At 39.4% G+C, this 255348-nt stretch overlaps 4 protein-coding genes and 1 long non-coding RNA gene across 18 annotated transcripts; 2 read left to right on the forward strand and 3 right to left on the reverse strand.

Moving 5' to 3' along the window:
- Positions 1–32084: 32084 nt before the first annotated feature.
- Positions 32085–134207, reverse strand: TBC1D1 (TBC1 domain family member 1). Of its 10 annotated transcripts, none has more exons than XM_039698815.1 (22): positions 133185–133773; positions 125849–126371; positions 85935–86468; positions 82774–82863; positions 81701–81805; positions 80952–81084; positions 79469–79560; positions 77711–77821; positions 74482–74610; positions 72361–72447; positions 71046–71299; positions 69864–69992; positions 67359–67478; positions 66084–66223; positions 55548–55733; positions 51678–51839; positions 49701–49859; positions 44981–45225; positions 44383–44542; positions 39671–39840; positions 36795–36965; positions 32085–33879 (listed from the first exon to the last, which is right to left on the reverse strand). In XM_039698815.1, the coding sequence occupies exons 2-22, from the start codon at positions 126263–126265 to the stop codon at positions 33682–33684; spliced, it is 3792 nt and encodes a 1263-aa protein (XP_039554749.1). In that variant the 5' UTR covers positions 126266–126371; positions 133185–133773; the 3' UTR covers positions 32085–33681. The 10 variants fall into 10 exon arrangements, with proteins under 10 accessions (XP_039554749.1, XP_039554743.1, XP_039554752.1 ...); XM_039698809.1 differs by having other exon boundaries at positions 71007–71299; XM_039698813.1 differs by lacking the exon at positions 133185–133773 and adding an exon at positions 134035–134207 and having other exon boundaries at positions 33682–33879; positions 71007–71299.
- A 6491-nt stretch (positions 134208–140698) lies between these two features.
- Positions 140699–160610, reverse strand: PGM2 (phosphoglucomutase 2). Its single transcript, XM_039699016.1, has 14 exons — positions 160507–160610; positions 155980–156147; positions 154171–154277; positions 153729–153813; positions 152463–152546; positions 151705–151898; positions 150418–150607; positions 149647–149744; positions 146700–146880; positions 146488–146581; positions 145248–145377; positions 142605–142794; positions 141865–141998; positions 140699–141101 (listed from the first exon to the last, which is right to left on the reverse strand). The coding sequence occupies exons 1-14, from the start codon at positions 160576–160578 to the stop codon at positions 140999–141001; spliced, it is 1830 nt and encodes a 609-aa protein (XP_039554950.1). The 5' UTR covers positions 160579–160610; the 3' UTR covers positions 140699–140998.
- Positions 160611–161075: 465 nt separating this feature from the next.
- Positions 161076–172947, forward strand: LOC120497471. Of its 2 annotated transcripts, none has more exons than XR_005626512.1 (4): positions 161076–161541; positions 170609–170678; positions 170968–171103; positions 172529–172947. It is a non-coding gene; the product is annotated as an uncharacterized LOC120497471 (long non-coding RNA). The 2 variants fall into 2 exon arrangements; XR_005626511.1 differs by lacking the exon at positions 161076–161541 and adding an exon at positions 170380–170518.
- Positions 172948–177970: 5023 nt separating this feature from the next.
- RELL1 (RELT like 1) lies at positions 177971–200842 on the forward strand. Of its 2 annotated transcripts, none has more exons than XM_039698885.1 (7): positions 177971–178144; positions 188157–188396; positions 190129–190200; positions 191459–191516; positions 194113–194352; positions 195042–195219; positions 198400–200842. In XM_039698885.1, the coding sequence occupies exons 1-6, from the start codon at positions 178057–178059 to the stop codon at positions 195211–195213; spliced, it is 870 nt and encodes a 289-aa protein (XP_039554819.1). In that variant the 5' UTR covers positions 177971–178056; the 3' UTR covers positions 195214–195219; positions 198400–200842. The 2 variants fall into 2 exon arrangements, with proteins under 2 accessions (XP_039554819.1, XP_039554818.1); XM_039698884.1 differs by having other exon boundaries at positions 195042–195215.
- A 9832-nt stretch (positions 200843–210674) lies between these two features.
- CUNH4orf19 (chromosome unknown C4orf19 homolog) lies at positions 210675–251603 on the reverse strand. 3 transcript variants are annotated; one of them, XM_039699065.1, is made up of 7 exons: positions 251341–251603; positions 251062–251241; positions 240281–240357; positions 229011–229095; positions 226320–226374; positions 213891–213938; positions 210675–212806 (listed from the first exon to the last, which is right to left on the reverse strand). In XM_039699065.1, the coding sequence occupies exons 2-7, from the start codon at positions 251114–251116 to the stop codon at positions 211876–211878; spliced, it is 1251 nt and encodes a 416-aa protein (XP_039554999.1). In that variant the 5' UTR covers positions 251117–251241; positions 251341–251603; the 3' UTR covers positions 210675–211875. The 3 variants fall into 3 exon arrangements, with proteins under 3 accessions (XP_039554999.1, XP_039555000.1, XP_039555001.1); XM_039699066.1 differs by lacking the exon at positions 251341–251603 and having other exon boundaries at positions 251062–251251; XM_039699067.1 differs by lacking the exons at positions 240281–240357; positions 251062–251241 and having other exon boundaries at positions 251341–251467.
- Between the last annotated feature and the right edge of the window lie 3745 nt (positions 251604–255348).

The following is a 255348-nucleotide window of genomic DNA, read 5'->3' on the forward strand; positions in this document are numbered from 1 at the left end:
CCTTGGATTGCAAATACAAGATGTGGCTGGGGGTGTATATTCAATTGCCATCCATTAAAACCAGGTAGGGCAGTTTTCTTTATCTCTTCCACAGCCCATCCTCCCTCCAGGAGATCTCTTCTGTTCATGGGCCATTGAGCCTCACTGCATGTCTGATAAAATTACAGCATCCCATTGTGAGGTGCTTCACCCAGGGGGAGGAGTCTATCTGGATAGAATCTGAGGTGTGGAACACCACAGCATCCTTTTCCCACTGGATTCCCAAAGGATCAGCTTTTTCCCCCACTGGATTCCTGGAGGAAGACCAGGCCCGTCTACACCACCACTGGACCTTCAGAGGAAAACTGCACCCTTCTACAGGATCCCTGCTCCAACAGAACCACAGCTGACCCTCCAGGAGGGCTGCAGCCACCATTTAATGGGACTGCTCCCAACACCCTGACCCACAGGGTGTCAGGTTGTATTCTGACTCTGCCAGTGGTTTGTTTTGTATTACTGCATTTTTATTTTTATTTTTCCTAATAAAGAACTGTTACTCCTACTCCCATATCTTTGCCTGAGAGCCCCTTAATTTCAAAATTATAATAATCTGAAGGGAGGGGGTTTACATTTTCCATTTCAAGGGAAGCTCCTGCCTTCCTTAGCAGACACCTGTCTTTTCAAACCAGGACAGGGCTTAAAAATTATTTGTCAACAATCATTTTATTTATGAACATGTATTATAAAAGGAGAAGCATTAGTCTTTCACTTTCTGGAGATGTTTGGATTTCAAAATCTTGCCTCTGTTGCTTTTACAGCTGAAATAACCACCTCTTGCCTGGATGTCAGATGATGTCCTCCCTAACATCCTGCCTTTCACACCCTCTCCCCACTAGTATTGTGCAATACCAGTCTTGAAAAGAATCAGCTTTGCTTTGAATGGAGCAGAATGCCTTTTAAAAAGTAGCATGTGGTCAGGTAGTGAAAATGTTGTTACGTGATGTATGCCAAAGAGGTGAATCAAAGACATTTAGGCCTTTTGCTAACTTATTAGGTGCCTCCAAAACAAGGTTTTGGGCTTTGATCTTCCAGCTTTAGTAGCCTTTTACCACTGTTTAATTATATCAAACCTCACTGGAGCCAGCTAGAGTCGCACACACCGATCATCATGTGAAAGTGAAAGCACTGTTTTAATTACACACTTATTCCTCTGTGTGGGCAGATGTCACAGGTGTGGTTGTCACATCCTTCCAATATCTTAGACTGCTCATGCAGGAGTCTTGTCAGCATCATCACGGTGAATGCCATGGTCACAGTTCTGGATATGTACAAGTGTTACAGAATAACATAAAATTCAATAGAGAATGAGAGCCTCAGTCCAATACTGGCAGATGAGCACCCTTCTGATGGCACCCTGAGCTGAGGTCTGCTGAGGTACCTGTGAGCAGGGATTTTATGTGGTCCCTGCTCCTTCAGAGCTTGTTTTGTGCTATCAAGCGACTCTTTAAGGAGAGAAATTGCCTCCCTGGTTTCCAAATCGTGTTTAGCTCTAGAAAGAGAAAGCCATGAGAAAAGAAAGTCTGAGGTGCTGGTGTGCAGAGATATGTAGAAGGTGACTGGGAAGGATATCCTACACAACCCAGGGAGATGTAGCAGGCTCAGACAAACATTAGCTTTGGTCTGGAAGGGGGTTGTTGTTATCCAGTGAAAAGGGCATTAGACATTGTCAGGAGGCCTGGATTACACATCCTCTGCGTTGCTGCCAAGTGCTGCTGCTGTGTTCCTGTGTATTTCCTTGGATCATCCCTCACAGCTCTGTTTCCCGTCCCAGAGTCTGACAGTCTGATCTGGCTCTTAGGGCTCTCCTGATGCCCTGACTGCCCTTGAACAGAGCACTCCTGATCCCCTCCTATGCTTCCACAGCAAACAAGGGTGATTTGTGCCCTTCTGAAGGCTTGAATTCATCTGTGGAAGATGTGGACATTTGCAATGCCTTTTCTTTGCTGTTTTAAATCAATTTCTCTTCTAGGAATAGAAGTGTTTATTGTCACTGTCATATTTTCTGGAAAAATCTCTTTGCCAGGATTTCTCTCCAGGGACTTTTTAAATCAATTTCTATTCTAGGAATAGAAGTGTTTATTGTCACCGTTTTATTTTCCAGAAAAATCCTTTTGCCAGGATTTCTCTCCAGGGAAGCTGAGACGCCTCAGAGAAAATAGGAAAACAATATTATCTCATTTGCTTCTCCTGTGTTTTGCTGCTTTGGAATGTGGTTGGAGATTGTTTATGCAACAGGTGATTGGTTTCTACTGTGAATTATTTTGACTTATTTTCCAATTACAGCCAAGCTGTGACAAGGCTCTGGAAAAAGTAATGAGTTTTTCTTTAGTATTCTTTTAGCCTTCTCTCTGTATCCTTTCTGTATTCTTTAGTATAGTTTAGTATTCTTTAGTATAGTATTCTTTAATATAATATAGGTAACAAAATAATAAATTAGCCTTCAAAGAATATGGAGTCAGAATCATCATTCCTTTCTTCATCTGGGAACCCCACTAATAAAAGAGTTTATCAAATAAATACTGAGAGCAAAACAGGAAAAGTAATTAATTTTCCAGATTTTTTGCTCATGGTGGAATTCACAGCCATCAGAGAAGTAAGCCCGATAACTAATACATGTATATAATTTTTTTTTTTTGAGATTTTGAAGCTTTTAGGTAATTTTCTGACACTATGTAGCAAGGAATTCTTCACTGATTCAGGAATTCCTTTAAAGGTCTTAAGCAACAGATAAGCTGAACTGAACTGGTGAGTCTGTTACACTCATCATATTGTTCATGGACACAGAGGAAGCACACCTTATATAAGTAAATCCGAAGATTTTTAGTATAGTGGAAAATGTATCAATCTCATTCTAGAATTGTCTTTAGTCTAGACCTAATTGCTGCTGAAATAAAATTATATTTTTTTAGACAAAGTCTCAATTATAGTGATATGGTCCATCTCTTCTCTCGGGCAGCCAGCAATAGGACAAGAGGACATTGTCTAAAGCTGCTCCAGGGGAGGTTTAGGTCGGACATTTAGGAAGAAGTTCTTCCCATGAAGGGTGATGGGCATTGGAATGGGCTGCCCGGGGAGGTGGTGGGGTCACTGTCCCTGGAGGTGTCTAAGGCAAGCCTGGATGTGGCACTCAGTGCCCTGTGTGCTTGACAAGGCAGTGTGGGGTCACAGCTTGGACTCCATGGTCTCAGAGGTCCTTCCAACCTTGTAATTTCTGTGATTCTGCAGTACAACTGAAATCATAACATGTGCAGTTCTTAGGAGACATCCTTTTTCTCAGGGTAATGGTCACCCCTGCACTACACCTTTGAGTCCTGAAGTCAGCAGCTTTGGGCTACTGAACAGGGTGACACAGTAAGTTATCAGGCTCTGAGTGCCTGTGCACAGTTTAGTGCAGCTCTGTGCTTTATCATCCCACATCTGTCTTTCTCTGTGCCATCCCCTGTGTCTCTGCTTCTCAGGGCCTCCACTATTGGATCAGACCCATGTTTCTCTCCATCATTATTAGAGTAGTTTATTAATATTTCATTCTACAGGAAACAACTGCTTATTATGGCTACCAATATAAAACTGAGATTATACAATGCAAAGATAAACAAATTAATTATCTGTAGATACTGGGTTAGTTAGAAAAGTTGCTGCAACAGCTAAGTTCAGTAAAACAAAGTTTCAGGCAGATGAGGGTGAGAGCAACCTGACAAGGCTCAGTCCCAAGGCTATGCAAACTCACTGCAAAAGTGATGGCCTGTCTGTAGCAGTGACCTGGCCATGGCAGGGCGTTACAGGGTTGCCAAGGCCCCAAAGTCTCCTGGCTCACATGTGGTAAGGCTGTCCATCTCACTGCAGCAAGCAGTGCTGCTCATGCAGTTCTTTAGGTCAGAAGGCACCTCTGGACATCATCTGGTCCAACACCCAGCTCAAAGCAGAGCCAGCTTAGGTGGCCTTCAAAAGAGCCCTGCTTTTCAGGGCTGTTCTTAACGGTGGCTTTTCTCACCAATTAAAATCCAAGGTGTGATACTGTTGTGGTTTAACCCCAGGCAGCAGCTAAGCACCACACAGTCACTCATACCCCTCTCCGTGGCCAGATGGGGGAAGAAATAGCAAGGATGAAAGTGAGAAAACATGTGGGTTGATAAAACAGTATAATAATTGAAATAAATATAATTGTAATAATAATTAATAGTAACAAAATCTATATCAATAAATGGGGGTTAGCAGGGCAGAGTGGGAGGATAAAAAAGAGATAGAAAAGTAAAACCCAAGAGAGATGAGATAAGAATGGAAACATTCATGGAGGTGAAATTCCTCACCACCAATGAAATGATGCCCAGCCAGTCATCAGAGGGCAGATCCCCACCTACACTGCTGTTAGCATGATGCCTTATAGCACGGAATATCCCTTTGGTCAGCTGTGTCCCCTCCCAGCTTTTTGTGCACTCCCAGCCTATGTGATGGTGTGAGAAGCAGAAAAGGCCTTGGCTCTGTGTCAGCACTGCTCAGCAGGAACTAAAACATCCCTGTGTTATCAGCACTTCTCAGCAGAAATCCAAAATGAAGCCCCATACCAGCTACTGTGAAGAAAATTAACTCTACCCCAGCCAAAACCAGCCCAGGTGCCGTAAGGTAAAGAAGCCAGAGTCAATGGGCTTTATTTTCTGTATGAAATAAAATAAACCCTTCAAGCATCCCGAAACTATTACTCTCAAAACTGGTCCTACTGAATAGTCATGACTTCATAATAACCAATTTCAACTTTAAAAATCAATTTTGTTTATGCTGTATGGTTGGTCTAACATTATCTTAGTTGAGCAAGATGGAAAAATAAGAGCCTGGGCAAGGTATTGCTGGCACAGGTTTCTAGCTCAAGTTCATCCAGCAAGTTTGCCAGCCAATTAAGAGGCCATATCTCTCATGACACTGCACCTATTCCTGTGCAGAGCAGGAATTCCTTGTGACATGGGGGCTTCCCAGAAGCTGGAGTGTGTCTGCCTGGGTGAAGTGTGGAGCCCAGCAGCGTGGGGGAGGTGAACAAGGAAGAGGATATTGACCTTCTGCTCCCTGGGGCTCTTGGTGAGCTGGGAAAAAATCTGTCAGCAAAAGGTGCTGTATGTCGAGGATCACCAGCTGTATTTATATGCTTTTCTTATGCAGCTGTATTTGTTTGCTTATTTATTTGCTTACTTATTTTCTTATTATTGTATTTATTATTATTATTTATATGCAGCTGTATTTATATGCTTATCTTGAAAGAACATGTTTTAAAAGAATTTGCTGAATGTGTCAATCTACTCAGATGGAAATAATCAACAGGGATCATGGTGTTTTATTTAAATATTCTCTTTCATTACATTTCATGGGGATTTATATGCTTATATAAGTCATAGAAGGGTTACTTGAGTGAACCAACCAGTGGCTGATGCCAGAGCTGAAAAAGAGCAGAGGCATCCTGCAAGCCTGCATGCTGAGCTGACTCTAGGCCAGTGTGCCCTCTCACTGTCCCAAGGAGAGTGCTCTGTGTTTTGGAAAGGACGGTGAGCTCAGTGTGGCAAAAGTAAGATAAAGTTCAAAGCTGTGAGTTGTAGTGGAGCAAATACAGTCTAGAAACACATAAAGGGAAGGTGCCAAGAGGATGGAGCCAGGCTTTTATTGGTGGTGCCAAGCAATAGAACAAGAGGCAAAGGGCAGAAACTGATGCACAGGAATTTCTGCCTGAATTTGAGGAAGAACTTATTTACTGTGGGGGTGACCAAGCACTGGAACAGACTGGCCAGAGAGGCTGTGGAGTCTCCCTTACTGGAGATATTCAAGAACCATCTGGACCCAGTCCTGTGCCATGTGCTGTGGGATGACACAGGCTGGGCAGGGAGCCTGGACCAGATATCCCACTGTGATCCCTTCCAGCCTGAGCCATTCTGTGCTTCTGTGAAATTAATTTCCAAGCAGCGATAGCAATTAATCATGGAAAGGATTTAGATGCCATGAGCTCTCCAACTCTCATTTCTAAATAAAATTCTCTGCTTAAAGACATATAACCATTTGGAAAAGAAATAATTCAGGCAAGGTTTTGACTTATCTTGTTTACAATGCAAAATGAAAACATTCCTGATAAACAGTCTGTAAATTGATCTATACATTTCCCTCTAGTGGCAAAGAGACATAGCCACTATTTGATCTCAGGTTAGTAATTAATCTAATGTTGTTTTGATTTTTGGCAGTTTTCCTTGTAATTTATTGAAATTATCATATTTTGGTTTACTATTTGTGATATTCCAGGAAGAGAAATTACTCCCTTTCTCATTCCTTTTTTTTTTAAAGTAAAACATCAACCTTGTTCACTTATTGTCCCTAATGACCCACTTAAATTTTCCTATTTCAGATTTCCTATAAGAAAAACAGCAATGAATAAATGTTAGCTATCAGCTCTATGATCTCAGCCTAAATTAAGGAAGTGTGTTGACAAAGTCCTGATTGATTTATGGTAATGCAGACATTTTTCATAATCCCAAATAAATCTAATCTTTCTTCGTAACAAAATTCTTTGTTGTTGTATCCTTAAATGACCTGCTAGTAAATAATTATATGTTTGCCTATATAAACAAGTTCTTAGTAAGTAAGATATTAGCCAGACATTCATTTCTCAGCTTGCTCCTTAGCCAGTTTATTCTCAGTTGTCCAGTACCCTGCACTAGAGATGACTGACCAAAATCCTGATACTAGGATTTTGGTCCTAATAGGACCTAACAGGTCCTAATATTCCACCATGCAGTCATGCAGCCTTTAAGAATTGGAGATTTTTGTTGAAAATTATATAGATATTCTAATATTTTGGGGGGTTTCGGAATAACAAGGTTGTGTATTTTTTTTTCTGAGGCAAATAGCTACACTGATACATTTTCCAAATACTTTTACTCAGTTTTTACTGGACCAGAGTGGAATATGACTCAGTGATTAGGGTTACTTGTGGCTGTACCTCTGGACTATGTGGATATGGGCTGAACAGGTGTGGGCTGAATTGAAGGGAAGCAAGAGTATGTAATGAGATTCAAACTAGGAAAACCATGAGTTCATTTGGCTGGGTTGGGACTCAGAGAGGGGCCAGTTGATGCATGCTGATGGAAGGGGGTACAGAAAGATGTAACTGGGCAGTGTTAGATCAGTGGGAGGGAGTTATGGGCCCCCTCCCCTCCAGGCTTGGGCCCAGATTTGTAAAGTCTCTTTTGTTTCAGGCCCACCATTTCTTCTACACATATTTCTGAAAGCCTTTCCTTTGTCCTTGGAAGTGGTGATACACATCACACACTTGACTTGTGAAGTAATTATCCCCTTCTTTATGCCTGCCTTGCAGGGCTCCTCTAAGAACAAGCTGAGCCCTATCTGCTGATGATCTACTTGAGGAAAACCTTTCCCAGCCCCACCCTTCTGGGTGTTGATAGGGCAGCAAATTAAAAATTCAAAGCCTCTGGCATAGGGGTGGCTGTTTCAGATACAGCAGAAACTGAAGATACCTCCTCCTATCTCTCTTTGATGTTAATCAGTTATCAAGACATTGGCAAGTTCCAGCACTCTGTCTAAACCAATGATGTAATTTTTACAAGTAGGCTTGAAGCCCTTGGCAAACCAGCCCTGTTTGTTTCCCCATCCTTAAGAGCTCTGTTATTGCTATTCCTGATTGAAATTCAAGGCCTTTGGAATTTCAGTTCATGTTAGAGCCAAACCCAGAACTCTGAAGCTCTCCATTCCTGGACACCTCTTGGGGCAGGGACCTGAGCATGCTTCCTGTGCTAGAGCTGGCCTGCCTAAACACCACAGGCAGCAGCTGGGTGACCAGGAACATCTTCTGGAGGGTCACCTTGTCCTTGGCTAAACCATAAAATCTCGGTAAGAGATTATATGACAAAATGTGACTGTAGTGGAAATACAGGGATGATCAGTGGGTCAAGAATCTCCCTTTTCTTCTCTCACAAAATGCTAATGCATTACACAGAAGTCCTAAAGCCACTTTCATCTGATCTCCATGTGAAAGAGCCTCTCACTTTGTGCCTTCTCCAGTGCCACATAACTTTTTTCAGGCATATGATTATATAAATGAACACTTATCAATCAGTTAATCATCTCTGTTACACAGTACCTTACCATGACCAGAGACACTGAAATGAAGAAAACCATGTCTAATTCATACTTGCTCAGAAACCCCACCTGCTCTTCAGTGGCTCCCTCTAAGCAGCCTTTTTTTTCCCTTTTTCATATGTGCTGTCAGTTTTATGCCCCAGGTAGTGGGAATGCCCTAGCATTCCTCTCTCAGGGCACAGTCACAGGAATTCCCAGGGTGCTCACTGCTCAGAATTGGCAGGCATGGCAGAGGTTACACACAAGACCAAGATGGAACTAAATGGAAAATTTAACACAGCTATAAATAGGCAGAGCTATTATTTAAGTTTCCACATATAGGAATTGGCTGCTTTAAGGAAGGTCTTTGGTATGAAAATCCTCTAGAGAGGATAACTGGAGAGGCCCCAAATAATCTTGCTTATGTTTGCCAGGTGACAAAAACCAGTAGTTTGCTATTTAAGGGGTATTGTAGAGGACTCCAAAAAAGAACAAAACATCCTTTTTAAGTCTAATAAATATAAGGCGATAAATAATTTCAGATTATCAAAGATAGTATGGGCAACCCCATCTCTGTGGGGAGAGAATGTGTTTCACAGTAGTTACTACTGAACCTAGCAGTAAGACCTGGCAATGAAAGACTGAAGCTAGAAAAATTGCTATTGGAATTGAGGTACAAAATTTTAATTGCAAAGTTAATTAAAATTTGGAGGATCTCACAGGGGACTGGGACAGATTCTTCACCACCTGAAGTCTTATATCAAGACAATGTCTTAGAAACCTTTTCATTATTTCCTCTTGAGATTACTGGACCTTATACAGGAATCACTCAGAGAAACTATGTTCTGTATTTTGTCAGAGGTGTCAACATGGTCCCTTTTGACCTTAAAACCTGTGAAAAAAATCAGAGCCATTTTCCTTCTCTGTAATAAGAAGGCATTCCATGACATGTCAGGGAGTACAAATGGAGAAATGTGATAAACTCAACCCAAGAAGAAACAAATGGCTTAGTTACGAAAGGAAATGTCAGTGTTACCATTGCTGTCAGTCTGTCACTGCAGCACACAGGATCAAGTGCTGTGTTTATACACAGAAGGAAGCCAGTCTCTCAGAAGGTAGGTGCTCTGATAGAAAACTGAAAGTCTGACCAGAGGAAAGCATACTCCTTGGGATTACCGCTGAAGTACAGCTGCAGAGGAGGTTCTTGAGGCCTCCAATCTCCAGGCTGGCAGGAAAGAGCAGGCTGGGTTGGGTCTCTCAAATGTATGGGGACACTTATGTAACACCAACTGGCTGCTGACTATTACCATCCAATTATATATATTTGACTAATACTTTTATTCATTGCCATTTTAAAGACCATGGGAACATGTTTAGGCATTTGTTTCTGCAGAAATAGGGTTTGGCTCTTCAAATATGTGTAGAAATGGAAACCTGAGCTTGATCCTGTTTTCTCTGCCACTCCTTTAAGAATAGGACTTTAAGCTCAATAGAAAGGTTTCCTGGATAAAAAAAGTGAGAATATGGTCCCATGCTTTAGGTTCACTCTGAAACCATCGTAGCAGAAGTAAAAGCTGTTCCATTTTCTGGGATAAGACAAAGATTGGGAAAGCAACCCCCTCCAAAACAAACAGTGTAATTGCAATGGCAGAAGAAGACAGGTGAATAAAGCAAACTGGATCCACCAAATGAAAACATGATGATGCTGTAACTCTACCTTCCCTCACTGATCTCACCCAGTCCAACGTTCACATAAATCAGGCAGGGGTGTGCCTGAGAGGCATTAGTTCACTGAAGACACCTGACCCAAGTCAGAGACTGCATGATAAACTGGAGCATGGCTCCAGGCACTCACCTTGGGATTGAGCAGCAACCTGCACAGATATGCCCTGCTGAAATGCATCCAGATGATCTGGTTCATCAGGTCAAAATTATCCCAGCTTCCCACCCCACCCTGTGTCCCACCTGGCTAATCCATGAGCAAGGCTTACCATTCCTTCAGGCTCCTGGTGGCATGGGGCTGAGGTAAGCTGGCAGAAGGCTGCTGGGCAGCTCTCTTACAGGCACACGCTCCGATTCACACAGGGCAGCAAAGTACACACACACGTGGCATTTGCAGAGAATCTGCTCCCTAAGCCAACACGAGAATCCCTGCTGATGGCAGCAGATGCAGGGTAGGTCACTCCTCGGTGCTTTTATGCTCATTCACTGTCCTTGCAGGTGGCAGAACGGGACACCCCGGCACACACACCCATCAGGGTGACACTGGCGTGAGACAGCGACACAGAGATCAGTGCCAGCCCTCAGCTTTAGCAGCCTCAGTTCACCCCCAAAACAAAGGTGTGGAACAAAGCAGTCCAGCTTGGTACTGAGGGAAGGTGGCCTCCTAAAAGGTGCTAACAGCCTGACCACACTGTCCCGGTGGGAGGAGACTCTTCCTGGGAGATTCCCAAGGGATAAATGCCTCAGGAGAAGCTCAGGACCTGACCACTTAGAAAAATCAGGTGAAGATCCATTTGTCTGACTTCATATGATGGAAGTTCATTTTTACCAGTAATAGAAATGCATTTTCATAGAGCTCTACCTTCCATTAGTCTCCAGGCAGGCCATGCTTTCCTTCTCCCCACACCTTTCGCATGCCCTGGGGAAGCCTCTCTGCCGGTCTCCTCTGCTCCCACACCCGACCCTCCATCCTTGACACGATGCCATATCCCACACCCCGTGCACATGTCCTTCCTTCCCCGCACACAACGGGGAGGGAGGAGCTGTGGTCTGGCTGCAGACATCCCAGGCTGGAAGTGTCTCTGCAGAGCAAGCTTAGCTTGAGATGAACGCTGCAGCAATACCTCAGGTGAAATCTGCTCTTCACGTGTGATGGTCCCTTGGGGTCACCTCTGGAAATGTAACCCTGTGTTTCTGAGGAACACCCACCAATATTTGTGTAAAGAAGATCTGGTTGGTCTTACCCACATTGAGAGATAGCTCAGGAAGTGGTGGCTCTCCCAGCCAGGCTTTCTCATGCAGCTTCACACTGTGATGAGGTGTGAAATCCAGTCCTGAGAGGGGCACTTAGTGAGAAAAATCATACTCTTAAAACCCTTTCAGACTTCACAAAAATAAGAGCAGTCACTAAAGTTACTGGTATAGATTAACTCTGCTGGTGGTCCCTGGAAATGCCTGCATGTCCATCTCGTCAGTGGAGAATACTCAAAGCAATTTCACCCGAAATCTCCCTAAGACTAAAGAGGAAAAATAAGGACAGTGGGAGGTGCATTCGCAGATGGATGGGATGTAAGGAAGTTATCATAACTGTATGACACTGGAGCATGAGAAAGCATCTTTTTATGCAATATTATAAAGAAATTTCAGCAAGGTGTGTGATGCATGCCAACCAGCATTGCCCCAGAAGCTGTCATTGGTACTGGCTGCCTGGCAAGGAGTGCTGTGAGACATTCAGGTTCTCTAATAATTAAGAGCTTGCTCCTGCCAGCTGCTGAGCATGCCCATCTTGTGTCCCTTTTGGCTGAAGGTAAGGACAGTCGTATCTGCCTGACAAGAAGCTTTGGCAGGATGACAGGCCATAATTTCATCAATAAGATCACATTAAATATTTACATGATAAAAAAATAAATCTGGAACTAAAAAAAAAATCAACACCTCTGTCCACCAATACACAAACCTCTTCATTTTCTTGCCTTTCTCTCGATCTGGGTTTTAAAACCTTGCTGAACTGTGGAAAGCCATTCCAGACCCTGCATAATGAAAATGCAGTCTGTGGAATTGATGAATTGCAGCTTAGCTGTTAAATACAGGACATCCAAACTTTACTGCTGCCACAAGCAAACTTCTTGGCAAAATTTGGAGAAAGCAGACAATGTTGTGCATGAGTAGAAGGACGTATCTTTATTAAATACCTCAAGGAGAAAGCTTATGTCTATATCATGCATGTTTTTGTCAAGAACAGTTTGGAGAATTTGAGACAACCAATGGATTCCTAATTTTGAAATTAAGTCAAATTCAGGATACAGATATAGTAATAGGATGGTAAGATCATGTTATGGTCACCTACTGTACAGAGCATCCTGTGGTATTCAAACAAATGCATACATTTTATACATGTTTGATCTGTGGAGAGTTGGACAATTTAAGATTTTGTTAGTAGCTCGGAATGTTTTTTATGCTGCAATTGAGAAAGCAGCTTTGAAGTCATTCAAAGCAGAGACTACTTTGAGATAATCAGGTTTTTGAACACTCTTGCTACTTCTTCCATTCATTGACTGAGGAATATCATTGGCAGGGATATGGTGAACATCAGTCAAAATCCTGGAAGCTGAGATTTCACAGGTGATATCTGAATCATTGACCAGACATGATGGCATGTAACTGCAGAGACTGACAATGGGAGGAACCTGAAACACACAAACTTGCAGAGCAGGAAGCTGATAGAGCAGGGAAGATAAAAAGGATATTGAATAATGTAGCAAAACACACAGACTGCAGAAGTCGAGTCATTCAGGCTGAAAACTTTGCGAGTTTTGTTGCTGTGACATTAAAGCAGATAATAGTACTGGGACTGGAGGGGAACCAGTCACTTTTACTGTTTCAAAATGATGTGTAAATGAAGATTAATGGAGAAATAAACTTCTATTCTAAACAGAATGTAAAGGAAATGTTATTGAACAGGTCAGAGACACTGGGGACCACAAAGGAACTGATGAGAATACTTCTTAACATTGCTATGCCTCCACATTTCAGACAGTAATGGATGGTTGGATGGATGACAAATGAGAGCACAGCATAGTACAAGGGAGACACATCAAAGCTACTATTAAAGAAAGTGGAAATGGATTAGCCACTGTCTGGGGAAATCAGATATCAGAGCTAGCAGTCAAGCCATGGAGTGGAGTCTAGAGGGTAGAGAAAAAAGACCATAGAGGTTTGTGCTAAAGAACATTTGTCTGGCTTGGAATGATATCAAACAACGCTCTAAGAAAAAGATGAGTTATGGATCATCTCAGAGGCCTTAAGTGTCTCTTAGATAAGTAATATTAGGAGGAGACTTGTCAGGTATGCCTTTAGACAAGTCTCTGTGGACTGCATTGGACAATGGAGCTGTGTTAAACAGGTGCTTCACGTGTTCTCATGAGGGTGACATTTGACTGTGCATTGGTGATGCAGTGGGTGCCTAATCCTGGTTGGAACACATGGCAACTGGTAATTTAGGACTTTAAAAAAGGACAGTTTTTATTTTTTGCTCTGTACTGCTACACGGCTGATGGCTGCTAATGTCCAAAGCAATTGTGACAGAGACACATTTCAACTTTTTCTTACCCTGTCACAGCAGTGACATCTCTTAGCTTTCCTCCCTTCTCTCCTTTCAATGACTTTCCTGTTTCTCACTTTGTTCCACACTAGCCAAAACTTTTTCTCAGCCACTTGTTTCCCCTTTACTGTAGCCACTGGCTTCCCTCACTGCCTTTACATAAATTTTGTTGTGACAAAAAAAGCAAGAACCACAAAGTGGACTTCAAGTTATATGGAGGGGAGGAACAGACACAAGTGGGGACCAGACACAAAGACCTGTATCTTCACACGTGTTTTGTGGAAAATACAAGTCACTTTCCTTCATGGAGGGGCCAAGCTTCCCTCCTAGGAATCTACAGCAGAAATTGCTCTCAGAGGAAAAGAGAGATAAATGTTTTTTATTCCATACTGGCATGAAGTTAGCTAGCAATTAGTTGGGGTGAGCTAGCCAAAACATCGAAAGGAACTATATAGAGCACACACAGAGCTTTCATGTCAAGAACCTTGCAAAGTGATTGCACTGTGCTTGGTGCTTATGAGTCCAGGAAACTATCCATCTAACCAAAATACAATCTTCCATTCAGACAGGCTACTGGAACTAGACAGATTTGGAATTATTGACATTTAGAAACTCATTTTCAGAGACAGGCATCAGCCAACAAATGGGAAATATCTAAGCCAAAGAGACTATTGTAATGTGCAAAATAAATAATGCACACACTGAATTATTTATTAATTAATTAATGTTGTCATAAACAAACTTTTACTGCTGAGCCTTTCAAAAAACTCATCTAAGTAAAAGACAACTCAAGCTAAAAAGAAGGGGAAATTTTTCTGGATATTGAAAGCAGTGAGGTAAAAAATCCTAAGGAACATTTTTACTAAATTTCCTGACTTGGGGTTCACAGAGACTGGAGCTTCCAAAATAGTGATGAAAAAGATGGTGTCTCTAGTGTAGTGATTTATCAAAACACTTCACAAAGTTCTTAACATACATTGTTAAGAACACAAATTCCTCAGTGGCATTTCAAACTAGTTATCCTAATATCCACTCATCTTTAATTGCCAGCGGCTTTGCTCAGGCCTTGTTAAGAGTTCTTCTCTCAAAGAGTAGCAGTGGCACAAGTATTTGTTAATGCAAACCTTTTTTCCCTTAAAACAAGTTTCTGTGAAGTGTACAGTTTTCTTACCTTAGAATTGCTTACAGAGAGTTAAGTTCTTTGTCTCCTTGTCTGCTAACCTCATAGTCCAAATGATTCCCAACCCAAGTCTCAAAGAGAAATATCCTTCAGCTCAATTTTTAGAATCATAGTTTTTGCCTAAAACGCTTTATGGAACTATATTCTATTACAAACTCACACAGTAATGCAGGCACAATATGAAAAGCCCTGAAGTGAAGTAGACCCAACCATTCCTTGACCCCTCTAAAAGGAAGCTTGACACATGAAGACTTAGCTGCTCTGGCAGCTTCCTTGGCTGCTTCCTAACATTTTTCTGAGGAATAGCATCTGCTGGAAAATACTTTCTTCCTCCCACAAAACTACAAGTCTTTGAAATCTTTCCTATCCTGAGTTAGACAAAACCCAAGACTTTTGGAAGCGGTTTGTAGAAACCAAGAGATGCCTCACCAGCCAAGAGCCTGGCCCGAGGTGTTCAGCACTGACTGTCCTTCTTCCTGGGCTAGCAGGACATTTGTTCCACCTGCCCCAAGCTGAGAGGAACCACTTATAAAGAAAATAAACAAATATGTCTGCAAAATGACCAATTTTCTATAACAAGCATAGGAGCTTTCAGAGAAACCACCCAAAACACATTCCTTATCACTCCCCAACAGAGAAAACACTTGGGAAGGAAAACAGTGAGTGCTGTTCCCTTGGCCTGGAGCTGGCAGGGTATGGATCCAGCCTTGGGCTTTTTTCTCATTCCAGAGGAGAGCTCTAATCCCAGTCAAGTGGGATGTTATGACCAAATAGCCTGTTCTGTCCTGGAAACACTCCTCTTTCTCTCCCCTAAAATGAAAATGAAGAAAAAAAGCAAAGGGGAAGGGGAAGGGGAGGGAAGGGGAGGAAGAGGAGAGGAGAGGAGAGGAGAGGAGAGGAGAGGAGAGGAGAGGAGAGGAGAGGAGAGGAGAGGAGAGGAGAGGAGAGGAGAGGAGAGGAGAGGAGAGGAGAGGAGAGGAGAGGAGAGGAGAGGAGAGGAGAGGAGAGGAGAGGAGAGGAGAGGAGAGGAGAGGAGAGGAGAGGAGAGGAGAGGAGAGGAGAGGAGAGGAGAGGAGAGGAGAGGAGAGGAGAGGAGAGGAGAGGAGAGGAGAGGAGAGGAGAGGAGAGGAGAGGAGAGGAGAGGAGAGGAGAGGAGAGGAGAGGAGAGGAGAGGAGAGGAGAGGAGAGGAGAGGAGAGGAGAGGAGAGGAGAGGAGAGGAGAGGAGAGGAGAGGAGAGGAGAGGAGAGGAGAGGAGAGGAGAGGAGAGGAGAGGAGAGGAGAGGAGAGGAGAGGAGAGGAGAGGAGAGGAGAGGAGAGGAGAGGAGAGGAGAGGAGAGGAAAGGAGAGGAGAGGAAGGAAAGGAAAGGAAAGGAAAGGAAAGGAATTTGTTTGATACATACTCATCTTAGTGAAAGATTCTCAAGCCTAACCAGAGCAGGCAATATCTGATCAAAAGCATTTGGCTGCAAAATTCATGACCAACTCTGTTTGAAAACTGCTATTCAGCGGCAGCTTTAACCACCACCACCGCTCTCTCCAGGCTCCTCCGTGTTTGTTTTTCCACATGCCCTGGTAAATTTGCACAAGGGTTCAAGGTCTGCCGCCGTGCGTGCAGCCTTTGCCAGCCTTGTTTCTGTGGCGGTGCAGGGAGCTCCGGGCGCCCTTTGCAGCCCCACGGCAGCGCTACCCCCGGCGCTGCCCGGCCGAGCAGCGGGATGCGGGACGCGGGATGCGGGATGCGGGATGGGGGATGCGGGATGCGGGACGCGGGATGGGGGATGCGGGATGGGGGATGCGGGATGCTGCCAAGGGCCTGCCGATCTCGTGGAGCAGTGCGGAGCTGCTGGGGCTGCCTGACCCTCCGGGACAGTTTGTCGCTTGGCCCCCAGCACGCAGCTCTGGGCGGATATGATTCCTTGGCTCTGCCCCCAGCACACCCTTCCTGCCAACTTCCCCGCATTTGCATTCTGCCGGCGCTCCCGGCGAACAGGCGCTGCTGCCCCCGCGCCAGCCGCACCTGCTGGTGGCTCACAGTGGCCCAATTCACAGCGCAAACCTCCCGAGAGCTCAGCCGCCCCTCCCGCGCCTTCTCCGCTGCCTCGGGGCGTCCCGAGCGGTCTCTCCCAGGATGAGCCCCTGTTCCCTCCGCCCTTCTCCCAGTGGCACGCTGCACAAGCCAGTGTGCCTACAAAAAAACACCCAGGAAAATAATTTTATAGTCTGTGTTAGCTACTGTTCTAAATGTAAAGGGGATAGCAAAGGAAAAGAAAATTCTATTTAATTTTCAGATCCTTGGTAACAAAATCTTTGTTGAGTCTATAACTAAAATATTAGGGAAAGACCATCAATAAAAGAGATTTCTTTGGATGAACAGGCAGCTCTGCAGAAAAAAAAAAAAAAGACAAAATTAGAGTGCTGTAAAATCAAACAATTAGAGTGAGGTGAAATCCACAGTGGGATCAAGTGGTTGGGGGTGACTAAATTAAGACATAGCTGAAGAAACACAATATTTTAGGCTTGATTTTTCAGATACAAGCAAGTGTGCATGGAAAGTAACCCAGACTCACTGTGCACCAGCTGCTCTGAGTGAGCGCAGTAAGGACAGCCCAGGCACTGGTACAAGTTGTACACAGCCCTGGGACACAGTCTATCCTCGAGTCACTTCTGTCTGCACATCTTCACACCACAAAGGCAATGCAATTACATGTGCTCTTGCTTTTCCTCATCTCTTTTTTGGTTTTGTGTCTCCTTTTCCTCAAATTCTCAGTCTGTAACTTAAAAAACCTCTTGCTTTTCCTCATCTCTTTTTTGGTTTTGTGTCTCCTTTTCCTTAAATTCTCAGTCTGTAACTTAAAAAAAGGATTACATTACATAGTACAATGTAATTAGCTTAAATAAGGGAAATCAAATTTACTAGGAGGAAATCCTGGTTTTGCTCGAATGCTTCCTGCTTGTTCTGGATATTTGGCTCAAAAAGATCAGAGGGAGAGTACCTGTTTCATCATCAGTGTGTTTTTCCTTAAAATATCTGGACATGAAATGTATGCATTTACTTTCCTAATCATCATATGTATTTATTCATAGCCTCACTGACTGGCATCTAATGACATCAAAAATTCAACTTATAGCACATGACATACACGGTGTAGCCCCTTCCAGTTCTTCTGCAGGAGGTTTACCCCAATGGTCCACACCAGTTTCAGTGGTGCTGCCCTCTTCATTAGCCCACATTTTTCCTGTACAAGCTTTCTTCCCTCAGTGCAGCTCACAACTCAAAGCACACGGATGCTACAAGTGAGGAATTCAGCTCAGCTTCACCTCCTTTGCCTACTGCAGGGGGCTCACCTTGCTGAGGAGGCTCAAAACAGGTGAAGCATTCCCAGGGATAGGAACTGAGGGAGCAGTTTCTCAGCATCTTTTGTAGAAACATGTTGCAGTGGGGTGCAACTTGCAGCTGGCCAGCTGTGCTGCTTCAGTGGAGACTTGGAATGCACCTCTCTGTCACACCAGTGATGGGAGCGCATGTGAGTCCCCTGTGCTGGTTTATGTGTGGGCAGCAGTGCACAGAGCTCTGCTCCAGCTGCAGAGCTGTCCAGAAGCAGGTGTTTAGCCTGTGGGCAGCCAAGACATGAGCTTATGTTAGGCCATGGTTCCTTTGCCAATTCCATGAATGGCCCAAGAAGGTTTCTTGGTGTCACCCTCTTCCTGAACTCAGCTTGGTTGCTTGTAGAGAGGCAGCACAGAATCTCACCACTCTTGTTCTCAGGCAAAGTGATCTCAGCTCTATCAGTCTGCCTTTTCCAGAGGTGCATCCTGCTTCACCTCACCTTGTGTTTTGTTCTGCACAGACTATGGCAGGATGTATCCCATCCCCACTCTGTGTCAGGCTGTGCTCCAAGGCGCTGTCCCTCCAGGATGAACAGGCAGTGACACACGAGGATAATCTGGGAGACCAGCCTGTTCCAATCTGTAACACTCACCTCCCCGTGGCTCTCACATGTTGATGATTTTCTCAAGGCCCCCTCTGGTCTTAAGAGATACTCTCTGGATCTGCCACTCCTGCTCACACTAAATACAAAGCTAGGGAATTTTGGAGAGTGCTGCTCAACAAAATTGGGCTCCTGCCATGCCTTGCTCAAACCCTGCCCTGCTCACACATCCCTGGCCAGTCCCAGTGGCCCCACACCAGGCAAGGGGTGTTTGCTGTCCAGGGGTGCCCCTGCCCAGCCTCTCATTGCTCACTGCTGCTGCATATATTTCCCTTGTTGCATGGGAAAAACCATCAGTCTTGGTGTTCTTGGGTGTTTTTTATAGAAATACATTAATTGGACAAAGGAATTTAATCACCTTTTGTTAAAAAAAGGGATGACTGCAGTGCAGACCTAGCAGCAATATAGATCTGTGGTGATTTAATGTTAGGGCCCACTCCTGGACGAACAGCTAAATATTCCAGCTTTCCAAAGGTTAAGATACATGTCTAATAGTGATCTATTTAGAGAAAATAGTTCAGACATCTAATACATAGCCAAAAGTGAAAGGTACTTGTTAAAGTCTTGGGTGGCAAGCAGACTGCTGCCTACCCCTATGTCCTGGCACTACTCACAGCCCCCCCAGCCCTGCAATAACTTTCAACATTTTCTGCCTCTACAGCTGAGCTTCTTTGTCCTGGCTCAGTGCCACCATGCTCTGCACTTTGGTTTCTGCCCAGAAAAGGCAGGGCTATTTCAGGGTTAGAGTGTCTGAGTGCGGCTCAGGACTTTCCAGCACCCATCTCCATTCTGCCTCTGCTTCTGCAGAGCATGGTGAGCCCAAACAGAAACAGTTGAACTCATTATGTTCCCACCACTGTGCTTATAAAGAGAGAAAAATGGGACATCCTCTTCAAGGCACTTGAAAAATCTGCAGATGAAAAGTTGTATAGAAGAGCAGAGAAATGGAATAATGCTCTCTAACTAGCTCTTTGGTAACAGAGAGATGTAAAATTGCTGGATTCTAAATTGAAGTGAGAAATTGAAAACATTAATTTTTTTCTAGGTAAGATTTTTAGAAAAACTGTCAAATTACAACAGGAAGTATTAGATTTCATAATATTGAAAGATTACGAGCATAATGACATGCAATATGGCACAAACCTCTTACTCATGTCAATTTAAACAAAAAATCTGCACTTTCAGATCTTTTTCTCTTCATGTATCTAGAAACTGAGCAGTGACCTGGCAGCTGTGCCATGTGTCAGTGATGTGAAACAGGTTCTGCCCCTCACACCTGACCTGGAAGAAAATTGTGAGGTCGAGTATTGCCTTAACTTTAGGAGTCTGGCATCCAAGATATTCTGATGCCCAGAATTACATGGAACAGCAGGTGCAAATTAGGAAAAAAAGCAAAGGAAAAAAAAAAAAAGAAAGAAGATTTTCCAGCTCTCTTGTGTATTTTCTCTGGAAAAAGCACATTTAGGTTGCTCTGCCAACACTTGCACTGTGTAAGGTTGACTGGGCCTTGTGGGCTGCTGTCACCAAGTATGGACAGAAATTTGTATTGTATATAGAAGATGAGCTGCCCAGAGATTTTCTTAAGGGCTTGTTCTGCAAAGCATGTCAGGAGTGCTGCTCTCTTTATGCATCCAGATGATCACAACGTGAAGAAACGAACAATATAATGTGAATCTTAAATTATGTTGTTATGTTTCAGAGCAGCTGTTTGTGACAGAATATTGTGATAAAATCGGCACATATGCTGTGGTGTGGTGCAGACTGGGTAAGCACAATATGCTCATCCTTCTTCTTGGTCTTTGGCCTTCAGAGGCAGTTTTGGCAGAGACAGAATCATTTAGCATCTTTAGAAATAACACTACCTTTGCCTTCCTAAACTAAGGTCTTTCTGACTTGTGTGATTGCTACTCAGGTGGGGACTGAAATAGCCACAAGAAGGTGTCTTTGGTGGTTAAGCCAGCAAAAGCAACCAGGGTAACCAGTGTGGAATGCATGGGATGCCTAACCTTCCTTCAGTTCCGATGCTGCAGCTTCCTGCCTGGACAAACAAATGCAATGTGAGCCCAGAAGGATATCAGATGTGCTAGCTCTGATTGAAACTACTACCTCTCATTGTAAATGTTGCCTCCCTAGATAAGGCACAGGCACAGCAGCTGGCAATGGGACAGTGCCCTTAGAAGTGCCTGCAAAGTCTTCCCTGAGTGTGAGATTCATCTCATGCCTCTTGAGAGAGGGATAAACCTGTTTCTCTGATTTAAAGCAAAACTAACAGTTATCCCTTATTCCATCTAGCAAAGAATAACAAATACGATCCCAAACTTGAAGCAGAGGCTTTACATTTCTCTCATCCAAACCAAATGGTGCCTTTCCATAACTGTATCAAGAGCCATAACAATGTCTGTAGCCCAGGCTGGATTAATTTATTAATAACAATTAATGGAATCACCTTGCAGAACTATCAAATTCCAGAATTGCTTTTGAAATTGAACTTCTCTTGAATTTTCATAGGTGGTACCTTTCTTAATCTCTTGTTCCAAGTGAAAGGTGAAAAGTCTTTTTTTAAACTTCATTTTATTACTAAAAATAAAACTAGCACAGATGAACTTTGAAGTATATGCAATTGAGTCTCATGTGATCAGAGGATCCAGTGTTGACAGGGACTCTCTTACTTGATGTAAGTTAAATTATGATATTCTCAGCCAATGCTAGTGGAGAGCTGCTTATTGTTTGCAAACAGCATAAATCTGCTCTTGATTTGTAACACTGGTGGGTCACCTTGAGGAAACAAACCGAACTAATTTTAGGTTCGTATTTTTAATACATCAGTTTAGACCTGTCAGCACATTACAGTAAAATTTAATGTTAAGGATTTTGCTGGATTTTATGACAAATTCTAATACAGAAGCTGGTAACCTTGGGTTTCTAAGGTGGAAACCGTGTTTAGCTTTAATGCTATGTGCTATTTAAAGACTTTTAAAAACATTTTCCAGAGCTGCACTGGCCTAAGATATTGCCTGGGAGTGAGACCGCAGCTGTTTGCTTGCAGCAAACCTGGAACTGTGCTTCTTCTTGTGGGGCAAGCTGGCCCCTTTTTGTTTCACAGCGGCTGTGTTTTGCTGAACGCAAATAAATAAATCATGTTTGTGTGACAGGGGCCGCCCTTTGGTCCCCAGTGCAGCCCGCATTCCCTGGGAGCAGTCAGGAACCGAGCCCGCTCCGCTGTTCCCAGCGCTGCTGGAAGCTGCCCGGGGCTGCCCTGGCACAGCCCGGCACCGCTGTGGAGTGGGGAGAGCCGGGCTGCAGGGCCTGCCCAGCCTGCGCTGCAGCACACCGCTGCATGTGTGCCTGCACTGCAGCACAGCGCTGCATGTGCCACCTGCACTGCAGCACACCACTGCATGGGCCACTCAAATGCAGCCGCAGGGAGCAGGGGAAGGGCAGCACAGCTGCTGTTTTGCCCTGCATCCCGATGGAGCCAGAGAGGTTTTCTAGCACCATTGCAGAAGTGGTTTTTTGCTCCTCTGTCTCCATTGCCATAAAAGGAGGAGAAGAGCACTTTCCTACTCCCCAGACAAACTGTGGCTAAAAACAAATGAAGGATTTTGAGTCACTCAGTAACAACGATGGATATCGGATAGCATAAAGCAGAGATCACTCCGCTTGTCCTCTGCATTCTCTGTCAATTGATTCATTGCTTTCAGACCTTTTCAAACTTGTTTCATGAACTAAGAATTCCATGATCCTAGTAATTACAGTACATACAAAGTTTTCATCAAAAATTTTTCAAACCAAAAATTATTTGTAATAACTAGAAACTTTTCTATTTTCCAAGTCATCCGAAGATAATTTCTTGGACATATCTCATGGCTTCCGCTTTCTTTTGGAGTTGCTGGCAAGGAAGCTGCTTTAAACACAAACTGTTTGAAACAACATTACCATCTAGTGGAGAATATGATCCAGCACTGATGTGAGTTTCTTAATGCAGAAATAGACACTGTGTGACTTGCACAAAGACTGTTCAGCACTTCTTAATGTTGAATTAGGAAGTCAACTAAATACTCATTTTGAAAATCAGTGCTTGAATTTAGCTGACTGGTTTAACAGAGGAGTAAAAGAGTCTTTCAGTTACACTGTAGATCAGTAATATTAGAAATGCAGGAAATCAGTATAAGAATCTCTAGATTAGTTTTAATTCCCTAAGATTTTCAGAAGAAAACTTTAATACTCATTCTGAAAAAGCTGGTCACAGGGCTTTCACTTCCTGCACCTCCACCCTGCCCTTCCTACACTTTCTCTCTGATGCTCAGTTTGTTTATTGGGTTTCTCTACTGTCCCACCAGTTGCTTCCCCTGCACAGGCTTTGGTGAAACAGCCAACCTTCAGTGGGGCCTCCCCAGTGAAGCACGGCCCTAGGAGTGTGCAGGACATGTGACAACTCTCCTAAATCTGTCTGGTCTCATCTGTGTTGTCCCTGACCCACCATGCTTTTTCCCTCATTGCCACATTTACTTCAGCATTGTGCCTGAAACCAGTTTGCAGTTCTAGACTTGGCTAGTTTGTCAATCCTCTTCAGCCTAAACCCTTCTGATTTAGGCAAAAGTTAACTGATAGGGAAACACACCTTCCTCTGGGGACACTAACTTTATACAGTGCTCAAACGCCAAAGTAGAAAGCTTGACAGAAAAATCAAGGCCAATGTCTGCTTTTAAATCCACTCGTGATGAGGGCCACACTTTCACTTGCAGAAGGTTCCCCTGGGCAACATGCACAAGTGTGAAAAGTTGTACTGGGAACTTGGTTCATGTCCTCCCCTTTCCCTGCTGCTCTGCACAGCCCCTGGTATCCCTGAGGAAAGCTGCACTCGTGGGAGTTGCTGTCTGGAGGAGACGGAAGCGCTCTGTGCAGCACAGCCGCAGGGTTGCACAACACTGAATAACAGCGTTGCAGCACCTCCTGGGCTTGGGGTCACAGTAGCTGCTTTGCTTTGGAGATTACAGGCTTAGGTCTTAAACTCCTGGGGTAATAAACACATTAAAAAATAACCCCAGCAGCAACAACAGAGCCCCTCCCCCAGAGGCAGTTTGTTATCTGAGGGTGTCATCCTGTTCCTGTTGGAATCGAAGATCAAATTCCTCCCTGGGGATAAATTTGGGTACTTGAATATCAGGCATTAAAAGGAAAGTAAAATGAGACTATAAAATACCAGCCAAAAGTTTTGTGAGTTTTCTTTTTAGAATCAAATTTCTTCCCTTCTGATAAGATGCAGCAGGGAAATACCCCACAATTGTTGGTGTTTCTTCACTTACACATACAGAACATGGTAGATCTGAGAGACAGAAAGTCCTTAAAACTTGTAATTAAGAAGATCATTACAATATGCCCAGGGTAAGACTATATTGAAATCAGCCTGATTTTTGTGATGGGCCTGGGTATGAGACCTATTTAATTTTTAAACCTTCTCCACTAACAGCAATGGCTACATACCCAGGCTAAATGCCTGAAGCTTTAGAATCTGTTTGCAAAAGATTGTTGGAGAGAGCTGGAAAAAGCTCTTTCAGTACAGTCAGAAAATAGGAAAAATGGTCAAATGAATTAAGGCAAGGGAATGAGCTTGGCATTTTTTTTTGTGGAATATTCAGAACATCTTTTCACAATTCCATTTAACCTCCAGTGAGACTCATAATTGTTTTTTATATTCCAAATTAGGCCACTTTGGTATCCAGTGAGAACATTAGATTGGATGTGTGGGGGCTTGGTAAACTAACACAGCTGACAACTTGTGAGTGCTTGCTTTCAAATGTTGCCTGCTTTTAAATGTTGCTCCTACCTTTAAAAAATGCAACCACGACCTGGTCTCAGACCAGTGCCTTGCCCATCAATGTAACAGCTAGGACTGGAAACAGGACTGGGATACTGGGGGGTCATGATGTACATAATTCCAGACTGGCAACTTCAGTAAATCTTGCAAACCTCCACAGGAGAAAAAGAAAGATGATTTTTTGCACAGATGATGTTTCAGAAGAAGAATCTTAGGAAGGCTTCTGACTGGTCTTGATTCTTATAATGGTATTATGTCTTGTGGAAACAAAATGCCTTAATACAATGGAAATTACATAATTAGGAATGAATAATCTATGTTATAACTACAGAACAAATCTTGGGGTGATCAAAAATGACTGAAAATACCTTAGGAGCAATGGCCATTGCCAGCACATTTAACATGAGCTCCCAGTGGGTGCTGAAGCAAGAATGTTACCTACAAACACGGAAATGTGGACTAACCAGGGGCATGCAGAAGACCATCAATGGACCATCCCATGCAGTATCTGTTCCTGTCTTCCAATAATTAGTAAAAATGAAAGGTGGTACAGAAGCCCACAATCTAAAGGGTCAGGGGCTGGTAAAATGCTTCATACTGCCTGCATGCTCATTGTACTTCAGGGAAGAGAAGTCTTGAAGTTGAACTGAAAACACTCAAAGCAAGTCAACATGGAATGGTCTAGGCAGACATGAGCGAGCTCTTTCCATACTCCAGACTCGCTGGTCACAGGCTAACTCCAAACTGGGAATCTTGTAACTGCCTGAGTTTGAGACTGCACTGAGCTCAAACTAACAAACTTGGCCAGGAAGCAAAGCAATAAGGTGTGGGTTCTTGGTAAAATTAACAATCTCTTTTGGAAGGCTTAGTATATTTCTGATCACAGACAGCTTTTTGTAAATCTGCTTCTTGGGAATTGTGGAGATACACCTTGAAAAATAGCCAAGAATCAGGAATGGAAGAGAAGGAGCTGAATTTGGAACCATTCATCAGGAATGGTGGGTACATGTCTAACTTACATCCTTCTTTCCTGACTGAAAGAGCCAGATCCTGGTATGCATAAAAGCTTCCAGACTGCTCATGCCCTTAGTTTCCTTAGGGAAGAGGGCTGGCAGTGCCAAAATCTTCTGGCCAGAAACCATGCTTGGTAATGAAGGAAATCTGGGAGAAAATATCAAATCTTTCAAGAACCATTCCAATGGTTGATCTGCCTCAACAACAACAACAACAACATCTTTTGGCTCTGCAGGGTCTTCAATGTTTAGTTCTTGTTTGAACACAAGAAGGGTCAACCCTTCTAGACCAAACTCTCATGGAAAGTGGAAGAGCCGTCCTCTCTTGACACTTGCTGGATCATATGCTGCTGGTTTTCCAGAAGAGATGTTTCACCAAAATGCACAGGACTGGTGTTAGTACAGAGCCAGTGACTCTCGTGGACCTCACAGTCACAGAGGAAACTACCTTAGTCCCCAGTGATGTTTTTCCTCTTGACTGTTTGGCTCATCAGGACAGGGTGCTCAAGTGACAGACAACAGAGCTTGCAGATGTTCTGCTTATGTCTGTTTTGTGTGCATGTCCCACTTTTATGTTGCAAGATAGAATAGCTGGTGGGAGGGGAATACAGAAGAAGCAAAGTATAGTATAATCTTCTCTCTGAATTTTTAGTCAGTGCAGTAACTAAAAATTCCTGAAATTCGTAGCCCACAGCAGTGAGCTGTTGCATGCTTTTTACTGGGATCTATCTGGAGGTCATACAAAGGGTTTGGGTAAATCCCTGCTGTCAGCTCTTTGCTTCTGAAACTCTCATTTCCTCCTTCTCTCACATACACTTATGTTCCTTTAATCATAGAACTTCCTACTTCTTTTTTAAGCAAAAGCTGACAATGGAAGTTTTTATCTTTTGTTGAAGCATGAGGTTTTTTAAAAGGGGAAACAAGAATTTACTGTACTTGCAACACAAACAGATCCACTCAATGCCCAAATATATATTCCTTACTTTGTCCACAATTTTAAGCACCTGTTGCCTTAATTTGTACCTATTTAGTCATGTCTTTTAAATATTAGCCCCAGTTAAAATAGTATTGCTTTCTGGAACTGAGATGCTGGAACAAATAAAGAGAGAATCTGAAATGCTAGCTTTTTTTTTATATTCTTTTAAACAAATGCCAGTAATTTTGGATGCCTAAAGATGTTCTGAGAATAGAAGATGCTGTTTATGCCTGCTGGATTTAGGCTAAAACTGACTTATTTTTCCTAGCCTGTGTGGAACTTGGCAGCTACCAGAGTATGGGTAGTAGCTTGCTGTGGCACCTTTCATGCCAGCCAGTGTATCTAAGGCAGCATGCAGTAACACTGAAGTCAGCAGTTATATATGACTCCATCACTCTATCCCATTAAATCCCGCAGGAGCCAATTGGGCCACCTGGAGTTTCTGCAGCTACAACTTCTGTTCAGGCATGGTAAAACACCTACATATGTTCTGTCTCACCATCCTTTTTCTTGTTTTCCTGCAAAGTCAGTGCATTAAAGCGATCTTTCTATTCCTTTGACATCATTTAGGAGTTTAATGCCAAACAATGAAGTTAAGGTCAGAAACATGACAGTCAAACAATAAACCCCAAATTTGTGAGCAAATAACCTTTTCATTAAATGTCAGGTAAGGTGGCAGGTATCACCAAAAAATGCTTCCAGCAGGGGCTGCAAAATAATGTATCAGCATCATGGACTGGCTTCATGTAAGCTCCAGCAAAGTTACATGTTCTAAGTGTCTGTGGCTGAACTTACTACTTAAATTATTTGATTTCTAGGCACTATGGAAGCTTGTTCTCAGCATGATGAAGATGTCAGTGCATCCCAGATATATGCCAGAAGCTCTTGGAAGATATGGAAGATATTTTTGTATTAACAAGTCTTCTTCTATTTTCCATTCTAGCAGGTCATTCTGACCAGATCACTGTGTTATGTAATCGGGTCTTGATTTTCTCCACTGCTTGAAAAGGATAGAACAATTTCTTTATCAGAAAAACCCTGCTGACACTGAAGCCTTCCTTCATGAACTCCATCAGGGACTGAAAAAAACCTGAAGGTTTTCTGAGGCTTATCCCAATTATTTCACCATGCTCAGATTAGTACTGCCTCTCAGTTCAATGGGTATTTGCACTCACACCTCTCTATGGTATCTCAGACATCCTACTGCAGGTCTTGAAAATGTCATGGCTTTATCCTCTCTGGCCCTACATGCCTTCTTAACAGTGCATCTCTTTGCATTTTTAATAAGCATTGGTTTTTCCTTCTCTCAAAAATGAGCATAAGGTCTGTTAACAACTTGCTGGACACGTTTCCTGTAAAGAATGTGCTTAGAATGACTCTGTATTTACGTACTAATACATTGCTATTTTACCATTTGCAAGGTTCACTGCTCCTGTGTATCTGCCTCTTACCTCAGTCTCTAACCACTGAAACCACCATTTAAGATTCCTTATCAAAAAAATATCAGAGACAATTGGTGTATCAGGCCATTAAATACCAAACAACAACCACATTTCGGGTTTTGTTTGTTTTGCAATCAGACTTTTTGTGATATGCCCTAAGAGAAAACTATGAATAATGAACTGGGAAGACGTACATGTACCACTAATCCCACCAAGAATCCATGACTTCATGAGCTCAAAGTCCCAGCCAGCAGCTGACTCTCAAAGCTGCTCAGCTTATTTTAACTAGTACATGGAAGAAATGCTCTTGAAGACAACATTGCCTTGGCAATTTCAAATCTGCAGCATCACAAGAAATGTCACTATCTACAGAGCCAACAACATCCTATGCATCAAATGCTGGCAACACAGAAAAAAGAGACTGTATATAAGAGTGTTATTAGTATTCACTCACCCTGTAAAACTTATGAAAAAGAAATTTGATAAAACTGAACTTGAAATTTCTTAATGCTGGTGAAACAGTCAACCCCTGTGCCTCCTTCTCCCTGCCCCGCTTCCAAAAGAAATAGGGCAATAGGATGAACCAAATTGTAGCAAGACTTTTTTTCCTGAGGACCATCTTGATTAGAATGACTTGCATGTAACTACTGAGAAATGGAAACTCACTGTCTCACTAGTAACACAGGACCAGACAGATACAATTGATAATTATCATATTCTGCTTTTACATAGGAAATGAAAAATGCATTTCTATCTCCTTTGCAGACAAGCAGTCTAGTGTGAAATGTTAACAAAAGAAAAGGTATTACAGAAGAGTGCTGGAGAATGACAGAAACAAATAGGTATTTTGTTGAGCCTAGGATCAATGGCTGTTGTCAGAACATTTTTATCAGTTGTTCCTAATCAAAAAAGAAATGTAATGAAATTTTTCTAAAATCTCTTTGGTTCTGAAATGATGCATGAGAAAAGTCTGGGATGGGGAGCTAGTACAAGCTTCTCCAGAAGCCCTGTTTTCATGATCTCTTTTCTCTCTGCAAGAGTTTGATCATCTTTCAGCATCCTCTATAGCCCCAATGCTTTTCTAGCACCATGAACATATATGATACAATTAGACAGAAGGAAAAATGCATTTATACAAAAGAATAACTAGAGTCTTGTACATAATGAAGTCCTTCTTGGTTTGCTTTGGGTTATGCTGAAAAGGCCTGCTTTGAGGCACAGAAAGTTCTTGCAGCCTCAGGTTTGTCTAGATGAAAGGAACATTTTCTGACAGCTACATGAGCAAACGAGTACCTAGTGATCCACCCTAACTTGGATTATGTAAAACTTAGTGGGTGTAAGCTACACATATGCCTTCTGAAAGAGATGCCTGGATTGCACTGTCGATGGTTGGCCTGGCTGCCAGCGCTCTCCTCCCGCCCACACACCTGCTCTGGTAAAGCTCTGTTGTAGAAAATTACTTCATGTCACAGGGTGTGACACCATACAAATGCTGTGCAATGATCTAAAGTGCCTCAAGCAACCATGGCATTCATCCAGCTGTAATCAAAATGTATTCATTTCACACATTTATTCTGGTGTCATCAACACCAAAATTGTGTTTGCAAATATGGTGCAGTGTTTGATGTGGAAAAGAATGTGAACATAGAATTTTGAAATGGATGGGAGACTAGTAAAGGGCCGTGTTACACAGAGCAACCATTGTGCTGGAGGTGCCTAAGCAGGCTCTAGGAGAACAGGCTGGCTTGTTCAGGGCAGAGCAGTGGCATGCACAGACACCTAAACAAGCCCTGACCAGCCCAGCCCCAGAAACAGCAGCAGTGCAGATCTGAAACCTGAGCTGTGTGCTGGGGAGCCGGGCTGCTCTGAGGGGACAGTGAGCCAGGGGCTGAGGGTGACAGGCAGGCAAAGGGAACAACTTACTGACAAGGAGCATGTCCCACAATACTCAATAAAACAGTAGCAAGGCAGGTTAACAGTTCAGATGACCAGTCAAGGCTGAGCTCAGGCAGGAAAGCCAAGCGCATAGGTCAGGATCAACAAGGATACATATCCAGATGTAGATGTGGCTGCAACATAGCTCAGGCAAGGATCATGCACGGGAAATGCAGTTTAAATGCATCTCCTAAAAGATGGTGGCAGTGTGGGAAGCAACTGGCTTCTTCCAGCTTTCTGTTGAATGGTTGCAAGGCCAGCAGCATTGAGGCCCAATGCTGAAATGCCTCTAAGACAGATGTCTGCATTATCTAATTAAGCAGCCTAATCACCAGGAGAGAGCAGAATGCAGGGAGGGCACTGATAGTATCCCACCTGACTTGGCTACAAAGTAGTATGCTCTGCCATTTTGACATACCAGGCTGTTTTATTACTGTTTATTAATTGCAGCACCTATTGTAGTGGGCTTGAAGTAAAAAAATTGGATTCAGTTCCTTGCTCCACTGAATGTGAAATAAGATCCCAAAGGAGAAAAAGCACCAGCTATGTTGTCTTTGCCATGCAGAGACTACTGTCCTTCATTCAGAGTCCTACTAGCTGCAGTTTTGTGACTTAGTCCTAAATGCAATTCCTGCCAGATTATTATGTTTGAAAAAAAATTTTCAAACATAATAATCTGATAGGAATTTCATTTTCAAAGAATATTTATTGACTGCTATACTACAGTCCTTGCTGCTCAGGACTGCTGGCAGTGCCTCTATTTGAGCATGTGTCAAGCAAGAGCTGGTGTGTGCTGGGTACTTGCAGAGGAGGCACCTGGCAAGGACACAACATGTTTTAATGGGCCTGAGAGAGTTCCTTTTGGGAGGGAGGAATAGCTTCCAGTAAAGGACAAGGTTCCAGTGGCGGCATTTCCCATTTTACATTGTTTTGGCAGAGCATTGCCTGACATACCAAGTATACGTTACAGACCTTCTGGAACAATCTTTCAGAAAACCAGTTTGACACAACTTAGAAGATCTGGATTGCACTGGATGCCAGCAACCAGTGAGAAATTGAAATATTTGTTGAAAGTCATTGCCCTTTTTTGTGACTCAGTTCTCACTCTAAACAAGAGAACTTGTGCCTTTATGAAAGTGCTTTGATCTTCCCACAATAGGCACTGTATCATTTCTCCAATTCTGTATTAAATAATGATCTCTGGAAATAGACACCAGAGCAAGAAGAAGTACATCAAACAGTCAGAAGCATGGGGAGTCCCAGGTACCTACCACAATTACTTGCTGGAAGAAGACCAAACCAGAACTGGTGACCATGACACACTGCAGCCTGTCCTTGTCCATGCAGCGCTGTTCACTGCAAAGGTTTCAGAGATCCTGCCTTTTTCTTGTTGCAAATGTCAACATCAGTTCTTTCCACGTTTCAGGCTAATCTCTCTCAGAACCACTGCATCCATGTAATTCACTAGCACACTTACACTGCACCTCTTGCTGCCTTTGACATGCACCTTTGGAAGCCTAAGTTGCACATACCAATGAACCCCTTCCTTCCTTCTTCACTGTTTTCTTTTCTTCAAAGATTAGGCATCACTGCTAGGGATTTTTATCTGTAGAAATGATATGCAGAAAATGTTGATTATTTCAACTTGGATTTTCTGGGAGTGGCTCATTTGCTGTTTTTGCTGAGGGATTTGATGTATGGATTTGCAGGTGGCTTTTAAAAAATATTGTCTGAATCAGAAATTACTGTTCATATAGAAGACAGTATATGATGACAACTTCTGGTACTCAGAAAATAGAAGACCTAATTTTACACATTTTTAAGGATGCTTAGCTACAGCATAGCTGGAGTATCAAGTATCTGGGACTAGCTCTGGGCTCTATTACTTCTTTCTCACACTTTTGGAAGGAAAAGCCCCGAGCTTTTACAAAGTTGGAAACTTGGTAAGTGGTATTACTTCCCTTCAACTTCTAGTCCAAAGCCTTTTACTGAGAATTTGTGTAAATGCATTACGAAGTGCACTTAGATGAGAACTAGAGTCACTGTTCCCAGAAAGCATGACTGGTAAATAGGTAACAAGTAACTTTAGGCTTTTCTAACTATATAGAAGCAACTGTTTCATTGTACCAGGGAGCTGAATGGAAATTATCAACAATTGTAGACAGCACTGTACTTCCAGGGCAAGTCTCATCTCACATGCTTCTGAACTGGCACCCCACCAACTGTGGTTTTGTTTTTGAATACCAAAAAATGTAACAACATAGATGTAGGCATAGATTATTTTTATTGCTTTTGTTAAAAAGTCAGTGTATGAACTCTGGCACTATGCTGTAAAAATGCAACATTACTGAGTGATCTAACAGTATGAGGTCCATTATGACAAGATTTTAAACATGAAGCGTAAGCTTCACTGTGGATTTCCAAATTAAAAAAAAACAAGCTGAAGAGGTAAATGGATTATTAATAACTGATGTATGTGGAATTTCAATACTAAGTGAATATAAGGTGGACTTGCAAAAACCAAACATAAAAATCACATCCTGGGTGAATCTCCACTATAGCAAAACACCAGTGTCTATAAACTCAGTGCTTAGCAACTGAAAAAACCAATGGCAATATTCCTAATTCTGAAGTAAACCCCAACAAAAGCATATCCATGGGTATTATTGCACAATGTTGCTTTAACTGGCTTCAAACTACTTTTGCATTAAGAAAAGTGAGACTTACTTTTTTAGATATTTAATCTTATTTGAAAGATGCATTGCAAAATAATGGTGTTCTAATTAGAACTTCTATACCCTTTATGAAACAGTTTAACCATATCTGGCACACCATGAAGCTCTTGAAATGATTCCACTTCTTCAGAAAAAGTCTTTAGATTTCTCAGAGGATGGGTGAGCACAGAGTAGTAAATAAAGGGGAAAAAATGACAGTGGACATTACTTTCCCAGCAATAAAAGATGTCTTACATCACACAGCAGGTCAGAAATAAATAAGATGAAATTTGAGGAGTCTGAATAGAAATCCTTGAATGACGCTGCAAGAGTCACAGGCTTCACCAAATTAATGTCAGTATATTTTGTTAAGAATAATGGAGTTACTATATACAGTATGTTTATCAGATAATACTAACTAACAATACACTAAATTAATTGTAGTTAAAGAAGAAATATACTAAACCAACATACTTAAAAAAAAGGAAGGCAACCCCCAGTTATGCATAGTTACATATGATAATGTCCAGCTGCCTGGAGTTCAATAGATTGACACCTTCAAGCATCAGGAAGCAGTTTTCTGAGGTGTAAACAACATAATTAACAGAACCCAGCCAAGCTGTAGGGGAATTACACCAACAAAAATTTCAAGTCCAATCACAAATCACCTGTAAATGTTACCACTGCACAGCTGCAATGGGGCAGTCATGCATTCAAAGGTTTTACACTGACATATTTCTTCAAAAGACCTTCTAAAGGATGTGCTATTTAACTTGGTGGTGATCCAGACACAAACAAAACTGTGACAAACCCAAAGCACTTAGGTTTAGAAGCACTTATTGAAGAATCCATACCATATTTACAGTGTATTGTGCATGACTGCACACACTAGTAAGTTTCCCCTGTTTGCTATTTCTTATGTGGCATCTTACCCTTCACAGTATTTCTACATACTAAGAAGAGAAGAGTCTTTCCCCAGGAAACCAGCTTCTCTGATATGGAAACCACCATGCCCATATCTTGCTTTGCCACAGTAAGGTGTGTACAACAAACACGACAACGTCAAATCCCCATGGATCATGGCAAAATGACTCAGTTCTTCCCTTTGTTTCTTGCTCAGCTTCTCTGCTCCCTTACAACTGTGCAGGTCAGTCAGCATCCAGTTCTTGTCTAGTAAGAAGAGGCTTCCCATCTGTATCACTCATCTTTTTTTGCATCTCTTCCACAGCTTTCAGCAGAGCTGCTCGCTCCTGCTCAAGAGCGAGAATGGACTGCTTCAGTTTGCCTTCATTGGTCAATAAAAGCTCTACTGTAGCTTCAAGGTTTTGGATTTTTCCATTAGCCACCTATCACAGTAAAAAGATAGGAGGGGAGAAAGCATGGGAAGGGCAAAAAAAGGTAAATTCATTAATGACTGAAACCATATTTAAACTATTTTTGAGATATATGAATATATATAAAATACTAAAGAAATTATGAAAAATTAAACTCAGAATATAATGCAAAGTAATGAACTTAGAAAGTTACCAAATCTGCAAATTTTATACCAAGGAACTGCAGGTTAAGATAAGCTTCTGTATGGGTCAGTTGGGAGATATTTTTGGCCAGCCACAGTTGTTGCTTTGCAAAACAAAGATAACTCAACATATTAGCTGCATCCTCATTTCATCTCAACATTGAGTCCAATGAATACCAGGTTTGAAGGCAAAGGAGAAGAGGATTTAGAGCAATATGCAAATGGAAAACACATTGTGAAAAAATTTAAAAATTCTCCCTCAAAAGGCTGCACATACTGGCATTCTACTTCACGGTGAAACAAAGTATTAGATGGTTCAAAGTCCTCCTGTGACACCTGTAGGTACTTTGACAATGTCAGATATCTGTTTGGAAGTTTCTGCACTTGGTAATATTTGGAGACAGGATGAGTACAGGGTGGTCTTTGCTTTCAGGAAAGTATTTCCCTTTCTGATGAGCCCAATAGCCATCATGTAATTATGATGGGTTAAAAACTTCAGCCTTTGGGGACAAAGTATTGACAAATGATATTGACCATTGACATTATCTGGTGATGCATTTTCCTCATATCAGCAACGGGTCACCTTCCACCCTATGAAACAAAGTCTGATGCAGCCCACCTCCAAGACAAAGGGATTGCTCCAACACTACAGAGTTAGATAGTTAACTTCCCTGCTGTGATTCTAGCTGCTGACTTGCCATCACTCAAGTGGAGACGAGCTACGTAATAAAGTGCTTAAGGCTGTCAAGTCTATAGGGACAGGAGTGGGTGGAAGATCACAGAATCACAGAGTGGATAGGGTTGGAAGGGATCGCTGGAGGTCGTCTAGTTGCAACCTCCCTGCTCAACCATGGCTCCCTAGAGCATGTCATTCAGGACTGTGTCCTGACTGCTTTTGAATATCTCCAGTGAGGGAGACTCCACAACCTCTCTGGGCCACCTGTGCCAGTGCTCAGCCAAGCACATTGTAAAGTTCTCATGTTCAGGTGGAACTTCCTATCCATCAGTTTCTGCCCATTCCCTCTTTTCCTATTGCTCCGCACCTCCGAGTGGAGCCTGCCTCCATCCACTTCACACTTTCTCTTCATATACTGATGACCTGCTCCAGGAGCTCCATGTCTCTCTTGAACTGAGGAGCCCAGAACTGGACACAGCATTCCTGATATGCCTCAACAGGGCTGAGCAGAGGGGCAGGATCACCTGCCTCCACCTGCTGGCAATGTTCTTCCTAAACACCCAGGACACCATTGGCCTTCTTGGCCACAAGGTTAATGGACAGCTGGCTGTCCACCAGGACCCCTCAGTCCTTCTCCACAGAGCTGCTCCCCAGCAGGTTGTCCCCCAGCCTGTGCTGGAGCCTGGGGTTATTCCTCCCCAGGTGCAGGACCCTGCACTTGCCCTTGTTAAATTTCAGAAGGTTTTTCTGTGCCCATCTCTCTCTGCCGAGGCCCTTCTGAAGGGCTGCACAGCACTCTGGGGTATTGGCTGCTCCTCCCAACTTTGTGATATCAGTGAACTCACTGAGGAGGCACCTGCACCTTCATCCAAGTCATTGATGGAGAAGATAAATAATACTGGGCCCAGTACTGAACCCTGTGCAACACTGCTAGTCACAGGCCTCCAACTGGACTCTGTGCCACTGATCACAAGCCTTTGAGACCTGTCATTCAGCCAGTTTTCAATCCACCACACAGTCCACTGTCCAGCCCATGCTTCCCAAGCTGAAGATCCTTGATACAGGTATTTACAGGATATCACATCTTAACTATCATCCCAGAAATCCATCTTCCCCTTACTATATTCAACAATTTCCTTGTCCATGTTGCCCAAAGTTTTATGATTATATCTTGCAGCAGAGTGCCTCTCCTTGTGACTTCTTAAGGCTCACCCTAGAACCTAAAACAGGATCAGATCTCACAGGATCAGAATGTACAGCTGAAGCAAATTTTTGTTAGGCAATCTAAATCTGCATGATTGACTAGCTTTTACTCAGGAAAAAGAACCAATGTCTGAGAAATCAAAACTTCCTTCACCAATTATCTTACAAAGTTTATGTCTAACAATATTCAATTGGTTTGAAATGTCTGCTTCTTACCCTTGAAGTCCCTTTCTCCATCAAACTAAATGCACAGTCAAAAGTTTTACAGCAAACATCCAGTTATAAAGCAGCCAGAAAACTGACTTCTTGCTCAGATAAGCAAAGAACAGGTGCACTGCCTCTCAAAAAGCTGCAGACTATATATATTAGAAATTATTTCACATAATATTTAAACAATCTGGATAACAGCTAAAAAGATTGTAATGAAAGCATGTCTTTATAGACAATGTATCCTTTCTCTAATGTATCCCTAAATTGTGACTTTGTAATTAGTCTACCAATTTTTGACAGAATAGTATCCCTGCTGTAATAAAGCAGGGATAAAGTGATAGAAAATATAAAAAAGAAATTGAAAAAGCACTTTATTTTTAGTTATCTTCTACAGATATCGTTTGAATTACAAGAGAAGAGGAAGTGTGTTGAATCAACTTTACACTAACTACAAGTATATGCTCTAACCATCACTCCTCAGAATTTCTTCTGCATGTAAAATTTGATTAATAAATAAAACTTTTAAGTGGCTACATTCTAAATTCACTAGTCCAAACACCAATCCCTCCTGTGATGTGGTATAGGACAGCCTCTACTGAAAAGGTGCATAAATTAGAAAATTAGAATGTTAATCGTATATGAGATATAAATTGTACCTGCAGTTCTTCCAGAAGATCAAAGTTCTGTTTGCGCAAGCTGCTGTTTGCCTTTTCTAATTTATCCAGTCTCTGATTGTCATTTAAAGATGAATCTATAAGCTCGTCCTGAAGCACATGATATTCAACTTCATAAGCTTGCAACTGTTTGGCAATATCCATTTCAAATACCTGTTGTATATAAAAATATTATTTGGTGCTGTGCAGATCAAAAACATTGCTCTTTCAAGGCTTTAAAATCTATTGATCTAGATCGAGACTCAGATATTTAATCAATGCATACAATAAAGGACTTATTTTTTGGCATTCACATTTCCTATTGTGGAAATGGCAAGCCTGAGACAGTGGAGTGCAATATATTGGCATTGGATCTACTTAAAAACTTTGATACCGATTTGCTGCCTGACTTCAGCAAAACTACTTACAATGAAGGCTTCAAGGGTGTGGACTTGCAGAGTATTTCCCTTTTCAAATTTAATACATCTCAGTTTTGGCATAAACCCTTCTAGTCATACCCAGAATTAGTTGTCAGTTCAGAGAAAGAGTGGTCCAAACTCGCCTGCCACATGTACAAGTGTAAGGCTAAGTAAAATAAAAGCCTTAAATGAAAAACAGTAGACTTTGCTATCTTTATTTATGACTCTATAGTATTTTTACAGACGGAAAGAAAATGAAATTTTCTCTCCTTACACTAACACACCTAACAAAAACACTATATAACATCAAAATAGATCTCTATTATTGTTAACTACAAATCACTGAAACGAATGTTCAGTCTTATCCATGAACATTAAGAAAAACTTTTATTTTAAAAGCAGATAAATACATTGACATGCAGAGTTACCCAAGGGAAAAAAACTACTATTTTCTTTTCCTTTTTATAGGTTTTGGCAAGCATCTGCCTTCAAATTATTCATAATTATGACTCCAATTTCCACTACAAGCAGTGAAGAGGTAGTAAATGAAAAGGACAAGTGTGCCAATCACAGAACATAGAAGAAATGAAAGTTGATTTAAAAATGTATTTGAAAAATAGCCCAAGAAGGGAAGTTCCAGGGTAATTCTTTATTTTTAAACCTCTTGTACTTTATTCATTTTGAAAACTAGTCAAATGTCAAATCCCATCTTAAATAGCTGTTAAATGTAACAGGAACATTTGCCTATTTTATTCATCTGCTCTGTCTAAAAAACTTTAACTGTTGGTTAAAGAAAATATCAGTTTATTAAATGTTTCTGTCATACGTAAAATAAAAAGTTACTTCATAGTTAAATAGCAGCAGAAATGTATGTACTGAGCAAATGCACAGAAGGCTGAAATAGAATTTTAATTCAGGTTTGATTACACATAGGGAATTTTCATTTTCTGTGAATCTGAGTATCTCTGGAGAAGACAGCCTGTTGAAATTTCAATAAAACAATCAGTGCAATTCAGCAGGGCAGAATGTTACTTCCTCTCATGACCTCTGCCGTCTCTAGCCTGTGTGCTCATGAGGAGGGAGGGAAATCCCTGCTGTCATAACCAGAGTATCAAATCTGAAAGAAGGGAAACATGAGGCAATAAACTTTGATTTGAAACCTAGCTAAGTGAAGGCATGTTAAAGCACGGAACCAAAGGCCATGCTGCAGAAGGATGTGGAGCATGGGGATTAACCCAGGAGCTGTGTATGGACTGTGGGCTGGTCAAACAGCTGCTCTCTTCAGAGTCAGCCCTGATCAAAGCAGGGAACTGCTCTTCCTTCTTCTCCTCACTTCTACCTACCCACTTCCAATTTAGAGCAGTCAGGGCTGCCCAAAGAGAGCATCCTTCCCTCCTTCAGCTCAGAGCACATGGTTTTCTGCAGGTCACCTAAGCACTGCAAGTCTCTCAGCCCGGCAGGTAACACACAACCACCTTCACCCCTTGGAAATTCCTTGCTTTCCTTCCTCTTGCACAGACTTTCTAGCTCTCATCTCCTTCCTTTGACAGCAAGCACTAGGAGCCTTTTTTCTGGCCCTAATGTGAGCTGTGTCCCCCAGAAGCTTTGCTGCCAGGGCTCAGAGGGAGGCCCTCACCAGCCCTCTGCAGAGCACTGTGCTGTTGCTTTCCTTATCAACCCACAGGCTTTGATCTCCGGCAGCCCTTGGGGGCCTTGTCAGCATCTGCAGTTCTGCACAGTACAGCCCCTATGTTCTGCACCACAAAAGGCTGTCAGAAAAACTGGCTAAAGCCCATCTTCTATTTGCCTGCTGCAGTTTAGATGTCAAGTGTAGAAAACACTTAGGGTTTTCAAACAGGCAAGCCCTAATTGAAATAATTTCTGTTCTTTTTATAATCCATAGGTATAATCTGGAGTATTCTGCTAATTTAGCAATATTGCATCCTTTTCCTGGTCTGCTGTTTAGAAGAGTTGTATCAAGGATTCCAAGTTTTGCCGTCTAGAGTCACTACTCACTGCAACAGCCTGCACTGCCCCATGTACTCTCCTGACAGAATTACAAAGGTGCAGTTGTTACATACTGGGCCAGCACCATGAAAGCCAGCAGAGAACGAGTGGATGTGGGAAGGCTTCTAATTTCATTAAACAAGATTAACATTTGTGAGGCTCTTGTAAATCAATTTTTGCTTCTGACATCAGACTTGGAAGGCAAGCTTCTTTGGTGAAAAAAAAATTAATTTTCACTAAAGGCTTAATAGTTACAATAACGAATGGTTACAATACTATGCAAAGCTACTAAGTCGTTCTAGTTTACAAGTCATCTGCTTCCAGAAGTTTTCAACATCTTCCAAGCTACAAGGGAGTTCTCAACTTGAAGTAGTAGCTGTTCTGCCTTTTCTGTCAAGAACTTACCAAAAGCATTCCTTTGCAAACCTCTAATATGTTCAGTTTATTTCATACCTGACTAATGGTCTTTTCCATCTGTACCAAACCCAAGTTGGGGAGAGTGCTTTTAATAAAATCAACAATAGTTTCTAGATTCTCATGCTGCAGAATCAAGGGCTTATGGCTTCCTAAAAGGCTTAAAGCCACTTTAAATATAGCCTCTGATCCTTGAAGAAAGAGCATATCTGTGAAAACAAGGAAAAGACAGGTTATATCAAGCAAGCACATCTTTTGACAAGAATATCAAAACAGTAAATTGTCAAAGGACAACAACTTCTGATAGAAGTCACCTGGAGGTTAGATACACTGGACTGGACCTGTGCTTTTGGCTACAGCTTCAGAAGTTTTATAGGATCAAGATTATTACTGTGAATAGCACAGTTGATTAACACAATCACTTACTAATTTGTTTAGTGAGTTTTCACAAAAAAAACCAAAAAAAGCAATTCAAGTTTAAGCTAAGTCTACAATAAACTAGGTAGTCAAGTTTATCAACATTGCCACTTTTTGTGCATGTAATAGTTTAGTGGGCTGTTTTCATGTTTGTAAGAATATAAATTTTAATAGGAATCTAATCCAAATGCTCTTTTAAAATCATAATACAACAGAGAAAAAACCTGCACCTGAAGACACAAGTGAAGATCTGAAATTTGGTTTTTCTCTCATGTGGTGGAAAAAGCCACAAAACCACAATACAACATTTAGCACATGAGGCTAAATGCACACTTTCCAGCAGCCTCAAGTTTCAGGTGCATGTGTTTAGTTTTAGTATGTGTCTCAACCATTTCTGTTAATATGCTAATAATGATATTAATAAATACCCTGAAATCTTAGTCATACAGCTGAAGTGTAAGTATTGCAGGTGGCCCTGCAATGACAGCACCTGGCATACCAAGCACACTGAAACCACAACATACAGTGACCTTTCAATGAAATGTCCTTTCCTTTATTTTCTTTTACAAAGTGCCTATGTATTTATAGAGTAAAGAAACAGAAGTCTGCAATAAAGGCATCAGACAAGAAACCCAGTCTGTACAAACAGCATTGCCCTGCACTCGACTTTCCTGCTAACTACCATCAGAATATGCTCTTGGTTTCACTGAAGGGCTCAGCCTGCTACAGACTGAAGCACCTAACAAATGAAATAATACTGATGGAGGTGATAAAGGAACAGAAGATAGTGAGGGGTTTTTATAATATTTCCTAAATATACATTTACTTTGAAAGGGCTTCTCTCTTGTTCTTTCCCTGCTTTGCACTCGAAGCTGTGAATGCAGCCACAAGCACATAAGAAGTAGCACAGTGATACCAAAACCCAAAAATTAAAAAGAAAAAAAAAAATGTCTTGATACTAAAAAAAAAGGAAGAAAAAAAAAGAAGAGTAAAGCAGAGATAGAAAAAACCCACCATGCTGTAAGGGAAACAACTACTAGCAAAACTACAGTTATCTCTGATGTAGTGAAGAACCTATGAAAGCACTGGCTAACAGCCTTTCTTAGTAAAACCAAACTCTATTTCCAAATTTGTATCATAATGAAATTCCCCTCTTGCACTCTCTAGCTTGCAATGTTGAAGCCATAACTCATTTCACTCTCTCTCTCCAAGAAAGAAAAGCACAATTAAAAACTAACCACAAATCTCACACTTTCTTGCCATTTGTCCTAAAAGGGGTGTAACATTTTTTAGCTCTGGGTTGAGCTGAATGTGCACTTCAGTGGCAGAAATTATTAAAAAGTGGTAACAGAGCACGCATCTGCCTCAATTCTCTATTGAAACTCAAAAGTATGGGAAAATTATTCAGAGGGAAAGCTCTGTATTAGGACAGGAAATCCTGAAGAACAGCTAGAAACACAAAGTGAAAAAAAGCAGAGGTAAAAAGAATGTGTTTTTATGATTCAGCACCTGTCCCATAACGACATGCAGATAAACTCAAGGTGACCTGAAAGCTGTTAATGAATGTCTGTATGACTGAGCTGGTAATACACAGCTGAAATCCCTCTCTCATTTAGAACAGCAAGTACTTAACAAAGACCTGTTTGTTATACACTCCTCATGCTTCATATTAAGTGGGCTCCCAGCCAACAACAACACAGTGAAGGTCCCCAAATTAATGTCAGCATGACTGGCAGCCTAGAGGATTAAAAAAAAATTGTTTCATCTACAATCTTGAAACAAAATAAACACTATTCTATCAAATCTCCTCTATTAATAAGTAAGCAGGGGTACTAAAGAACGCATCTTTCGTAACACTATACTTTATCAGCTCCTGCTCAGGAGAAGTGTTGAAAATTTGGACAGATAAACGAAAACTTAAAAGGAGTTTTGCTGTTTGATTTGTAAAACAATCTAACACATTTCTTTTACATATTGCCTGTTAAGATGCCTGCAAAAAGCACGTTCTATGGAAATCCAAAGAAATGGTCTGTAACAATTATATAATTATATATGAGTTAAATATGGTCTAGTTTCAAATACTAGGGGTTCAGAGATACCATGTTAGAAAATGGCAGTGCAATCTCAGACTGTTAGTAACCTATAAATCAGTTACTTCAGCATCAACATTCTTGCCTTCCAAGGGTTCTAATAAGCGAGCAATGAAAATCTATATATGTATGTTCTGCAAAAGTGTACGAAGACATCGGTCAAAAATGATTGGATTTTAACTTTCCATGTTGCTACTGACAGCCACTGGCAGAGTGACAGCTCTAACTTTTTTTTGTTTAAAGTTGTGTTTCAGTGTCTTTAGTATGGGTGAGGAGAAGACTTTACTTTCCAATGTAAGAGTATGTCCAATGTTCCTAACCGAAATAGCTCCAGTAAATACTGTTTTAAGGAAGTTGTCATTCTGTTCTTCTAAAGTTCTTCTAAGTCTTCTGATGTTTACATTTTTGTAATAGAGTTTCTCACACACTTTTCGTGTAAATAATGATTGTTTTGCATTCCTTTCTGGAGAAAGAGAAAATTGATAGATTGTTGGTTTGACCAGTGTGGTTGGAGAGGCAGCAGTTTCATCCTCCAAACCATGGTCACTTTTAGAATTCTATAAATATCAAAGTCCAGAAATAAATGCACCTTTTTTGCCTTGAACATCTCAGCATGTGAGTGTCATTAATTTCATGTCATATTGCAACAGGAAGTTATTAAATACAAAGGAAATACTGAATTTAATGAAAATACTAAATACAAAGCTGCAGGTGTTGGTCACATTGAACTTTCTCTCTAAAAACATCAGAGGTTTTGAAGAGGCAACAGTTTCTGCCACACATGCTCTTCTCTTCTTGACCTAAGATCAGATGTGTGAAGATCATGTATCAGTGCCTTCTATTGTAATGCAAAGTCTTGGTTTTCTGAAGCCCTACAGTCCTTCAATGACAGAGAAAATACTAATCTGTGTATTAAGGCAGAAATCCAGATATACTGGATACAGAAGGCACTTTTATAACCTCACTGCAGTCAATTGCCCCAAACACTTCTTACCATGTACAATACTATGAAAGATTAACAAAAAGATGAGTTGATTGTAAACTCGTTATATGGCACTTGCATAAAGCACTTAATTTGATTCCTACAGATTATTACTGTCAGTTACATACTTCTTGATGCACATTAATCTGCTCTGCACTCTTCCAGGAAAAAACCATGCTGTTTTCCCTGGAGTTTGGATGATAGTCATGGGACATATAGTTTTACTCTATACACCATTCTTTTCACTGTGAATTTTTCTAGCATTACTTTTAGCATGCCCTTAAACAGAAACTAGACAGGATTCTTGTTGGTTCTTCCTGAGCTCTATATTCCTATTTGTGGTAGGCAAAACTTATTGTTTTTAAGTCAAGAAAGTGTCAATATTAATCTGCTAATGAACAATTTCTTCATTGCTTCTCTTAAATGACTACAGAAAATGAAACTGGTTTTTCACTAGAAGAGAAGAACTGGGGAGAAAGCTCCAATCCACCACCATACAATGAAGTGGAAAAACAAACAAGTGAAAAGGAAACAAAGCATCTTCTCAGACACCAAACAATCTATGAAATATATATCCAGAAGAGAGCATCAAGGTAAATTCTTAACTGGAATTTAATTAAAAAAGAAAGATTATGTAGATATTAAAAACAGGCAACAGAAGTGACTTTAGAAACTAAACCTCAGATGATTCCAAACATTTTTGGAACTAAAACTGTCAGTAACCAAGACAAGAAACACTAGCTTAAATGCCTTGTATTTCTGCAGAGTAAATCCACAATTACACTGCAAGGGCCATCTCTGTGTGTGTTTTAAAACATAATGCACAAGCTAATTTTCTGCTGACACTGTTGGAAATGATGATAATGGAGTAAATGGATGTACTTCTCAGATGATGTCTTTGTTACATTTCTTTTCAGCTTGAAAATAACTAATTGTTGGTGTTGAAGTGTCATTGTCATAATACAATGGCTGCTTTCACAGCATCATATTTTACATCCTCTCTAAAAGTGGTGACAAGGTGGGAAAAGGTAACAATGAGGATGAAAAGACATTAGGGACTGTAGTTTACTTTCCTCCTCTCTTTTCCACTTTTACTGATATACTGCACACTCCATAGGATGACCTCTGTTCTGTTCACAGTAAGCAAGGTATTTCTCCTGAGTGTCTGAAACTGCTTGGATAGTAATGCTGCTTGCTCCTAATACCAAGATTCCACATGTAAGACTTCAGAAAGAACAGAGAGAAGTTTTATGAAGAATTACCAAACACTCTGGATACAAATCCAAGGGGAAACTGGGAGGCAAACATGGTGAGAAACCAAGGAGCAGCATAGAGGCTGGGGCCAATCTCATGTGCCTCTAGGTGGTTGTAGAGATCTCGATGGTAGTCATGAAGAAGTCGAGACAATTGGTACATCTGGATCTGCATGGAATAAGAACAAGAGACTAAAGATCAACATGTTTTAACATTCATAATAGCAAAGTTCATGCTTCATACTTATCAGAAACAGGGAAAGGTATTTGTCAATTGATGTTTGGATGAAATTGTGTGGAAACAAGAAATACCTGGAAGCCACCTAAAACACACAAGATGGGTCACCTGTGAGCCTACAACAGGCTCATTTGCACACCTCATTTGAACACAACAGAAGTCTTATTTGTGGTTTCCATAGTTTCCCCAGAAGTATTTTGATTTGAAAATCATGCATTTAGGATGATGTATTATTTTACTGGATTATCCTTCCCTATTTTTAAGAATTCAATCTAAGTTCAATGGTAGACAATGGTAGCTGTACTTTACTGTACTGAATTATTATTATACAACATTAGCATCTTTTACTTTAAAAAAATGAAATCATACCTGCAAAATTGTCATGTCAGGACGATATTGTTTTCTCAGGCCCATGTCAAACATAAGAAACTTCAGCATTTTAAAAGCATCTTCTTCACTCATATGAAGTAGTAAAACTCCTGCTACAAAACTAAGGCCCTGGCAATATCCTACTTCCTGGTCCAGGAGTGAATAGGCCTTCAAAATGTTGTAGAGTGACAGCTGCCCAGCTCCCAGCTGTGCTGAGAAGTACGGATGAGTTGGAAACGTGCGCCCTGTGAAAAGAGCTGAAGTTACTGACTTAAACTAAAAAATGAACAATAAAACCCCCAAAACTGTATCATATTGTCAAATTAATCAGTCTTTCAAAAATGTAGATTCTTTTGAGAAGTAGATTTTGAGTCAAACCACAGGAAGACCAGAATTAAGAAAGTTAACAATACAGAACAATTGACTTGTATACTCTACCACTGTTTTGTTACAGTTATTGCAAAGTTAATTTAGAAACTGTCAGGGGGTGGGGAAAACCTGTTGTTTGGAACAGCTGAATACCTGATTCTTAAGACTGACTCCTGAACATTTTATCAAAAGATAATAAACTATTATAAGGACTGTTATAAGTTGTTCTAACTATTAGGATTGAGGTATAGACTTAGAACATCTAAGTGGGTTGAGGCCCCTTCCCTTTAATTTTTCTTTTTGTCTTTTTCATGTAAATGTGTCTCTTGTCACAACTCGCCTTGCCTTGGTCCCTCGCAGTCTCCATATGCCTTTTTTTTCCCCTGCAGCCCTTACAATACCAAGAATTGAGCACCTGTATATAAGCTATGATATATGCTATAAGCATACTATGTGAGAGCACAGCTAATCGAGGCAGCCAACAGACACAGCATTTTGTGCAGCCAGTTCTGGGCTTTGATTCCTTGAGCTTTGAGCATCCAGAGACTATGTCCAGGATCAGCAGGGGACTCCTGGAAGTCTGAGGGTACTGCTTCTGGCTGGTAAGGCTGATGCTAACCAACCCTTTTCAGTTGCCCTTGATGACAGGGTGCCTGGAGCCTTTGTTCCAGTTGATCCCTTATATAAGGGAGGGCCACTAATGACCTGGGCAATGGGGCAGAACACACCCTCAGCAAGCTTGAAGGTAATACACAACTGGGAGGAGTGACAAATAGACCTGTTACCATGCAGAAGGACCTCAACAGGCTGGCCAAATGAGCTGCCAGGAGCTTCATAAAGTTCAACAAAGTTAAGTGCAAAATTCCTGCACCTGCAGGGAACAAACCCGCGCACCAGTATTTGCCACCCATCTGGAAAGCAGCTTTGCAGAAAAGGACCTGAGGGTTCTGGTGGTCACCAGGTCAAAGTTGAGCCAGCAAAGAAGGCTGATGGTATCCTGGGATGCACTAAAAGTGCTGCCAGCAGCTGGAGGCAGCTGATTCTTCCCCTGTACTCAGCACTGGTGAGGCCACATCTAGAGTGCTGTGCCCAGTTCTCTGTTCCCACTACAAAGTATATACAGCCATACTGGAGACAGTCCAGCAAAGGGCCACTAGGATAACAGAGGGACTGGAGCATCTCTTCTAAAAACAGAGATTGAGAGAACTGGGACTGTTCAGCCCAGAGAAGGAAAGACTCAGGAGGATGTTACCAGTGGGCACAAATAATCAGTGGAAGGGAATGAAGAAGAAGGAACCAGGTTCTTCCCAGCAGTGCTCACTGACAAAACAAGAGGCAACGGGCACACACTGAAAAACAGGAAATTCCACTTTTTTTTTTTAATTGTAAGGGTGGATAGACACTGGCACAAGCTGCCCAAAGAGGTTGTGAAGTCTCCCTCTATGGACAAAGTCTGAGCAAACATGATCCTAGGCAGCTTGGGCAGACCTTGCTTTGAGCAAGGTGGATTTGGAATAGATGATCTCAAGAGCTCCTTTCCAATCTCAACCACTCTGTGATTCTGTGAACAATGACATTAAAGACTTGACCTTTACAGATTTTTTAAAAAAATTCCAAAGGCAGATTTTTTCACTTTTAGGAAAAACCCTCCTCCTATCAAACTTCCTCTGTGAAATACCTCGACAGAGGAGAAATCTGAATACCTCTTTTGTTCTAGTATTAAGTGGAGCTTGTTTTCTGGTTGCCCACTTGTTAAATACCACCCCACCCTTTAGCTCCTGGAATGCTGCTGCACTACCAGATAATATCAGAACTCCTGTTTCAAGACAAAGCCCGGGGCAGAGTCCTTCTGCCATCTGGTAGGTGCTCTAGCCTGTCACATGGGACAAGGTATTCAGTTCTGAGTAGGTCTCCCTGGCCAGAGCATCAGAGTTGAATGTTACAGAATAAGTATTCCTAGCTTTCAAATGAGAAGGAGCTTGCATTCCTTTGCTTGAAGGACAAGTTACTACAGCAGAGTCTAAAGGCAGACCTGTGCTGCTTCACTCAGGCAGCAAAGCTCATTTTTGGCGAAGTCATGAAAAAGAGTTACAAGCTCAGCAAGAATAAAAATGGTACGAAGTTCTAAAATCCAGTAAATGGAGGAGGGGAAGAACTGCTAAACTCACAAGCTGATGTGCTTCTGAGAGCTCTGATGTTGGCTTAACTAAGAATTTTAGCCTTTATTTTGGAGCAAACATCTCTGGCCCTGCCCAAAAGAAACTAAATGAACTGTGATACCGCTAGAGCCTCAGAATGCGAAAGGAAGTACCTATTACTTTATTTTTTAAAATGTAATAAAACAAAACCTAATTTTCTACAGAGTTCAGCAAACACCTAGTCATGAATAGCTTCCTACACTGATAGCACTGTGACATATAAATTGGGCCAGCAAAAGAGCTGCTATACCTTAGCTCTGCATCCATATGCACATTCTTGGCCTCAGAAAGCACTATTTACATCTGAGGATGCATCAATTCAACTAAATGTGGGCAATACTATTACAGCTTTGGCTCACTGTGTTAACAAGACCCATTTAGCCTAATTTGGGAAAGGTTGTCAAGTATTATAACCACTATATAGTGAGAAAATACCTTTTTTCTTTCAAGGTGTAAGTGCATACTCTCAGAGGATTCTTAAAGACTTAAGAGAAAATGCTTCTGATAGCCTGAAGACACACAAGTCAGAACATGCAAATCCCTTCTAGCTGCCTGTCCAGTTACGCTGTCTCTTACTGTGCAGCACAGCACTATTTCAATGTGAATTACCAGGAAGTCTTCAGCTTCCTAATTCACCTTATGGTTATGACAGGGCCCAATCCCTGTTTCAGCTAGTGGGCTGGCAAATAGCACCCTGGCAGAAACAACACCTTGCATGAAAACCACCATGAAGTTACCAATTTGCCAACACAGGCAGTCATTTGTTTCTACAAGAAGAGCACGTGGCTAAGATGAGAAGTATTTGTGTGCAGAACCAGGTAGAAAATATGAGCAGCTTGCTGAGCCAGTAAGCCCCAGTCTGCTATTTGAGACAAGCAAGCTCAGACTGACTGTGCTCTGTACTGCCCAGGAGTCGACCCAGCATGATCCCTCTGCTAAGGTGTTCAATTAATTTACCCAGCACAAAAGTGTTCACCTCTCACTGAACCACTTGAGTGTCCCACCCTTCACTGGCAGGGCTATCAACACCAGGTATGCTGGACAATAGGCATTTGCTAGTAAATGATCTCTGGCTGCGTGTAAGTATTTCTCTCAAACACCAAAGATTGTTGTCTGGCACTGCTCAGTCCAGGGGAATGCCTGGATGTGCAAAGTCTGAAGGGAGGCAGTTTACACACAGCCTATTCCCATCTGGCATTAAAGCTCCTTGGACTGTTACTTTCCCAGTGCCAAATCAAAACCAGGCAGGTCTGCCAAGTAGGGGAAAGTGAAGGCGACAGCCACCACCACCCTCTCCCACCTCCGGTCACGCCCCTTTCTGCAGAAACACACCTGTTCTTTCACATTCCTATGTATTTTCTATGCACCGCTTTGGTTTTTTGACTTACTTTACCAAGTGTTGCACAAAAGGAGAAAATAGCCTCTTTATTATCTAAAGCTTAGGTCACCATTTAAACTTGACAGATTTTCTCATAGTTTAATACCCACTGAAGACAGTCAGCACACTGAGTTTTTAATAAAATAATAAATGGGGGCTACCAGACAGCTCTGGGTAAAGGTAATCCTTCCTCATCAGGCAAGAAAGGGGGTAGATCCACTTGCAGTGAAAAATGCTTAAATACTCTTTGAGTAGTTATAAAGAGCAGAATTAAGATGGGGCAATTTTGTACTATTGCTTTACAGAAAAGATGTAAAAGAAAATAATGCAATGGGCATTAATCATTCAGATCAGTCCAAGTACAACTTTTCCCATAAAATTTTATCATGACATTTGGTTACTTGCAGTGCATAACTTCCTTTGATGGGAGTTTTTCATTGCAAATTCATTTAATCAAATGCAGTGATAATGGATTTCTTAAACTGACCCACACAGACCCTCAGGACCAAAGTGTCACTGTTATGCTCTGGAAGACATTGATTTTTTGCCTTCATTAGGGAAGAATGAATACCAAGTTCAATGTGGGAGTATCCCACACACCAGAGTTGTGATCCTCTTGGAAAAACATCAGCTCCTGATTCCTCACACCAGATTAAAAGCAGTTCTTACCAACAACCTATTATTAAATAGTGAACGGCATTTTGTGTGTTACCTTTAAGCATCTTACAGAGATCACAAACCCTTTTTTTAAATTTCAGACCACTACTGTACTTACCTAGATCAATAAGAATTGCATGCTGTTGGGAAGTTAGTTGCTTTAGTAGTTCTTTATAAGGTGTGTCCTTTGGTTGTTGTTTACTTGGAAACTGATGTTTAAGATGGTATTGCTCAGCTAGAAACTTCCAGATCTCCCCACGGTGGTGACGTGGTACTCCTGAGCAGAGAAAGTAATTAAACCAGTAATTTGTACTCCTACTGAGGGTTCTGCTCCAGTTAACAGGATTGAGGAAATGAAGATGCCTATTTGCTATACAGTCAGGCAGATCCCTATTGGCAACCTCCAGTGGACCATAGAAGTAGATGAAACTACAGTGCTTTCACTTTCTCAGCCAATAAAACACATCAGCCCCTTAACAGAAGTGATTTAAAGCAGAAAGAAATACTATGAACTGCCGAAGGTTAATGCTTACATCCAGTCTGAGAAGCACTAGAAGAAGCAACAAGAATTGCAATACTTGTCTCTGAATATGCTTATCTCAAATTTTTCTGTGCAAAATACACAACAAAGTGCTGCAATAGAACCAATTCACACTTTTCACTAATATAGCATGGACTCTGATGTTATGAGTATGTTTCAGGAAGGTGGGGTGCACACATACCAAAAATATAAATAGGTACAAATGAGACGTGATCTCATATTGGATTTCTAAGGCAGATAATCAGATAGCAAATATTGGATTTCTAGTTTTGCTATTGGCTTGCTTAATGACTGGTGCACATACCAATGTTTTAAAGTTTGCATTTATTTCTCTTTAAAAATGGCAGATGTTACTTAACTATTTCATATAAGTAATGACAGCCTTTATTTTTAAACCGTATGCGAAGCTCTGAGAGTAAAATTAATTTAGCACAAGACTATCACTCACTATTAAATCAGCTACACAAGAAATCAATGCACTTTCACCTGGGGAAGTGTTCTGTCTATTCCATAATGCACTGGAACCAGATACTACAGTTTGAAGTAACTTACACTAGAAGTTCTTAGGACTGTTTTTTTCTTTTGGTATATATGTGACATATGGAGGACAATAACAATAGGAGAAATCAAGACTTACTCAAGCATACAAGTTACATGGAAAGATAACAAAACACATTAAGATTTGATATTGTTAAAAATATTGGTTTACCCAGTTATTTTAAACGGGCAATTTGGTTTAATTTGTTTGTATAATTGCACATAGTCAAGTGCAATATTTAAAATACTAAACTTCTGACAGTGGTTAAGTCTTGATACTTCCTTTACATGTTGGAAAGCTTTGTAAAGAACTATAACAAGCTCCTTAGAGTAGTCATCTTCACCATTAGTCCATATAGCACTCAGCCTAAGGCCTTTGGGTCCAACCATGGCAAATGCAACATTGAGTAATAGCCCAATTTCTTAGAACATTTAAAAAACATCCTTTGGTTGTATTATTTTTGCTGCAGTGGAGACAGGGGTGGTTGGTCAGCCCTGCAGTTGTGAGGAAGACTCTAAGTGGTGTTTGCAGGGACAACGTTCCTGAACTCAGAGAAAGCTCTTGAACTCAGAGAAAAGGCAGTTCTGCAGAGATACCCATGTCTACTGCTTGGGCACAGACATAGCACACAGCCTGGAACAGAGAATTTCCAGAAAACAGTGCAGAGGGCTTCTTCAGTTATTCACACCATCATTTACTAGCATTATCCAGGTGGTTTTTTTAATTGTAACTGTTAATTTATAAAATCAGATTGCAAAAACTGTAATGCGTTGAGGTAGCATACAACTCTCCTGGTAAGGGCAGATGTTATTCAAAAAGGTATGCTGTAGCTCCAGTGATAACAACTGCAGCTACCACTGAAAGGGACTGGTACTTGCATTTGCATAACCATGATGGTAGCAAAAGCTGTGACCTGTTTTGTCAGCAGCCTGAGGAACAGCACTAGGCAGAATATGGTTATCCTTTTCAGATACAATTTACATGCATTTCAACAACTCAAAAAACAAACTGCTTACCTTGTCCAACAGCAGAGTGTATTTTTTCCACATCAAATTTAATCTTTGACCTTCCAGGTGTACTCAACATTTTTTCCCAAATCAAAGTTACATCTTTTAAGCATGGTGTGATTTCCTCATAGTCAAGCTTCAGGCGCCTGTTCTGCAAATTGTTTTCAGATGCTAAAAAGTGGCATAATGAATGTAGCAGTTAATATTGTTTACTATTTGTAAAATGGATTAATTTAATTTACAACTTTCTCATGCTATTCATATAAAACATTTCGTACCTAAAATTTCATGATTCTGGGGTTGGATTGGTTTGTTTGGTTTTCTAAAGATATTAATTGTGTTTGGCCAGTTAAATTGAATTCCCTACTCCTAATCAACTCCTAATATGAAGAAACATGAGACATGATGACTAATGAAATAAACATATGATTTTCATAATAGAAATTTTCATTTTCCCAGCTCTTCTGTGCAGAAGATTTTCAGCAAATGAAAACACAAACCCAGTTTAATCATCTATTTGTTATGCATACAGCCCTGTAATAGTAGTAACTAAGTAAAAACAATAGCTGGGAAAGCATCAAAGAAACACGGCAGAAATGAAAATTATTCTGTAGCTGAGTGTAATTCCAAAGTTTAGAAGTAGAGTGAGAATTTCAAAGGGTGTCTTGGTATAGCTTTTAAGTTTTTTTTCTATGGGGGCATTTAAGTACTATAATGTTCCTGGAAAACAGAATTTATTAATGTTAAACATGTAAACTAAATAATTAAGCACGTTTTGTGACAGTGGATGGACCTGTGCAAGTAACAAGACTGAAAAAATAGAAGAGGAGAAAAAGAGGTGTAGTTCCTATGAGATATATGTCAGTTGTCTATTACCAAAAGGATGGAATGATGAAAGAAAATGCTATAAGGAAACCAAGCTACAAAGACAGCACTAAGGAGAGACAAACAGTGGGAAATTTATAGAGAAATTAACAAAATAGGTTTCAAATTTTTAATTAGGCTGAAATGTGGCTGAGTACTCAATGCACCTAGTTCCAGGACAAGAGCAGGTCTCTACTTGCAAAAAACGAAGCAGAGCAAAAGTTCAAAATACATACAAGTCTGGAAAGGCTCTATAGTATTAAACAAAAATTAAAAGGTAATTATCTTACAAATAACATGATTTGAAATTATGTTTATGAAACAGTGTATCATGAAGTGACCAGGTTTTTTTTATTAATTTGCCCTGATGTGTTTACAGTGCTTCTTTGTTGTGATGATGCATTACTGTAATGATAACAAGATACTCTTATTTTGAGAACATTCTGCCATATATCATAAGCCTGCTGCTACTTTTGAGGATTTCACAGTATGAACTCATAGAATCACTCCTATCCATTTCAGTCTTGAGACAATCTATGTTAAAACGTTATTATATTATCTTTTGATAATTTAATTCTCCATTATTTGTATTTTCAAATACAAATACTCCTTTATATAAATTTAATAAACAGTTAAAGATTGCCTGACATTTACATTGCATAATGACACTATCAACACACTAAATTCAACTTGTTCTGAGATCTGTATCTACAATTCAGGTTTTTTAGATTATTGAATTCTAAGAGTGACATAGGGTTATCTTATCCTGTACTCCCACTGATTACACAAGCATTTAGATTTTTAAAAAATTAAAAAGAAAAGAACTGTTTATATCTGGAAAGTGTACCTCCTCATCTTGTAGTTGCTTTCACATGTGAATGACTTTATTCAATGAGGTTATTCATGTGAGTTGTGAGGTTATCCAAGTGTTTGCAAGATTTGGACCTCAGAATATTTAATTTTTAATTCAGTGATTAACTACAGATACATGAAATACATGCACTCATACTTTTCTTATAGCTGTATGTTCACGCTGAAAGTAATCCAGACTATCTAAACTATTTGTCAACTTATTCATATTTTTGTCAGGTCAAAACCAACACATTTATAAATCAGAATATTAAAAACCTTAAAACACAGATGGTATTGTATAACATAACTTAAAAAGGGGCATTTAAATTTCAGGTTGCAGGAAAACAAACTTGGAGAAATCATTTAATGTTTCATCTTCTGCAAACGAATGTTTTCTGGTGCTTGGCAACTTTTCAGACTTTTCTGCTTTATTCAGTCTTCTTATGCTATGTGCAAAAATGCGACTTGTGAGGACTCAGGTGAGAATATGCCTTTATCAACAAGCTTATTTAGATACTGACACTACCCAATATCACACATATGCACTACTAGTAAAGATGCTGTGCTCACTGCAGCACAGTTATGTGTTGTTTTCAAGTATTGTCTCTTCATGCAGCAGCTACCTAGGACAACTTCCTCACCCCACAGGGCATACAGCACAGCTTGGCCCTCAGTTCTGCCAACACCCACCTCATTCATTCACTAACTAGCTTTTTAGATGTGCATATCTTAATGTATGTGTGATGGTTTTGCAATTTTTTCTTTTGGGCAGACAAAATTGGAGCATCTAGTTAAACTTGCTAAAATGTGTATGGATATTAACGACCTGCGCTTGCCAAAAAACTGACTGCAGGCTGTGGATTTAGACAATTTGAATACAAGAGAAATGTAAAAAAAAATCAGAAGTGTATATACAAAAACCAGAGAACATTTAATTCCAAATGCCATAAAAAAGTTACAGAAGTTCATTTACAACAGCACTGTTCTAAGCTTGAAGAGGTTGTATAAATCATTTCTCTTGTCCAGATGGCCCCAGCCTCTGGCCAAGGACACTGTGTATCTGGTATCCATTGTGATATTTTATTTTACTGGATTAGCTAGTACATTGCTGGAACACGCTTGTTACCTGTGGCATTCTTAGGAAACTCGGGTGTCAAGTGTTCTTCAAACAGGGCTGAAACAGGAGAGCTACACTGCTGGGAGCAAACAGCCTACAGGTGGGCCAAGTGCTTTGGCAGGCCATATCCAATACCCAAGAGGTGCTCTGTCTTTCCAGCCATGTGTCTTAGCCTGAGTTTAGAGAGGGATTTCATGCTTGGTGTACTGAACTTTTCATACAGTTGGGCCCTCTCTCTACACACTTGGAAATCAATCCTTCCTCGAGTAAAGACAAGAAAAAGAAATATTGCTGTTTTCATGCCAGGTACCTCCCCTTTTGAGGGTTTAGGTGCCTACTCCCTTCCTTAACACCTAAAATCACCCAGATAAAAATTTCTGTCCTCATCATTCATATCTTCAAAGGAGCAGCTCTCAAAGGCAATCACTTGTGATTCTGCATACACCTGTTCTTCATGTGTAAAAATTGCCACCAAAATGGATTTGTCGCAGCCAAGTCATTCACAGAAAAATTGTGGCTAAGAACAACTGAAAATTACAGTTTCTCAAGCCCCTTTGGACTAATCTAAACCATTACCACCCTGCAGAAACCTTGCCTGCACAATGTGGGTGCTACTGCAGGAACCCATAGTTTCATGTCCACATGAACCTCTTTAAGAACTTCCTTTGAGCCTCAAGACTGGCTAAACACATTGTTGGCAATGACCAATACTTAGACAAGGACCTGTGGATGTGAATGCAGAAAAGAACTGAGTTCATTGTACTGGATCGTGCTGAATTACTTGTGAGAGCTTCTAGACACCAGCCATGGTAAAAAAAGTGTCCTTTCATATCAAGTAAACAAATAATAAGGTGAAGTAATGAAAAAATGATCATGCATTGTGACCTACACTAATGAGTGCTGAGGGAAACATTGCTAATCTGATTGACCTGTGGGTTCCTAGAATGTTTCATTAAGGCTTGGTGCAGTCCACTACCAAGGCCACAGAGAAAACTGAAAGGTGAATTTGTATTGCAGTAGGGTGTAGTACTCAAAACTTCACCAACCTTGTAACTTCTGGTTTTCTTTCTCCATTCTGAGGAGCAGTATCTGCTGAATAATGGCTTTCTTCCAGAGCTCTCGAAGCTCATGGGGTGTCCGCTTCCTTTCTTCTTTCACCGGCCCAAAGGGGCCATCTTCACACACCGGCTCCAATGGGGATCTGGGTGGGAGATCTCCCAATTCACAGTAATCTTTGAAAAAGAGAAGCTGCTGTTAACTACTTGGATGTCATGAACACAGGAATGAAGGGACAGTTTGCACACATATAGGTACACACATCTATATATACACACTAACCCATGTATCCATGTATATCTAGACAGATAGATATATAGGTAAGAGGTAGCAATACCAAGCAAGGTTTCCCAAATCAGAGTTTCAAACAGACTTAAAAGCTGATTTAGAATAAGAATCATACAGGCTAAAGCCTAGAATAATTTTTTCTATAACGTGGTAAAAACATTGTACCACACAACAAAAGCACATCTTGCTAATTACAACTTTACCCCAGAGAACTGAAAGGAAAAGGCAAGTTTGAGAAATTACAAAAACATAACCTACAGCTGAAATGTGGCATGACTCAAATAGCAGATAAAATCAAATAGAACACCCACATAATTTGAAGAATAATCTCTAAAGCATGTTTAACAAAGAAAACACACGCCCTTAGCTGCACAAACACACCACCACCTAAGGCCATACAATGGGATGATTACCAGTTCTTAAAGTAAATAGGTGGAAAGAGAGACAGGCACTTTAGACAGGCTTGTTTTCACTTCTCATTTTTAACCATATCATAACCTTATGCATTTTTTCTTTTGGCTTCAGATGGCCTACCACAAAATATATAATTTTGTCAAGCATGCAGAGCAATTCTAAGACTGAAAACATTACAAAAGAAAGTGAACATTAAATAAATCTCAGGCAAATTAAAAAATCATTTATTTTTAGGAGAGGGTATATAACATTGTTTTACATAAGTAATCAATGTAAGAAGCACAAGCTGCTATACTTTGTTTTCTTAATACCTGCTGTAGTATCACTTAACTTTACAGTTTTATATAGCTTCTCTGGAGGCTCAGTAGTCTTTGACACAAACTGTATCTAGCAGAAAAATTACTCAACTCACCAACTTTAAAATGAATGGTCAAAACAACCAAATCTCTTCCTACCAAATCTCAAAGAGAAGGCCATAGCAACAGCACTGCTTCACCCAACCAGAATGGCTATGAAATGGCTCCCTGAGCTATACATGCAAGACAGTTCTTTAAAGTTAGTGCAACAAAATCCATTCACAGATTCACCAGCCAACGACACACATCTGTGTGTTCTATTTCAAACAGCTACTGCAGAAGGAGCATTCCTGAAGCAATTATTCAGGAATATTGAACAGTGCCCCATGTCTTTATCATTGCTTAACATGGTGGTAAAGATTTTGAATTAAACACACACATCATCTCATCTCTTCAAAACTAACAAAACAGGAAGGTTTTTCCCCCTTTAATTTCTGCCCAGACTGTCACTCTGCTTTGACTCACACAGCTCATATGCAGCTATTCTTTCCTTGTTTGTTCGAAGGCACTCGCACAACCGAATGACTAAGAATGGAAATGTTCACAGCTGTTCACTTCTGCTTTTCTAAGTCTTGCCACTGTCAATCTTCTCCTCTCAAGGAGTCAGAGAGAAGTAGAATGGCTCCAAATACAACCCATTTCCTTATGCAACATTTATTTGCTTGCCACCACAAAGTCTATGCTAAAATACACATATAAAAAAGACCACAACATTTTCAGCTGGCAGAACAATTTAAACCTTTACAACCTTGCACTCTGGATCTAGATGTGGATACCCACACTTATGGTATCTACAGCATTTCAAAGAACAATGAACACCATGAGAATTAAGAAAAGGTCAAATATTTGACACTTTAATGGCAATCACCATTTCTACAAAGAAAATAGGAAAACTGACAGCTGCACTCAGAAATACAGCTGGTTATGAAAAGTATCAATACAATGAAAAGACTATTATATTCATTAAAAGAAACTGGGAAACGTTACTCTTTTTTCTTTACAGGTAAATGGAAAGACTTCAATGGGCTAAGATCTGCAATTATGAAAGAGCTACAGGCAAATGTCAGCACACAGAGAAGATACACACATTCAATAACTTTCAACTTGTATTGACCGTTAAAGGAAAATAATTTTTATTTGATTGCTGGTTTTGATGCAATTCTACGTTTTGATGCACATGCTATACTGTGTAGAATTTCTAAATATAGTAGCTTTGATCCCAATTTTCCTTAGTGCATATTAAGAAATATTTAAAGGGCAATACTCTTAAGGATGCTGGTAGAATTCACTTACTTTTTTTGGAATAAAATAATAAAGAAATAAAAAGACAATCTTCAAAGGAAATTGTTAATTTCCTCTAAGCCTGCATACAATAATGACACCATGAGAAACGGGAATCAATAGAAGTGCTCACCATACACCAATGCAAAAAAGTAAAAGTGATCTAGATAGGAAACCCCTTATCCACTGTACAGTGTCTGTGGTCTATTCACATTTTATATTCACATTCTATTCTCAAAGTATCCACTATGGAGTGCAGGCACATCCTGGGGGAAGCAAGTATCTTCTACAGGTCCTCCCAGTGGTTTATGTATCTCCTTTAGCGTCAGACATGCATTCTGATTTTATGTTTGCATATATGCACTAGTATCTTAGAAAACAATAGACCATGTCCAGATACAGTTTATGGGTACCTACTTGCTAAAAAAAGCCCTAAACCCACAAAAACCCAGGCTGGCAAAGCACATGCAAGGAAACAGATTAAAACACGTTGCATTCCTAAAGCAAGAACGAACATATTCAGCACCTAGAATCTTCCTGTCTTTAACGTACACATCCTGCTTCCTCAGGACAAATTTCAGGGACAGGTCTTCAAGTACCAAATTCACAAGTTTATCAGAGACATTACTCACTTGTTGTTCTCCAGTGGTCAAACTGTGGCAACACCTGAACTGCTGCAAAGCATTAATTACTGAAGACCACAGTCCTGCTTCCATTTAGGTGGAAAATTTCCCATCTGTTGCTGATTAATCTGATAAAATCAGTATTCATTAAAAGAAATAATGCTTAAGACTATAAAAGAAAACCAAAAGGTTACAAAATTCTATAAGCTGAACAATTATGATTATCAACCCTACCTCTAATGCTTCTGTGAAGAATCCTAGGATTGATTTTGCCTTCCAAAAAGCAGCTCCTTTTCTATTTTTTTTTGTGCTTCTTATCACTTGTGGACATTTAACAGAAAGTCTAAAGTCTACTCTGATAAAGTATAAGACATTCAAAAGCTGCCTTCCTTCCTGTCTGCACGCTGGCAAGATTTACAGAAAGCAAAATGAACCTGTTTAACTGCTCAGGTGGCCTGTCAGAAGTCTGCAGTTGCATCAGCTGTTTGGCTGGTAAAGGAGGGAGGAAGGTGGAACATGAAGGTAATCCCACAAAGCAAAATAAAAAACTCAGACATTTGGTAAATCAGCACTAACCCATGCCCATGAACATACAAGGTGATAGAGAGACATACCACCCAGCTTCCAGCTGCAGAACAGACAAGAGCAGAAACACAAGGTGACAAGGAACTGAGTATTGCATTGTTACACACTGGGAATCTGAGGACAGCAGAGAAAGCAAAGGTAAACAGTAGAGCAACTCAACTGCATCTAACTGGCAGCTCACATTCCACTGAACCAAACTGCCATGTGTTAACATCCAAGCAATGTGTACCCTTCAGAACTTTTATGAGATTAGTAGGTGCACTTAAGCAGGATCTGAATGCTTCAGCACACACTGAAAGACTGCTTCCCTGTTCATCTGCCAACTTAGTCAGCTTTTGTTGACTCCTATTCCACATTTGACCTGACCCTAACTCCTTTTAAATATATTGCTTCCTTTGCTTCCACATAGAATTCTACCTCCATACACGCGACTCCTACAAGCCTATAGCACTTTTGTTCTCTAAGGTTCAGGATTTGGCAAGGTGACTCAATAACTATTAGTATATTTGATCAATGGTAATTTAATGGTAATTTTCCATTTGAGGTTCATATTTGGACTACACTTCAGAACTATTCTCCTGCACAATGGAATTTTACAAGTCTGTGGGTCAAACCCAAGGATTCCCTGAGAAACTGCACTTCACTGGGAAAACCACCATCTTTCCTGGGCTTGTGAGAACTTCTTCAAGGTACTGAATTTCAGATGACACTTCTCATGAACCAGATGGAAATGCTGCTCAAATATTCTAGCACACCCATACGAACCTCAAAAGCACTCCCCTTATGCTCCACCACTTATAATACCCAACAAAGGACAAGGCCAGTAGGAACAATGGACTGAGATGGAATTTGTACAGCTCATCTATTCATTTATACTCAGCTCTTGGCTTCACATGGCAGTGCTTCAACCCTAAGGTGAAGAGTATCCCTACACTCCAAAAGGATCAACAAATGCATGACACAAAACTCTTAAATGGAAAGATGACACAAAAACAAAGTACAAAAGATTAAGAAGGAAGTATCATGGTATATTACTACCAGGGCCCATACTAAAGACCTCTTAAATGGAAAGATGACACAAAAACAAAGTAAAAGATTAAGAAGGAAGTATCCTGATATATTACTACCAGGGCCCATACTAAAGAAAGTCTGTACATGGAAAGATGGTGAATGACCTCAGTAGTAATTAAAACAGACAACATCTGATCAGAAATGATATGAACAGGGATATTTCATTTGTAAATCACTAATAAAAAATTAGCTTATCAAATCTTTTCCTAATCAATCCACCTTAGTATTAAACAAGGTTTAAGCGACAAACCAACCTAAAAGCCTAAATTTAAAAAACATTCTTTCAGAATCACTTAGTCTAACCAAGCTCAACTGTCAAAACCAAGACAACAAGATTCATCTTTGACTAGAAACTCCAACACTTCAAGTAGAAAGGAAGGGCTGATAGGGAGGAGGCTCAAGAATAATGCATTACCACCAACCTCACTACCTAATTGTTTACACATGGCTTTCTACATGCAGTGTTTACCAGTCACATCCACTCTCCGGGGTTAAAAAGTCAGACAAAATATGGTGAGAATCTGGACAGAAGAATCCATTAAGCCTTTTATTTACTACATTATGTTCTTTTTCTTTGTTGTATTTTAAACTTTACAAAATTCAGCTTGGCAAACAAATGAGAATTTTGAAGTGATTTTAACTTCAATTGCCAAAAGATACAGAAATAAAGAGAATTGCAAGCTTCTATAACAGAAGATATAATAGTTCTATTATTTTACACAGCTGCCAGGAATATTTAACTTCATAACCAGATGTGGTAAAATGACCAGGAGCCTTCTGTAATCAGAAAGCTTCAGATACAGAATTACAAGAAGCAACAAGTTCTTCTAATCTGACATACAACTTAAAGCAATGGCTGAATGAGGAATTCTTGAAAAACTGTGTATTTCAACACTATTGATTAAAATCAGCTCTGAAGGCTGCTTTGGACTTTGCTTTTCTTTTAAAGCCACGACTTTTTTAAAAAGTACTCACTAGCTCCAAATTAATCCCATTTGTTAATATTATCAATCCCTGAGAAAGGAATGCCCTGTTATTTCAGTGGGCACAGAAGACATCAAACGTTAATCATGCACTTACTGGCCGTAGCCAAACTTCTATGCTGCAAATCAAGATTGAGCACATATTTGCTCTGAAAGGAGCAGAACTGAGTAATCAGTTATGACCAACTGCTTTTAATTAATAATAACTGTGCTGCTAAAACAGTATTGGCAAGCACATTACAAATAGTTTACACCCCATAAACACTCTTAAGCACAGAATGCTAAAGCAACAGCTTATAGTATTTGCAATGCTACTACAAAATTATTTTAAAAATTTTTGCTGAAATAATGAAGAGATATAGCCCACACCACAAAGCACATAAACAGACAGGTAGGTGTTAACTACAGCTGGCTTAAAGAATAACAGTTCTTTAAATTCAAACTTTTCTTCAGCACATAGGATTTAACAGTTTGACACCTCTATCTGACAGAGGCTGAAACCAAATTAATTTTAATTAATGAGGTCTAAAATAGAATGTAGTTGATTTTTTATCTGAATTTATTTGCTGAATACTGCTAAGTGGTACAATCATCTCATTGCTCTGGATTTCAACTTCTTTCACTATTCAAAGTAACTTCATTACATATTGCCCACATTAAAACAAATCACCCATTCTCCAACCTAAAACTGACATAACTGTTACAAAAATCTTGTTGTCTACTTCCAACACACCTCCCTCACTAAGAAAGCTTCAACAAGCACAACTACTTTCCCACCATTTCCTTCAAAAACTACTCATATCCCCCTTAAGTCTAGCAATTGACTTGACTGCGCTGGGAGTTTGACAATCTGAAAAACAGTTCTCCTACCATGACCAATTCTGAACAGTCAGTATGTGAGAAGTGTAGTTAAAACTGTCCACTGTACAGAGATTTGTAGATGCTGAATACATGTAAGTGAATACCTTGCTGCACTGCAGTGCAAGGTGAAGTTTCATTATCAGTCTACACAGATTTAAGGATGTCCTGCTCCTGAGAAGAGTAAGGGCATCCACCCTCACCTTCCAGACCCCTGTCCCTGCCTGGTCTATTTCTTGTGTAATACTGTGAGTGGGACCAGAAAACTGACCCAAATGAAAATGAGGGCCTTTGAGTGTGTCCATACTTCATTTGGTTTAAAATGATCACTGAGATGTTGTTCTCTTCACCTTTTTACCAGTGAACTAAAGAGTCCTAGGCAACTTCCATAACCAAAAAATGTGGCCCTTGAGTGATGCTATAGAAGCAGGAACACCTGCCTGCAAGTAGTGTGAGGAGACATAAAGGTAAAAATCAAATAATTGAGGAAACACATTTATTACTTAGAATGTTTAAGACAGAGAGTAGATGAGACAAAGCTTCAGAAAAAGAATAATAAAAACCTTCTTTCAAAATAAATGTAGTACTGAAACAGATCAAAGCGTGATCTGTTTTGTAAGAAGACTTTGCTTCCCTTTTTCCATCTCTCGACTTTGCAGGATTCAATACTCACTGCACTCCCACAAATAAACAACAAAAACAGAATTCCAAGGATGAGACACGGTGTCTGAAGGTGCCACTGAGAGGAACGCTGCCCCCTGGTGCTCCACACCACTCGCAGAATCACAGCGGCTCAGGGGAAGCCACTAACAGCAGGAGTTGAGGCTGGAGAATTTGAACTGCAGCTTGCTACAGGGGAACTACCATCACTCAGCACTCCATCCTCCAGCTACTAGCTGTAAAGTGTTAGAAGTCCTACAGATCATTTCACCCATGTAGAAAATCCTTTCTAGGTCTTTAAATTGCACATCAGCTTCATCTTCAGGCTCACCAGGGATCACCCGGCTCTCTTGTCAAGCAGCAAATTGTATAACAGTTCTCTGATGTGCTTAATTGTAAAGTTATGTACAGAAGCAGGGAAAAATACTAGGGGAAGGGGAAAGTGGCAGCACCAACAAGCACGAAGTGGCTGGAAAAGGGTGTGTACTTGGGGCTTTGCTCCCACAACAACCAAAAGTAATGGTTTCTCTACAATGCTTTGTGTTATCTCACAGTGCTTGCCTTGCTGAGCATGGCTACTTTAGTCCAATCATCAGGCAAGGCAGGAATCTCAAATGGCAAGAAAAAAAGGCTTTCTAACATATCTGTCTGCAGTATTTTTCTTCTACTGCTTTAGGACAGAATACTGTCCTTCATGTATAGTAAATACTTCCTTTTAAATAATGGTGTCTGCAAAATAAACTGTACTCCCTGCCTGGTAATTCATGATGCAACCCCCAAAGCACAGCCAGCAACCATTTTGTCCCACCTGAGCTATAGAAAATGAAGTTTTAGCTCAAACTATTTATGAGCTTTTCCTAAAGAATTAAATGAATCAGAAGTGCAAGACAGTGGGACTAAGTGCTGTTTAAGCTGTTCAAGCTTCAAGTGGAAATTCAGATATCAGACTTTTATCAAGTTCAGTACCTCGAAAGATCAAAATTTCAGTAAAAGCTATGTACTAGTTGTCTGGGATTTCTTTTTTTTTTTTTTTAACTTTTAGTAAATACACCTTCATATCCTGCTGTGTTAACCACACAGAGAGCAGCAATGAACATGATGCACTTTGAGACTCAGCTCACCACTTGCCTGTACAAACAAAACCACAAGTGTCAGAGCCTAGGTTTTTCTGTGAATATAAAGCTTCAAGCTGTCTCTAGTTCTTGTGACAACTTACACGTTCTTATGTGCAATTTACTCATTACAACCCAGAGAAATTACAGCCACCGAGCAGTTTCATTTTGTTGACAATGCCTGCCCACATGTGGTCAAAGCAATGCACAGTTCAGGCACCCTGGTGGATTTTACCTTTAACACAAAGTTTAGTAAAGCAGCCTAGGTTAAGCTTGAAAAACTGTATCATCTCTGAGTCACAGAGGTCTGGGTCTCTTGGCTGAGAGACTTACTAGCTTTTAAACACACCCCTTTCCCAGCTTCTTTCCTTACTCCCCTCCTGCAGATTACTCTGTAGCAGGGTGTTGACCACGGCACCTGAAGGGAGAAACTGGTCAGTGGAGTCTGCGTCTATGAAGGGGAAATCATAAATCACAGATGTTCCCTTATTCCCCTCCCTTCATGCTTACTTTTGCAGAACACGACAAAGCATGTTATCTTTAAAACCTTCTTTGCCCTCTGTCCAATTTGGCTGAAATTGATCTTTTGGTGATACATCAGCTGTTTGTACAAATTAAAGGAAAATTGATCTAAAAAGAGTGAGAAAGACTTAAAAAAAGACACAATATGAAAGAAAAACAAGATGATGAATGACAGGTAGTTACATTTATTTTGGAACTAGAGGGGTTTCTTAGTTAACTATGGTGGTGAGTCCAGTGTAGGACCAGCTGTACAGCAGCTCTCTTTAAGGCTACTGAAACTGGATAACAAGTGAGCATCCTTCACTACCAGAAATGTTCCAGGAGATACACAGAAGTCCAAATAGAAAAACCCAGTATTTCCTTTAAATAATTTAAAAAAACCCCTGACTCTGAGTTTTCTTCTGTTCATAAACTATGTACAGTGAAAGAAAAAAGAAAATTAATGAAGAAAAAAAGCCAAATATTTAAAATTTCTGGTCCTATTAATAACACATCCTGTTTTCCATCTTGGCCGCACTTGTTTCCCAAACTATTCTGCCTACCCAGCTGTAGGTTGTTAAGATTGTATCTTGCAGCTATTATGTCTCAGAGGAAATGCTTGGGTAGGCAATTTGTGTGGATTTTGTTTTCCTATTTAATATGGGAAGGTTATGTGGCTTTCGAAAACAAGTCAGACTATTTCCAGTCACAAAGAGAGACATCACACTTGTAAAAATAGAAATTTCATATAACAGTCCTTCATATAACATGCCTTTAAGTACAACAGAGCATTCCACATCTGTGTTCACACAACATGCTCCTGAGATCACTTCACATTGAAGTACACTAAATTTGAGAGGCATCTGTGCCCACATATGCAGCTTACCTGACTGTCACTCAAACTATGTTGCAAGCAGTGCAATTATGATAGAAACACTTCTGTTACGTGCCTACTCCAGTTAATTGAGATCTCACTTTAAGATGCAAGAAAAACATCTGAGTGACACTAACATGGTTACTTTTTATTACATTTACTATAAGATACTGCTCCTTTCTGTTTCCTTACACTTTTTCTTATTTTTCATACAATGGCCTTAGAGGTAAGTCAGAAGTTATAGCTTACAAAGCTCATGCTGCGAAATTCAAGCTTTAGTGAGCCAGAGGATTTTCTCAGGGATTCTTGGCCCCAGCATGTCCTGTACTATCTGGCTTACATAAAGTGAATGCACAAAATGATGCACATGCATGGTTATGTGAAGTGGTTTTCTTCTAGTCTGTGGTTCTTCAGCTCTACAAAATTTCACAAAATAATTATGGGAACAGTGGAGAATTATGACTCAAGTGGCAAATGTCACAGACTAGAGCAGCATACATGAGGACAAAGCATGCACTACAAAACTCAAATGAGATCATAAAATAAATGTAATTCCTGCTGGTACACCTGGATTTTTCTAGTCAGTAGTTCTATACTCCAACACAGAAAGACGAAATAGAAGCATCCTCTTTTCTTCAGCACAATATTGGTGATGCATTTTTTCCCAGAACTCATTAAAATAGTACACATAAAAATAATTTCTTCTGTGGCTAGTTAACATGAGACAATTTACATATGAAGCTGAAATTTAAAAACTCAACAGCTAACAGCTGAGTATTACCAAAAAGCAGGTGGCAAACTGCAATGACAGTATAATCAGAACACCAGGCAAACAGATCCCCTTGGTGGACACAATGATTCACACCTCACACACTACATACACAAATCAGCTCACAGAAGCAAACAAACCCAGGCTTTACCATCGTATCTGCTGGGAGAATCACAGGCTTTCTGAGGGGTGGCCACTCGCAGGAATATCTGCTGCCTCCACGAATGCCTTCGGGTCCTGACGGGGCTGTCGGCATCCAGGGCCGGCTGGCCGTGCTTGGACTCGTAGTCGCTGAAAGGGCAGAACACAGGACAGTTTGTGGGGAGGTCACCTGGGCTGCCAGGAACAGCCACACAGCCCTTGGGAACACGTGGGCACTGCCTTGGGAGTGCAGTGTGCTGTGCACATGCCAGGCCAAGCTCGCAGTGCTCGGAAGGTGAAACTTGCTTTGTGGTAGAGGCTTACACATGGCTGCAAACAGCACTGAGGCTCTGTACAGTCTACTCTTTCCAGTTCTAATTAATTTTCAGTTTTCTTTGCAGCAGTATATTAATAAGAGCATATAAAGATACATACACAATAATGTAGCTTTATCATCACACTATTTACATGCCATCCACAAAACTTAGCAATTATTCACAGGAGACACAAAGACTTGCTGATGCCTTTTATCAGTACTCATCAAGGAGCTTTATAAACACCAACTGAACTTCCAACCTTCTGTGCAGTGGGTATGCAATATATCCCGTCCCAACACGGACTGGGAGAAAAACTTTAAATCTTTCTGTTAGCAAGTCCACCTTTGAAAAATGCAACAAACTCGGGAACAAAATCCAAGAACCTTGGATAGTACTCCTTTGATGTCATCCACGCATGCCAAACAGAGGTTTTTATTCAGAATACAAAACAAAATAGCAAGGAACAATGCTGTTTTTCTATTAAAATTCCCACTAATAACTTTTATCTGTTAGAACTCTAAACTATTCATTGCTTTATCCCAGCTATTAGCTAAATTGTTACATGAGTCTTTGTAGAAGCTGAAAGGGATAAATGAAATCCAGATAGCATCTAGGGAGGAGCATTTTACAGATCATCCTCTCCTTCCAACTTGAGGACACTGACATTGCTTAGGATGAATCATATATTCTCTTAAGTGAAAACTCTTCTATGTCAGGAATAATCAAAGAAATACAAAGATGTAAGTTGCATGACCATTGCAACATCAAAAATTACTAAAATCTGTAATCCTAATGGCAGAGTAGTCTGGGATAGCTTATTTCTTTTGACAGCAGTTACATGCAGAATACATGCAGGTGAACATTTGCACAAATCAGGTTTTGCAAGTGCAAGAAGCATTTGAAATATTTCAGACAAAGAAGTCTTTGAAAATACAGTTTTACCTCCAGGCTTTAAGAGAGAACCCTACCTTGTTGTGCTCCTAAAGTCAGAGGTGTTATTTTCATCTACAGGAGCCAGAAATTTTAAGAAATTTGGCACAGAAGAGGAAGAATGAAGCTTTTTCCTTAAGGCAGTACGGTAGGAGATGCTGAGAGTGCAGTTGGGAAAAGTATAGTTTAGAACCAAGAAGTATAAATCCACAGAATAAAAATAATACACATTCCTAAGTTTCAAACAAAAGGCAGCTAAATCCTGAAGATCTCAATATCAAGATCTTCTTCTATCAATATCAAAGTCAAAACTAAAACTGTTAACAAAGCCCTACTTTGAGATATATATTTGTTTGGGCAAACTAAAATGTTCCAATGTATATAAATGTACTTCCAGTGAAGTTATTATTCTTTGCTATATTACAAGATTTTTAGTGCATGTTTCAAATAAATTCCTTTAATCTAATAAGAACCAATGCAAACTTTATGACATTTTCTTACATATGAGTTTCAATGACTGACTAAGTTTGGGGGAAAAGGTTAGGAAAAGCTGACACTGATAATCTCTGTGCTAGCAAATTAAAAATAAGACTTTGGTAAAAATTATTTTGTAAAGCATTAACAGGGTTTTATTCAGACAAACTGTGAACTTTAAAGTTAAAAGCTAAGCCTTCTGACTTGTCATTCAGGATTGTGGCTCTATTTATGCAACAGACAGGAGCACTAATCAAATTTCATCAACAGACTTCTGGCCAACATAATTGTTTTAACATAAATTAATTTAATTTAAAATAATTATTTGTCTTTTAAAATAATAAGTCTGAAACATACTCAGAAGAAGGTCAATAAAATGAAGTAAGACCAACTCAGATAATGAGAAGTTTTTGCATGGAGTGAAATTACAGAAAATTACTTGGCTGACAATACTAGAAAACCTTTTACGAGACAAGTACACAAAATCACATGAGTAGGAGAATTTACTCCTGCAAAAGTAAGTTTAAGAAAGAATTGTTTCTGATAAACCATAATGTTCTATCTGGCTGGCATTTAGCACTGTTTCCTGAAGATGTGAATGGAAGAGAGTGGGGCAGGGCAGAATACTCTGGATGATCATTAGCATGAAGTGAAGCAGGTTCTTTAGTAGCTGGTATTGAGATAAAGAAGATAAGGCTGTGGCATGGTGTGCCCTGCAAACAGGGCTCATTTACAATTACAGTGTAAATCCATTACAATTACATGGTAATTTCACTTACAGAATTGGGAAGCTTGACTGTATTGATTTAAACTCATTAACCCATTTGACACCCCTATCAATTTCCATTTTCAGTGTTGCTGCTTGGATGCTCAATAGGCATACCCTTAGAGACATGGAAAGGAAAGGAGAAGTTGCAACTGTGTGTACAGAATCATTACCAAATCACTTGGAAAAAATTGCTTTGAGAATTTAACTTTCAGGATTCAAGTAAGTCTTACTAAATTGAAGAATGATACTGCAGACTTGCATTTCCTGCCTTGAGCTGTGTCATACATCTGAGATAAAGCTGAATTAAGAGATTCTAGTTAGTACTCAGCAAGTACAACTGAAGAAAGTGGTGAAGCAGCATTCTCAGTTGAGTATTTTCTTCGGTTTATAAAATCAGCACCTTGAGGAAACAGGAAACTTTCACACATGAGAACAAAACCAAAAAATAAACAGCAATAGCAATAAAAATTGCTTGCCAATGGCCAGTGACTGTTGACAGCGCTTCTGAGGACATTTGGTCTCATTAGCCTTTTGAGATGAAATCAGCAGTTTTAGCTCAAAGGGTTAAGAAAGAGTTTCACACCTTATGATTTTTAGGGAGCCACTCAGTTTCAGGTTCTCAGGGAAACAAATGTTAATGAACTTTTCTTCAATGCGCTCTCTCTATATTTTAATTCTAAGAAAGAAGGCATGAAAAAGTATAATTTGATACTGCTGCAAGTAACCAAGACAAATGATGGGTTAATGGGTTGGGGTTTTTGTTTGTTCTTGGGGTTTTGTTTTGTGAGGAGTGGGGATGGTGGTGGGGTTGTATGTGGAGAGTTTTTTTCCTACCAGCTCTCCATATTCCTGCTGCTTCTTGTCCCATGTAACTACTTAGTCAACTTGTCTTTAGTATCAGGCACAAAAGAAAAGTAGTATGTTTTTGTGTTGCCATTAACAAAGGACAGAACCAAATGCTTCAGGAAGGACAAACAGAGTGAGCTCTCAGGTTCTTGGCAACTTATCCCTCACACAATTTAAGGAGTGCTGCTGTCTGCTGCATAACAACAAACTGGTTTGGAACAACTGGCTCTAAAGAAAGAGCCAGTGTCTGAAAGAATTTGATTGATTAAAACAGTAAATTATGTAAGTACCAGCTCTACATTAATGGTGGAGCAGTTAAAGAGCTTCCTCTCCCATAAAAATCTACCACCTTTGGTCTATACTAAATTGGTTTAATTATTTGTGCTATAGAGTTTCATATTTACGACACAGGAAAACAAACACCAGCCCAAACTATTTGCAGCTACTAGCTCACCTTTTTTGTGCAAAATGCCCACTTGGTTCTCCACTGGAATTATGCCTTAGATATTTTAGAAAGTTGGGTGAAGAGGCCGAGGGATTAAGACGAGCTAGAGTAGGAGAACGTGCAAGTTGACCAGAAGAACTTTTAGAGTTGCCGACAGATTCGTTCACACCATATAGTGCGGATTCCAACCAGAGCGATGGAGTTGAGGTAGCACAGAGAACATACAGAAAGAAAGGAAAGGAGGGGGAAAAAAAATGAAATCCCTTCTCTAATCTTTGAAAGGGAGCTGGCATATGTAAATGAGACATTTCCTATGCTTTTCACAGTTAATGCAGTAAATGTAAGAACACTAACTTTTTTTTAACCCAATCAGCAAAGTTCCAAATTCATGTTTACAGGCTTCAGTAAGGCATTTTAGAATATGACCAATTATAACTCACCAAAAATGGCACTAACACCCCCATTTCTTTTTCCTTATACGTGCTTCCCCTTGATTTCTATGAGAAAGTCAGGCATATGATTAAGAGTTCCAATAATGAAAAGTGAAATACAGAAGTATTTCAACAGTAATTGGAAAAAGCCAGATAGAAAGGAGGGAGGGGACTAGAGATGCAGAGGTAGACCTTTGAAGGAGGACAGCTTGAAGAGTATTCATATTAAAGCAAGTAGTGGTTTGTTTTTGTGAGTAAAATCTAGATAGGCTCATTGAAAAGCTAGACAGGAGCCCCACCTCTACCAATAACTAGGCACTTTAAGTCACTTTTGTGTCCTATTTCAAAGCTACAAATTAAATCACCAACTAGTACGGTTTTCAGGATCACAGAGGCTACTGGATTTTTCTCTGCAAATAGAAAACAAGAAGTAGCATTTATTTATACTGCTCACATATCAAAACAACAAAAATGATTGTTTGGACAAATATAACTGAATCAAGTAGTTTGTGACATATACTGTGGAACTATACATCTCATGTCTTCTTTCTCCTGGGAAGCACCCAGGGCTAAAGGTGCTTTTAAAAAGAATACCTACAAACCTCCAAGGAGTGACACACTGCATCTCTTATCCATTAAGAGGACATACCTGGTATGCAATTATCATTCCCAAATATGCCCTTAACAAACAAAATCATAGCCTGCTTTTAATAAGGCTTACTTTCTTTCGTGAGGAGTCTCTGTGCTCACTGAGTGATACCTCATAAGTTTCCTCTGAGGAACAGATGGCGATGTTTCGGCAGGCCCCAGAGATTCCCGGCTCTCACTTGGTAAATGGCTCAGTGTGTTTGCTCGCCTCCGAAAGCTCTGCTGGGGCAACGTAACAGCCTGCTCCAGAGAGAAATCCTCAGTGTCGCTGCAGAGATCATCCAGCGATCCACTGGTCTTGACAGCATTTTCTGCAGGAAGCGCAGGAAGTCTGTCGTCTTTCTCCTTTTCACACAATGGTGGCTCCTAGCAGTGCAAGAAATAAGGTTATCAATATGTGGGCTTAGAATCCATCTTTGAGATTGCAGTACCATGTCATTATTCACATCCCACAGATATCTTTTTATCAAGCTAGGTCAAAGAAAGATGTTTGATGTTTTATGTCCTTGTTATTCATCACTTAGGCCAACAAAGCAGAGTCTTAATTTTGCAGAGAAAATTTTGAGTAATTTTGAGAGTAATTGTATTTTATAGAATGTTGAATACAACTCAAAAGAAATAGGGTCAGAACAAAATGGTGATGTTTGGCTAACAGTGAAAAGGGTGGCATTGCAGAATGATGTATCTTTAGCAACCCAATCAAACCATGTAATATTCCTCTTGTCTACCTGCAGATTCACACAAAGAACTTAAGCCTATGACTAGATGCCTGTTTCAATCCCAAGCCATGCATTTTCTTTATTCCTCACCTTGTGTGTTTCCTGCAGAATCAGCCAATCTTTCAAAAACATAAGGAGAAAGAGCAGACTCTTGTTTACATGGCGTCAGGAGTCTGCAGGTGAGCAGGCATTACAGCAGAATCAATAGCTGTATATCTAAGCCTGCAGAGTGTTATGCTGCCTCCAGGGAAGAAGACTGGCTTCTTCCATGCTGTTTATTTGTATTGTTTTATACAGACTAAAAGTTTTCTAACCACACAAACAGGGAAATTACTTCCTGCTTTAGTTTTATGTTTGTTTTAATACAGTTCTGCATTTGTGGTATGAACTTCCAGGGCTAAAACCAGTCAGATTAGGATCAGTAGCATGATCATTATAGCACTTGTTTTGCTGCACACTTTTGTAAAATTCAGATGATATTATATAATGTATTATTTCACATATTCATACAAAATATATGTTACATATAGTACAAGGCATTTCTAATTCAGTAGGACTTCTCTGGTTTATAACACAGGGAATAGAACGAAAAGCTTAAAAGTAACTTGAAACATTTCACATCTGATCATATTTCATACTTACTTAGTTGTTTCAGGGAATATTTTTTTAAGTGTCTAAATATGTACAATTATCCCAGGCTTTACTTACTTTACTTGTGCTGCTTAAGGTACTGGACATAGAGCTGTCCAAATCCACAGAACCAGACCTGTCCAGTGGACCTCTGGCTTTACTGCCCTGTAGAAATAAAGCACATTAGCAGATAAGATTGTCATTTATAGGGCACACCAAAGAGACTTGGGTAGCACCGTTGGGATCTGTAATTGTCACAGACAGTATCAAATTTAATTTCCTGAAATGCCTAAAAGTACCCTTTTCCCCTATGGGAAACAGAAGCTTCATTCAGGATAGTCTCTGTCAACTTGAAGGATCCTATAGAATTAAGGATTAAGAATTCTCATGGGCAATGATATGCTTTCCATGATATGTACATAATCACATATTTCATGTGTATTAGAACTACTGCTAAAGTACCTTCTGTATTAGATACTTACAAAGACACAGAAAAATGAAAAGGATGCCTTTTACACAGGACTAAACCCATATAAATTTAATATACAGGACAACATAATTTCTGGTATTACCATTAAGTGCCTACAAATCAGAAAGCATAAATATTTCTGTAGAATCTGTGAACAATATTTTTATATCATTTGTTTGAATAATGTTTTTGTGTAACCAAAAAAAAAATATCTGATGAATTTGGATGTGCTAACACAATTATGGAACTTGTATCTTCCTAACTTTAAATTATAAAATTTTTCAATGTTCTGAAGTTAGACCTCATCTTCTCTTTGAAGTTTTATTCCAGGTAAAATATAAAATGTTGTCATTATTCACAACAGTGACTATCTCTCTAGTCCAGCCAAAACTTCTGGTTCCAGATCTGATCAAAATCAAGAGCTTCCATCAAAACAGCAATGCCAGTGAAAATGCAACCAGTGTACAGCTATGCTTACATGAAGGCAGCTTATACCAGTCAGAACAAACAGAAAAAAATCAGAACAGTACTTCAGCTAATATAACAACACTAACATATTTCATATCCTGATCACAGCTGCAGTAGGATTTTACAGAGGTGAATTTTAGAAATGCTGACTGGGAAGTAACAAGAGGAGATACAAAACTAAAAAGCATCTCTATATGTACAATTGTAATAGGAAAACCAGGCTTTTGCTATCATTTGTCTTAAGAGAAGAGGTTAGATATGATGTCTGAAACAAGCTTTGAAAACCTAGTTTTGTCACTATGAGTTGCTGGTCTGTGAACCAATAAATTGTACTAGATATTGCTTCAATGTAACCGTCCAATTTCTGTTCCTGAATATTTGTTGTTTGGCATTCTGTCACAACTCTTTTGTTTTAAGGGAAAAGGTCTGATTTTTTAATCCTTTGTCAAGCAGAAGTCCTTCCAAGCCTCCTACTGTTTTCCTCAGACTTCTCTCATGAGGTGCAGAATGAAGGATATTTGAATGAGAAGACATTCCATAGATTTAAATCATGATTAAACTTGACATCTGATTTAATTTCAAACTGTTGCTGTTTACTTCAGTAGCTAATTTCAGTGATCTGTTCATGATAAATATTTTCACAGAATCACAGAATTAACTAAGTGGAAAGGAATCACTATCACATAGAAGCTGAAGTTTTTTCCACTAATCAGTACTCCCAGACACTGTCTACAGAGAATTTTACCAGATGTAATATTGCATAGATGCCTTCGTGTTCTTAGTGCCATTCTTTACATTCCTCACCTTTAAATAATCTACAGAATTTAAAAGTTCAGCTATCCCACTATTCATCAGTTCTGTGTCACTAACAAACACATCTCATAAGGAATGCTTAGTCAGCTCCATAGTAGTTTCCTTCCACATAAAGAGAAGCAAACAGTTAAAATTACTGGTTTAATTTTTTAAATCCAAAAGAGAAATAAACCAATTGTTTCTTTTTATAGTCCTCATATTAATCTTCATATTAATTTTTTAAAATGCCTATATACACACTTTCTCATCTTGTAATTAGTTCACTTCATCCAGGGCTTGGTATTCTCTCTTCCAAAGCCCTGCTGTTTCTGTCTTCTAAAATGTACACTCAAATATTTTTGTCACTGTGACTTTAATAACCTTCGGGCTAAGGCCTGGAATGCTAACAAATAAGACTTTTCTATCAAATAAACATTATGTTCAAAGACAATAACCATGAAGATACTTACACGTGATAAAATACTTTCAAAAGATTCTGTAAGAGACCTTTTTGCTTTGTTCTTTAACATATCTAATCTGAATCTCGAAGCACTGCTGGACACTTCATTTACAGCATTCTCAGCAGGAGGTTGTGAAGCCTGCAAGTGTTTAAAAACAGAAATGCAAAATACTTAACAGCATGGAGAAAATCTCAGTGAACTATTTGAAGACTTCTATAACCTGTACCAATAGTTTTTCCTGGTGTCCTCAGCTTGTCATGCATTTTTCGTTAGTGATACTTGTACTGAAGTTTAACAAACTATCCAAAAATAAGGACAGGAAATCTCTTAGGAAATGAGTTGAGTGAACTAACATGCTTCAGAAGAATTGCCACTTTCATACGGATTTACAGCTCTATTGATAAATTTTCATTTATGCCAATGTAGAATTGTACGAATTCTAAATGTTTAAGTGTAATAGATTAGAGATTTCTTATGGATTCCCTTTTCTTCAACGAAGAAATGAATCAAAATCTCATCATCAACAGAAACTCTCAACTTTCTCCATTATAGTAAAATGTGTCTTTCTAAGGGACAGGAAGATATGTAACAATCTATCTTCTACATATTTCACCAGTAGAAACATTTTCATCTTAAAGCTAACTGCCAGTTGAGAGTTTTGCTTCTTAAATAAATATTTCAGTCCATTTTTAGTGCTGGTGAATACTAATGTAGCAAACAAAAAACCAATACTATGATACAAATATTACCATCCAAACCCAATATCTGCAGTAGAAACCAGAGCTCAGTTTTCAAGGCTGTTTTGGGAGGTTCATCTTGAATCTGACAGGCACCACAGCCCTCTCTGCTTGTCCCTAAATTCAGAGATCTGAATGCTTGATCTGTGCAATTGCTACCGGGCAGGTGAATGATATGTTATAACCATCACCAAATTGTCCTGCCCAGATGTAATTTTAAAACATTCTCTTTCCAGTATGACAACTTTACAGGCTCCTGTATTTTCTTTTTAACTTCTGTTCTGGTTATGCCAGGCCAAGGTTAATTTTTGTAGCAGCCAGGAGCGGGCATGGCCAGGAATTGAAGGATATTTTACACCACCTGTCATTGCTGAAGGTAGGGTCTCTCTTCAGAGAGAAGGAGCTCCTTCCAGTCAAAAAAAAGTATCAGGAAGGACCATTCCAGTACTGTCTATCATTGGGGGGTGGATTCTGTGTGAATAATTTCTTTTCTTGTACACTCTTGTGACTAGTATTGCTGCTATTACAGGGTCTCTCTTCAGAGAGAAGGAGCTCCTTCCAGTCAAAAAAAAGTATCAGGAAGGACCATTCCAGTACTGTCTATCATTGGGGGGTGGATTCTGTGTGAATAATTTCTTTTCTTGTGACTAGTACTGCTGCTATTATTGCTCATTTTCTTGCCTCATTGCTGTTTCCAGTAAATTGTTCTTATCTCAGCCTATGATCTTTGCCTTTTGTGCCTCCAACTGTACTCTCCATCCCACCACTGTAGGTGCCTGGGTTGGAGAGTCTTGGTGGGGGCACTGAATGTTGAGCACCATTCCTAAACCATGTCACCTTCCCTCATTTTATTCTCCAAGGGTAAATCAGATGCTGCTTGCTATTACATTCTTATAAAAAAACACCACTTATTTTAAAGTGTTTTTGTTAAACATGATCCATGTACTAGCATCACATTTCATCTTTTTTCTCCCATGATTTAAATATATTTTTTTTAAAAGGCAATAAAAAGCATGAAAGTGAATATGCAGAGCAGAAGGGAACAGGAACATCAGGGTGTCATGGGTTAATGATTGCTGAGACAAATAACAGTATGTGTTCAAAGGTATCTGCTATTACACAGGCCTGGAGATAAATTATCAGAGTAAATATAAAATGTTATGCTGAGACAAATGATAGATTATGGGAAAGTCAGTTCCCCTCTTAGAACGCTGGCATCTTTGCAAGTGTTGTATTAACCAATTTGGTTTCAGGAACTGAGCAAAGAGATTGCAGTGGGCCTTATAATTTTTCAAATCATTGAAGACATACTTCATACCTAAAGATTTTATCTTGCTTTGTATATCCCTACTTCCAAGCTGTTTGTGACTGACCATCACCTAGCATTAAACCAAACAAAAATATTTTAGCTATGATGACAGAGGACCTCAGGCAAAGTTTCTTCCTCTTATCCCACAACTGAAATGCTTTTATCTTAAAAGCATATTTCTGGTGAGATGCCCAAGACAATAAATCAGAGAGTGAAATAGGCAATTTTCCTTCTGTTTACTCAGGAAGGTCAATAATTACCTAGTAAGCCATAAAAGGAGAAGAGATTAACAAAGTGAAAATGTAGTAAAGGAAGATTTGCTGCTACTTTCCAAATTTATTCACAGGTCTAATTACTCTCCATATATTTATTTCCTAGTTTATGTCACAAATGGCTGACAGCAATCATCACAGTGGAATTATCAACCAACAGCAGAGGGACAGTCAAGACTTCTTTTAAAAGGGTCTAAATAATTGGAACTGAAAGTTTTCAGTGAATGGATGGAATCCTTTTTTAAATACTGACCACCTTGAGTTGTCTCAAGGTAGCTACTCACAAACCAAGGCATCCAAAACCACCAATCCCTAATCTTAACTGTGCTGTATAAATAGTTAAACAGCACTGATGGAACCTGATAGAGAATAAAAGGTAGCTCATCTCTTTGGACATAGATGAGAGTCTCTGCTGCTGTTTCTGCAGCAATCCTCCTCATCTTAAGGCCACTTCAAATGATTGCTTGCACACAAGAAATAACTTTCAGTCCTGAGTAAATGTAATAGCTTTATCAATGACCAAATCCAATGTGTTGTCATTACTGACTCAACACTGACAGTGAGATGGCAAATGCCACAGATCAGCTGAGAGCAACCACAAATTCACTATACATTCTCTCACATATATTGAATTTTCATTGCAGTGAGAACAAAGAAATTATTTAGTAGTCAGCCCTGTTTTCATCCCTTCTCCTAGGCCTGAAATCAGACTGCACCAGGGACCTCAAAATCAGAGATATCTGTTTTGGCACATGACAACAGTTTATGAACCATAAGCAAACCCAGTATTCACCACTGCTTACACGCTGAAGTTTCAAATTACAAGTGATGCAAATTTGCCTTTGGAAAGATATAAAAATGGAATGGAAAATTTTTTCCTGGCTTCTCCTTACATGAACTAAAATTGAATGTTTACTTACCTGTTTTGCTTCTCCAACATGAACATGGTCCTTCTGTTTTTCTTCATACATGTTTCTCAAAAGAGAGATAACCAGCTCATTCTCTTTTTGTTCATTTCGTGGTCTTAATTTCTGTAATTGAAAACAACACAAGCACAGTAATTATACATCCGTGCAATAGTTTGCAAATGTTTACACTTTTCATTTGTCACTGTAATAAATCATCAATCTAGGAACAAGTTTGGTCTGTTAATGCTGCTACTCCAGTCCACCAGAGGACACCAGTGTCCCAGGCAAAACACCAACACAGCCACAAAAACACGACCTCACTTCATACATGACAGAATTTACACTAAGACAGAGGAAAACTGTAGAGATATTAAACTGCCACAAGCAAATAAAGGCTTTAACAATATTTTTGCCAATTTTCTTTCGATATAAAGAAAACTGAACCACTGTAGTTTTGAGTTTGTAGCACACACGGAGTACTGTCCTAGAGACAGGATTCACAACACTTCTCCTAGAAATCCTTCACATTGGACATTCAGATTTTGGGAAATGACACAGAATTTTTTATAAATTAGTGCACAAGGTGAACTTATTTATCTATGCTGCATTTTATTTTGATCTCAATTATTGTAAGAGAATCATTAAATTATTAAATTATTCAATTAAATTTAATTTATTTTAAATTATTAATAATTTCATTATTAAATAATTTAATCCCAGAAACCTAACTTTTGATAAACATATACTGCCATAAGCCTGTTGATATAATGCAGAGGATACAGTATGAATTAATGCCAAGGTAGCATATTAGAATAATAAAAGTACTACCTAAAAATGCAAATGATGGTAACAATACATGGATCTGCAAGAATGCAACATTCCAGGCTGTCCAACTGAAAAAGTTAGCTGAGAAAGATGGGCAGGAGATTTGTACTTTACTCTTAGTTTTACCAAGTTAATGGTTTGCAGACCAGAAGCAATTAACAGTTTCCTGTGACTACTAGAAAGAAGCTTTTAGTGTTCTGCTGCAGAACACTAAAAGGCAACACTTCTGCTAGCTGCCCTATGCTAAGACATTACTCAGCTCATGGAATTGGTTCCACAGAGCAACTTCCAAATTTGGTATTGAGTGATAAATTGCCACATGGAAACAGACAAAGAGACTAAAATGACTCAAAAGAGGAAGGAAATATTACTTTTTAAAAATTCTGTCATTTCTTAATCTTCAACAGTGTTTCAATCCCAGTGACATTTCCTACAATGCATATCATCTGTTTTTAATCCAGCTATGCTTTTCTCTGTCCTATAATGGATTTAATTAAGAAGATTGAAAATTTAACTTCTTTAGTTAGTTTGACAAAAATTCAGATATAGGATAAATTTTAGTCAAGAAATTTTCTCATCTGGGAATACTACAGAAATTTGTTTTGGTCCAAGTAACGGTTTGAACGTCCTCACAGCACACGTTATTGCCTTCACCCATTAAAAATGTGTCCACTTTTACTCAATGAGAAGGAAACACCTCCATGGAAAGCAAGGAGTATTAGGGGAAGAAAAATTAGTAAAACAGTCATTTTCATCAAAAGATAAGATTTTAACAGCTCTAGAAAAACAAATGAAATTAAAGCACAAGCTGGCTAAGAGTATATTAAGTCTATTAAGTAAAAGAAAAAGAATTAGTCACATAAAATGAAAATTACTTCTTTGTTTTACACAGATGTTAGCAAAAAACACCAGCTGCTTTAAAATCTTGTAGGAAACAAAGCTTACCTGAACCTCTTCAAAAACAGAGGCCTGTTCCTGGTTATTTAGTGTGGTTAGATGCTTTTGTAGTTCCAGTTTAGTCTTTGAGGGGTGCAACCCTACCAAGAGGAACAAAAATTAACACATTTTTCAGAATTAATCTGTCACATAAATATGCTGACAATCTAAGTCAAAGCTTGTCAATTATTTGAGCTGGCCCATTCCATGATTTCATAAGAGGGCATTAGAAAGAACTCTAGGTTAATTTAAAGCTACTACTAAACTCATGTCTTCAAAATGAGGGACATGAACTCTGCAATGAGGAGATTTACTGAGCACAGACCAGGATTATACTCTTAGCTGAAGACTCCATTATCACACAAGACAAAATAAACCCACAATCTATTGCATTTTAGCAAACTGTTTTGTTGGTGTTTTGTGCAGTGCTGCTTGGATATTGTTTATGGTATAAACAGAATTCCCTTTCATTTTCTCCAATTTCTATGCTCTGGAGAAAATGAGTGAATTTATTGCTAGTGAAAGTCTTATTTTGCCTTTTGATGAAAACATTTAATGACAGTCTAAAGCAGACTACCCTTTCACTCAGATTATTTTTTCTGTTCTCATCCTGGATTAAATTCCTTTCCTCTGTTTTCTGTGGAAAAACAGCAAGCCATCAACAGTATTGTGCACTTCAGTTTCTGATCATGGAGTATTGCCTTCAGAAGCAGACAATATGATTAACAACATGGCTTGATTGAAGGTATTAAGGAACACTTGCCTTTAAGAAACTTCCCAAAAATCACAACTAGCTGAAAGCCAAAACAGAGTGAAAGTACTTTTGGAAGTTCTCCAATTTCATCAAATTAACACTAGGCAGGTTTTAGTCTAACAAGCCACTACCACGTGATCTGCCAAGCTGCTGTTGCCCTTTATTCACCCCAAACATCACTTAAGTGAACAGAATCTAACAGTGAAATTTGCTGAAGTAAAGAGGTTTTTTATGACTTGAAAGTCTGTTACTGGGCAGCAACTACAATTCTAATTCCTGCATTTCCATGAAGGAGCAGAGAACACCACAAACACACGTATTAAAAGCGTACTGTTCAGTTCCTGCTTAGTGATAGCATAATGCCAGTTTCTAAGTGGATTCAACAGGAGCAGGTCATAGCTATTGCAGCATCTATCCTTCAGAGGTTCCTAATCTACAGTCTTCTGCATTTATAGGGCTAAAAGAGCCAAACAAGCTGCAACTTGCTAATGTTTACACTTGGAAACAGTTTTCAAAAGTTCAACTAAAACACATAAAGGAGCTTACCTCTTGTTAGAAAATTCCTATCACTTTACAGAAAACCTGACACTACAGTCCTCTAAATAAAAGTACCTGGCTCTCAACTTTCGCCCCAAGTCCCAAGCTCTTCTTAAGCATTATTTCCTTAGGATTTTACATACTGTCCACCAATGAAACCGCCAGAAAAAATATTCAACCAGAAAATTCTTTAAACTTCACCTTCTATCTTTTCACAGAGTTTATGCAAACTTTGCATAGGACACCCTTCACAGAGCTGGGACTGTGCCTTGGAACTTTGTTGTACAGCAGCCACGGTAAAAGCCTGTTTCAATGTCATCATGATTTCATCAACCTGAAAAGAACAGCATGCAGAAAAAAAGAATTTCACTCTTCCAATGTTTTCCTCAACACAAACACAACAGTTTCTTAGAATGATACTGCCCCTTGCTTGGAAATGTGCTTATGAATGAAAACCCAAGCTGTTGGTTGCTATGTCAGCTCTGTGCACAAACACACAAGAACAATAAAACTCATCATGAACTCATGTCTCTTCCAGGCCACCCAATTTTATTACTGTAGTGTAATGAAAGACCCTTCCCTCTATCTCAAAGCCCTTTATTGTTTATGATCAAAAGGCTTACTTCAGTTGTGATGCACTGGTCTTACTTAGAGCACAGTCCTGATTTTCAGAACAGGTGCCCTAAGAGAAAACACTCCCCAGAAAGAAGCATAAGGTCTAACTTAGTTTGTGAAATAAAGATTTAGTGGATTTTAAAGAGGATTTTAACTTCTGCCCTCAAAACAAATGGAAAGGTCTCTTGCAGACTGCTACATTAGTTACATTTTTTAAATACTTGTATTTCTGAGTGGAGTAGAATTTGAGGACATTCAGCAAAATACAGAGCATAGAGCAATAGAAGACATTTAGGGCCTAATATTCTATTTGGCTATTCATTTCTTTCACTTACCAGTGCTTCATCTGTACACTGAAACACATAGCAAACAAAGTGGAAGCCTCCATTTTCTGAAGACTCTCTGCAGATGAACCCAAAGTGATCCACATGTCTAATTCCCTAGCAAAGAAACAATAGCAGTGAAACAGTCATACCTACTTTCAATGTTTTGTACCTGTATTTCTTTCAGGAAGAAAAGAACAAAATAGCATTACATATAGGTCACTTATCCCTGTTAGAGCTGCATTAAAGATATCTGGCCATTAAAATTCTGTCCTGTTAGAGAAGCTAATACTTCATGAAACTTTAATTTCAATTAAGTCAGACATTGTTTTGTTTTTCGTTTTGTTTTTAATGAAGCATAAAAGACCCATACAGCAGACTCAGAGATTAATCAATTCTATTAAAAATGTATTTTACTCTGAAATTTTCAGAATATGTGCCTATATGTTCAGTGATGAAAGCTACTATCATCAAATTAAAAAACAAAGTAATTTATGGAAAACAAAACCTGCAAAACAAACCAAAAAAGCAAAAGCACAGAGAAGCAAACTCTGTGGCACAAGGAACAGGGATTAATAGTGAATGAAGAGTCTCTGACATACCCTGCCCACAGTACATTACATATGTTACTTCTGCATGGCAGAGGACTGTCCTCATTTAAACACGTGCAACTTATATTCTTGTAAAGAATATATTTTTAAAGTATTTTTCAGCTAACTCTTCCATATAATTTTTCTCCTTTCATTCTCACTCACTTCTTGAAAAATATGGCTCAGAGATCCCAAGATTTGCACAACCATGAATCATGCTCACTGCAATCTCAAACAAGAGTTTGTTCCTGACCAGTGTGCTCCTTCAAGCTAATATTATTCATCCACTGCACACAGGAATGAGTCCTCATTTCAGAAATCACAACACAAAATGATGGTTTTATAAAATCACTGATTAATTAGCAGCTTTTCAATAGCAATCACTGAAACTGCTGTTGAGAGAATCCATGTGGAGTGCAAGGATTACATGAGCATTCACAAGTAGAGAATATTTAAATAACAAAAAAAGATAAAAAGAATACACTACAATCTTACCTGAGAACAAAAGGATATTTCTTTAAAGCTTTTCTCAATTGCGACTTTTTTTGTGTCAGGACTGATAAGGTATACTTCAGACTGGCCAATCTAAAAAGAGCAAAATAAATTGCAAGAGGCTAAAAAGTAACATTACACTTTCTTTTGTCCCACTATACAAATGTTTCCTGAATATAGATCTCAATTTTTTTTTCTACCTGTACATTTATATCAATTAGCATATTACTACCAGAAAGAATACTGAAACAACACTGATTTGGCATGGAGAGTTCTGCACATTATGACACTGAGGTTTAACAAGACAAGAAAATAATGTTTAAACAGATGAGAGCAATATTGTATCACAAGTAACCTACTTTGCACTGAGAGAAATACACTCACACTCCCTTTTCCTATTTTCTGCAGTCTTGGAATGTACCGTAGTCACAGAAGCTACTGAAAGAGACTGCTTTAAAATTTAAATCCAAGTGTGTGCTTCTTCCTAATCTACCTAATACTTTTTGTGAGTTTTATTTATTTATTTATGGCACACATAACATTTAATTGGAAACACGTAACTCAAAAACTATACAAATGAATTTACTGGAGTATATTTTCTAATGTAATGTAATCTCTAGGCCATTTGTACAGTCAAAAGATGATGCTAAGTATTGCTGGGCAAAGGTAATTTTTATGGTGAAACTATTGTTTTCATTTTTCCAGCTTCTGGTAACATCTTTGTGAGATAGTAACAGAAAAATTTAAATTCCTCATATTTTCTAGCATGTCAGAGACTGCTAAAAACAAATCTCGTATCAGATTTTAGGAAGGCAGGTGGAATTTGGATCCACTCACGAGCATGAGTTGGAGACACCTGTTTCAATCAGTACCCAATACCAAAAGATGCACACAAAAACATCAGCAGCTCCAGTATAACTGTACTTTCTTAAGAAAGTGGGAAGGGACGAATCTTGTGTGGGAATAGATCAAGTCAGATGTGCCACCTCTGTATGTCTAAAAATGGTCCTGTGCATTCACCTTCCACCTCTTCCTTCACTTCAACCAGTCACAATGGTTCTCCCCAGATGCCTGCTGGTTTCCTTGCATTGTCCCTGGGGCTGATCTTGCCTTTGTTCAAGGGGCTATTCCTTCCAACACCTACTCCTGATTACTGCTGTCTTCCCCTCCCTGCAGCAAGAGCCTCCTTCTTATTGCTCAGTCCCACATAATTCTTTCACATTTGGCCCCAAGGCAGTAGTGATCATTTGAAGTCAACTAAACAAGGGAAAAAACCTCAAACCAATGAACCTTTTCCCCCTCATCCTCAATATACAGCCAGGAGAAAAACCTCAAAATACCCCCTCCTCCCCACCTCCAAATCCTAAGAAACTGGGTTAGGAAAGCGGTTCTTCAGGAAGAAGATATGAAAATGAGGACTCTTTGAACCAAGTGAGGAGAGCTGCCAAATAATTAATCTGAATATTTTTCACACGTCATGCATCAACAACCTTTTCTTCAGTCCTGGGCAAAATGTAAGTAACTGAGAATATACCAGCCATTTTTTTTCCCTCTGAATACTAAGCTACTTTTAAGTGTTTCATATGTAGCCACACACACTGGTGAAACCCAAGCATGCTGCCTGCATTCCCTGACTCAGAACCTGCTGAACACTGGGGAAAGGTAACCAACAAACTCAGCTCTGCCATCAGCTGCTGCCTGTGGATACTGAAGGCACAAACTAGAGTTACTTCACTTCCTTATATTCAGCTGAATTTAGACTGACTGAATAGAATACAGCTGTGCATACTAAACAATATTTTCCCAGGCAGAAAACAACCCAAGACACAAAGCCAGATCAGCAAAGCCTCACAATTCGGAAATGTGGCCGCCAGCAGGTGACTGACATTCTATTCAGACTGAAGCTGCAGGTGTCTTTGAGACACCTCATATACTGCATATATTTAATATAAATATATTTTAAAATACATTTGCATATATTTAATATAAATGAAAAATGCACTCACTGGAGTAAGACAATTTGGACCTACCCAGCCCAACTATAAGCTCTCTTATTTTTAAAATATGTGCCATGAATCAATAACAGAGTCATGATTTATTTAAAATTAGTCATTATTACTACAAAGGGTACCTATATTCTTTATGTGAAATACATGCTCTGGAGACGAAGGTGAACATGGCTTTCTTTTTACTAGGGAAGAAACATCTCTCCACCTTCTTGCACTCACTGTCACAACCTGTCACCACCAAACAGAAGCTTGAATTCAGGTATAGCTGACTACAACGTTTTCTGCATGCTACTTTTTACAGATATAATACAGTGGAAATCCTCCTTAAGGATTCTCCTTCCCTGCTTTAAAAAACCTGCTATAATTGCACACACTCCACTCTATTACTGGCCTTAGGAATGCCCAGCTCAACAGCAGGTGATGGATCCAAGATGACCTTAGGAGAGTCAGTCTTTGCAGTATCAGCTCCAGGTTTGTATCATGCTCAGAAGATACAAGCTAAGTAAAATATGTTACATAGCTTATCTATCATGAGGCTTGTAAAGAGGAACAAATACCACACTGCCTGCTTGCTTCTCAGTTCTTAGAAAATAGTTTTGCTGCTCACCTATCAAGGCAAGGGCATTGCTAGACACACCAAAGCAGGGCAGGAGTGAAAGCACGTGTGGAGTAGCGTAGGAAGCTATTACACTACTGCTACACCATTCCACAAATATGCTGGCAGCAGGAGCATCTCCATCAATTCAACTGCTTATTATGGGACAAAGTCTACTAGCTCTCAGTCAATGTTTGGTCCTTCTGCTCTAGTTACAGATAATTTGTTCCCCTGGAAATTTATTTCTGCTATTACTAGCTAATGTAAGTGTCCATAGCATTCTGCAATTTTACAACTACCTACTAACTTGCAGTAACTTTGTAAAAGATTTCTTTAGAAGCCCAAGGTTTCAGGCAGTACTGTTTTAAACTATTTAATATAAACTTATTTAGAATATGTAAACCAATTTGCACTAACAGGCAAGTTTAAGTTAAGCTTTGGTAATTGCAATTAAGTTATCAAAGAAGTAACTGCCATCTGTCAGAACATCTGCTTTGGTGTCTGCCACTCCAAACTCCAAGATGTGAAAATGCCACCAGAAGCTGCAAATCTTGCTTTACCGTAAACAACATAGTCCGGTTTTCTGCAATGTCAGTTGGCTGCACAACACTGTGTCCATAGATGAGCTGACTTTTTAGGTTCAGTGAAATTGCATCTTCTTCAAATGACCTGACAAAGCTGTTACTCCTAAGGCTTCCCTCTTGGAAATCCTTCTTAAAAGCAAAGGAACGAAGTCCAGGTTGAGAAAAAGATTTCCTAATTGGCCTTTTTTCCTCCTCTTCATTGACCAAGGGCTGGAACACAGACCGTAATTTGCTGCTGAAAGAGAAACCTCCAAAGTTATTGGCAGTTTCATGTTGTTGGGATGATGAGCTGAAATCCGAATTTTTTGTACAGCTTGCACGATTGAATTTCTCAATGCATTCATCTATGAGTGCTGGAGGTGCATTTTTATGTGCTACTGTCACCCGTCCACAGAAGAGCACCTCAAACTTTTTGGCAAAAGGGTCTTCAACATCTGAGAGATTATTCTGAAACTCTTCTTGACGGGCAATTTTTCCAGCTTGTCGAATAGAGCTTATAATCTCAGGCACCTACAAGAGGGGGGAAAAATATATATTAGCATCTGGTATTTTATGACAAACAAATTGCAAAATTAAGAGGCTCTCTGTTGCAATTCTCCTGGAAGGATACTTTGATTCAGTTTCAAAAATAAAAGACCAGTTGAAGTGATCTTGCATTTATTCAAGAGATACATTATAGCAGTTAAACACAGAGAAGGAATTTCTCATTTGTCTCCTTGCCAGGAGTTCACCATCATCAACACTTTGTCAAAAGAACTTTGTCCCTTGTAATGCTCTTCATCTTCAGTAAAACTTTTGCCACTGAAGCAACCTTTATAACATGACAAATTCCAAATAAAAATGAAAGATAGAAGTACTTCAAAAAGCACACAAGAAGACATGGACTAATTAATTGGTAAAGTTATTTAATCTATTATTTTTCACTCCCCTCTCTTACTCAAACACTCATGTCACATAGGTTAATGACTTTTGCAAATTTGCTTTTCCCTTCATAATAGCGTATTACATTTTTATGGCAGTTTGGTGGTTTTTTTTAAAAAATGTAAGTAGCTGCATTTTTTAATAACTATATTAATTATGTTACATGTTCATTTTTATTCTACTGTCCTAGATGACAACTCTTAAATAATATTACCTCATATACAGTATTACATGCAGGGCATCTGTATGAGACAGCAGTCTGCTAGAGATCACAGATGCTGTAATTAAACCCAAACTGCCATGTGACACATTCTGAGGGACAGTAAACGGTCTCAGTTGCTGATATGGTTAGATGGTAGTGATAGGCATATGCTCTCTGCTAAGCTGCTGAGAGGCCAATGCTTGGTTACGTCACATTGCTTTGACTGACCTAGGAGATTAAGGTTCTTCTGCAGTCTGTGCTGCTGCTGCGGTAATGAAAAATGTGAGGCCACCATCTATGATTACAGCTGCTAATTCTGCCAGTTTGATTTACCAAACTTACTTTGAGAAAAATCCATGCAAAGAGTGCTAATTTCCTGACAAAACAGATTTCCCCTGTCAAGCATCAACTGGAACTCGCTTTACTTACAAGTATTTGGTTGCAGATAGTACAGAAAGAAGCTCGGGACCAGCAGCCTAGAAGAACAACCTCCCCTACGAGAAAAGGCATCCCTAAACCTAGAGAATATTTTTGAGACCTGGCCTCTGTTTTTTTTTCAGACATTTTTACAGCTATCTATTGCTTAATCATAATGCAGTAATGTGCATAAAGCAACTGAGAAAACAGCAAAGGACTTTGAGGGAAAAAAAATCTGAACCATGAAAATGGAATGAATATTCTGGATGCTCATAAAGACCTCAACAGGATTCCTTTTATAGACAAGGAAACAAAGATAAAGATATGGTAAGGTGCTGAGGCAGGCAGGCAGGCAGGCAGGCAGGCAGATAGATAGATAGAGGATTTAAAACAGTAAGTAACACAAGTAACACATTACAAAACAGGAACTCAGGAAGCATTACTTCACCCTTCAGCACAAGGCATGAGTCATCAGCTAATCATTCAGCAAAGATAATAGGGAAGAATGGGTAAGAAAAGCAGGGTCAGGAATTTTTAAGTCCATTCTCTGATATGTCACAAACCAGTCAGAAAGCCTTGGGCCCAGGCAGCTTTGTGCCGAACTTCTTTATCATATGCAACAAGAACATCAAGAGTATAACAAATCTTTAGTACCTCAAACAACATGCATTTGCTCTACAGTGAGTTTAAGGTCCACCTCAGTTTTATTTACTCAACACTCCTTCAGAGAAACAATTCTGAGTGGCATAACATATCAGACTTACAATAAAACACAAAGCTTCATTCAACCCACATTTGAAGGTGCAACTGCTTTAGCATTTTTTAATGAACATGTTTTACTCTTGTGGGAGTGCCTGGACTCACCAGCCACAGGCAATTTTACTACTGAGCTGCCCAGGATACATGCAGAGACCAGCAATCCCACCTCCACTTTTCCTGAGGCTGCAGAGGCAGCAGCAAAGGACTGAGGCATTTTCTGAACTCTGCTTACTTTGGTAAAGCCAACATTAGCTCTCAAAAGAGGACCACTACCTCAACCAGAGTTAAGCTCTCCCTGATGTGTAAGCTACACACACATCAATGACTTTAAGGACAGTTTCCAGCAGTGCAGGTGCTGCAAGGGTTACTGCTGAGTTAAAGCCCTGACAAGGCATTAGGGATCCAGCACATCTATGCACTTACTGAATTTAATTTCTTCAATGTTTTTTGTTAACAAACACCTTGGACATTGACAAAATAGCTATTCAACCGTGGCTATACTTTATATACAGACAGTGCTTAGGGAAAGACACTACATCACACAGAGGGACTTTGGAGTAGTTAATAAACTTTGTGTCTAAGGAGACCAAGCAGGCCTGTTGATGAAAAATGAAGGGGAGTATTTATTTATTTATTTTCACACATGCTAGGGCTTGAATCATGTCATTGATAAGTAACAGCTGGCTTCCGTGCTACACTTACTAAAAAACACAGACTCTTCTGTTCTCACTTACAGACCTAAAAAAATTTTCAGCCTGCTAATAAAATTTTATTACTTATGATTAGGCAATTGATGTATCAGCAGCAGAAGCAGCAGATCATCACCTCACTTTCCTGTGATGCTTATGTACATTAAACATTTATCTATTTTCATTAACAAAGACAAGATCCATGATGAATGAAAAAAAAAATCCAAATACTTATTTCCCTGGAACTGCTCTTTGTCTGATCAAGATTTGTGCTCTTTTTATCTACCTGCACCACTCCAGACTTTTCATGCAAGTATGGAAAATGAACAATCCACTTGCCCTCTGTATCCTCTGACATTGGCTCTCCAAGCAAACAAACCGGGATGCTTAGTAAACAAAGATGAAGTAAATGGTAGTTAAAAATAAATATGTTATAATGACTTCAGGTTATTAGAAGATATAGGCTCTATCTCTTATTTGGCAAATGTTTATTAACCACAGCTGGAACATTTCCAGATTAAGCAGCATGCCACTGGGTGATCAGTAACCACATCTCTTGCAAGCCTCCAAAAATTAATTAGGATGTAAACATAATCAGGTTTTATGGCTCTTCAATTTGTATCAGAAAGCAGCAAGGATGAAGTTGCTCCTGAATTAAATTAATTGTTGCTTGGAGTCTTTTAAAGGTTGTGGGCTCTTTCTGAACACAAGAATTAGATACACAATATGTTTACACAAGATATATATATATATATACATACAAGATATATACACAAGATATTTATCTTTTTTGTTTAATTACAAAGGTAATTTAATTACAAGCTGGCATAGGTTGCCCAGAGAGATTGCAGAGTCTCCATCCTTGTGGATATGCAAACTCTGACTGGACATGAGCTGAGCAGCCTGCTTTAGGTGACCCTGCTTTGAGCAGGGGGCTGAACTAGATGACCTCCTGAGGGGCCACCCTGTGTCACCCTGGGGATTTAGATACCAACTGCTTTTATACATACCTATACATACCTAATTGTGCCTTCTAATCTGAACTTGCTAAGATAGTGGGGAAAGACTGTTGCACACAGGATTTCTTCCTGCCATGCAAATCCTCTTTTCTAGCATACTTCTATTCTTAAGTGTTTTCTGACTTGTTTCTTAATACAAATATATAATTAGTGGATAAAGATTATTTCTGTAATCAGAAAAACCACTGCTACTGACCTAAAATTATTTCCCTAAACCCACAAAACTACGTACAGAACATCAGTGTAAACAACAATGAACCATTACCAAACACAGAGCATTACCTTCTTATCACTTCATGCCAAATAAGCCTGCTGAACAGAAGACACAAATGAAATGTGCTAGGGAAAATGTTTCAGAATGTCTGAATTAGATACAGAAAAAGATCACATATCTATAACCATTAAAAATAACACTGGACTTGTGGGTTTTTTAAAATGGACCACATTATTTCTGCTATAATGAGAATGTTTACTTTGCAGAGACAAAGCAGGGAACTAAAATGCTGAGTGTTCTTGTGACGTGGCTTGTGGGTATTCGAGCAAATTACAAACCAACACCTAGGACTTCCTAGCGCATGCTACTCAGTTACAAGACAAATAGCTACAGCTTCTATGCCATGCACCAAATAATGACAAAAGGCAGTAATTTTTAAGCATGCATGGGTTTGCTGCATCTGAAGAACAAAGAACAGCTCTTTCCTCTCACATAAATTGCAATTGCATTTTTACCCCTCGAAACTAGCAGTCACCCAGAAAGTTTACATACAAGCATGTAAGAGGTCAAGGTCTTTATCCTGTCAGTAGATGTAAGAAAGAGTTAGAAACTATTTCAATGAAAAGAGCCCAGTAACAGCTGAATGCAACAGCTGACTTTTGGTAAGTAAGACCAGACTGAAAAAAAATAAATATTAGTTTCTTTTATACATAGTAGCTAAAAAAGCAAAATGTGCCACAGAAAAAGAACTGGTAACACATCAGCTGGGAGGACTAGGTGAAAAAAGAAAAAAGTGGGATAATTTATTATTCTAGATGCTATACAATGATTATACCTGCAGCACAAATCCACCTGTTTACACCTACCAGTCTCTGCATAAGGCTCAAGCACTGGCTTAATGATTTCAAGGACATAGGGGGTTTTGTTTAACCTACAGCAGACCTCCTAAGCTGACAGGAACTGGTCTTATGCAACAGTCCTGAAATTGCTGGAGACTGAAAAACATTAGGGTCAGATTCTTAAGCTGAACCTCAGAAGGTCTCACACCACCCCAGCTAGAACAAAGCCTTGAAAATCTTTCACAAAACTCTTGAATCAAGTAGATGTTTTGCTTGAATTTTGCTAGCTTACTCAAGCAAGAGAACATCAGAATTATTTTTAAGTGCTTTTACTTGTTTTTTTTTTTCCTGCTCAATAGAGCGGGCTCAATAAAATATGTCAAGAAATCTAATACTGTTTGCTGTTAGTATCTTTCCTTCTAGATTTTATGAGAGAGTACTGCTACAGAAAAGACAGGATACACAGCTATTTAACTGTGGGAGAAGCTATCTAGTTGTATCAGGACAATGACAGCAATATTTTGGTCATCTGTAAGTTATTTACAATCATGGAATATTTGTAAAAGTAGTAGAATGAAGAAATTAAAATAATTTTTAAACATATACAACACAGATAAAAGGTAATATAGCACAGTATTTACTTGCATTTTTTAAAAGACTGCATAAAAGTTTTTATTTCATTAGTTTGATATGTAATAAAAAGCAACTGGTCTGTTTTCAGTACACTGGTGGCAAAATAGCTGTCCAGAAATGAGTGCAGATCAGTATTTCCTGTCCTTACCATTTTAACCCACAGTAGTGGTCAATGGACTTCTCAAACACTTTTCTCCACTCACAGGATTTAAAGTTTGGCATTTTTAAACCAAAAGCATTTTAATTAACATAGTTTACAGATATTCTTCTTCTTTTAAATTGAGATACTGCACAATTTCTCCTTCCAAAATCACAGAATGACTTAATTTGGAAGTGACCTCTGATGGTGCAGTTTCCCACATTAAGCAAGACAAACTTCCAAGTCAGATACAACTTCAAACTTTAATGAGATGCTGGGGGTCACATACAGCTAAGTTCCACATAGGAATAGCAAGACAAAATTATCTTACTCTCTGTCATTAGCAGAAATTCAAGGTGGAAAAGATCTATAAACTTTGCAGTTCATCTCTATTTCAGTGAAAGGTTTTTTATATTCAGGTCTTATCTCAAGTGTCTTCACAGAGCTTTTTCCTCTACTGTTATCTTGCTTAGAGACTGGTCTATAGTCTCCTACACCTGACTTTTTCCAGTCATTAACTTCAATTCTTGTTGTAAAACATTTTTACCCATTGACTCTTAATAAATTTTTATTTGATTTTTATTCCTCCCACAAAATCACTTTCAAACCCAGATTTAATCTGGGGAACAACAAAGTTCACAGCTCTTCCAGTCCCTGGCTGATGACTGTCCTTGCAAGCTCCTGTTAGTTTTTCTGTGCATTGCAAATGCACCAGGGGTAGAACTAAAGAGACATTCTTACCAACAGCTCCCTAAGTACTTCAGATTTGCAGGTGCACAGAGAGACAAGTCACCCTTACCCCATGACTTCACTTCTCAACACATATGAACCAAAATTTTGCTGCTGTATCCTCACTGCTCATGACAGCTACAAATTGTGCCACTCTGAGCAGCTTCACCTGCTGGTCCAGAATATTTCTCTATGGCACATAAGATGCACTGGGTGTCTCACTTAACCAGGGAACTCATGAATGTCCTTTGAAAAGGAGAACAAGTTGGAGCACAACCATAGGGCTGGGAGGGGAGGCAGGGTAACAGCCAGCAGGACTAACCACAGTGCAGGGATGCTGCTTAGGAAGGGCTGTGAAACCTACAAAAGCAAAACAGAGGTGTTGTTTCAGCCTTAATAAGGGAGAGCTCAGCAGCTGAATATCACCATGGGCCCATGAAAGGAAGAACAGTCACACACGTTTACTTGTGGGCATGGTTTCCTTAGTAAGGTTTGAATGGGCATTGTACAGAGAAAGGGATAAGTGAGAATGATAAGGCTAAGACTCAAATTTTGCAGGGATGCTTAAAAAAGCTTATGAATCTGCACTAAAATTCAAAGGATATCCTGTGTGGGGCAGAAGAGAGTTCTCTGTTTAAATCTAGTTCTTTTTTACCTGGATGAGTGGATGAATGCCATTAGCATCATCTGAGATGACTGACACAGTAAGCACAGTAAGCTGAAGAGTAGAGCTCCATATGGCCAACACATACTCTTTACAGTTTACACATTATCATGAAGAGCTGTAAAGGGGACTAGACTTTCCACACACATCAAGTGCTAGCTCCAGAAGATTGTGAAAGTACTGCAGATTGATGTCACCAGTACTGTATGCCACTTTCACAGTATTGCATTCCTTTTAATATTACAGGCAAATCTCAGCTTGAGAACATTCCTCATGATTCCTCAGCCAGACAGAAATGAGTACACTTTTTGCAAAATCATGTGAGTTTGAGAGCACTCCATGTAATTTAAAGAGGCACAAAAAGGTTCTCTTTCCTTTTGGAAAAAAAACCCCAACAAAATAAAACAAAACAAACCCAAACCAGTATTTGCAGAAACTGTTCATGGAGTATTGTGAACAAGCTCAGAAATAGAACTTAAGTGTACTCAGTACTCTAATGAAGTTGGACTGTTCTGTTTTGTGATGGTTCTTTCTCCCCAAGAGAGATACATCATGTTGCTGGTACACTTAAAGGGTTTCTTACACAGGCTTTTCACACATACCTTATTTGAAGCCTGAAATCCAAAATGTTGGCTACTCCCCATAAATAAAACTCCCTGTTTGCTTCTTACTTTTGGATCCTTCCTCACAAAAATGCACAACCCAAAAGCAAACTGCAGTTGGCGAAGTCCCAGTGTGTGTTTAGAATACCTCCAAATGCAACAGCACCTGAATGGTTCTGAAGGGGCTATTCCTATAAATTGTGCTTTTGGGAAGAATACAGGTATACTCTGCCATATACCTGTTGTGCTTATTACATAGTCTTCACTAATTCATGTTTGCCCAGTCCTTTCTGGGCAAATATGAATTAGTCCTTACAATAAAACCCATTTCTTTTCATCCTGCACAGCTTTATCTGCTCCTCCATTCAGTACCATAAACTTAAATGGAATAACTGTGGAATAAATGAAAAGTTATTTGAAATAAGGTATTAACATCTTCAGATGTATTTTCTCCATATTTTGTTTCAAAGGTTTCTTTTCACACAATTTTACAAATGAAAATAGCATTTCTAGTCCAGTTGCTGGTCATACATACAGGGTTCCTGGCTCACATTTTACAAGGTGAGTACTGAACAACGAGGTAATACCTGTTGTAAAGCAATTCCTAGAAATATCTGTGCTCATTCATTATCTACAGAGATGAAATCCTTTTTTTTGGGAGAGGTGCAAGATGGAACTGCAAGCAGCTCCCTTCATAGGGCTGAGACAGGTTTGTGACTTTGCTGGAGGCCATGGGGTAGGAAAGAGAGGGAAGCCTATTCTTAAACAGCTATAAATGGAAAAAGACAGCAATGGCATTTCAAAGCTTTCAGGACAAAGTTCTTTTTTGTTTTGATTTTTTTTTTTGAGACAGGGTGGAGAATCTGTCTTTTGTAACTGAAAGGCAATATCAGGACTTAAAACAGGAAATTAGGTAGTAACTTTTAAAAAAATAAATTATTAATCAGATTAAATTTCATTTGTACAATAGCATACAGGCTCTCTCCTAGTATCCTTTCCTCCTGGGCTTCTGGCAGTTATCAAAAATGGTACACCTGGCAAAAAAGGGGTTAGCAAAACAGACAGAAGAGAATATAATTTCTTTACAAACTAAAAAAAAGCCTGAAATTCTTCTGTCCTTCTCATTAATGTCCAAGTCCAATCAAGAAAGGAAGAAAACTCCATGTGTATCTTCACTACAACAAAGGTTATTTCTGATATAACCTTTTTGACAGCTGACCCAAATGTGTGTCAAAATCTCTCCCCTCAAAATTTATTTTGATGTTTTCACAAGGGAAGGTAGTGGGGGAAGTCAACCTGTGAATGCTTTTGGTTGACATGATGTGTAAGTTTTATCTGCAGCAGAGTAAAACACCATCTCTCACAACAGAGTTGACAGACTTCCAAAGGAAACAGCCAGCCACACAGCCTTTCTTCCTAGGGCTGCTGGTGGGCGGCACAGTGACAGATGATGTTTTTAATTGGAACAATTTTACTTGAACGTTAAACTTACAAAGGCCCCAGGGGAACTGGAGCGAAGAAGCTGATCAGCTTTTTCCAGCATTCTGCCTGATTGGTACAAAATTCTGATTTGCTTGTGGATGAGCACATTTGTTTCTTTGTCATATAGTAACAGATTTCAGCTGCCGCAGGTCAACTCCCCGGAGAGCAGGATGGGAAAGTAATAACTAAACATCCCATGAAAACTCGGACTTTCACTTAAAAGAGCAGTTAGTTCACCAGTTTCCATCCTTCTCTGCTGACACAGAAAAAAACCCAGAAGAAAAAAATGCTGATGGAATAATAACAAACTACAATAAATAATTTTTATATTATTCCACATTTCATAAACAAAACCACATGAGCTGCATGAACTGTTTGCATACAAAAAATATGCTTTAGTCTAAAATGGTCAGCCCTCAATGACTGTATGTCAAACAGAAATGTTGCTTTCACAAAATGATAAACTCTGCAGGTTATATTCCAATGGGACATACCCAAATCTGAAATTCCAAAACATATTACTGGTTAAGGTTCTGGGTAAGAAACAACAGTTTTAAAGACAGGCCCCTTGTACTTAATTGCCTAAAACTTCAAAGCACTGCTACAAATTTTCTTTTCCATGACTTGCATTTGAGGAGATTAGAAGCTATAAAAAGCTCCACAGAAACAAAACCAGCATGAAACGTTTAGTGCCAACCATCCAAATTTCCATGACAACGGCTTCAGTGAGTTCATCTCATTGGTACTACAGCAACAGATCAGTAGTTCAGTAAATACAGTGAGGCAACTGTTAAGATCTGGTAAAAGTAAGATATTTGGCTATATAGCTCCTTGAAATAAACACATAAATTCCCCAAAATGGTTCAATGAAAAAGAAAGGAGCTGTTTAGTTTAGCTCAGCTTTGCCATTTTCAGTAGCAGGGAGTGTGCCTGTGCAACTATGCATAAGCACCTTGTTTTCCCCAAACCTGCAATTTCACAGGATATCTGTACCTGAAAATCCTGTTTGGTAGCTGCATATCAAAGGTTTCCCCTGGAAAAAAAACATGCTTTTGATCACAGTGATGGTGCTGCAAAGTATAAAGAGAAACATTCACATGTCCAAAGGTAGCAACTTTTTGCGTTGGGAAGAAGCTTCCATCCAGAAGCTTCCACTCCAGAATAATGTTTGGTTTTAAAATGTGACCATCAACATGTGTGCTTACATACACAGTGCCATGAGAATGGAAGGCTACAAACGTTTTTACACTCTGTTCACATCTCTTCAGTTAGTAACAGACAGAAGTCTAGGGCACAGAAATTCCACATAACCTCTTCAGGCCTGACATTTTCACTAAGGACTAGCCAAAAGGTCAACATCCCAATAAAACAAAAATTCCCTGATGGGCCCCTACTCCCTCCATCAGGGCCATCTACTGTGCCACAGTGTGTCCACACAGCCAAAGCCATGTGTATGCTGTTTGTCCAGCTTCTCTAACTGGAATCTCAAGTATAATCTGGTGTGATTACTTCACTATTTTGTTTTGAACCAGGATTGTGTTTGAGAATGGATTCTCCCATTCCACTTCTTGTGTGACAGACTACATTATGGGGATATCTCAAAACATCAGAACTGTCACCCATTTAAACAGAATTAAACCTTCATTTTGTGATACATTTTGCTGCAAACAGGCACTTGGTTCAGAGCACCAAATTAGGGCCAATTCAAAGTGAAAGTCACTTCCCAGAGTGAGGTATAGAACCTATCTTCAGCACCAGCAGCCCCCCCTGAACAACATGTTGCTACATGGCACTTACTAACGTAGATGCAACCTAAATGGGATTTCATCCAGGCTAAGAACAGCAGCTATTGTGCACCTGGCCAGCTGATCCAGGAATAGTGGCCTGGCCTTTTGGGAACTTGAAAGCACAATGGAAGAGAGGCAGCAGAAACGCTGTTGTTATGTGCTAGTCCTCTGAAACAGGTCCACTGAAAAAGTGCCTGAACCTGCCTCTTGCTTCTCAGCACGAAAACCATGCTTTTCAGAAAGATTTTACTTTAGAAAATGGACACTAAGCAAGTTTGCAGATGGTAGAAAACTGGGAGGAACTGTGACTCTCTCAAAGGTGGGGAGGCCCTGCAGAGCAACCTCGATAAACTAGCAGACTGGGCAATCAGCAAATATAGAAGTTTAACAAGAGAAAGTACCAGATTCTGCACTTGGAATGGGGCAAACCTGGATGTACAGACAGACGGGGGAATGAGATGCTGGAAAGCAGTGCCATGGAAAGGGGCCTGAGGGTCCTGGTCAATAGAAGGTTAACTCAGCAGTGCCCTGGCAGCCAGGAGGGCCAACCCTGTCCTAGGAGCATCAGGCACAGCATCACCAGCCGGGCAAGGGAGGGAGGGGACTGTCCTGCTCTGCACTGCACTGGGGCAGCCTCACCTCAAGTGCTGGGGGCAGTTTTGGGTGTCACAGTATAATAAGGATATAAAGCTGTTAGAATGTGCCCAAAGGACAGCAATGAGGATGGTGAAGGGCCTTGAGGGGAAGCCATATGAGGAGTGGCTGAGGGCCTCAAGATTCAGCCTCAAGAAGAGGAGACTGAGGGGAGACCTCATCCCAGTCTACAACTTCCTCATGAGGGGAAGAGGAGGGGCAAATACCGATCTCTTCTTTATGGTGACCACTGACAGGATGTGAAGGAATGGCCTGAAGCTGTGTCAGGGAAGTTTGGGCTGGGTATTAAAAAAAGGTTCTTTGCCCAGAGGGTGGTTGGGCACTGGAACAGGCTCTTCAGGGAAGTGGTCACAGCACCAAGCCTCACAGAGTTCTAGAAGCGTTTGGATGATGCATGTGGTGTGATTCTTGGGGGTGTCTTGTGCAGGGCCAGGAAGCTGGGCTTCATCCTAGTGGGTCCCTTCCAATTCAGCGATTCTGTGAAAATACTCCTATAAAAATTCTATATTTATGCATTAATGCATCTCATTATTCGTTATTGTAACTTGATTAAAAAGCAAGAATAACTGAAAACAATTCAAATACAATCCAGTAGAGTTAACTCAGTGATAAAACCAATACACAGTAGCTAAAGTCATTCCCTTGTCTCAGCTTCTGCTCTTTGAATTCTGGCTGCTTTTCCCAGCTCTGCTGCCTCACCTCCTCATACAAATTAGTAAGCATCTCTTGACATATTTTGTGTATCCTAACTGATATGTAAAATACTACCAAAACAGAGGCTGAGAATGTTTTTCCTCTGAGTCACTGCCATCCATAAGTATTTCAGCTTGAACAGTAGAGCTGTAAAGGCTTCTAATTAAAAAAAAAAGACAAGTTGTAATTCTCTTAATTTAATAATAATTTAATAAGTCCATTGAGGATTTACTTGTTAAGTCATTAGTCAACCTCTGTACACCATACACAACCTCAGCTCCTTCAAATTTAAAATAAAATGGTTCAGAAGACTTCTTAAAAGTATTTAAAGCTTTTATTAGATGGCTCAGTAAAAAAATTCCAACAACCCCTTAAAGCAGAAGTTTCTCACAAATGCTGCAGCTTCTACATACATGATCATGGGAAGTTACAAACTGCAAAGAGGTTCTTTACCTGACTTTTCCCTGAAGGTATTTCTATTTATGGGACTCAGAGTGGAACTGCTGCTTTGGTGTTCTCATGAACACCTCTAGTACATATAAAAGACTGCTTCATCACAGTAGCCTTTCAAAAAAAGGCTATGATGTGAAACAGTATTTTAAATCATCAAATGTAAGGCAAATAAAGTTAAACTGCAGTGGTGCAGACATATGTACATACGGAAAAAAATCCAAACAAACCCTTAGTTGTATCATCTATCTTTGATATGACCTGGGGTTTTCCCTAATCCTGCAGGATTTACTAGTAGTTTTGCTAGTGGTTGGCTCAGAACATTTTAACCACATGAAGAGAGCTAGCACCAACTTCCAGGGTGCCTCTCAGCAAAGAAAAGCAAATGGTGTTTGACTAGAGGCTAAAAGTTCTGTTTTGAATTGCAGAGGACAGAACCTGTACAAAAGAGCAAGCTCAGCTACCTTGTCAGGCTTGGCTTGTTAAATCTGAAGGTCAACCTGAACCTCAAAGAAGACACTCATGAGAAATTAATTCAGAAAGGCATAAATGATTCAAGAGAAAAACCTTGCTAAACTGCAATCTACATGGCCAGGAACTTCTCTTTGGAAAGCTCTGCTCCTTACTAAGCACCCCTAATGTAGCTGACAAATGCAGAGGACACTGCCCTAGACACCTGTGCAGCCACACAAAAGCCATGTGAGCGACTACACTGCACCCCTCTCCCACCAAATGGGGAACACCTAAGCAGAGCAGGTGCAATTCCAGCCTGCCGTGCACAAAAAGAAACGGAAGGATGAAGAATAAAAGCAAATAGTTCCAAAGGGGACTTAAGTGCTGAGTAACTGAGGGGTTTCACCACAGGACTGACTTAATTTCAAATGCTGAGCGCATATTCCTCAGTCATCGCCCGGGCCCCCGCAGGGGAAGGCGGGGAGTGACTGGCATACAGAAAACAGTGCATTTGAACTGCTCGGTATTTTGCGACCATCAGCATTTATCTGAAAGCTGTCAATTGGCAACAACATTTTACCCCAACATAAACTGACCTGGAGAATCACACTGAGCAGAAATGTAGTGTTCTCTGACAAGGGCATTGTGTAAGCTTGGGTACCAAAACACAGCTCTGGCAGAAATCTGCACTTTCCCTTCCCTACACTGCTGGCATCCAGCCTGGGAGACAAGCGAGGGTCTGTCCTTTCAGCTCTGCCCACAGTGTCAATGGCTTCAAGGAGATTCTTCCACAGGCAAAACTGTGGCTTTTGAGCCTTCCCTCCTCAGTGATTCCCAATTCTTCCCCGGCACTAGCTCTCTAATAACTACTTGAGTCTTGATACGGTATGCAAGTATTCAAATTCCTTTACAGTTAGCGTTATCTGGGATAAATGCACTAGCACAAACAAGAGTTGCACCCCATAGAACACCACCACCACTTACATACCCAAATTATTTATCATAAGCAAGATGAGCTTAAAAGTAAGACAGGTTTAACAAATATGTAAGATTTTTTGGCTCTAGACAGTTTTAAAATGGCTGGTTATGAGGGATTCTGAAGAGACCAAAACTTGATTTGTTTGGCTAAAATGTAAATCATTCACTTGGGGATTAAAGATGTCCAAAGGTGCTCAACTTTGCTAGAAGCTGTGGGGAATAAAAGAAAGAGGCACATAAGTTAAACTGGAGCAAAGCATCCTCATAAATGAGTGCAACATACCCTAGAACAGACCAGCAAAAAAGCCAAAATCTTTACAGAACACCGTTAAAAAGGACAACAAAAAAAAAAGCAGGAGGGGATTTCTTGGCCATTATGATTTTCAGTCTCTCATTCCTCTTCATTCCTTTGCAGAAGGCAAATTAATTTCATTTATAGCTTCTGACCTAAACTAAGAAGTATATTGTTAGTCCCATGCATGTCCCTCTGGAGGTCTACCAGGCGTTCTATTATACAGAGAATAGTAGGAAAGATGGCAAAACAGCAATTCTAACACAGAACAAAAAGCTACATTAGGATTACAATAAACATAAGTGGCATTTCCAATATTATTATGATTACCTCTTCAGTAATGTTTCATAGCATAAGCCAAGTAACCACATCCTGCTGCACTGAATAGGACAGCAACATTGTTGATGGCTTGAGAACTTCCTAAACTGTGGAGAGCTCACAGGCCCTTCTGACTGAGAAATCCTTGAAAAAAACCCAAACCAAACTAAAACTTACTTCTTGTTTTGCTGTATTGAATTTCAGAGCATCTATTGTGAATACACCCTAAAATCTGATTTCCATAGGAGAAGGAATCCAAACAATTGACTTTCTCAACTCAAAGTCTAAGATTAGCCAACCCAGCTGGGGACAGCTACACTGTAAACCCACCCTGTTCTTCCAGTGCTGGTGGCACATAAGTGGAGATTCCTCAAGCTTCAGCATCACACTCTATCACTTGCAGCTCCCTTCAGGAGGGAGCATCTCTTAATAATTATAGAAGAAACTTTGAATTAAATTGTGTAACCTTGCTTTGCACTTTATCTTAGTTATTCTCTTTACTGGTTCCTTGTTGGTTTATAATAATTCAGACAAAATAAATTGAACACAGCTATTAAATGATATATAGCGCCTTTTTGTGTAACTAGAAAGACAAACTGTATAAATTTCATAGCTAGCTGAGAATCTGAGGACACATTTACTCAAAATTATTTATACAATTTCTTGCACTAAGGATTGTTTCAATTTCTTCAGCAATCAGTTCTCTAATCCTGGTTTCTGTAAAGCTGCTTCTGAATAGAAATTTGCATTATGAAATTAAGCAATTTGTAAAGAACTATGACAAATATTTTTTTTAAACTAAAGATGTATTAAATATTATAGGAACAGAAATAGAATTTGTAAAGAACTATGACAAATCTTTTTTTTTTTTACTAAAGCTATATTAAATATTATAGGACCAGAAATAAAATTATTTCTAACATTTGTCACTGTATTATTACCTCCTACTAATGAATTAATAATGTGTCAGTTTACCACTGAAACCCTGCATGTCTTTTTTGCGACATTTTCAAGCCCACAATGATTACTTTTAGTAACAGTTTCTTCAGTGATCTAAACTGAATATGAATAGTCTTTGTGTATCTACCAAAGCACAAAACTGTATTTTCTACTCAGAACAGTGCAAACATCGTTTACACTTCCAAGAGACTGTGCTTTCAGGTGCTTAGTCAAAGATTTCCTTTAAGTCAGTTGTCTAACTTTGTATCAAACCATGCAGGAAAAACAGGTACAACTATTCTTTTTTATTTAAATAATTTTATGAGAGTAAAACAAGTCAGTACTTTAGAATTCATTATCCACAGAGCCATCATATAGGGGTTCAGCCAGCATCCATAAGGCCAATGGGGGCAACACCAATCCACATTGACTCAAGTGGGGCTTTATCCTCCAGCCCAGAATGGGCCCCATGGCTGAGCCTGGCAGTGCTGCAAAACTCAGCCCTGAGGAGCCTGTGCTTAGGTAAGAGACAAGCTGGGTGAAACTGCAGCTAAAAATGTGTAAACAAGGTATATTAAAAGGCAATGTTTATACAAACACCAGGGAAATAAATTTTATAGTACATTGCAGTAAATTGCTTCACATGTAACTATCTGCAGGCCTGGTGACCTGCCAGGTGAGACGAAACACTTACCTAAGTGGGGATCACTCATTTTTAAGTAAGGGATGCAAGGGGACAGCTGTCCTTCAAGGTGGGGCAGTTTCCTCCTCCTACAGTTCCTCCCTGTTCTGGAATGGGCCACCATCTTATAAATACTGGAAAGGCTTGCATTTGTGTTGAAAGCCCACAGCAATAGCTCCTACATTTTAACAGATCAGATTTTGGCAGGCAGGAAAGTTTTGTCTATTAACGAGCCTCATTTTATATTTCTAAGTACACTGCCTTGCTTTCCCTCCCAAATTAGGGCTGACAATCAATGGCTATCAAAACAATAAAACTAAGTAGTTGTGAGAAACAAGCATTGAAATAATTAGTTTTGAAAGCCCAGAAAGAAAGCACTCCTAAAAGCAGTCAGAAGTGTGTTTGTGCAAGAGCTTGTTTCTCTAAAAGCAGAGTGAGCTTCGTGTGCTGCAAGTTCTGACCTCCTCCGACACCAACTCCTCTCGGACCAGCTGCTTTGCCAAGCTGGCAAGTGAACAACGAAGGAGGGAAATGAGCCATGCCTTGGGGGCATGCTTGAAGTACGTACTCAGTGGCATCACTCGTCTTTGAGAGCAGCCACCTGTACAGGAGACCGGCACATTTCTAAGGGACGGGCATCAGCCGGAATCTTTCCTGCAGATCGCACCGGGCCTTAGGGTATGCATGAGACACAGCCTGAGGAGTGATGGGAGAGGTCATCACACGTGCTCCACCCAACAGGTCTTCACCCAGAGAAAAAAAGGCAAGTGGAAAGACAGAAGGATACATTTCCATTTTCAGGGTGTGTCTAAAGCAGTCTCTTTTCAAAACAGAATAGAGCAAATCCTTCTATCTGAGAATCTGAACAAAGGCAACAGTCACAGATCAAGCACTTCCCTCTTAGTCTCTTCTGAGGGTATTTCACTTGTTAAATATTCAGGAACAGGAATGCAGAAGTAATTAAGCAACTGACCATTTACACCTGACAACAGAGAAGGGAGGATCAGGTTTTATGTTGTCCGTTGAATTTCAGGATACACGATTTTTTCCCCAAGCTAATTTATTAAAGGAACCTACAATTCTTGACTGCTGTACAGATGTTTCACAGACTTGTCCTCTTCTACAGGTTGAACTGTGCCTTGAGACAGAATATCATTAACAGCTCATTTTAAATTAGAATTTTTTTAAACATCAGCTCAAAAATATATTCTAGAGATCTTTAACCATCTTTACTGCTTTGCATCCATATGTAATTTCAATTACAGTGGAAAATCCTACTGAAGCCCTAGACACAGACGAAGAAGGCGACACATGCATTGTCATAATAAAACCTGTAAGTGTCCCACTAAAATCCAACTCACTGTTCTTCATAAATTCAGAGCATGACAAAAAACATGGAAAAAAAAGACTCCAAAACAAACAGTGGGAGCGCTGTTACACATTCCCCAGAGTGTAAAAGTAGCGATACACTTCAAAAGGCACTGAGATCGGGCCTTCTGAGCAGTTCTAATTTCAGCTCCCCCCTTCTGCAGATCCGCAGCAACGTAGAACAAGTCGACCAGACCTACAGCTTCGCTTTTAGCCCCTAAACCCACGCCACGCCTGACAGCAGGTTGACTTTCGTGGTCACTTTGAGTGCTCCTCCTTTTCCCTGCCTGAACAATACAGCAGGGCTCTGCTCCCTTCCCAGGGGTGACTGACTTGCCTGGAATTTACACGCGAACATCTGCAAGCCCGAAGTCTGGACTTTACTTCCCGAGCGCGGAGGGCGCCGCGCCGCCTACCTTGGCCACCCAGCTGAACAATGGTGACATCCTAGGGGCTCCGGCGCGGCGATCCCCGGCTCCGGCCGCTCTTCTCCGCCTCTGCCGCCCGCCGCTCGCACGGCCTCATGCGCCGGGAGGGACGGGCCCGCGCCGGCTCCCGAGGTGTCCCCGCCGGCCGGGGCACCGCGAGCTCTGCGCGCCGGGGACACTGCCCGTGGCGGCGCCGGCTGCAGCCGCGGGGCTGCGGGGCGGGAAGGGAAGGGAAAGGAAGGGCCGCGGCCGCGTCCCGCCCCCGCCGCGCTCCGCCTCCGGCGGGGCTCCCCGCGCCCGGGCTGCGGGCTCGGCAGGGGAGCGGGCTCGCCCTCCGGCAGCGCCGGCAACCGCCTGCGGCCGCCGCCTCGCGTGCCGGCCCCCCAATGCTGCGCTGACCGCGGGATTCTCAACTAAACTTTCTGGGGACACCCCGGCACCCAAGCCATTCCTAACATTAAAGGATCGAGCGAAAAAGCATCTATTTGAAACCACTGTGAAATGTTACACTTCCAGTCTGTCTTGCCATTCGTGTTAGCTAATGGCATTTGACATCACACGCTAGCAGCTCAACTTCCAGAAATCAGACTGTCGTGGAAGGGCAGGCAGTAGTGTACATGTTTCCCGCAGGTCCAGGGATGTTATTTGCCACTCAGCCAGGAATGCTCATTCCTGTCGTTGCTCCGGCTGAGCTGACCGGGAACTCCCTCCTCTCCTACTCGGTGGCTGTAGGGCTGCCTGAGACAACTAATTTTCCTGAGTTTGGAGGAAGGGCACAGAACCAGGAAAGGAAAAAAGGCTTGGAGTTCACAGGAAATAATCCCCTAGGCTCAAAACAAAAAGCCCTTTATTTTCCACCACCTCAGAAACAACATGAAGAACTAGATTTTTACAATCATAACAGAAAAGCATAGGAGTCTGCTATGCACTTCTCAATGAACAACTAACAATACACTCACCTGCCCCCAAGCTACATTAAACACTGATGTCAGTCAGGATATCTGGCTTCTCACTCTGTCTGCCATCTCTAGTGTGTTAACTTTGAAACCTGTTGCATGTAGTTGTTATAGTGACATCTGTATTTTAAATACACTCTGAAAACTTCTACATGCTTCTACAGGAATGGGTAGCAGAGTGGTCTTGTGGTGAAGATACTGAATTTGGAGACAGAGTAACAATGAATGAATTCTGGCTTCTGCTGTTAACATGACTTTCAGGCGTGCTATGTAACTGCTCTCTCTGCTTTAGTTCACCTGTTTAAAAAAAGATGATAGATGCTGGCCTTGAAGGAAGGAGAAGTGGGCACACTTTGGCACTTGGGAAACAGCTGGAAGTGAGGCTTAAGTGTTCCGCTATAAAAACATATAGTAATGCACAAAATTCTTCAGTGTAAATTAAAAGGTCACTGTGTTGCTTACCTTCCAAAAAACATGCGTTTAGTAATGTAGTGGGAACAATAAATGGATTCATTTTTCAGAATGTTCAAATTTCTAAAAAGACAACTTCTGTATTTTAGTATTTTAAGTTTGGCTTGTGTAGATAACTGTCTCTCCAAAAATACTACATACCCATTTTGGGGAAATGGAAAAATTTGGGGTCAGGGAATAACATCTGTATTCCATAAATAGTAAGTAGCACTTGACACCATCTTATCCAAGTCTATGATCTCTTAAAAATCAAAACAAACCCTATAAGCTGTTTCATGTTATCATGGAAAGTATTAGCGAGATATTTGTGGCTGTTTTTAAAATAGCAACAGTTAAAATACTTCAAAGACACAACTTAGAGCTTACATCGTCAGAAAGGTGATCTTTCTGTTCTACAGATGTCCTACATAAATTTACACACATACCCCCATGATCTTTTTCTCCAACAAAGTTTTCTCCATATAAAGAAACTGTTTAGAGAATGAAAGAGATATAAAAAGAGAAAGAAGTCATACAGAAATATTAAGAAGAAAGGAAGGTGCAGTTGACCTTTCAACTCAAAAGAGGAGTATTCCTCCTAATTGTCCTCTGATTTTAGTTTCTCTACGGTTAATAACCATAAATATTTTTATGAATCTTCACAGTGTGTCATCACTGAATGTCTCATAAGAACTTGCATTAAAGGTATAGCCACAATTGTGGTACCTGAGAACTGGCCTCTCCTGTTGCTCTTGTGTTACCACTAGTGGAGATTTTAAAGCAGATCCCATTCCCATTTAAAGTTTTTTATTCTGAACGGTACTTAAACATACTTTGGCAGTTATTCTTCTTATGAATTATCCCCTCTGTCCACATTCATTTGCAACTTTACTTATTTCCTGCCTTCCTGTACACAGAAGGTCTTGATATATTCAGGTGGAAAAAAAAAAAACAAACCAAAATACACTGCCATTAATGATCACATTCCAATATTTAGTCTTTGTTTAAAAACACCCACAATTTTTATCCTTTATCACTTATTTCTCACCATTCTTTAAGATTTCCCTGAGTACTGTATTATCCTTTCCTGAAAGTTCCAGGTGTGAAGGTTTCTACTTTATCAGAGAAAAAAGAGAAAAAGAAAATAACTACTGTGAGAGTACTGTTTGTGATGTGAATTCAAAATATAATAATGTTTTGGTTCTTAGATGCAGCTGTAATAAATCATACCACAACAAAGGTGTCTAAGGAGACACCAGACTTCTATGACACCTTCACACAATGCAAGATGCAAAAAATTATTTATCTGAATCCATCAATGGAAAAGAGTAATGAAACCACTGGATTTTATCCTTTCCAAAGACTCAATCAAGCCTAACTCAGCGGCTTCTGAATAGAAACTGTGGTGAAGAGCAAGCTTTCTTACTTCTTTTGGCTAAATTATAAGCAAACATTTTTCTCAATACAAAATGAAATATTAATCATAAAACCAGTTACTTCACCAAACCAGATCTGCACCAGCGCCCTGATGAAAGACAACAGCAAGAGCCAACCCCTAACCACAGGCTAGTAGTGGCTGTCCCTTTGAATTAAAGTGCATAGGAGCCCACCGCCCATGCTAAAGATGAAATCCAGCTTTCACCAAAGCACCTGGGTTGACTTTCTTGGTGGTTTCTAGACACTCAGTGGAAACAGAAATTACACAGATCTGGACAATCTTCTTAGCACTGTGAGTGAAATTTTCTGGCTATTTGCTTACCAGTAGCAAACATGAAAAATGCTGACATTGGGCCGGTGCCCAGAGATAACTTGCAATTCACTCCCTGTGCGGCAGACAGAAGAGAACAGTTCCTCCCAGACTGCTGGGCACTGATTCAGCAGCAGAGTCCTTTCCAACCTCTCCTGTAATACATTGTCTTTTCCACCACAAAATTTGTAATTGCTAAAATGCTTCAATTCAAGTGATACTTGGATTCATTTTCATTTCATTCCTGATTACTCAGAAATGAAAAGTCCTGATGGTGATGGGCCATCTGTACTCTTCCCTACCACCACTATCCCTTCTCTCTCCAACAGTGTCAGAGCTTGAGGGTTACCAATTGCACCTCAGCAAGAGGATTGAGGGAATGCAAGATCTGTGAAGGGAAAGGTGATCCTACACCTGTAGGAGAGAAGTGTAAGAGCACACAGGCCATGCTGCTCACTCAGCAGACAGTGGAATTGAAGTCTTCCTTGGGCAAGTCATATCCTACAAGCAGGGTTACACCAACTAGAGTGAGGTCATGAGAGTCATTACAGGATAAAACACCTCCTAAGGTTGAAGCAGCTTTCCTGATTGGATACCATTATCTTCAGATTCTTTCCCTGGGTCTGTTTTGGACTAGAAAGTATTTAGGCATTCTTTTTATCATTTGAAAAGTTGTATCTAGAGAAAACAGCTTGTGCTTTTCTTATGCCCTGTTAGAAGGCAGTTGCGGGTGATAGCAGACGCTGGGATGATCAGTTAGTTACCTTGAATGGAATGGATAATTTCTCAGTATTTGCCCCAGAAAGTTCAGAGTGGGAGGATTTTGATGAAATCCTTAGTCAAACAAGGGACTGGAGAAAATACTACTCACAGCATGTGGAACCCATCATCCTGTAAAGGTAACCACAGCTATACATAATCAGCTTAATGGTAACACCATCTAGCTTTAGGGACCATTGGTGCCCATTCACAAACATTTAGCTACCAAGAGTACATCTAGACTAAAATCATTGTGCCACTTCAAACACTTCCAAAAACACTGATGAGCAAACTTTGGATTGGAAAGCTTTATTCTGTGTTGCATATTTTTTGTCTTCCCACAGACAACAAAATAAAGCTTAAAGCTGTCAGGAACTTTGCCACGGGTTCTGACTAATTCCACTCAAGCATAATCATATGTCTGCATTTGACCGAGATGAAAGGTACACTGCTGAGTGATCTAATTGTAATCAAATGATCAGATCTCTATAAATGAGTGAAAAAACACAGCCTGAATCTACAGATAAGTCCAAGCAAGTTTATGAAGATATCTTGTGAGGAGATCACTTTGATCTGAATAGTTGGATGCAGAAAACCCACAAGGATGATGTGGCAAATGAGCAACAGGGAAAACTCAGAGCACAGCAGGGAATTGCCACAAAGAGACATCAGAGGTTCCATACATTTATTCTGTTTAGTAATGAGGGTTTTCTGGAAGCTGTGAAATGAGCAGTAAAACCAGAAAACAGGTAGAGCAAACTAGGAAACTGCAGAACCAAATAACAGAGGTCAAAATAAATGGGGATGCTCCCAGTGTGAAATGACAAACATACACATCAGCCAGAAACCTCCTGTTTTTCCTCCTTGTAGGACAGTAGCTTTTGGTCTTCTCAGTGTCACCAAGCTGAGGGATAACTTAACTGAGCTCTCCAGAATGCTGAGGTGGCTCTGGAGAGAGAGCAGCAGATGCCACAAGGATGACATACACCTGCACACACACCCTGACACAACTGGATAAACAATGAAATATTAATTATGCAAGACTGCTTATTTTAAAAGTCTTCCAGCACTGGGATACAAAACATGTGAAAATTAAATTTCCCTTAATGTCCCCTGGCACTAGACACATGACCCTGAAAGGACTTTGCACCCTTTTCCATCAGCTTCCTGCTGCTTCCTTGTGACAAGCACCACAGATCTCAAGAGAATTAAAAAAAAACTCTTAAAGTTTAAAAAAAAATTCAAAATGCAATTAGTTAAAAGTTGTACTTCAGTGCTTGTTGATCTTGAAGCTTATACAATTAACTCAAGTCACATGGGAAAAAAGACAATTCATTTGAAGATATAGCTCATTTCCTTTGTAAAGAATCATTATCTCACAGTCGAAAAAATCCTCAAAAATACTAAGCACTTCTACTTCCAATAACAGATAAGTTATAGAGTAAAAAATGTCTAGGAAGTATTGAGGAAAACCTACGAACAGAACATGACACCACTCATTTTACTGGTTAAAATCAAAACACAATTATAATTTTATCAATTCCCTATATGCTGTGGGAGATATATATATTATGAATGTCTATTTCCATTACATGGGACTTCATGTTAGTTTAGTTAGTCCATATTTACTGTGGCTCACTAGAACACTCTAGTAATGAGTAACATAAGATAAAGAATAATGTATGCATCATTTTACAGAGTTATAGCCTAGCTCTTTGTTTGCATAATTAATTACACATACAAAAATAGTCCCACTGTCATAGGCATATTATTTTGTACACCTCAGTCGCAACAGTAGGAGACTTGGGAAGTATATTGAGCTTCATAGTATGGAGAGCCATGGAAAGAAGCCAGTCCTCTCAGTTCTCCACAATTTACTTAATAACTCAATAAATTTATTTCTAACAGCATTGATTTCTCATTATTTAATTCAGCCACAATCCCCATAGACAGCACACAGATTCGAATGGGCTTATATTGTAGTTCACATACTCTAAAGCAACCCCCAGTTCAGAAAATTGAAAAAACTCCAACAGTTAAAATAAAACTTTAAGTGTTAACTGTTCTACCCCGAAACAAAAATATTTCTTGGTTTTCCTGGGAACTGCTTAACAAGAAGAACTATCAGTTCAGGTTTATCTCTCAGTAGGTGTAGGGTCCAGAACTTACCTACAGTCAATGGAGCTATATTGCAGTTCACATATGATGAGCAGCTGAGTGTAAAAGCTGTTTATTTGAGAATTGTCCCCACTAAAATCACAGACTAAATTGTTAAAATATCCTTATATATCTTAAGCAGAGATAACAAAAAGAGAAAAAAAAATACCATATTGTCCTGCTCTGTTCCAGAATCAAGCTGAAGAAATTTTAATGTCTGTAAGGTTGCCCTCATACTGTAAGCCTCCCTACTCGCGTGCTCTTGGACAAAACCCTGGTGGAAGAACTGTAGCAGCCAGCTGAGAGCTACTGCAGGCCCTTGCAGTTGATCAAGTACACTCAGCTGCCTGTCCAGCCCTTGCTCTACATCACTTCTCAGCACCAGCCTTCCACTTGATTAAAAGCTGCAGCACAGTCCTTACCTAGATATTTGCAGTGTAATGTGAAATTGAGAATACCACTGGAACCTACTAACATAATAATTTGCATGTACAGTAATTTTGTATAGAGCACGTAAATCTGCCTTTTTATTAAATTATCTGTGATTTTTATTTTGCTATGTTGTGCTGTTGATTATACTCCTTCTCAGCTGTCTTGAAAGTGGAAAACTTTATCAGCAATGTTCCCTTGCACGCATTTTTAACTTACTGTTGCTAATCTCTCCCCTTCCTAACCTCTTCTGCAGACTTATTAACCCTTTGAGTGTATCTTTACCAGTGATATGGACTCATTTGCTTTTGTATTTTTGGCTAAAACATACTGTATTTCAATTACAGTGAAAGCCACAAAATGGCAATAAACCATCTTTGAAACCAGGATTCAAACACTGTCTTAACCAATCTGAAAAATCACTTTCCCCATGATTCAGTTGGCTTTCCATTCAGAAATTTACAGTTCCAGGTTTCATTACAAACAACACTCCACATTTAGTTACTTTAAGACAATTCTACTTTAATTCCTAAAAAACACACTGGAAAACATTTGTGAAATATAACATACAATAGAGAGGCTTTAAAAATAAAGCAGCAGGATTTGTCCTTATGGCTCTTTTGTGGTTTTGATAAAGCTGCATTGCTTCAAAGGGCTCAGGATATACTACTGTAAGTCACTGCTGCACATTTCACCCACATGTGCTGACTGTGCTTCCTCCCCTCTGCCAGAACAATGGGAGCCTCTGCGTGCTGAGTCAGCCATCCAAAAACCAGGATCCATGCAGCCCCAGCACAGCCCCTCACCACAGGCTCTGTTAACCATCTTGTCACCAAGAAGGGGAGAGAGCGGCATCATTTCGTGTAAGACTCATCAAATTTGGAAATGTGTACCTATTTTCTGGAATAAAATCTAAAATATTAGTTGAGATGCAGTACACTATTGAAATACATAAATAAATACATAACTAATCACAGGTCAGTTTTGCCATTTCCTCGTTTCTGGATATTCTTAGTACCAATAGGGAAATCTGACATTCCAGGAGAAATCTGCACAAAGCTGGATGGATGGGTTAAACAGCTGAATTCTTCACTGAAGTGATCTGGTAAGTTCAGACACCACTTCAACTTGCAAGTCTTAACACACATAATTGAATAACTTGCAAGTCTTAACACACATATTTGAATGTGTTCACAGGTGCAAAGACCCAAATGGATAAGTGAACCTCAGAAGACATCTGAGCAGGTCTTTTAGAATCATGGAATCAATTCAGGTTGGAAAAGACCTGGAAGATCATCAAGTCCAAGCAGTAACTCAGCACTGCCATATTCACCATTAAACCATGTCCTCAAGTGTCCAATGCACACATTTTTTAATGCTCCCAGGGATGGTGATTTTACGACTGAGCAGCCTGATCTAATACCTGAAACCCAGTTATTGAGGAGTTTTTTTCCTAATATCCAATTTAAATCTTCCCTGGTGCAACTGAAGCCACTTCCTCTCATGCTGTCTCTTGTTACCTGGGAAAAGGGGCCAATCCCACCTCACTACAACCTCCTTTCAGATCATTGCAAAGAGTGATCCGGACTCCCCTGAGCCTTCTCCAGGCCAAACAATCCCAGCTCCTTCAGCTGCTCCTCAAAAGCTTTGTGCTCCAGACCTTTCACCAGCTCTGTTGCCTTTCTCTGACCCAATCCCTCAATGTCTTTCCAGTTGTGAGGGGCCCAGAACCGGACACAGGACTCAAGGTGTGCCTCACCAGTGCCTAGTCCTGCTCCTGCTGGCCACACTATTTCTGACACAGGCCAGGATGACACTGACCTTCTTGGCCACCTGGGCACACCCTGGCTCATGTTCAGCTGCAGTGGCCACATTCCAGCCACTCTGCCCCCAGTCCATAGCAAAGCCTGGGGTTGTTGTGACCCAAGCATAGGATCCAGCACTTTGCCATGCTGAACCTCTTGCAACTGATCCTGGCCTATTTATCCAGCCTGTCCACATCCAACTGCAGAACCTTTGTGCCCTTCAGCATGACCCAAGCATAGGATCCAGCACTTTGCCATGCTGAACCTCTTGCAACTGGTCCTGGCCTATTTATCCAGCCTGTCATCCCACTGCAGAACCTTTGTGCCCTTCAGCTGATCAACATTCCCACTCACTTTGGTGTCATCTGTGAATTTACTGAGGGTGCCTTCAATCCCCTTGTCCAGATCATTGATAAAGATATTAAATAGGACATTTCACCCCGGGTATATTAAATTCTCAAGTGTCCCATTGCTTTCAATTAAATTAGTAGAATGAAGGTCAGTTTTAATCAATCTTCCCAGCTTCTTCTCTTAGCATGCAAAATGCTGTAATATACAGTCAAACAACAAGAACTTAATAAGAAGTTTCTCTCACTGTAGGTCCACAATGTCATCCCCATACAAAAGACAAAAACTCCTAAGTCCAACTCAGCTGATGTTTCAAGCTGGCATCATGACTTCCAGAACAGGCCGACATGCCTGTGCAAATGTGTGTACTTAAAGTCAGGTCACTGAGGGTTATCTGGCTAAGGAAAATTTGTCACATATCTAGGTTTTACATGGCTTGTTGGAAGTACATTGTCTCAACATGTGCAAAGGAGTTTATCTTGAGACCTTGACAGTTTCTGTTCTGTAACTTTAATAAGAAATGTAATCAGAAATCTGTGTTTTGTTTATTTGAGGTTCCTGGGAACTCTTCTGACTCTTCCAAATCTAGCATACATATGGATAGTCTATCCAACACAAAAACTGAAAGGAAAAAAAGACAACTCCATTCTAAAGAAAAACTTGAAGCATGTCTTCTGCAGTACATGAACTCCCTGCAGAAACTCCACTAAAAAACCTCCTCCCAGTAAAGAGGAAGCCTGCATACAGGCAATGCATGCACTCTGAGATGTAAAAGCTATTCATGTGAGAATTGCCCCCACTTAAATCACAGATCAAGTTGCTGCTATATCCTTATGTGTCTTAAGGATGTATCTGGTTCAGTTCACAGTTAATAACATACATGTAAAGACTATCCAGAAGTCCTGCAAGTTTCTAGAAGATACGTTTTTATACTCACACACATAAAAACTTATTATAGCAAGCTCCTAACATGACTGAGAGCTAATGGTTTTATATCTATCAGGTATTCTGCTGAAGGGAGCTGAAACACACCACAGAACAGTGGCTGATGTCAAACACTAACCAATGTTAAACAGATATTGTTTTGTGAAATTTAACACACAAGAATGAACTCCAGAAACAGCAGTATTTCTGTTCTACAGACTTTACATAGTGCTGCTTCTTGTTACATAATAAAATACAAACTCATTCCAATACTTTTAGAGGCATTGAAAATATTGAAAGAACACCCCAAGGGAAAAAAAAAACCAAAAAAACAAAAGAACCCACTAGGAGAACCCAAACAGAACTTCAGCAGGGCAATTTGGAAAAAAAAGTAAAATGGAAATTATACTACTGAAACTTTCTAACTGAAAACCCACCAGCATCTTTCGACTGGTTTCTACCAGTTTTAAATTAAGCCTTCAGTATCTCCACGGTAAGGTGAGCAATTCCCCTGCTGGTGGAAAGCAGAAGAGGTGGAAACTGTCAAAGCAATCGCAGTATCTTACATTTGCTCTGGACAGCCACTAAGTGGCACTTAAACACCTCATCTTAAACCCTGATGAAGCTGCGAAGAGATTGTAGGGACAAAAGGAGTATGCACTCTGGGGAATAATCCCTTTCAATAACAATGAAGTTCTCTTCCTGCAATTAGAAAAGCTTCCTAACGGGCTGGCTGCGAGTGCTACTGCCAGCAACACTGCACAGCGCTCCACAGCAGCAGAGACACTGCAGAGAGCTCCGCAGAAGCAGCTGCTTCCTCTCCTAAATCCCAGCTCTCATTTGGGAATCAGAGTGCCTCGTTCCAGTGTGTCATTACCCACTACTGTGTCACTTTGAAATCTGCACTTCAGATGGGAAAACTGAAGTGCCTCATTGCTGCTGGACAGCTGGTCCAACAAAGGCACTTCTAATATAATGATAACACAACTTCTGGAAATACCTCTGAATTCGGCTTCAGTGAGAGACCTCTGAAGGTACCAACACTATTTGTACTGGAAGATGCACATTAGAACATGTTTTCATAATCTGCAGAGAATTAAAAGTGATGAACAGGGCTTTGCTCTTCTTAAGACTTTAGTAAATTATTGCTTCACAGACATATGGCATACGTCTATTTGGAATTTTAAATAAGGAAAGAAACGTAACTTTTGTGATAGTGGTGTTGAATCAACCATGTTAATAATCCTCAATATATTCTTGTATTTGAATTATAATTTTTCTCATCTGGTTTTGAAAGTACTTCTGTTCCATTAAAATATTTCTAAATTAATTAATTATAGGTATGGAAACCTCTTTTTTCTATGTGAACAACATAACCATCATTAAAAAAAAATCTAAGGCTAAAACCAAACTGAATAATATATTACATATTATAGGTGTTAACCAAGCAAGTATCTACAAGCATGTTCAAAGTCATTGGTTCAAGTATCTCTGTTGTCTTCAAAGGAACTAGCCTGAAGTTAAAGTGCATACAGAGCTCAGCCTCAAAGACTCAGAAATAAGATTTATGTACAATTTGTTTTCCGATTCTCAAAAAAAATCTCCATTTCAGTTAGCCACAGGTTTAGATGCAAATACACCACCAGACATTCAGTGCAAGCTCTACCTTACACCTTTGGGCTGAATGTAGCTTCCAAAAATCCCAAATGAGGAGTTATAACATCTAACTTTTATTCTTTCTTCCTATGCAAGTTCTTCACATTGTAATTAGAAGCATAGCATAAAAGCAACAAACCACATAATGATTACTAAAAATACAATTTTGAAGCACATTCTGCCTGTGTGAAGCTAGTTTTGTGAGGGTCTTTTTCACACAAGAAGCTTGCACATGAAAAGTGTTCAATCAGTTATGCAGAAGAACCAAGCTTAATCCAATGCAAGAGGAATCATCATCAGTGAAGCTGTTTTTATGACTAGCAATAAACCTCAATTACTGTCACTCTGGAAAAAGTGGGGGGGGACGGTGGGAAAGAAAGGGAAGTCCACATCGACCAGCAGTTTCATACAAAGGACAAACCAAGTATAAGCTGGCATTATCCACTCAATCCTTGTATCAGATCCTCGATGATCAACCTTTAGGGCAAACACACATATCCATTTAAGCCTGTATTTGTCCAGTCACACAAATCATTCTTTAGGAAAATATTTCCCACAGCCCTTCCCATAACTTGACGTCCACAGAGAGGGTAAAAAAAACAGAAATACAGAACAACTGTGTCTACACCAGGCAAGGGAAAGCACTGATTTTACGACAATGATTTTCTACCATTATTCACTTTGACATATAACAGGATGAGAGATTGTGCTGCTAAAGTAAATACAGCAGTTATATATGCCTCCTCTGCTTTGGTTTTCTGCTCCACTACAGCCAAAGAGCCTCCATCTGATGACCTTGGGGGCACAGCACAAATGTCAGCCCAGGAAAGGAAAAACTCTAAATGAAAACCCAACTGCATGGAAACATAAGGAGCTATTTCAGGAAGATGATTTACTCAATATCATAATTTATGACTTGGCATCTTCATATTTGAATGTGGATGGCTTGCATTTGTCTTTTAGGGCCATTTTAAAATCTGAAAAGAAGAAAATACAACTGCCTGAAGATGAATGTCCATGTTTAAGTAGCTCCAAGTGAGCTAAAGCCCAAGCTTACTAATGAAACTTGCAAAGCACAGAAAATAGGATGTTTTGGTTTTATTAGTGTTGAGGAAAGATAGCTGCTATCAATCAGATATGAGCCAGAACCACTCTTGAGTCTGTCTGTAGAGACTCTACTAGCCTACATGACAGATACAGTCTTTGCTTATTCATGTATTTGACAAAAATTATCTTCTCACTTTTGCTAACTAAATCACACTGTCCTCAATATGCTATTGTACTGTGCACCACAAAAACTGTTTTAGGTAAGACTGATTTTTAAAATAAAAACTGTTATTTTCAAAGCAGTTTTTCCCCCTCTCTAATATAGCTACTTTCTGGCTTTAAATTGCATACAACTATCATTGCACCGAGTATCCACAAAATTAATTTAAGAACTTCACAACTGTGCATACTTTGTATTACTTAAGAGTGTTAAGTAATTAAACAAAAAATAAAAACCATCTAGTGAGTCTAGATTAGACTTCCTGACTTGAGTTCAGAGAAGAACTTAACAGCATTCAAACTTCCAAACTTCTCCTAGTCTTAAATCAACTTCAGCAAGCCTCAGCAGTGGATAACTCAGAAAATGCAATGGAGCTCCTTCATCATGAAGTATTTCTTTATATAGTAGTGTGCATGCAGTTTGTATTCAATATTGCTATAAACCAAATAGTATTTTCTGAACTCTTAACTCTGTATACACAACTTTTATTTCAACACTCCTTCTATTTCTCACTCAGAACTCTTCCATGGGCACAAGTCTCTCAGTTGGGTTTGGACTTTTTTATTTTCCCAGCAGTCTGCTTGCTGTGTGTTTACTTGAAGCTGTAGGACTGATGATGCTGCAAGGCACTGAGGAGACCCATTCCCTTTGTTTGTGTCTTGCATCCAACACCTTTGCAGAAATCAGACTTTACTACACCATAGTAAGGTGAGCTGGATAACTTTGTTGCTATATATTTTATTGTTACAAGTTGTGAAGCTGAGGACTTTTAAAATTACAAGTGCTTAGGTAATATGTGGATAGACAGTTTCCCAGTTGAAGACCACCCACCTCATGATGTTCATCTTTTTAGAGCAAGGCTGCTTTGGACTTATTGGCAAAAATGCAGTGATTTTTTTTCTCACACATTACTAGCAGGACAGATTTCAATGTCAGTGACACTTTCAGAGGATATTCTGAGTTAGGAAGGACCCACAAGGATCACCAACTATTCAGTGAACGGCCCATATGGGGATTGAATCCACAACCTTGGAGTTATGAGCACCATACTCCAAACAAGGTGGCTCTGTGTGCAGAGGCCAAAGAAGCCTGCAAGTCCCTCTGTGCACCTCCATCCTCACAGTCTTACTTTTAAGATCTATGTCATCCTACAAAGAAAGAACAACAGGTTTCCTGCTCCAGAGCCCAATCCCTTTGGAGTACTCCTGGTGTGGCACTCTATTTCCCTCACGTGCTTATGAAAGCCTTATCCCAAAATATTTTATGCTCACTTTAGTTGCCAAATCTATGTCAACTTACAATTTGGCAAAAAACATCTATGGTGATCTAGCAAGGTGCACCAAATGGGTTTTGGAGCAGAATGAAATTCCTATCTTTCACCTTAGCCCCTAAAGCAGCTCAACACAGAGCTGGACAAACATCAGCGCCAGCACAAGGGAAAACAACAAGGAAGTACATCAATGGATGGATCAGAAGAGAAAATAATAACAGTTTTGCCTCTTTTGACAGAGGACAGCTATAAAATCTTCTCAGTGTACCATCACAGATTACACTTGAACTAAAACCCCACAGCAGTTTAAGACTGAATGAATTGGGGATCTGAGGCTGGGCTCTAGGTGGCTGTGCCCTGACTCTCACAAAGGTGCACATGAAACTGTTCTGTGGTCATGTTAGGATGCTGATTTCATTGAAACGTTATCACTTTTCCTTTGGAATATTCAAATTGCTCTGAAACACATCACTGAGTGATACCACAGTATAAAGAATAGGGGGAAAGGTGGGAATGTGCAAATCAGCAAACAAAGGATTACAAGGCCATGGAAAGCTGACTAACTTGGTTAAGATGTTAAGCGTGAGCTTCTCTTTGGAGATATGTAGGGAAGCTCTTCTCTGTGTGAACAGGAGCTTTTAAAGAAAACTCTTCTACAGATATGGAGGATGCTCATATATTCTTGGCTCCAGTTCCCTGTGCTGGACACCACAGGCCACAAGTAAGACAAAAAGAGTGTTTAGTCATCAGATGAGAGGCCATCACAAATCCACTTATTATGTTTTTGCCTCAGTTCTATTCTTTTGTATCTCTGTTACAATCCCCAACAGGAAAAATGAAGGAACAACTGTTCCTTGTTCCTTAATAGCCTTGAACAATAAATAGCCTTGGCATGAACTCTGACCCTAAAATCAAGTGCATGTAACATCATAAGTAAAACACAGCTACCTTCAGTATATTTAAGTTGAAAAACACATGAACAATGCCATCTGATGCTGTTTACTATACAGTTAACTATTACACTAAGATAAGAAATCACAAGAATATATAATTTTTATGTTGCTGCAGCCTTAAGAGTGGGAATAGGCAATTCTTTTTACAAACCTTGTGATTAATTTCATCGTCCTTGATCAGACATTATTTCTGACTGTAAGTCAGCAGCACTGGTATTGCACAAATTACCTCCTCCATGTGCAATCACACAAGGTTTAGGGAAATCCCACAATATTTTTTTATAAAATGAGAGCAAACACACGAGCATTTAGCTGATGCAGCATATCACAGAGTCACTCAAAGATGTGACAAGAGCCCCATAAAGGCTTGGAATAACGCTGCTAGGGACAGGGTCACTGGCCACTGAAGTCCCCTGCCAGAAGAGCTCACATACATGGATTGTTTGAACAGATCCCAGGATAGAACTGGTGTCATCACACTCACACTCAAGAAGCCTGTAAAGTTTGATTAATTGTGAGAGTACTGAAAGCACAGCTGGTTGTTTGCATTATACAGGATATTCTGCTAGGATTTACACAGCTAAACTTTGACCTACTTTATAAACTGAACTGGGTATGTTCACTTCACATATATGTATTTGATTTTTCATTTGTTCCGCTGCATGTTTTTTCCTTCTGTATTTTACATTTTCTTCAGTTAGTATTTGGGATACAGAAGAGATGTCCTAAATCAAAAAGCAGTGTTAGCAGTTTGCAATTACACAGATTCAATCAAAAACCCCAAAGGTTCATAAGGAGGCAGAAAACAGCCAAATAAAGTTCTCACTTGCACTGGCATTAGTCCAGTTACTTAATTTTGTTTCATGTTTTTTGCAAAAGAAGATCCATGTTTTAATCTCCATAGATTCATCAGACAGTAAAATCCAGAAGAAAAAGATCACCTCTATCTTTAAAATTATCTTCCCTAAATTCTTTTAAGAAAGGGCAATGGTGCTATTAAAAACGAGATATTTAGTGAGGCTATACCTTAGAGTCTAAAATAAAAACAGTTGTGTAAGAATCGACAGTCATGAAGCCAAGCCTCACAACAACTGCTTAGGAGTTCACTGGGCCCCTGCCATTCCTTTTATAGATGAATAATGTGAAGTTCAGCTCTGTGCAGCCTCACAGAGAGCTAAGTGTTGATTATCTGAAACCAGCTTCTTCAGCACTTAATCAGATCATAAACAACATGTAACAGAGTGCTGCATTCCAGGTAAGACAGCATGATCTACTTAAGTGCGTAAGCTATTTTAACTCATGAAAGTAGGTGAAGGTTGTTTAAAAGCAAAATAACTGTTAAAGCAATGGGTGGACAAAAAACCTGAAGGCCTCAGACAACAGAAGGCATCACAGCTGTAATCAAAAAGCTCCACAAGAGGCCAGGTGCTACATTTCAAGAAGTGCCTCAGTGTAAGGAGATGGGTTCCATCTGTGCTTGTCTTGGGGCAGATTTGGCACAGGTGAAGTCAATCTGCAGTCAAGCTGCCTGGGCCAAAAGCTGCCCCTGACTGACGACACTACAGAGAGAAGATTCAGAAGCACCACACAGACTTGTGCATGTCTTGTGCAGCTGTGATCCTGTTTAAATTACAGGCAATATTTTTCTATTAAGCGGAGAAGTTCTACCTAGCATTTTGCCGTCATAGCATTAACTGCTCTGGTAAACACAAGCATACATTACAGGCTGTATCCAGAGTCTTGGGGACAAAAAATACCCCAACCCACACAAACAAAAATACCAGTACAAAATGTAATCCTTTAAAATTCTGACTTGAACTTTTTACCTTTCTTCATACTCCAGTTCTCCATTGGAAATGTCACATAAATATTTCCTTACGAGACATCAGGCTCAAGTTTCTAGGCTTTTCCTCAAATTCTCTAAACCTCCAGTTCATATCACAGAATAAAAAAGGAGAAACTTTCATGGATTCTGAGCATCTGCCTGACTAAAAAAATGAACTAAGAAATGACAGTGCTGTCTGCCAATTTCTGCTCCACATACAGGAATTTATTTTACCCTGTGATCAGAAAGAACAAGTGGATGATGCACTCTACAGACAGCTCAGAGTAGCCTCATATTAGCATACCCTGTCCTGATGGGGAACTTCAACCACTCAAATATGTACTGCAGGAAGAACACAGCAGGGCCTAGGCAATCCAGCCAGTTTCTAGAGAGCCTCAATAAGAATTTGCCAACCCAAGACAGAGACATGATTAGGAAAGCCGAAGTCCACCTGGAGGTGAATCTAGCAAAGGCAACAAAAAAGTCTTTATAGCTATATAGGTGACAGAAGACAGGCTTGGGAAAATGTGAGGCTGCTGCTGAACGGAGCACAGGACATGGAAAAAGGCTGAGATACCAAATGTCCTCTTTGACTCAGACCTCTGTGAAACCATTAAATTTAGAACTGTTAATCTTCATTTACAATAAATATAAAAGAATAATAAAGGACAGCATAACCTTAATTTGCCTTAAATCTAAACTAGCTCAGGGCATAAGTCAGATAAACTATTGACCCATGTTCCATTTGCCAACCCAAACATCTATCAAGTAAGATTAAACATACCTAAGTAAAACAAATCATTCGATACACCAAAGAAGGATCAACATAATGACATTTGGAATTACTTTTCCAAGCTGAAAATAAGAACAGAAATTACTCATCCTCCATAATGTTTTGGCTACTTCGCATCTGCTGGAGGGGGAATCCCTGCTACAGTATAACCTTAGCCTCACCTTATCTCTTTCATTTCTTGGAGGGAATGGCAGGGCATCATACAGAAGGAAAGCTGGGGAGAATGAGCTCAGGAAGGAAATGACACACCTCACCTGCAGTTCCAAACAGTTTAGAACTAGCATATCTCAAATGTAGGACTAAAATGTCAATAATTTTTAAAGTATATAGTTTTCAACAACAGTGATATCAATAGCATCACACTTCTGTAGTACTTAAGTAAATGTCAGACCAGAGGCCACTGGGGAGACACCAAGAGTGGAGCATGTATGGGTTCATTTCCACTGCACTCCTACAGTAGCCAAGCACTCTCACCAAGTTGTTCAGCAAGGCTGTGTTCTTATCCTGAAGGGACTATTCTGCAAACAGATTTAGGAGAGATTTAATTTTTCCCCAGCTTTCCCCACCATTACTCACCTGACCTATAAGTAGCCTTCATAAACTCCCTGCAAGCAATATAATTGAATCCAGCTCCATTCCTGAGCACCTACAAAGAATATGCATTAAAGCTTCATCCCCACCGTCAGGCAGAAATTACTCAATCATAAGGCCACATCAGAACTTCTGCAGAATGAGGGTGTAAGGATAAGAAACTCCACTATCTGTAACTAGTGGAACTTACTGAAGTTATATATGAAGGAAGGAACACTCCAGATCCCACGTCTGACAAATCAATTTGGAAAAGAAGACTCTAATCCATAAGAGAAGCTCTTTCTAGGCAGAGTAATCCATCCTTTACGCACAAAGTAGAGTGAAATCATCTTCATATTCACATGCTTCTTTTCAAGTAAGGTCATCTCATCCTTCCCTACTTACTACTACCCATCAGGGAAAGTTAACCACACATTGCCATGATGGTACAATTGAAACAATTACAGCAGATCCTACAGAGGCAAGACAAAGACCACAATGGGGCACTACCTTTTCTTTCACTACTACAGAGCAGCATAACAAATAATTCCTTGCAAACAATCCTGACATTACTTAGTGTTAATTACCTGTCTACGGTTTTTTTCTCTGAAGTGGTTATGTTGGAAATGCAGCAACAATGAACACAAGAGCCTTGTATTCAGGAAAAACATTGCACGGGGTTGAATGCACCTCCATCAACTCTAAAGCTGAGCTAAATATGATGCAGCAACATTAACAAAACTCTCATATTAAACAGTAAAATAATCCCTCACTAATCAGATGTATGTTCTTGCTCAATTTGTATTTATAAAGGAGTAAAACTGCCTGACCTTCCTGGAGTTCTGTACTTTCTGCCATCTCCAGTGGTATGCCTCTGTCTGCACGACTTTCAAGTTTCTTGTCCTCCTCTTAAAGGCTTTAATTGTTTAGTCTTCTACTCAACTGCCTTTGTTTTAACATTCTAATCCACTGTACTTCTCCCACAGACATACTTGTATCCCCTTTTATTCTACTTATCTTAAGGTGAGGATATACACAGAACTTATTTGCAAAGCCACAAAGTACTTTCTACTTTCAATCCTCAGTCAGACATGACTTAATCCAAGAACTGTTCATCAAATACAACCCTACTACAGATTTATCTATGCAGGCACAAAGAATTGTGGCTCTTGCAGTTTACAATATTATTGTAATTAGTAACTATCACAAAAGCCTGGATGTCCAAGATTGTTGGCTAAAGATTGTTATGAACATGTAAATTCTGTGACTAAACTTATCTGGACTGCTGATTCTTTTACAGATCTGAAGCAAACAGGAAAAAAAAGAGTTCTTACAAACAAGAGTGCCAGCACACAAATCTGCTCAGTTGCACAGGCTGCAAAAGCAAGAATTGTGGCTCTTGCAGTTTACAATATTATTGTAATTAGTAACTATCACAAAAGCCTGGATGTCCAAGATTGTTGGCTAAAGATTGTTATGAACATGTAAATTCTGTGACTAAACTTATCTGGACTGCTGTGATTCTTTTACAGACCTGAAGCAAACAGGACAAAAAGAGTTCTTACAAACAAGACTGCCAGCACACAAATCTGCTGAGTTGTACAGGCTACAAAAGTCCAATTTCTAAAATTTATTTCTTCTGAAATTGAACACAAATTGTGCTAACAATCCTAAATTCTTTATCCCAACTCAGTGGCTTTTAACAAACAGCTCCTTCAGTTTGTAACAAAAGCATGTGTGCACTCCCTATCCTTTCAAGTTGGGCATCTGCAAAACAGGTAACATCAGCTCACTCCTCCTGATAAATACAGAAACATCAATTAGCTAAAAGGCATTACATGACCATATTCAGGGCAAAGTAACAACACCCTACAAAGCACAAAGAACTTACTTAAAATGTGGAAATTGCACAAAATTTAAGTAAAAGAGGCAGGGCTTCATTTTAGATAGTAAGAACATCTGGCATTTCCATTACCCTTTTGTTAAAACACAGGTCCACAAATGATGATTAGATGTCCACCTAGACTGCAAAGAAGTCAAGCGTAACAACTCTTGCACACAAGGCAAGTTAAGAGACCAGGAGGAAGGCAGCTTTTGAAAGGATGGATATCTATGTGAATCTAGAGCTAAGTAGTTAAAACAGGCATACAAAAATTGTGGATGTTATTTCCAAAAACATGTAGACACAGCTGCAAATTTAGCTAGAGACTTAGTTTGTTCATGATCATTTCAAACATGTCCAGGAATTTGATCAAACATGAAGAAAAAGTACTTGAATCTTTTGTTGCAAAAGAAAATGCCTAAGAAAATGTACTGCAGGTGATCAGTGCTGTGTTCTCACCATAATCCTGGAAAATCACAAGCACAAGTAAACGCAGAAGCAAACTGAAAAATGCATTTACCAGCTGCTATCCAATGCCAAATTTTGAAATCACTATTTCTTATTTCTGCTCTTACTTACATTAGCTTGGTATTCTACATTTAACTTGACAGGATTTCTCACTTGAATGCTTACGAGTTACAACGTAATGTAATGCCTTTTAATTTACTGGAACTGCAGTTTTATCTGGGAGGATTTAACTAAAGCTGTTTCCATATGTTTTGAGCTGTAAGCTTGAGACCACGGATTTGGAACTGTACAATGTTTTGCTATTGGGCAGGTTGGCATAAATCCCATGTGTGGTGTATATTCACATAATACCTCCAGGGTTCTTCAGCAGGACAGTTCCTATGAGTCAAGTGAGCATGCTGTTTTCCAACATAATGGAGACCAGAGTTGACATTCAAGAGGTGAAGGATACGTCACCATTTTGTCCTCAGTAGTTCACAATAACTATTAAATCTTACTCATTTTTCTCATTCATGAGAGTCCGTGTCTCACATTACTCTCAAACAGAAGAGATCAAAAATTTTAATGCTTCCACTTTTTCAGCAAAGACACAACTGGTTAGGAACTGGTTAGGAAATACAGACTAAGCCAAATCTCACCCACTGCCAGACATGCATACCCAATTCCTGTCTCACATCACACAGCAGCAAGCCTGCATGTCACAGAGGTGCAAAGACTGTGCCTTTCTCCTACTCTAAACCTGCCTGCCAGGCTTGAGAATTATAGAGCTAGGAAAAGGTTTCCACAGAGTCCTGTTGCTGGAGATATGATACATACGGAGGTTCCACACTACCCTCTCCTCTTTCTGAGAAAGGAGGTATCTCTGTTTCCCAGTCACATAGGTCTCAGCTCAGGAAAACAGAAATTTGAGAGGTCTGAGTGCAGGATTAGATAAAGTTCACAGTGACTCAAGAGTGAAATACTAGCCCTAGTGACATCAACAGAAAAGCTCTCACTGACTTGAGGGTCAAGTTTTCAGCCCATATCTCAAACTAAAGTGTTTTCTAAGCTGATGAAATTCAGGCCCTGATTCTGTAGGAGATGTACACACCTTTCATTTCACATATTGAGCAGCTTAAATTTCACTGAGCAATTAACATCAAATAAAGTGAGTAAGTTTTAATGAGATCTCGCCTCTAATTTTAAGTACCACCTTAAGATTTTACAGTGTAGTGAAAGGATTCAAACAGCACAAAAGCAACTCCAGGGATGCTTGCTTTGGTTCTTTTCTTTTTACTTACTTTTGTCTGATCATCAGCCTTAAATACATAGCAGATACTTTGCTGATTTGCTGCTTCATCCTTTATCAGACAAGCAAAGTAGCTTGGATCGTGGCTGTTGTGAATCAGTTTGTGGACCTGCTGTGGCTTGTATTCAAATAAACTTGAACAAATTAAAGGATCCCACTGCTGGGTTTCCCCTGTGTCTGGCTCACAACGCAAACTGGCTGGTGAAACACAAAGTCGAATTTGGCTGACGCTGGGTTCTTCTTTGGAAGACTTTGCACTGAGCAGCTGGATCTCAGCCACAATCCAAGGCAGCATTGACATAGTGGTTAGGGAATGCACCGGGAGAGAACCCACAAGCTGCAGACTGAAACTTGCTGAGAAATCACTAGGTGTTTGACACTTTTTAACTTTGAAAGTTATTGGCTCCATTTTACAGTCCTTTAGGGAACGTGGACTAATTCACCAATATTTCAGTTCCATGGAATGACATTATCTGGATGTTGGATGGCTCCTTTGATTAAGGAACAGAAGAGTTCTGAAAGAAAAAGAAAGAGTTATGTAGGTGGTGGAACTCTACGAAAAACCAACTCTCAATAACACAGACAATTAATAGCTTAACATCAGAAAAGAGTTACCATGGTCCATCTAGCAAGTTCCTCCTCTTTACACTGGGCCTTACTATTTCAGGTCCAACAAACATAATTGTAATAAATACATTGCTTGGAAAAGAGACAGTGTTGATTTAAAATTTGCTTTATGACCTTAGCTCAACTATCTAATGAGTAACTAAATTGCAATGAACATTCTTTCTAGCCTGTCTCTGTTTCATGGGCAGCCACATGTAGATCACATGGGCCTATTTCAATCCTGTTATCACAGGAAGAAGGAAGAACTCAGCTGAGCTGTTCTGACCTTCATGACAGTTGAAGTCACTGCCTGCTAAGACACCTTTACATGTGGGGGAAAAAAAATAGTCAACTTGACAACTTTTTTGTCCATCAGTGGATGACTTTGAATTTGGCTACTAACATGGAGCTGTTCCCTTAGGTATAGTTTGCCCAGTGATTATTGGTTGTAACCAAACAGATTTTTTTCAATAAGTAACACCCTAGAAATCACTGTCATGTAAAAATGCGAGCAGCAGTCAACAGAGTGATTGCTGAAAAACCTGTCAGATAGTAGTCAGAAGAAACAATTCCTACAGCATTCTGGGAAGAACCAGATGACGATTGCAATTCATGGTTGCATTTTAACACTGGTCAGCCAGACAGGAATACTTAAATGTTAGCCTGACTGACATTGTATCATCTTCATTTCTTAAAATATCAAATGGAATATACCAAGTTACACACAAGCCTGTTGTAATCCTGTTATACCCAGCACCTAGTACCACTACCAGGGAAGAACCAGATGACGATTGCAATTCATGGTTGCATTTTAACACTGGTCAGCCAGACAGGAATACTTAAATGTTAGCCTGACTGACATTGTTATACCCAGCACCTAGTACCACTACCGTTATTACTGTATTAGTGTTCTTAGTAATGAAATCCAATAATTGCATTTCTTAATAAATTCCATTTCACAATTTCCATTTCATGCAGTCCATGAACACACAAAGATTGGCATTTGTTATATACTGTTTTAACTCCTCTTTAATTGCCCCTATTTTCAGCTGTTACATTATATTGTGTGAGACTGATGCAAGGCTGACAGGCCTGTAATTGCCTGTGTTTAAATACCAGGACACTAGTTTACCATCAGTCTTTCAACAGTTTGCTGTGATAAGACCTATTAAAAACAACATAAATAGTACCAACATATCCTTAAATAACTTTATAATTACTTTTGAACAAGTTTTGAATAAGTGCAATCTATTTACTATGGTAACAGTATTTCTTGTCTTTGTTCATCTACAAATGTGATCAAAACCAGCACTATTTTTCTCATGAGTTTCCATTGAACTTTGTCCTTCTTTTGCTCTTGTAATAACATTTTCAGACTCAGTTTCAAAGAGTCTTTCACCTTTTTGAAAATGAAAGGAAATTTCAGGATTAAAAAAGCCCCAAAAATTTCAAGACTGAAATTAATTTTGAGCTGTTTAAAATGAAACTAATCTGTAGACGTCCCACTGCAGAAAAATGTTTCTGCAATAACTGGCAAACTGTAAAAACAAGAGAGCTGCAGAAATCACCTTTGAATGCATTTACTTTTTGAAACTTTTTCATCTTTTGACAAATGAACACTGCAGCAGCATTATCAGTTCCAAGAATAGCAAATTTAGCAAGAGTGCAAGTTTTCAAGATACTATTCAATAAATTAATAATAAATAGCATTCTTGATGTGTAGATCAAATTTTTAAAAATATTTTCATAAACCTCTGTGTGTGTATCTGGGCATGGGATGTGTGAGGAAAAGGGTCAAGAAAATCAAGCATCTGTACACTTCATTTTAAGTATACTACAATTGGGAGGGGGGTTTTTTTGTTATTTCAGAAATTAGCAAGAAAATAAGCATCTTTTAGATTAATATAAATGCTTTACATCCTAAATTAAATGGCATTAAGCTGTGGCAGGAGTGGATCAGGTTGGACATCAGGAAGAATTTCTTCAAGGGTGGTAAAGGAAAGGGTGAAAGGGTGGTAAGGATTGGGAGAGGCTGCCCAAGGATGTGGTGGAGTCACTGTTCCTGGAAGTGTTCAAGAAACTGGATGTGGTACTTGGTGCTATGATCTAATCCACATGGTGCTGCTCAGTCAAATGCTGGACATGATGATCTTGGAGATCTTTTCCAACATCAAGGATTCTGTGGTTCTAAATGGGAGAGCAGCTGCAGGAAGCATTTTTACACCTTATCAACACAAACTGCTAAACACAGTTACCATTATAGTTTTCCTTCAGCCAAGAATCAAAATTGTCTCTTTGTTCACAAACTATTACAAACTTCTTATCCTTAACTGCAACAATGAAAAATAGTTCAGCAGCTGCAGGGAAGATTGGATTAATTCATAACTACCATGCTGTGTATTCAAAACTACACAAAAATCCAGGTTTTAGCTTCTAGTGCTCTTGTCACTTAGTGGCATAGATAATAATCTCAGGATAAGAAAGCCTTAGAAAACTTCATTCTTAGTTGAAAACAAGAGAACGGAGCTACCACACAGACAATGATGTATTAGCCACACACTTTTTGTAGCCAGTTTCTTATTTGTGTTTTCTGAAAACGCTTCTTAAAAAAATGTAGTTAAAGGCATGTAGAAATACAACAAAGTCACCCTTGTTTCTAGCAACTTTTCAAGTTTCCTTTTGCTTTTTTACTGTAGATCTACGAGGCAATGCAGCCTCAAAGAGAAATGAATATCACAATATAATACATTATTTTTCATGCTAACTCTAAGGACTGAACAGAATATAAAAAACCCAAGGTTGATACTCTGTCATACTTAAACAAACATTGTACTGCTGGAATGTATTTAATATAAATGTGAAGCTTCTTGGCATTCAACTCTTTTTAACAAAAATAAATACCTTGCAAAGTCAACAGCATAAATACTCCAATGTCTGCATTTGTTATTTCCAAAGAAAAACATTTACTACTAAATCAAACCAGTTAAGTAGAAGTTAAAATGCTAGGTTTTTTCCCTAATGTTTAGGAGAGGCTGAAAGTGCAGTTTCTCAGAGCACAAATTTAGCAGCATCAGAAAGTCTCCTTATCTAACCCGTATCATTCTGCATATTACTGCTCTGCATGTTCCATTTCCCTTTCCCAGACATTCTTTGTTTTCCCCTCCTGTCACTTATTGTAAACAAATCCCACCAGAAATTATGCCAATTTCAAGCTGCTGGTGTTAATGTCCTTCAAGTTTCCCCTGAGGACTAGGTTTTACTTCAAGACTATGAAGTATTTATGTACATGCTTAATTTAGACCTAAAAATAGTTTTGTTCTTCTCATCAGACCTATTCCCAGCCATAAAATTAAGCACATACTAGAGCCAAAGAGTAGCCATGCTCTCAGCGCATCCATGCCTGCCCTGCCTCCACTGCTTGGAATTTTAGCACCTTTATCCATCTCTGGTTGCCACCTTTCAGTTCACCCCCTCTGAAATTTGGCTCTGCAGGTGCCATAGCAGTTTACCATACACATTAGTACAGTAGGCTCAAAGAAGTTTCCTCTTCCTCCCAAGCGTCTGATTAACTCATGCTTATTAAATGTCTATTTCACCTCTAATCCAAGAGGGAATAGAAAAGATATAAAAATACAGCTGTCCACTAGTTTCCTTCTACCTCAACTTTGATGTTCCTGTGGCAGCTCTAAGCACCCTTCAGCTTCATTACACTGGATGTCTCCAGTTGTTCTCCCAGTGCTCACAGACATAACTGGGACAGTTTCTCTTTCTCCTCTCCAGCAGCATCTTTTGAAGGGTGTTGGTTGCCCGTGCACTCAAAACTGAGAACAGCTTGAGTGGCACTCCTCAGCTGACAGCTTTGCTGCTAAGACACAGTTTATAGAGATATAGAGAAGATGAAAGTTATTGTTCCTACTGTTTATTTAGCCTGCTTTGATTCAGCTGTATTTGCTCCATCAGCATAAGAACAGCCAGTCGAACTGTAACACATAAGATATTTACATAAACCACATTAATGTATCTATTCCTGCCTTCTGTACTAGGAAACACCAGACTGACCCCTCAATGTGGAAGATACACATGGGAACATATGTGTGCCCTTTGTCCTCAGCTTCTCTTTTGTTCTGATCAACCCAGCAACTTCTCACAAGTGGGGGGGCTTAAAAAGCATGCAACACTACACTGATGGTCCTGTTCTAGCAAAATCTGATATTGTGGTTTTTTAAAACTCTAACCTAATTAAAAAAAAAGTTAGTCTCTTGCTCTCCAAAATAAAGTTACATTCTCACCATGTTATGCCACCAAGTTAAAAGGGACCCCTTCAGATAGAAGCGAGTGTGATGGCAAGACAGCATGAAAGGAAAAGCTACACAAATTATTATTTCTGCTATTCTGGACCCCATGTGAAGGTACATGTCTAAGCAGCATTGCATCATGCAGGACAGCATTCCCCAAAACTCACCCTCTCTCAAGAGAGCAAAGACAAGGGCAAGGTGTTGGCTCCAGGTGCCAGTCAGTTAAATGGGCTCAGGTAAGCTTTGAGTTTAGGACTGAGAATCTTGTGAGGTTATTGTGTTAGTAACCTGGGAAAGTGAGGCACTGAAAATCAGGTTTGTGCACCTGGGGGAAAACCAGGCAGATCTGGAATAGACTCAAATTAATACAGAAAAAAAGAGAGGAAATAGAATGTTCTAAAGCAAAAGAACACCACCCCACCACAAAAAAAAAAAAAAAAAAAAAAAAAAAAAAAAAAAGCAGAAACTTTGCCAGTGGTGAAGTGTTATCCTTCTTTTGTCCTTTCTTTTCAACTGGACTGAGTTCAATACAGACATGCAGCCAAAAGTTTTAAACTGTTGCTCAGAACATTGGTAACTGCAGACTTCACCCTCCTCCAGTTCCTTCCCTGCTTTGGTAGCAGTTGGAGTGCTGGGACTCACAGCAGAACTCGCGAGCTTGGAAGATGTGTCATGCAATGAAGCAGTCAGGGCTTTCACACAGCAATGAATAAATGAGGGGTTTGACCTGGGAGCTGAAAAGAAAGATGCCATCATCCTCGACCTTTGCAGTTCTTCTGAGACACAACTGCACAGTTACTCCACATCAGGCTCAGGACATGACAGCAGCTTTAGTTTCTGTAAGTTTCTGTAAGTCAGTTTTCCTCCCCTTCAAGAAGCTAAGCAAAAAATGCAACCATACAGCAAGCTCTTATGAAAAACAGCTGGTCTTAAATAGCACAAATTTGTTCAGCTCTTCTCTGCATGGCATTAGCACTGAACCCTGTTGACAAATGGAACCAGAGGCACCGGTACTGACTGCACTTCACCACTGATTATTTTAGCAGAAATATCATACTACTTAAGGATTATGAGGAGCCCTGGCCTGCAGCCAGAATTCTGGAACACTAGCCAGAACTAAATACCACTTGTCTCCCTCTCTTTCTGATCCCTAACTGAAATTTACATTGTCTTTGCTCAAGCTGACAGATTTCTCTATCCACCCGACAGGATATATAGAAAAAAACAAGTGAGAATATATATTAAGTATGTCACCACACGGTCACTGCTGAGAACAGTGTCCAAAAAGTTTTTTTATTTAATTCAAATGGGCACTTGGAGTGACACACCCCTCTTGTTGCAAGGGCATTCTTTTTATCTCATAGCTACTTATTATCTGCTGTTTCCCTCTGAAGCTATAGTTTGCTGTGGCCAAAAGCATGCACAGGTCCAGAAACCAATTTGCCTCAGAAATTAGTTTTAATTTCCATTATTTTTTCATTAAATGCTGACTTTTAAAAGACTTAATGTTTAAATTTTGTTAGCAACTCCAGACTGGGTGCTGAATAACATAACCATATACTCTGGTACTAGTTCCAGTAATAAACACACCTAAAATATTTAGCAGTACAGCCAGCATTTATATCACTCCTCAAGTATGTTTTATAAATAGGCTATTAATTTTAAAAAAGCAACAAAATGGTAGTATGTTCTTGATTACAAATATACACATTTATAATCAACTATCAAATGAAGAAAATAGCTGACTGTTCCTGCCCTTAACACCTGTTGCCATTTCCTTAATCAAGTCCACAGAAACTAATATGTTGATGATTGAAGTCTCCTGACGCAGCTACAGACCTGAAGAAAATATTGTGCTGTTTTATGAATGTAATGCATTAAAAAAAAGAGAAAAAAAATATTTGTAAAATAAAGCTTGCTAGGTAAATTACATTATGAATACCATTCATTTTTATTCAATTGCATATCCACAGCCAAAATGCCTGCATTCAACTTTGCAGCTAACCAAATTAAAGTGAAAAAGTGTCAAGTCATCTACATATCACTGAATGTGTTTCACTTTCCTTCCATCCTGTCGTTTTTCTCACCTGCAAACATTTCTACTTTTGTGTATTACCCATGATTTTCAGCATTCCTATATAATAACTCGTGACAAATTTCTATTTCAGCCCTTAAGAGTGTTGAAAGTATAGTCATATGTATCAGCTCAGAGGTATTCGCTATTCAGAAAATGTATGATTTATTAATTTTGACCCACAATGTTCCATTCAATCTCTGGGCTTAACGCAGACACAAATCCCACCATCTGCACTACTAAAGGTTCCTACAGCAGATCTGCCACGTTAGCCTCCCTCCCAAATAAAACACAGCACACAAAGGCCTCAATCTTTTCGAACTGCGCTATAAATAACCACATTCGTTTCATACCTCTCGTGAACGCAGTTTCAAGAGATCATTCCCCGGTCGGCTCAGCTGGCGAATTTAAAGGGCCATAAGAACACTGCGCCGCCGTGGGCAGACTCAAAGTTACAGCGGGCCGTGCCCGGCAGGAAAGGTTCCCGTTTTCCCGGGAACAGCCGCTCGGCTGCTCCCAGACGGAGCGGGGTCTGGGAGGAGTTATACCCACCGATTTGGCATAGACGGGCGAGGAAACCGCAGACAAGAAAGAAAACGAACTAAAGGCACCTCAGGTCACTGACAGATTAAATTCAAGCCGGTCTTTTGGTTATTCTGATGAGGAGCCAACACTCCCAGAACAGCGGCACCGGCGCCCCCGTCCGCGCTGCGCTCCCGCCCGGCCGCCCCGTCCCGCAGCACCGCTGTTCCCACAGCCAGAGCTGCGCCTTCGCCGGGAGCCCCGCTAGGAGCGGCGTGGGACCCGCCGGGAGCGCGCAGCCCGCCCTTCCCGCCGCGGGCACGGGCCCGCCCGGCGCCGGACGCTGCTCCTCCCTCGCAGCGCGGCTGCCGGCACGGGCCGCCGCGGCGGGTGCCGCACTCCTCACCACAACTCTTCACTTCCTCTGCGCCCAGAGCTGCTCTTCCTCCTTCCCCCCACCCTCCCAAAACGCTGCTCGGCCCCGCCGGCTCCGCTGCCCCGGGCCGGCCCACAGTGGGGGCACGGCGGGCCCCACCGCCGCCCCCTGACCGACCTGGGGCCGGGGGTGCCCGGGCGCCGCTTACCGCCGCAGGATGTGCTCGCCGCAGGGAAGTGCCCTCGGCGGGCAGCGGCTGCCCGCAGGCCGCCTCCTGCCCTGCCCGCTGCCCAGCCCGCCCCTACCTGCCGGCGGGCCGGGACGAGGAGGGAGCCGCACCGCACACCCGGCCGGGCCGCTCGCCAGCGCGGGCGAAAATAGCAACAGGCGGTGGGTCCCGGCCCCAGGAGGGCGGACGGCACGGGCCCCGGCAGAGACGGCGGGCAGCCGGCGACAGGGAGGCGCCCATGTCGCGACAGCGGGCAGCTGAAGCCTCCTCCGCTCGCCCGTGAAGCTCCTCTCGAAGCCTACTTTCGGCGACGCTGGCCCGTCTCTGGCACAGCCTCTGGTCTCCCGCGGCAAACGTGTCGTTGTCGCCTTGCGGTAGTGAGCCGGGGCGGATGGCGGGGTCAGCCGAAGTGGCGAGCGAAGCCTGCTCACAAAACTGGAGCTAGCCCGGCTCGAGAGCTCTGAAGCGGTCGAGTCCTCACTGGCTTTGGGCCCAGCCCTGGCCGCAGAGCAGCCTTTTGAGAACTTACCTGAGTCACCTCGTTAGTTTCCTCAAAGAAACCACACTTGCATATGCATAAAATCATTATAAGTGTAGATATTAGTTGGTTTTCCAGTTGCCAGAAATGAAAATGCTTAGTTATACTTCTCTGCAAGTGGAGAAGATTAAGGCATCCTGCATTCCCATTGTGCAAACCACTTCTGCACTCAATTAATTTTCAATTTCAACTGCTACTTCTTGGCAGTAAGACCACTGATTTTCTTACTTTTGATCCTGTGCACGTTTGTAGAATCAGAGCTTTTTACAGGAAATCTGCCCTGTTGCTGTGAGGGAAACAGTCAAGCAGTTAAATGCAAGCACAGCATTGCCCCAGATTATGAAAAACAAGTCAGATTTTGGTATTCAAGCACATCCCCTACTTGCAAAGTGTAGATACTCATGTAGATCCAAAATCCATTGTGCCTCCGTGACCTTTGGCATCTGGGTGTACTTCCTGGCACAGTAAATTACCACTTCACTGGTAAGTGAATTGAGGTGTGTAAGTAGCAGCTCACCCAAAGATCTTGTTCCCAGTCTGTGCTCAGGTCACGGTTGCTGCTTCCACTTCAGACATGGGAATAGGTACAAGTGCCTCTTGATTTTCGGTGTCACCTTTATGGTCCTTGGAAAGAGGAATGCCATTTCCTTGCAATCAGTACCTGTCTTCATTTTTAAAACATCACAGCTAAGGACAATGCTGTTACTCCAGATATTACCCAATATCAGTACTGAGTCAAGAATGCCTTTTTGCTCATTTTAAGCCTGTCTGAGCATTGTATGCCTCTGGTAACCATGCTCTAGCAGAAGGTGAACTGCAATTCCCACCCAGACAGCCCCAGCACTTCAGCCGAGGCTCATGCATTCCCACATTATCAGCCAATGATCGTAGGAAGACTTTTTTTACTGCTTCACTGTTGCCTTTCAAAAAAAAAAAAAAAGTAATGAAAATTTAATCAAAAAAATTAATGAAACAGAGAAGGACTGTTTCTTGCTTTTTGGAAAATCCTTGAACAACAACAGAAGTCAATACTAGAGTATCACAATTAGAAATACTTTCTTCTCCTCTTTGATACTGGGAAAGAAATCAACCCCCAGAATGTTCAGCCTGCCTGCAGTGAATATTACCTAGTCATCACCTTTCAGGCTACTTTGGACAGCATTCTTTCTCTGCTTCCTGATGAAACTGTTACTTAAATAGGGACAATAAAAAAGAACATAATGAGGGGTTTATGTTCCAATCCCTAAAAATTAAGCACCTTTATGTGTTCCAGGGACTGGGATCCCAGTATTCATGTGAAAGCTATGAGCACCAGACTTTCTAATAATTTTCTATTTTCTGAAAAAGTAGTTCTCTATTCTTTTTTCCTTCACAGGTTAGATTTTCTTCACAGTAGCCTGTTAACTAAAGCATATACTACCACATTAACTTCCTCAGACTGAGGAGGAAAATCAAGCTGTGCTTTCCACATCTTGCAAACATGATGTAAAAATAACACCAGTTTAACCATTTTCTCTTTGTCCAGTCATGTTCTAAAAAAAAAAATGCAAGGAAAACCCCACCACTGCCTTTTGTACAGAACCTGAATATACAGGCTTGTAAGAAGCACTCTGTGAGAACACATGGGTAATGAAGCTTCTTTTGTAGGTTAAGAACCAGAGGTGTCTACTCACTTGGTCCCAGCTGGGGTAGGATTGTAGAGCAATATAAGTTTAGGCTGAATGTGCCAGGCCATGAGTCAGGGCAGAATTTGGTGCTGTACCCTTTGAAGTACCACAAAGCAAACAGGAAGTTTCCACCCAAGATGCTTTCAGAGTTCAAGTTGCTCCATAGCTGGGCAGCAGCTGAGCAGTAATGTTTTTGGATTGTGCAGGCACCTACATTGTGTTTCAGTTGCCTTGTAAGCTTCTGTGCTTTTCCCTCTATGTTACCCATAATGATGATTTTCTATTGTTATTAAGTAAAACAGTCTTTTTTTGTGACTTCTGTCATGTAAATTTGTTTAGTACATTATTAAGGGATGTTGCTAACTGTTTTGCAACATTTACTACATTCTTATCCAATGACATTATATCTTCAGATACTATTTATATATAACCTCAATTCAAAAACAAAATTTGCATCTGTTATTATAGCACATTTACCTACTGCATATGCTGTAGGAATACATGCCAGTGACATTAATTAGTGATTATCTTTGTAGACAAGAGGCTTTCTATTATCACTGATGAGTAGTCAAGAAGGAGTTGAGCTACTGTAACAGATCCTGCCTGCTGCTGTCTCTGTATTTTTGAGCATTTCAGATGTCATGGTTAATCCACTCTCTCTTTCATTCCCATACATACTTTTGAAAGTGACTTGTTTATGTATTTTAAGCTCATCCTTTTTGTTTGGAAGCTGCTGTTTCTATGCAATCATCTATATTACAGTTTATTTAGGTGGGTGTTAGGATATAATTGGAGAGTTTAATAGTGTGTCATCCCATTATTCACAATGTTCTGACGGTGCATGACCTCATTTCAGTTACTTGGCAATTGCTATACAGCAGAGTGATGTTGGCTTCTACTTGGAAGTTGATCAGAAATACTAATACCATGATGAATGTACATCTTACATAGTGCAAAAATGCCCTGGGGAGGAAAGCAATTCAGCTTAATTACTTTTGATTAGTTTTGTACTTAGAGACAGGAAACCGTTTTACTGTGATTATTTTTATTTACAATTAATTTGATATACATATGGCATCCAGATGCCTTCAGCATCAGAATCCTAAAAATCCCCAAACTTGTTAATACTTATGTTGGTGGTTAACAACTGTTAATTTAATATCATTTTAACATTGCTATTCACAGTGATTGTTAATCAAGGACATAAGATTTGCTTGTTGGTGGTGCGTGAAAACAAAACCCATGACCACTGGAATTTTTAAAAGGATTAGCAAGGAGAAAAACTTTATTTACAGAAACTTTGTAGGTGAATCAGTTACATATTTAAGCACAAATTGTACAAAATGGAAATTGCTTATATAATAAAGCTTCTTAGAATTAATTCCAGTTATCCTGAATGATTTGTTGTATACAGCAAAATTATTAAATAAATCCTTCTGCAACTCAATACTTGACTATCATAACAATACTTTTAGATAATATGCTGTGGACTAAGTTCATAGTACTTAGATGAAATGTATTTACTTCCTTCCAGCCAAACTGTTCAAATCCATCTCTGAATTTTAATTTATTCAGTAAATTTTTTGATACTGTGACTTGTAAAAAAATGAATAACCTTCAAATCAAGTCCATTGGTCTATTCTTAAAGCATGATTGCTTTTGGATTTTATTTTGGCAGAGTTTTGAGTACTATGCTAATTTTTCTCTGTCTCTCCCTCTAGCCCCATAGGCCTGATCCCCTACAGGAACAATATTTATAACTGTCACTGGAATTGTGTTTCCATCTGTTATAAAAATCAGACTAATTTTACATATTTTTGGTAATGTAGGGATCTGTCTTTCTCTAGAAACAGCCAAGAATTCCCATACACCCAAGTTCAGTCTGGGCTGCAAGCACTCTTTATTCCAGTCATGGCAATTCCGATTTCTGGATACTATACTAGTGCACCTGCTCCCAGTTCAAGGCTGATTTTTTACAAATTACATTTGTCTGTGTTTTAATATCTGTCTTGGGACTAACAATGTCTAAGTAGGCTTCATTATCTTACACAACACTTTAGTGAAAGACTTAGACCAGCTCTGAAGAAACTGTAGCTTAACACCCCTTCTGTCCTGCAATATTTACTTCTCTGTTATACTCTTGCTGCCTTTGTTTTGATTCTTTATTTCAGTTCTAGATCCTCTTTCTCTGATGCAAGACAAGGTTAGTAAAGACTTTAGCAATAACAACTTTTCTCTTGTAATTTTGTAGATTGTTGTAATTGCTCAAGCAGTTTGATAAACCGCTGTGGGTTTGGCTGTTTTTTTTGTCATGCCCCGCCCCCCTGAAGTTGTGAACTTGTGTCTAGGATAGAGAAAGGAACAGACCAAGTAAATTCCCTGACCTAGGAAGACAAAATTATAAAGATTAGGTCATTATCCTATGTCTGTACTGTTTGTGAGGATGCTCTAAAGCAATCCTAAGGATGTTTCAGTATACAGGAGCGCATTTCAGGTCTCACTTCCAAACTTCTAACATTAGCAAAATCCAAATCCAGGTTTGGCATATAAAAGCACATGTAAAATATGTCTCACTAGCCTGTGGAGATGTTAAGATAAATACATAAAAAATTCAGGACCTGTAATCCTCCATCTTCAGGCCTTCCCCATGAATTCAGTAAAGCATCCTTTATATTCTGCACCAAAAGAAACGTGAGCTCTCCCAATAAAAAGGAAAGTAAAAGGGATTATGGAATGGTTTTGGTGTGATGGTCCCCTTTAAAAATCACCTAGTTCAACTTCCCTACATGAAGCTGGGACACCTTCCACTGGACCAGATTGCTCAAATCTGTATCCAACCTGGCTTTGAACACTTTTCAGGCATCCTACAACTTTGCTGGGCAACTTGTTCCCATGTCTCACCCCACTCGGTATAAAAAAAATAAATCTTTCCTTGTGTCCAATTAAATCTACTCTCTTTCACTTTAAAACTGTTTCCCCTTGTCTGTCACTACAGTCCCTGGTAAAAAATATGTTTCTTATAAGCCCCCTTTATATATTGAAAGATCTCACAGCCTCTTGTACAGGCTGAGCAACCCCAGCCCTCTCAGCCTTTTTTCCCAGCACAGGTACTCTAAACCTCTGACTGTTTTCATGACCTTCCTCTGCACATGCTTTAACAGCTTCACATCGTTCTTGTGGTGGGATGCAGTACTCCCAGAGGGGTTTCACAAGAGCACAGTGGAGGGAGAGAATCACCTCCCCTGTTGGAGCCCAAGGCTGCAGGCTTGTGCAGACCCACAAAGCTTCTCCAGCCCTGCGTGTAGCTCATCAATGCCCAAATTGAAGGCACTGCCCCAGCCTGCCTCCTGAAGAGCCATTCCTCTGTCTGTGCTTTCGAGCAAGGAGGAAGCCAGTAAGAAGCAGATCCTTTGTGGTGGGATAGTGCTTTTTATCCTGCCAGTGTCCCCCCCTTACAGAACTGGCTCAGGCATGAAAACTTCCTCTGTCTGTGCTTTCGAGCAAGGAGGAAGCCAGTAAGAAGCAGATCCTTTGTGGTGGGATAGTGCTTTTTATCCTGCCAATGTCCCCCCTTACATAACCAGCTCAGGCATGAAAATTCCCCTGCAGAAAAGTACTGGGACACACACATGGAGGCTTGAAGGTATTAATTCCTTCCGATGGAGCATAATTCACTCAACTACGTTGACTTGAGAGGCTGCTGTCATGTCTTAGAAGGTGTCATAAACTACCAAAGATCCCTGAAGCAGCCCCAGACTCATTTCTGAGGCCTCTCACAGGCCTGCACATGACCTGCAGTACATCTGACTCTGTAAAACTTCCTCTCCTTCCACCTCTCCCAGGGCTGCCTCCCCGTATCCAGCTGCACAACTGCTGCAATCTTCAAGTTGCACTGAAAATAACAAGCATGGAAGACTTAAATTCTGGGAGGATAATCAAGCTTAGAAGTTTTGCATTTATAAGAAGTATGTAGCTGTGGTTGTGACTATTACTGCTACACTGATATCCAAAGCAAATACTGAAAATGCAGAAAAGCCCCATATTAAAGTCAACTGGCAACCTGAAAAAAACCCCCTCAGGCTTTGCCAGCACAGACAAGAGTAGGCAATGAAATTGAAACTTCTGCTCTAAATTAGACATGACCAAGTCATGGCAGCACAGTGTGAGAGGCTCCAAAACTAGGCTATGCATTGAACTAATTATACTTAGTTCAGTGAGGCAAAAAAAGGTGCTGTATAGTATTCAAAGACATTTTAGTACATTTGTATCCCTAGCCTGGAATATTATATATAGTCCCACAGCAAACAGATATTGAACAAATTTGCTGTGACTTTCTTGTTTCTTTGGGCCAAAATCCCTAAGAAAGATCACTACTTCTGAATCATCTGCCCCAAGTTGGTCAAAGTCTCACCACAGGCTTTAAATACTTCCTGTTAACAGAAGAACTTCCTTTGCAAATCTAAACGTAGACAAAGTTGCATAGTGTTATCAGATTATATGCACACAAAACAAATAAGACACCACAAAACAGTCTGTTTCAGATATAATATTACTTATATTTAATTAAAACAAGTTTTGATTGAAATACATTTGCAGTCAACTTTTAGTTCATAAAGCTTTTACGTCAACTTATTGGGATTTTTGGTCCATTAAGAGAAAAGGTACTACTTTCCTTCCAAAATAAGATACTAGAGCCAAGAGTACCCAAAAAAACTCTTAAAAGCAGAAGTCTTTATAGTCAGAGTTCTCAGATGTTTGGTCCTAAAAATCCTTAACTTCTTAAATAATGCACTTCTAATTCTGCAAAAGCCAATCAAGGTAGTAATTTTGCTATTTTACTCAGTCTTCCGTTGCAGCTTGTTTTTCTCTGGTTGAAAGAAGTGTTTTTCAAGAGCGTTGACCAATTCATCTAGTTCCTTCTTCAGCTGTTCAACATCACTGGAAAACAAAAATCACACAAACACAGAAAACAGTGAAACAATGGAAAAGCTGAAACATATAGTTTTAGTGTGAGGAATTTTAAAATCTGTTGCATTGCTTTAGGCAAACATTTTCTATTAATGCTAGAAGTCTATACATTTGATTTCTTATGGCAATTCAGTTATGTTCACTTTCAACTGATATGCATGAAGACTATGAAGAAACACAACTCCACAACATAATCTAAAGTAGTATGGCCAATTTGAGTTCAGAAGATCCTCTATTACTAAATGTAGGTAACTAGAAGTGTAATTTTTATACCTGTAGCAGTGTTCTTAGATGACTTTTCATCTGTGAAAAAATATTACTTTCATTATATAAGTTAATTGTTATCTTTAAATTGTATGATTTCCTAGGCTACTGGTTAAGGATATAATTGATAAACATAAAAGGGTCTGAAATATATTAGAACACTTTATATTTGATTAAATATTTTTAAAGCAACTTTGTATGTAAAAAAAAGGGTGAAAATATTTGCATTTATTTAAGGTGGAATGCTTTTCCTGATACATTTTCACTGAATGTAAAACCAAGTTCAAAGAAATTTCAGTGACAAGAATGTGTCAACAAATTTTGCAGAGTTGAAGCTTTATACAAATACATTCTATAAAATGACTTTAGTAATATTATTTGACCATGAAGAGCTCTTGTTTCTCTAAAACAATACCAAAAAGCCACAGAGACCCTGTTACACCAACTGTACTGCTGTAAGTGACAATACCTGTTTCCAGGGGGTGCACAAAGTTCAGAATAGTATTTGATCTTTGGTTCCGTCCCACTGGTTCTCATTGTGGCCACTCCTCCATTAGCAAAAGTGAATGTTATCATTTGGCTGCTTTTACTAGTAGGAAGGATCTAGAAATATTAAGAATATTAAAAAAAAAATAGAAAGAGGCTATATATAAACCCATGATTTGATGTTAGATAGTATGACAAAAGCATCAGCTAAAATTATAGTTTAGTTCTGTTTTCTTCAACATTATGGTCTTGAGACCACAAGGACAGCCTTGCCCTCAGCCTGGAATCTGGCAGAACTACATCACTGCTAGGTAGCTCATTTCAAATCGTGACAATTTTGTACTGCTAATAGAAGTTGAGCTGTCATGGCATTTCCCAGGAGGAAAGGAAATGGAAATTTTGGAGAAACTTAGAATCCAAAGCCATATCATAATAAACAGTTTAACTTGCACTCCCAAGAAAACAATGCAGATTGCTGTAGCAAGGCAGCAAGATGCTCTTACTACCCTGCACAAACTGTCATCTTGGAGAGAAAAACACCACAAAACCTAACAAAAAACCCAACACTGCCTTGGCTTCACTTCCTCTCACCAAGGCATAACAATCGTCACCAATCTAAGTTATTTTATGACTCAGCATGTAAATATGTTTTGTGTTTCTCCACAGAATGTTTTATGTATATACATCATATATGATTTACAGGTAATTTAGAAAGATACTTACAGCCTTTTGATCTGGCTGGCTGCTGTCATATCCAGTAGTTAGATCCCTTATTCCAGAAACTTTAAATCTACCACAAGATTTTGGGTATGTGTTTTTTCCATCAAAATTTCTAAGGTTGTCAAAAAGCTGTTGAATAACTTTAGGATCATGGCAGATGAAATATGAAGCTTTGGTAATATGGAAGCCGTATCTGTGAAGATGCAATATTAGTGAATCCAGGAAGCAATGTCCTAAGAGTTGTACACCAGACACATTACACAACCTTCCAAAAAGCAACACTGTATTCACGCTCACCCAACTGAAGCATTAGTTCTTGCCCTTAAAATTTTAAAAAGGTCCAAGCAGCTTAATTATCCCATATTACATACTTCAGATAAACTTCTCTGCAGATGTATTTTATTTTAATGATGAAAACCGAGAAAGTTTACAGCAACACCAGAAGAAAAAAGGATCCCATTATTGCCTTGAAGTGCTCTAACCACCATAGGAAGGGAAGAGATTACATCTAATAACTTCTTTGAGTGGATTTCAGCTGACGTTTTCTAAGTAAAACAAATTCCAGACTGGTTTTTCCAATCACACTTCTACTCTCCCATTAAAATGTTTTTACTAAACCAAACTATTCTGAACATTGTCTCTCTACCTGTTTGCTGCCAGGTAATGTGATGCAAAGACAAATGACCCAGTAACACTGACTTTTCAAAATATCATATTGTTGAGAAACATACAAGCCTGGGCTGGTTGTTCCAGTGAGCTCTTGCTACAGATCAAGACTTGATAAATATCCCTGACGGCAGTGAAAATCTGAGGAGCAGAAACTTCATTAGTACTAGGATGTTCAAGCTAGAAATCTAAATCTTAAATAGGATCATGTTTAGACCTAAATGGATATCTTGAAGGTTAACAGTAGTTAAATTAGTCTTAAGAATTCATTAAGGGAATTAACAAAACCTATCCTGTATCTGAAAGAAGTGGTAAGCCTATTAGGACCATGTCCTTTTTCTGATCTGCATTTACTACGAGACAGATTCCCCTTCTACATTTCTAAAGCACAAAATAGAGTTTCTTCTGCTTCAGCTGTAACTCACAAGGCAAATCTAACAAAAAAGTAAAGTATTAAGAAGTAGAAAACTGCAATTCTATTATCAGCCACAAACAAAAATCAAACACATACAAAACAACCTCCCAAAAAAAACCAAGAACCCTCCTTCCAGCTCATTATCAAACAACAGTTCAAGAGGTCAGATTTGTATCCTTCCCTCTATCTGTAGCTTTGCCACAAAGAGTGACTATGTGCAGTGACATCTTACAGTCTGCTTTTATGCTAAAGCAGCTCTGAGTCCTCTTCAGTGCCTATGTACACAGCAGCACTGTGGCACAGCACAATTCTACTCAGTCAAATATACTGAGGTCAACCTGAAGCAGGTGTTTACTGTATTAGTATTTAAAAAAATAATAAAAAAACCTCAAGCCAGAGCTTGAATATTCAATTCTTGAATATGCACTTCCAGCTACCAGCATTTAAGTGAATTCTCACATCAGATGCTGCATTTGCTGCTCGAGGTATGAATTCCTCTTTCACGCTTTTATATCACACAATTTATCTATGCAGTGTAAGCAAGTCTTTGGCACTTGATTCCTTCCTAAAGAGACAATGAAACAAGCATGGCTAGTGCTGCACACAAATGAGAACTCAGGACTGGCAAAACAAGCAGCACAAAGGCTGGAGTTTTCCATGAGTCTCTTGCAGGTTCCACACTCCCTTGTTAGTGTGTATGAGACGTGAAGAGCTGGAGAGTATCAAACAGCCTGTGCTGCTCCCTCCTCTAAAACAAACAACCCAAAACCTCCACAAAAATCACTCCCTGCCTTATGAAATCCAATATTCATCTTTGCTATTGATTTCTTTGAACCCATTAAAAAAGAACAAAAGAAAAGCAGTGCCTCAGAGGGATACCCAGCTGTATACAGCCAAGAGTAATGGCCAGTCACAGCCCTTCTGCATAATCAGCTCAAATCTCATTAATCACGAGCAGAAAGAGAAAAGGAGAACCAAAACTCAACAACAATAATCTATCAAAAAAAGGAGACAGATTAATACAATAAAAAGCCTAACTTTAGAGCCAACTAGAATGAATTTAATCATAAGTAGCCCTGCAAGAACAGAAGCTGGCTTCTATGTAGAGCATAAATAAGCCAGAGCTACTTAGACCCATTCAGCCATTAGTATTTTTGAGTGTCTGGCTCTTTTAAGCAGCAAGAAGCACTATAATCTCTACACCTCAGCAATACAGCTGGCCAAGCTTCTGTAAAAGGACCCAAGTACAGAACTTCCCAAAATAAAAAATACCTTTTGGGCAAGTGAAGAAAAGCACCACAAAGATCTCATTACTAATAGAGAATTAGTAAGGTAGTTATTATTATATTTAAAATACCTCAAAACAACACAAAACAAAGTCATAAATATATTCATGTCCACAAGGCAGGAACACTTTCTGAAGATTACTATTACAGAACTGTCTTAATAGTACAATAATTCACATTTTATTTCTTTATAAACTATAGGTTGCCATTGAGTCCCTATTAACCCCAGTATGTGGAATTGAGAAAATCTGAAAAATAAAAAATTAAAATTGAACTCACTCATCATAGACAGCTTTCAGCTGCTGAGACAAAGATAAATTCCTGGTTGCCAAAAAGCTGGCCATCTCTGCAGTTATAACAGCAGCACTGACACCATCTTTATCCAGAACAGCAGGACAGCACATATACCCTAAACAAGGAACATTAGTTATAATTAGACACATTTTTAATAGGAAATAGGAAGAGGAGGGAAGGTTAGCCAAACATCTTGCAAAGGAGAAATGCACGTTACCATAGTACAGACATTTTAGAGTCAAACCAATAGCAGAAAAAAAAGCTATCTTCTAATCACTGTTAATTTTAATAAGCAAGGTATTCAATGGAATTTCAAGACAGAGTTTTATCATATCATCATCATCATCATATCAGTGCTACATGCTCCCAGGTCCTTAAGGAGCTTTCTAGAAAGAAATGCCACACTGCAGGAACAATGCAAGTATAGCATTGTCTCACATGTGATTACCTTATTCAATGGTGTAAGGTAACACTGATAACTATGTGTGAAATTAGCCACATTTTCTCTGGTTTTCACGTATTGAGATACTTAAAGAGCATTAGAGCTTTACAATTTCCTCCTCATGAATTCATAACTTTCATTTGTGACTTTCAACCATGGCTTTCCAGTTCCCAAATGTAATTTGGGGTAGTTTTTACTTTATTTTATTCTCATTTACACTGAGCTTAAATCTGTCAGGTAAAAAAGCTCAAGTTCATGTCTGAAAAAAAGGCATTTGTTTCCTTTTGGTAAAAGAACTTTATGCAGAATTTGGAGTACAAATCTGCATAGCCATGCTAGAGCCATGCTGTAGATATACACTTCTAGCTCACAAACTTTGTGCTAAGCAGAGATACAAAGGTATTAAAAACTAGTATAAATTAGCCAAATAGATAATTATCTGTAACCCACTGGAAATACACCCATTGCATTGAAGACACCCTCTTGTTGCCATTTTTAGTTTTTTACATTTTACTTCATTACTGGGACACTAACAGAGCACTGGCAAAGGCTGTCCAGAGAAATTGTAGAATATCCTTCCCTGGAGACATTAAAGAACCATCTGGGTCCAATCCTGTGTAACATGCACTAGGACACCCTGCTTGAGCAGGAAGATTGGACAAAATGTCCAACAGTCCCTTCCAACCTCACCCCTTCTGTGACTCTCTGCAATTCTGTCACTTTTTGCAATAGTTCTATTTTGACTATTTTGCAAGATATGAAAACATAACATTCTTCTCTTACCTATAGCCTCCTCAAATGCAAAAAGAACAGCTTTCCCTTGGTCCATGAGCTGTTTGGCACGGTTGCCCATCCACTTGAAACCTGTCAGAGTTTCCTACAGCAGTGAGGAGAAATCAAAGGCATTAAAAAGAAAAGCAATGTTTTATGAACATATGACACTTTGTAGGAAAGATACTAAAAGCACATGGAATAATGTGTAACATGTTGCTTACCTCAAAGTGAAAACCTTCCTTTAGTGCAATTGCTCTCAGGATTTTGGAAGAAACAGTACTGGATAACATGTAGACATCTTTAATGGCACGAGTATCCCTACTGTTATTTTTCCAGCAAGTGAAGATCCACCAGCCTAAAAGAGCTCCTAGTTCATTTCCAGAAAACACTTTCCATTCACCACTACAGGCAAAAAAATATTAGAAAGTACATGAAATCAAAGGATAATATGGGAGGGTAAATAGAATCTATTGGTTCTTCTATAAATGAATATTAACAAATAGATCACTGCCTTGGAATTCCATGTAATAGTAGCAAGGTATCACGTGTTCATAATGAACAAACAAAAAAATTCCTCCCCCAAAGTATTCTGAAACTGTTACCTTTCTTCTCCATCATACACATAAGCTTTTGCAGTTATGCAAAAATGAAACATATTTTAAGAACAAAAATGTTCAGCATACAAATGATAAACTCAGTGACTAAGACAAGTGACTAAGAGACACAAAAAACCAGTTCTCAAGTGATCAGTATTTTTAGTTGACCTAGTGACAAATGCTTTTAATTTAATCACAAATACATCAATTAGTTATTGGGAAGATTGGAAAAAAATCTTAAATGAGTAGAAAAGATTAATATTGATGTGTTGCTAGAACAGGAAAAAATGAAGAAAAAAAGAAAGACAAATGTCAAAATTGCAAAAAAAATTCCCAGTCACAAAAGGGGACAGAGACACTTCCAGACTGACAAAACCAAGACCTACAGAAACAGTACCTGTTGTCAAAGAGAAGCAGACTCAGTCTCCTGCATTTATTGATGCCAACAGGCACAAAGCAATGCACAGCAGCAACTTAGTGTAAGAGTGCTGAGAGAGTGTGCTCTACAGGAGGTTCTGTCAAAGAAGAAGTACAGATACTGTAGAAGCCTATATTACTATTTGATTAGTGTATGAAAAGCTACAGCAGAAGTCTGACAAGACACAGGACTGGAAGTTAGGAGACAACTAAGACTGGCTAAACAACAAGCGTAGAGACAGCAGAATGAGAGCACCACGCTCTCACTGGTAACGGATGCAATAAACTAACACCCCTCTTCAAGTTTCTGGTAGCTCAAAGTTTTCAGACAAAAAGCATGAGTGATTTTGCCTTCTTGTTTTAACCCATCATAACTAGCATCATCTGAAACTCTTTATACCTTTTTGTCAATGCTGAATTGCCAACTGAGGCAGACACAGACCACTGAAATAAGAACCTTCCAACTAACACTGTCCAAGATACAGCAGTGTCCACAAAAGACCATTCTTCTTCCAAAGGCAGAGAAACCTCCTTAGTTCATGCTATAAGGCTAATGAATTTAAAAGCACCCCAAAACCCCAAAGAAAATACTGCCACTTTTAAAGCTAGCTTTTTTGGTTAACTGTTGAGCAAAATGGGTATTTGCACTGTCTCCTTTAACTGGACTTTTGAAATTTGTCTAACTGATACAGATTCAACTATTTAATTCATCCACAACCACTGAGGACATCTAGCAGATGCCCATATCATCCCTGGGGTACCAAAGACTGTTGCCGTAATTTTACATCCCTCTTCTGGCTCTCATGCACAGGGAATTCATATATGCTGGCCCAGCAGATTTTTTTTCTGCTCCTCTCTAAGCTGAAAACCTTGAAGCTTATTTTTAGTGATGATTTACAGTTTATAACTGCTCAGATGAGTTTCTGCTTTATCAAGGTAGATAAAGAAGAAACACCAGTATCTGTAGATACGATACCAAGTGCTTGAACTTCAGCTTTCTTTTATTGGTCAGACAAAACCACAATACAGAAATGTAAACAATTGTAGAAGTACAGGATATCGGAAGGCATGAAATCAGGGGACAGCTACATTGAGTCAGAACTATAGGTTACATTTCACAAATATGAACAATTTATGGTAAGCCCCTGACTGAACAAGTCTGCCTGTTGTGACTTGTTTCTGCCTTATTTGACTGGGTATGCAAAGACAAATAATGCACATGTAGGTGGTTCTTGAAGGGGAGAGTACAAACGACTACACCAAGAAGTACCAAACCACCAGTATCTGTAGATACGATACCAAGTGCTTGAACTTCAGCTTTCTTTTATTGGTCAGACAAAACCACAATACAGAAATGTAAACAATTTCAGAAGTACAGGATATTGGAAGGCATGAAATCAGGGGACACCTACATTGAGTCAGAACTATAGGTTACATTTCACAAATATGAACAATTTATGGTAAGCCCCTGACTGAACAAGTCTGCCTGTTGTGACTTGTTTCTGCCTTATTTGACTGGGTATGCAAGACAAATAATGCACATATAGGTGGCTCTTGAAGGGCAGAGTACAAACGACTACAGCAAGAAGTACCAAAGTGTGAAAAACTTTAAGGTGAAATGCAAATACACAACATTGTGTAAAGATGTGGGAAACTGAGCAAGAGAAGCACAAATCATCTAATGATTAGTAAAATGTTTGGTTGAACAGGATTTGACAAAGAAAATACTCATACTAAAGAACAAGAGATTATCAGGGAGCTATAGATATTCTCCTGAATCCAAGTTACTTTTTAATAAACCAAGAGTGAAAAAATGTTTATCAGTCGTACGTGAAAAAATCTAACTGAAAACCTACCTTTGAAAAAGTATAGCACAATGACAACAATTCACATGCTTCTGTGTATGCCTAAACTACAGCAAATGTCAACTATTTATTCAGGGTTCTGTACACTGTCTAATATTGATCATTATTTCATATCCTGCCTCTACTGTGGTCTGCTTCATACAGTCTTCTCACATTTCTGTGTGTTTTCAATTAAAAAAGTTATTACTGTGACTATTCTTCCTGTGCAACACAAGTAGAAAGAATTCTCCAAATGAGCCTAACCTTGGGAGTAAAAAATGTCAATGGTTTGCATTATTTTATTACCATACCTCTCTTGTTTCTCTGCCACTGCCAGTCGATCAGCATCAGGATCATTTGCTAAAATGATTCTTGCCCCATCTTTTTCAGCCAAAGCAAAAGACAATGTCTGGAAACGTGGCAAGCAGGACCAGATGAGTGTTAATATTCCCAAATAATATTTTCACTTTCTTTATAGGTTTTAAGTAATTTTCCCAATTTATTGAATCTCAAACACCTGAAATCATTATGTCTCTCTCAAAAAACTCGAAAACTTCTAGCCTAGCAGCAGAAGAACATAGTCAGGACATTTAACTTTACCTCCATCATTCCACTTCTGTAGTCCAACTTAAAAGCTATCTAAATTTAATAGGATCCTTCAATAATGACGTGTAACAGAAATAGTAGCAGAAACTCTAACCACCTATCAGGACTTCTCCTGCCCCCTCCTGGTGTCAGAACAAATGAGTACAAGCCTTCAAAAAACAAATGAGAAGATTTTTATTGCTATTTTATATTTTAAAATTAACTATCACTTTGTCCCATGTGCAGATCCTGCCCATTCTGCTAGAGCACAGAACAAAGTAGCTGAAAGTTATAGCTAATTACTACTAATTACCTACTGACTGGTTCAAAGAGGGTTATGTCAATGAAAGGATACCAGCTAACTCTTCACTAAATGTAAGGCTATGAAACAGATTAAAAATTGACATTCCACCAATACCTACAGCTGTGACTTCTGGCAAAAAGGAAAACACTGAAAGACAACACAACTATTAAAAAAAAAAATTAAATCTATTTACCAGAACACCTTTGCCTTCTTCAGGATTTGGATACTTCACTGTGGGAAAGTCTGGATCAGGATCTTTCTGCTCCGGAACAGCAAAAGGAGGGCTAAGGTCAAATGCCTTGAATGCCAACTGCACAAATTTATGTCCTACGCCATGCACAGAAGTATGAACAAATTTCAGGTTTGTTTCCTTGTTTATATTCCTGAAATAAAATAGGTTAACAGTAAACTTGGACATAGAAGACCTGACTATGTTTGGAAACAGTATTTTATGTCACTGTTAAAATAATAAATTAAAGGAGATCAGATTTTAAAAGCAATGGCTTGAAAATTGGCTTAGCCTAATTTTTCAACAATATGAGTCACTCTTGGCATCCAATATCCTAGTATGTGCAAATCACTGGAGAAATAAAGACAGTACAGTCTACACATCCCAAAGAAGTCAAGCGAAAAACAAATACAACTGACTAAAGAAACTCTTCATCCCCAACTCTAGCATTTAAACCACTCCCAAAACCTGAGAATACAGCCTGCCCAATTTGAGCACTCATTTTAAGGAAGTAAAAAGCGTTGGGCATACCTAAAATCATGCAAACTCCTAGGGAGACATTTAATTCCAATTCTGAAAACGCAGTGTAATAGGCCCAGCTTTCTAGTAACTCCTGACTGTTTTTAGCAAGAGTCAGAACATGGTTACTGGTGGTCAAAATTTCTACATTAAATAAGCAGATCTAAAAGGTTGATACTCATCTACTACATAAATCAATTCTAACTGTTCACCAAGAGAAACATCCACTTCATTTTGCTGAGTAAAGATTTTACTGAGCATGTGATAGGAGTAGGCTGTTGTAAGGCACTCAAGGCTACCAGGAGCAAAAGCAAGGATGGAATGACAGAGCCAAGGTCTTCTTGTCCAGAACTGGCTTAACAACCTGCCTCACTGTCTCTGAGAATCTTGTTTAAAGGCTGGTGGGCTGTTCATGCCAGCTCACCTCCAGCAGCCCCAGTCTTGCTGTGACCCTTGGATGACGCATGGCCATGAAAATACAGGGAGCTATCATCAGAAATTTGCTCACTTTGCTGGGTTAGACTTCTGCCAGGACAGTTTTATAAACTGGCTCATGACACCACCACACAGCTTCCAGCGCAACCCCAAAAGATGACAAAAAGGCACAGGCAGAACTGGGTCGTGGCAGGATTGTGACCATACTCACTTCCATCAAGTGAGTTGTAATTTAAGCTGCCCTGCTAACATACTAGATGGAATATCCTTTTTCTTAAAGGAATTAACATCAGTCACCTGTAAAAGCACTGTTTCTGTATGTCTTTGAAATACTCCTTATTGACCATGGCATATGGATCATGAAGCAGTGGGCTGCTGTCAATCAGTTTGTCATCCCAAGCCTGAGGCCATGGTTCTTGGTTCTCCTCAATAGCCTGAGAAATTCCTTTGTCATGAGGGGAAATGATCTGAGCACCGTTTTCCCAGTAAACCTAAATAAAAAATAGATTAGTGAGTATTTGATCATTAATCTTGTAAGACAGTTTTGTGATGTTTTTTGTTGGTTAAGGTGCAGTAAATTCACTAGAGTATTACAGCAAATTAGGCTTAGGTATGTCCAAAGTATTCTGTTCATCTTCTCAGTGTTTCTTCTCACATCCCATCTTTATTCTATTAAAAACCCCAGTTTAATCTTATCAAAAGATATCAGGATCCATAATGAAACACAAAACAATGTCCAATCACTTACTGAGAAAAATTCCATTTTTGTATTTTGGAAACAGTCTGTACATGACTACCAAGCTACTGAATGAGTGGTGCACAGGCAATTCTGCTGTGGTTTTTTTCAGTGGATAGCAGATTACAATGGCATGCTGCTTTCTAGAGTGAAGATTTTAATTATATTATTAGTTTAACATGATACTAGCTTTAAATACATAGTAGAGATAGAGAGATTTGCAATTAATTTAGTCTATACCATGATAGGAACTATATCAATTGCATTTAGTTTCTCTACATGGAAAAAAAGAGCCAGAAAATAGAACACATTAAAATACCTTGTAACCATTGTCTTGTTTTGGATTATGGGAAGCAGTAACCATAATTCCAGCACAAAGCTTCAGATGAGTTACTGTGTATGGCTGTAACAAGAGAAATTTACTTAAAGTAGAGTGTGTCACATATTATATATTATTTCTTCTTATGCATATATAATACTTCACAGTATGAAAAGAAAGTCAAGATGTGATTCCTACACAGGCACTCCCTAAAGCAGAACCTCAATAGTACTTGCTCCACCAGACTCCTGTGGCACAACTTTAGCCCTTGTTTTTTCTCGTGCATTTTTCCCTTTATATGCTATTAATGTTGTTCCAGATGCTTTCTGAATCTCTAGTGTTTTTCTAGAAGGATTCCAGATTGTGAACAGTGTTCCTTACTGTGGAATGACTTGAGGTACATGAGGCCTTAGAGGGTGCCAAGTCTGTTGGGGTAATGACACAAGTCAGCACGGGGCAGAGAACTTGCAGCTCAAGCAGTCTCATCCACACTGTCTTTTGGGAGCAGCCTGGGGAAGCAGCTACTCCATCAGGGTTCAGAAGATAATTGTTTTGGAGAGAGCTCTCATAAATTAGCTCAAAACAGATGGAGTGAATTAAAAATGAAGCATTATTCATGAACACAGGTCCAATTTGTGTTTACTCCTGGGTCTTTATTTAATAGTGAAATGCAATCAACTGCAGTTCTTGCAACACCACTTTAAGCTGCACTATGAAGAATTTGACCCTAAATCTAAAAAAAATTGTATTGGTATAAGAATGCTATGTAGCAAGTCTTTATACTACTGTGTTCTGTTTGCACTGCTCACTGGAGCAACTGGTACAGGGAGAAATGATTGCTTTTAGGACAAGGGCCCAGAGCAGGGCTTTTCTGTGTTGCTCTGGAGACACCTGGTGTTCTGATGGGGGCATCGTGGACACAATCCAACAACCCTTCTGGCAAAACATCACTGCACTCCAACAACTTGGTATTTTGGATTCAATGCTTGCCCTTGCCCCTCATTCCCTAAAAAAAAAAAAAAATCCAGCCAAATGTATGTTTCAGACTTCAGACTCCACAGCAATCTGCTGACATTCTACATTTTCCCTTCTTTTCCTATGGATGTTGTAAACTATAAATAGCTAAGTAAGTACAAGACTCCCTGCAGGAAGAGCTTAAAAAGTAAGAACTGGTTTGTGTAGTTATCCTTAATTTAAGTAATGCAAGGTATCTGATGGAATTTGTGTACATTTAAAGCAGATAAAAAGATATAAGAAAAAACCTACCACAAAAGGAGTTGGTATTATATCAGAGAACAGATAAACTGGAACTCCCTGACTGATAAAGGTATTGGCAGCAAGTCTTGCAAACCTAAACAGGAAGAAAAGATACCATGGGAATATATTAATTTTCTTGCCTATTAGTTTCCTAGAATTCACAGCTTTCCCTCCTACTCTAATGCAATTACAAAATCCCAACAAAAACGCCATCACTTACCAATATATCTCAATTATTGTACAGACCCAATTTAAATGTGTTCCCTCATTATTCCCAATAGACAAAGCACAACTCAAAGAATTGCTCTGGCATTACCAGTATGTAAGAATATTGTAAATCCCACACATTAATTCACTTTACAGAAAGAAAAAACAATTGAAGTAGATATAAATCCATCATGGATCACACAAGGTGATCACAAAAATACTACACACAAAACCTAAGAAGTACCTTTTGCTACTACCCCCACTGGAAAGATGAGCACGAGCATCAAACCCAATCACAACTCCTCTCTTTTTCAGGTCACTGAAATTCTTCTCAAGGTATCTGCAAAATCCCTTAAGACAACAACAAACATTACATAAACAACAACCTCATTAACCCAATCTTGATGTTTAATTTACCATCACATTAAGATAATTGCTAAGATGTTGATGTTTTAGGAAGCTGAACACACATAGCATCTCACTGAACTGCTCTGGGATTCAGCTTCAGTCCAGAACCAATAAATACCAAGAAATATCAGAAACCTTCAAATCAATATCGCATACCTGGAAGCATTTACGTACTTTTTAAAATATCAAAATCAACTCCAAAAAGGTAACACAATTAGTTTGAATTGCAGGTTTTGAGAAATTATTCAGCTGTCATAGGTCTCACATGAGGAAGAAAACAGCTGGCCAGCATTTCAAGTTTTCAAATCTCACTCTTAATAATGGCATCTCTTTAGCACTGATAAATCACCACTCCAGGCTGCAGTTATTCAAGGTTGTGGGTTTTTCCGTGAGAAGATCTACTTTAGGATCCATGTATGTATACATACCTTCACTGCATGTAAAACCATGTCTAACACACACAAAGTTTAACCAAATATTGGCTACCTTTGGGGTTTTTTTGTAGCTGTTGCAATGGCACTAAGTGTTACACTTGAACTTAACAGCAGCTGTGTATAAATTGAATTGTAAATCAAATATGGAAAGTAACTTCTTTTAAGGGTTTAACAGCTTCTCTCTGCTTGTTTTCAGAGACCAGCACTCAGCTAATAATTATAATTTAAATTACTTCTGAAAACTGGAAGAATAGGAGAGAACTTGTACTTCCATAGAATACTCATTCGAGCATCAAACCCAATCACAACTCCTCTCTTTTTCAGGTCACTGAAATTCTTCTCAAGGTATCTGCAAAATCCCTTAAGACAACAACAAACATTACATAAACAACAACCTCATTAACCCAATCTTGATGTTTAATTTACCATCACATTAAGATAATTGCTAAGATGTTGATGTCTTAGGAAGCTGAGCACACACAGCATCTCACTGAACTGCTCTGGGATTCAGCTTCAGTCCAGAACCAATAAATACCAAGAAATATCAGAAACCTTCAAATCAATATCGCATACCTGGAAGCATTTACGTACTTTTTAAAATATCAAAATCAACTCCAAAAAGGTAACACAATTAGTTTGAATTGCAGGTTTTGAGAAATTATTCAGCTGTCATAGGTCTCACATGAGGAAGAAAACAGCTGGCCAGCATTTCAAGTTTTCAAATCTCACTCTTAATAATGGCATCTTCTTAGCACTGATAAATCATCACTCCAGGCTGCAGTTATTCAAGGTTGTGGGTTTTCTCCCCAAGAAGATCTACTTTAGGATCCATGTATGTATACATACCTTCACTGCATGTAAAACCATGTCTAACACACACAAAGTTTAACCAAATATTGGCTACCTTTGGGGTTTTTTTGTAGCTGTTACAATGGCACTAAGTGTTACACTTGAACTTAACAGCAGCTGTGTATAAATTGAATTGTAAATCAAATATGGAAAGTAACTTCTTTTAAGGGTTTAACAGCTTCTCTCTGCTTGTTTTCAGAGACCAGCACTCAGCTAATAATTATAATTTAAATTACTTCTGAAAACTGGAAGAATAGGAGAGAACTTGTACTTCCATAGAATACTCATTTCCTTGCCATAAATCAGGCTCTTCCATTCATTTACACAACCAGTTAAGTGAGATAAAGTGCTGGATACAATACCTGGGTTGTCTGGATAATAGTCAAGTCATTCATGTGGGAAATCCCTGCTCCCATGGCAGCTCTGAGCCCTGCTGTGCCAAACTCCATCCTCGAGCCAAAGTATTTCTGCAGTTCTCCGGCATTTCCTTCCGCAAGCAATTGTTTCACGATTGCGTAAGTTTTTGGATTCTGTTGACACAAAATTCAGACGTTCTAAATGAGGTTTTGTTCGTTTCAAGAGAAGTGACTTTCTGTCCCAATCTCTGGGTTTCAGTATCAAAACATGGCACACAACTTCAAGAACACCAGAACTCATGCTGTCTTAATTTTAGATCAGCAAAACCTCAAGTATTATTTACTTTAGATTTATCTCCTTAAGTGAACACGCCACCTGGACAGCAGTGTGTGTATGTATATATGTATCTCCCACAAATTGGGATGTTAAAAAGACTTCCTAGATGTCTATTTTAATGTTTTCTATGTTTAAAAACAAAACAAACAAAAAGCAGCACGTTCACAGTTCAGAGAATTTTTCCTCATCACAACACAAGAACTACACTAAACATTTAAGAAAGCAAGGTAAGCTAATTATTAAAGAAATATTTTTTATTTATATAGCACTATATGTAGAGTTTAAAACAAATTAAATCATAACCTTGTCCCAAGACTGGGTAGCATCAGAGGTAGCAGCAAAACTAGGCAGACTGGGAAGAAGATAATTTCCAACATGTCTGCAGGTAATGCTTGTAAAAATAAACATAACCCCAGGATGAAAGCCTAGAAACTACAGCCAAATTCTTAAATAAAATTACTTGAGAGTGGCAACAAAAAGGCCGTGTCGGACCTTGAGAACAGTGAGAGGTTTCTAACTTTCACTGCTTTTCTTGATATGTTGTTTCCACAGATTCTCTATTGTTAATTACTCTTTTTGTTTCCAGACTTAGGGAATTAGCAAAGTCCTGCATGCCTCAACTTCTTAACGTTATAACATGAGACTTGTGAAGTTCAGCATTTGATTTCTTGAGAACTTAGGAGCCAAGAGGACAGACGGCAGGTGGCAGATTCCTGACAACAAGATTATCTGAGAGGCAGCAGGTTACTCACTGCATGAGTACACACACTTTACTCTGGAGTACAAAGATTCTCATTTCCAAAGGGACACAAACTTTGATTTCTAGGCAATTAAATGAACTCATAAGAGCCACAGACTTTACTATTTCCTGGATGACCTAGGCATGCTTACAGCAAGGGAAAGCATATCATTCTAGGCAAAAAAAAAAGGTAAAAAAATTAAATGTAAAACCACGTATCTTCTGCAGCTTCAGAAAATGTTGCGAAGACACAGAGCATAGGCATGTGAGTAAGTTTGCATACAAAGGTATGAACATTTTGCACATCAAACGAAGACCAGAGTCAGGATGTCCTAACCACTGACCTGTGCATCCACTGCCACGGGACAAACAACATAGTTTAATTACATACTGGAAAAGCTAAAGAGCCTTTAGTGCTAATGAGCAAACTGCATAATGAAGAATAAAATAAAGAATTAAAAAAAATAATCCAGCTTCTTGAGCACAATAAACAATTAGGTACCTCAGAATTACTGATTTCCAGTGCAAAAATTATCAATTTACCAGTCTAAGAATGTTGTAACTGACACTTCCTTGCAGGCAGCTTGACTCAATTACCTATTATTATTGGGTAATTACACTCTGTAAGAATAAATATAATTCTATGTTGTTATAGAATATATAGGGCAGCATAACTGAGTTTAGGCTGTTTACAAGTTGACGTCAAGTTTTTGCTGTAACATCAGGCCTGTGTCTCAAAGGTAAAGCCCAGATAACACCACTTGCATCCAGTTTTGTACACTACCTGATCACCTTTTAATTTCTCTGTGTGAGCTTTGTGCACACAAGTCATCTCTTAGTACTGAAATGAGCATGTTTTTAGGTAGATACCACACACATTTCTACAGGTGTTTGACAGACAATGCAGAAAGACATCAGGAGCATCCTGCAGCTCTAACAGCCAAGGAGTTTTTTGTTTGTTGTTAGTGGAACTTCCCAGGTTTGGTATCTACTGTGAAACTAGAGGGATCCTCCAGTTTTTTAAGTCTGGTTAAATGTACATGTCCAGCTGGCTGCTCAAGTCTTAAGAGTTTCAGTCCATATAATTTTCTAAAGAAAACTTGGTTGCATTAATTTAGTTCCCCACTGCCTGCCTCCACCCCACACCCACACACAAATAATGGTAAAAGCCAGGCCAAGTCTGTTCAACAAGGCAGAAGGATTTTTCCAGAACTACTGTTATAATTGTTTACGGCTATTTTCTCCTAGGAAATTTCCTATTTTTTCTTTTGTGGAGAACATTATGATGCCATTGTACATAGCTAAGTAAAAAACTAATCTTGGTTTTGGCTTTTTTTTCTGCTTAAACTCTTCATAATGTCTCTACCAAAGAAGGCCCAAATTGTATCAGAAGGATGAAATGCTGGCTTTTTCCTTTCTAATTGATTCTCTCAGGTTACGCTTTTTCTGCTCTCAAATTAAACCAGATATGAATATAGGAGTACCATTTTCTGTGAATACAGTGGCAGATGATTTAATACCAAGATAATAACCACTAGTGCAATTAGCTTGCACATCACCTGGTAACACTCGAGTTATTTACTTTAATCTACACTACAGGAAGGCCCAAAGAGTTATCCTCAGTAGAGGACTCCCCACAAGGTTTTACAGGAGAGGAAAAACTTGTGACTAAACAGATTTTATTTTTACTAAAACCAGAAGCTACCTTCCATTCACAATTCTATGACTGATAATAGAAAGAATGAAAAATATGTTACTCCTGTAATGAAGAGTGATGAAAACAACCTGGTAACAAGCCCAGCAATTGTCATGTAGGTAGAAACTTCCAGTTAGGTCAGCAGGACTGCCATCAGCCATAAGGGCTTGCTCTTGCAGACGACTATTTTGTAAGAAACATGGCACTGATCATAATTAAATATTAACCCATCTCTGCATGTCAAAAACGAACTTTTTTTTATATCAGAGTAAATGGACAAGGGTTACACCTGTTCTTCTGTTGCTCAATAGAAACACGCAACAGCTCCCCGAGAAATTAAAACACCTCATCATTTTTGAGCAATCAGCAATGGGTATTGCACACTAGTCAATTATTACTGAATCAAAGATGTAAGTGCTAACAGAGGGCTAAAATTCCAAAAGTAAAGATGTTATAAGGGACACTGCATTATATTTCCAGAGGGTTTAACAAAATAATCAGAATAACCAGTTGAAAAGCAAATTATTACACAGAAGACAGGAATATAACTAATGCTGGTCAGCGAAGTTATGTAAATAAGAGGCTCTAAAACCAAACTATTTTTTCAAATTTAATTAAACTAGGAAAAAAAGGCACAAAATCCTCATTTGACGTGATGCATTAGCATTTCTGAAAAGAGGAATAGTTTGGCACTGCTCTATCACGAATAAAACCAGAACTGGGTAACTGGTCGGTTAAACAGTTTACTGATTTAAATGAAGAATCACAGAAGCTCGTCATTAGGAACTTCTAATGACATCCTTTAGAACCTGGAAAGAATACTAAAAAAGAGAATTATTATATGTTTCCACCAATATTTTTGAAATAAGCAGAAGATGCCTCATCAAACAGGTATGTGTGCTGCACAAAGCTCAGAGAGCATCGTTGAGTACTCAGCTCAGGGGAGTCAATTAGTGACTGAACGGGGGCAATGGCCAGTGTGTTCTAATACAGCCAAATAAACAAATTATATTTAAAGGGACATAAAAAATGCAAACCAAACGTGCCAACAGATGCCTGCATCTCAGTGGGACCTGCAGCAGCAAGCAACTACATGACCATTTCCAGAACACCACTATGGCAAGATATTTCTTTAGGTATGTGGAAAACTGAAACAGAAGATTTTACTTCTATAGTGCTGTCAAAACCAAAGATAGGTGTGAACAGAAAGGGAAATAACACCTGAAAAATGCAGGACTGACAGCTTCTGCATTTCCAAGTGTTTTTGAAAGGAACCCCCATGTCTTTTGGGATCAATATTTTAGTAAACAAGAATTTGAAGGTACCAGGAGGTTTTCAACACTGAGAGGCAGGTAACACGGCAATGTATGCTACTCTTTAATAATTTAAGTCTACCAACTGCCCTGCGACTGAAGCGGTCCGGAACAATACAGGCCCTTTTGGAAAAGGCATTCAGTACAGCCGAAAGCCAGACTGACAGAGCGGCCGGGATGATTCTGAGCGGCAGGTGCCGGAGCCGGGGGGCCCCGCAACCCCACCTGCGCCAGCCCCGCCGCGGGGCGGGAGGGGATGGAGGGAGGGGTGGAGGGGGAGCGCCCCTCTGTCAGAGAGCCCTGAAAGCAGAGCCGAAGGAGCAGAGAGGTGCTTTTACCGCACCCCGAACCGGTACAATGCAACAGCCGGGCGCCAGCCGCCCCTCCTGACCCTGCGCCCCCGTGGCCCCCCGCCCAGCCTGCGCCTGGCGGCACCGCCGGCCCTCACCTTATCCCAGAGCAGCCACTGCTCGGCCGCGCGGCGCAGCGCGCCGTCCCCCGCGGAGCCCCCCGCTGCCATCCCGCCGGCCCCGNGTCCCACCTCCGCCCCGCCCGCCTGCCCGGGCCGGGGTCAGGGCCGGGGCCAGGGCCGAGGGCACGGCCGGACAGGGCGGCCCCGCCTCCGTCCTGCCCGCCGCGGCTGGCTCGGGGCCCTCGCTTAGAGCGGGGTTTAATAATTTATTTTCCCGGGGCGCTGAATGTTGTCAGGTGGGGCTGCGGCTGCCGGCCCGGGGGAGCCCCTGGCCCCGGCCCTCGCACTGCGCCGAGCCAAGGAGGAGGAGCGCTCCCAATTACAGCGGGAAATCAGCGCTGGACACAGCAGCCTCCTCCGCAGCATGGCTGACGGAAGAAAGTAACGCTTGGTTAGAAGTGTCACATTCCGAGGGCATTGGACTAAGGCGACTGAAATTCCTTTTTTTATAGTCAAGATAAATGAGGGATGAGCTCGGGAGCATTCTAATTTAGGATAAAGATTGTAAGTAGATGATCTTTGAATGGTCCATTCTTTGGATCTGGTCCATTCTGACCCAAAACATGGTATGATTCTAAAATTTTCATAGAAATAATGACTTGTACAGATACTTTGAAACCTTTTAAAGTTGATTAGTACATTACTAGAATGCATGTGAACAAGAGAAATGCTACATCACTTGCAAAAATGTTAATGCACATCCTTCTGATATTCACTACTGATCAGTGAAATAATTATTATGATAGCCTTACAGAAAAACTGTTAGGATGAAACATCAGAGGAACCAAAGAATAAGAAAATCAGAAAAAAATTATGTTGTTTGGCCACTTTTCTAACCATCTGTTTTCTCTATTGTTTTGACAATGGTCATTTAACCCAGCTCCTTTGGCCTCTGCACCTCTCTGGCTGAACACAAATCTTACCTCAGCTGCAAAATTAGAAAAAAACCCAAAGTAACTGAATTTCACTCGGAAAACGGATTGTGTTCCTTCTGCTGGAATTAAAGAACAGGTTAATATGGCTTTGATTGAATAACTATTATCACTTATAGCATGGAGGCTTTGAGAGAAGTCTGAGCTGCCAAGCTGCTGCTCTGTCTAAGCAGTTCCTATAACTAAGCTTGTGTTTTGACTAAAATCCCCTGAAGATGCCATGATAAGCCCCTCTATCCTGGTTGATTTCTTACATTTTTTTTTGGACATACAGTCCAGAGAGCATTGAACCGTCCTTCTTGCCTAACAAGATTTCTTTCATCAACTTCCCAAAGTACTAAGGGAAAGAGCAGTCGGAGTGCTCTGGAGCTTCAGGACAAGGTGTTCTGGAAGTTTTCCCTGTATTTTATCAGCCTTTATCCGAAGCTGGGCTAGACCAGGTGATGCACATCTGCAGGGAGTGACTGGGATTTCCCTGTGTAACTCTGCAGCACAAGCCACGGTAGGGGAAGATCCCTGACAGTGGTGCAGATGCAGAGCTGTGTTGCAGGCGTTCTGAGGCTGCTGAGAAATGTGAGGTCACTGTGAAGGTGCCATAGAGGAGGAGCAGGTTAATTTGCCAGGGATGGCTGAGAAATGAGAGGTCACTGTGAAGGTGCCATAGAGGAGGAGCAGGTGCCAGGGGTCCCAAGTCCTGAATCTGAACTCTTGTAAGGGAGCCAGGTGCTTTCCCACAGTGCTGGAGTAATTGGAGCATCCCTTTTCCCCCAAGTTTAGAGGATGGGGCAAATGAGGAAGGGGCTGGCCTTGTGGAAATGTCACTGAACTTCTTCATGCTGATCAAAGGCAGGAGAGAAGTAATCACAGGAAAAAAGTAAGATTTGCTTATGTGAAGAATGATACAGCCACTACAAGACTGACTGTAAAGCACCATAACAAAGTACTGCCACTGGCTCAACTGAAGGAGGTGCCAGATTCATGGAACATGTCCTCTTTCCCTTGAATGCCTGAGGCTGGCTATAAATCAAGCAGGTTTTCTTCAGGATGGATCAAAATGGTTATCAGGATCCATTACAGTATAGGCTCAGCTGTGTCACAGAAAAACTCTTCTGACGTTCTTGTTTAATACCTTTTGGGACAGCTCAGAGCAGAGTGGCCAGAACCATGCAAGTTGCAAAGTGCCACAGTCCTAAAAACTTCATGATCTAATGACACCAGAGGAGGCCGAAAATGAAAGAATAGGCAACTGCTGCCCGCAGCTGCTGTGATGAACACAGATTTTCATGAAAATGATACAGTGTAAATTATTTCAAAATACTACATAACAATAAGATCCTTCCTAGTGATTCTTTCAAAAAGCGAATTTCCAAGAAAGAATTCAAAACCCAACAGTATTTCATGAGACGCGCTAGATACTGAGCAGGAGAAAAAATGGTTGACTACATATTAAAAATCAGCTAAGACTGAAACATAAAAGATGAAGGGTTTTTCCTTTTTTTCCCCCCCATTTGTTACCAAACCCAGGTGAAATTGACAAAATAAAACTTTAAGAATCCATTCAATAAACCAAGTTTAGTTAGTTTGCTAACTTTATACTCTTTTTTGGAACTTAAAATACTGTGTCTAATTTTAATTTGGATCTTCTTCAAAACGGTGGAATCCTTGCTAAATTCACATTAATGCTAGAATTTCAGAGCGGGTTACTTTGTGGGGTACCTAAAGCATCCCTCTCTGAGAGGAGACCTACACTTTCCTGAAGTGAAACGTTTCAATGAATACTGAATGTTATAACTTGAGCTCAGTGTGGCTGCAGCTCAGTGTGGCTTTTCTCACATTAATGCTAGAATTTCAGAGTGGGGTACTTTGTGGGGTACCTAAAGCATCCCTCTCTGAGAGGAGAGCTACACTTTCCTGAAGTGAAAGTGTGGCTTTTTACACCAAGTAAGAACTAAATGGCATTTGTCTCTTGGCTCTGTTAGGCTTTAGCCTTAGCACCACAGCACCAAATTGCTTTATTTAACTTGCAGATAGGAAGAGGAATGAATGTATTAATAGTGCTCATCATATCTTCGGTCAAGTTTTGAATTTTATGTTATCTGCAACTATACGTTGTACAGAGGGATTTTACCAACTTATATAAATACCTGAAGGGAGGATGCAAAGGAGAAAAAGAGCCAGGCTCTTTTCAGTGGTGCTCACTGACAGGACAAGAGGCACAAACTGAAACAGAGGAGGTTTGAGGTGAACATTAGGAAATACTTTTTCACTGTGACAGTGACTGAGCACTGACACAGTTTGCTTAAAGAGGTTTTGGAGTCTTCATCCTTGGAAATATGTAAAAGCCATCTGGACATGGTTTTGGGCAAGTGGGTCTTGAGCAGGGAACTTTGACCAAATGACCTCTAGAGGTCTTCTCCAGCCTCAACCATTCTGTGAATCTGAGATGTTGGTACATTCTGTACTTCATGAGATGTTGTATGTTCTGGCAAGGAACCTAAATTTTTCATTGCTGACTTCTGCAGTATTGATACAGCTGTAGAGAAAATTTGTGAAATGCTAACAGAAAGTGAATGTCACAACCAGTGATATTTTCTTGTTGTATGAACAGATATTACATTTAAACTCTTCTGCCCAGTTCCCCCATTTTCAGTATGCTTTTAGTGCATGATCATTCTCCATTTGCAGCCGGCCAGGACATAACAATTGCTTTTTGTGTCACCTACAGAAATAAAAGGACTAAGGATTATAGAATATTACTGATGACAAGTTAAAGTTAGCTTTAGGTTCTCAGAACTTAGACTACATACTTGTCTTAACTTCACTACTTTAAGCAGTCTGAAAATTTAAAGGTATTTTATTAGTTTTCACTTTCATCACTAGCTTGAAATACTAGTAGGGGGCAGGAGAGAAAAAAGCTTTGATTCTACAGCACAGATTGACTGGGAAACTGTGGTGCACATTGCACATTTTAAAAAGCACATATTCAGAAGAGGATGTTGTCTTAAATAAAGCACTGCTCTTGTAATCTGATGAGAGGTGAGGGGGAAGCAGGGGAAGAAAAGGAAGGATATGGTGGTTATTGTATTCATGGCTTGAATTTTAGTATTTGTTCTCCACTGCTGTTGTCTACCAGCTAACCCAAGGATGTGTCAGATTATTTTATGTTTCCTCTTTGAATTTTTTTCTCCATTGTTTATTGTAAGTTTCTTGTTCACAACTGAAAGACTTTTATAATTTCCACTGTTTGGCATAGACTCCTGACCTCAGTCAGGCGGATTAGTCAGGCAGATGAGTCCTCAGTCCTGATCTTAGTCAGGCAGATCTTAGATCCTGTGGCAGCAGAACTACTAAAACATGCCTTTTCTGTCTTGTTTTGGACTGCATTCAGTTTCAGCGATAAATTCACTTATGTTTGTTCAACACATAGGACAAAGTCAGAGTTAGTTCTTTTCAAGTATATTTTGGACTGCTGCACTTTTCTTACGTCTTCTTTTTTAGTAAAGACCAAAAATACAAGCCAAAGTGAAAAATAAAATTAGTCTGACTAATAAACACATGATCCTGAACTCACCCCTTGTGCAAATGATTTAAATTATGCTGTGACAAAAAAAAGAAACATTTGATGTTCTGGTTTCATGGAATTCAAGAGTAATATGCACAGTTTATTTTGACCCAATTCCTTTATGAAAGAAGTGAGAAGGGTGCATTATTTTCATATATATTATTCAGTTTGGTTGTGATTAAACTTTTTTCCCTCCCTAGGAGACTTTCTGGATATCTAGCAGAATTACCAGGCCTACAACTTGACTTGAATAACACTGTGCTGTCTGTTACAGAAATGGGGTTGAGAGGGATTCTGACAGTTCTCTCACCCTGAGTAAAAGAAAGCTTTCCTTAACCAAGATTAGTTATCCAGAGTACAAGTAAAAAAAAATTGAAACTGCTTGCAACATAAATACACTGGAGAGATACTTGCCTTAACAACAATAAGTTATGAGGATTTTCATAACTTGTTATGAAAACACAGCAAGTTTCCCAAAAATGTTAAGCTTCTAAATCCAACTTTAGATTTCTAAGTAAGCTGTTTCTCAAAAGTGCTGAACCTGCAGCAGTTCCCATTGAATGCTCAGGCTTGTCAATGCATGGCTGAGAGGCACGATGGCAGTATCAAAGGGGAAAGGCGGTTGCTTTAAAAAAACTGGCACAGTATGCTTTTATAATATATAGCTACACTCCACAGTTTACACCATTAAAGTAGAAATTTTGTTTTACAGACAGCAAAACTGAGCTCACATGCAAAAGATTAATCTGATGTCCCATTGATGAAGGAAATAATATCTGAAATTTGGAAAGTTGGTAGAGTCACATTTCCATTAGAAAGATGCTCTAAGACGGCAGCACTAAATTCCCTACCTCGTTTTTCCTGAATAAATAAAAAAAATCTGCAATTAAGAAACTAACTTTAAAGATGTAGCATCTTATAAATGCAAATTATTTACTCTTGGCAGAGGAGATAAGCATATCCTACTGAAACCATACTAAATGAAAGGCTACATTGAGAAATTTGTACAGTATGTCTTAAAATTACCTCAAACAATTTGGACATTGAACTACAGTATGCTTTTTAAACAGCCTCATTTTTAATCTCCACAAAGTTTCAATTAAAATGAAGCACAATAATTAAACCCCCCCAAGGCCAAGTTGAAGCAATGATTTAATGGGCACAGGCTGCCCTCTCGCGGTCATAGCAGGAACAGCCACCGAGGTCACCCGCGGCTCTAAGTTGAGCTGGAGCTGCGTCCGCGGGTCCCGCCTTGCAAAAAATTTCCCACATTTCTGCCAGATAATAATTGTTGGATAATGTAGTGTATCCTGTATTCCTGTAATTACTACTGTAGTGGTATTCCTGTAATTTGGGGCAGAAGCTTCCTCTCCGTGTTTTTAGATTTAGACAATTGAAAACGAATGCCAGTGAATGAAAAATATCTGCACTCTTTCTTATCCCGCTTCAGTATTCCTGTTTCCAGAGTGTTCCAGTATCAAGAAATGAAAAGAAATACTGAGAACATAATAGCATTCCATATTTGGAACAGTTCCAGTTATAGACATTTGACCAGGCAGACTGATATAAACCTACAAAAGTCAGAAAATTGAAAAAGAGGTTGGGAGAAAGTGAGGACTGAATGACACAAAATCCCAGATGTCAGTAGGGCAGCTCTCCACAGAATGATTTACTATACGTGGGTTTATTGTTAAGCATCCACTAGAAATATTACAGCCCTCAGAAGACAGAAACAACCAGCAATATAAGCTTTACTTATCTGTAAAAAAGGGGAGGGATAACTCAGCAAGGCACAAAGGAGCAGAAGTAATCCCTCTTCCCACCATGTCCATCATCCTAAATTAACCTGAAAATACTACTATCTCTTACTTGGAAAGACTTGTAAGCAGCAATCTGTGTGATAGGGAAGGATCACATGCAAATGTTTCCCAAAATGATTAAACCACAGTGACTATATTGGAGGTGGTAACCTTTGCAGCTGTTAAAATAGATCTGTGTTTCTATTTTAAGGTCCAGATCTCCTTGCCCTGCAATGCTCAGCTGAACTGATCTAGATACCCAGCCTTATTTATGTGCTGCCTAACTCCAGAAGCAGCTGTGGACTTTGTGACTAGAAAGTAGATCAGTTAGGTGTCCTCTAAAAGAGTCAAATCTTTGGCTGACCCTTTCAAAAGTCACAAAGCAAAACCAGTTAGGGATTTAATGAAGAGACAAGCGTGCAATCAGCATGTCCCCACCTTTGCTGAAGCCGAATATTGTGCTTTAGAAACCCCCTAATTTCACTCAATCACTCCCAAGTTTTGTTCTCATCTGTTCTCATGGGTCCCCTCAAACACACTGTAGTGTTGTTTTCACACCAGCTTTGGCAATGATGACAGTGACAGTGTGCCAGTTCACCAGCTCTTGCTCCCCTTCCTATTCTGTGTATTCTCATCACATCTCTGTTTTTTTCAGCCCTATCGTGGGTCCCACATGATCAGTAACATTTATTGATATAATTTGTCTCCTAAGAGCAAACTGTTATTCACACTACTGCTTATTCTTCTGCTGCTTTTCAATTATAAATTGCATGAAAGGCAGGGTAAAAAGCTACACTGTGTTTAACCACAAATGTGAGTCTGTGGCAAATGCCAAACCACTAACATCTCCTCATCTGATACAGCAGTTACTCTGGGCTGTCCAAGGGGCTGCTCCTCCTCCTGCATCCTTCTGACAACCATTCTGTCAGAAAGGCAGAAGGAACAGCTGAGAGGGGAGCAGCATGAAGTCCCTGCACTAATTGTAGAGACTGTTAGTATGTAATGTTTTTTTCTCTCAGTGGAGCTTTCAATACTATTTGAGTTGGATTTGTGTTTTGGAAAAGGGTATTTTAAAGGGGAGGAAGATCCTCTTGTCAGAGTTTCTTGCAGTAGAGGATTAAATGAAGGATCTGACCTTATACAGCAGCACTTCTTTGATCTGCGTTGCACTATGTTGTTAGAGTGGTGTAGGAACAAACACCATTGGAAAAAAAACCCTTTGCATTTTTTTAAGTCAAAATATTTTGAACTCAAGCAATGTGAAAATATTCAGCAAGACCTTACCTTTATCAGAGGACCTCAATAGCTGAGACAAGGTTACATTTTATAAACATCAGGTGGAATTCCTGATTATGGAATCCTGTTTGTACTGTGCTATCATACGAGAAGCAAATATTTGGAGATACAAAGCCTTTTGTTGACTTAACACTCTGGAGTGATGCTATGGAATAATTTAGGGTGTTTACTTTAGGAGGCTCAATAAAGGTCAAATGAATCCTTAGGAAAAAATCTCTTGTACAGTATACTCCCTATATAGTCCCTGCGAAGAGATTGAATCATCTTTTTACCTAACATAATTCTAGTTGAAAATATCTCTCTATATTATACATTATCCATGTGATAGATATATATTTCATACAGATAATATAAAGAGATGTATTATCTCAATCTAGGTTCTAATATAAGTTTAGGCAATGACTCTCTTGAGGAAGCCTGGGTTACACACTGCTCCTGGAATAATGATTATTAAGGTCACAATTATTGCAGGTTAGTGTTTGGTGTACATAGTGATTCATACAAAAAATATCCTTCATAAGGCTGTCCTCATCTTAATGTATTAATACTATTTGCATTATGCTGAGATAATGCTTTGCAAACCTAAGCTGGTTATAATGCAATTCTGTTTGCACATTTTCATTCCTGCCCCCATTTCCATCAGAAAATGCTCTGGCAGGAAGAAACTGATTTGTTTATATATATAGGGTTTTTTCCTGAAAATATAAAGCAAAAACACTTTATAGAAGACATTTAACTTAGCATAAAATTAAATATTTTATTTGAAACTATTAGTAAGGAAAAATGAATAACAAACTACAAAGGAGTTTCTTACCTTCTTTCCCAGTTGTCCAGCATTTGCTACGTTCTCCCAGAATACTGAAACTATATATTCTGGCAGTGTATTAAATCATCAAGCTACGTAATGTTTTGAGACTTAGACACTGTTTGAAATATTAAAAAATTTCAAATAATCATTGTGGTAGCAGCAAAAAAAAAAGATATCCTTGTGATTAGGACACAAGGTACTGATAACTATAGTTTCTGCTGCTCTAAAGATTTGTCTGGTTGTACAGAGCAGGACAGAATCCACAGTTGAGAAACAGCAGAAATGCTCATCCTTCACAACCCTTTGATTAAGACTCTGTTTAGTAAAGCAGGATGTATGGATTTATGTCCTTTTAGTTCCAAAACAAAATCAATCGACTTGTGAACATCTGAAAAGAAGGCTAACACTGGGCTTTTTGATTAAAACCTGTCTCCTCCCTCTGCAAACATGGGAGCCTGTTCCCACCTCCTGCAGAATGTTTATTCTGGTATCGTACTGCAACAAGTTTGACTGCATTGAATATACAGTTTGGGAATATCTGAAATAATATATTTTGCCCTCCCCTTCCATCATCCTAGGCAAGAAATCCTAACTTGCTAAGATTTGAAATGTATGGGAACATCCTAACAAAAAAAATCTGTTCATCTACAAGATGACTTCAATATTAATTATCATACACACCTATTAAAATCCTGTAAAAGATATTTGTCTTAAACCCTACAGCAAGAGTAGGTGATACAGCAGAGTAACCAGGACAATTAACCAGACCATATGCTCCACCCAAAACATGGAAAATCAGCAGCTCCTTTATCTCCTATTGCTCAGGAACACACAACCTGCTTGTTTCTTTTTTTAAAAAAAAGCACACTGCCTTCTGGTAACAAAATGACTGTTTAAGTGCAGTTTCTATCAAAGCTAACTATTGCAGTTTTTGATAGTATGGCACTAGAGACAGGCAATCTCTAAAATAGTATTAATTTAACTAGGGCAGAACCAGATTTGTGAGAGATGTTCAGTGAGAAACACCAGGATATTTTCTTATTGCCAGAAGATCCGCTTCAAAAAAACCTCAGTGCCAGAGTCCATTTTGCTTGCGGAGCCTTATCCTTCTCCCCAGAGTGACTCTCATCATTCCTGCTGGCCTTTGGCACTACTTGTTTCCTGATTATAGACTTTTTATCCTCAGTGAAAACTGTAATCAATTTAAAGTTAACGAAGTAGAAGATTAATCTATAGATAATACATTCCTTGGAAAACTGGGACTTCTCAAAATTATATATTTTACCTTTTTAAAGCTGTCACAAACACCAACTGTTAATGAACTGTTAAAGCAAAAATGACTCTGATTTAATCATACTTCAGATCTCATCTTTGTCATTAAATGAAAAAGAAAAATCTGTCCAAGTCTTGTAAGTTCTCACCATCAGGGGATATTATTTCCTGACCAGATTTGAAGCTTCTCCTTCCATTGACTTTTCCCTAAACTTTCATCCACCTGCCTCTTCTGCTCCACTCTATCCCTTGATTCCCTCCCAGGCTTCAAAACGGAATCAACTCCTGAATCAACTGTGCTTCAGATCCACATTCTCAGGTAGTTTATCCAATGTGCATGAGCAGTCAGCACAATTTCAGATAGTGAAATCATTATTTCAGTTCTTGTCAATAAACTATTTTCTTTCAGAGAAGAAGAGCTATTGCAAGGTGCTGCCTTGGTATGAAGATTACTTACCATTAGGCTCAGAGAAGGCAAGGTAAGAAGCAGCAGAAATACCCAATACTCACATTATTTTAGGAAATCCCCAAATAAGTACTTAGCATGTTACATTTAATAAGCATCCATAGAGCCATGTCCACTTTATATCTTACTGAACTAAAGCTTTTATATTTTTCTACATTTATTTGTGTACAACTGCTTTTAAGTATTCTCTGTCTCTAAACAATTGGTGACCTGACCTACCAGGGATTATACATAAAAATAGAAACACTGTTGTGAAAACAGTAAACTGGAATTCAAATTCAATCTTTTCCCTCTCTCTACAGCTTTTCAGTGGCTTCTTATCTAGAGAGTTTCATATCAAAAGCAGTGGAAATAAACAGGTCCAACAAGATTTGAGGTTTATCTCGATAGATCTGTTCTTCACTGAGTTTTAAACCAAACTCCTTGCATGCAAACTTGGTGAGTCACATTTGCCTAAAGCAGAGTGTGCTTCTGAAATACTGGAGAAAATAAAGGCTGTCCTTATAAGACTTTAAATTGTAATTTAGTGATTACATACTTGGCTCTGGGCTTTTACCTATATTATGTATTCTTGCTTAAGGAGATTAAACTTTGTAGGTAAGAGTTCGGTCAACCAACGTGAGAAGTTTAATCATATCAGGTTAATAGATCAGTTTCCTGACCTTCATTCTCTGCAAATGAATGAGGAACTGTTACTGCAGTAGTGTTTTATTTTACTGTAATAGTTTCAGCCTCAACTTTCCTGACCTTCATTCTCTGCAAATGAATGAGGAACTGTTACTGCAGTATTTATTTTACTGTAATTGTTTCAGCCTCGGTATTATTTTCAAGGAATGTGCTATTCCACCTGCACAGCCAGCATGCTCAAATTAAAGCAAGGCTTGTTATGAGAAAGTAAGCCTCCAGCCTAATAACTGAAGCACTTAAGTCCTCTGCTAGAGGTCTCCTGGAGACCTCTTTTTTTCCCAGTTCAGTAGTTTCCTAGAAGTAGATTCTAAATTTTCTGGAGAATATTACTTATGAGTGATGAAGAACTAGAAAGCAGCTTCTGAACTGAGGATTGAGAAAGTGGCTAGCCAGGGTAGAGCTAAGTGTAAACGCTGCTGACAGACTAGGACCATAAATCTTGAGATGGGAAGGCCAAACAGATGTATTTATGTCATGTCTCCTTGCTAGTTTACTGTCATTGCATTCTCCTAGCCTGATCTTTGTTATGAATACAATCTTCAGCAGGTTATTTAATAAAGCTGGATGTGGCATAACCTGCACAAGTTACTGCTCTTTGGCTACCTTTTTCACTTTTATGTCAGACCCAGTATAGAAAAATAATCAAAATGCAATTGGTTTAACATTAGCATTTTATACATTAAAAAAACCCTCCCAGATAAACAGTTCCATGAAATCATGAGAGCAAAAGCAGTACAAAGCTAATTTTTAAAGAGTCCAGGGTAAGCCTATTTGCCATGACTAATCACTTCTTGTAGTGGTTTAAATGCTATCTCTCATATGGTGCTAGAGACAGCTGGAGACAAAATACTTCTTTATAAGGTTTGATCTATAAAAAAGGACAAAAAGGCTGCCAAGCAGTCCATTTTTAGCAAAGATCAAATCTCCTTGTTGCATTTGGATAGAGTCACTCCAGAATTACTACATGGAAACTTAATTAATATTTATATTTTACAAAATACTTTGTTAGTCTCCTTTTCAAATACATTTACTATCTTCTTGCAACATAGACAGTTTGCTATTGGTGTTCAAATTTCAGAAGCGAAGGAGATTTACTTCAAATTTTATCTGAAGTTTTGAGCATTAAAATAATTTAACATGAAAGTAAACTTTCAATTTTTCTGTTTTCCTTACTAGGAACTGGGATAGAGAAGAGGAGGAAAATAAATACCTTCAAATTGGCTAGATAAAACAAAACAACAAATCAATTTGGTTAATTAAAATATCCAAGATTTTTAATTTGTACTGATCTTTTTACTGGCTCTGGGAAGTGGAAAACATCTGTAATGCAACACACACTGCCATTCTGCCCTGGGCAGATGGGGAGTGACTCCAATGAGAATTACTTTCTGCCCTGCTTTACACAGCCACACAAAGTCACTGAAGAACCAAGAAATGGTTCCAGGTTTCCACACGTCTCCATGCATGCCTCCTGCTTCCCTCTTAGCTGAAATACAAAAGCAATCTTCCCCAGTTACTTTCTTACTTCCATTTTATGAATGTTGCCAAAATTCTTAGAGTTGAATCAAAATATTAATAAAATACTTCCTGATTTCCTTTTGTCTGTACACTTAGTGCTTTAGGCATGCAGAATGTACTCTTTGTAATGAGGCAACTAATGAAGCCAACCCCTTCATGCTTTGTCACTGCACAAAATACTACTGAGCTTTCTTCAGTTTTCCAACCCCACTACTATCATTGAATTCCTCAGTGAGTGTCCAGCTATGAAAAATTCAAACTCCATCAGATTAATACATAATAATGTATGAATGGGGAATAGGAACCAGTAGGTTTTGATTTCAGTATTATAGACTTTTGCTTCACTTTAAATGTACTTAGCATCACAATATAAAATATTCATATAGTATTTACATGCTAATTTTTACTTGCTAACTATTGTGTGATGAATTCCTTAACAAATGTGCCAGCATAAATCCCAGGAAAAAGCTGTCATCTGTAGGGACTCCATCTACTTTGTGTTACTTCAGTTTCTGCCTCTACCCCACCCCAAGCAAGCCAATGTGTACACTGTGTATTCATAAAATGGTTCTCCACAAAACCACTAATCTTCTTTCACAACTCCTTTCAGCCTAGGATGGACTTGTTGTTTTCTTGTGATCCTCCTGTCAAACTCAGAAGCTGCTCAAGATCCTCTCTCTCCTCTGTGCTCCAAAGAACTGATCTAATAACATGCAACTCCTTATATTCCACTAAAGCCCAGAGCTGCTGATTAATTTAGGAAGCACCTGAGCCTCCTAAGAGCCATAGCATAACGGCTCCCAAGGCACTGAAGACATGTTTGGTTTGAAGCCTAGCACCAGGTTAATGGCCTAGCATGCCTAAACCTGGTTAGCATCCAGAATATCAACATTCTTCTTCAGTCCCCTGAGGAAAGCTCTGTCTACCAGGCATTCCTGGGGATACATCCATTGAATACCATCAGGAACTGGCGTCTCAGGAGATGTAATGGCAACCACAACACAGTTTAAGCTAAGCATGGTTAAACATGGTTTACGGTTTAAGAATTACAGCTAATTGCCCCACTTCCCTCTTTATACCCTACCACAACTGCTATAACGTTAAGGGCTGGCATCCTGGAGGGGTGTGCTAGGCTCCAGTTCTGGTTTCCAATAGTTTATTTCGATCCACATGCAAATGATTGTATGGTATTGGCTCTGTCCTTGGGACAGCATCAATAACCTTACTCTCTTCTTCTCTGGCAAATAGAACCAAGTCCTTTTTTTTTATTCTCCCTGGACCAGAGAAACAGGTTTTCTCCTCATCAGTGAAACTCATTGCAAACAAAGGGAAGACAGTCCTTCCCAAATCAAAAATGTAGTGATTAAACTATTTCCCTGAAACATACCAGCCACCTGACCCCTGACCTTACACATGTACAGCTAAAACTGAAACTGAATTTCTGCTTACAAAGTCTTGTAACAAAACTGATTACTGCATTAGAAGTGTCATGAAAAATACTGGGAGATAAAGAGAGTAAGCAGGAGAGAGAGATTTCTTCTAGAAATATACTACCCTTATAGCTTAGTTCCTCTACTGATATTTTTTCAGCCTGAAGGCTGAAATATTGTAAAACTCGGCAATTTTTTGAGTATAAAGTTCAGAATCTTAATGAAGAACTGTATCTTCTTTACAGCTTTGTTAGGTTTAGGGATTTATATTTCCATTTAAGAATCATAGAATCACAGAATGGCTTGGGCTGGAAGGGACCTTAATAGTTCCAACCCCCCTGCCATGGGCAGGGAACATAAACCTTACACTAGACCAGGTTGCCCATTAGCAATACCTTTCAGCAATGCTTTTACTTTCATCATCAGGAACAGCTGCTTGCTGGGAAAAGTGGAAAGAACTAATTAGGAATCTAGCTTTTATATATTTTGATGGGAGTGTTCCTTACCACTTTTCCTTCACTAATGGCTTGATAATATAGCTATTTTGAGTCAGAAATACCAAGTGTTTCCAAGTGTTGGGGTTTCATTCTACTAGGCACACACAGCCAAACATGGAACACCAAGGTGAGTTATATTGCCTGGATCTAGGAATTTTTAATTTGAACACATAATTTTCCAAAAACAAATATACAAGGTGTAAAGTAACCACTCCCAAGGAGTGCTTCTTTGATGTATATAAATGTTTTAAATACTATTGGCATTTGGATGCAGCTTTAAAACATTTTGGAAGTATTTTTGCCTTCAATATATACAAATACATACAAAGAATGCTTGTAGAAAGGATACTTAGAAAATATAGACAGTCTTAACCGTGATTCTGGTAATAAAAGCAATTAAGTTATGTGGGAATATGTATAATTTGATTTTCAAAGGGAATTTCAATTATCCATGTTTTACTAGCACTAGCATTGATTAGTTTTACACTGAGGTATTTGTGCATACTTGAAATAGATGAATTTCAATATGTAATTACATCTATATATAATTAATTGTGAAATTAGCATCCAGCTAGTTCAGTATAAGTATCTCATTAAGTCACATAAAAGGGCTTGGTGACATGAGATTTCCAGTATCACTTTCTTTGTTTTGATGTTTAAGACACTACTTAAGATGTGCAAGCAATGGTTCCTGTCTTCTACTTACCTCTGCCAATGTTCTTTCTGTAACTTTTACAAATGAGGACCATTAGTTGTCTGGTTTGTTCAGGCATTATTACCAATCAAAATGAAATCCTGGAAAGGTCTTCCAATAAAGAAAGTCAACACTGGAATTCAGTCTGGAGATGAAGTTTCAAGAATTAGTAGTGGATAGAGCCAAATACTATTTAAACAAAATTTCTTGACTACTTTGCAATAGAAAAACTGCTTGCATGTTTCCCAAATGATTCCATTTTCTAGTAATAGGAACAAACTGAAGATACATTCTAGAAATAGCTGACATAGATTGGACCAATTAACCTCATTAAAAATTAGTTTTGAGATTGTTAAGGAAACTTAGTAACATTTTGAGTGAGATTTATTATTTTTCATAAAAGCTGATGGGTGGTTTCACAGATCTTCTACTGGCAAAGCTAATTTGATAGTTTCCCCATGCCCAGGGGTGTTTGTTTCCGTGGATGAAGAAGGGCAGGAAGCTACTGCCTCAGAAATTGTGCCAATTCCCTGCTTGTAAACCCAGATTAGTTCTCTAATCTTAAAAGGATAAAAAAGCACAGTCTTTCTGAAGTCAGAGGGAGATTGAGTTAAAACTTACCTCTGGAGAGCTTGTTTCATGTAGGCAGACATGGTTCAGTAATCCTGCTGCATTTTTCCATTTCCTTTGAGCTGGGATCTGCAGTGCTGCACTTTACCCAGAAGAAAAGGAAGATTGTATCTCTCTCCAAGTCCGTCACTTCTGTGACATTGAGAACAGCTGACAGAGAACCACACCCTCAAAAAGAGAGTAAATAAAAATATGAGGCAGAAGAGAGGCAGCTGAGGTAAGCAGCAGTACTTTCTGTAGAAAACCCAAGAGGAAGAAATAATTGTTTTTAAAAGTGTCCTGTGAAATAATTTTTAAAAGATCCCTGTGTCCTGCTGCTTGACTGCCTATTGTGTTGAAAAGGACAGCTCTGCTAGTTCCTCATTAGCTTGGTTAATAAACAGATAAGTCTCCCACCAATAGTAAGAAAACATGTTAGTTTTCATGTTCTTGGTTACCTACTCGACTGAGAAGAGGTATTTCCAACTATAAACATCTCAGATACTGAATCACCCTAATCTTTTAATACTTGCATCCCCGAAAAAAAAAAATTGCATAAAAATAGCGGCTACAGTTAGTACCATGAATAGAGCTGACAGTCAAGCACAGAGGAAAAGGGTTAAAACTTTTGTTATCTCCAGAGCACTTCTTTTTTGTCTATTGCAGAAATGTACTGTTGTACTATTTTTTGAGAACATAATTTTCTACTTGTTTTTTTTACTAGAAAATGAGACTGGGAGGTAGTGAGGGGAGGAGATATCAACTGGCGTGATTGTCCCAAACAGAAAGCTGACAGTCTGGTATTTTGATGGGTAAAGTTAGGGGCTGATAAAGGTATTTCTGCACACAATATTGGTACCAGATTAAAAAAAAAAACCCATTCAAAAATCAGTCCTTATAATTATTACAATATTGTATCTTAAATGAGTGGAGTTTACCTTAGGTATTCAAAATCAGTAATAGCAAGTAAGTAAATTATTTAGGTTAGAATAATTTTGAGTATTCTATTTGGAAGTACTGGGAAACTACAGTTGCCTCTCATGTGGTACAATAATAAGTCTTTAGTTTCATGCCATGTCAGTAGAAAAGTCCAGCTGTGGATGCTGAAATACAGAGTGGACCAAGCTCTAATCATGGGAGTTAGTTTACCAGAGTATAACACTAAGCTCAAGTTTAGCAGTGAAGATTAAAGGAATAAAGCATGAATTTCAGGCCTCGTGCATGGGAAGAGGTAACAGAGTGAGTGCCCCCACATGCTACGGGACTGTGAATCCAGGCCACATTTAGTTTCTGAATGCTTGCATGTACTGGTCATAACGCTGCCGTGGTGGCAACACCCTGCACAAGGCCCTGTGGCTCCGGGGGCAGGGGCACTGCCCTGCCCTTACAGTAAGGATCTCCATGCAGCTCTGGGAACAGGCTCCGTGCTGGTGCGGACTGCTCCTGACACAGCCCCACAGCCAGCACGGCCCCTGAAGCACAGAAGCGTCTCCTGGCCACAGCAGAAACCCATAAAGCGACACACCCAAACCCGCCCGGCTGAGAGGCTCCCCCGTGGGCAATTCCATGAGGCACTCGAGAACCATTGTGGCACAAGACCAGTGCCGTGCAAACGAGTCACCTCGGGCCCTTTAGGACACGATGCCCCGCGCCCATCTCGCCCCCTCGCTGCACCCCAGCGTTGCGGTTGCCGGGCTCAGGAAACCACGGCTGGGAGCTGTAATACTAAACTTAGGTGCGGGGCGCCTTTGGGTAAACCTCACAGGAGCGTACAACAAACGCCTTCGCCCCCCACTACGGCTGGGCACGGGCAGCCCGGCTCGGCGCTTCCCCACAGCAGCTGCGGCAGGGCGGGCGCTGCGCGGGCCGGGCCGGGGCGGGGCTGGGCCGGGCCGGGCCGGGCTGGGCGGCAGCGGCCCCGCTGCCAACGCGCGCAGCGCGGGCGAGGCGTCGGGAATGGCTCCGGCAGCGACCGGCGGGATCCCGCCGACTGCGCCATCGCTGGGCCTGATGGCTGACGGGCTGGGCAACAGATCCGCTCTCGGTGGGTCGCTGCGGCCTCGGTCCTTCGCCGCGGTGGGACGCTTCAATCCGCGACCCCCTCGTTCCCCGCCGGCCGCCCTTGTAGCGCTCCGCGGGCTGTGACCTCGCTGGGCGCTACGGCCTCTCTCGCCGCTCGGATGTCTAGGCTGACCCCGCTGCTTCTGCCGGGGCCCGACGCGGTTTCCTCGGGGCCCCCGGCGTTCGAGTCCCTGCGGGGAACGAGGGAGGAGAGCGGCAGGGCAGGGGCGCGTCCCCTCCGCCCTGGCCCCGGGCAGCCCGGCGGAGCGGGCTGGGAAGAGGCTCCGCGGCCGCAGCGGCTGAAGTTTCTCCCGCCCTCAGCGGAGCGCGGCGGGGGCGCTCGGGGCGGGCGCGCCGGGCCCCGCTCGGGCGGGCTGCGGTGCCCTCAGCGATCGCCCGGCCTGGGGATGTCGGAGGTTGTGGCCCGGAGTGGCGAGGGGGAAAAAAAAACCAACCAAAAACTATAATGAGCTGTATGAGCTCGAGTTTGTCAACTCCTCCGTAGCTGATTAACTGAGAACGGATGGCTCTTAGGATAGAAGTTCATTAAAGAATTGTTTCTATTTTATCCTCACTTGTGAGGTTAAGCTTGGCTCAGTGTTTAGGTTTTGGAAATAAAAAGTTGACTGTAACCTTTGAGAACTCTGAAGAGCCCTTGCATACATACAATCACTAGAGGAAGTTAGTTTAAAGTGACATTTTCTTTGTTTATGTCTAACCACAACTGTTATGCTATTAATAATCTCAAAATGAAACTGAATTTTTTGCTGGTGTAGTCTGAAGTGCTTTTTTTTGGTGCATTGTCTGTGATGCTCAAACACTTATTAAAAATTGATGCTCATTTCCACTTTCAGCTTGATCACCTGTAGTACCTTTGGGTGGTATGACATAAGTAAGAATGCACCAGCTTGTTTGAGGGTGAACTTTGAGTTTAGTGGAAACAGTTAAGATGGCCATACTTATTAACAAAGAATAAATCCAGAAGTGTTCCTTGTCTTTCTGACATTCCTTTTGTATATTTCTATATTACTTGGTGCAGTCAAGCTTGGTAAGAAGGGTTTGAGTTACCTACTACCTGCTGTTTATTTTCTGAAAGCAAGAGGAATGGAAGGCTTGTCATCTGGTGCTTCAAGAGTGGAAAGAAATAAGTACCACTGTGCACCTTGAATTTCAGATTTATGTTGCCCGCTAGCTGCTGTCCGAGGACCTGAGGTTTTCTGTGCAAACTATGAGGAGGAGAGAAATTGTGGATTTTTCTTCTCTTCTTGATCATGACCATATGTGTGTATATATATATATATATTTAACAGATAAAAACCAGTTTGCTCTTTGGCTGTTACTTCATGGAATGGCTGCATGTTTTTACATGCTGTGATTACTCTACAGTTTACCTACTAGTGGTATCTTGAAGAGGCTGTAAACAGATCTTTTAGTAAATGAAAGGATGTGTGTATGTAGGTTTATACTGACTTTTTACAAATGTTTATACTCAGGATTGCTTTATTGAACTTGAAGGTGGGTGGAGAACTCTTGGTATGCTGTGTGCGTTTGTAGGATTTAATAACTACAGCAGCAATTCAGTCGTGTGTCTAGGTGAATAGGATTGTATTCAGGCTAAAATTTGGCAAGTCTAGCAAGAGATGCAAGAGCTATGAAAGAATTTTCTTCTCAGAGTTTTACAAATGCTTTCTGTCAACGTATCTGCTATATCTCAGGATTGCAGTGTACCTCTTCACATAAGAGATACTTTGATTTGGGTTAAAATTGATTTTTGACTCATGTAAACTAGTGAGGATTGTTGTTAGCATGCATAAATTCATTGATAGAATGTGCTTGATGGCATTGATTTAGTGCTGCTCACTAGATGCTGATTGTACTTGTGAATTTAACCAATGGGACGCAATAGTACTAAATAGCTGATGTGTCCGGGAAGGATTTTATTTCATTGCTTTTTAATGGTCATACTGGTGAATTGTGCTTTATTAAATGTACTGTAGCTGTTTGCAGAGTGTGTTGTATTTGAAAACTGGAGTTTGAGGAACCATTTTCCAACAGAAATGCAAACGTAAAGCACCAGTTCTGTGTATTTTTGCTGTAGGAGCTATATGCTGCTCAAGTAGTGACCAAAGCAATTACACCATAAGCACTGCAATTTAGTACTGGTAAGCAGTGAACCATAAGCTTTTTGTCTCTATGTGTTAATGTAGCATTATCAAGCACATACTGTGTAGCACAAAGAGCAGGCTAAATCTTACTTCCCTTTATATTTAAATTTTCCCCATTTTCAACAGAACAAAACTGCTCTGTATACTGCTAATTTTTTTTTTCATAGAGTTCTAGAATAATGTCAGATGCCTTCATGGTGTGGTGACTGATGATTGACTAGGTTTGGTCTTCCCTGTTGGTTCTTAACAAGCTCTCTCTAGCTGTGAGGGAATTGCAATGCTTATTGCAATTATTTCAGCACCCAAAATCGTTGAGTCTTCTATGCATTATACAGTAATACTTTTAGCTATATTTTTTTGCTGTGAGTAGGACCTACCTTACATAGCAGGTACCTGCTTTGTGAATCCCCACCCTACCCTCAGGCTTTCCGAGAAGCCAGTCTAAAACTTTCTGCTGACAATTTACTGAATGTGTTGATAGGGTGTGTAATTCAGAAGAAATTTGCATTAGTAATGAACTTGTCAGGGTGGAGACTTACCTCTCCGTGTAGAAAGCTCTTTCCAGACCTCCTGCAAAATTTGCCTACAGTCAGAATTTTTGTAGTGACTTCGGTGAGCCAGAAGTTTTGTCTCTAATGTAAGAACCCTTATCAGGCAGTGGCCTGAGTTACTCAGAAAAGCTTGGTGCTTTATGGTTGTGAACAGTGTTGGGTACCGTGGATGCTGTTTGGTGTCTCAGGTCATGCCTGAGACTTGCTGCCTGGGTCTTACTGTTGGGTGTTCACTAAGTATGTGCATTTAGAATGAGCTTTAAGGAAACTTGGCTGATACTTCTGCTCACTTTCTTGAGATACTGCTTTTGACAAATCTGATGAAGGCTTTGAAGTCTGTTCTTAACAGAAATTTTTATTCCACCCTGCTTAACCTCTAAGGCAGTTGGCAGTGTGTTATTAGTTGTCAGTATGTTCCTTCATCATGTGGCTTCCTTTTTGTCATCTCACTTCCTGCTTATTTCATTTCTGGTTGTAGGTTCTGATTACTACAAGGAAGCTAGAAGTTAAGCGGAATTCACAAATGTGTTGAATGTTCTTCTTCGATGATAGGTGGCTTTCCTTTGTTATTCATTTTAAGCATATTCCCTGAAGTACAATTTCCTTGAACAATAGACAAAGCAAGTGGTAGGGAATAGGTTTTCTTCACTTGAGAGGTATTTTTTCTCTAGAAAATAATCTTTTTTTAACCTGTTCTTTACTGACTGTTCTACTTTGTCTGCTCTCTTCTGTAACTACCACCTGACTAGTAAGGCAGAGAAGCCCTCATGTTTCCTCATTATTTTTTTGTGTGTGTGTTTTGGGCAGTGGTGTATTTTGTCTTGTGATTGAAATTGCTAGTAATTTCATCTGCTTAGTTTTGCAAAAGCAATTTGACTGTAGTGTCCAGAATAAATAAGTACTATTTGAATCATATAAGTCGTAAAAAATATATTTATTTTGAAGTTGCATCAAACTCTTCTTGTAAGGTTTACTATCAGTAAAATAAAGACATATGTTAAATGAATACATGATTACCATCAGAGTAAAGGATTTACTTACATTGTTTCCCTGCTAAGCATCTGAATTCAGAATCTAAAAAAAAATTAAATGTGACTTGAAATAGAAACCTCTGCTGCAGCTCTGATAGAATGCTGTATCTCTGAGTAAGTTGAAAGTACTGGATGGAAATATACAACTGATTTAGAACTTCTTTTCTTTTAAGGAAATATCCACAACTTCTGAAATGCTAGGAGGTAAAAGCTGGCATTGAATTAACTTCACTAAAACTCAAATTTTTAAAAGTAAAGTTAGTTTCTTAAATTCCTGAGATGGAGGTATTTAGTGTGTATTTAGGAAATTGAGCTAATAAACAAGGAGTTTTTATTTTTATGCCTGAATTTAAAAGCATGTAATTTAACATGAATTAAGTTTTACACTAATTGATACTTAAAATGAATGCTGTAAATGAAAGAGTACATCCAGGTGGAGCAATCTGATCTAGTGAAGGTGTCCTAGCCAGTGGTGGCAGGGATGGGATTACATAGTCCTTAAAGTCCTTTCCAGTCCAAATCTTTCTGTGATCCATCCACCTTTGATATCTGTCCTGGAGGTAGGAAGCGTTGTTAGTGTTTAATGTAGTTCAAAATACACTTCCTCTAGAGCCAGGAGAGGATGACTACGTGTCATCATCAGGTGTCCTTTCCTTGCAGGAGGAGCTGGGTTCCCTGCTGCCTGACCATTTCTCCCTGGGGCATTGCCACAGAAAGCTTAAGCAAAGCTTTTAGCAGCACTGTGTGGGGTGAATTGATCCACAGGTGATCCAGGTACGAAAGAAAGGAAAAGACAAAGCACCAGAAAAACCCCCAAAAGAACCAAAATCCACCCATGCAAACAATATTCTCTTTAATTATTTTGAAACCTAAGTGATGGCCCTTTTTTCTGCAAATGGATGGACTGGCCCATTAATGGTGAGGAGGAGGAGAAATGCCTAAGCTGATATTGCTACTGAGGCATGTTTTCCAGCTCTGCTTAGCTGAGATGTTTGAGCAGATCCTGTGCCATACCATAATATTTCATTTGTGTTGTACTTAAATAGGTTGTATGTGATCATATTTAGTTTGTCTAAAAATTAAGGCCAACAGTAGTTTGTTTCTGTATACTGTGAGATTGATATTTATGTTTTATTTTCATGCCTAAAAGTAGGGAATATGATCCTGTAACTCCTTAAACATCATGGACAAGAAGATAGTGAATATATATGTACTTATTTTTAGCAGGTAGATTGCTCAAATAACCAAATTCATAACATATAAACAAACATTTCTAAAAGCCGTGTCATAAAAGGCAAATGGCTTGGGGATAATGAGGAAAATCCATAGTAACTTACTAGGATTTTTTACCACTAGGGCAGAGAGAAGATTACATTGTTGTTTATGGGCCACTTTATCTAAATTAAACAATACAAAAAAAAAAGTGGAATGTGCTTGCAGGGTGTAGATTCTACTTGGATTTAGTATAGGAGATTTAGAAAAACAGTGCATTATTTTAATGCTGAGTTGTATATTGTTAATATAAGAACTAAACTGTTCTGGTCTTGGTTATTAAAAGGATTTGTTTTTCAAGAATCTGAGTTTTACTTTAGGCAAGACAAATCCTATTTTTCTTAGGATTAAGATTAAATATTTCTTGAAATTTCTCATGTGTTTTATTATAAAATTGTCTCTATGATATAAAAATTGCAATTTAATGAAGCATGAAATATTTTTCCACTTATCTGCTAACTTTTTTCCTCTTATATTCTGTTTCCTGAAGGTGCTGTAATTTGTCTTGAGCAATTGCTGAGGTGGAAGAACTCTGACTTTGTATCTGAGTAACAGTGATTAGAACCAAAAGACTTGTCTGAGGTTGACTATCTTTATATTATACTTCTTAGGTAAGGATGAAGTAAGGGCAGGCAACATTCAATTTCAGTACTTGGCATATATTATTTTTTAAGCAAATGAGTACATGGGATATGAATTAGTAGCGTGAGTGCAATTTATTATTTGCAGCTTAATCATCACTAAGCATGCTGAATATCGCTTCTAAATAATTTCATTTAGTTCACATCTTCAAGTAAGTTTCATATGTAGACTGGTATAAAATGGCTGGTGTATAAAAATGCCAGGACAGCAAAGCACTGAAACAAATCAGTTCTTTATGAATTGACTCAAGTAAAGGAAGATTGCTATGGCCTGATTAAAGCCATTGAGAAGCACCAGCATGCATCATGAGACTGAGGTGAACTGTCAACAGTCTGATATAAGAATAATGTGCCTCTGGGGAAGGGGAATAGGGAATGCACAATGAATGATGAAGCTGTGACTCGGCACATAAAATATATTGCCTGTTTAGGTCCTCAAGGCTTGGCTTTGCATTTTGCCATAATTGCTGAGGGTTTTGAGGCCAGATTGTGTAGGGTGTTTGATAATGAAAGCTGAATGCTTTGCTCTGCTTGTAAGGTTACACAGCACCAAGGACTTGATTCAGCTAGGTTAATTTCTTGTAGGATATTTTTGCTTTACTTTTGGTGAATTTTTATGTCTGAACAAAAAATGAATGGCATCAAGCAGTTTCTGGACTTTGTGCAAATAACATGTTTTTATAGAAACGTTATCAATACAATGTTTTACTAGTAATGTTTGTTTCTTGTTGAATTTTTAGGTCTAGTTAAAACCAAAGAAAAGTCACATAGGCCTATGTAAATAATTTGGTATGTTGAAGTATCCATGTTAGTTGAATGAATTTTTAAACTTGTAAGTATGTTTTCCTTCAGAGTTCAAAACCTCTGTAAACCTTAACCCTGTTAATAGACTAATCTATGTTACAGAGTATTGACTGGATAAATTACAGTTTTTTCAACATTCTTCTGTCAGTAAAAAAAAGTGCCAGTATAGGCATAATTCTCCTTTTGGAGATGGTATAGGCACAATTTGCTCTTTTGGAGGAGGGTGGTGATGGTGTTAAATTGTATCTATGTTTTCAGTGGCTGTGTCAAGCTGTCAGGATTTCAATTATGTTGGACATTATGCTTTCTTCTAATAGAATCATAGAATGCTGAGCCTTGGAGGGGATCTTAAAGAGCATTCAGTCCCAACCCTTCTTGAACCACCTCCCAGTAGACCAGGTTGCTTGCGGCCTTATCCAACCTGGACTTGAACACTGTCCTCACAGTGAAACATTTTCTGCACATAAGTAATGCCAATGCCCTTTTTTTGAACATACTCTGGGACTGTGGCTCCATGTTACTACAATTACTCTGGGAAACTTTCTTCTAGATGTACTTGTCTATCCTTCTCACTGTTACTTCCCCACTTAAGCATTCTCAGTCAGTGGATTGTCTTAACAGAGGAGTTTGCCAAACCTCAGGCTATACTGATTCAGTAAAATGACTGCTTAAAAAATAAGACTTTTTGTGGCCCTGTTTCTTGAAAGCTGGTTATCTCAGTAATCCAGTTTAAAACTGTTTTCAGGGTTACAGTCTGTCAGGAGCACAGTGGGTGGGGTAGCAGAGAACTGAGTGGGAAAGGACATCCTAAAGCCACTTTGGATCTGGAGGAATTGCAGTGAACCACAGCATGGAAAGCCTGAGGCATGGACTTCTAGCCATGTTATAAGGGCCCCTTGCTCTCGCTGTTTGGTGGGAATTTGCTGCCATGGTTATGGAGAAAATAGATACTTGTTTGGGCAGTCCACACCACTGTTGCCACAAAGAGAGGCAGAAAACCCAAAAAGCTGAATTGGATAAATTTTATGACCCTTCCACAAAATAGCTTGAGTAGCAAGTGAATGTTGATAGTAGGGAGGTGTTTCCCATTCATTCTTAAAATTAATACAGTGCAACAAAATCCAAAGTATCTATCTGCCTGTTGTTGTCGTCTTAGATTTGAACATGAAAGGTGCTTATTTATTAATACACTTAAGAGCTTGTGTTGTGTACTGTTTCAGTTGGATTTCTTAGATTCTGAGATGTTGTAGTCATCTAAGTAATACTTCTCTGGTGTGATGGCTTTTCTCCTGCCTTGAAAGTAAATGAAACTGCTTTTGTTAATTAACTGGGGTACTTTGTGGCTATGGCTACCTGATGAGTTAGAGAAAAAAAAAAAGAAATTATATTTTGATATATTAAAGCATGAATTGTGAATTCTTAGAATGCAAGTAAACTGCATGTAAGATCAGCCTTCATAGTTACATTATTGTATCCCTTACCCCTTCCTGTCTTTTGTTTCTTTGCAGTATAAAACAATTGCAACCTTAAAGTGTTCAATTGTAGATACTTTTCAATTATCCTACTCAGTCATAGGTTAGAGATTCTGAAGGTTACGTGTTGGTAAATTCTGCACACAGCCATCTGTAGGATTGCTGGCTTCTTAAAAGTGAATAGTTTTCTCTTTTGGTTTTGGGAACAAACTGGACCATCTGGTTTTGTCCAAAGCAGAAATCCTGAGAATCTGCTTTAACATTTAGTTTTGAAATCAGTTCAGTAATTTGTTTGCACTTCTTTCTACATTTCTGCATTTCTACTATTTCCTAGAAAATTATTTTAGCAAAATGCTTAATTGCATCTTTTTTTTTCTTGTTGCTAATTGGGGTTTATCAGTTGTTATTTAAAATAATTTCCATTGTTTTCACTTTGAGCAAGTCTTGTGTATTGCATACTACCCAACTGACAATTCGAGACTGTTCTGAAAAATTCAGAAATATTTTAAAATAAAAGGTTTACCGTTTTTAGAGGAATAAAGAAAACTAGAGTAAATACCCAACTTCTCATTGCTGTCTGTCACCTTACTGATGTTTCTCAAATGCAGCATAGTTATGCAGCCTGTGCAGGAGATGTTTGTGGAATAACGCTCTTTCTGCAAATTCTTGGAGGCTTCCATTTTTTTTTTGTTTTTGAAAGGAAAGGATTATTATTCTAGACATTTGTGTTGTAAAAGTGTCCCTGTCATGTAAATTGTTTTCTGCTGACTCTTCTCTTGTTCAGCGAGTTTGATGAATGGAACAATTGTGAATTTCCTTGTCAATTTCAATACAAGTAGATGGGAAATACCTTGAAATAGATGGATAGAAAACAAACACTTTCTGGTTGTCATTATTTCCTACTCCAAAAAAATTGTTTTCCGCTGGAGTGGAGGAGAAGAATAGAAGGTAGAAATGCATGTTGAGGAGAGTATTGTGTAAGTGTTTATTATATGAGGTGGGGAATGTGTATAACTGTAAGAGTTTGCAAAGGTTTTGAGCATGCAATGTGTAATTTTGGATTTATCTGAGCTGTTGAGCTTTTTATACTTTGATATGAGAGAAGGTACTGTGTTTTTAGTGTCTTTGTGTATATTGGACGTAAAAGTGTGTTAATATTGAAGAGGTTGTCCAGAAATGTGGAATGTTCATTATCTGGATGGAGCTTACGTGCAAAACCTGATCTAATCAGTGCTGCATTTAGCAGCATTTGGACTGATGAACTTCAAGTGTACATTCTAATGTAAATGTTCTATACTTTTGATAGGTCAGAATCCCAGTTTGTACATGGAGTTTACATCTGTGAAATTCAGAACTTAAATGAAACAAAAGTGCTTCATTGTGGATATAGTGTGTGAGAATGCTTCAACTTAAACTCTTTGCAAGCAAAAATAATTCTTTCATGTCCTGTTTCAAGCTTAAATACAAAATTATTTCCAGATCTCAGACAAACAAAGAATGAGCCCATCTTATTCTGAGGGGGTGGATGTTCTTTCTTCTGAGAATTCTCACTGTCACTGTCAAAAGAAAAATAAAAATCAAGGCTATTTCTTTCACACCTGATAATTTTTCTGTGCAAGGGTCAATATTAAATCCTCGATTTACTCTCATATTAGGGAAGGATCCACATTTTATTGGTAATTTTGCGTGAACTTCAGACTGGAGGAATGTATAGCATTCTCCTCACTGATGTGAACAAGGAGCAATGGTAGTGTTATTCTTCTGTGAAATATGTGAGCCCTCTATTTGAGATTACAAGACTGTCAGGCTACATTATGATTGGTTCTTCACTGTTATATTGAAGAAATATCACATAGGCTTTTTGGGTGTTAGGTGTTTGTAATTGTTTGGTGAAGAGGGAATAAATGCTGTTTCTGGTGTAAGTTCTCAGCCAGCAGAGTATGTGTTTTCCTCATCACTGCAGAAGGTGCTGTGGGGATTTGATCATGCTTTTAATTTTCTGAATTCTTTCAAGTGATTTACAGTGTATAGTGATACATTTGTTTATTGATTTACATAGATGGAGAGGTTCCGTGGGTTTTGTCAAGCCATGGCTTACAGACAACTACTTTGACAACTAAAACGGATGGCAATGATGGCAAGGCTGAACACCTAGAGTATATTGCCTTTGCTTTGGTTCCTGTTTTCTTCATCATGGGTCTCTTGGGGATCCTTATCTGCCATATCCTTAAGAAAAAAGGATACCGTTGTACAACAGAAGCTGAAGAACTAGAAGAAGAAAAAATTGATGAAAAAATAGGTAATCAAGTCTAATAAACAAATTCCTATTTCTGTGCATTGCAACTACTATGAAATAATTTACTGTGAGACTTCTGTCATTTCTGTGTCTATATTTGACATCAAAGCAGTATTAAGAATAATATTTTTGTTATTACATGTCATTTGGGGTCTGATCTCTGCCAGTCAAATCCAGGCGTGTTCTGCTTTTCCCATGCGAGTCTGCTAACATTAAGTAAGAGCTTAGAGAGGGATCAAAGTATCCCTATATTTGTTTGCAACTCCTCAGATGGAGTCACCAGATCACTTTTCTGCATTCTACATGCTGTCAACAACAAAGTATTGGTGTACATAGTGCTAGCTGAGAAGTGGCAAAAAACTTTCATTTAAAGCCAAAATCTTAGTTTTATGTTTTGCAATCTTAATTTGTTCCTGTTGTGCTGTCATTCTCTTCTCCCCTCTCTTTATAAAACCAAGCCTTTGGACTGAATATCCTTATTGTGTTTTATGTCATGCCGCTTGTAATTTTTCCTTAAAGAGGTCTTCCACATTTTATCCTAACGTTTGTTCATTTGTGCCCTTGTTTTTTATTGTTCCTTATTCCCATCTATTCTTACTTGGGGAAAAAAAGGGTGTTACCAGGTGGGAAGGGCTATACTAACATGGTGTAGCATTTGTAAAATGTAAGTAAGAGCAAAAGTCACTTGTAAATACTCCTCTCCCTTTCTCCCAATTAATTTCTTTCAGTAGTTTCCTAATGAGTGCAAATTGCAGTGGCTCTGTGGTAAGGGCAGAGCCATGCGGTGCAGTAATGATGTGCCAGTGTGTTGTTAAGCATTAACTGCCTGGGGCAGCTGTGCAGTGAGTGAACCATCCGATCTGTTAGTTCCCCTGAGTGGAACAGGGGAGTGGCACTGAAGCGGGGACATCCCCTGTGTCTCAGTGGCAGGAACGAGCTGCATTGTTGCAATTACATTGCAAAATTGCAGGTATTAAGACTAAGCGTGGGTACAGAGGTGGGGAAGCCCCTAATTTATTACATAACAGAAGAATTTAGAGTCTAGCCTATCAAACTTGCCTCAACCCCATTTTTAAAAATAAAACATTATAACAGTTATTAGGGAAGGGCACAGTTTTGCCTCTTCATTGTTTTAGTTCCCCAGTTGATCTTATTCAGTCTTTGCAGATTATTCTAGGGGAGCTTTTAATATTGTTAAGGGGTGCATTGTGTTACAAAAGTTTGCAGGTTTTTTTTTTAATTAATCAATTATTGTGTCCTTGAAGATGTGGTGAAAATCTTAAATTGAATCCCCCTCATAATAAGAGCCACTAGTACCTGTTTTAGAGAGTGGTTTGAGACAGTTTAGCATTTTGTTTTGTTTGTTTTTCCCCCCCTCCCTGCTGTTAGGATTAGAAATGCTGCTCTCTTATTTGTCTCCTCCTTACTAGCTAGAGAAGGAATTTTGAAGTATGTTTGTGAAAATACTGAGCTTAATTAGTTCACAGCTCAATTTTTTTGGGCTAATGTAGAGATGATAAACCTGTGTTCATAGTTTTTACTGAATAAGGACAATAAAGTCTTACATAAGCTTTCCCTCCATAGTGACAAAAGATCTTGCCTCTTTTTTAAAATGTAGTTTCTTTTGGTGTGTGTTCTGTTTTGGTTGTGACGTTATCATTATTTATTTTTAAAATAGTTCAATTCTTGATTCATAAGGCCAAGATACTGACAACATATTTATTTCTTTGCACAGAAATGAATGAAACTATACATGAGAATAGTGACACTGTGGGACAAATTGTTAACTACATCATGAAAAATGAAGGTATAGTATTGTGCCATTGAAGTTAGCAGCCCTTGTGATGATGTTGTACAAAAAATATGTTTTTTGGATAGTCTGATGTATGGTATGTTCACGTGCTTTCATTTAATAACCAATTTATTTATTCTTAGATCTTTGAAATGGTCTTTCAAGGAAGTAACTTCAAGAACAATAGGGAAGTTTCTTGCTTACTTGAAAATTGTTTTGTATGGTAAATTCAGGTCATGCATTTCCAGATACTTTAACTCTTTAGGTATTGGGTTGTTTTTTTTTTGTTCAGCCTTTTGCTTTGTTTGTGAAGCAAAAGCTCAATGTTGCTTTCTTAGTGGCAGTGTTTAAAGCCAGTGGAAACTGTTATGTTTTGACTAGATTTAACTTCTTGTCCTGAAGTGATTCTTGCAGCTCTTGTCTGATGAGAGGCTTGTGCATAACTGAGACAGTTGGGTATATAGCACTGATGTGGAATTCTGTATGTGTTATCTGCATGTGTGTGCAAAGTAAAGGATAAAGATGTGACTGAGAAAACAAAATCATAGTTAAGCACCCTGTGGAGTGCTTGGTTAGTTCAGAATGTATTTGCCCATTAGAAGAAATGTTTAGCAGATTGGATGTTTTTGTAGGACAAGAGCCATCAGCCTTTTGATTTTACATTTGTAAGTTCTGACATTGAACTTGGTTTGAGTTACCTCTGAACGAAGACTAGTCCTCTGGAAAAGCAGTGCTTTTGGGTTTGCATGAGGGGATTTTTGGGATTTGTTGTTTGGTCATTTTCTTCTGTTGTTTGTGGTTTTTTTTAGACTATTAGTGCTTTGAGCTTGTGTATTTTTCCTTGAGATTGGGATTAGGTAATTCATGTGTTTTGATAGGAAGTCAGCAATTGATGGTTCTTGGCTGATAATGAATTTGTGTTTTGTAGGGCTCACTTAAACTGATGTTTTTAATCTGAAGTTGGGATAAACGTGTGACGTGATTCAGAGATCTTGTTCAAGAGATTGGTGTAGATGCCTGTGTTTCATGGCTTGCATTGGGGTGGAGCTTTGAGTGCAATATGAACTGCAATTTTAGTAGCTCATGTTAAGGTTATCCATAGAATTATATTAACATTTTTTCCTGCAGTTTTCTTTTGTGCTGTCTTGGAGATACATAATGCAATCATCTTCCTTTAAATGGCATTTCTTTGAGAAACTTTTATTTTGGTTTTATTTTTTTTCTAAAGTTAGAACCGTTCACTTTTGAAGAGTTCTGTTTATTCTCATTGCAGCAAATGCTGATGTGTTAAAGGCCATGGTAGCAGATAGCAGTGTCTTTGAACCTGAAAGGTAATTACTCCTCATTTTAATGCATGTTTCCTGAGGCAACTAAAAGCATATGCTTCCAAAGGACTTTGTTTCCTGAACTCTTCTAAGACTACATCGCTTGCTTGAGTTACCAGCTAAGAGGATAATACTTTGATTTTCCATTGTGTTTGCGTCCTTAAATTTTAACATATACCCTGGGTGGTTAGTGACTGGCTCTTCTTCTTATGTGTTCTAGGTGCATGATACAGTTTTTCTGCATTTTGGTCTAAAAACTTACAGGAGCTGCAAATACTGGTTTACTTTGGGGTGAAGTTAGGTACAAGGTTGCTTAGTCCAAAACTGCTGTGGCTTCAAAGAACAGTGCAGCACTCATTTAATTTGTATAGGTGCTAACTTACCAGAGGTATCTTTTTCTGTGTCTGCTTTTGGTTTACTTTTTTCTTTATAATTGTAGCAATAAACATTGGTTTACTACCTCTTAGGATTTTTCACTGCATGTCTGTTCAGATAATTATGTAGAGAAAGCATCTCTCCCTTAGATGCATTGTATGTGTAAAAAAACTTGTAGGTGCATCATATGTGTAAAAGTGCTTGTATCTGTACATGAATACTTCTAGCTATATCTAGACTACTCTCAATACTCTTCATATATAACCCTGTGTTCATATTCAAGGTGGAGGAGATGGAAGTTTAAGTAGAATTGTGTCACTTGTAAAAGAAGTAGGAGTATATAGTTGCAGCAAAACAAAGAGTATAGAACCATTAAACACCTGTTCTGATGGTGAGAGCCTTGGTTATTGAAAAACCTGAATTTCCAAAGGGATTTCTTCTCAAGTATAGATATTTTAAAATGTCTATGGTTCTGTAGAGATATTTATTTGAATTTTTTTGCATAGGCATGTGTAATGTTATCTTGGGCAATTTAGGCTATAGTTTCAGTGGTGAATTAAAATATGAAGAATAAGGAGGAGAGAAAATGATTGTTCTTACAGAATCTGGCAGATACTCCTGAAGCTTTTGTAATCAAGTAGAAATCCTTTGTATTTCTTTGCAAGTTCAGTGCACTATGAAACTTCCTAATTATAGAAATACTTAGGGCTGAGTAAAATATGCACTTCTCTCAGTTGAAGCCATTAGTTCTATCTTTGCTTCAGGTATTGCACTGCTTTTATTTTCCTTAATAGCATTTTCTTGTTTATTCAGAGACCATTAAATATTTCTTGTCAATATTTTTATTTTGAAAATGAGCATCCAAGTAACTCCCAATCTTCTCTGGCATGTTTTACTTCTTTAATTTGTTCTTTCTGTTCCCCTTTGGAGTCTCTGCAGTTTGTTTGTATTTCTTGAAATAACATTTCTAAACCTGCATGGTAGGATCAGATCTGGCACGATTAATGCTGAGTAATGTAAATTTAGGTTCACAGGCTGTATTTCTGTTATTTCCATTGTTTTGTCCTTTTTAAGCAAGAACGTTGTTAATGATTCATGTTCAGCTCATGATCCTCTTTTCTGAGGAATGGCCATCTGTCTTGTTGCTTTTTAGTCTAGGTTTGGGTAAAGGCTTTCTGCTAAAACACTGAGAATTTGTGTTGTCCTTACTGCAATACATCCAGTATTTTTAGTAAGATTTGTGTATGTGTGAATGTCTTTCATAAATGTGTTCTCTTCTCATCATTCTGATTTCTGATCTTGACCTTTACAGTTGCTATGGGTTACCCAGAGTCTATTGGTACTTTAGCTATTCTTCTATTCTGTTACCCAGTGTACTACATAAAGCACTGAATATCACCAGGACCAAAAAACCCCACATTTAGTATCACTTTGCAGTTTTACAGCCACTGCAGATATGTTACTTTCTGTATGTGTTTTTAATTTTTTTACAAGGTGTGCTGCCTTACTCTACAGTTATTTCACCTTTCATGAGCTCTGGCTTGCTGTGTAGCAAGACATTATTAAAATCGATGTTAAAGTCCAAAAAAAGTACAGCTAGTTTCTATCTATGCTGTCTGTTTTTCTGTTTTGGAGGAAAATCAGATTGATTCAATTAGTTAATCTCAAATGCCTTTTGGTGGTTGTACTGCTTTTTCTTTCTAGGTACTTAAAATTTTATTTTTTTCCCTTGAAACTGAATGATGTTGTTTCCTCTTGTCATTGTGGTACACATTTTAGTTTTGCCTCCTTTCAATATTGTGGGACTGTGCTCTTCTTCTCGGAGTTCCTTGTGATCCTGTAACAATTCTGAAATACTTTCTGTAGTTTTCCAAGGTGTTTTTTTTTGTGAGTGGAATCAGCTCATTAAATGTCTTCATCAATATAAGTTCATGTAACCTGTTCTCTTCTATTCAGGCTGATTTTTTCCCCCTCTTAATTTTCTTGTCTTTTGTGTTAGTTACCTTAACCACATGACTGCAGCTGAATTAGTTTGTGAAAATTATTCTAATTGCAAAAATATAATATTGGAGGGAACTGTAAGCTGGACATCCTCACAAATAAATGTTTCCTGTAAAAACTGGTTATTCACTAGACATAACTGCAGGTTGGATTTCATCCTTTTTCCTTTTTAAGAAACAGTATTTTATGGTAAACATTAAATTTTCTTTATTTCTTTTTCCTACAGCCCATTATCTCCTACCTCTCCTGAGAGTCCAATGAGTCCAGGGACTCCTTTGTCACCAGGTGTTGTTCCATTCAGACACAACTGCAAAGCCCATCACTTCCATACTGTTGGAGGAGTGGTGGAAAAGGATGTTTGTACTCGCTGTAGCCACAAACGATGGCACCTTATAAAGCCAGCTCAAAAATCTAAAGAGAACAGAAGAAGTCGTATTGGAGAAGTTACAGTCCTTTCTGTGGGAAGGTAAGGTCATTTTGTTAGGTCATTTTAGGTCATTTTGTTGTATGTATTTTGTTATACTTCTCTTAGAATGCTACAGTGGCCAGTGTTGTTGGATCAGATATCCACTGATTCTGCTCTGTTTAGAAGATCAGTGATTTTTTTTTAATAACCTGTTATTATTAGACTGAAGTTATTTCTGGAAGAAGTAAATGAAATTTTATTTTTTTTAAGAACTAAAAAAGAACTTAAAAAAGATGGAGATTACTGTGGGTGTAAATTTGAGTCTCTTGCTCATTTGATATAGGCGAAAAAGAAACAAGAATTGCACACTAATAAATTTCTGTTTCTGAATTTGGTATTTGTCAAGTAAGTGTGAGGCTATAGAAACCACTTCATTCTATTTGTTATTTTTAATTTCTACCTTATATTGTAGCTGTCTTTGAAAATTACTATTCTAAGAAGTGGTATGCAATCTGTGGATTCTGCTTCAAAACACAGTTCCCTGAGAAAGTGTGATTCAGCAGTAGTGAGTACTGCAGTAGGTGATAGGAAGGAAGATGCTCTGAAGGGAAGCAGTGTCCATGTAGGTGTCTGCTCTGACATCTTGTTCTGGGGTCCTGGACATTGGTTTCTGCCTATGCTGTTGCTCCTGAGAATGATCTAAGTCACCTGTGGGGAAACACAAGTGCACTTTCTTTTGCTCACCTCAGATTTCGAGTCACAAAAGTGGATCACAAATCGAACTCCAAAGAGCGGAAGAGCTTGATGTCCGTTAGCGGCGTGGAGAGCGTCAATGGGGAGATGCCTGCCAAGCAGGATGTGAGCGAAGCGCCCGCCACGCCTGCGAAACAGGAAATGCAGGAGAGGAGAAGCTCTGACTAAAGGCAGGTATCAAACATTTGAAACTCGTACTGAAAGTGTTATGTTGGGAAATATGTGAAGGTAATCAGTACAGTTGAAAATGCATCAGTTCTGTGTGAAACAGAACTCATCTTTCAATTTCAAAATTTTCTACACAAATCTGAAGAAATTATATGCGGTCATTCAGTTAATGATAAGTTAGGAAAGGCTTTTTTATCCACCAAATTCTTATATAATTGTTTATTCAGACTTTGTAATTAGAGTAGGTGTTGAAATAACTTTTGTGGGTGTGGCATCACTAGTCCAACAGATAAAATGTCTGCATATTAATTTTTTGGCAATAAACAAACTTTGGCAGTGGCTTAGAGTTAGTGGCAATATGCTTATGGTCTGAAAAAAACAAGTGCTGCTGACAGTTGTATCATTGGAATAACTACAGTTATTCAATAACTATAGCTGCTTCCTTATGCTTGCTGCTTTGTACTGTATGCTTGTATAAGATGATTGCTTACTAGATATTCTCTGATAGATCTGTGGAGCTTTGACTAATAGCAATGGAGTCACATGAAACTGCTGATCTCACAGGGATCTAACTAAGCCTGGCAGTTGGGGTTTTCTTGTGAGTCATTAAACTTCAGTGAATTGCTTGAGTTACTCTATTGAGCATGTGAAAAACATGCCCAGCATGGCTTTGAAATGCAATCCTCAGTGTTTTGTGGTTTATTTCACAGTTTAGAATGTTGGGGGGAAAAAAACCCTGGAAGTTCGTATGGTTTGCCTCTATTTGATGATATGCTGATGGCTAATATGAAGGGGAGAGGTGATTTTAAACAAATACAATTCAAAATTCAGACTTGACCCTTGAGGAAGAAAGGTTCTGGGATGACATAGTAAAGGTATTGGACTTGAAGAAAGTGAACAAAGTGCACAGTGCCAAACTCTCTGTATGCTGAGAGAGAGGATAAAATTATCTTGTCTCAAACTATTGGGTACCTCAGATGGAAGAGGGAAATGCACAAGAGAAAATCTGGTCTGTTTAGAAAAGCAGCAAGACTCAAATGCCCTTGAGTATCTTGAGGTTAAAGTAGAGAGCTGGTATGGAGTGGGATACTTCCTCCCAACCCTTACTGGCAGCACAGGTGTGACTGTTGAACTAAACAGAATGTATTTGTCTGGCATCTATGCCTCATCACTCAGTTTTAGCCAGGTTTTGGAAACACTGCTGTAGAGGAAGAGAGACTTGGAGATGTGGTATGCTTCCAAATAATAAAAAAGTTATGGAGGATAATGAGGTTGGTTTTTTTTTTTCCCCCACAGTAAATAAGAAGACAGGATAGGCTAAATTTGGCAAATCACAAGTGCTTAGAGTAGCTGCTGTTTCAGTGTTGTACTGAAATCTCTGAAGGATCTACAGATTGTCAGGGAAAGGGAAACAGTACTCTTATTTTCTGATTCAGAATAATGTCCTTGTGCTCAAGGTTTTTTCATGTTGATGTGGTTTCTATTTCTTCCCTTTTTAAAAATCAATACCAGCTAAATGCAATAGGAGATAACATCTTCCTTCACTAGATTGGCATTTCCATGCCCAGGTTTTGTTAGTTCTGTGACTATTTTTATTTCTTTTCTGTATCTCTGGTGGTAGGGTACAGAAATCTCATTAGATTGTTCATAATATGATTTTTTTTCCTACTTAAAGGCAAGCTAGTAATCTTCTCTTTAAACATGAGAAATAGAAAGAATAGGGTATATATGAAAATAAACTCCAGTGCACTTTGTTTTAAAAAAACCCCATCATTTTAAAATCACTCAAAATGTTTTGTACTCCAGTTTTCTCTCTAATTATTTCTTTCCTCTCCTAAATAGGAAAGCTATTCCTTGTAATTACCTAAAAGTTCTATAAATTTAAACCATTACTACTTTAATTTAAAAATAAGCTGTTCTCTAGAGACATATGATAGTAAAACTATAAAAAAAAAATGTCCATCTTTGGCAGTTTTTTATTGTAGAACCTCCCCTTAGGATTAAAGTTTTGCCTCTTCTGAAAACAAATGTTCTAATAGCAGAGAAATGGTTCAGCAGAATATTTTAATGGTCTCTCTAGTCCAACAGAGCTATTTTGTAAATCATCTAGGAAACTAGCCAGGTCTGTTTGATTTGCACTACAAAACAGAAACAGATCTTGCTTGACAAAGGATACGATACTGTTCCCTAGCATGGTTCTAGATCAGTTTTTGTCTACTGTCATGAGAAGCTGTTCACATATTAACAGGTAGTACTTAGACCTTTACTTCAGCTACTTATTTCAGACTTCTAATAAATTATTGTAGCCCAATTTACTGAAACTGAATAGATAAACAACATTTCAGACTTGTGCCTCTAGTTAGTACATTTCTGATTAAAGCTTATGCTTTGGGGGAATTTGACTCGGATCTTCAGATGGAGAGGAAGAAGGGAGACATAAATGTGTATTTTACTGCTTCCAGAACAGGCCTTTCTGTCATTCAGAGGCAGTAGATTTGTGGCTGACTTTAACTACCGTTACTGAGAGTTCCTGTATGAGGTGGAATTCCTGAGTTGGACAGTACCTGAATGAAGTAGCATTGCTGATTGCCTGTATTCGCTGCTACTCTCAAGTCCAGGTTTTTTTTTCCCCTAAACTGATGTGTTCTGAAGCTGCCTCTACAGTGTTTCAGCTTATCTAGTGTCTTGCTGGCTGTATCACTTAAAGCTGTAGCATGTCTTCTCTATGTCTTCAAAGTCCATGTTCTCAGCAGACTCCATTTCATCAGTTAATTTTGTTTCAGATATGCTTAATGGCACATAAACAGTGGTAGATACACAGCTGATAATTGAAGTCAAAACTTTTTGTTGAGCTCTTGGACATCCATTTTAAGCTACTGGGTAAACAGAAACTGGTACTGGTACACTGAAGCAATGTAACATTTTCCATTTGTAGTACTTTACACTGTGGTGTGATTTGTCAGTTTGTCCATGTGTTTGACCATGCATTTCAAGAGTACTATCTCAATTTTTAGTTCCTCTTTATGATTTCACATGCTAAATTTGGAATGCACAGCAGCTACATCATGCAATTGTGGATTTTATTTTCCATTTCAGAGCACCTGCTAACTTTTTAATTGATGTGTCCATCCTGAAACTAATTGTGCTATTTAGGTTTATTTTTAGAATTGTTTTCTTCTCTTACAGGTGGAACTTTTAGAAGAAGATTGTCTGCAAGCACTTTGGAGAAAACTGAAAATTCCCAAGAGATGCATACTATTTAAAGAAATGTATTTATGGCAATGTAGCATTTCACAAGTTCTGTGATGTCATTCCTGCAAGGTTAAACACTTAATGGTTTTTGACCAGTAAAATAGTGAGATTTAGACACTTAAATATTGTTGAGCTGTGTGGACATCATAACGAATGGCTTCATCTTGGAAAGAAAAAATACGTACAAGTTTTTGGACAGGAAAGGTAAAAGCTTTATCAAGTCTTAAACTTTTTTGTATGTAGATGAGCATTTATGAGCTCAATATAAAGAGTAATACAATTACCTCGTGGATAAACTACATTCACCCCAGTGATCCATCTGGATTTTTCTTCTGTTCTGCCCACTCCATAATTGACAAGTGTTTGCTGAAGATAAAAGCCAGCCTTTGAAAGATGAAAATATTATTTTAATCCAACTGCTTGTAGCCAAGTAAAACATAGAAGGAATTAATTGTCAGCCAAATCTGCATCTGTGCCTTCAGAACATAAGCCCTCGAACTCTGTGCAGGGTACCTCCCAGGAGAGACTGGTTCAGCTATATGTAGATGTTAAATTAAATCGTTGCTCCCCAGGCCTGTACCTCTCCCTCTCTGCAGTTGGATGAGCTCTTCGTGAGGTTACTTTCCTCAAGGGCTTGTGTTCTCCTGTTTTCTTGGAACTGCTCACTCATATTCGAAGAGGGCCTAATAGTTTTGCTTTTCTTTTTTTGTTCTTACCCACAGGTTCCTTATTAAGTTAAGGCAACATATTTCAAGCCTTAGATAAGGATATGGAATATTGGGCATTAAAAAAATATATGGAATATATACTTAAGTGCTTCAGAGTGGCTTTATTGGACTGAGGGTAGTTGTATTCATTGGCAACAAAATCTTAAGCCAGTGTTACTCCTTTCATATTTTAAGTGTGACTTAATGCTAAAATTACCATGGCATTGTGATATTAATTTTCTGTATCTACTTATGATCTTAGCTTTGTCCTGTTACTTGCTCTGGGGAGAGAAATCTCTGTAATACTTCAGCAAGCTTTTCTGTGTAACTGAAAATCATATCAATGTTCCGAGTGCCTAAGAATATAAGCTCTAATATAAAGCTTTTTAGTAGAGATTGCACTATATTCTGAGAACTATAACTTAATCTGCTTTATGAACTCAAGGAAAATCAGTGTATGTTTTTGAAATGGATTTATTTTAAATTGATACCTTCAATCTTTTTAAACAAGAGCTCTAAATTGTGTTTCTTCATATCTGAGAATTGTGTTTCTTCACTGATTTATGTATGCAGTGTTAACAATGTGTACAAAATTACTCTTGCTTGTGTATTAGTTACTCTCATGTCTTGTCAGGAAACATCAAGTTTCACTCTCGCTGCAATTATGTGCTGCTGATGGTCTTCATTCTGTGTGTATCCACAAGATACTGATTGGTCCTATCAATGTGTACTTTTCAGTGATGCTACATTTGCCAAAAAACCCACCACTACCCACCCAAACTTTGAAAATAATTAATGTTTTATTGTTCGTTTCAAAATGGATATTTTTAGAGATAATTGTCTGTCCTTGAGAACTCAAAATAATGTTTGGCTGGGACTCTAACTTCAGCGTTTAGTACTGTTCCCTGCTCCCATAAATTTAAAATCAGCTTGTGAAGTCTCTTCAATATTTAAGTACAACATAAACACCAACCTTATCTTACAGGCACACATTAAGCTTCACATGATTATTTGTGTGAAGAATATTTCTAGAAGATTTAATTAGTATTGTTTGTAGTAATAAGCTTTCAGTTTCCAAGAGATTGATAGCTATGAGTATAAAGTGTTACTGGAAAAAAGAAGCAGTGGAGAAAACAGCAGTTTTCAGATGATTTTCAGAAAGAAGATACGAAGTTACAGACTGTCCCCAAAGCTTTTTCTAAAAAAAGGGCAGTTTGTCTTGATATTGTATTTTGATAGATGATGGGTTAGTACGGTGAATAAATGGCAAAAGGATGGAAGAAAGTTTAAACGGTAATATGTATTTTTTTTTACTTATTTTAAAAGTAGTTTCTATTTTGATTCTATTGAAAATAAAAGAGAAAAAAGAGATGGAAATATGTTGGATATGTAAAATATTGTTTAGCTGTATAAAGTAATTATGTAAGGTATTATGAGACCTGATATGTGCAAGAATTGAATTTATGCATTGCAACCTAAGTAAGAGAGGATTTAGAAACTGTGCCTGTTTCATTGCCTTTAACACTACACTGCTATTGTAGGGGTATGCATATTGCCATATTAGTCTGCTTTTCTTAAATTTGCTTATCAAATGTATTTTTAACGAAATAGTTTATATACAACTTTTATACTACCAAGCAGTAAATAAAAAATATTGATTCTTAAGCTTGCTTCTGACTTCCTTAAGCCTTCATCCATTGAGTGAAATTTAATTTTTGCACCATCTAAATGCAAAATGGAATCTTTTTGCCTCTTAAGTTTCTGTTCATGGAGATAGTGAGAAGGTTAGTTTATAGTGTGATGTACTTCAGAGCAGTTTTATTTTCTTCAGAAAGGACAATTGCAAATACTACTTCAGTTTCATATTTAAATGAAAAAGGCAGAAATCTGTGCTTTAACCCACGCTGGTATCTTAGATTTAAAATATCGAGACTTTTAACTTTTTATTATATTTGATACAGAGCTTTTAAAAATACTCAACATTATTCTTAATTTTTTCATAAGGTAGGGAATGAAAAATCACAAATGACAGGAAGCTCTTTGCAGTTGTTTCCTCTCAGCCTGTGTCCGTCTGTGATACTACAATGCTTAATTTGTTACATTGTGTTCTCACAGATGACTGTGATCTGTAAAGGGCATTAAAAATGGGTTTTGCTGCATGAATAGTGTGAAGGAGCCTTAAAGCAAGTTGTGGCTAGCTGAGATGGGATTATCAGTGTATGATCCTGTTTACAGGTTTGGGGTCCTTTATTATTTCAGTGCTCCTAGCAGTATCACACTCCTGTCTGTTTTGAGCTCTTGTTTTTGAATTTCAGAAGTTGATATACAGCTGTGTTTTATATTGAGAATGTTAAAAAAAGAAAAAAAAATTAATAAAATCCTTCCAGGTCTTAATCTTCACCACTCCTGTCTGTTTTGAGCTCTTGTTTTTGAATTTCAGAAGTTGATATACAGCTGTGTTTTATATTGAGAATGTTAAAAAAAGAAAAAAAAACATTAATAAAGTCCTTCCAGGTCTTAATCTTCAGACAGAATTGAGACATTGCTGCTGCTGAAGCTTCTGGAAATTCTACACACTATGTGAGTCTCATTTTGAGGAATTTCTTTTTTGGTCTTTTTTTCTTCTATGTAAGAAACTCTGTATAGTACACAGTTTTTATTAGACAATATGTACATATATTGAAATACAAGAGGATCGCTGTATTAAAGTTTGAGAAATTCTGTTATAACTGGACTGACATAAACAAGTTCTTTAAAGAAAAACAAAGACTTTTTTTCAAATGGATTTTGTTTTCTTCACATGGATTAATTCTTGTGTTACTTTTCCCCAATGCAGGCACTTCATTTGTAGTAAGGAATTATTCCAAAATTCAGGATCTTACCTTATGCTGTAGTCCAAGGAGCTACTTCTATGTGTAATAAAATCTGATTTTACTAGTAAAGAACGCAGAGCCCATGTGCAATGTATTTTTGAAAAATGATAAGGATTAAAGTGTTTCTTTTGCTTCTGAATCTCTTCATAAAAGTCTCAGTTGAAAGCATGCCATAGTGTACCTGGTTTCTCATTGGCATATTCTTTCTGAACTATACCCCTGTTATTCACATATACAGAAACTTTGACAAAATTGGTACTCCCATGTGTGTTGTGTGTCACTGGTGAAAGTGTTATTGCAGCCAGCTGCTCTCGTTCTGGGGGAATGCTGAAGCACAGGTGCTTTCATTTTTATTAAGTCTGCAGATGTTGCAGTTATGCACTATCTAGAAATGACCCCAGACTCCAGTATTCCTGCAGAGGGTCTGTGTACAGCTTGAAGTGGCGAGCCCTTTGGAGGCTGCTGGAATTATAGGGCTGCCACTTTCAGTGAGCAGAGCTGAACAGAAAGACACAGAAGAAGGAAATAGGCACTAAAAACATTATAAGAAATTACAGAAGAAAAGGGTGCCAGATAGATTTGTTGTCTGGTTGTTTTCTTTTTTTTTTTCCTTTCCCCTACAAATGAATTGAGCTTGTACTTAACTATACTCATTAAAAAATCATGTGGGTTAAAAAGATCCTTTTTTTGAGATGAGCTTTGTCTGAAGGAGAGGAGGACATATGGTTTGGTTTGGCTTGGTAATGCTAAAGTGCCTACTGGGTTGGATTGAGGCTGTCTCTCCTAAGCAATTAAGTTTCCTGGCTGTTTAGTGGTTGTTGAGGATTCCCACCTGTGACCTGTAGTAAGAAGTGTGAATCAATTTGTATCTATTAATTTAGGGTTTCTGGGCACTTTCTTTTTTATTCCCTGCTAAGTGACTAATGCTACTGCTAATGGGCAAACAAGGAAGGAGTGGTTAAGTCTTGGCTATCTAATATTAATGAACAGCATGTAAGACTTGGACAAATAAAAATTGATTTCAGTTTAATTTTTTTCTCAGTGTTTTGTGAAATCCTGCATTTTGGGGTTTTGTTTGAGGGAGGCTAGGCTCACAATACTGGCATCTGAAATTTCCACTTGTTGATTTCTTTTTTTTTAATTTTGAGTATTTTTTGCAGCAGTAGGGACCCTGCTCTAAGGCGCTGCTGGTTTTCTGTACTCAAGCCATGATTGGGTGTTACCTCTTGTCCTGGATGCTCCCTTTTGCCTCTCTGAGGGGGCTGGCTGATTCTGGAGCTACCATTGCACAGAGCTGGAAAGCACCCTGTCAGCCTTGGAGCTTCCTTCCTGGCAGGTTAAGGTCATCTGCTGAGGCAAAACTAATAAAAGGATATGTAGGGCTGGAGCAGGATAAGGAAAAGGAAGCTGAACAGTTTGGCAGGGTAGGCGCCTGTTCCTTTAACTTTCAAAGAAAGGAGGAGAGATGCCAGGCTTGTAGTGCTGGAAGCAAGAAGGTGGCAGAAGCCTTCAAACAGACATTAGTGTCACGATCTGAAAGCTCTATGCTGTTACACTAAGCAGCTTCCAAATTATCTGTGGCTCCCAAATTATCTGGAGGAAAAGAGTGGGTTGGTGGTGTATTTTGCTACTAAGTTTAAATAAGTGAAGCCAAGTCCCCTGTGGCATGGACTTAGTGCAGATCCAGTTACGTGGGTAGTGCTTGCCCATCTGTTTCTGTGTGTCAGGCCTTGTGTGGGTCTGTGTCAGTCTGTGGCTCAGAACACCTGTTGAAACTGAAACACCTCTTAAATTATATCTGGGCAGCCTCTAGCACTGTAGAGGTGCAATGGTGTGGAGTGTAGCTGCAGCTACAATGCAAAGGAAGATGTATTAGCAAATGCATTTTTCTACCAGTGTAACCCCTCAGTTTTAGATGTGTAAACACTCTGATGCCCCCTTCCCTTGTCTGTTTTCATTCAGTCATCCCAGTCCTGTCTCTTCTGGGCTGCGATGTTGTTAGAAGTGCAGCAGAGGCAGACAGGAGGCACTTGTGCTGGTACACCACCATTGTGGTGGTCTTGAAATGGTCCTGGGGAATAGAGGGCATTGGATTCAGGACACTTTGCATAGCTGTCAGCATGGAGCAGAACAGCAAGACAACTAACAGACCTAGCTGGTACCTGATGCAGAGTGACAGGTTTGGGGAGGGCAGGTTTGGAGAAGAGGTGGCAATGGAAGTGTGAAACTTTGCATAGCTGTCAGCATGGAGCAGAACAGCAACAGCAACAGCAAGACAACTTACAAACCTACCTGGTACCTGATGCAGAGGGACAGGTTTGGGGAGGGCAGGTTCAGAGAAGAGGCAGCAATGGAAGTGTGAAGGAGTTGGGAAGATGGACTGAAAAATAGTAGTGATAGGGCAGAAGCAGTCTGAGATGAACTCTTGTCTCTGAACTGTTCTGAATAATTGATTTTTGTTTTGTGGGTGTCATTAGCTATCCATCTAAATACTCTGGTGATAATACGGTTTGATTTTCATACTGAATAAGATAGTATTTTGAAATTACCATATTAAAGTAGTGTTTAACTAGTGGTCTTCAATATTGATTTACAGTAAGAATAATTATCTAATAAAATCAGCAATCTTAGGAGAGCCTTAAAATAAAATACCCATAAAATTTCTCAAATCTTGTTTTCAAAGGACTCTACACACATGTATGCTCAGAGAGACAGGAATGCAATTTTTCTGTTAGGTGCAAGCAGATTTTGTGTAGAGTAACTGAATTTCATACTGCTGGCAGCAGAGGGAGCTATGAAGCTATGAAGCTTTTACTGACAATTCAAAAAGGTCTGAGTGAGTCAGTGTAAAAAAAGAATTAAACCAAAAACTTTGAAAACGTCCCGATTTAATGGGAGATCTGAGGTGCTTCATGGGGCTGGGGCAGAGCTGTGGCTAGTCAGGACACAGCAACTCAGCCCCTCTCCTGCCCTGCAGTACTGTGGAAGTAGCTGCTGCAGTTATTAAAAGGAACAATGTAAACTTCTCTCTGAGCCAAATTTTTAATCAAAGCAATGAGGAAGAACAGGATCTGTGTGTCGTATGTCAAAACAATAGCAGCGTGCATCGCCTGGTAATTAACACTCATGCATGAATCTGGAAAAGTAATTCCCAGTCAGGGTGGAGTATGCATTTTCTTTTGTAAGGCTTTTGATAATTTGTCTTGATCTTGATTAATGCTGGATCTCTAGTATGGCTGTTTTTTTGTAGATGCTAATTGGATGAGTTTTTTATATAAGTCTATGTAAGCAGCAGATTAATGAGTAAAAGGTAACCAAAATCAGACCGGCATTATTCTAGTAAAGTATGATGTTTGCTGGTTAGATAAACCCATGCCACTTTTACCTACTGGCACTGAAATGTGCCATTAAAAATCTGTAATATTTCCTGTTCTGGAGACTTGTTCCAGAGAAACTTGTACTACTTCTGGCCACAGCAAAATATCTTTCTGTGCTGCATCTTGTATTGACATCGTGGTTCAACCCCAGGCAGCAGCCAAGCCCCAGGCAGCCACTTGCTCACTCCTGCACCAATGGGATTGGGGAAAGAATTGCAAGGATAAACACTGGGAAACTTGTGGATTGAGATGAAGACAGATGAAGACAGTTCAGTAGGGAAAGCAGAAACCGTGCACATGAGCAAAGCAAAACAGTGAATTATTCACTGCTTCCCATGGGCAGGCAGGTGTTCAGCCCTCCCCAGGAGGGCAGGGCTCCTGTGTAACCGTGACTTGGGAAGACAAGCACCATCACCCCAAATGTCTCCCCAGTAGGCATGATATCCTGTGGTGTGGAATCTCCCTTTGGTCAGTTCAGGCCACCTGTCCCAGCTCTGCTCCCTCCCAGTTTCTTTTGTGCACCTCCTAAGTGGCAGAGCACGAGACAAGAAAAAAAGTCCTTGACTTAGGATAAACATGACTTCCCAAAAAACCAAAAAACATCAATATATTGTCAATGCCATTCTTATTCTGAATCCAAACCACTATATTCTGAATCCAAGCACTCTAACAGCTACTGAGAAGAAATTAACTCTATCCCAGTTGAAACCAGGACAATTGAAATTAAGGATATTTGCATGGATCTTTTTTTTTTCCTGAGGATTTTGTGAAAAAGCTAATCTGAGGAACACCCTAAATTATTTAATGCATTATTTTTGGAAGATGATGTCAAATAAGAACTAAAGAGATGTGAGATGGAAGCAACCTAAGTTATTAATTCTTGGCCAGATCCCTATGATTTGTCCTCAGATACCTAAACAGAGTTTTAATCTCTGTCATTTTGCTCTGTAGTTATCTTGCCTTTGTCACTTTCCTTCCTTTCATTTTGCATAAGTCTACATGAATTACTTGGTATTGGCTCCAGGTATTAAGAGCAGGGAGAGGATAGGATATGTGATCACAGATTATTGAAAATCTGGCCATGCTTGAGGTTAAGGTAAATAGCTGAGGGTGTTGCCTTTCTCCTCTCTGCTTCTGCACCCTCATAATATTCAAGATAATCTGTAGTTTGGAGTAAACAGAAGGGAGCTTAATGAGCAAATAAATGACTTAAATTGCTGTCTTCGTGTTTTATTGTGGCATTGGTTGAGTACTTAAGTTGTCTTGAACCTGACATAATATTGGGATGCTGTATTTCCCAAAAGACTTTTGAGGTTTTTTGTTTTGTTAATGAAGGAAGGGTTTCTCAGTTATTAGTGTATAGTAATTGAGCCATGAATTAAAGGAAAAACCTATTAAGTCCTGTTTATGATAAAGTCAGTCAAGATTCAGAGCTGAGTATGATGTAACCTTGATAGCTTTGATCACAATCATTGTGATGTGTGTGTACTTCAACAATGGGATAGAAACAAAATGAAGAGAGGTGATGTTTTTCCTGCTTCTTTGAGAGAATCCTGTTTTCCAAACTAAGCTGTGCAGGGGAGTATTTATTTACTCTGACTAAAGGAGAAATAGGTAGGGAGTAGGGGAGTAGCTATATGTAATAAATTCTGTTGTGAAATTGGACTAAATGATTAAAAAAAGTTAAAATGGCATTTAACAAAAAACACTTTAAAAGTTATTGCTGCTTATGTTAAGGCATTAATTTGCTATAATCTATTTTGATTTTTATTACAGAGTCCAAGATGCACATTTAGATTCTTCAAAACTTTCAACATTTCATAGTTTGAAATGGAAGAAGTCCCAAAGGAGGTGGGATAGAATTTTCAGAAGTGATCAGCAGTAGTACCATTTCAGGGGCAGGCAGTATTTCCTGCCTTCTGTTTACTCAACGTTCAAGGATTGTCTGAGCTGAAGTTTGGGATTGTGAGGGTTCAAGATGAAGGAAAACTTAAAAACAAACCTTCCTGAGATGCTAAGTGTGGATAGATAGAAGGTAGGAGACTAGAGATAGTGGTGAAGGTAATCTCACCCCTAAAGAGTTACAGCTGTGCCAATTATCAAGCATTAAGAACAAGCCTGTTCTTAATAGGCCACAGCTGGATCCAGTTAAGAGGGGTATTATAAAAGAGCAGGTTGGCTGGTCGAGAGGGGAGATGGAGTTTGTTGGCTGTGCTAAGAAGAAGGAGTCAGTGCTGTGAGGAGCTGCTCATGAGAAACCGCCGAGAAGGTATGGAACCTTTGCAGCAAGATGGCAACAGCTAAGTAAAATTGTTAAAGAAGAAGGGAGTCCTAAGACTAATGTCTCTAGCAGTGCATGTGAATGCATAAAATTTTATGCAAAAAAAAAAAAAAGCTTGGCCAAGGGAATAAGCTGGCGAGTTTGTTTTGATTTCACGATGGTAAGGAAAAAAAGTCTCTGCCAAGGGCATTTCATGTTGAAAAGACCAATGAAAAAATTTTAATCTGCTTCTAACAATTACTATTAAACATTTTGCTGTATCTGTGTTCTAAACTGTAGGGCACAATGTATGGAAAGAAAATTTTATTAACAGAATTGCTTAAAAATAAATTAGTTTTTAATGTAGAATGACCTTCATAATTTAACTTCTTTGTGTATTCAGCGTGTTAAAGAAGTTTTAATACATTTAATTTTGAAGTGATGCTCTTGTGCAATTTAGTGGATTCCAATTTCCATCTACATGCAGGGAGAGATACCAAAATTCCAGAGAAATAATCTATTAAGATTCATTGTTTCAATGTAATTAAAATGTATAATATAGGCATTTGAATAAATATGTGGAATACCATATATACAGACCTTAGTAAATGGTGAGATATTGTATTCTCATTTAGCAAAATGAGAAACATTGCTAAGAATTAATCCTTTGGAAACCTAAATCACATTTAGGAAATTGAAACTACAAATACAACATAAGGTCAAGATGAAGTTTTTAAATTTTATTTCTGAGTCAGTGTTTCTTGCTTCACCCTTCAAATGATGATTAAAGTGATATTATACTTAATCAAATCTGGAATATCTTTTACAAAATAAGATTTTCTTTTTCTGAATTTCAATTTTTAATGGGAAGTCTCCATAGCAACACAGGGTTGACCTACTGCCAAATGTGAAGGTGCTAAACTTTGTCTTCCTCAATGTCTCTTTGCTTTTGAAAGACTGCAAATTCCCTTTAAATTGTTACTGACTTTGAAGAATAATAAATAAAACATGAGCTTCCTAGATGCAAAAGCTTTCATAGAAATACCAACTCCTATCATAGTTTCCCATCCTGTTACCTGTTCTTTATTGCTACATATGTCTTCATATTTACTATAAAGGATTACATCAAGTACAGAAACATTAATAATGATAGATATTGGCCAACCAGCTCCCATATTATTTTTTTTTATCAAAGCAAAACTGAAAGACTTAAATGATACTTCATAAGTGACCCCTCTGAATGTAGGAAACATAGTTGATTGATAGTTGAAGTTACAGTGTCTGGGTGTCTTTAAAAAATATGTAGTTTTTGACAGAAGTCTTAAAATACAGTTTACTCTTGCTTCCAGTAGCATTTTTTCTCTGTGATTTTCTGCTTTCACAAGTTACTGAATTTTTCTCTCACAATTGCCTGAGCAAAATGGATTCTTCAAGCTGGCAGTGTTTGTGGTTGTTTGAATCAACATCTGATGGACTGAATAAGATCTGGTTCTCACATAGTTATTTAAAATCTATTTGTGGAGGAAGTTGTGTGTGTGTGTCATTTAAAAATTATTTATATTATTTATTAAATAAGTGGTTCTTTCACATTTATTGTGAAAATTGTACGTAATCTGAGAAAAGGTAAGAATTCCTGACACTTGACCTTGTCATGGTAGGGTTGAAGGTATATAAACACATATGTAAATATAAAATGCATACAAATGTTTTTTGTGGTTTTTTTTTAATTTAAAAATTGCATTGGGATTTTTAACTTAGCAGATAAAAGAAGTCTGAATGCACCTATGAGGTGTTACCTCATAGGTTTATTTTATATAAGCTTTCCATATGATGTAGGTTTGAGATATGCAGATGCCTGACTTTTTGTTTTCTTTTTTTTTCCTGTGAGAGAACCCTGACCAGTTATTTCCAATGCAGTCACTAGAACTGCTTTATGCTGGATTTTGCCTCTTTTATTTGTCTTTGGCTGCAAGACATGCACTGTCTGTGGCTCAGCTGCTCTCATGCAGAGGGTTTCAGGCGGGTGGCCTGTGGTTGCAGGCAGTTCCCCTGGAAGAGTTGATTGGTTTGAGTTGTCTTGGCTGTGTCTGACCAGGAGCTCTCCTCTAACATGTTTTAATGCTTGGAGAGCAAGGTGAGAAACTTGCTGTGATTTGCACTTGAAGTTTGAGCTGGGAGCTCAGGTTAGAAAAATCGAATTGAGTGAATATTGAAAAAATCAGGTAAGTTTTCTGGGGTGTTTGTTGCATTTCTCTCTGTAACATCTTTTTTACTTGAATTGTTTTTCATGGTTCATGTCATGGTGCAGCAAGGGGCTGCTGGCTCCCTGGGGCTGGGATGTGGGGAGCAGTAGGGGTTCCCTGGGGACAGCAAGACTGGATCCCAGAGCCAGTCTGTCCTGCTGCCCCAGCCCAGGGCATGGGGCAGCCAGCAACACCAGGACATCCCCAGCACAGGCATCTCTGTCTGGGCTGGCAGGTCTGACCCCCAGGGGTGAATGGGGTCCTGGGCCAGGGGGAGCCCTGGGCAGGGACAGTCAGGACTGGTGACACTCTCAGCATAACTCATTATTGGCAATGTGCTGGCACTTCCACCCACTTTCAGTACTGTAGTAGTCTTTGAAAGACAAATGGTTATGTAAAACTTGTATGCACTTAGGAGAAGGCTTAGAAGGACCTATTAAAATAGGGAAGTGGTAGAGAAGTCAACAGTACTACAATACTTTAAAACCATATAAAGCTTTTTTATTTTACAGATACAATGTTGTGACTCTTGCCTGTAGCTGGATATAGTTCTCTAGAAGATGAGACTTTAGGTTGTTTTAATTGCTCCTAGGAGTATCATTAATGTTTTGAGAAATCAAAATCGGCGTATACTGTAGGCAAATACATTGTTGGTGCTTTTAGTGTATCTAATGAGGGCTATATCTTATTGAACTTCTTAAATGTAACTTTTATATTCAGAAAATGCATAAAGTACAAAAGCCACCCAATTATTTCTCATATGGTTAAAAAATTTATTAGGCGTTTATAACAAAAACTTGGAAACCACAAAATTTCAGTATAAAATGTTAAGCACTTTCTATTTCAACCATAATTTTCCTGAATTGGCAGCACCAAATTGGTCTCTACCTCCTTTTTTTTTTTCTCCCATTAGAAATGCAGCCCTCCAAGAATGTAACTATTTTTAGATCTTATGCTTAATCCAGTTTGGAAGCTTGGTCCCTTTTCTGGTATAAATTTAGGGACTACAGCAGAGCTAAGGAGGAGTCCACATTGGCTCTTGCTGTTTTCATATAAACAAAACACATCTTGCTGGGGATGTTTGAGACATAATCTGTTTGAAAACTGTGTTAAGATAGGTGACATGCACCTGGAAAATTTAGTGGAGTTCAGTGTTTTCAGACTGTTGATTTACAACAGTTTTAATCTATCCAAACTGGTAGGGAATGAGTTTTGATCTCTCTGGCCTCTCTGACAGAGCTGCTTTTGCACATTAAACTGACAGAAAGTTATCCACTCTTTTAGATTTGGCTGGACTTCTGCTGTTTTAAGGAACTGAAGCAGCAACACTTGGGGTATCAAACACAGTCAAGGGAGAGGTGTGTGGGGAAAAATGATGTTATCATTCCAGTGCCAAGTGCACGTGCACACATTTAGGCTTAATCCATACTGGAACCATAGCCACAGTAAAGTTCAGTCCAAGCTGCCTTCCCTATTTCATGTTTCAGTAGATCACAGAACTTTGGTTCATTTATGTAGTTTTTTTCTGCTAATGATAAAAATATGTGGATTCTAACTCTATGGCTTCAATAGTTGTCTTTTAAATAATGGGAGTTTTGTGAACCTGGAACATGCAGTGTGCACAGACCCTCATGAGATAAAAAGGAAACACTTGCATGAGTGCAGATGAAGTGGGTGTACAACTGAATATTCTGTGTGGAAGAAATGATGCTTTGCCCTCCTGTCTGGGCCCACAGAGAAGATTATTACCATTAGTCAAGGAAGGTCTTCTGTACCTCAGGCAGTAGAAATTAAAAGGCTGTATAAAACAGCTGAAGGGACCAAGGTTTAGTCCCAACTCCTTTTATATAAGCTGCTTATAACAGCTCTCCATGTGTGCTGTATATCTGTTCATATTGATCCAGAAATAACATCTGGATCTTACCCAGTGTATTAGAAAGAAACCAGCTACTACTCATCATCATCTTCCACGTCTTCTCCTGCTGTTGCAGCTTCCAGTGCAGCCAGAGCTGCTGCAACTTCTGCATCTTCCTCCTCGATTCCTCCATTATGGTTGGTGTGTGAGGGTGCCTGTGGGACTTTGGTAACAGCCACTGATGTGATACCAGCAGTAAGGCTCTCACCCAAACTTGCAGAGTCAGTTTTAAAAGGTTCAATACTGCTCTCTTTCATGGACCAAGGTGGAATTACATGAAGGTCCTGGTCCTGTATTGCTGAAGCACCAGTGTTTTGGTCTGAATGTGTGCAGTTGACTGAAAAGCTGTCTTTTTCAACATAGTTCCCAGTTTGAACTATCTTTTGGGGGTAATCAATATCTGGCAGTCTTATGGTATTGTTTTCTGTTTCCAGTATTGAGTTTCCTTTGAGAAAGATGCTGTCTCCTGCAGACTGGCAGTCTGGAATACTGTTAGGCACGTTGCTGGCTGCCTTACTCTGACTGCCTGTCTCTAGGTCAAGCTCTTGTCCAGACCTATTTGATTTGGTGTAAAAGTCTCTGTTGCTGGCTGGAGAAGCCTCTGACTGGCTGGAGGTTCCCTTTTCACTGGTTTCTTTCACTGGGCTTGTGTTGGGGTTGGGTATGGAGTGCTGAGCACAGGAGTTGCCACCGTTGACTGCAACATCAAGCTTTGCAGCACACTTCACAAGGCCATCCTCTTGAGAATCATTGCCTCTGTGATTCCAGAGAGTTTCTTTCGTACTGTTGGCCAGATTTTTATTTTCTGTTTTGTTTACCTCATCCTCCTGGAGTTCATTTTTGGGCTCTTCATTTTCACTGTTCTCTTTGAATTTGGATTTATTGCTGCCTTGTTCATTGTGTTTATAGCTGTTTACTTCATGAATGCATCCAGATGATTGTACTTCTTCTGGATCAAAGATATAGCTGGAGTAAGAAAAATTTGTAAAGGATATGTTACTTATGATGCTAATCAATACAATTAGTAAAAAAAGATTAAGCTTCCTTTTTAAACTGAAGATCTTGAGGAAGGAGTGTCACTGAACTTTACTTTGGGTCCTGAGAATGAGTTAAACCAAATGGAAATGCTGAATATGCTGTTGGGTGCTGTCTCCCGCGACTGATCATAACTAACCCCTGTACTGAGATTCACCAGGAGCATAAGGAGGATGTTGGAGAACTGTGTGCTAGCCATTGCTTGTTTCCAGCCTTATTTTTTTATTTTCTCTGGGGAGGTGATTAGCCAATGAGTAGTCATAACATGGGTTGTTAATTAATATGTCCACATATAGTTACTAAAATATCTTCCATTTTTTTCCTGGTGCTCTTTCTTTTAAGTCTTTTGTCCTTCCCCCCCCCCCACCCTTGAATAATTTTCTTCCTCTTGCTCTATAGTTTCCCTTATTTACCTCTCCCAGGGTCTCTCTCTTTTCTTTATCTTTCTTTTTTCTCTTGTAGCACCATTTTCTCCCCAGTTCCTTACCTGTTCTACAGAAGTGGCCAAGTGGAAGTAGTAACCCTCAAGTGGGGTAATAGTAACCCTTCAGTGGGGCTGAAATGTGGTTTTTATAAAACTAGCTAGTCCTCCTCTCTAGGGAGACTTTTAATATAGGAATTCTTTCCCCAGCTAACTACATTTAACAGCTACGATGGAAGCAAGGAACTGTTGTTCATTTGCATTGCTTGGGAGAGAGGAGGATCTGACATAATGTGTGCTCCTTGTTTCTCCTCAATTGAGGAAAGCCCATGTTACCTAAATTAGAAAAAAACTTTACTAAAAAGTTTTCAATTCCTTTTGTGGGATAGGAATTATAGAAGCAGACCTTAATTACAGTAAATTAAAAGGACTTTCATAGGAAATCTGTATGCCTGTACCTAAAGATGCTGTAAAGGTTGAGAAAACTCCAACCTTTTAGAGTGGCTAATTAAAGCAACAGGTGTGGGGGAGCACAGACACATGGTTTAATGCTTTTTTTTTTATTTAGTCTAAGCAGCTCTTGTTCTATTGTACCTTTGTATCATTTTGCAGCACCTGCACCCCATCTGGATTTTTCTTAATCTGAAAAGAGAGAAAGGGAGGGCAAGGGAGAGACAGAGTGAGTGAAGCATTATGAAATTAAACTATGAGCAATTGCATTGAAAATGATGCTCATGTTTAGAAGGGTTTGTTAGCTAAAAACAAAGATGTCTACACAGGAATGGTGGAGTACTGTTCAAGGTCTTCGTAGGTTGTTGTCGTGCATTGGCAACGGTCTTTGGGGGAAAAAATCTGGGGAAGAATTAAACAATTATTTGTGATGTTCTCTCAGAATAGTTTCCTAAGCAATTTTATATCTAAGAGAATTGTAAGTCAGTGTATTGGGTATGGGTTGTTTATTTGTTGTTTGGTTGGGGTTTTTTTTCATTTTTTTTTCCACTTGACACCTGTTGGTAAAGTTCTCTACCATGAATTTGCCCAGCTGTTTTTTGCAACAGTAAACTGCTAGCATCTACCACATCTTTTATTTAGTACTTTCACAGACCAGCCTTGCCTGTGTGAGGAATCACCTGCTTTTGTTTGACTGGAACCTGGTTTTTACGAGTAGTGGTGCCTCGTATTTCTTGTATTAGAAGAAGTAGTGACTCTCATGTCCAGTTGTCACCAGAGGAGAGGTCCTGTACTGTCCCCTCAGTGGTCATGTATTTAAATGTTACTCATACTGACATTCTTTTGAACATATGAACTGTCCTTGTGCTGTTCTCTGAGACTTTTTGCATTTTAGCATCCTATTAAAATTAAGTGTGGGAACTACAAATGCAGAGTTCTCAAGGTGTTTGAAACCTGAAAGAAGCAGATTTATTCTTTCCTAATATCTTCTTGTTTCCATTCACTTGACCCTGTGACATCCATTGAGCACTGAGGTGACATTTTCATGGAACTTTCTCTTAGTGAGGCACAGATGAGTCCCTGGAATGGGCATTTTGTTATAAGCAGTATGTTGCACCTCCATTTTACTACAGTAAAATTCCAGAGTTTTCCTAGAATTGGAGTCTCTCTGTGTTTTGCTACGCTATTGCATGACCCAGTGAAATGCTAAGAACTATCTATTATATGGTTCTTATGCCAGAGTCTTCTATTATGAGAAGAAATGGTTTGCTGATTTGGACCCTTGAGAACATTCCTGTTCTGAACCTAAACTGAAGTCTCAGATCTGAACATCCAAAACCCCTAAAACGCCCAGTATTCTTTATGGGTGGTGGCTATCTTGTTGCAAGTTAATAAGTCAGGGCAGGTTGTTTAATAAGTTATTCAGGCTCTTTCTTTTTCTCTTGCGGTAGTCGACAAACTCACATACTTTTGCCAATGCCTAAGGACAGTGGCTCACTTCCCATAAAACAGAAATTGATGAAGCAAGGTCAGGGTATTTTCTGCAGTAATTTATTTACAAAACATCCATGGAAAGTAGTATTGATTTATTCTTCTCAGGCATGGTTTGAACTGCACACTGGCAATTATGCTAGTAGAAATGTAAATCAAAACAGTTCCCCTCTAAAATCTGAGTACTTCTGGTGTTAGCACTGAACTAAATACCTGATGCCAGATGTCTCATTCTTGGAGCCTCAAACAGCCTACAAGTCATTCAGCAGCTGGTTTTATCCCAGGGTAGAGCTGCTCATACCTATGCTTTTTGTCTTTGTGTACATAAGAACTATTCTGAAGCAGAAATTGCTATCAGGAGTAACCACCTTGATGTAGCTGAGTGCTTGTTGGAATGGCTTTTAAGCCAGCTGCTTCTCTCCCTGGATTACAGACTCCCTTCCACCTCTCTGCAGACTGTGTACTGGGCACTCTCACCTCACATACCTCAGCAACATCGCAGCAGGAATTCTGATTCAGGGTTTTTCATCTGAAGAGGACTGACCTCTGAAATGCCCACACAGCCTTTGCCTTGGCTTTAAAGTTTATAGGTTTGGTGAACCCAGTTCTGATTTGTATGTAGACCAGTTCCAACAACAGATGTTGCTTCTAGCTGAGAGTGGGCACTTCAAGTCAGGGTGCTTCTGCTTAGAGTTTTATCTGACAGATTGCCTAGTCAGGCATTTTATTTACAAATTATGTGATTTTTTTTTAAAGCAAAAAAATATTGCTTATAGGTTTTAAGCATTGGGAAGTCCTAAATGCTGGCTTTTATTCTGTTGTAAAGACATTTGTGCTTGTCATAGAAGGCAATTATAAATTGAATTTGCTCTTGTAGTTTTCACTATAAGAAAGCCCTTTCCTGGTTTTTGGTGTGTGTTTGTTTTGTTTTGTTTTTTAAATTACAGCTGCTGTTGGAATTATCTCTGCAGCTACTGCATTATGCTTTTCCACTGATTAGTTACAACTGGATCTGTCCTGTGGCATGAATAAACTATTACATACGGAAAACAGTGTATGTTGTATTATCCTATGAATTATTTCACATCCCTGAAATAGGAATATAGTTTTACAATGTCACTGTCTGAACGCTGGCTTCTTTTTCCCCCCTTGCCCTTTCCTTCCATTAATCTTTCAAGTCAGGCTGGAAAATCATTCTGGGGAACAAATTGCTTTTATAGCATGAAAAAGCATGCTTTAATCCTACTTATCTTGTTTTAGATACTGAACTCTAAAGGCTCATGTACTGTGTGATGTTCATAGTTGTGTTAATGGATAAATAATACTAATAAGCTGCTGTCTGGAGCAGTTTGAGTCAGGCAAGTTCTGCAGGCTTGTAACAAAAGAGGGTTAGAAACTTCAACAATGGATGATGTTAACTGATACTGAATTTAGAAACATGGCATTCTTATTAAATGTCCGTTCTGTCAGATATGCCTTGCTGCTAAATTGATGAGATAATTTCAGAAAAACATGACATGATGTGGAATGCTGTCTTGTAGAACACTTCGGGGGCTATTTTTTCCCCTGGAAAAAGGCTACCTGTCTAAAGTGGCAGTAAAATCCTTGGCTTTAACATTCAGATTCTCAGAATTGAGATCAAACTGCCATTAATCCTAGATATTATTCTTTCTTGACCATGAAATTTCTGAAGGCCTGTAAATGTCTGTCACAAGTAATTATGCAGTTACTTAATCCGGAACACTAATAGATCACCTGGCATTAAAGCTCTGCAAAAATGTTAAGTAGAGATTTTTTAGAAGTTTTTTTAGATGTGGACTGGACCACTTGGATCATTTGCAGGCATAAGATGGAGCTGTTGAGGTAAAATGAATGAAGAAGGCCTAGAACTAATTTTTTTTTACTCTCCCAAATTTTGAACTTGAATTTTTCAGCTTTTAGTAGCTGCTGAATCTCCTGAAGTATGTCTCTGTGGATGAGCTTGTACCAGGTTCTACAAAATAATCATATTTTTGCAGTGTGACTGTGTAGAATAGCCTTGTGGTTTGCATATTCAGTATCAGTGCTTGTTTCATTTAAAGTGATGATTCTTTTCTTCAGTGAAAGAGATGGAAGAGGCCCAGCTTTGTGTGTTTACCCCAGCCACCCCAGCAGACCTTTAGCTGACTGTGTACAAGATAGTCTAGGTATAATGTGCTTGCAATGTATTAAAGAAGTGTTCACAGGGAGACAAGGATGACCTGTTATGAAAGATTGACTTTCTTTCTTTAAAGTAATATGATACAGAAGAGCAACTTCTTAAAAAAAAGTTAGAAAAAATTTGAACAATGGAAGGAGGTAGTAATTTGTCTTAGTTTGAGGAGAGCAGGACACAATTCCCATCACTAAAACAAATGCTGAAAGAGGAAAGGTGGTTAAAAACATTTATGGTGGCGCCGGCTAAGAGAATGAAGTGGGACTTCTTTTTCATTCAAGTGTGAGACCTTGATGAAGATAACAAGAATAATTCCTGACTCCAAACCCACAGCCTTGTGTTTCAAGTCAGTGTGCTTTAAGAGAAGTTTGCTTTTCTTTATCAGATTTGAGAAACACAAGGTATCTGACTCTAAATTAGGTAATAACATAACTCATATTGTCTATATAAACTGTGGCTGTGTTATGAGTAAATAAAAGGAAAACATAAGATAATGTCATGAAAAAGAAAGAAGAAATATTTTTGAGTCATAAAAATGGTTTGGCACCTTTTTCAATATTTTTTGAAGTTTATATAGAAACAGAAAAAATCAGTCTTACTTTTGTTCATGGTGTATTTTTTATTCTGTCTTGATTTTTATTTTTAAATTCCTTTAGACACCTCCAGGAGCAGAGGCAGAAAGCTGAGGGAGACAATATTAAAATAGCTTCTCTAGTAGATCTCAACAGAAAAACTCTGATTTTAGATCATAATTTTTAATCCAGTCTCTATTTTTGTTTGTTTTAGTTTGTTTGGAGTTTTCATCCCACAGACCCTGATGCTTCTGTTGTTTGGCTTTTTACTCTCCTCCATCCTTTCCCACTCTAGATTACCTTAGCAAGTAAGGAGATTTTTCCTACATGGATATTATCTGGGCTGAGCCTGGATGATGTATCTCCCAGGGGCCTGAGGCACCTCCTTCTGATGACTTTTTCTAGTAGAGGCATCTTTCAGACTTGATCCTGCCAGTGTCTTCCCCATCAGTTTGCTGTGTTTTGCATTCATCAGTAAAACCTGTCCATTCTGAGGATAGTGCCCTGAGGTACCAGACTTTTTGTCATGGACAGAAATAATTGTTCATCAAAATTAAGTCTGTCTGCCTCACTAGTAGTGCAAACACAATTGACTTGGTTGGTATTGCTTTACTAACATAGATGCCAAATTCTAACCAGCTAGGAGACAAATGCACAGAAGCAAGTATGGGAAGAGAAACTGTTTGCATAGAAATATGTGCAGAGGAAATACAGAGAATGTGGGGTGGGAATAACCTTAGAGAGCTCTAGGAGTTGACAAGATTCTCCTGACAGGAGGTGCAGTTGCTTTCTGTGCTAAGTAGGCATTCACACCTCTCAGAAGATTTCAGAGACTGTTCTCAGCATGTGCTGGGTCTGACAAAGGCTCAGAGGTGCCTAGGCTGGAGGAAGGAAGTGCAATGTCCACGCTCATTGCAGGGCAGGTGGATGAGATGACCTTTAAACTCCCTTTGAACCCAATCCATTCTGTGTGTCTCTGTTACTGAGGCGTGGAGGCAGAGGAATAATTGATCTGGATGACAGATAGTATAAAAGAGGCACACTGTAGGAGGAGTGGTAGAGTTGAGAGGAACTATATTTAGAAATTTAGTAAACATACAGTAGAAAAAAATACCAGCCCGTGCTAGAGGGGGAGAGAGAATAACAGGAAAAACCATGTAAAGGAAAAAAGATGAGGGACATAACTTAGCCACACACTGTGCAGGCTAATCACTACTATTGTTTGAATGTAATCTGTAAGAACTGTCTTAATTAAAATACAGAGAACTCTTCAGACCCTGTGAGCTTTTTCCTGACCTGTTTTGAGACCAGAGGCCTCAGAACAGGTGCAGGCTTGGGGACTAGGAGAACCCAAACCATCCTGGGCCCAGAATTATCAGAACAACCTGATCTACTTGAAGATGTCCCTGCTCATTGCAGAGGGGATGGGCTAGATGACCTCCTCCAACCCAAACTGTTCTATTATTATACCATGGTCTGTGGAGAGCACAGTCTGTGCTCAAATCTTCACTGAGACCAATATTTAGAACTGGACCAAAATCTAATTTCATTTTTCCTGACTGAATCTTAATCTGGAAATTTATTTTAAATGTACTTCAGGGAATAACTCAATTGACATATATAATTTAAAATAAATGAACTAAACTGTACCAACTGTAATACGGTCCTTATAGGAAGCAGATCCCACCTCATGGGCTATTTTAGTCTGTCTGTTTTTTGCTAGCTGAATTGATTTCGGTCTTTTTGTTCCTACTTTCTTAAAATGCAGCACTGGGGTGTTGTTCCTGTGCTTCAGCCATCTTGCAGTCCAGCTCTAGTGAGACACCTGGCTGTGCCATCCTGCTGGCAGGGTATGACCTGTGGATTGACTTTGAGTCCCCCTGCAGTCTTTCCTATCTGTGCTGCTCTGCAAGAAAAGAAAACTGTGCAAGTGCTTTTTCTGCTGCAGCTTACTCTCCTTTTTTGAGGGAGGCAGGCTCTATATTTGGGAATAAGGAGTGTCAGTGTCTGACAGAGCCTTATGCTACCCAGCCAGCACAAGGTGATTGCCAAGGTTATTGCTGATTGTTCTATTTTTCTTTATTTTATAGAGCTGAAGAGCTGCACAGGTCTGTCAGCCACTTTTATTCTCCCCTGAGAATATTGTTTGCCTACTGGACAGCTTGCATGTATTTCTAGTGTGGCTAACAGTGAGGACAGGAGAAGCTGACACATCAAGACTCCTCAAAAACTTGTATAAAATTTCTTGAGCCACAGCCTAACTTCAGTGGTGACTTATGGCTGTCACTTTTGGATGTTTGGCTCCCACTGCCACCCTCTGCTTGTTCCTTTTCAAACTGAACCCCTATTTATTACAGATAAATATGATTATTGCTTGAATACAAATAATCCATACACTGTCATCAGTTGTTAAGACTGATAATGTATTTTCAAAGGTGATTTTTTTCCCTTTCTCCCTGGCCAGGCTGAATTAAGCCCATGGATTGTACATTGTACTAGGTGGCCTGATATTTTGCATTTTCATGACTAAAGTGTCAAACTTCTGGGTGATATTACACACAGATGCTGTGTACAGACAATGGCTATTTATTTCAGTGAGGGAACAATGTGATCTGTTCTGTGTCCTATTCAAGACACGAAAGTTGATGTTGCTTTTGTGTGTGGGATTTAGTGATATAAGTTAGGCTTCTTCATAATAAAGCTATGAAACTGATTTAGACTTGTAGTTTTTTCAGGGGAGAAAAGTGGCTTTAATCAGTCCGGTTATCAAAATCTAGAGGGTCTCATTGATCAGAAGCATGTGTTGCTTGTTACCTGGAAAATTAAAGAAGTCTCACAGTTACAGCCTCATAAATTTGGATGCTTTGTATTTTGGCATAGAGTAGTTTTTTCATTACTGAGGAAGTAGGTCTGATATCACAAAAGGGTTGTGCTTCATCAAGGTGATGCATAGCAGAATAACTTAATCCTTACATGATAAAAGTATGTGAGCAGTCATAGCAAGGGGCAAAGCAAACTAAGTGACACTTCAGCAGAATTGTGTCTAATTAGCAGAATCCCACACTTTTCAGGAGATTAAAAAGAAGGTGATTTAAAGGTTCAGAGGGTTGGAGGACCTCTCCTCCGAAGACACACTACAAAAGCTGGAGTTATTCAGCCTGGAAAAGAAAAGACTCTGCGGAAACCTTGTTGTGGCCTTCAGTACTTAAAGGGGACTTATAAAAATGAAGGAGGAGCAACTTTTTATACAGGTAGATAGTGATGGGACAGGGCAGAATGGTTTTACACAGAAAAAAGAAATTTAGATGAGATGTTGGGAAGAAATTCTTTACCCAGAGAGTAGTGAGGCACTGGAACAGGCTACCCAGAGAAGCTGTGGATGCCCCATTTCTCAAAGTGTTCAAGGCCAGGTTGGATGGAGTCCTGAGCAACCTGGTCTAGTGGGTGGCATCCCTGCCCATGGCAGGGGGATTGGAACTACATAGTCCTTAAAGCCCCTTCCAAACCAAGCCTATGATTCCATGAATATCAAATACTCAAATAACAAACACTATACTTGCCAGATGAACCATCAATATGGCACAGCTAATCATCTAAGTATGGCCTACTCACCAAATAACCAGTATTCTGTCATGATTTTAACCTTTATTTGTATTGTGTCATCTGAAAAGGTATACATGTATTAAGGACATTTGCAATAGTAACAGTTGAAAAAATGCAATTCCAAAGATATTCAGTTCCAGGATCACAACAGTAGCAGTCAACTCTGCCATGTACATGAAATAGTACTATAATAGAATAAATTGTTTATTATATCTTTGGATGGTTCATAATTCCATCCAAGCTGAGAGGTGTGTCTGCTGTGCAGGGGTCAGTCATGCCCTCTACTTGTGGGTGCCTGCTTGACATTTCTCAGCACAGGGGAAGAGCATCCTGCCAGTGTGGTGTCTGGCTACAATCTGATGGGAAGCTACTTTGGCAGTCAGGATGGACAGAGTAGTGGAAATATCTGGCTACATTTGCTTTCTCAAAATGCAGGGAAAGGTCAGATTTAGTCTGCTCTGCTTATAATAGAAAAATACATGCTAATTATCTTACATATGTGTAGCTGTACTACCATGAAGCTATACCAGTATAGCTGGCAATGGCGGTACCTGCTAATTGTTATGTGCCTGTGTGAATACTTCAGCTGGAATGGGGAGCACCTGGATTGATGCAAATGCAACATTAGAAACTGTTCCATTTCTTTACAGCTGCTCTTTCCCCATACTTCCAGGCATCTAGCTGTGTGTTTATCAGATGCTGACAGGTTTTCTGCTCCCACATTGCCCCTTCACGTTCTTGCTTTTCCATGCAGCTGTTTTGCATCAAACTAAGAGGCAGCAGTGGGCAGGTCTCAAGGCAGGGAAGTTTGGGTGTTACCAGTACTGCTTGAGCACACCTGCACTTGTTTGCATGTGTGTTTGCTGAAGGGGAAGGCAAAGAAAGGTAGATGCTATCAGTTTTACAAAAGATGTTCTATTTTGATTTGTAACTTGGTCATTGTGTAAGCTGATAATAATATGCATAGCTATGTTAAATCCTGCTAGGCTCCTCCTCAAAATGTCCTTCTTTTCAAACCAGTAAGGTCAGCCAGATCTTCCACTTACTCCTGGTGGCTTCCTGACTGTATTAGTCAGCAGGAAGTGCCATGTTTTATTTTCATAGTAGATTCTTATTTCTACCTTGACAGTTTTGGGGTTTATGTCATTGTTGTTGTTGTTTTTGTTCTGTTTTTAGCTAGTTAGTTTTTCTTTTATTTTGTTTTTAAGAAGACATTCTTGTACTATTTAATTCACTGACTATCATCTCTGGTAGCTGCCAACTTTTATAAGCATTTGAGGGAGTAAGGCCAACTCACATGGAAGATGGACCTTCTTGTGATGTGTTATTGCTGTAGCAGAGTGTCCTAGAGGATACAAGGGCTACAATCTGGAGGTGAACTGAACATATAATTTTTTTCCTGTTATGCTCTTTGCAATTGATTTAAAATATTTATAAGATAATTAAAAGGAAATACATTCTCTCTGACTAGTTCCTCATCACACACCGCACTAGGTCACGGAACATTTCCCTACCCCCAGTATTTACCATACAAAATGAGTGTTTTATTTTTAAGGAGTAAAAGGAAGAGTGGGGAAAAGGGTACAACTCTCACAATCATTAGCCAGTTTGCATAAAGGAAAACCAAATATATCTGATTGCATAAACGCATTCATTTCCTCTTCAGCTAAGCTTGTTTTCTACATTTGGTTTTTCCAAACTTACATAGTCTAGTGTTTAAATTACTGAAGTTTGTTTTCCGTCTTTTAAAATTATCAATCCCATAAAATATAATAACTTGTTTAATAGTGGGGCCTAAAACCCTGAGTCCTGTTTAGTCCCATATTGTATAGAGGCAAACATAGAAATGTGCTCCTTCCCAAGGGATTCATGGTCTAAATGTGTGACAAGGCAAAAATGGGAAGCAGATGGTCATGTACATCTGATAGAAACAATCAGCAGAGGAGCTATATTTGAGTCAGTAATTGTGTTAGGCTAGGCCTGAGTGGGGATCTGTGTTTGGCAACACAAGTGGAGCCTCAAATTAGTTGTAGCCAATTTTTATGTAACAGAGGGACTGTGTCTGAAATGTAATTTTTCTTGAGAAGTTAAAGTGTCTCTATGTGATTCTGTACAACTGTGCACTTTGGAGGATGGGTTCTGGGCTCCAGCCTTTCACCTGAAAATCCTTGGTTGTATCCAATGACTTTAAAAAACATTTAACATAAAAACAGCTCTAGAATTGGGTCTTGAGATGGTGCTGCCATGGGTCTACAATTCACAAAGTTCCCTTGCTTATACTTTGCTTTTTTCCCAATGGCCAAATTGAGCAGCCTGCTTGAGAGAGAGCATGCCATCAAGGACATGATTTTGATAGCTGTGAACGTGTCTTAGAGAGGGTCAAACTGAGCTGGGGATCTTAATTCCTGATGGAATTCTCTAACTTTTTGAATACTGTGTAAAACAATCACTGCCTCCTCTGTGGTTTTGACTGGGACTTGATGTGGTGCTGTATTCTGGCCTGGAAGTCACTTTTTCTTAGATTCCTATTTACAGAATCAGCTGATTTAAGCCTGCTTAAATATAGAAGTACTTTCTAGATGTGGATTGTTTCTCAACTACATTTATATGTATAAAGGCTTATTTTTTTTAGCCTCCTAGAATAATTCCATGCAGTTTTATGGATGCTGTTATCAATGAGAAATCCCACTGGGGACATTCGAAAAATTGAAAATGTCAGACAGTGAGCATGAAAGCTACAGCATTACTGCTGTAGGATTTAGTCTGTGAGAAAAAAATTGACAAGTCAGAATGCTTCCTAAGTATATTCTGAGGCCATTTGTTCTGTTCAGCCTGGAGGGGACTGAGGGGAGACTTTACTGCAGTCTACAACTTGTGAGGGGAAGAAGAGGAGAAGACACTGATCTTTCCTCTGTGGTGACCAGTGACAGGACCCAAGGGAATGGTCAGAGTGGTTTCAGGGGAGGTTTAGGTTGGGCAAGGTTCTTCACCCAGAGGGTGTTTGGGCCCTGGAATGGGCACCCCGGGGAAGAGGTCACAACACCAAGTCTGAGTGTTCAAGAAGCATTTGGACAATGCTCTTGGGCACACAGTGTGACTCTTGGGGATGGTGCAGGGCCAAGAGCTGGACTTGATGATCCCTTGTGGGACCCTTCCTACTCAGCTTATTCTGTGATTCTGTGGTTGTGCCATGTACATTGCCAGACAGTGCCACTCACTAGCAGCATAGCAGCATGCTGTATACTCTGAAATCAAGCTCTTTTTGGCCCATCTGCTGGAAGCTGTTGCCTGTGGGTTCTGTGCAAAAATAATTTTTTATTTTGGCCTTCTGTAGAAATCTGGGGCCAAAGATAACAGAACCTTTAAAATACGCTGTTGAAAGACTTTGAATCTTTAGGTGACCTTGGTGAACAGAGTAAGATGGAAAAGGAGAGAGAGGTGGAGATCTCATATGTTTTAGATATTGTGAAATTCTTGTAAGTTAAAATAAGAAAATAAAACTTAGGAAATCAGCAATGAAGTCTAAGCAGTAGTCCTGTAATTCTATCTTATAGAAAACTCTTGGTTGCACGTCAGTTCTATGGAAAGGCTCAGTGCTTCTTTGTTTGATTGTTTGTTTTTTCCCTGTTGAGTTTCAGGAAGAGGGTATGAAGAGACACTTCTGGAGTTTAGCAGGCCTTTATCCTTTAAGTATGCCATACATTTTTACTTCAGGGAGCAATATTCTGAAAATAGACTTGGATGTCCATGGAGATTGCTTCAAATACAGGACTGGACTGTTCTGTGTGTATGTGTTTGGGCAGGATTTAGGCCAGGCAGGATATGTGATCTCAGCTCTGGTATTCAGCTGTAGCTTAGTGTGCCCAAAAATCATCTTGTCCTGAATACTTCAGATGCTTCTGATTTGTTTATATCATATGAAATATTGCTAGTGGCAGGTGGTATTGTTTTTGTGCTCAGAACATCAGCCTCCCTTTAAACCAAGAAAATTGGATAAAGCCATAAGCAGTTACAATGAGTCAATAATTCTCTTTTGTAAAAACAAAAGTAAAAAAAAAACCCTAACCCAGCAAAAACTATGCCCTTGCTCCCATAAAAAAGAAACCAGCTCCAGGAAACCCCCAAACAAAATAAAATCCCTCCCAAAATCCAACATATTGACCAAGTAGATTTCTTAACATAGTCAGGAAGTTGTGCTTTTGTGTTTGACCATTTAATGGTATAACCTGCAGCTTTTTATAGGGAAATGGTTAGAAGTCAGTGTGCTCTCTCAAACCAAATGAATAATTCTTATGTTTTCCAATTAGTTTTCTTTTCCCATATCCCCCTCTTTCCTCTGCTTGCCTTCCATTCTTCTTGTTCTTTCTGTACCATTTGCCTGCATTTTCACATTTTCTCTTGCCATTTTTCACCTGTGTTAACTGTCTTAGATTGATTCAGTTATTTATTCCTGTATTTCTTCTGTACAGTGTCTTTTTCTCAGCTTCAAAGAGGAAACTGGCAAGCATTTATTTGCTACATCAGGAAACTTATGGGTTGGAAAGAAATACAGTTCTGTTCTGTCACTAATGCTTGTAGCAGCTGAGTGTTGTCATTAGAAAATATGTAGAGTATTGTAGGGAGAGATGGTTTATGTTGTGGAATGCTGAAGTTACAATAGTGAATGGCCAGTAATTTTTAAACCTACACAAGGAGAAAAAAAAATAATCCTACCTTTCCAATTGTACTCCATCGACTGCTTGAAAGATTTGTTTTAAATGTCTTGGTCCTGCAAGAGTAAAACACTTTGCAAGTGGTTTCTTCACGTGCACACATAAGTAAGAAGGTACCTCTGAGGCATTAACTGTCTACTGCAAACAATGTGGAAATAGAACAACCTCCTCTTGGTACCATTGTGAATTTTAAATTTAGACAGTGATCAAATAAATCACTTGAGTAGTATGCTCATCCCCTTGAGCTGAACTGGAATGCTAACCTGCTTAAAGTGAGCATAAGCTTTGCTACAGTGGATTAGGACTCATGTGAAGTGTTTAAACAACAACAGTAAAATTAGAAAACTTTCAAATATGCAGTATTATGGGACTTTCTTTCCTATGTGTTTTATTTTTTCTTTTTCTTTCTGGGAGCCAGGATATTTACAGTATCCATTAAAACTTCATATGTGCTTGTCAGAATTTCACCCTTCAGATTTTCACAAACTTTGAAACTTAAGAAATGCCTCTGGCATTGCAGTATCTAGATATTGGTAAAGCTGCTGTTCTTTCAGATGTGCTCCAGCTAAATGGAAAGCTCAGCAAAGTGTTTTGTATTAAGAATTTCTAAAGAGATAAATAAATTAATGGGATAATTGTGCAATTAGAGTATAACAATACTGCAATGCAGATGCTTTTCCTCCTTTTAAAAATACAAATATTTTCAGTATTTCTTAGAGTGAGAGAAATGTGAGCCCATGAGGATTTGTGCCTGCATGCAAGCCTATAATGACCATGAATCACCAAGTTGAGCTCATTTCTGTGAAATGGGTAATGTATTTTGTTGTGGGTTTTAGAAATTGGGCCATGTGCTTTCTTTCATTCTCAGCATCTCTCTGCATGTGTGATGACTTGAAAAATCTCAGCGTAGCTTATATTACAAACAACAAATCCACACAGAGTTATGCTTGCACCATTCTTGAAACCTGCAATGCTTTTCTTGTAAGAGAGTGAAGTTTTTGTTGTCCTTGAGATCCCTTTTAGCAGAACACTCCTAGGATCTAAGCCAGGGTAGTTCATTCCTGAATTCAGCACCCATAGGCAATGGGGCTGGGGAGGGAAAGTACAAGGCAACAAGGACACTACCAAAGCAACATTCTCATTGCTGCTGCTGCTCTTTTTGCTATACTGTCATTGTATACATATTCTTTGCAGTTATAGTTTTCATAATTTATGGGTAAACTGACAGGTTTATATAAAATGTCACTATCTAGCTTCCAGGTTTGGAAATACCCCTGGCTGTGTATGTAGTTTCATGGTTGCTGTTTGCCTACAAATTCAAGAGGACAACATTGCATAGTGTCTGACCCACGAGTGACATTTAGAAGACTTTCTATTAAAAGCCTGAAATATGATTGAAGCCTAAATGCAAATTTAAGTGGCCTGGGTATCTGATGTGACTCGTTACTAAGGAGAATCTGGGATTCATTCAGCCTCGGTTCACTGCGTTGCTCTGTGCCCTTAGAGCAAGTCACTTAAGCTGTCCTGTATGTCACCATTTACTTCTCAGAGCTTATGTTTGTGCTGCACTTTGAAGATTTATAGCCCTATTCAGTCTTACTATACTGTTGCAAAGGGTTGAATCTTTTTGTGCATCTGTTAAAGGTGTGATCAGTTCTTTATGTGAAGTGAATAATAAAGTTTATGAAGAATGAGTCATGGTGTGTTCCTGTTTTTATGCAACCTTTTACTGTGGTCATTTTATGTCCTTTTTGCATTCTAGTTTATTTTTAAATATAGGTATCATTATTAGTTAATTGTTTACAAGATTCCTCCTTTTAATTTTTTTTCAGGTCTCTAACAATCTTACCTGCAGTATAATTCTGTCTTGATGTCCTTATTTGTTTTGTGTAAGCCATGGCCTAAACATTTATGCATACAGTGAAAATAAATGAAAAATAAAATCCATGGTCCAGTTATGAAAGGATGCAGGTAGCTTGTTTAACTAAACTTTCAAGTGCATTCTTAACTGCTGTAAATTCCTTTTGTCTGTTTAACAAATTCTGAAGTAGTAGGTTAGCCATAGGATTTTCCTTTATTACTGGGTTTTGTTTGTTTATTTTGAATCCTGTAGGAAATTCCTATAATTCTGTAGAAATGTAAAATGAAAATGCCAAAAAGGAGAGCTGCCGGGAGTTACAGCTGCTGGTAAGTTGTCAGCACACTTCTTATATCATGTCCAATGATAACTGGTTTGATTGTCAACTTCTGTCTGATGTGTGTACAATTGGCTTTTTACCCAAAAGTAGACAAAATGTTCTATATTTATTCTTAAACTTGAGTTTGAAGTATCTTTTTTTTCATTGTATTTGGACATTTTTCCTTTTCTGCTTGATGGTGATAGTTTGGAGCATGGCTGTTAGCCCTATAAATTGCATTCAGACATCTTAATTAAGTATTCTTTTTACCATCATCTTTGCTTAGCAACATCCTTTCTGAGATATTCTGGGAAACTTAATACTTGTCTGGTGTGTAAAACAGTGTTCATAAATCAAGGTATGTTGCCATATACTGCTTGCTTCTTGCTTATATTGTTTAATAGTTTTTATACTACTCTCTTTGAGCCAGAAACATGAAGCCTTACACATCTAGTCACTCCATCTTATTGCACAACACAATCACCGTGAGACTCAGCCTTTGGAATATGGCTTACCATGCTGGTGTAGGCTGTTAAAGTGAAGAGTGTCTACATGGTTGTCATGGATCAGCAGCAAGTAGCTTTCACATTCCAAAATAACCTGGAATTTAAACAAAATCTTTAGGCTCTCAGAAGCTCATTATTAGCATTTTCCACTTCATTCAGTTGCTGAAAACATGCTATCTCAAAGTCATAAGACCAAAATGAAAATGAAATTATCTAAACCTGCTTTGACATAGACCATAGGTATGCTTCAGATCCTGGGTGTGTTTCGTGCTGAACAAAATTGACCTTTTTGACACAGTTATTTGAGAACCTTCTTGTGCTGCTCTTGAATCTCTTCCTAGGCTTTTGGTTTTAAAAGTTCTGTTTGTCCTGCACGGGAAAGGTGCATGGGGTGCTGCATTCTCTGAGCAGGCTGGACAGTTGTCACTCTGATCCACCTATGGTTGTGCTCCATTAGGGGCTCCCACCGTGAAGCTTTCAAGCACCACACAGAGCCTCTCTTTGCATAGTGTGTGAAGTTGATGAGCAATTTTCTTAAGAAAAGTTTCCCTCACCTAAAGGATCAAAGAGAACTAACATGGTTTATCAAACAATACAGGGCTTAACTCTTTCTTTCTGGAAATCATAACTTGGTCTTCCAAGCTGAGCTGAAGATCACTTGGTTGTAGACACTGGGTGTTTTCCTTTGTCGATAAAAAGTGTTAGAATTCCATGATGTCCTCTAGAGTTTCACCAAATGCTTAGCTATCAATAGTGATTTTAATTACCCATTTAATTCTAATGTCCTGAGGTTTGCATTTCCTTCATAGTTTCCTCCCCTTCTCTAACAACCTTGGCGCTTGTGCTTTTTGTACCATTCAAATATTTTCTCTGCTGCAAAGTCTGTTGTTCAATAACTTTTCTGGGAGTTCTTTTTGATAAGTTCAATTCTTCATTGCAATTTAATTTTCAGTGGAACAGACCTCTAATTTCCATGCATTCTTTGTGATTGTGCCCATGTGTTTACACATGGATTGTTTACATATGGTTGTATTAATGTCCTCTCACTGCAGTTTGATGGTAAAACTCTGATAAACCTGGCTAGGAGTGGATTCAAAGCCTTTAAGATTCTGTTCCAAGTTTAGGAAAAGGAACAGTTTTGTGAAATCAAAGCTGAATTTGAAAATCCTGAATTGTTTCTATGAGTGCTTGGAGTGAAGAAATAATCTTCCAACTGTTAAACTGCACACTTCTCCCTTAGACTTTATAGGGATGAGAATAAAAAAATGTAGGTAACTATAGTTGTCTTGGGTCATGGTTCACTGAAGGAATTGAGGAAGAGAAGTGAATAGTCAGTTTTCTTTACAAAAAGTACTTATGAATTATAATCATGTTGAGGTTATTTTGTCAAACTTTCTTGAATTTATTTTTTTTTATATATCAGTATGTCAGCTCTTGAATTCTGTCATCACATTGCTCCTTGTAAATATCAAAGTTGTCACCAACAACAAGAAGAATGTAAGCAAGTAAGATGCTATGCACCAGTTAGCATTTAATGAACACTGTTTAAGAGTTCTTTGAAATCTGACAGATCTCCTTGATTCCTGAAGCGCCTCATCAGTAACTCAAAAGGCACAGGTTGTTTCCTGAGTGGAAAAAGAGCTGACAAAAGGAAAGATCTTGATTCACAGCTGAAAATAGGCTATATGAAAGAGCTCTGTGGTCTTGCCAGTGGTACAAGAGTTTTCTGGAGAATTACTATATTTCTATTAGCTAAGGCACCATGGGATGGTGTTGTCTGCTGATTCTGTAACCCAGTATCGTGTGCCCATTCATGCCTAGGAAGAGGTTCTCAGTCACAGTCAACTGTTAGTGAGGCCCCTTTGGGTCACTGGCAGAAAGAGTTTTATGTTCTGTTTGCTCCACCACTTTTATAGACCTTGCTGGATACTTTTTATTTCTTCCTGGTAACTAGTGATGGTGAGCTGCTTTAGATGGCAGTATCCTTGTTCCTGGCAAGCTTTCTGCTGTCTGGCTATGAATCACAACAAAATAAATTTGCCTTATGTTTTACAAAGTGGTGTACAGAATCATAAAATAATTGATTGAAAGACAGATCCAGAGCTCTGGCCCAGCCCTTCACTCTGTCAATATAGGTCAATATAGGTCTATAGCATGATAGGAAATGTACTATGCCCTGGTTTAGCTCATTAATGCATGGGAAGCTTTGATCTTTTTGGCCATGTCTACAGAAGCAGCATATGGCTCTGCTGGGCAGGTAATGCAATATAATCTGTCTATGTTTATATAGTTCTTTATTAGTAAAAATCTCGCAGGAGCTGAGGGTGAAAGTTCAGTACCCAAAATTTTCCACTTCTGTAACAATTTCCTGTTCCTATCTTGTATGTTAAATGTCTTCTGATTGCTTACCTCCAGCTTTCAGCCCCAAATGCTAGCAATCTGCCACCTGTTTAAAGAACCTAAAAGAAGAAATAAACACACTGGTGTATTGCTGTGTATTTATTTTTGCATATATCATTATGTGCAATATAGAGACATTGATATTCCCTCTAGAAGGGAGAGTTTGTGGTTATTTCCCTGGGTCTGTTATTAGAGAAAATGCTTTGTTTTGTAGATTACACTGTTCTACAAGTGCCACTTTCTCATTTTAGAGTTTTTGTTGATAGGACAAATTAATTACTGGATAAGAAATGTTTTTTTGTGATTGGCACCTCTTAGAGCTTTATCCTACAAGTTGCCTGGGCAGGCACAGGGATGTTGAGGTACACAATTTCAGTAGACACTATTCAGCCAGCACTGAGAAACCACAACAGACAGTTCTTTGTGTGAAATAGGCATTTTTCTTTCTTTGAAGAAACTGAGGATGTGCAGCCTTTTGAATGTTTAGAATCTGAGAAATCGACCTTTCCAGATGCTTCAAAATTAATTAATGAGAGGGAGTGAGCAAAACCAGTTCCTGCAGCTGTCAGTGCCCATAAATCATCTCCGTTTTTACTTTTGAAGCAGGACAAGAGCATGAATTTAATTAATGGGTTTCACTTGCTCTGGAAACACACAGTAGAGAAATCACCCTACCCACACCTTTCACAGATGCTGTAAACATACAAATGTTTTTGTGTATTTACTCCTGAATGATTTCCAGTGTCATTGTGCTAGATACAGTTGAATGCCTCAGGCAGGTGGCAAAGCAATGACTGCGACAAATCCTTGTTCTTTGGACACCCAGATCAGAGCAGTGCAGGTTAGCTCCTGTTTTCTTGGTTCCAGCCGACTTCTGCTTAACAAAGACATTAGTAATGACTGCTGCAGAGAACTCCAGGGGAAAACAGAAAGGGGGAATTTGTCTGTTTTCCATGACTGGGAATTCAATTATAATGTGAAAAAAGTACCAAGTAGATTTATTCTGCCACCCTGGTTAAAAAAAAGAAAAGGGGGAAATCTTGAAAATCTCTTTCTTTAAAAAACGGTCTTTGCAATGGATCACCAGGAATGTATCTGCATTGTTTGATTTTTATTGTATTTTTAGTTCTACCTTATTCTGCATCAAAGAGGCACAGAAACTGTGAGGCTGGATCACACTCTAGTTCAGTGCTGTAGTCAGCACCAGGTACCTCAGAAGGAATAGTGCAAACACCCTTGGTATTATGGGGAGCTGGAATTACATAACATTTACATCACATCAATCATGGTTTTAAGTCCCTTGTGTCTGAAGATTTACATTCTCCTAGAACATTTAACTTGTAAAAAGTTAAACTTGATTTTGTCATGTTCACTGTTGTGGTGCTGGAGAGTGTTTAGGTTTTTTCTATGAAAACTCATATACTCTTTCCTTTGGTAACATATTTATAGATGGCAATTGCCCAGACTTGTTATGCTGGAGGAGGAATTTTCTTTGCTCCTGGGCTAGTGCCCTTTTTGACCTGGCTGAATGTTCCCCCTTATTTATGTTGTTATGTAACATAATGATGACACTTTCCCTTTAGTCTGCAAAGTGTAGGATTTCATTGTCTAGATATCTAGATGATCTGAAAAATGTGTACTAAGAAATGTGGCTTTTTTAAATAACAGGGAGTTATTCAGAACATTATTTGAGCTCCTCTATATGGATGGGACTTTTGGTTATTGTGGATGTCTGAGATGTGGTGATAATCTCCAAGTAAATTGGAAAATAATGGTTCTTTATTCAAATACTAAAAAATAGCTTGAAAGTACTGAAAAATGGTTGAATGTTGCTTTTTTGCCCTATGCCCCACGTAGCCTACAAGAGAGAAAGCATTCTGAAAAATATAGGTGCAGAATGGCATTAACCCTTCTATGATTGCTGGAACCATGTGATGTTGTACTAAAAGTATCAGTTCTTGCTATTTTCTTGTTTTTATTGTTGCTTAGAGAGTCTTCTAGGAAAGGACGTATCTGGGACCTCTAAAATTCATAACAACATTGCCAGACTTGTGGTGAATGCATATGAATATTTACCTGGAAGTTAAGATTTGGAGTAAGTGTTAGGAGTGCAAGACACTGCATTCAATCTTGCAAGACACTGCATTCAATCTGGCAAAATCCTCAAATCTCTCTTCCTTTCCCTATGATGCTCTTATCCTAACATAATCCTTGGTTTTTAAAAATTCATGCCAAAAATATCCAAGACAAATTTAAATTAAAAAATGCTTCTCCTTTTCTACATTCAAATATTGAAACACATTTGTAGCTGCACTGGCTTGACATTGACACCAGTAATTCCAGGAAATATTCACAAAGAATGCCAGGCACCGAGCAACTAGTCTTTGTATTTATTGCAAAAGAACATTTTTTCATCTAACCATAGAATAAATATTTTACCTTTCTCTTCTATGTATAGCATGGTCAATTGAATACTTTGATATTTTTTGAAGTTATTACTACAGCTATATCTGACAGCATTTTATAGCATAAAAAGAATTCATCATCTTGATTTCATCAAACACAAGTTTGTGTAAAGGCCATTTTGCACACCCTGAGCTCTTTTGTAGGGGTGATTGGAAAAGTAAATCATCATCCCATATGTATTACTGGATAAGGCTGTTTTCAGTATAGGGAATATAGAAGAGGCTGCAATTCTTCTACTCCTTTTTACCTAGATTTGCAGCATGTATTAATATGAACTGTAATTTACTGCTCTTTAGCCATCATTGCTGTGTGTTCTACTGTGTCTTCTCCATGGCAGTGGGCCCTTCTTCAAGGGGAAGAAACTTGTTTGGTCCTTAAACTTGGTGAAGTTGGACTGTGAATCACTTGTACTTGAGTGTTAAACTTGGCTCTGTATTGTTTTAGTACCTGATTGCTGAAGCTTCTGACAAATTAAAGGCAAGGCCTTATCCACAATCATATCCTGAGTTTAGCTGTTCACAGAATCATGGAATATTCTGAGTTGAAAGGGATCACAAGGTTCATCGAGTCCAACTTTGAAGTGAATGGCCCATAGAGGGATTGCACCCAGAGCCCTCGCAGTATTAGCACCATGCTCCATCCAGCTGAGCCAATCTCACCTGTGTCTACATCTGCCAGGAGCTTTGTGGGGATGCCCTGGGGGAATGGCTTGTTTTCAGCCTTTGTGCTGTAGGGGAAACCACTGAGGATCAGTGCCTGTAGTGCTGTGGTGTCACCAAGCAGTAAGAGGTGACCTAGAGCTAGGCAGAGCCAAGGCTGTGTTGTAAGCCTCACCTCATGTTTCCCTGATGCTCTGCTCCCTGCAGGCCCTTTCTGTAGACCTGCTGTGAATCTTCTCTTTGCTTGCCCTTACTGAGGAGCTTGTGTTGTGTGTTTTTTCAACAAATCATGTATTTACTGGTGGAGGGGAAGGGGAGATGTACGTGCTGTAGATGCCTCTTTCCTCTGCCTTTTTCTTTAAAACTGTCTGATGTGGCACATGCTACCTGATGCAAATATATCCCTATGATATATCAAAGCTAGTCTTGCCAGCTTTAATCTGGGTTGCAGGTATCTGGCTTAGGGCCTGTTTCTGTCAACAGGAACACCCAGGCATGTCCCTATCTCTGACTCTTTGCAGGCAGTGGTGACAAAGCAAAGTCTAATTTAGCTACAAAAATTAGTAAGGTTTCTGAAGAGTGTAATTCACTGTCATAAGCACTTTTGTTGGCAAAGAGCCATGGGGAGCCACCTCTAGAAATAGGTCTCCCTCGTGGTTTTGAGGATGTGGTAATGGATGACATTAAATCATGGGCTATAATTCAGAGAGTGAGAAATTTGCAGGCTGATTCTGTAAGTAGGAAAATCCCTTGAGGAAAGACATTATGCCTATAATTCTGTCAGTCAGAAGATTAGAGTCAGTCAAAAACTAACTTACACGAATGGTTTAATAGTAAAGATTGTGCTAATAGAGGTAAGAAATTTAGATGAAGCCTTTTGCTTAAGGCTATGAAAATTGGGTGACTTTGAAAAATGGCAAAATATGTAGTAGAAAAGTGTTCTGAGCTATAGTTAGTTGAACATGATATTTCCGTTGCAACATTAGGAATAATCATAATTACTTAAATTTGTGGTTGGAAGAATCCCAGTGTGCTTAGCATTTGGTTATATAGTTGGATAACATATGTAGCCTTTAGGGCTTAGATTTCAGAGTGGGACTTGTCCATTATAATTTGTAATTGTGTGACTATTATACTGACACAATTAAAGAATGAGCCAATGTGAAACAGAGGTGCTTCAGATGACATTTTGAATCCTTAATGCTAGGAAACACAGACTTGGGAACAGGCTCTCCTCATCATTGCTGTTATATGCATATGTGTATATATATACATACATACATATATATATACACACATACATATATACATAATCCTACTCGCCGTAGTTAGAGTGTGGAAAGTCCTGCACTAATATGTATATATATACATACATATATATATATACACACATATATATATACATAATCCTACTCCCTGTAGTTAGAGTGTGGAAAGTCCTGCACTTCCAAATTTAGTTTTTAATAATGGACATTCTTCTAGAAAGGTGAGTGAACTGCAGTGGCTGTTGCTTCTTCCTCCTGCTTTTGGGAGAGTGCATCCTCCTTTTATGAATGAGTTTTTCTTGAGAGGGTGGAACCATGTTTTGTCTTGCTTCAGAATTATGAAGAATTATACTGATACTGTTCCACTGATGAAGAATGGAACAAATGGATGGGCCCTTATTCTATAGCTGACATACATTTAAGTAGCTTATCTTACATCAGTAATTTGTGTAAATTGCTAAAAATGACACGTATATTTGGTTTACTATTTGTTATGAAATATTTGCACCCACAGTGTGAACACTCCTGTCACATCTGTGGGGTGGGGTTTGCAGTACAGGGGAGTTGGGCTGATGACTCTCTGGTGTCTGCCTCAGAGCAGCAGGAGCACTTGGTCCTGGAGAGCCAGGACTGGAGCAGGTGTCAGTGAGGTGAAGTGTTAACATGAGGCTTACTCAATGCTTATTGCCTTTCCTGCAGCTCCCCAACTCGGGTGTGGGAGGTGTAAATCTGTACCCAAAGGCCTGAAAACCCCATTGCCAAAGCAGGCAATAGCTCTACCCTTTTCTCCTTCTGCTTTCTGTGTGTGCAGAGACCAGACTGTAGTGGGGCACCTCTTCTGGGTGAGAAACAGGAGTTTTTTGTTAAAATTGAATGTTCACGTAAGGGCCTAAAAGGCACATAAAATTCTGCTGAAGCTAGATTCTCCTCATCCATTTGAAATTTCTAGCTTTAATGTTGGCATTATTTTCATCCTCCAGACAAATTAAAGCTCAGGAGGAGGCATCAGCAGCGAGTCCTCTAAGCAAAGCAGGAGTAGCAAAGATGAAGATTTTGAAAGTCAATTCAGCGAAGCAGGCAATAATGAAGAAGATTTTCAAAATGCAAACGGTTCCCTAATGTGGTTTCTAATGCCTTTTCAAACTGGGTAGCAAAGGTGTTTTTCAGATAAGCTCCTGCAATTCAATTAGATTGACCTAATTTCTACTACTTCTCTTTCTGCTACAGATTTCCACACTGATACAATTTAATTTTCTTAAAATCATGTTATGGCTTGAAAGGGATTTAGGTACCGCACTGTTAATTGACAGAGTTTAAATACAGGAAATGTTCCCTAAAGCTTGCCTACTCTGTATGCTCATTTAAGCTAAAAAAACTTAAAAAGGACGTTTTTGATTTGGGGAGATGAAAGTTTTTAGAAGGAAAGTAAGCATTGTTGCAGTCCAGGACAAATATAGCTTTTAAATTAGGAGTAGAGATTATAGGCCCACTCTTGTATATTTATATCATTCTCTTTGTGCTGACTGCTCGCAGTGATACATGAAGTGGCACAAACTCTCACTGAACACCTATAAACTCAGTCGTGTGCATCACATCCCACAGTTAGCAGAATTGGTTATGCATTTAAAGCAGCTTTATCTAGAAGTAGAATCCTTACTGGGCTTTTTTCAGCTTCTGTTTTCTTTCTTTAACCTAATTAAATGCTGATTTAAAATGCATTGATGACATCAACATTTGAATAATATTATGGTATGATGGTTCTGGGTTCCAAGCCTTTGAAATAAATAAAAGTTGTTTTCAAACCATGAAATTACTTTTTCTTGTAACCCATTCCTTAATTTAAAATCACTAATCCTGTGAGACTGGCAATCCAAGCAACTGTTTAAGCCTGAAGCCTAATTTAGCCATAGAAATGGTGCTGCTGTGAAGCAAAAAAAACCTAATAAGTAATCCAGATTTGAATCAGCACATCATTCATTTATACAGAATTGCTTCAGTTTAACTATGCCAGTGCAACCCCACCTGTTTTTTTTAGAATTGTGAGCAGTACACATTGGTTTTTCCACAAGGTGCTTTGGCAGTGGTTTTGCAGCTGAAGCAATGCTACTGTGGTATTTCATGCAGGCTGGGTTGTCACATTTCCAGTGCCAGGAGAGCCCTGCTGTGTGCTGCTGTGAGAGTGCCTTGCTTGGCAGGTGTTGGTATTTACTTGCAATATGCATATGCAGGATTGAAACCAAAGGGATAGTTCTAAATGGTAAGAGACATCCTCTCTGCTTGCAGTCTTTGTTCACTTCATATGTAAAGAAGGTCTGAAATTCAGGTATTTATTTCTCTGTTGTAGCTTTAAGTACTAACTGGTGTGATTTGTATGTAGTCCAGGGATTTTAAGCAGACAACACAATGAAAAGTTGTTATTATTACTCAATACTTCTTTTGATTTTAAATTCAAAAATGCAAAATTTTGATTTTTTTCAAGATGTATAACATCTTGAATGAGTTTTATTGAAATTTTGAGGTTGCTGAGGATAGATAAGTCTAACGAAGACTTTCTTTTTCTGCAATGCAGTCACAGATGACTGACACCAGCCCTTTGGTCATGTGATTTCATCCTTTCAATGGATGTTTCCTCAGCTTTGACAAAACCTATATTTTAATGTTGAAATCAGTTAAAATCCTGGAGTTCAATTATGCACCCCAAAGCAAATACTGATGCAGTGTATGTCTTTTACAAATCACATTTAACTGAGGGCCTAAGTGATTTATGGGGACTAAGAATAAAGAATACCTCCAGTAAGAACTTTTTTTTCCTCTTAGCTGTTTAAACTTTTTCTCAGGTTCTACTGACAGGGATGTTGGTATGGACCAGGGACTGGAGCCTGTAGGGGTCTGTGCTGTCCCTTGCAGCATTCTAAGTCTTTTCTTGTGGTGATTCACTGTATACACTTCTCAGATTTTAACATCTAGAGGCATTCCCATTTATTATGTATATATTTTTTTCAAATGGCATGTGTTAATAGGGATGGGTAGGGAAAGGTAAGTCTGATTTACAAAAGCCACAAATATGTAGTTTTGTTCTGGTTGAGAAAATGTAATTTTCCTGTGGTTTGTTTTTAAAATTCCTTGTGAAAATACTATTTCCCCTTTATAGCATGATCCTTGTGATGGTCTTTACCTATTTGAGAGAGCCTTGAGGTTCTTGGGCCCCTGGAAAAAATATCAGGGCTTAGTTTTTGTGCTCCTTCCCAGTCTGATATCCAAAGAACTGGGCTGCTGTCCTAGTTTGGATCACAGCTGGAAAGATGAGATGGTGAAGAGACAGGAAAATGGTTGAGTTACTAATGGAGACCCAGAGAGCTTCTTGATTCTATCAAGTCCTGTCTTGTTCATGTCAAAAAGACATCAGAATTCATTTCAGCTAGGATGGACAGACAAATCTGCATAAAAACGTAGTGAGTGCTCTCCTAACCCTTCTGCTATCTGATCAAGTTTCGGTCTATGTCTTGTTGTCATGAGATGAGGAAGGGGTCTGAAGGAATACGATATTTTAGTCCTTTACAGGAAAGAAGGCCTTTTCACACAGTGCTATCTGGCATATTACCTCCTGAAATCCTTTAACTGTATCAAGCTGTATGTTTTTATTTTCTCTGTAGCAAAATGTTACAAAAGTGACTTATGAGTGACTTGCTGTGAATTTTCCTGTCACAATTTAATTTCTGTGATACTGAACTCTGCTAAGAGTTGGCCCTCTTCTCACCTATTCCTTGTGCTCTAGGAATTCAACAGGAAAAAGTGAATTTGAAGTTTCACAATTAACAAAAGTGCTGAAATCAACAGCAGTCTGCTGTGGCTAGAGTTTAACCCGAGTTCATAAGGTGAGAGCCTGTGGTCAGAGGCCTTGACAGCTGCAGAAACCATTGCATTGCCCCAAGACAGCTGGAGCTGAGGGTGTCTCTAAGGTGACCCCTGGCCCTGGGTGCAGCACTGCAGTGGCCCCTGGCAGCAGGGAGGAGTGCTTTTCCCCAGAGGTGAGACAGAGAGACAGCTCTCTGCTGATTTCCTCCTTTCTACCTGTAACAAAGGTTGTGTTTGTTAGTCACTTCCTTATTCAGGTGGTGTTTAATAGCCAAGAACCAACATGGGAGTTTGCAAAACAAGCCTGTGGTTTTATCTGCAATACCTCTACTTGTGACATGGTGCTGAAACACTAGCACTGCTAAAGCCTGAATTGGGACAAGAAAGAGAAAACCCTTCAATATTGTTACCTTTAGAAAGGAACACTCTGCATGTGATGGTGTGCAAAAGGAACAAAGCTTGAACAAAGCTTGGCTAGTTCAAGTTATATTGAAAAACCCTTCAATATTGTTACCTTTAGAAAGGAACACTCTGCATGTGATGCTGTGCAAAAGGAACAAAGCTTGGCTAGTTCAAGCTATATTGAAAAATCTGTTGTTTGGTTTGTTTTTTTTTTTTTTTTTCCATTTATTACCTTTTCAGATAGTAGAAAGCTTTTCAAATTTGAAAGAAGTGTGGAAGCTTGAGAAATGATGATTCCATAGACAAAGCCTAAGAAGAAGGAAACAGGTGGCAAACATTAATATGAAGGCAATCAGCAATGTGTTTTGGGTGGAGCAATGATTGGGGAGGACAGCTTTGTGATTAACAGGCCTGACTAACTCCCAGCACTCTGGTAGTGCTTCCTGCTGGCACTGCCTGCCTGTGCTCTCGGTTGTTCCAGATGTGGGTGCACTGCAGGAGGAGTCCATGGGACACAGCTCTGGTCCAGCTCCAGCTGCAGTCAAGTGCCATTCCATGGCAGCACCATTCGCAATTCCCTACCTAGCTGTATGGGATATTAGTTTTTTAATGCATGAGACACTGCTTAGCAAAATCTGTTTAGTTGTCTTAAGTCCTCTTACAGGGCTTGACAGCAGCATGCTGCTGGTAGATCCCTTCTGTCTGAGCAAGGCAGCTTGACAGCTGCATTATTCAAAGCAACCTAAAGCTCACAAACCTGGTGTTTCCTTGACTTTGGAGAGTCCCTGCTGCTCTGGGTGAGCACTGAGCCACCTCATGCCCAGTGCAGACACAAACCTACTGCTGCCAAAGCCACGTGAGGCAGTGGTCACCACAGGTTGTGCAATACTCTCCTGATGACACCCATGATATGGGATTTCAGGTATCTGCAATTATGTGCCTCCCAAACCCAAAGGGACTAAAACCCAGAGCATTTATTTCTCAGGGATAATATATTCTTTAACAAAAAGCAAGATGGGATTGCGTTGTTCTCCTTATTCTCCCTAAAGTAAGGAAGGTTGGATCCAGTCTGGAACAGTCTGGTAATCTATAAATTAAATGTGGTTTAAACATGGTGTGTGTTATTAGGTGTGTCTGGGACAGCCAAAGCAGTGAGGCCTTTATCCCTTGTGGCGCTTGTAGATGCTGCTGTAAGACAAACAAGGAAATGCTGCAAACCCCTGATGGCAGCTCAGAGACAAGGCACCTGGAGCCTCTTTGCTTGGGGAAACTCTGCAGGAAGGGAGGGGACAAAACCCCAAAATATAGTGGGAGCTGGGTAATTGTACCCTGTGAGTAACAAACACCTTGGAGTCTTGCAGGTGTCTCACTCGGGGACTTCAACAGGCCATTCATGGAAAGCTCTGTGGTAATCCATAGCTGTCTTGCTTCCTTAAGGAAATCTTCAGGCCTCCTGGAAAGTAAAGGAAGGGCCTGGAAAAAGCAGGGTAGAGCTCAGGCTCTGTTTCAGGCCAGCCTTTCTTACCAGATCTTTCAAAAAGATTTATTGGCATGAAGGCTAAATCATATTTGTGTTGTGTTTTGCTGGACTAAAAATATATTGTTTCTCAGTGGGAGAAAAGTGAATTGGCTCAGTAAGAAGATTTTCTCAAATCAGGCATTTCTAGCCTTTGTTTTCCACATAGGTGTGTTACTTTTCCCTTGGGAGGAAAGTATCAAAAGATCTCTCTGTGTGGGAAGGTGGCATGGGAGGAGGGTGAAGCTAGTTCTGCAAACATGCTTATTTCAAATACCACCCTAGAGAGAGGCTGCAGATTTTTGGAGACCGGGCTCCATGTGGTAGGTGGGAGGGGGTTTCTGTGCTATTGATTAATTTCAAATTGTGTGGGATTTTCCTGGCATAAATGCAGAGGGTCTTTGCCAATTTAAACTTAATTTTCCTTCTGTCAAAGGAGCTGCAAAAGCTGTGTGAAGAGGATGTTTTGGGGATGAAGGACTCCAGTATCTGCAGGCCTTGATGGAATTAACCTTTCCATCTTGTCTGGGAGAAGGAGCATGACTTTTCCTGGGCAGTAGTGTATTTATTCATGTAAAACTTGTAAAAGAAACTTTCTTTTCCAGAGCCTTACTCAGGAAACTCTGTACGAAGCACAGAAGGGTTTTTTTTAATGTCTCTTTGAATATTATGCTCCTTACTGGGAATGCCATGGAGATGAGGAACACCAAAACAACCTGAATAAAGAACAAATCCTGCAGGGTAGCAGTAGACCTGTACAGGTTGGGAAACAGAAGGTCAAATCTAGAAAATGGGAGGCTCCTAAGGGGTTGAATCCTTGGGTTAGAGAGTTTTCAGTGCCAGTCTCTAGGTAGGCTGTTCAACCAAGTTAGCACTGCACAGTGAGTTCTGTGGACAGAGCAATATTGCAGGCTGCAGGAATGTGAGGTAAACTAGAGCTGTACAGGCCAGAAAAAAGTCTGTTGTACTGAACAAAGAAATCTCAGTCTGTGATTAACTTTATTTCATGTCAAGAGCAGAACATACAAATCCAGGCTCTCTCATGGCGTGCTAGCGAATGATACAAGCCCTGCAGCACAGAGCATACCACTGCTGGATTATTTGTCCTAAATGCACTTTAGAGAAATTCAGTCAGGTTAAGTTTATGCTAACAAATACTCATTTAATGCAGCTGTTACAGCAGTGCAAAGCACGGGCTGGCAATAAGCCATGCTCCTGGGGCTCATCTCAAGTACTGGCCTTTCTTTTTGCGCATTTCTCCTTTTTACATCAAGCTAGAATGATATAGAGAATGGAAAAGAATTTCAGAAAATAAGAAGAATCAGTGGTTTAAAAACATCATAATTGTTTGACAGAGGCAAGTTTAACATATGTGGCAGTTTAACAAGCTAAAGAATCAACAGATTTGGGGGAAATATGAACATTTAACTTATTGGGGGGCAAATAGAACCCACAGGGAAAAGAGACAATGTTGATTTCTCTATTTTAAAGAAAATTTATAGTGGAGTAGAGGATAGATGAAAAAAATGCATTTTCTGTGTCTGTAAGGGTTCAAGTTATAACTGTATTTTCCAACTGGAATGGAAACAGAAGGAAAAGGTACTGAAACCTGTTTATAAGTAGCTTGAGTTTGCAGAGTTACACCCTTGGTTTGCCACTGCTAACCCGAAGTGAGTCCTACACAAAGGAGTAGGTATGACCCACAAAGCACATGCTATAAATTCATTGTTCAAACCTGTGTTTTCCTGGCAAGACTGAAACAGAGGATGATGAATTAACAGCTTGGCTGCCTGCCCAAATTCATAGCTCCTAGCAGGTCAGAGAATCAGACTGCTATGCACAGGGCACAATGTGTGGGCTAAGGCATATACAGAATAATGGATTTTGAGAAGTGAAAGTAAAACCTGGAGAACAATATACTTGGTGCAAAAGATTCAGGTTTGAAAGAAAAAAATTGATTTTGCTAATTTTAAAAAACAAACCTCACTGAGTTGTCCTGTTTGGAAACAGTAATAAAAATAATTTGATCACTTTCTTCATTATTCCTTATTCTTGTTGCTTTTTAATTGCATCATAACATGAAATCTAGATAAGTAATATGGCTTGCATTATGACACCTGGAGAAGATGCTTTTCTCATCAGAAGAATTTTACATGTTGTGGGAACAAATTTACTTTATTCTGTGAGCAAAATTATAATATTGTTAATTATGTCAGGTAATGGTGGTCCAGAGTTCCAATAAATGCCTGGCATGTTAAGGGCAGCAATTGTTTGTGATCAGGTGTTTCAGTGAATGGTGAGGCTGGGGTGTGCCTGGCTTGGGCAGTTATTTCTGAGACAATCTTGCAGCCTGTAATCTAGAACTGCTTAGACCTAGACACCTGTGGGGATTTTTGTGAAGAATCAAGTATGTGTGCTAAAATTAGGAATTCTTCTAAAACAGCATAAGCTATGTAATTCAGTTTCCTTATCAGATTTTTTTCTCTGTCTTCTTTCAGATCAGACAGCCTGAAAGATATTAAAACACCTTATGCATTTATTTTTCTTTCACCTTTTTTTTGGGGGGGTGGGTGGGTGATGGTGGTGGAGTAGGGTGTGTCTTTTTCCCCAGATTCACTGCTCAAGATGCTTCTCCTACACAAAGCTGCTTTTACATAACAAGTGTGGGGAAAATACCAGGATGCTTTTTTTAACCTCGTTGTTCCTGAAGATTTGGCATAAAGATTGGTCAGCAGGGAGTAGAAAAGCATAGTTACAGAAGACTGTGAAAATGGATAAAAAACCTTTAAAACAGAAAAATACTCAAAAAAATTATAAGTCACACTCAAAATTTTTCAAGCAATAACTCTGATACAATACTTTAAAAAAGGCCCTTTTATGACTTTCTCTCTTACATGAATTCTTTTTGATTCAACGGGCTTTTCTTTGCTTTTAAATACATCACTTAGATTAAAGTGTACATCACTTAGATTAAAGCGTAAAGCATAGAGTTAATTTAATCTAGAGCTCTTTAGAGTGCAGGTGAACTTTTCCATTTGGTTATTTTAAACCAATTTCCTTCACAGACATTGAGTAATGATGGGTGGCTAAGGGAATGATTGCACACAACAATTTCTTGAACAAGAGCAAAGAGCTCTTATGTTATAATTACAGTAACTGTTTCTCAGAACAAGGCAGATCCAAAGTATGGACCACTGCATCAAAAAGGTCCAAATGTTGCTAAAATGTGATAATAGTGAGATAGCAGTGAAATACAGCTGCATTTCTGTAGTATTATTGAATTGCTGATCTTGATTGCATTTGCAATCTTTTTTAGTCTCTCAGGAAAACAATACTTGAAAACTGTAGGAAAGGATTCATTGCCTTAAAAGACTTAGTTTGGCATCAAGACAGCTTAGTAATTTTTTTTTTTCTTCCTTTAATCCCATGTAAAAGAATGGGCTATATTCACCAAAATGATCAATGAAGATTGCAACATCAGGTCTAATTTGCTGGAGTATGTTTTGCCTGTGGAGTTGTTCATGATGCTGTATGCTAACACCAGGCTGACATTCCCAGAAGAACTCCTTTCTCCGGGGACTATAAATGGGGTGTCCCAGGTCACACCATCATAAAGCAAATACCTGCTGCTTGTGTTGGAACATTATTTATTGGTCAGTCTGACATATTGCCCTGTGACAAGAAAGTCACTGCGTTGGATTTTTAAAGAGTGTTAGTCTCTAGAGGCAGATTTGGCTCTCAGGGCATTTGGGAGACTTGGGTTCAAGTTCTGCCTCCTACCCAGAGATGGCTGATTTACCTCCTTGCTTCTCAAACCTGGCTTTCCCCCACATGGGAAATCTGGGACAAATAGTTTCACTCTCCAGGAGGAAAGTCCAGCCACACTCATTTCTGTGGTGCCACTGTAAAGCTTTATTTTGGAAGGATAGCAGGGAAATGAAAGAAAGCTGAGGCTGTAGTTTGATGGATACCGGGTGCTGGTAATTGGCTGTGAAAACAGCAAGCTGACCTTTCCCTGCTGTCTCTAGCTTTTTGCCCTTGGCTTTCCTCTGTTTTCTTAAATTGTTTTTGAGGTTTTTTATCATCTGAACCCTAGCAAATCCCTATGTTTTTACTCTATATAAACAAAAAGTGAATGGACATGTTTTATAGAAGGTGATTAATGGGATAATTGCACTGAGCATAGTTTTTAAAGTATATTGGTAAATAAAAACTAGCCTTTTAGTAACCTGTGTGCATTCATCCAAAGCAATGGAAAACACTCCCAAGTAATTTTAATTTAAAAAGAGATGTTAAAAGACAAAACTTGGACATGGTATATGGTGGTAGCTTCTTGGGCCCCTGGTAGTCTTCCATTCAGGACTAATGACTGTAGGTTTTGTTTCATTTACATTGAAAATGAAATCTTATGGTATTTTTGGTGTTTATCTCCTTATCTACATTTGCCCCTGAAATGGCGCCTGGCAGCTGAATCTGTATTATCTTTTCTGTGCAGACATTGCCTATTCACTACTAATGTTCAGTGGAGACATGCACGTACTCTGACAACAAACTTCACAGCTGATACCAAGCCATGCAACATCTGCTAAATTCACATGGGGAAACGGAGTATAAAAACAAATACACAAAGGGCACAGCTACTGAGATGGTAAATATTGTTTTTTCCATGCCACACCCAAACCAGAAATAGAGACAGAGGAGGCCTTAACAAAGCTTGATTCAGGTTCCTGACAGCTGACACCAACTGCTTGTTTTCCACTGAACTGCAGGTGAACGAGACTGCTGACTTCAAAAGGATCAATTAGCCTGAAACTCAGGCTTCTTTTACTATGAGTAGATCAGAAGTAGTTGAGAAGAGTAGCTCCAGGGAAATGTGTAGTGTTAAAGTCATGTTAGTGCAATTGCTATCAAACTTGCTTGCCATAAGAGAGGAAGAGTGGATAACACTTTTTTTGGAGGTAATAAACTGCCTGTACTGTAATGGGAAAGTGTGGATTCACTAGCTGGGCAAGTGGAGCCTGGATTGGCTGTGGGCTGCAGTGCCAGGAGTGGGAGCTGCCCCTGCACAGTGGGCCTGGGTCCTGGTGGGGGGATTTCTGCACCAACTCAGCTGTGGGAAGGAGCACACAGCCCAGAATGGAGGGGAGGAAATTGCTGGGTGGCTGTGCCAGGGCATAAGTGGTGCTTCTGAATCCTAGGCAGTTGCACAAAGCTCAGGTGCTTAATAAGGTAGATAAAACTGGGCACTCCCAAATCTACTGCTGACAAAACAGGGTTTCAAAGTAGCTGTGCATTGAAGGGGGAAGTGAGTGTAAGAAATATAGTCCAGTCTACAGATACAGTCATTGCAATAAATTCGGTGGGGAGGGTAGGTAGTCAGGGGAGGAGCAGACCTGCAGGCTGGTGGGCCCCCAGGACTGCGGACATGTGGCTCCACATGGCTCATCTGGGTCACTCCCTGCTTCTCCTGCCTGAAGGCTGCTGTCAGATGCTCTGCATCAGAGTGTATCATAAGAGCACAGCAATGCTAACCTGCCTGGAAAAGGGCCTTGATATCCAGCACCTGCTCTGAGCATGGCAGATTGGGCAGATGTGAAATAATATGTTTTGTTATGGTCTGGAGAGCTTCTGTCTAGCACAGGCAAACCTGTGCTGATGCCAGGCTGTTTCTGCTGGCAGCACTGTGCTGGGTAGCACTGGCCCCATTTGTATTGGGTTATTTTTTTCTCCTGTCCTCTGCTGGCAGCGTGAGGATTTGATACTGTTCTTACTGGAACCAGTGAGAAGAGTTGCTAGGGTGGACTTCATACTGAAAGGGTTTTTAGTCATTGGGTATGTGTTATTCTTGATATGGGGTACACTTTTGCTTGTTATTCAGCTCCTTCAGAAAAGCAGATTGCCTGCAACAGTAAGGCATTGGACCTTGTTTACACAAATTCATACAAATAACTACTCTTTAATAAAAACCCATAATGATATTAAAAAGCTAGAAGTGATGCAAAGTTGAGCCAGGTCAACCTGGTAAGAGTAAGCCCCAAGGAGAAGGCTTACTCTTCCTTGCTATCCTAAATGGAAAAGTAACTTGTGTGAATTAATAATAAACTACTCAACCAGAAATATTTTTCTAACCGGAAAGCATCTGTGCCTTTGCAGCAAACATCTGTGATAAAAGTGAAAAAAAGGGAGTTAAATAAACTTGTATAAAAATGGCAGACAGGAAAAAAAGTCACACAGAAAAAACCCAAAAAACAACTTGGGCCTTTTTTCCCCCTGCCTCCTGCTGTAAGTGATTAAATGTTTGGTCTCCACACTATGTATTCAGTTCTTAATAAAATTTTAAAGTTCCTCCATATGTCTAAGTGAAAGTGACCCAGAGGAGAACTTACAGGAAAATTGCTGCCTTTTTTCCCCCCTTTCCAGCAATCCCTTTTGACTTTTCTACAGTAACTCAATTATTTTGTCCATTTTGATATCAAACTTTCATTAAGTAAAATTACATTGTGTTTTGTACCTGTTCTCCTTAGCAATACATTCTGCTTGCCAGCCCTGTTCTGTAGGTCAGCAAAAATCAACAATTTTCATGCATCATTGCTTGGACATGAAGTTTTGACATCATGCTGGATTTGGACTCCAGCATGATCAGGCGCTAAATGGGGTGCTCCTGGTTAAGGAGCAGTGGGGTTTGGCCACCTGCTCTGGTTAGCCATGCCCTCCCCACCATCACTGTTGTGTGGAAGGCACGGGCATACTCTGCTGACAGGTGATCATATATAATCCTCAGAAAGGCAGGGTCTGAAGGAAAAATTTTAAGTTCCAAACAAATATTTATTGCCTGACTACATTTCATCACATTTCAGTGGGTTGAGTGTTTCCCCTCCCCTGTCCTTTGTGAAGCAGTATCAGTGAAAGATGTAGACAATGCTGAGGCCATGTTTAACTGGATACAGTGCAAACACAGCAAAAGACCATCCCTTCCTGAAAGATGGGAAGAAAGGCTTTCCTAAGCTTTCGTTCAGCAAAGTCTGAGAGCAAATACTTCTAGCAAGTTTGTTTCCTTGAGGTCAGGTACAAACAACAGTGTGGTTAGAGAAGGGCCTAAGCACTCACAAGTGTTTGCCTTGCACGGTGAACCACTTTTAAGCAGGCTTTCCAAGGAAGGAACTCATGATCCCTTCACTTGAAGATTTGCCCTATCTTGCCAACTACCTAGAGCTGTGCAAAAATCATCGGGTTGATTTTCAGTACTAGCCTTAAATGTGGTACAAGTTCCCTGAGATCTGCAAACTGGAAGATCTGGATTGCCTTTTGATCAATGCTTGTCTCAGCTTTGGGGTAAAGAGAAAACTATTCTAAACTTCAGACAGTGTTTTGATTTGTATATTTGCTTGGCTTTCCCCAAAATTCTAGGGAAAAATTCTCCCTTAGGTTTCTAATTGTCTCATTTTCAGAGAGAAGAACATCTCTCTTCTTTTGGTTATGAGAGGGAAGTATTTGATTTGTCTGTCTTCCCTGTGAAACAACACTACATTGTATCTATATTGATGTGACAAAGCAAGAAAATAGATTTGTTTGTTTCATCAGAAAAGAATAAAGGGTAATAATTAGAGCAGTACAAATTTCCGCACTAAGAGTAAAATTGTGGGCATGAAAAAAATCTGAACTAGTGGAGTGATTTGTATTCTTTTCTTTAGGAAAGAAGTTAAGGAAGGCTCTCTCTCATTCAATGGCCACTCTGTCTTTTCAGTCACAGAGTAACTTCAGTGTGCATTGTACCTTCCACCCTACAAAGACACTTTCTGTAATTAATGTTCAACAAATGTAACTACTGAGCTACTAAGCTGGTTTACCATGACACATGCAACTTGTACAAACATTTCTTAGAAGAGACTGGCCATGGCCGGCTGCTTTTCATGTTTTGGGTGCAATGCCTTCTCAGTGAAAGCCTGTGGTTGCCTGTTTATTTGGGGGCTGTGGTGTTCCTCTCCTGAGATATAAATGTAGCTTAGCAAATAAGCCCCTTATCTACAACAGTTTCTAAATAGATTTTTGTAAATAATATAGGCTCAGAAGTCAGTTACAGTAAGCTCTGAGCAGTTCTTTTAAAGTGTAGTGGTTTATTGCTGCACTCCCATCGGTGCAGTTGGGAGCTACTCTGTCAGGACCTTGGTACAGAGTTTGATAAAGAGACACTCATGGCTCAGGCTGATCTAGACTGTACTTACATTTTAGCCCTCCTCAACATGAGACCTACTATGTTTCAAGATGGGCACCCTGAAAGTGAATGAGAGTTTTTTGAAGTGCCACTGGTAAACTTGTTTGGACTCAAATTTATTTTAAATACTGGTAAAGACAACTCCCTTTCTTTTCCCAAAGAAAGCTGAGAGCTTATCTGAAGCAAGTTGCTGCAGGTATTATTATTCTCTACTTCTTTTAGTATCTTCTAGGATTATGTAGAAACAATAAAAAGAGATGTGTTTTATACAATTTATAGAACTGTAGAAAAATGACATTACTGGCAATCGACACCCAACTATTGTAGGAGGAAAACAATAAACAACACTTGCTGCTTTTAAGCAGTGGGAATCCTCAGGATGTGGCAATCCTATGATGCACTAGAGATCTTTAGTAAGTTTGGATTGTGTAACCATCTGGAACGCAGTCTTTAAATTCCTATGGAGGTATTAAAAACTGAGTAATTAGAACACTGTCTGAAAACAATTACAGTTTACCAAAAATTGTCATGAGAAAAAGATCTTTGTGATAAAAATGCTAATGCTGTAGCCTGGAAAACTCCTATACTGCAAGTAAAAAAAATTAACTCCTGCAATACACCCAGTAATTGTCAGTGAAACTTTATCGTGCCATGTGAAAACTGATTTGATTTAATGCAATTTAACTTCTTAATTTAAAATAAACTGGTTTTAACTGACTTTCCTCTTACTCTGTATTTTGCTATTTTATTCTCCTTTTATGGAACACTGTAGTACCCCCCATCTATCTTTCATTTGCTTTTGTAAGATTTTATTTTTAAATGTACCAAATTCTAGGAGGAGAATTTAGAAATAATGTAAGTTCATTGAGGAAGTCAAATCTGTTAAATACAGTAGGATTGGTGTGAAGGAAACAATGTGCAATTCATGATATAAGGAAGTTAGAACAGTTCTAAATCTTTTCATTTCAGACATCAAAGACACATTAACTCCTCTTTTACCCCACATACTCCAACTCCACCATTTCAATAACTAAGAGATCTCTAAAAACATTGCTTTTTAATTAGGTTTGGCTTAAAATTTGTTTGCTTTGATTTTCACTGAGCCTACTCTATTTCTGAGTGTAAAAACAATCCTGACTCTACAACAGGTGAAACAAGTGAGATCAGATATTTTCAGTATAATGTTCTTAGACTTTTTTGAAAGCAGAAAACAGAGTACAAAATATGCCCTGTAAACTGTTTCTCTAAAAGCACAATATTAAAAGTTTAAAAGAATTTTTCCTACCTGTAGCTTTTGTGTGGATCAGGAAGTGTAGCTTTTCCTGATTACAATCTTCCATGGCTTAGCTTGGCTTCTGCATTTGAATGTTAAATATGTAAGAATGCCTTGTTTAGCTTGGGAGTTTGCATGACCTCTTAATGAGACTCTGTAGTTAGTGTCATTGGGTATTAAGGCATCATGTGACTGTAGATGAAAATAAAATCCTTTAAAGTTTGCATTTAATACTTCCTAGAATCTGTAACCCTTTACCTGCAAGTTGGATAAAAACCTGATAGAACTCACCGTTTTCTGGCCAGGGTTAAAAGAAGGAGAAGCGGAAGAACACGTGCCACGTAATTCCTTTCCTCCGGGACAGTCACAACGACCACAACAAAGCCCGAGCCTGTCAGTGTATTCACGCTGCCATTTGCATATTCTTTAAATTAAATCTCCCTATATCACAAACAGTGCTGGAGGGATTTGGCAGAAAGTTCCTCTGTTGCATGTTGCCTGGCAATGACATTTATTCCCCACTGTTTTGTGCGATTCTCTAAAGAGAAATTCAGCTCTGAGGTGTATTTGCTGGCATCGTGTCACGTTTACCTTTGAAAGGTGCCGACTTTCCTGGAGTCATTTGGATTTGAGTGGGGTGTTTCCAGAAGTGATATGAAAGATGTCCTGTTGCCGCAACCAGCTGAGAGAGTTTTCCCTGTACAAGGCAAGCACCTGGGTCATGTGTGATCTTTGCCATATGTCGATGTACCTGGAAACTGTAAAACAACCTCCTGGAAAGAACTGGCACTAAGATTGCCTGGGTCACAGCTGGGGGGTGCAAAGCAGGGCTAACAAAGCCTTCTCGATAGCTAAATCCCTTAGGGTGTGGTTGTTGTTTTTTTTTAATTTTTTTTGGTTTTGTTTTGTTTTTTGTTTTTGTGGTATTAAGCCTCATGGAAGCACTTAAATGAAGTTTGGCTGCCGTATCAAGTAGGCGTGCTGTTCTCACTCTAAATAATGCCGGATTTACAGCTGCCTCCCTGCCTTGCAGGGATTGCATCCTCGCCTTCCCTGTGGAAGGAGGGTGCTGGATTGAGATCACCAAGGGCTTGGTTTGCCCTGGTATCCTCTGCAGTGAGCTGGAGCCGAGGCTGTCAAACCCTGTCAGCGGGCTGGGCCTGGCCGGGCCCTGCCCGGAGCAGGGACTCGGATGCGCCGCCGGGCCCCAGCCTGGCGCTGCAGCAGCCAGCACACATGGGGGCCGAAACAGCATGTGCCAGCAAAGAAATATATAAAAGCTGCTTTGGATATTCTTATTTTAAGCAGACAAGTAAGTCGTAACGTGAAGACCAAGCGTCATTTGCAGGATGCGAGGTAGCGTGCCGCAAAGCTCTGCAACAGGTCTTTGGCACGTTTTAAATATTTGTCTCCTGCAAACGCTTAGTTTTAGCTGAAAATGAACTTGAACCAGGAAGTTCCTTAGTACAAAACCTTCACTAAACTCCCCAAAAGCATTCTGGTCAGTAAATAAAGAATTGCCAGGCTAACACACCCCCAGGCTGTGAGGGAAGGAGATGGAGGCGGGAGATGCAGAGTGCAGGGCTACCCCTTCAGCGCGGATCTGCACCTGTGAGCAGCCCTGTGCTCGGACCGGCCTTATGGTCCTGCCCAGCCGGAGGTCACCCCATGGCCGGCTCTGTGGTATTTTATCATTGTTCTTGTGGCCGCTGGGCTAATGAGGTGGGCTAACAGGCCGAGAAATGTCCAGTCGAAAAGCTGTGTTTTAAACCAGAGTGCCACTCAAAACAAGCACAGTGAGGCTGCCTTCCCCATTCTCCTGACGCTTGGCATCCTTTTCAGACCCCTGCCATGGCTACTGTATTTTTTGTTCCACAGACCGTTCATTCTTGAGATTTCTCGAACCAGCACACGGTATTCCTGTCCTACTAGAGCAGTTCTGGCCCAGCCCCTGCAAACCCAACCGTGCTGTGCTTCTGAAACTATCATTTTCTTTGAGTGTGTGCGAACTGCTGGGATCTTTTTGGGTTGATTGCCTGACAGGTTTTCACCCATGTGTCCTGCAGGAAATGATCACTTGTCTCACCAATCCATAGCGCTTGTTCAATAACACGGGTGTAACACTTTTTCAAAGGAAAAGTAGTTGAGACATTCAGCCTTCAGAAATCCTCTTTTCCCTCTAATCTCATTCTTGTACCTTAGTTCACTGTTTTGGCTGTGGTTTTCTGGAGAATGCTCCTGCTGAGATAGAAGGCTGCCTTGAAAAATTGCAGCCTAAAAGGCTAACTTTATGACTTCATATACTATTGTCAATGTGATATTACAGTGGGAGGTGCTGGGCAATTTACTAGCAATCAATGGGATAATGTAGACAAATGGCAGCAAACTATCCAGTTGCTTTGGGGATGTTCTGTTTTCATTTGTGCTACAGCATGTCTGGATTTTCGCTTCATGTCCCACCTTGCAATTCTGTGTATTTAACTTTAAATATGCTAACTAGATCTATTTTAGTCTAGAAGCTTTCTCACATGCACTGAAATGCATGTGAAATCAGAGATGTAGTAGGAGAGCAGGCAGATGATTTTATTTATACAGTACTATGTGGTGAAAGCTCTGGCAGTGGGAACATGTGAACATGCCTCAAATCCATTTTTGTATATTCCCTGCTGAGGCTGGAGAGGAGACCAGTGAGCTAGCACCAAAAGAGCAGGTGCTGCACATGGAGAGTGTACCATGGCTGGGAAAACATCAGGGGCTTTGCTGAGTTGGGGTGGGAGCTTCACCCACCCCAGCAAGCAGGGGCAGCATAGGTTTGGGATGACAGGACAGCAGAGGCAGGGAGAAGAGCTTGCTAAGGACAGATGTTAACAGTCACTTGGGGAAATGTGTGATTTTAAGAGCATGTTATACTGGACTGGAAACATTCCCTCAGCTCTTCTGCTTATTGGCCTCTGTTTTCAAGTGAATTGAGCACTGTATAGCTTGTCCTTGATAGTGAAAGACCCTTTTTCACAGAAGGCTGATGGTTCAAGCTGCTCCTTCTGGAGAAACACATGATAAAAGGACTCATCCTGCCTTGGGAAGGATTGTGATGACTATTCTTGCAGCCTTTGACCTTCCTGTTGAAACTGAGAATTGAGATTTTGAATTGGACCCACACTGAGAGCACCAGTTAATGTCATATAAGTCAGGAGACTACCTCAAAAATGCAAGGAATGGTGTTCTGTAACCAGGCTGGAAAGGTAAACCACAGGCAAAAATGTAGCTCACTGGTCTCCCTGCAGCCATGTGGTGATCTAGGAAGAGTAATGTTCATAACAGGTTACAAGAACCTGAATTAGGTTATATCTGTAGCATAAGTACTTTATAATGATTCTTGGTAACAAACCCTTGTTAATGAAAGCTATCCAGAGGCCCTAGTCCACACTTGGATGACTACATGATCAATTTTATGATTGATTATATTAAAAAAATTCATTGATTACATTAAAAATATGATTATATTTAAAAAATAGAAGAAATAAAAATAGATTTCAGAAGCCTGTCCTTTTGCAGTCTTAATATTTATATTAAATGAGGTATTTTTAAATCTTTAATCAATAAAATGAAACAATGCAGATTGTTGTTAACAGCTTTATGGAAGTGCCTCAGAGGACCCATTTTATGACATATTATACAGACACATTAATAGTTTTTGACAAAACTATTTTAAACTGAACAGTCCCTTCAGCATACAAACACCATTTCAGCAATCAGTATTTGCTTTAAATTCTCATTGCAAAATGGCCAATACTTTTGTTTCTGCAGGTAAGGGCTTGAGTGTGCATCATGGAAAAATCAGGGCTGGGGAGCCACTGAAACATGAATGCCTTCTGAATGCAACCTTTTCCAGGCTACATGTTAACCCACATTTTGATGTTATCTGATAATAATGTGAAACAAAGTCGAATGGCCACAGGCTGTTTGAAATGAAGTCACGGGCCATGCATTCCCCAGCTGTGGTGCAAAGGAAATGACTGATAAAAATATTTTTTCTAGCTGACCTCTGGCTTACCTTTGTCTGCCTAAGAATTTCCGGCTAATTCCACGTTAAAGCTTTCTTGCAGCTACAGCTTATTCCTAGAATCTTCTGTGTCAGAAAATACAGACTCCACCTGAACTTGTTTATAGATGCACTTTATCTAAAAGATAAATGAAAGCTTTGTTCTAGAGATGCAAACAGTGCTTCTTAACAAAAAGTAAATCATACTATTCACTGTTCTGTGATTACATTATACTCCATTACTACCCCAAATCAGC

This window comes from Passer montanus, unplaced genomic scaffold (genome assembly GCF_014805655.1).
Source record: "Passer montanus isolate IOZ18808 unplaced genomic scaffold, ASM1480565v1 scaffold13, whole genome shotgun sequence".
Classification (NCBI taxonomy): domain Eukaryota; kingdom Metazoa; phylum Chordata; class Aves; order Passeriformes; family Passeridae; genus Passer; species Passer montanus.

Bases quoted from the DNA above. Each gene is read 5' to 3' on its own strand.
- RELL1 (XM_039698885.1), top strand. From the start codon at position 178,057: ATGGCTCCGGCAGCGACCGGCGGGATCCCGCCGACTGCGCCATCGCTG. The intron at 178,145-188,156 runs GTGGGTCGCTGC...TGATTTACATAG, and splicing joins GGGCAACAGATCCGCTCTCG to ATGGAGAGGTTCCGTGGGTT. The intron at 191,517-194,112 runs GTAATTACTCCT...TTTTTCCTACAG, and splicing joins AGTGTCTTTGAACCTGAAAG to CCCATTATCTCCTACCTCTC.
- PGM2 (XM_039699016.1), bottom strand. From the start codon at position 160,578: ATGGCAGCGGGGGGCTCCGCGGGGGACGGCGCGCTGCGCCGCGCGGCC. The intron at 153,814-154,170 runs GTACTTCTTAGG...CTTCCTGTTTAG, and splicing joins AGTGGGGGTAGTAGCAAAAG to GTTTGCAAGACTTGCTGCCA. The intron at 141,999-142,604 runs GTAAGTATCTTT...TAATATTTCTAG, and splicing joins GCCAGCCAGATCAAAAGGCT to ATCCTTCCTACTAGTAAAAG.
- TBC1D1 (XM_039698809.1), bottom strand. From the start codon at position 126,265: ATGGAGCCAATAACTTTCAAAGTTAAAAAGTGTCAAACACCTAGTGAT. The intron at 82,864-85,934 runs GTAAAGCAAGAT...TGCTCTTTTTAG, and splicing joins ACCGGACTATGTTGTTTACG to ATTGGCCAGTCTGAAGTATA. The intron at 66,224-67,358 runs GTAGGGTTCTCT...CTGCCCTTTCAG, and splicing joins GACTTTAGGAGCACAACAAG to CGACTACGAGTCCAAGCACG.
- CUNH4orf19 (XM_039699065.1), bottom strand. From the start codon at position 251,116: ATGGAAGATTGTAATCAGGAAAAGCTACACTTCCTGATCCACACAAAA. The intron at 229,096-240,280 runs GTAATAAATGGA...TTTAAATTCCAG, and splicing joins GCTTTCTACTATCTGAAAAG to GTTATTTTGGAATGTGAAAG. The intron at 226,375-229,010 runs GTAAGCCATATT...TTACTCTTGCAG, and splicing joins TAACAGCCTACACCAGCATG to GACCAAGACATTTAAAACAA.